Genomic DNA, 260,256 nt, shown 5'->3' with positions numbered 1-260,256 from the left:
CAAGTCGGAATATTAGGTGATCATTTTGGTAATGCTATTCTCCATTTAATTTTGATGTAATTATCATTATTAAATTTATGACATCTAGATATTCTTCATTATTTTTAAACGATTAAATCATAACAAATTTAAATTAATTATAAATGCTTAGATTAGTAAAATATTTTTTCAGTGATTTGTGAATGTTGACTTGTTGTTTGTTTTTGAAGCGAGAATTTCGTACAAGCAACATGATTTATTCTATAAGAGTTTATATTAACATGAGATTATGTGACATGATAATATTAATCATTTTTTGCCGTCTTTTTTTTATTAAGAACAACTGAATTATCTTTACTAAATTTTGATAATTTTTTATTGAATTTTTAAGTGTATTCCCTCCTAAATATGCATAATTATACGAATATCTTTGCAAAGTTGCTATTTGCATGTGTATCCTTATAAAGTTTTCTTTTTGCGCCTCTACTTGTAAGGATATTTCAGTCATTTCAAATTTAAATCGTTTATTTTTTAACGGCGTTAGATGGTATGAGTACATATATAAAATAGAAACAAAAAAGGATATATATGCAAAATAAGTATTTTATGAAGGTATACATGTAACTAGCAATTTTATGAGGGTATTCATACAAATTTGAATATTTTGGAAGGTATACATGTAAAAAAACCATTTGCCCTTTTCCTTTTGTCCGTTCTATTTCTAATTTTCTATTTCAAAATTTCATCGTTCGATCGAAATCGATCAAGAAACGTAAAAACAACCCGCAAGCATTCAAATCCAATATAAATATACTACTCCACTCGACTCCAATCTCCCCGGCGGAAGAGAGGAACCACTGCTCAATCGGACAAACCAGGGCTCGAGAGAATCCAAGAAGAGGGTGGGGGAGAGAGAGATTACCATTTAGGGCTCGTTTGGTTCGCGGGAAGCATTTTCCTTCCTAGGAATATCATTCCTGGGAAACAAATTCCTAGGAAGAGGATGCCTAGGAAAGTATTTTTGGCATGTTTGGTTGACCATGGGAAAGTGACAAATTTCCAAGGTGCTTATGTTTGGTTGGCCATCCACTTTCCTAGGAAAATTATATATAATTCCTATTATGTCCTTAATAAAAATTAGGTTTTTAATGCCTCTTTAATGCTTCTTTAATGCTGAAGGGACTTTTTGGGAAAAAGTAAAAATGGAGTGATTCCCGCCTCATGGGAAAGTAACTTTCCCATGTTTCTCATGGGAAAGACTTTCCCATGAAATGTGGGAATCACATTCCCATGGGAATACAACTTTCCCTTCTCTCTCCTTTGAAAACTCCAACCAAACAAGAGGCATCTCATTACTTTCCCGTTGACCACACTTTCCCCCCTTCTTTTCCCGCGAACCAAACGAGCCCTTAGAGGGAAAGATCCTTGGGAGAAAGGGGAAGCCAAGATTCTCCATGTACGAGGGAGTAAATAGAAATATTAATTGGAGTGCTAATTTTCAAGAGTATTAATTGATGGGGGTTGGCTGGGAAGTTGAGGTGAAGTGGCAACTGAGGAATGAGGATGTTATCGCTTACTTTAAATTTGGAAGCGCAAAAGTATGGGAAAAGAAAGAAGGCTTTAGCTCTGGGCACGGCCATGGTAATCCAACCTGCGCCGCTTGGCGAACCGGGCCATCCTTGGACCAACAAAGCTCCAGTGTAGCAAAGCCTGGCCCATGTATTAGTTATGAAAACTGAAAACCCAAATAGAAGAGTTCTATCGTGTCTTATGGACCAAAATATTTGGGCTCGAAACTTGACTCGAAATCCATCAAGCGTCAATTTTCAATCTCGAACTCAAATTTGATCAAAAAATAATTAACAATAATACTCGAGATCGGCTCGATAAATATCAATCGAGCCATACTCGAGCTTGAGTTCAAGCTCGAATTCAAGCCTTAGTCATAATTAAAAAATAGTTAAAATAAAATATAACATCATATTATACTTTAAATTATTAAATTAATAATATATTATAAATAAAATATAATATTATTAAAAATATATGTAGTCGACTAGGCTTGCAAGCCTTCGAGCCAAGTATTTGGCTATTCAAGCTCGGTAACAATTGAGTCGAATCGAGCTCAAGCAGCTCCTGAGCAACTTGGCTCATTTGTACCCCTATGGCCATTAAGATGTATATAGATGAGTTTTGACTGGGTATAAATGGTTTTATTGTCATTTTCGGATCATGGTAAGTTTGAATGGTGTTCATGTCTAATATCTTAGCTCCTGGTGCATGACTTCAACAAAAATATCTTAGGAAAAGGTGCTTGGAAACATTAGGTTTGGGATGCAAGTGTTTTTCCGGTTTGTATATTTAGTAGATATGTAGATGAGTTGTGCAAATAGCATTCATGTTTGTGAATTTCCAAGCATGACTGCCTGATTTGTATCTTTGTGTTTGTGTTCCAAGTTTCTTTTGTAGTTTTGTGATTTGTGATAATTATTATATGAACTTTTGGGAAGTAATCTTAGTTTGGTATTCTCCAAATTTCATTCCGAGCAGCAGAGTTTGGTTGCTTATAGGAAATAAAGATGGCAGATTTAGGTTGCAAGCTGGCATGCTATTCAATGTCCATGCATCGCCAAGAATCCTTGAAGCCATTGCCATGTTTGATTATTCATAATGATGTGTTGTGGTTGAATTTTGGCCCGAGGGCGACCGCCGGAAGGGAGCCGAGGGGACGCTGGCCGGGACGGAGACAGAGGGCTACCTCCGGTGGTTCGGGGTACTTCCGAGAAGACACCGGCCGGAAAGGAGAAAGATGGCCACCTCCTTACGCTCCAGGGTACCTGCAAAAGGGCTTGGCCGAGGATTTCGGCGAAGGCCCTCCGATGGTTAAGTTAGCCGGACCTTTTTATGGAGAGGAAAGCTTTCTGAGTGCCTTTCATGATCTCTTGTAGCTTAAAATAGCTTGTAGTAACTTGAAGAAGCTTAAAGCTATTTTGAGCTACAAGAGGCCATGAAAGGCACTCAAAAAGCTTCTTTTTTCATAAAAAGGCCCAGCTTACTTAACCATCGGAGGGCCTTCGCCGGAATCTCCGGCCAAGGCTTTGTGCAGGTACCCCGGAGCGCAGAGAGGTAGCCATCTTTCTCCTTTCCGGTCGTCGTCTTCTCGGGGGTACTCGGGACCACCGGAGGCAGCCCTCTTTCTTTATCCCGGCCGACGTCCCCTCGGCTCCCTTCCCGCATGGTAGCCCTCAGGCCAAATTTAACCACAACATTTGGCGCTAGAGGAAGGACCCGAGTCGTGATCATGACGTTGAGGAGTCGAGGAGCTTGTAGTCCATCGAGGCGCGGGGTACCAACTCCCGCCAACTTGCCTTAAAGCCCACCACCTGCTGCACCAGCAGACCAAGTTTCTTAGGTCCTGCTAAAGCAGTACAGTTTGCTCCTCCAGCAGGTCCAGACACTCACTGCGGCCGTTCAAGGCCCGCAGCAGGCGGGAGCTTGGCCTGTGCCCCTTCCTCGCGGGTGCGAGTCCATAAGACAGCGCTCGCGATGCAATTCTCCGGCCAAGGCTTTGTACAGGTATTTGGACGGACGTCTTCCTCACTCTGATATATTTTTGTGATATTTATTTTTTTGGTTTTATTTGACGTATTCATACTAGAGTTGTATAAGCCATCTATTTTCATAAAAAAATATCCGCTCAACATTCAAGTTATATTGGAATGATATTGACTTATATCCATGTTTGAATAGAGAAAATATTTGATATAACTAACATTCGTATTTATCTCCATTGAAAATTATATTTATATCTACTGGATATAGCCATGTCCAATCCATTTTAGCCTTAGATAATATAACATAAAGGTGCACTGTCCATGGGAAAGCTAAATTAAAAACTTTGAGACACCGATGCAATGGCTATGGAATCACTATGTTAAACAACTTATTACACTTTCAGGTGCTTTGCCGTGTAAAGTGCTGATGTTGCCGTGTAAATGTGAAGAATCATGCAGAAATTAGGGACTCAAATAACAAGATTATGCGTATATCAAAAAACAGTTATTCGAAAAAAGGGAAACTGCAATTCAGTATAGGCGCTTACGCATCCCCCGAACAAAGCAGGAGACAGTTGTAAACCGGGGCTTCTATCCCTTTCACCAAGCGAGACGGTGTTTCCTTCCTGGAATCCTGGGACTAAATTTCCCATTCCCCCGCTCTAGAAAGCCGGTTTACATGATATCCAACTACTTTTCTTGGGACGTACATCATCCTGTTCCAATCCCGGATCACAGCGTTCAAACGTCTTTCCGCCCAAATCCTTCAGATAAAAAATTCGGGCATTTTAGTAACTGGGAAAAGGAAACCTAGTTTCCCTCTAAACCCCCCACCTTCGAACGACTCCGAAACCCTAACCCCGGCTCCGGTACGTCGCGCATTCATTCGAGCCCCGGTCTCATTCTTGCCGGAATTCATGGATTCCAGAGAGGAGGGGAAGGAGCTCCGGAGCGCCGGCGAGCTCGACGACGAGACGATCGCGAAGAAGCGCTCTCGCCGGGTGAGCTTCGCCGAGATCACCGCCGTCCACGTCTTCGACCGCGACGAGGATTTCGAGACCCCGCCGGACTCCAAGCCGGCCTCCACCGACAGCCCCGTGCCTTCCCGAGAAGTGGTAGGGTTCCAAGGAGAGCAGTCAGATAGCGATGATTCCAAGGCTTTCGCCCGCGAGGAAGAGGAGGACGACGAGGACGAGGACGGAGAACAGGAGCGGTTCGTGAGGGACATGGATTCCTCGTCACCTGGAAGCGCCGTTGGATCCCTGACTTCAAATGATGGTATTCTTAGTAATATTGTTGTTTTTTTTTTTTAAATGCAATTTCACAGTATTTTCCCTAATTTCCCCCGGCTGGAAGTTGTTGCTTAATGTGTTCAATCGAGTGGATTTGTGAAATTTCTTTCTTGGTTCATCTTCTGATTAAAATTTTACAGTCACCTCTGCAGATTGCCGTCTTCTTTGTAAATTCCTATTAATTTCCATTCGACCATGGAAATAATTGATCTGACTAGTCTCCTCTCTCAAAAATTTCATTTTATCCATAAAATTCACTTTCTAATGAAGAAACTGATTGTTGAAGTCCTTCTCGATCCTTGCTGTGCCCTTTGACCAGATGATAACTTTTTTGGGCCCGTATCAACGAGTTTTATTAGATCGGGAAGACTCTCTGGAGCTGGAATATCAGACGATGAAAATCATGATGTTACTCTGGATTCCACAACATTTTCATTGCATTTCCGTAATCTTGCTCCCCCAGACGACCGCACTGCGAACTCGACAGGAAGCATCAGGACGCCAACAGGAGATACAGTACCTGCTGACACTGGGAACCACATGGTCCCTGCAAGATCCAAGAAGCTGTTTGCTCGCAGCAAGCTTTCTGATGGGAAGCTGAGTAGCAGTGAAGGTGGCTCAAGTAGTATGACTTTGATAGGAGATGACACAAGTAGATATGACTATGCAAAATTATCACCCACATCAGAAGCGCTACTGAATGAAGTAAACAAGTGCATGCAGTCCAATTCTCCAAATGGCGACAGTAGAATCATGACTTCTGATGAACATATAGGTGTAGTTGTGGTTGCAAAAGATGAAGGACATGTTAGTAATGCAGCTGCACCGGATGTTGTGGCTGATGATCAATGTGTTGGTCCACATCTTTCAAAAGATGTTTCGATGGGTGCTGTCACCGAACAGGTCGATAATGAACACCTCTCTCCTATTAGAAGAGCAGATCTACCTGTGGATAACTCAAACAATGAAAAAACAAAGGTGAGAAGCCTGTAGATTCTGTTCGATTCCACCTTGTGATTTTATTCCAGCATAAACTGAATGCATGTGTCCGTGCATGTGTATGTATTCATTAGAAAAGGTTGATATTTATTTACTGAAAAGGGCTACTTGCATCAACTTATTTTTCAAGTTGACATTTGTTTGCAACTGTTTAATACTTCCATTTCTTGGAATTTAGTCTTGTCATCTCTCATTTGAGTGCATGCTTTTACGCCCATATGATAGATCTATTTAGTCTGATCCTTTTGCACTTTTTTTCAGCAGGCGGAATATTTCTTTGTGAACTTTTCACATAGTTTGATCTTCATTAAAAAGGGACTGTTCTAACTCAAATCACAAAATAAAATCTTATAAACTAGAAGTATCACTTTAGATATGCTGGCCAGATAGTTAATTTGAAACATTCTGAATCACTTGCAGGAAAGAGTTTCTCCCATTGGTAAGGGCTTCTGCAAAGCTGTTCATGAGGCAATTCAGTCTGATACTGTGGAAGCCACTGCTCAAAATTCTGACATGCTCTCACCTCCATATAGAGGGTCCCGGAGCAATTTCATTTTACAATCTGCTCATGTACACCAAGCACTTTTTAAAGATCAACTAAGTGGAAACCAAAACTTCTTCAATTCTTCCCCTTTGTCTGCCAGAGAAGTTCCGGTTCCTGCATTGATGATCGCAGATGGTCAACAACAACAACAACTTGAATCTGATTGTGGAATGCAGACCCCCAAAAATGCTGTTCAACCCTTTGAGTCTCCTTCACAAGGGTCTGTATCCTCTTTACGTGCCAAGCGGCAACGGCTTTTTCTTGATCCTACTGTTCTTTCCATAGGAAAATCAATAGATGGTTCTGCTAGAGAACAGCCTCCTTCCACTTTGGAGCTGGAACTTGTAAAACATGGTGAGAGAATTTCAGCTATTAAAAATCGCATGTCGAAATTCACAATTCCTGAGACACCAAGACTTAGCAATTCCAGAGTAGCAACACCAAGAAAGGATCATTTGCCACTTGACCAGGAAGGTACATTGGACAGGATGAGTAATAACCCCAGTGCAAAACTTGTGGGTGTCCCTGTTATGAACATGGAAGAGATTTTTATGAGTTCTGTTCAAAAGAACAGAGTACATGGAGTGAGTGTTGAACTAAATCATTCAGGGAATGACATTAGGGAATCGACACACAGTGAGAAAAATGAAGCATCCAGTGAAACTCTGAAACTAAATGAAGCCGTATCTTCATCTAACCTAGAAACAAAAATCAACCAGAGTCCATTGATCTCTCAAAGCCTCACTGAAGTGGTCTCTATCCCTGGTGAACATGGTTCATCTCCAAGGCAGACTATGGTTAAGCTCAAGGAAAATAGTCTGGTTTCTGATAATGCTTACAAAGTTGACCATCAGGATTTCCATGCTGTTCAAGAATCAACTTCTGTTCAAGATTTTGATCTGTTTGGAAAGAAAAGAAGAAGCGAACAAAATCTTATCATGGATGAAGACCGTGCCAGTAAAACAAGCAGAACACAAGAGAGTCCACACATTTCACCTAAAGTTGCAGTTAGTGGATCTGGATTTTCTTTGGGAAGTCAGTGGGAATGCAACAATGAAGCGCATGATTTTGGAGGCCAATCACCAGCGATGCATTGGACTAGTGTATATGTGTAGCTTGTCTTTTAATACTTAATTCATTTCTATCATTTCTCCTTTGCTCTTTACAGGAGCATTAGGAATTACTTTCTAGATTAAACAAATCTAAGATTTCTGCATTGGATTATTGCCGTTTATTTGCATTTTGCAGATGTTCTCCAAAGTATCTGAGGCAACAAAACTAGTATTTTCACCATCCGTGCATAAACTTAGTTTGCAAGAGGTATGTTCCATACCATTTTGATACTTACACATTGGGTATGCGAGCTGGAAGCTTTTATAGAAAATAGCACTTTGCAAGGCATTAAGTGTGCGACAGACATGGAAATGCATGTGGCTAAAGAATTTGTTGAACTGCTCTTTGTATTTGTAAATAGATGCTAAAATTGAGGATAGAATTTCCCTAAGATGAATTAGCACTAAGATGAGATGTTGTTACAATAACTTTATGAAATGGTTGAGTTGTAGTTAGTGAAAGCTAGGATTAGCCCATGTAAGGTACAGGGTTTAGTTTTGGCTGAATGATTCAAGAGATGACCTGGAAAAAAGATGTGCAAAATTGGTTCAAAGGATCCGAGTTCATCAAGAAGAGATACATGACCTTGTACTGGAATGAATAGCAGAGCACAATAGCTACCAGCTTGTAGTTTATCACTTTTATCTTAATTGTTGATATACTTTTCAATCACAAAAGTCCTTTAGTTTACTAAATAGCATCCAATGAGTTAATTTCTTGATTTTTCAATTCATTCTTGAATTTCCTGATAATATGTTTTCAGCTTGTGCACTTTATCTCATTTTCCCACTGTTTTTTTTGTGAAGCTTGATACTTTGGAAGATATGTTGGCTGAGGTGCAAATGGCTAGAAAATATGAGAGGCTTTCAGCTTCCCTGGTATGGACATGAGTTTATTTTTTTCATTTAACAAAAAGTCTTTTGCAAAGTTTAGTCCTATTACTGTGGTAATATTGTGTACAAAATGAATATTGGCACTGTCACAATGCTTGTCCTAATCTACCAATCTTTGTTATGGCCAACCAAGAGCTTTTTGATTGTTATTGCAGAGAAACCATGATCGCTTGGGTGACTTGCACCATCAGAGGTACAGTTTCAATTTTTTAAAAGAGGGTACCCGTCTTGTATCCATCTCTCAAAGACAAAGGAATAGTATTGTTTTGAAAGTGTAAAAACTGATTAAATATTGCTATCCAGAGTAGCTGAAGTGAGATCATTGCAAGACAAGCTTTTATATGAGCAGGCAAAACTGCAGCTTAGACGTGTGAAGCTAGATCAATTGCATGTAGGATTTTACTTGTTTATTTAGCATTTTAATGCTCTGAAGCTGTGGTTAGCTGCTAATTCAGCTAACTTTGTTTTGGTTGCAGAATAAAGCCCAGCTAACTCAGTCAGGAATTCGAGAATGCTGTAATCTAAAATTAATGTTTTCACAGCTTTCTCTTCCAAGTACGAGAGCTTCTAAAACTAAGGAAGACCATCTTCACTCAGTTTCATCCATTTCTAGTAGTAAAAATCAGGTAACATGGAAAATTGAAAATTCCTGTAACCTATTTAGCCTGAGTAGTTACAGTTTTGCATGAATTACAAATGTCATTGTACTGGTGATGTGTTTTGATGAATTTCGCATCTATGTTGTAACATCTAAAAGTTTTTGTTTGTAATTGCTCTTGTAGTTTTTTTCATTTTGCCCGTTTTAACTCTGTTTCTGTGGAATGTTTGTATGGATGTTTTTATGTCCAATGTATGCATGTTCTAGTTATTTTATTTAAATCATTGCGATATGGTTATTTATGATAATTCTAACTGGGCTATCTTTTCTGGTTTCAAAATTCACTGAAGCCTCAGAATACATATCATTTGATGTTGAAAGAGTAAAATAAGAGTAACAGTGATCATATTGTGGTATCTCAACATTGTTATAATGTTGGAACTTTAATCAAAAACCAAAAGAAAAGAAATATAGTTCAAAAACTTGGAATATATAAACCATAAATGGTGTGTTTATGTCTCTTGGTTTTCTGCCTCAGCTCCTTTCTTATATCTCCTTTTTTATATTCTATTCCTTCCCCTCTTTCCTCTTTCCTCTTTCCTCCTTCCCCTTTTTCTGCTTTCATTATCTGTTGTAATTGTTGACCGTTGAAGTGGCAATTGCTACATGCATTAGCTTCCGGTGCTTCCTTTGGTGGCTGCAGCCACTGCTGCACCATTGCAAGTGAAATGAAAAGGGGAAAAGAACAAGGTCAGCAAGAGGAGGCAGAGAAGGAAGAAAAGGAGGAAGAGGAAGTTAAGAAGGGACATAATAGGAAACCCTGCCATTAGCTTTTGTCATAACCAGATCTAGTCATTGTATTCTATCCTTTTCTCTCTTTCCTTCTCTGCCTAAGGCTCTTTTAAATTGGGGCATGATAATGCAATGGAATTCTACTGCTGCTTTCAGTTGTTCCAGACCTGAATAAACATTCTTAAATGCCAGGTCGTCGTGCTGGAATACTGCTTCGGCTCCTGCATCAACCTAGATGGCTCCTTAATCTTGAATCACCTAGGCCTTAGTTGACTTTCATGGGAGCTGCCTCACTTGACTCATATAGATTGGCTGTTTGGCCCATTTTTTGAAGCAATACTTATGATGTGAACATTTATTGTTTCTTCTTTATCTACTGATATCCAACTCTATTCTAGCACAATCCTTCACTATTTGTACAGTCTTGAAACCATCACAAATCTCCTAGAGTTTTCCTGCTTTTCTTGCATGCATGCCATATGAACTCTTCTTTTCATCATTGTATCTACTCATCTATTGCTCCTATTGATGCCCCAACATTTTAAGCTGGAGATTTGAGCTTTTGTTTTGTTGGACAAGCTTCGTTGCTTTTCACCTCTCCAATTAATGTAAGTTCATCTTCTTGTCACTAAAATGATGTGCTATCTACAACTTGCCATCTGTTGCCCCTAGGCTACAGATGTCCAGTTATAGTGTGAGACAGGCAAGAAATGACCTAGGAACGTTCTACATTTCTCACTACAACCAGGCTAAGTTGCAGTGGTTGAATGTGGGCGTGTATTATCTTCATATGACTAGGTTAAGTTTTGGCATGCTTCTTATATGGAATACCCATTTGAATTTAATTTTATTTCATATATTCAGAACTTATTTATGATTCCCTGCTGACAAAAAAATGCAATCCTACACCATCTTCATTTGATCAAGGTACTTCAAGACACACACAAGCAGCAAAAGAGAAAAGGTTTTCCCCCTTGTTTCTGTTGGTGTTTTTTTTTTTTGAGGGTGGGGGGCTGCAAGCTGTAGCTGAATATGGAAAGCGCAAGCCATATCCAGATTTCTGAAACTACCCTGTTGCTATTTATGAGTGTTCTGAGCCTGTTTTACTTCAACTTGAATTTGATAAATAAACCATTTCACTGTTGCCCACCCATTTTCAACTCTTGCATATCATGGTCTTTCATGGACGATTAGTCTGATTTATTTTATTGACATCATGAGACTTTAAAAAAAGATTTATATATGAGGACTTCTTTGCCTATTAATCCACATAAACTGCTTTTTGCATGTATGGAGATTGTTAAACTTGTCTGTGGATGATGGTTTTCCAGGAGCAACATAGCAGAGTGATATCAATGAGACAGGAAGTCAAAATGCTGGAGCAAAAAGTAGAGCACTTGGTGAAATCTCTTGTTGCTTGTTGCAAGATAAAAGGGAACTTGAACTGTGATGAGATTATTAAAGCTGCCAAAGAACATTTAGAAAAGAGAAAAAGCTGTAGGATCATTAACCAAGATTTGCAGGTAAACCTTTCCATTTCCTCTGACATTATTTTCATTGTGCTGCTACAGCCGTTTATATTGTGTTGCTGATGGAGTTCTGGTTCATTCTAGCTATGGGGGTTGAGCGACATAGTGCAAAGTAATTATCAACATGACATTGTTCTCAACTATTGCAATTTACTCTTCCAGAGGTGGCTAATTTTTGCTTATTATTCCTTCCTAGTGTAAGATAAATAAAAATATTTGCCTACTGCTGTTCTATGTTTTACTCATGTTTGCTTAAGTATTTTTTAACAGGTTTACAGTAAATGGCTGCCCAACTTCAAGTATAGTTGCCAAAATCTCATTAAATGATTCAAACATTGAAAAGGTTCTAGAGTTACCATCTCATTATGTTGGATACCCTGTCTTATTGTTGACTGTCCGCTTCTGATATCATACTGTAGTCTAAATAAAACATTTAGGGGTTATCTGCTTATTTTAATGTGATGTTGTCCAGACTTTCCCAAACATGAATGCTTGTGCAGCCTTTGAGTTTGTTTTCAAAGCCAAGGGTGATCACAGACTTTCTGGTTCAAAATGTCTTCAGCAAAAGACACTGGTAAGCCACTTTGACCTTTATTCAATTTTTTTTAATTGTTAACGTTTTCATTTCAGTTTCCACATGTTGATAGAACCATGTAGGCCTCACTTGGAATTTTTTTCTTCTGCATATCCTTCTCTTGCAAACTTAACCTGTGAGTTTATTAGAATATGCTTCACACATGGACGGCCTCTGTCTTCTTTAAGCATAATATATTCTTACTGCCAAACTAGTTAGTTCTGGGTTTAACTTGATAATAGATAATTAATGAGATCTAATTATAAGGTGAATAAGAAACTAGTTAAGTTGCGCATCAGAATAGTAAATGCTAGCTATTTGGTTGCACATTTTTCTTCCTTTTAACCAATCTTTAGACTTCCTCACAGGTTACCTGAACTTTTCTCTTTATTTATTACTTTTTTTAATTTTGAAAAAAGCTTCACATGGATAAAAACACCCAAAGCTATTGGGTTGCTCAACCTGAAGATCCCTCCTCCCATTATCTCACTCAAGAGGTACCAATCATCATATTCTTTCCCTTCTCTCAGTTATGTCTGATCCTCAACCAGGCCACAACTCATTTGATCTTTCTAATTAAGATCGTGAGACCAATGCCATGTCCTCAAACTGTTACATACAGTCAGGTCAATGATATGGTTTTTTTTTTTTTTTAAATACGGGATATTTTTACATGGGTCAGATGGTTCGGCTCGGATCAGCAGGTTCGGGTTTGTCAATGCCATACCACTGATGGGTTTGTTCAAGTTTCATGCCAGGGCTTGTGCTTGCTGATATGGGTAATTGACTTGGCCCACTGCCAACCCTCATAATCATGGAATAAAACTCTTGCACAATTTATCCCTGTTGTGCTGAATAATTCTTGCATATCTGTTAATACTCAGGTGCATGGCTAGACTCAGATTCCAGATGGCTTGTGCTCTGGAGATATAAATAGTTCTAATGGGAAGCCGAGAAATATGAGTGCCACATCACGAGTGTATAGCAAGTGCTCCTCAAGGATGGCCTCTGGTTAGCTACTGTAGGGAAATCTGGATTCGTGCTGTCTATGACTCCACAAACATGAAGTGAGTTTTTAATAGGAAGAGACAAACAAAATAGTTTAATGGTCTATGATGCATAACATTGAATTCCAATGCAAGACTTGTATGAGAAAACAGAGAACAACTGGAGGGCATAAAGGAGGATGAAAACAAAGAGAGAGGCAAAATTGTGAGTCCAAAATATCCAGAAAGGCCAACTACTACTAGCCCAGTTGGTTGGCATCTCACCCATAACGGCTTGCCCTTCAAGAGGTCGAGGATTCAAATCCTGGGTATTGCTCAAAAAAAAAAAAAAAGTGAAGCGAAGTGTCAAATATCAGCAATCTAATTATAATAGTAGAAATGGAATCAAGAAGCAACAAATAAGTTTGATTAAGCCAATGAGTTCTTACCGGAACCCAGATCCAATCTAGTGGGTTGGTCTTCAAAGTGATTTTCTTGCCACTTCTCAATGCATACAGAGGGCACATGCTCAACTAACCACATGAGCATACAGTAATAGTCATGCCTCTTCCATGTATCTTCTTGTTAGAGTCTTGACAGAGGGCATTGCCTTTGCATAATATGCCAATTTTTGGTCCGCAGGTCATTCTCTTGTGCTGCATGGGATGGTAGATTTAGCTTTTATATATCATATACAGTATAATAGCGCAAAGGGTATGGTGGGTGTCCGAGTTGCTCATGAAACTGACCACATGATCTTTTTGACTTGAATAAGGGAAAAGTCAGCCGCTATGCACGTAAGAATTTCATAATATTGTTCTCTCTCTGTGTGTGTTTGTGCATGTGTGTTTGTGTGTGATTTTATCTTCATTTAATGTTCAGTCACTTGGGCACCGCACATGAACATACCCACAGTCACACATTTCAGTCATTGACAATCTTAAAACTTTATCCCATCTATATAGGTTTGTGAAATCATAATATTTGTTTTATGAGATTACGAGACTGCTTAGTTCTCAGGGCTTTTTTTGAACTCAAATTTTTATTGGAATTGGATCTTAGTATGCATCCGTCGCTGATGTGTCAAATTCTGTTGGTGCTACTTTTTTTACAATTCTTGCTTCGTTCCTATAACTTCATACCATTCTGTAGATGTTAGCGTACAAGTCTCCTGTTATGGCACTACATTTCATTTAACCTGTTCTTGAGCCTTCACTCTCACTCATGCTAGCCATTTGTACAGGAAACTAGCTTGCTTCTTGGTGCCTTAGTTGATGTGCTTGAAGAAGTTCAAGTTGCAAGAATGGAATTGCTAAATTTGACCCACTCGACCTTCCATTCTCAACCCTGTAAGTCATGTTCACTTTATATCGCTTTTATTTATTTATTTATGTTTAAAGTTCTGGATAAGTTGTATGCTATTCTCCTCTACATGCAAGAGGATTTGATTGCTTTTTCTTTTCAACTATTTATAATATCTAAATTGTGGCAAAAAAATCAGAGTACCAAGTTAGACGTTTGCAGGAACTTTGTATGATGAAACTTTGTCTTTTGGTCTGTGTTGCTACTTCTTTAATACTAGTAAGTTGCAATCCACTCACCTTTCATTAGAAGTTACATAACTGTTGCATATCAGAAATTTTCTAAGACTTCTTTAGAGACAGTGACCGATAGTTAATGCTTACACAAAAATGTCTGAAAGAAAAAAATAGGTAAAGCAATAATAGAGGAGTGAAATTGGGCACTCACTCTGAACTCTGCAGTTGTGAGCAAGCAAGACAACAAGTATCTTAATTTTTTTTTTATTTATCATTTTCAGTTAGAGTTGATACTTTAATTTTATTACTTTCTCCTTGAATATTTGCTTATTAATTTACAAACCATAAGATTTTCCCGCCTTCAGATGAGACTATCTGGCACTTTTAACTGGAATGATTGGCGAAAGAGGATTTATAAAGACGACCCCATGTTGTCTAAAGTGGGTTTTGTGGCTATGGCTAAGAAGTAGTACTAGCTATTGCTCTGATTCATATCTGACTTGGATAGCAGAATATTGGGAAAACTAAAAATAGTAAATTGATTGTTTCATTTGGTTCATTCAATTCGCATTGCTTCATAATTATGCGTTCTGCATTATAGACAGCCTCTTGCTCAAATAGACTTTTTATTACACCATGGCCTGCTTTGGTTCTCCAATTATTGTGCTGAAGACTTGGGCATATTATCAAGAATCAGACAGACATCTTTGTGTACTTAATACAATGATGAATGATCACTTGGCATTTGCATTGTTTTCAGCGGGCCAACTTGAGTTGCAGCTCTGTTTCATGAATTTCAGGAGGGGGTGGAAGGTTCCACTGATTCTTGACATGACCAATCTAAATTGGTGAGTTTAGTACTTCAGCAACAAACTTCGTATATGAATGGTCCTCAATGATCTTTTGTTTGGAAACAGTGCTGTCTATCCCTCTGTGCCATCTGAGCTGCAGTTCAAGATATCTGGGACACAGGAAACACTGCCAATGTCAGTGTCAAATGAAATAATGGCTGCCATTCAGAACCTTCAAGGTGGACATTCAATGATAGCAAGGTTCTGCCGGTTGATATCCCAGGCGGTTCGAGCTTTTTCAGGTTGATAGGAATTCTAAGAATGGCTGAATTATCCCCTATTATTTCAATATTTTTGGAGCTGATCGAGGAATTTGCTGGAGAATTCATTGGTTTGTGATTGCTGGTGATGATGTCCATGATTCAGATCCATACTGTAGGAAGTCTGCCTCATTGAGCATACCTCTATTATGCTAACTGCCTATGTTTTCTTCAAAATTGTTTGGATACTCGTTCATGGAGTAAATGGCTCTCTCAGTTCTGCACTCTTGACTTTTAGGAGGTTAAATGTGCATGTGTGAATTAAACTCACCAATGTTCTCTCGTAAGCATTTCCCTCTAATATGTAAGTTTCTGCATATATGAGAGAAACTCAGAGCAAGGTAAAATTTTGTTCTCTCTAAATGTTATTAAGTTGCACAAGAATATTTAATCACATAATACACATATCTTGGTATTATCTAAAAGTTATTATCAAAGTATTATATTGTTATTTCTGATCGTCTGTAATTGTTTGACCACATATTATACTATCTATATTTTGAATAATATATTTGTTAATACTTTTTTTGGATTAATTTTCCTGATATCAAAATATGTTCTGAACTTCGCTTATAAAGAACCCCATGAATTTGACTGGCAGAATGTCCTGATTTACCTGGTGTTCCGGGACTTCGGAAGCCTATCCTGTCACTCTTGCTTTCTGTGTTTTGGCATGCATCAAGTGGTGCACCCCTTACCTTTCAATCTATGGCCTCTCATTAGTGACCTCACAGTCTTGGGAAAACTCATTAAATGGGGAATATATGGTATATTTTTTGTAAATTTATGTACAATTTCCATTTTATCTAATGGCTACTGTATCAAAAACACCTCTTTACCAAATGAGAATCTTGGATGACAGAAACCATGCAGCGTTATGCACCAAGGTTTTTGGACTTGCATGTCATCTTGCTCCTGTGCAATATATTATTTGAGAAAAGGTCCTATATTAGCTCCCAAATTACAATTCCTATTTCATCCTCGGTGCCAGCTTGTCCTCTTTCTTTGTCAGTTTAATGGACGAAATTTTTCTGGCAGGTTAAAAATGAGAGCTAAAGCTCATCACTGGGTGGGGCATCTCCTTAACTCCGTTCGCCTCAGTTCACATATAGATGCAAATCATGAGGTATTGATGCGATCATAAGAGTCATTGGATCTTCACTGCACTAAATAAGAATATCTTTATCTCCTAGGCGTGCATACAGTCCTAGTTTCTGTGCAGGCAGAAACGCTCTTCCTTCCAAACTAATTCAAGCATGCCATTATCTTGTCTTGGACAAAGGTGATATCATTTCCGATGGAATCTTCCTCTAGGATTTGATGTCAGGACCAGACAAAAACGGTTTCACGGTGGAAAGGTGGGTACACAGTTGGCAAATGCGAAGCCAATATGTATGTTTTCAGACAACTGGCAAACAGGAAGCCAATATTTTTACAAGCACATCCCAACGGCATGTCACCGATCAGGTAGAATAATAGTGGATCTGAAGGTCCCGTTGAAATTTCTTTACTTCAATTAAATAGTCATCGAGTACAAGGAATGCTTCCACATGTTATTTGGGTTGATGAGGTATCATTGCCCACTTTGTTTTAATAAGATTATCCCCAACATTATCCCTGTGCGGTACTCAATTTATTTTTTATATTATCTCCCTCTAATGCAGCCGTACGAGGAATTAGAGGAAAGTGCTGGTGATGCCAAACTTCTGAAAAAGGTAAAAGCTCATCTGATTCGAAATAAAATAGAATAGCCGTCGCTTGTGATTCATCACCATCAATCAGATCTCAACCCACCCATTACCACCAGCCTGTATGACCAATCAGGACCATCTAGGTGGCATAGCCTCTTTTGTCATCTCCATGCCTGTCATCACTAACCCCCCCCCCCCCTTAAGTTGGGAGAAAAACTCGATTTCTTCTGATTTTTCGAGTCTCCCATTTATTCACCGGCAATCAAACGAATACATTCTTTTAATTCTTCAGATATTCTTAGATAACAGCAGTGTACATGCAGGTTCTACGAATAATCGTTAAATGCTACACTGGAATATGTACTTGCTAGCAATAGAATAATGTTGACTGTCACGTTAGAAATGCTTTAATTTCTCTAGTAATATCCGCGGAAATAAAATTATACTCTTACCGATGATGTCAAACCTTTTCCACTAGCTCCGAGATCATTTGGATGCGAAGCGATCCTGACCGTGTGATCGAATGGTGCTCGTCCTGGAGGGTGGAGACGCTCATCCAGCCTTTCACCGAGTGGGGAGAAGATAAGTCAGAACCAATTAGTGGGTGGGGCCCACGAAGGAGACGGTCTGTTGATTGGATGGAATAAGGGGCCCGCGTAGCGTATAAATATCCATCACGTGTAAGGCCAGTTCGCTTTTTGCCCCGTCAGGGCATTTCTTTAACTTTTTGCCGAAGTGAACGGACGCGCTTTAACCTGCAACGATACTCTTCCTCCGCCGGACCACCGAGGTGCAGACATGCAGCGCGCGAAAGAAAATATTGATAAATTAAATTATTTAAATATAGATACATCCATAGAAATTTTTAAAAAATAAAAAAAATATATATTTTTTTTTGGTAAAAGTGGCTACTCATTCATATAAGTCTAACCTGTGTATACCTATCTAGATCACGGGAAAGTAAAGACAACAAAGCAAAAGGAACATTTGATCCGGACGTCTACAAAAAATCTCCGGAGTGCCGGGTGACATAGGAGGCGATCCAGTCTGCAGCCCTGTTCGCCTCCCTAAACACATGAGCTGCCTGAAAGCCGCCCATCGACTGAGCCATCTGCGTGTCTCCTGGATAAGGGGATGACCATCACCATACTTGTCCACCCCCCGGATCCAGTCGATCACCACCGCTGAGTTCCCCTCAAGGTGCACCCGCTCCACACCAAGCACCTGCTTGGTATAGGATAACCCCTCCCAGGCAGCCCGCAACTCTGCCCCAACAACAGTGAGCCCAGGTGTCCGGCGCCCACCTACAGCAAACATCCTACCATAGTGGTCCTACAGTAACTCCTCCAGTCGCGCCATCCGCTGACCTGCTGCCGTCGAAATTTACTTTGAGATAGCCAACGGGTGGGGGTGCCCAAGAGAGACCACAACGGTAGCCGCAATAACCTCCCTCGCGTGACGCGCCGCTCTATCCACCACCATCCACGGAGGCGATCGCCTTCCCTCGAATATACCAGCATTCCTGTCCAACCATATATGGTAGGATAGGTACGCCCTAAGAATCCCATCCTCAACAGATCTAGGACTCCTCATGGAGTCTCTCAATAACTGCATCAGGTCCTGTGCTGAACCCACCGAGTCTGGTAGTGGGGCCGGTGATCTCCGCCATATCTCACAGTGTTGCCCAGATAGACAACCCAAGAGGGGGGGGGGGGGGGTGAATTGGGTTTTTAAATTAATTTAGATATTTAAAACTTTATGGATGATTAATTAAAAAACTATTGCAAGTTATTTAATTTAAGCTAAGTGCAGTGAGAGATATGAGGGGTAGAAGAAGAGACAATCCAACACAAACACCGAGATTTATAGTGGTTCGGAGCTAACCCTTGCTCCTACGTCCACTCCCCAAGTCTCACTTGGGAATTCACTATAACCCCCCTTGGATTACAGTCGGTTGTTTTCCAAGCTCACAACCAAACTTGTTGTTTTACGAGCTCACAACGAACTCGGTCGGTTTTCCCAGGCTCACCGACTAGAACCAACCCCGATTGTTTTCCCGGGCTCACAATCAAACCCTTACACACGTTGGTTTTTAACTTGGCTCACCAACAAACCTTAATCCCCTTGATTCAATCCCCCGATTGAACCAAGTAAATACAAGTTGTAGAGAGAAAACAGAAAATAAGCTTCTCAAAAAGCAAATGTAAACAATATGAACAATAAATGAAGTTAAGAAGCCTCAAACGCTTTTAGATCGGAGATGGGGAATGGCTTCTTAAACTTCTGGTCTCCTCTTGAAAGAGTGGTCGACTTGAATGCAGGAGGAGGAAGCTTTAATTGCTGGGAAGATGTTGTTGGTAGCAGTAATTGCAGATCTTCCTCTTTTTCGTTGATGAGCACCTTGCAGAGCTTGAATGCTTGATTAGTTGGAGTGGAATGGCTGTTCTCTGCCTTGCTACAGTCCTCTGTGGCTATTTAAGCCAACCCCCACGGAAACTAGCCGTTAGACTGCTTTTTCTGCCCGTTCTGCACACTCTGCGCAGCCTGACAATATGACCGTTGGTGGGTTGGAGTCGACTCGCGCGATCAGGAGTCGACTCGGCTGTAGCGGGAGTCGACTCAAGCTTTTCCGGAGTCGACTCGGCAACTGTTCCAAATTTGAATTAAAGTTGCCTTCACGACTGGGAGTCGACTCGTCTTGACCTGGAGTCGACTCGCCAACTTCTGGAGCTGACTTGGCAATTTCGGAGTCGGCTCATCCACTGAAGTCCGTGGATCCAATTTTGAATTTTGTCCACTCGAGTCGACTCGACTGTCCTGGGAGTCGACTCGAATCTCAGAGCCCGAACTCCCGATCCTCTGTCTTTTGGCTCGTCCAGTCTTGGAGTCGACTCGAACTTCCTTGGAGTCGACTCGGCTCTCAGTTTCCGAAAGTTGGTCTTCTGCCTTTTGACGTGAAGCTGTCTTGGAGTCGACTCGAGCTGTCTGGGAGTCGACTCGAATCTCAGAGGCAGTAACTTGGTTTTCTGTCTGTCTTGGGGTCGCGGTGTCTTGGAGTCGACTCGCGTATTGCGGGAGTCGACTCGAATCTCAGAGTCCATAAAGTGCTCTCTGACTTTTTCTTTGTGTACCGCTGAGAGTCGACTCTTGCTTTCTTTGGAGTCGACCTGTCAACCATCGGAGTCGACTCGCGTTCCACTGGAGTCGACTCGAATCTCAGACCCGAAAACTGCTCTCTGACTTTTTCTGTGTGTTCCTCTTGGAGTCGACTCTTACTACCCTGGAGTCGACTCGAGCTCGTGCCAGTGAACTTGATACGCTTGGAGTCGACTCGTGATACTCGGGAGTCGACTCGCGTCTCAGACTTTGGTTCAGGCTGACTTCTTAGCTTATCCAAAATACTATGAACCAAGTCTAGAGACACTTAGACAGGATTTTCACTGAAACACTCAATTGAATTCATTAGTAATTAAAAGATATACTCAAATGCTTTGAGCTCATCAAAATCAAATAGGGTTATGATCAATCACTCCACACACAGGCCCTGGGGCACTGCAGAAGAACAAGCTCGATGGTCTCCTCAATATCACCACATGCCTCATAAAATTGAGGGACCCGCATACCTCGCCGGACTAGCAAGTATGGTCGGTAGGCATCCCCAAGCCACCTTCCAGATGAAAAGTGTCACTCGGGGATGAATCCGTAACCTCCATATCCAGCCACCCGCAATCTGTCGGCCTGGCTCCCTGCCGAACAGGGCGTGAAGATCTCTGGCCCGCACTCGCGACCGTCCCGTCGCCATCCAAACTAACCTGTCAGACTCCCCCCCGTGGGGACTGGCAGAGACAAAACCAACTCCGCCAACTGCTCCCCAAATGCCTCCCGAATCAACCCCACCAGGCCACCCTCCAGCAGCCCCCCTCTGAGTCCAGTAGATCGCTGACCCTACACCCTGATAATCTCGCCGAGTCCACCAAGGTCGACATGCGACAGATCGGCCACTCGGTCACTCAACTATCCTCCATCACATTAATAGAACGACCATCCCCAATGGCCCATCTGATCTCGGGGAGCACCACCATAGCCCTAGCATACATCTTCCTCCAGACCGGAGAATGATGACGCCCAGCTCGCACCCCAAGTCCCAGCTCTTCATACTTGGCCCTCATCAAAGAGGACTACATACTCTTGGGCTTAAGCACAAATCTAGCTGCATGTCTCGCCGCTAGTGCCTCCCGCCTCGCCACCAAAGATTGCACCCCTAGACCTCCAGCGTTGATCGGCTGACAAACAACCTCCCACGTCAACAAATGGATACCGCCTCTACCACTGCTCCTCCCCCAGATAAACTTCCTGAAAAGCTGCTCAAGGGACCTCATAACTGCCACCGGGATCACAGCATGGGACAGTAGATAGATGGGGACTGAGGTAAGAACTGAGCGAACCAGGGTAATCCTACCCATCATGGAAAGTGAGTGTATCTGCCACCCCTCTAACCTGCGTCTGATGCTGAGCTCAAGAGAGGTACAATCCCTAGTCCTCAGCCGTCGACCACAGAGTGGGATCCCTAAGTATGTCATTGTACCCACCTGCTCCCCCACCCTCAGGACCTCCAATATGGAGTTCTTCACCGCCACTCTAGTCTTCGGGCTAAACATAACAGACGATTTGGTCAAGTTGACCCGCTGACCCGACACGGAACAGTAATCACGAAGGACTTGACCTATCACTCGGGCCCCCTGCCTTGACGACCTGGCTAAAAGCAAGCAGTCATCAGCGAAGAGCAGGTGAGAAATCGTAGGGGCCCCTGCCACCGGTCTATAAGCCTCCAACTCTTGACTGGCCACTACCTACCGAAGAGATCTAGACAGTGCATCCGCACAAATAATGAACAACAGTGGAGAAAGTGGGCATCCCTGGCGCAACCCCTCTGACGACTCAAAAAAAGGGACGACGTCCCATTCACCGGAATAGTAAAAGAAGGAGAACTAATGCAGCCCATGACCCACCTGTCCATATCTCATGAAACCCATATCCCCGCAAAGACTGCTGCACAAAGTCCCATCTCATCCTGTCATAGGCCCTCTCCATGTCAAGCTTGATCCCCATCAAGCTTCTCCTCATCAGAGCCCTCCCGAGGTCAAACATAAACTTCTAGGCAATGAGTACATTGTCAGATATACTCCGCTTCTCCAAGAAAGCCCCCTGCTATGGGCTGATGAGCCTAGGAAGAACATCCCTCAACCTGACAGCAAGAATCTTCGTCGTAACCTTGTACAGAGTCGTACAAAGGCTAATCGGACGAAAATGACTCGGCTCCATAGTGTCCAGCCGCTTCGGTATCAAGGTGATGAAAGTCTTCTGCTACTCAGCCGCCATCACTGCCGAGCTGAAAAACTGCTGTATGGCCTCCGTCACATCACGCCCAACTATCATCCAATATCTCTGAAAGAACACCGGTGGAAATCCATCCGGCTCTGGGGCGTTGTCCCCCCCGAGGGACCACACCGCCTTCCTAATCTTCCTCTCCGAAATCGGCCTGATCAATGCTGTAGTCTCCTCCTCCGTAACCCCGACCACTGGTGGCGGAATATCTGCTAGACTCACACCTGAAGACTGCTCTGTCCACCTAGCACTAAAAAAACTCACCAAAATCCTCTGGATCATATCCGGATCCTCTAACTGCTGCCCGTCCTCACCTCTGATAACTCTGTCCGGTTCTGATGCCTCCTAATCACTGTCGCCTGGTGGAAAAACTGGTGTTTCTATCCCCCTCAATGATCCACTGTACCCTTGCCTTCTGTCTCCAGAATATCTCCTACTGTCTGAGAAGGGCATCATGCAGTGCCAATAATGATCTGAGCTCCCCTACCTCCTCATCCAAAAGCCCCCCTCCTCGAACCTCCTGAGCCTGTAATCTAGCAATGGCCACCTCTGACTCCTCAATCCTACTGAAAATATCTCCCACTTCCTCTCGGTTCCACCTCCTCAACCTCCTCCTCGCCAACTCTAGTCTGCAGGAAACCCGATACATGGGATCATCCCTAACTGGGATGCTCCATGCCTGCCTCACCATCTCCCATGATCGCGGATAGCAAAGCCACAGCTTCTCGAATCTGAAGGGGGGTGCACTGGGGTATATGCATCTGTACACACCAGTAAAGGGTAGTGATCGGACGCAATCCTGGGCAAATGACTCACGCGGTGATCCGAAAAACTCTGGACCCACCCAACTGTCGCACAAGCTCTGTCTAGCCCGACCCTGCTGATTGTTGCACCATGTAAATCTAGGACCCGAGAATCCTAGATCTATCAGTCCATTAGCAGTCAGAAAATTCTGAAACTCCTTCACCTTCCTCTCATAAGAGAAGGGCTTACCCCCCATCTTCTCCTGAGGATCAACAATACAATTGAAGTCATCAGCCATCATCATAGGGAAGCCCTGACCAATCAACTGCGATGCCTCCTCCCATAGTCTCTGTCTCTCCCTAAAATTAGTGCTAGCATACACCGTTGCAAGGACCCAAGGGGCACAAGCACCATGATCACCTCTTGGTCACAAACATAAAAGATGCCCAATCTGCAAGATTCTTGCTTCCAAGTGACAATAATGCCACCCGACAGCCCACGAGACTCCACTGCATAGAATCCCCATGATCTGGAAATCGCTCTCCTAGCCTTCTGTAGGCTCCTCCCGGACAACCGGGTCTCAAACAACACACGGATGTCTAGACTATGCTGTTGCACAATCTTGCGAAAAGTCGAGGCAAAGGAAGGCTTCCCCGCACCACGACAGTTCCATAGGAGAACTTTCATTGATCACCCATCGAAGTATTACAACCCACTACCCCAGGTTTGCAATCATGAAACACCGCCTCATCCATAGCCCTGCCACTAGCCAAGTCTCCTAGGCTCACCCTCTTCGCAACTGCCTTCAATTGGCTCAGAATCTGGTGATGATCATCTCCACATTCAGGCTGTGCCACATGGCTAGAGGGCTTCACATTAGCACCTCCTACCACAACCCCCCTCTGCCCACTGCCTGCCTCCAAATCGATGCCCCATGCCTTCTCAGGACACATGGCTTGCTCCTCTGAGCTCTCCCCCAGAAAAGGTCTGTCACTATTCAACCGTGCCATATGGCACGGTTGTATCACAACTCTTACCTTGGGGTCGCCGAGAGGATCATCCCCCACTTTACTTGTTCCGAAACCAGCGGACGCCTCCTCCCCCGCGGGCCCTTCCTTTGCCCCCTCCTTGCCGATCAGTCTGGCCGTCGATGTCTCCCCCAAACCGGAGAGATTAGCCGCCGCGGAGAGATTAGCTGCTTCCCCGAGGCTGCCGCACCCCCGCACCGAAAGAGGCCACCGACGCCCCTGGTCTCCCGCATCGCTCGGGGGGGCCGATTACACGCCGCCGAGAGGGGTGGAAGGGAGCTCCTACTCCGATGAAAGCTTCCCCCCAGCCGACCCTTTTCGGTTGGAAATAACCCCCCCGCAGGAGAGAAAGAGCGCATCGCGGTCGATCCCTTGGGTCTGCAGGGGCTTCTGCTTCGTTTCCTAGGGCTCAGACCTAACCCACTGAGGCGTGCCGTGGGTTCAAGTTTGACCCCACCCCGCTCAAATCCGCTGCCTAGTTCGCCCACTTCCTCGACTGTGGCCCGAATCGGATCAGCGACGACCCCGTCCGATCCCAGCTTTTGGCCTGACTCAGCCCCCGCTTCAGCTCCCTGGGAGAGTTGACTCGGTCTGGCCTTGCTCACGCCCACATCGGCTGCCGAGACGTCCTTCTCCGGTGTCCTCCGTCGAGTGACCTTGGTAGGCTTTTGCCACCCCTCAAGGTCGATCTGGGAGGCCTCAGCTTCCGTTCTGTGCTTGGTTGATTTCTTGCCGGAGGGGGGAGAGATCGGCACCGAGTTCGGCCTTGCCCCGGACTCGATTTTCTCCTTCCCCCGAGTCTGCATCTTGGCCGCCCGTAGACTTCGAGAGTTACTTGTGACCATCCACGGTCCAAACGCCTGCATCTCCTCCGGAGCATCACCTTCCTTGTTCACTTGGTTCGAAACCTTCGGGAAGTCCGTCCTTGCCACTTCCTTACCTTTCCCCCGGACCTCCCCCAACTCCGCCGCCTCACGGGTCGTCGAATAATAGACACACTCCACAGCCGCATGCTCGATCCGACCACATCGGGAATAGGGGGTCGACAGATTTTCGTAAATGAAACTCTGCCAAAAGAGCTCCCATGCCCCCTTCGATCTTCTCCTCACAAGGGTGCCCGGCTTGAGTGGGGCGGAACAGTCCAGCTCGATCTTAACCCTGGCAAAGCCATACCACCACCCCTGCTCTGTAACTCCGTCCAAAGCCAAAGGAATCCCAACACTGGCTGCTATTCGAAGGATAGTGGGCTTCTTCCAATAGTCCAGTGGCAGCCGCTGTAGGCGGAGCCAAACTACCACCCTGCCTGCACCCTCATCCCCAGGAATGAAATTAGGGCGCCATCGGTCCATTGCAAGGAGCTGACCGGCAACCATCCACGAGCCATTCGCCATCGCGGCGTCTCGATCACCCTCGTTGGCAAACCCCACGGCGATGAATCCGTCCATTAGCGTGAAACACTCCACCTCATAGCTCAGACACCCCACCCGTTTAATCTCCCTCGCCACCCAATCCGCCGGGACGCTTCTCCCCAGGCTTCTCACTAGGACCGTTGTGCTCCGCCACTCCGACCGAGTCCCCTCCAGTTCCTCCTTGGGTACATCCACCACCTCAGTGAACTTCCTCTGCAACATCTTCAGCTCCCGAGGGGAAGTCCTATGACACGTCCAGGTTTGCCTCCTCGGCTCTCCCTTCGCCACCTCTGCCCATGTGCGACCCTTCGCCGCACCCCCAAGATCGGAGACTCTAGGTCCCTCAGCCTTCCTCGGTACCGGCATTGTCGAGCCACCTCCAGGGTCGGCCATGACCCACTCCCCCACTCTTGTTCGACGAAATTCCCTAGAGACCCCCTAGGGTGCGCGAACTTTTGCGCACCCGCTCTCTCTCTCTCTCTACCCCCGCTGGTCTTGTATCGTTGATGCAAACCTTGCCTTCGCTCAATGTCGCGGAGTCGCCCTTTAAAATATTTAATAATTGGAACGCGATATTTGTCAAAGAATTCCATCCAACCAATTGCACTATTAATTTTTTTGTAAATATACCTATTTTAATAGTGAACAATCTGTCGGAAGGCTGAGCACCTGCTTCTGTACGATATCCGATAGCTGTTGAGGGAGTGTTGTGCCTTACAAGTTGTGCACGTATTTCGTGAGGTGAACAGAGCTGTTGATTGGGTCGTCTTTTTTGCCATCTGCCATTCTGGAAAGATCTTCTAGACTAGGCATGCCTCTATTTTTTCGTTACTGTGCAGTCTATTTTCTAAGAATTTAGCTGGCTGTGCTTATGTGAGATTAATGTAAGCAGTCGATATCCTAAAAAAAAAAAAAAAAATAGCGAACAATTTGCCAACAATCAGGCTTCCCCAAATATTGATGTGCTGCACCATTCAACCCTTCCTCTTACCCCATCGTTTCTACTTTTACCTCATTTTTCTAGCCAAAATATCCGGGCTAGGCCGAGCGCTTTAATGGGCTTTTGTCTTTTTACTAGCTGAAATGGCTCTCATAAGTAATTGAAAAAATCAGTGACAGAACATATCATCATGAGGATGCCTATTGATTGGTGCGACAGCTGGGCTAGGTCTGTTCTCATACTATTTTTGTTGGGTGAAGGACATATCATCATGTCATAGATTTAACTGAGGAACACGTTTTTGGAAGGTGACAGCCAATTATTTTTCTTCTTCTTCTGTTCAGTTGCAATCGACATGAAACATAGGTGCAAGTCATCACGTGTCTAGATGTGGGTTGCAGCTAAGTCGGCTCCCTACGCTCCTATCTAAAATTTGTAGATATAAATATTTGGCTCTTTGACCACATTAAATTAATTTGAGATTAACTAACTAGCTCCTATTGTGCTTCCATTCCTGCTAAAGGCTTTGTAATATTTGATTGGAAAATGCCTTCATGACTTTTCTCATGTAATCAAAGGCAGAAAGATTCTTGCCAGATGCATTACTAATAATGCTTGCTTAAATGCGAGTTTAATGTGCCGACTATTAAATAAGACAATAATAACCGATCCTCTATCGGGGATCTCATTATTTACTTGAACTATTCTAATAACCACAAAGTTACGCTTCTACTTCTCAGTCAAGCGGGTCCTTTCCCTACTTGCTTAAATGCTCAACTAAATATCAAACTCTAAATTTATTTCATTCCCCTTGTTGCATGGTTCTTGAGGAGGGTCAAATCTCTCTCTCTCTCTCTCTCTCTCTTAGTTTTTTTTTTTGAATATTTTTGTATGGATACCTTCTAAATATTAAACTTTGCATGAATACTCTTCCAAAATTGATATTTACATGTATACCCTCATAAAATACTTGTTTTGCTATTCTTCTTTTTTTTATATATTTTTATTTTTACATATATACTCATGCTATCTAACGTCGTTAAAAAATTAACGGTTTCAAATTAAAATGACTAAAATACTCTTAATAGGTAGATGTGTAAAAAAAAATATTTATAAAAAGATCGCAATGAAGGACAAAGTAATTTCAAAATTTTATTTTATTTTAAATTAAAATAAATATTGTTTTTATTAACGGTGTTAGAAGAACGGTTATATTCGGAATATTTGTACAAAAATAGTATTTTATGAGGGCACAAAAATAACTAGAAATTTAAGTAAATATTCATGCAAATTTGAATTTTTTAAAAAAATTAGTATAAAAAATATTTTTTTATTTCAAAATTGATGTCTGCGGCATCTCATCATCGTCAAAACCCTATCATAGGTTGCACATATTGCATAACATATCCAGAATCAATTATGCTTTCGGTATAAATATCTCTGGACCTCTCCGACCGGTAGATGCCGTATGTCAAGACTTTTTCTAGACACTTAATTAGTTATCATAATAAGCCTAAACATCATTCTCATCAATTAAAGCTTTCGCTGTCAACTTCTTTCCGGCCCATGATAGAGGGGTAAATTGGTAAACTGACGTATCGCAAGGAAACGGTCCTCCCGCTTCAGACGGAGGGCGTTGGATGGGGGGTTCTATATACACCCCCCCTATTGCTAAGGACACCCCCCAAAAACCAAAAAAAAAATACCCAAACTAACCTTTAGTGTAATTACCATATTGCCCTTGAAATTTTCTAAGTACACCCCCCCTTCCTCCTCCTCCGTTTCGTTTTGAAAAGAAAAAAAAAAACACCCCTCAAACCCCCCTTAAACCCCTCGATCCATTTACATCGTTTAGGCGATCTTTGAAGGAGATTTAAGCCCCATTCGAAGCATGGACAAGCAACTAGTGATTTGGGACGAAGAATCGGCCGCAAAGGTACGTGTTCCACCTTGTTTCGAAATTTTTTTTTTTCACGGTTCGTGCTCCGTTCGGCACTGGATCGCCGAACAAAAGGCTTCTGTTCGGCTGAACAGTGCCGAACAGAAGCCTTCTGTTCGGCAACCCTCAACCGAACAGAAGCCTTCTGTTCGGCTGCACAGTGCCGAACAGAAGGCTTCTGTCCGGCACTGTGCAGCCGAACAGAAGGGTTCTGTCCGGCTCTGTGCAGCCGAACAGAAGCCTTCTGTTCGGCACTGTGCAGCCGAACAGAAGGCTTCTGGTGCCAAATCGCGTGCCGTGCTGAATTTTGTGCCGAACAGATCCTCTGATTCATTAATTCTTGGTGATAAATTATTTTATATGTAGGGCTATGCTACAACCGAATCGAGTATAATTGGATCAGAATTTGTACTGGATTACACAAGCGAATTTACAACTTACGAGGTATTATAATGTATTGTGCAATTTTGTATTAGTTTAGCGAGCTATTTTTACAACTGTGTACTTACATAAATTGTTTAATGTATAGATCTTCAAGAGTAGAGAGGACTTGTGTAATTGGTGTCGTGAAGCTGGGAGGCGAAATGGTTTTGTTGTTGTAATCAAATCATCCGATGCAGGTACCATTTCTAAGAAACCCAGAATTACGTTAGGTTGTGAGAGGGGTGGGACGTACCGAACCAAAAAAGAAAAGCGAATAAAGACTGCCTGTGGGACAAAGAAGTGTGGATGCCCTTTTGCATTAAGAGGAAAGAAATTGGATACTGCGGATGATTGGATATTACTGGTCGTATGTGGAGTGCACAATCATCCCGCTGCAGAGAATCTGGAGGGGCACTCATATGCAGGGAGATTATCTGAGCAGGAGACGGAATTGTTAGTGGATATGTCGAAGAGTTTGGTTCGTCCAAAGGACATATTATCCACATTGAAGGAAAGAGATGCCCTCAATGTTACGACTATTAAGACTATCTACAATGTACGTCAACGGTTTAAGGTTGTAGAGAAAGCCGGGAGGTCTGAAATGCAACATCTATTAGGTAAATTATCAGAGGCTAAATATATTGAGTGGCATAGGAATTGTACTAATACGGATGTTGTGCATGACTTATTTTGGGCACACCCTGGCAGCATTGATTTGTTCCGTGCATTTCCCCGTGTGTTGATAATGGATTGCACGTACAAGACGAATAGGTATCGTCTTCCGCTCTTAGAGATTGTGGGGGTGACATCTACTGACATGACATTTTCAATTGCTTTTGTATACTTAAATTCTGAGCGGGAAGAAAGCTATACTTGGGCATTAGAGAGATTGCGCAGTGTCATAGCTGATGATATTTTGCCTGAGTTGATTGTTACAGATAGAGACTTGGCTTTGATGAATGCAATTCATAGAGTATTTCCTACTGCTAGACATTTATTATGTAGATGGCATATTAGTAGGAATGTTTTGGCCAAGTGCAAAAAATTTTTCGAATTGAAGGAGAAATGGGATAAATTTATTATGAGTTGGAATGTACTAGTGCTGTCCTCCACGGAAGACGAGTATAATGATCGCTGGAGTGCACTGCAGAGAGAGTTCGGTACCTATCCAGATGCATCTCACCTAATGTTATAATTAGCGAGACAGTAGAGTTAGATTGATTGTTTATATATGTACAATTTTTGAAAGTTGTAAATTTTTTTGGGCTCTTAGAGTCATGTACTGTGGAACTCCATCATCAATATAAATCAAAAAATATCTGTCTTCGCATTGTTAGATTGACTGTTATGTGCACTGTTATATTTGTGTAAAATAGAACGGGCCAGGCTTTACAAAGATTACACGTAAATGTACGAAAAATATATATTTTTCATTAATATCAAAGGCTTTACAAAGATTACAAAGGCTCCATCATCAATCCCTATGACGCCGTCGTCGACGCGTGTACTGCTGTACGTCCGAATGAGAGGGTGCTGGATCCGAATGAGAGGGTGCTGTACTCGGGCCAGGCTCATCACCCAGAAGTAACTGATGCATCTGACAAATAGCATGAAATAGGTGCCCGGCACCTAGTGACGTAGCCTCTGAGGGACCCATCCGTACAATGTCGGTACTGATACCGAGTGCATCTGCAATACGCCGCCGGTGCATGTCAGCATCATCATGACCTCCCCTATCTCCAGAATGAGTACTCGAGCGCAGATGAGGAGGCTGAACTGCAACGTGCGTGATACGGAGATACCACTCCATGTATCCCGGTACGCTGTCTGATGGCCGGGTAACTAGGTGGCTCCTGCTCGCCTGGCTCAGCACGTGGTCCTCCCACCGCTCCCAAAGCTGATCCATATAGGAGTAATGTATCCGGTACGAGCCTGCTGTGGAACCTCTGTTGGCTCGCGTAGGGGCTAGTGGCGCTCGAGGGATGGTCTGAATACGACCAAACTGTCTAAGAACCCTTTCTGGATGATAGGGTTCTACGATATCAAGGCACTTGATGGAGCCACTAAAAAATGCGATATCAACATATGGGCGATCTCCCCGAAGCCGATGATGGGGATCCCAAATAACCTGCAAAACAAAAGGTCCATTTCAGTTTTATACTATATCGCATATTAAAAGTACTGACAAACACAAGCAAATGGTAATATGATACGTACCTCATCGATGCTCAAAAGGTCCAATGACTCACGTAGAACCACTAAATGGTCCATCGTGGTACGGGATGGAGTACCGGGCATCCAGCGGTGCACGCGGGGACTGGCATCAGTATACTCAAGCGACGGGTGAGGACTGAGTGCTGGAAAATGCTCATAAATCTATGCCTGCAGAAGCGTCATATAACCACTGATCTGTCTCACTGATGACCTCGACGCAATCCCCAACTGCCGATACAAATATGCTAAGGCAGCTGTACCCCAGGCATATGTGCTCACCCTATCCAGATCCCGCAGTAAACACAGATACGCTATAGGCACCCTGGTCCCACTCTTATCAGCAAAGAGTGTGCAGCCTAACAAAAATAACAAATAGGCTCGTGCTGCACACTCTATCCTCTGCTGGCTGTCTCTATCAGATACAGAGTGAAACTGAGTCCTCAGCCACTCCATCCTCACAGACTGACCGCGCGATGACAGTACCTCCTGACGCGCGTCTCCAGCTGACACCCCCAACAACTCCACAAGTAGCTCCTCAGCATCCCGATCACTCATCCTCTCAGGAGAAACTGCTACTGAGGCACCTGCGACAGGAATCCCTAAAATGGCGGATACATCATCCAACGTGATAGTGATCTCGCCAAATGGTATATGGAAGGTGTTCGTCTCGGGCTGCCATCTCTCTACGAAGCCCGAAATCAGAATCTTATCGGTGAACCGATAAGAGCACTGTACTAACTCTATGAGGCCCGACTGCCTCAATAGTGCTTTGAACCTGGTATTTGGTTGGTTTGAAGACCACCACTTCCATTCACCAACCTTGGCAGTATGGTTCATGCACTTTAGTGGAGCCCGTTCCTGTAATATAAATGTATAATTACTACTACTTTATAAAACATCAATAAACAAAATATAATGTTATAACAAATAAACAATACCTGTTGCCTCCAGATGGAAGCTGCTATATGCGTCCTGAAACTGATCAGGACGGACTCATCCTCTGGACCTCCTGGACATGGTCCAACGGACTCATCGTCTTCGCCCCTAGCGGGCATATCATCATGCTCTGACTCAGGAGAGGGCGATGGCATATGAGCAGGCTCGGGAGAAGCAATCCTAGCACGACGTCTCCTAGCTGACGCCGTAGGTCTAACTCTGAAGGGACCGGGATCCATGTCTGAAAATATAGAAATTCAATGTTAGGCTATATCAAAGAAAATAATTCAATTGCATACATAAATGAGAGGATCTGTTCGGCACAAAATTCAGCACGGCACGCGATTTGGCACCAGAAGCCTTCTGTTCGGCTGCACAGTGCCGAACAGAAGGCTTCTGTTCGGCTGCACAGAGCCGGACAGAACCCTTCTGTTCGGCTGCACAGTGCCGGACAGAAGCCTTCTGTTCGGCACTGTGCAGCCGAACAGAAGGCTTCTGTTCGGTTGAGGGTTGCCGAACAGAAGGCTTATGTTCGGCACTGTTCAGCCGAACAGAAGCCTTTTGTTCGGCGATCCAGTGCCGAACGGAGCACGAACCGTGAAAAAAAAATTTCGAAACAAGGTGGAACACGTACCTTTGCGGCCGATTCTTCGTCCCAAATCACTAGTTGCTTCTGTTCGGCGAGGTGCTCGTTGCTCGGGAGATGGCCGGGGAGGTGGTTCCGGGAGAAGCCGGCGAGGTGGTCGGAGATCGGGAGAATGCCGGTGACGAGAGGGAGAAGGGGGAACGGGGGGGTTTTGGGCGTTGGCGAGGTGCTTTGGGCGGAACAGTTCAAAGGGAGACGGAGGGGGTTTGGCCGCCGGCGAGGTGCTTGAGGCGAGGTTTTTTGGGCGGAAGGGAGAAGCCGGCGGGTGTTTTGGAGGGGAAGAGCGGGGTGGGGGGGGGGTTTGGGGGGTGTAGAGAGCAATTTAGGTGAGGGGGTGGGGAGGGTGGGGGGTAATTTAGAAATTTTTAATTTTTTAGGGGTGTCCTTAGCAAATGGGGGGGTGTAGAGAGTATTTAATTTTTTTTTAATTTTTGGGGGGTGTCCTGAGCAATAGGGGGGGTGTATATAGAACCACCCGCGTTGGATTGATGCCAGTAGAAAATTACCCCTAATTCGGATGTCAATTTACGGAAATGCCGCAAAAGCGCAAAAGGGCAGGGACCCCACCGAAGCCTTTCACGAGCACAGTGGGCCCCCCGCTCTCTCTCCTCTCCTGCACTTCTTTCTTCTTCTAATCCCCTTCTCCAGCTCCTCCACTTCTCTCTCTGTGTGAGCGAATCTGGGATCCGACGTCGCCATCTCGGGGCTAGGGTTTGTATCCGAAGACGGAAACGAAGAGGAAAAGCTCGTGCTTTTCTTGGAGATTCCGAGGATTTGGTAATGAAGTCATGACTTCTGCCTTGGATTTAAGTAGTTTTACGTTCGTTCTGGGTCGAAGTTATGATTTTTTTTGGGATTTTTTAAGTAGTTTTTTTATTTCTTCCTGTTTCTACGAACTGATCTGATAGTTTTTTCGCATATGAACGGAGATTTACAGAATTTGATGTATAATTTAAGAACTGGTTATTTTGCTGTCTTGATTCTGTTTCTTTTTCTTCTGGATTTTTTTGAGCGTTCTATTTGCTCGTTCTTCTCTGAATTTAGTGATTTCTTTCCATTTCAGGTTGCGTCTTTAATCTTTATATAGAATTGGAGCGCCCTCACCCCGCTGTTTTTTAACTAGAATTTCTCTGTGGGACCGGGAGATATGCATTGTATATAGTCTTTTCTTAAAGATGAAAATTTTTGAGTTTGATTTCTTGTGGTTAGTGAATACGACTGCTTCTTTTTTCTTTTTTTTTGCCCGTGTTTATTCTTTCTAATTTTGGATGCTTTCGAAATACTGTGATTTGATAACGAGAGACTATTAGCCTTTCGTAGTATTCCAACTTTTTGAATAATTAAAATTGTGCTTCATGTTGCATAGGTTATTCTTGCTGAGCCTATGAGAAGATCGGAGGGCACTTACTAATTTCTCAGTTTCAGAGATGGTCTCCTTAAGGCCTACAGGGAAATATGGACGAGAGATTTTTACTCCTCTGCATGAAGTGTTTGGAGATCAGATTGATTTTATGAAGCTTGCTTCAAATGGATTTTGTTTTGGCTGTCTGTGTTGCCGGTTCTAAGAGTCAGTTAAAAAAAAGATGGGATGAACAGACAAAAATGAAGTTTACTGAACTTCGGATCTTTTAAGATATATGTTGCTGTGAATTCATATTTGGCAGTGGCCAGTGGGTGTGCTGCTGGATTTGTGAAATGAAACTCTGTATCGAAAGTGGTTAACGGATGTGGATAAATCTTTGCTGATTCAGGTAAGTTGTTCATTTGGAAAAAGAGAAGCTGTATGGATGCCAAGAAAATTGATATCAGCATCTAGTGGTGGTTGATTGGGTAGGTATTTGGTCAAAAATTCAGGTGTTTGGCATGTTGATGAGATCCACAAGAGGAATTTTCTACAAATCCATCATTGTGTCAGCTCTGAGTTTTTGAAAGGTTGTTGAAGGTTTTATGGAACTCTAGGGGGTTCTGATTCCGAAGAAGCTTCTTAGACATAGTGTATCTGCGAAAAGGGTTAAGGTCCTTGAGGCTAAGTGAAAAGGGCTACTTCTTGTTTAGTTGGACATCAGATTTCCATTAAGGGGGGATGGGCCTTCTTTGTGACTTCTGCAGGGAGCAAAGGTCTATGGTCTACTGCAGACCTGATGCTGCTTGTTTATGTTTGTCATGTGACCGCAATGTTCACTCTGCAAATGCACTTTCTCGGCGTCACTTGCGTACTCTTGTATGTGGCAGATGCAATTCACAGCCTGCAGGAGTTAGGTGCATTGAGGAAAATGTCTCTCTTTGTCAAACTTGTGATTGGAATGGACACGGTGACTCGGCGTCAGCTTTGGGGCACAAAAGACAAGCAATTAACTGCTACTCAGGTTGTCCATCATCAGCAGAGCTTTCTAGGATTTGGTCCTTTGCTCTAGATTTTCCCCCAGTGGCAGATTCAAATGGTGAACAAGGGTTACGATTAAGCATCAACGAGAATAGCATCAGTAATTGTAGCGATTCTCCTGATAACGGCAGAACTGTTGATTTATGTAGTGCAGGTGGGGTGAATAATCTTGACATAATCGACAACTTGGATACTTGGATTGGCTCATCGTCAAACTCTGCTGTTGCTATGATGCCATGTAATGCTGATCAACTGGCTGGACCAGTAGATTTGGTGACACCTAAGGTGCAAATTCTGAATTTGTCAGTGGCTGATATTTGCTCATGTGTCATCACAATCATATTTACATAAATTACAAAAAATACTTATGTGATGTAATGTATTGTTATAAACTTGGTAGTATAAGGTTTTTTTTATCACTATGAGTTCCAAATCTGCTGAACTGCAAATCATTGATGTTAACTTGTTGTTGTTGCTTGATAAGTTATGTATTCTGGTTTATTTTACTCAACTTTTGTTAAACCCATTGTTATCAGAATGTTATATCTTCATCCTATTTTAACTTTTGAATAGTGTTATTTACGTATGCTTTACTTTCTCCGAATTGCCTATTAGTCTTATACATCTATTATCTACTATCTAATAAATCTAATATATATATATATATACACACACACACACACACTAAAATGGAGGCTCTACTTGTGCAAATCTTTTCATTCACCACACGGATGCCATATTAATAATGTTATTAATAGAACTATTTATTTTGGATAATAAGTTGGGCTCTTATTATAATACGGTTCTTTATTAAAACATAACAATTTAATATCATTAATAAGAAGCTTATTAGCTTATTAAACCATATTAAATAAAAAAGTTTTCATTAGTTCTACTAAATTTGTATAGAAATTAGGGACATTATTAATAACTATGTTTGCTTAATGTACGCTGATATAAATGAAAAACATTTTTCATTACAATTGTATCCTATCCATATCCCACATAGGTCATTAAATTACGCTAATATTTTATTAATTTCTATTGTATTTTTATGATGGTGATCTTACTTAAAGTTAAAAGTAAAACCATTAATGACCTAGTAATATTGCATCTAGATATCTTCTAGATGCAATACTTTTCAATTTCTTATCATACATAGGTTGGGTCATGATCTTATTATTTTATAATAATATATTACTCTACTATGATAGATAGATATATATACACTTAGAATTTTGTACAGTGATAGTACATCATAAAATTAATATCAAAAATTTATAATAAATAGCATGAAACAAGATCAAAGCTTAATGTGCAATGATATTAATAATAATAATAATAATAATAATGGAAAAATACTTACTAATATGAAATAAAATACTGTATTAAATTGCCATTGTCATGTCTATATTATGATATAAATTTTGTGGTATACTACATGAGCTTAATGTGAAATAGTATTTGCACACTATCTTATTAACTTGTCATAGTCATGCTTATATTATGATGTAGAATTTGTCGTATACTCCATGAGCTTAATGTGCGATCACTATTGGCATACCGATAACAATCAATATTAATACTCGATGAGGATCAGCTTATGAGTTATAAATAGGACTCTTATTTAACACGGTTCCTTATATCTTAAATTACATATTTTTAACAGCAGTTACAATATCGTAATGGCACCATGATGATTTTGATAGATCTTCATAATGTTTTAAATATAATTTGTGGCACTACCATATTGCATTTCAATAAAAATTTGAAAAAAAAAAATTGTAACCAGCACATTGCACGAGTTATATGCTAGAAATTAATAATACAGAAATTAATGACATTATTAATAATCATATTCACTTAATATATGCTGATATTAATGAAAATAACCTTTCATTAGTACTATACCATGCTCATGTCCCGTGCGGATCATTAGGTTAGACAAGGATCGTAATTGTATCCTTTGTGCAAAGGAAGGTTAAATAATATATTATTTTACTACATCGAAAGATAAACATATACTATTAGAATTTTGTATAGTTGGATAGTATATCATAATATTAATATCAATTATTTTTAGAAAATAATTAGGCTCTCATCTATTATATTCTATTCTATTTCTATTATCTATTCTATTATATCTATTCTATATTGCATTTCAAGAACAATTGGAAAAAAGAGAAAAAAATATACCCTGCATATCACATGGGTTATATGCTAGTATATAATAAAATGGAGGCTTAGCTTATGATGAGCTCTCCATTCGCCACATGGACATCTGTATTAATTATGCTATTAATACAATTATTTACTTTGGATAATAAGTAGGGTTTCTATTTAATATGGTTCTTTATTTTGGATAGTCTATTATATGTATAAAAAATGACTATAGTCATTCATCAAACTCTACTCTTGATGAGAACTAATCATATTTATCAAATCTTGATAAATGAATCTCTTATATCACAATTATCAGTATTATAATAGTTGGTTTTGATGTGAATAACAACGATTATTTCATTTGCATCATTTTTTAACTAAACATTTTTCAAAGTTTAATTTCTTGCATCAATTTTTCTGTAAAAGAAGTTGTATAGTTTGAGAAATAATACTTTTATCCACTGAAAGGTGATTAAAAAAGTACTATCATTAGTATTATAATAGTTGGTTTTGATGTCAATAGCAACCATTATGTCATTTGCATCATCCTTTAACTAAATATTTTTCAAAGTTTAATGTTTTGCATCAATATTTCTGTAAAAGAAGTTGTATAGTTTGAGAAATAATACTTTTATCCACTGAAAGGTGATTAAAAAAGTACTATCATTTTTTATTATTATCTATTACTATTATAATAGTTATCATAATAATTTTAAATATCAAATTAATAAATAATATATTTTGTAGTAAATAATAGTTGTTATTTGCTCTTATAGCTGATTGAAGAGAAAGCTAGGTCTATAATGATCACTTGTTAATAAATATATGTTACAAGTGAGTATTATATTAGCAGTTCCCTCAATGATAAGTACGTAAAAGTGACAGATAATAGAGTATTTTTCTATTATCAATATTAAGCAATGGTTATAAAAATACTAATTCTATTTGTATAATTTGAGAATAGTTGATAATTAAGAACGTAATTTAACTAAAATATATAAGTATTATATTTGTCTAAATTGATATTACTATATCAATTGAGATATTTGACCGAAGTTTCTACTTAGCCATCATTAGATTTCATTGCTTTACGTGCAACAACAATTTGACTATGGAAGCCTTCTATTTATTATAAATTGTTGCATTATTATATTGCATTTCAAGCATAATTGGAAAAAGGATACCCTGCGCGTTACACAAGGCCGAATTCTAACAGGTTCATAGGATGTGAATAGAATGTGAATTGAACAAATTTTGTGCTGTGTTATGTCTATTGGTTTGCAAGTCTTCTGATATTGGACACAAGTTAACTTAAACAGCTGATTTTCAGAGCATACACTCTGCTTGGAAAAGAGCGCTAGAAGCAAAACAATCCATATTCATACGAAGATCAACAATTTTTAGTGACTACTAAAAATATTCTGTGGATTTGGAGATATGTAAATTGGTAAATAAAGTGTCATAGTCATGTTATGTGAGGAAAACATCCTAAGAAAGAAAAGAGAAAATTTTGAATGCGATTTACTAATATCCAGTAATGTAAAATGAATATCAATTAAGTGGAGCTCTCTACTTGCCATATGGACGCTCATATTAATAATGCCATTAATATGATTCTTCATTTTGAATAATAAGTAGGGTTCTTATAACTGATACAAGAGAAAGATATCCTTTTAAGATCATTTATTAACAAATATCTGTTATAACTTATCTATTCTTTTAATGATAAGTGAGTATAAGTGATAGATAATGGAGCACCTTATTATTATCGATATTAAGTATCAATAATATTTGTATAATTGATATAAATATAATTTACACTTGAGAATTTATCCAGCTAAAATATATAAGTATTATACTTATTTAAATTGATATTACTATATCAATTTAGATATTTGATGTGTAACAGAAATTTGATTATTGGAGCCTTCTATTTATTATAATTGACCATATTGATATATATCATTTCAAGAACATTTGGAAAAAAGGAGAAAAATCCATACTCTATTAATGATGCCATATTTATGATGGAAGATTTTCCATGATGGCCCAACTTGTGCAAAGTTCTCCATTTACTATATAGATGCTGATATTAATAATGCCAACATTAATGACACGAGTTTCTGCTTAGCTATCATTAAAGTTATTTACTTAATGTGCAACAGAAGTTTGGTTATTGAAGCTTTCTATTCAATGTCCGCCGTACCGGTACCGGTCGGCGTACCGGTGGCGGCCCGGACCGGTCCGTACCGGTGGCGTACTGGTCCGTACCGGTTCCGTACCGGTCCGAACCGGTCCAAACCGGTCCCGTACCGGTTTTTCAACAGTAAACTTCCGGTACCGGATTCCACGCTGATCCGGTACCGGTCCCAGGCCGGACCGGTACGTACCGGCCCGTACCGGCCGGTACGGACCGGTACGGCAGACCATGTTTCTATTTATTATAATTTATTACATTTATATTTTGCATTTCAGGAACTGTTGAAAAAAGGGAAAAAAAACTGAATACCTCCCATCCTGTAGGTTACATGCTAGCAAATAGCTACTTCTTGAATTCATACATATATGCGTACATGCATGCATACATGTATAGGAATGTACATATGTATATATATGTATAAATGTATATATGTATATAAATACTTTAAAATTGAATGGTAGAGGCTGTCAACTTTATTAAAGTTGATCTCATGTCAACGAAAGTAATAGCTGAAGTTGCAAGATACAATGCTTATGTCTTCTGCATCTGTTTTCCTTACAAAAAACCCCTTTAGAATTGACGATTAGAGATTGTCAAATTTTTGGAATGTTCTGTATTTCTTAATTGCATTTTTATGTTTTCTATTAAATAATTGCATTCTTGATTTTTATATTTTCTTTCATTCAACATACAGCTATGCTGTACTGAGACAAGGAACCATGAAATCTGTAAAGATGATGGGTTAAATGAAGATTTCAATGTGGATGATGTTGACTTGACTTTTGAGAACTATGAAGAACTTTTTGGTGTCTCTCATAATCATTCAGGGCAATTTATTGGGGATGTTGGAATTGATGACCTGTTTGAAATGGACATGTCTGCTGCCAATTCCAACTGCCAAGGCACATTCACTGCAGAGGTATTCTTACGCAAACTTTACCTTCTGCTATCTTGCTTTTGGCACCAATCTTCTGATGCAATTAGCTCTTGTCATGATTGAGTCTAATGTTCTATTGGATGCCTATTTAAATACTGCCATTGCAAATTCCTGTTCCACCAGGAGCTACTACCAGTCTACCATGACATCAGTTTAAAGATTTCTAGATAAACTACCAAATGTGATGCATTAGTTACTTAATTGTTATCCTGCATGTATCCTTTGTTCTTCAATTTATGCATGAAAAGTGAAATATGGAGTGGATTGGTTTTCTTGAGACTGCTAAAAAGTAAGGAGTTAATATTACAGCTATCGCTTCACAGAAATTTATTGAAGTGGCAATAGTGAAAGCTATGATGCTGCTGAAATATCTGTAAATGATATGATTACAGCTTGTAAAAGATGATTATGTTGTTTTCTTATATTTCATAATTGGTAAGTGGCACATAAAGAATGGGATTAGGCTCTTGTTATTTGTGCTTATTTTCCAGCTGCATGAGACCTCATAGCCACTTGAGGGGGAAAACAGCAACCAAGCGAAGGATTTTATAAACATCACTTTTCTTCAAAATCACAACTTTGATTTCACATTTACCCTTCAGATAGAATGGTAGGTGCATCTTGGTAAATCTCTATTTGTTCATTGTATTTTCTTTGCATGCATTCATCAGCTTATTGCTATCCTAATCCTCTAAGTTTTTATTTTGTTAAATTATAATGATCATGAGTTAGTCAAACTAGCTAATATCTTGATATATTCTAAGTAGGGTTGGCAGAATCATTCCGAACCGGGCGGTTCCGGCCGTTTAGAGCCATACCAGTAAGCCGGTAGCGGCGGCTCATCGGTACGATTCCGATAACGAAAACGAAAATCGTTGCCAGAGCCGGAGAAGGAGAAAGAAAGAGAGAGCGAGCGGGAGAGGGAGGGACAGAGAGGGAGGCCGACGGAGGGCCAGCGGAGGTCGGCGAAGGTCGCAGGAGGCGAGGTTACGGTTGGTTCCCTTGTTTCGAATAGGGGTCTGGCCGCGGCTTCGCCTCTCGCGACCTCCGCCGGTCTCTACTAGTTTCCAGAGCCAGAGAAGGAGAAGGAAAAAGAGAGCAAGCGGGGGAGGGAGGGAGAGAGAGGGAGGCCGACGGAGGGCCGGCGGAGGCCGACAAAGGCCGCACAAGGCGAGGCTATGGTCGGTTCCCCTGTTTCGAACAGGGGTTTGGCCACGGCCTCGCCTCTCACGACTTCCGCCGGTCTCCGCCATTGTCCACCGGCCTCCTTCTCCCTCCCTCCCTCTCTCCCCCTTCTCTCTCTCTTTTCCCTCGCCTACAGTCTGCATGCCCTCTCCTCTGTCGATACAGGCTCGGCATGGTACGACGTGGACCCGTACCGACTCGTGCCGCTGAAGAATCAGTACGGTGCCTGGTACCGGTTCCGCTGACCTTGATTCTAAGCAAAACCATTTGTGTCATAAGCATAAATCATAATCATAATCATCTAGGCTTTTTCCAACTATTTGAGATCGGTTTTATGGATCCTCATTCATCATGTATTCCTATCTAGGGCTATCTCTGATATCACTCAAAGTTTTTCCATGTTCATCCCCACAACCTCCATCCTTCTAATTTATGTTTTTCTTTTATTTTTTTTTAATAATCTTCAACACAAAATAAAATACCTCTCCTCATTGGAGCCTTATCAAATTTTCGCTATACATATCCATGCCATCTCAATCGATTTATGTTCAGAGCATGAAAGAAACAAATTATTGCATGATGGGGGTAGTTTTTATTCAATTGTCAAATCTGATTCGTGGCTTTTGCATTTTTCCCCTTCCACTTCTCATTATATATGTGATTGAGAATTAGCCATGTTCTGCTAAGTACATGCTTGTCCATTTACTGTATTTCATAGATTAGATGCCAACAAATGCACCATATCAAGGAGTCATCTTCTTGCTTGTTCAAAAAAGATTTTCTTCCCTAGTATACTAGTATTGTGCATAAGAGGGTGAGCCTTGGCATATGGGTAAAAAGTCGCCCCATTGTGACCTGGGTATCATGATTTCAAAACATGGAAACAACCTCTTTGCATAGAGGGGTAGGCCTGCGTATATCTGACCCTCTCCTGATCCTGCAGTGGCTGGAGCATATCGTGCGCTGGGTTGTCTTTGTTTATTAGTATTATGTTTAAAATTCATTGTTGCCCTTGATAACAGTCTGGTAGATGCAAGTGGAACCAAAGTTAGCAGTTTTTTATTTCATTGCTTTGGACGAACAACTCGAGATACCATACTGAGATACTATCTGCACACATAAACATGTCAGACCATAAAACATAGATGTGTACAAGGACTATTTATATGAATAAGAATCTTCTAGACACAAAAAAACATAGGCGTGTGGCCATTTCTGTGCTATCATATGGTTTGAGTAGATAATTCAAGGTAACAGGGATATCCAAGTAACAAAGCATGTGATTTAGCAAACATGCACAGGTATGGAAATGGAATCTGTTATTTCCCACCAATATCTATCCAACCCCAGCTGCTTGCAATGCAACCTCTAGGCCACCACAGGAGCTATCAGCATGACTGCATATTATATAAGAAGAGTACATGCATCCATGTTTCTAATATGTGGTCCTAGGAATCCATGAACGCATCTCGAAAAATATGTTATGAACTCTTTGATCTCAGGATTATCTGCATCATCAGCCAGTCATCAAATAACATGCAGTCAGTCGTTTATGATCGTGAATGTTACTCATAAATTTACATCGCTGTATTGTCAGAGCTATTGTGCTTATCATCTGCTTTATGTGTTCAATAATCCATTCAGGCATTATCTTCTGGAAAGGTGGAATCAATGCAGGCAGCATGCAGCCATGCAGCATCTGCTGATTCCATGATGTCCAATCCAGGAATCAATGCCGATCCTAACCTGTGTTTCTCCACAAGGCAAGCTCCTTCCAGCCTCTCTCTTTCCTTCTCTGGTTTGACTGGCGAGAGCAGCGGTGGAGACTATCAAGATTGTGGGATGTCATCTACACTTGTCATGGGTGAACCTCTATGGTATCCTCCTGGTCCTGAGAGTTCTTCATTCCCGACTGCTAGCAGGGACAGTGCTGTCATTCGTTACAAGGAAAAAAAGAGAATGCGGAAGTAAGTGCAGTGTCTTACATTGCATAACTGTACATGCAAATAATAGTACATTTTCAATACCAACACTGGTGCACATGACCACTATTGGCACTTAATGCTTGCGTTCACTTCTTACCTCTACTTAAAGTGCTTGTATGGTATCAAACCCCTATATGGCACTTTATGTTTGTAAATACCCTTTTCCAGATGCGTGCAAATCTGTTGTGGTTAAAAGCTACCTTGCCTAAATTCTCTCATTAACTTGTATCGAGATTTATCCAGACATGGGGTTTGAGATCACCAATGAAATCAAGGTGTAAGTTGTGATATACACACATATATGTGGTGAATTTCACTCAGATGATTGAATATGCTTCTGTTGAAAGAATCTCTCTTGGGTGGATTATGGCTTGGATAATTCAGTAACTGATGATAATACAAGTGCTGCCACTGCTACTATATTTGGCCATCAATTACATAATTGAACTTCTGGAATCCCTTAATCTAGAATAGACTTTTTCTTTATTCTATCCAAGGGATGGGCCTTTTGATGGTTGTGAGTGCAAAACCTTATATATATGTATCTATGTGTATGTATGTATGTATGTATGGCTGGTAACTCCACTGCCTCAACTTTGTTCAGCCTGAACACCTATGATGCCTTGAATATGATTGATTCCATCTAATTACATTGCCTTCTGTTATACTACAATATCTATATTTAGCTGTTGCCAAGCCCATATCATCATTTTTATGAGTCTGAAAAAATCTATTTATATGATTCAGATGGCTTCCAGAGAGATTATGTGCCTTTGAAATCTGAAACATGTCTACATTTTCTATTCGAATCCGTATTCACCTTGCTGATAAAATTGATATGAAGATTTAATGAAATTTTGGCGTTAGGTGACTACTGCATTTACCTATTTCATGCTACAGCATTTAGAACTGCTTGTGGTTTTCACAAGGTCACAAGGATGGCCTATTAGTTTGAGATTTAATCAAAAGACAGCCTCCTATTAGTTTCCATGCACTGGATTTAGAGAGAAGCAAGGTTCTTATGGTTGAAAAGCGGTATTGCATGACTACCAAAAAGTGCAGTATTGCTTGGTCCATTTTCTCTAAGCCAAGGTATTGCTGTTAGTTTCTATCACAAATGGTTGCCATTGTTAACTGGTAGTGAAGTTTGTTTTTCTTAGTGAACTGCAGAAACAACAAATATATCTCTCTTTGAAACAGGTTTGAGAAGAAAATTAGGTATGCATCTCGCAAAGCCAGAACAGATGTCAGAAGGCGGGTGAAAGGGAGGTTTGTCAAGGCCGGCGATGCTTATGATTATGACCCACTCTGCCAGTCCAGGAGCGGTTGAGGAGGATGACACACTCTCTTCTAAGCATACAATTGACGGAAACGTGATCGCCTTCCCTAGCATTTGACAAGGCCATGAACATTCAGAGAACTCCGAAGTCTTTAAAAGCTAGACAGCTGAAATCTTGATATGGAATGCTTCTGGCCACATGAAAAAGTAATATCAAGTCCAGCTTGCAAGCCATTCTTCTCTGATGTGAATGGAGCAACTATTTTACATGTGCATGGGAAGTGGTCTCATATCTATCTAACATGTCAATTTTTACTGGTTGCCAGCATTTTGTATGCCTCTTTCTTGCCTCCTCTTTCTTCTTTTCTGACATTGGTGGAGTATGTAACTGCATTATCGCAGTCTGTGATGAAAGTGAGATGCTAGTTATGGTTTTTGTTTAAATATTTATATCTACATATATGTATATGCTTCCATGTGAGATTTGTAGAGCATACTGTCTATCGTATTTAGTTGAGAGGAAACACTTTGTATGTATTGTGCTCGTGAAAGAGAAACCATCCATGTAAACTTTGAAATGCTTTTTAGTTATTCTGTGAGCTTGTGATTGTGGTCGAACTCCGTAATTGAATCCCTAAAGCTTTGTACAGTTATCTCATGTCATCATCTTGTATTCTGCTAATGGCTAATATTTTGCAAATCACTCCAGACTGGAAAACAAATAATGTCGCATAAACTCTTTTTTTTTTTTTTGAATAATTGTCTGGTCTGTCATCTGCTATGTTCGATCCAACAAAGTTTGCTTTGTTCTCATAACTGGTTTACTCCTCTCCCTGGAGTTCTTGTAGTTATCCTTCTTAACATAATCCGCAGGCTACATTAAGGATCTGTTCGGATGATTGGGTTGAAAATCCTATAAAATTTGTAGGTTGATATATATATATATATTTGAATATGCTCTGATACCAATTTAAATTTATAATGTACATTAGTTACAATAGATACAAAGATTAAAACCTTGAAAATTAACACAACATGAGAATGCATAGATAAAAAATTATGAACGGAAATTTCAACATTCCGTTGTTAAACCATCTAGATTTACATTGGACCCGTTCATGCTGATAATGATAAGAACTGCAGGTTTAAACCAAACATGAAGGGCTAGCAATTAACAGAACAAAGGCTGTGGGAAGAAGCATGAGGGAGAAAGGAAGGGCCGGTATTCTCCTCCAAACCTCAGCGAGTCCTACAAATAAGCATTCGAAGGTCAGCCAACTCTTTTGAGATTTGTGCAGATAGAGGAGGAAATAAATTGAAGTGTTCTGAAATCTATACCAAGTAAAGATCATGAAAGAAGGTCAATCATTCTTTCCCCTAGAGGATGAATTGAGGCAATAGAAGAGCGGTGAAACTGAATCTTGAGAAACTACGTACGTAGCAAAAAATATAATAGTTGCAGTTTTCTTTTTATATATATATGTATATTTAAAAATTTGTATATATTTGGTAATTGATTGCTTCATTTATTATCCCTCCTCATCTCTCTCTGTCTTTTGACTGATTCAAGGTTTCTCTCTCCTCGTCCCTTCTATTGATTGCTCAGAAAATGATTTATGTGCTTTCCGCTGTCCCGTTGGTGTCGTTAATTTCTCTTCTAACTATTATTTTTGTCTTGCCGTTCTTCCGGCTTAAATCCAGGATAGTGGTAACAGCTCCAGGCAATTTTATCAACCAAATCATTTAACAACCATTTCTCATCTCTTTATTCCTCTATACTCACTGATATATAATTTGTTTTCTTCTTGAATCTGGATTTAAGTTTAAAATTTTATGTAATACAATATCAAAATTTATATTGACTTGTTCCATACATATAAATGAAGCAATTTGGATTTATGAAGATTTACAGGATAGATAATTTGTGTTTTTTCACGAGTTAGGAAAAGAAGTAACTTACAGTATTTTGAAATAATTGAATGAATCTTCATGTAAAATTTTTGTTTATCAACTCAAACTCCCATATTATTCTGAATCGGGCCGCGAACTTTAGCTTTATCTGTAGCAATTTGCAAGTTGCTCCTAACTTAGTCTACCATTTGTCTTCATCACTTTGACGGGGCATCTTTGAAAATGGGATGCGTCGTTCAAATTTTGGCCATACTTTATCTCAAAATTACCTCTCTTATCTTTCACTCAAAAATTTAACTACAGGTGGCAGAGTACTTGGGTCTGGTGCAGCGGATCCAGAGCAGGTTGGAGAGATGGAGGGCGTCATCTCTATCCATGATGGGAAGATTGACACTGGTCAGATCGGTGTTGGAATTCATGCCGGTATATCTCATGTTCAACACTGTGGTACCGAAAACGACTCTGTTGAGGATCAAGCAACTTCTTCAGAGCTTCTTGTGGGAGTCACATGGTGGAGGCCATGTGGTGCATCTGGTGGCCTGGCAGCAGGTTTGCCTTCCCACCAGTGAGGGTGGTATAGAGGTGCAGTCCCTTCTGGAGAGGCGCGAGGCTTTCATTGCTCGGTACATAGTTCGGTTTATGTTAGAGCCACTTGGGCTCTGGAGTTAGGGGATGGCAACCAGATATGGTCGAGGGGGCTCAGAGGTGGAACGGAGTGGTCATAGAGTCTCCTTCATGTGGTGCAAGATCAGGAGGTACTTGCTAACTGCATCGGTAAACACCAGGTGGCTGATAGGCGATGGACGGAGCATCTATGTGACTGGTGATCCATGGGTGGATACCCTTCCCCCGAGGTGCTGGCCGACCATGGTTGATATTGAGGCCGTGGAGGGGCTGCGGGTGTGCGACCTCGTAGCACCAGGAGAGGCAGAGTGGGACGAGGCCAGATAATGACAGTTGTTCGTGATACACCTTGTTAAGAGGATCTGGTCCCTTCCGGTACCAAGATGTGCAGGGCCAGATGTCAGGGTTTGAGGTATCTTGTGCAGGGCCAGTGTTAGATTGGAAGATCTCTTCCATGTTATCCAGCAAGAGCACGAGCCGGGGCTAGATTGTACTTAGATCTGGAGGTTCGGGCTTCACCTGAGGGCAGCACTCTTCTTATGGAAGGTGATGTGGGACCGCCTTCCGACGAGAGCAGTGCTGAGCAGGCATGGCTTGGGGATCCCCACAGAGTGCGGGATATGCGGTGCAGAGGAGTCGGTGGACCATGTGCTATTCCAGTGAATATGGGTGAGGTCGACATGGCAGTGGATAGGGATTCTGTAGAAGGCCTGGCGTGAGAGGCTACAGCTCCTACAGGTGATGCGACAGTGGTTGGTGCGGACATGTCAGGAGGCCATCAGAGCGACTTGCACAGCGCATCAGATCTGGCTGTCAAGGAACGCTAGTACTTTCGGCGAGCGCAAAACGTTACCGAGGTTTGTTGCGGACTCCGCTCGAGTGCAGGCGACAGAGATCAGACCTACCCACTCTTCAGATAGATCTTTGACAACTCGGAACATCTAGAGTTTTCTCTCTGTTTAGGCAGCTCCTCAGATGGTGTTTTTCATCTTGGAGCCTCCACCCCCGAACTTCTTCAAGGTCAACTTCGACGGGTCGATGCTGGATGGAGGTACGCGGGACGGTGCGGGCTTTATAATACAGAGCCCGCACTTTAAAGTGGTGGCAGCGGATGGTTACCAGTTGTTCGACACATCGGTTCCGAAGACGGAGTTGCCAGCTGCCTGGGCAGGTTTTCGACATGCGTGACAAGTGTTGCAGGCCAGTTCGATCATCCTGGAGGGTGATTCAGCCATGGTTATCAAGTGAATTCCGGAAGGGCCGAGGGGCAAGAGCACGGACCACCACTCAGAGTACACCCTGTGATCAGAAGAGAAGGAGCCACCACAGACACTCCTCAAGCTTGTGTTTTTTATTTTATTAGGTATATTCGTACACGGATTGTATGAAGAACCTATCAAAATAAAATAAAATAAAAAATTTAACTACAAAAGCATGGACAGCTTATTGTAGATTGTAGTAGAACCCCTTCTTGAGCAACGGCTCCTATCATGCTGCTCATTGACCTTCCAATTTCTCATTCTTTTGTTCTGCCGTGTAGGCTCTTGCACCTCCAGATCACTGAATTCTAGGATAAATAGTATCAGTATTTGAGGACTAAAGCAGCAACAACTCATCATGGCCATTTAGGCATCCAATATCACATCCAAATAAAATATCAAACAAATAATACATATATAATTTGGAGGGCAAGATTTGATGTTGCACCATGTACAATAACAAGACAGCCCATTGTTACCAAAAGAACGCAAATAAGACGGCCCATTAGAGAATAAATGCATGTAAGGATTTTCAGTTCAAGCTGGACCTTTGCCCCCAAACCAAAACATCACCATTTATATTGCAGCTCTATTCAATGGGTCTTTTTTTTTTACTGATAGCATATTCAGTGGGTCTTCAATGCACTTTTCTGCATTAACAGATCCTAAAAATGTAGGAAATAAAATAATTTGATCGCCCTCTCTTTTTCTTCTTTTCTATTGTCTTCTTTGGCAGAAGAAATGCGTACATGTTGCAACGGCAGATTATCTTGGTTGGATCAATCATCTCCTCCTACCCTCCCTGTAGGGTCCCTCGCTCTCTTGATCCTTCAGGAAGCCAAGGAATGCAAGCAGACCAAAAAAGAAGAAACCACCTGACCAAGGATGACCTCCACCGCCGCCACCGCCACCACCACCACCGCCATCATCACGAGGTGGGAGTCCAGTACCCCCATCATCAAGCTCTGGTGATTTCTCTTTTCCTGAAATCCACAAGTATACAGTTTTTCTTGTCTGATCCAAAAATTGGTGAAAGCAAAATAATATGCCAGCAAGTTGCCATTTTACAACTTTCAGTCTTAGGTGTAGGAAAAATACATATTCCCCCTTTTATCAGTAATTTTAGAAAATTGGTTTAATATTACCTTGGATGGGAGCAAGAGTGATTGTTGATGACTGGCGTGTGACAGTCTGTGTTTGCTCTGCTGCACATCTTGCATTCTGCAGCAATAGTAATAAGAAATTTACCAATAATAGGCTCATTAAGAACAAAAATAACTTGAATGAATGTCAAGTTTTGCACACAGACATACAAGCACCAACAAGAAGAATCTTGCATTCAAAAATAACCAGAGATTGAGCCGCCGTGGTACCAAAAAAAAGAAACAGAGATACAGTGGACAGGTACGCAGAAAAAAAATGGAATCAAGATCGGTAGGTCAGATACATGAGAAGATGAAATCAACCGTGAGCCAACGGAAATTGAAAGAAACTAAATTAGCTACAAAAGCTTCGCAGAAAAAACTGTGGAAGTCACATGATTCCCACTTTTTGTCCACCAAATTGCTGATTTCAAAGTTGCACCAAGTATTCCGAAAGATGCAAAACAAGAGAATGCCGGACAAAGTAGGGAACTGACTAAAATGGCAGCAGGAAAAGCATATGACAACATTATGCAAAATAAGAGCACTACCAGCAACCAACAGTAGAAACATAACAAAGTGATCCAGCTAGCAGAGAATATCATCCAAGTTTTGCTACATCAGCAAGTCCTCCTCAAGAACATTTATTCAGAAATATAATAGCAGCAGCAATCGTACCCATAGCCATGCAACAGTCCAAAAAAAATCGATGCTAACAAGACAGCCCATCAGCAACAAGAAAACCAACAGACCATCAGTCCAGTATCAGAATCTCTTCAAATATGTAGTCTTGGGAATCTAGATTAAATATGATCCTGGTTTATATTCCCTGAAAGATTTAATTGACCATGTCCTTTAAAAGTCCAGTTGCCACAGAATAGCATTGACAAATAATTTACCATAAGAACTGGAATGGTCCAACTTCAACTGAAGCAATGTCAAGCATGGAGACACTCAAGACACTCTAATGACATCATTAAACACTTCACATCTGTCAAAAGGATTCATAAAGCATAGAGAGATCCTCGAACTGTTTCTGTTCGTATGTAAGGATAGCCAGTTGTATTCTGAACGCCCAATATCTTCTACACTAGAAGAATAGTTTGGATGGCTGAAAAAGAATCACTTGACGTGGAGAGGACCAAAGAACCATAAACAGCAGTTGACTGCAAAGAGTCTGTCCCCAGACTAAATTTACACCATTATCCACCCTAATCCTGCATAAACCAAAAACTAGCAAGAACTCTAGAAGTTCCCCATTGCTTCCCACTCAACATCCTTGTTTCTTTGAACTTAATAGCCCTTCAGTACTCAAATCCACATGCTCAGACACCAAGAATGGGTACCATCCTATGAAGTGTAGGACATAACATTTGTAAAGGCTCTCTCCCGCAGAGCCAACCCCCTAAAACCTTACATGAGGCCCATATCCATGACCTAAAGCCAATTCGCGGGGTGAGCAAAAAGCCTTTCCCTGGATCCTGGTATGAACTCACAAAAAAGCACCATCCTCTACCTCTAGTGTCCGACCCAAACCCCTCTCAACTAACTAGATTTAGCATACTTGAACACCCTAAGACTCGCATGTTTGCCATAATAATGTTAAAATTTGAAGAATAATGTCATATTCCTTAATCCTGCCTTTAGGTAAGTTTTCAAAACCAGATTGTGCATTATTTTAAGATCAGACTATGAATCAGGCTATTAAAATTTGGATTCAATGGGTCAAATTCAAAATTCTTTAGGTCTGCATGCACTTTAAAACAACTATAAAGGGACCAACCTATATAATGTGTGAACTTCTACCATGGTCTGCAGACACCACATTAACTGCTAGGGTTAAGGAAACAATTCAATTCATGGTCGTTCAAAGCAAAGCTCTCTCTCTCTCTCTCTGCTTTCTTCCAAGTGTGAGTATGTGTATCACGTCTCTCTGCTTTCTTCCAAGCATGCAGGCATGGTGCTTGCGCTGTGCCTATGTGCACATCCATGTGTTTATATGCATGCATACAGGCACATGCATGTGTCAGGTCTCTCTCAGCTTTCTTAGAAGTGTGTGTATCTTTGTGTTTTCAGGTCTCTCTTCGCTTTCTTGAAAGAGAGTATGTGTGTGTTGAAAGAGAGTATGTGTGTGTGTGTTTAAAACCAAAACTTGGCAAAACGACATTTTCCCATCCATGCTTTCTTCCAAGCGCACATGCATGGTGTATGCACACGTGTGTGTGCATGCATGCATACATATCAGGTCTTCTCCGCTTTGTTGTACGTGTGTTAAAAATCAAAACTTCAGAAAACAACATTTCCCACCTCTTTTCTTTCACATAGAAATAAATGAGAAGCAGCCAGGCTCGCTTCCACCCCAAAGAATAAAATAAAATAAAATAAAATCTAAAATAACAAAGCCAAGAACCTACTCAAGAAAATGAAAATACAAACAGAACAAGAAATAAGGAGAACTGCATTCTTTGTTTTCTGCCATTCTTCCATTACGAGAAGTTGCAAAACCTGTATATTTCCTATTTTTTCTTTGATGCCGCATCTTTCCCCTTGATACCTTGGCCTTTGACAAACTATTAATTTCTTTTCTTTCCCTGAGGTGAATCAAGAAAAATGCCTCCTATGAATTAAAAGAATGATTCCACCTACGAACAGTACCTAGCTAAACCCAAACCTACTCATTATTCCAAAACCTAGCATTGCAAATAAGCACTTCTAGATCTAATTGTTACCATCCTCTAGCTTGTAATAAAGTTCTATTTCTTTTTCTTAACTGAAAGCCATATTTTTTCATAGTCTTGCTTATGATGTTTGGAAAAGCAAATGGAACAAAGCTTACCCCCCAAACAGACCTGGAGGAAGTCCTGAGGGTTGAAGGAACTTCTCCACATGCCCTGAGGGCATTTTCGATGTGCTTTCCATGCATGCATCTACATGCCCTATTCCATAGACAGATATATATATGTTTGGTCATTCTTATTTTGAAGCACAATTAACATATTAAAAATCAGATAAGCCATCTAAAAGTTTAAATTTTGAAAATACGCCTTTAATCTTTCCATAAAACCAGATGCTTGACAAGATAGATGCATCAACAATTAGACCTTAGACAGAATTAAGGAGATTTTTATAATCAATCAAGAGAATTTAATACCAGACTTTTGAGTCATTCTGCTAATTGGCAAAAGATAACATCCTTCATGTTTATGGATAAAAATCATGGACTTTATCATGCCCAATTTATCATTTCCTTTTGACTTGAAAAAGTTATAGAATCACATACCAAGGCAGCAGCACAGATCACTGCAGTAGAGCGCAGCCTTTGAACATGCAAAATGGGTTGTCTGTTTTGAAATGGCTGAAATTTGGTGTAGGTTACTGCAATACCAGACTTGGTAAGTTGGAGCCTCTGGGCCTGCAAGATCTTTGTTTTTTCTGCATCACATGGTCATATAGTTTAATGTTAATCAACAAAGGATTAAGGGGGAAATAAAGAATATGAATATAACAGCTATTCCACAAAGAAGCAGAAAACAAGACAAAAATTATGAAACTGAGATATGAAATAATCAGCTTCAAAGATACGTTATGCCTTCTTAGCAAATCAAGGTATATGATTGTATGTTCAGTTTCAAGATGGCGTTAAATACTAATTTATCCACCCAAGTGCATTACCCAACTTCCAGCTAGTTGCAAATGCTCAGAAGTTGAATGGAATAATAAATTGGTTTAGAAATACCATGTTCTAAGGGAACACCTAAAGCATATAGGTTTTCAACAAGCATCAAACTACTTATTTGAAATCCATAAGCTCAATGCTCTCAAATTTGAAGTTGGCAAAGTTCTAGCTAATGGTTTCTTGATCTCAATAAACACGTTGTGCAAAACCAATTTCTCAATTTGTAGAGGTCTCAACCAGATGCAAAAGGCGTCCCAAGACTACTCCACAATACACAGATTTAACTTCCTTTCCCTCCATCAAAGTGGATATATACCAGCCATTAAAATTATGGGAAAAGATGACTGCAACTTTCAGAAACTATTTATGATGCTGAATTACATTTAGATTCCCAAAGTTATCATTATGTTTTCTAATAGTTCTCATTGTACATTGGGAACTCCAAGATTTGGAAATGAACCAAATAGTTCCTCCATCAGATTATACAAGATGCACCTAAATGATCAATATTACAACTTTGTCAAAGACACAGATACATTCTTTATAACACAACAAAAAAAGTTCTGACACAAACACACACTTTCTTTTTAAAGTGCTCTTCCCCTGAAACAGTGCATGCTCGTGTTTAGAATGCATTGGGTGCTCCCATTGTAGCCCTCTAGTTTCTTTTTTCAGTTATTCTTGGACTCCAAATACTATAAAACCTTCTTGTCTTTCTTCCTCCTCGCTTAACGAGCACCAAAGATGGAAAAATAACTTAATAATTGCCCTCCTACTTGTCCTTTTATGACTTCTTTTGCAGCTTGTAGCATCACATCTATGACATCTGTTATGCATACAAGCTAAAGCATGCACCCATAAAGGCACAGAAGAGAAAAATGAAAAATAATATTGAGTAAAAAAAAATTTCGATCCTCACGACTCTCTTCAGACCATCACTTAGATCTTTAAATAATTTGTTCTTTGAAAACCAAACAGAATAATTGCATTTTGTATTTTTATAGGCAAAACTCAAGTTAAGGCAAGATTGAGCATAATCAAAATTGATAAATTTTAAGCATAACAAGGTTTTGCGGAAACACTACAAACATTAAAATAGAAAAATAACCAAAAAGAGTTCCACTTTATTAGTTGGGAAGAGAAATGCAAAACTTAAGAAGGGAAAAAAGACTTTCCATAAAAGATTTTATTAAGAAAAAATGGTTATGTCGGGGAGTTTATGATAAGAAAACTGTTGTTTTTCACATAATAGTGACAGGCACGAGGAATGCAAAGGAGACACACTGGCTGCGGAAAGCTTGGAGTTCCACGTCCGTTAATAGTTGATTTTGGTGTGCATTTAAGGCATTAGAAATATGAAGAATGAGAATACCTGTTGGGGGAAAAATATAAGTCGCCACGCTTGCATGAACATCCGAGCAGACCTCCTCCGACCTGGAGCCGGCCGAGCAGACCTTCCCCAACCTGGAGCTGACCGAGCAGACCTCCAGCCTGTAAGCGGTCGAGCAGACCTCCCCCGACCTGGAAGCATCCGAGCAGCTCTACCAACCCAAAGACGCCCGACTTGCGTGCTGTGGTCACATCCCCCCGCGGCGCGACCGAAAAAACCACGCCTTGCCTTCGTCAACAATCAATGCATATGACTCCTGCAGGCATCCGGTTTACTCAACAATCAAAGCGCATGGCCCCTGCAGGCACTCAGCCTACTCAACAATTAAGGCGTATGGCTTCTGCTATCTACGGACACCAAGCCCCTCACGGCAAACCTGCATGGCTACGAATGATGGCATGACTCCACGATGACTTGAGAACTTCGGCCTAATCTCCTATAGTAACAGCATTGATTCACACGATCGAGCATTAATTTTCACTACATGTCCAATCGTACGACAGACCGTTTGCCCCGTCACATCACAGGTAACCCAGTCTCCCTCTATAAAAGGGGAACTTCTCCATTTTAAAGGGGGCTAGGAGATTGAAACTCTAAAAATTGACTACTACTGTTCATACACGTGCCCCCTCTGACTTAAGCATCGGAGGGCCGGCGCCGGAAACCCCGGCCACCGATTTCTTGCAGGTCTCCCGGAAGACGTCGCACGCCGCCGGACCGCCGCTCGCCGATTTCCACCGGAGCTCCTCCTTCCTGGCCCAGTGGTCGCCCCCGGGTCCAAATTCCAGCAACAGTTGGTGCTAGAGGAAGGGCCCGAGTCGCGGCCATGAAGCTGAGAAGCAAGGAAACTTCTAATGCCTCCCGACGTCTTCCACCTAGCCCTGGACACTCTGTCCAGAACTCACTACCTCCGGCCGATTCGACTCCTCAAGTTCGGCCGGAACAGTTTGATGCCTTGGTGCAGCAGGTTCAGGCCTTGGCTGCTGCTGTCCAAGGCCTGCAACCTAGGGGCGTCCCGACAGCACCGTTTTCTCAAGCCCCGATTCAGGCGGTGCCCCCTTTAAGTGGACCGGCCCCCCAAGGCCAAGATCTCCACGCCCGAGCATCCTCCTGGAGAGAACCCCCAGTGAGAGGTCCAGGCGACTGGCCGCAACTGTCGGAGGTCGAGTCAGTCCCAGGGCAACTTGCGCCCGAGCAGACCACCGTGGCGATCCCCCAGAGCGACGAGCTCGACAAAAAAGTCGAGAAACTAGAGCGCCAAATCGAAGCGCTCCACGGCAGGAGGGCGGGACACGAGGGCGACTTCGAGTTTACCACGAGGTCCCCTTTTTCCAACAAATCGAGGATGAGCCGATCCCGTCGAGGTTCAAGATGCCCCAAGTGAAGCCTTACAACGGCATGACCGACCCTCTCGATCACCTGGAGAGTTACCAGGCCTTGATGGCACTGCAAGGATCCTCGGAGGCCATGCTCTGCAAGGCCTTCCCGGCAACGCTTCGAGGAGCAGCTCGGCTTTGGTTCGCCGGGCTGAAAACCAACACGGTCTCCTCTTTCGAGCAGCTAGGCAGGCAGTTTGCCACCAACTTTGCTGCCAGCCGATCCCAGCGGCGGACTTCAGACTCCCTCCTCGACATAAAGCAAAAGGAGGGAGAGTCGCTCAGAGAATATCTGGACCGTTTCACTGCCGCAACTTGGGAGGTCCGCGAGCTTGACCAGTCAATAGCCATGTCGGCACTCAAGACTGGAGCTCGGTCTTACAGGTGTCTCTTCTCCATCGAGAAGAATTCCCCAGTTGACTTCACCGAGATGCTAGTCCGGGCGCGGAAGTACGCGGAAGCCGAGAAAGCCGTTGCTTCTAGACGGGGTGGGGCCGAGCAGACCTCCAAAAAGCAAAAGAGGCGTCGTGAGGAGTGCGGCCGTCCCAGAAGCCCGTCTCCGCGCCGAGCCAAGAACCCGCCTCGTCTGAAGAGTCCACCCCGGCTACGGGGACCGCTTCGACCAAGGTCCCCGCCTCGTCCGAGATCTCCACCGCGGTCCCGCATACCCAACAGGAGGTACGAAAATTACACTCCCCTTACCGCTCCTCAGACTGAGATCCTCATGGAGATCGAGGGTCGGGATTATTTTCGGCCTTCGCCCCCGATGCAGGATCCCGGGGCCTGGCGCAATCCCAAGAAATACTGCCGCTTCCATCGGGACCACGGTCATGATACGGAGGACTGCTTCCAGCTCCGGAACGAAATCGAGGCACTCATCCGCCGAGGAGTGCTTAACCGATTCGTACGGAACCGGCGTGAAGAGAAAAGGCCAGTGGAGGACGCCGAGCAGCATGGAGAGCCAAATGCTAACAAACCCATAGCTGGCATTATCAACACTATAGACAGGGGAGCCCCAGCCGGAGAGCCAGCTGAGGAAAGGCTTCTTCCAAAGCGCCCCCGCACCTCTGAAGTCATTTCTTTCTCGAATGAGGACCTAGAGGGAGTTGAAACTCCCCACGATGACGCTGTGGTCATCTCTATGGTCGTAAACAAGTTTGATGTAAAACGTATCCTGGTTGATAATGGAAGCTCGGCGAATATTTTGTACTTTGACGCCTATTCTAGAATGGGGATGACGGAGAAGCAGTTACGGAGGATGAACGCCCCGCTGGTCGGATTTACTGGAGACTCAGCTCTAGTGGAGGGCGAGATCGATCTCCTGGTCACGTTTGGGCTCGCCCTCCGAGAAAGTACCGTGAGGATGGATTTCCTCGTGGTGCGTTTGCCCTCGGCCTATAACGCCATCCTCGGACGACCAGGGCTCAACGCTCTTCGAGCCGTGGTCTCAACCTGCCACCTACTTATGCGGTTCCCCACCAGCCAAGGAGTCGGCGAAGTCCGTGGGGACCAGACGGTAGCAAGGCGATGCTACATGGCGACCCACGAGGCGAAGCAATCGGCCAAAGTGTCAACTTCGGCACCAGATGACCAGCCCTCAGCTGAAACTTTAGAGACACGGGTCGGCCCTCAGAAGAAGCGAGTCGAGCCCGGTGAGCTACTTATCCAAATTCCCTTACGAGAAAATTTTCCCGAGCTAACCGTGCAGGTCGGCTCCGGCTTGATGCTCGCAAGAGAGATCGCCTTGTCAGCTTCCTACGGACCAACATGGACATCTTCGCCTGGTCGCCCGCTGATATGCCGGGGATAAATCCGAAGGTCGCGGTCCACCGGCTCCAAACGAAGCCGACCTGCAAGCTCGTGCGGCAAAAGAAGCGGAGCGCCGCCCCGGAACGACAAAGAGCGGCGGCCGAGGAAGTCGACAAACTCCTCAAGGCCGGCTTCATCCGGGAGATATCCTATCCGGAGTGGCTCACCAATGTGGTCCTTGTCAGAAAAGCTAGCAGAAAATGGCGCATGTGCGTGGACTACACCGATCTGAACAAAGCTTGCCCGAAGGACAGCTTCCACTCCCTAGCATCGACCAGCTTGTGGACTCCATCTCGGAACATAAGCTGTTGACATTTATGGACGCCTTCTCAGGGTACAACCAGATCCGGATGGCGCCAGAAGATGAAGAAAAGACAGCCTTCATTACTGACGGGGGCACCTATTGCTACAAAGTGATGCCCTTCGGCTTAAAGAATGCTGGAGCAACTTATCAAAGCTGGTCAGCTGAATCTTTAAAGACCAAATAGGCTGAAATATGGAGGTCTATGTCGACGACATGTTGGTGAAGAGTCGAATGGCGAAGGATCATGTGGCTGTGGCTGACCTCGACGAAGCATTCACCACGCTTCGGAGATACCAGATGAAGCTCAATCCTGCAAAATGTGCATTCGGAGTCACCTCAGGCAAGTTCCTTGGCTTCGTGATTACCCAACGGGAAATTGAAGCCAATCCCAAGAAGATCCGAGCGCTCCAAGAGATGGTGCCCCTGAGGACAGTTAAAGAGGTACAGCGGCTTATTGGACGGGTCGCAGCTCTCGAAAGATTTGTTTTCCGGTCGGCCGAGCGCTGTCTCCCGTTCTTCGCGGCTCTCAAGCGGCCGAAGAACTTCTTGTGGTCGGTGGAGTGCCAGCAAGCTTTTGAAGAGCTTAAGCGTCTTCTCGCCTCTCCTCCTTTGCTCACAAAGCCTCAGCAGGGTGAGCTCCTTTATCTGTACTTGGTTGTTTCTCCGGTTGCAGTGAGCTCGGTCCTGGTCCGAAAGGAGAGCAAGCTTCAGAGACCGGTATACTACACTAGCCGGGTCATGAGGGATGCCGAGATCCGATACTCCAAGCTGAAAAAGACGGCCTTTGCCCTGGTCGTCTCAGCTCGGAGACTCCGGCCCTATTTTCAAGCTCACACGGTGGCCGTGCTGACTGACCAGCCGATAAAGCAGATCCTGCAACGATCAGATCGTGCTGGTCGAATTACAAAGTGGGCGGTTGAGCTCAGAAAATTTGACCTTGAATATCGTCCGAGGCCAGCAATTAAAGCTCAGGCGCTCGCCGACTTTATCGTGAAGTGTACTGTGCCCGACGAGCCCGAGCCCATGCCTACGGCGGAGGAGCCCTCGGAACAGCCGTGGACCTTGCATGTGGACGGCTCCTCGACCTCGGGGGGTAGCAGAGCGGGCCTCATCCTCACCAGCCCGGATGGGGTGGTTGCAGAACAACCTCTGCGCTTCGAATTCCCTGCCTCGAATAATGCGACGGAGTACGAGGCACTTATTGCCGGACTCAAGTTGGCTAAGGAGCTGAAGGTCGAGAACCTGAAGGTTTTCATCGATTCCCAACTGGTTGTAAGCCAAGTTTTGGGAGACTTCGAAGCCAGGGAGCCATCAATGCAGAAGTATCTTCAGAAAGTGCGACACCTCATCTCGACTCTGAGCTCCTTCCACATCCAACACATTGCCAGGTCGGAGAATCTCAGGGCAGACCAATTGTCGAAGTTGGCGTCCTCCCATATGAGCGAGCTCCCCAAAGCAGCAGCGCTGGAGTATCTCCAAATGCCCAGCACGGAGGAACCCGAGCCGGCCCTTTGCATTGAAGTCGAGCCGAGCTGGATGGACGAGCTCATCAGCTATCTGCAAGATGAAGTCCTCCCCAGTGATGAACGCGAGGCTCGCCGAGTCAAGCGTTTAGCCGCTCGGTACATATTGTACGAAGGCAAGCTTTATCGGAGATCTTTTATCTCTCCCCTCCTCAGATGCCTCCGCCCGACAGAGGCGGATTATGCAATGCGCGAAGTCCATGAAGGAATTTGTGAAAATCATCTGGGAGACCGAGCACTGGCACAAGATTTTGCGCCAAGGATACTGGCCGACACTCCAGAAGGATATGCTAGACTTCGTCCAGAGATGCGACCGATGCCAGAGGAACGCCAATATCCAATGCCGACCCTCGGCCCTGTTGACCTCGATAAGTTTTCCCTGGCCATTTGCCCAGTGGGGAATTGATATCCTGGGACTATTTTCCCTGGCAACCGGGCAAAGAAAATTTTTGGTCGTCTCCATCGACTATTTTACTAAATGGGTGGAAGCCGAGCCAGTCGCCCGGATCACCGAGCAGAAGATGCGGGATTTCGTCTGGAAGTCAATAATCTGCAAATTCAAACTCCCCCGCATCCTCATATCAGACAATGGCTGCCAGTTTGACAACGCTCGCTTCAGAAAGTTCTGCTCCGAGCTCGGCATCGACCACCGCTTAACCTCGGTCGCGCATCCTCAGACAAATGGAGAAACCGATGTAACGAATCGTACTATTTTGCAGGGGCTCAAAGCCAGGCTCGACCAGTCCAAGGGACAGTGGATCGAAGACCTATACAACGTCCTGTGGGCTTATCGGACTATACTCCGTGTACCCACCGGCGAAACTTCCTTCAATTTGACATATGGAACGGAAGCCATCATCCCATTGGAGATCGGGCTCCCTTCCCCAAGGGTAGAGCATTATGACGCCGACTCCAGCTCTTCGCAGCTCAGAAACAACCTGAACCTAATCGAGGAGACAAGGAAAGCCGCCCGAGTTCGCATGGCGAGGTACCAGCAAAAGACGGCGCAATACTACAACGCCAGAGTCAAAGTCAAATCCTTCAAAGTGGGGGACCTCGTCCTCAGAAGGGCTGAAGCCTCTCAGCCGACCGAGCAAGAAAAGTTGGCTCCGAATTGGGAAGGACCCTACCGGGTCGCGCGCGTCCAGCGACCCGGGGCGTACAAGCTGGAGTCTCTCGAGGGGACCCCCATTCCATGAAGCTGGAGCTCTGAAAACCTTCAGATGTATTACCAGTAGGACCCCAAGGGGTTCTCTCTGATCGGAGCATGAGTTTCACCTTTTTACAGTAATTTATCTGCAATCATCTAACCATGCTGCATTTCCCCTGATGACTAAATGTTTCGTGATTCTCAGACAACCCGGCCCGGCTCGTGCATACGACCTTGCTTGGATACTACAATTAACCAGGCAACACCGGGCGCCTTGGCCGGAAGTCCGAAGTGCCAATATCGAGCTCAGTCTCGATCTCCATTAAATACCTCGACAAAGGCTGGGATGCCCCGAGGTCGACAGTGTGTCCCCAGACCCCTCGACCTCGGAAAGCGTCGCAGGTCGATAGAGCGTGCCCAAACCCCTCGATCTCGCGTACGATCCCCCGACAATTCGGGATGCCCCGAGTGTCGACAGTGCGTACCCAGACCCCTCGACACTTCGGAAAGACGGGGTAGTACCTTCGCGGCCCTCCGTGGCGCTCAACACCAACAACGGGGTAGTACCTTCGCGGCCCCCCGTAGCGCCTCCTCGACTAAGGTCGAGATGCCCCGACAAGTCGACAGTGAGCCCGAGCTTCCTCGACCTCGGAAAGACGGGGTAGTACCTTCGCGGCCCTCCGTGGCGCTCAACACCGACAACGGGGTAGAACCTTCGCGGCCCCCCGTAGCGCCTCCTCGACTAAGGTCGAGATGCCCCGACAAGTCGACAGTGAGCCCGAGCTCCCTCGACCTCGGGATGACGGGGCAGTACCTTCGCGGCCCCCCGAAACGTTCGTGATCGACAAAGTGCTCCCGAAACGTTCGTGATTGATAAAGTGCCCCCAAAATGTTCGTGGATGACAACAAGGCAACGCCCACATGGATCTCCAACGGCAACTATTTCTCCTAGTGTGTCGGCATCCCCAGAAAGCGGACCCCGAGTAGAAGAGCATCCCCAAAAGTTCGCCGAGGAACAAAGCTGCCGACCTCGGCGTAAGACGCTCGACACCAACGGTACAAAAGGTACATTTTAATCAGTACTCGATTCATTTTTGCATCGACTGAATGCTTAAATAAAGTCCCGACCGGCGTCGGGGTGCTTCGCCGGGTCAATCACGGGTTGTCCTCATTGACCCCGCGCGCACCGCTCGTCAGTAAACCCTAGTTCGATTTATACCAACAGCTCGGCGAAATTTGATCCCGAGCTCGGGGACCTGCATCGGACCTGCACCTAGGCTTGTTTAGCTCGGAGGGGTCCGACAATCCGCTTCGGCAACTAGAGCTCCGAGCTCACGGAGGATGAAATTTGAGTCAGGTTAGCGACCAGGTTCTAGGGCTCGGCAGGATTCAGTGCCGAGCTTGAAGGCTTGACGAGCCCAAGGACCTAAGTACAGCGATATCGCTGGTCGAAGGTCCGAGCAGCGGGAACTTAGGACCCGAATTCAGGGACTTGGCAAACATGCCAAACCTAAGTCTAACTACGTAACGAACGTGGTTGAAACCGCAGAGCCCGAGTCCATGAACTCAAGTGAACCCGAAGAAACCTAGATCTACTGAGAAGCGAGACTCAAATCAATTACACAAACTTGGAAAAGGAAATTCATTTAGAAGAAAAGCCCGAGGGCTGAGTACAAAATTGAGGCTCGGCCGTATAACAGACATAAAGGCCATCCTCCTTTACAAAGATAACAAAACAAAAAAGAGAACCCTAGGGGCGAGCGCGGCGCCAGCAGCCAGGACCCCTTCAGCTCCACTGTCCTCGGTAGCTTCGGGGGCAGCTTCAAGAACTCCTGCCGGACCTTCGGCAGCGGCTGGTTCCTCCGTGGCGGTCTCGGCCCGGCCGTCCTCAGCAACCTCGGGAGCAGCCTCGGGTGCTCCCGCCGGACCTTCCTCGGCAGCGGCCTCGACCTCTTGAGCAGCTTCTTCAACCGCCCGAGCCCTCGCCTCACCGGAGTCATCTGCCTCCGACTCCTCGACCCCTGCTCCCGGTTGAAGCAGGTCGAGGTCGAAGTCGGGGCAGAGCCGTCTCAGTTGGTTGTGGAAGTCGTTGAAGCCCTGGATGAGCCCGTTCACGGCTTCCTCTTCGAGCAGGTCGCGGAACTCTTCCGATTCACAGAAGAGTTGGACGGCGTTCTGGGCCTGCTCCCGGGCCTCCTTCTCCCGAGCTTCGAGTTGCTCGGTCCTCTGCTCTGCATTCTTTATTTCCCACTCGCGGACGGCGAGCAGGGACTTTGCCTCGGACAAACGAGCCTCGGCGGCCCGCACCTCTGATCTAGTCAGAGCGTGAGCGGCCCTTTCTTCCTCGAGCTCTGCGGTCAGAATGTGGACCTCGTCCTCGGTGGCCCCCACTCTAAGCAGAAGCTCCTTCTTTTGGAGCCCGGCCTCTGCCAGCTTATTCTCGACCTCCGCCGGCTTATTCTCGGCCTCTTCTTGCGCCCGTAAACACCGACGAGCTCGTTCTTTGTAGTCCGCACCGATCGAGATCAGAGTCTCGATCTCGTGGAGGTGCTGTGAACAAGACAGAAATTCGGCCGAGAATAGAATTAGGGCATAAAAGCTAAAAGCGTAAGGAATAAATAACAGTAAACAATGAAGACTTACCCGAACAGCAAAGAGGCGAGTTGACTCCAAAAAATTGTTCAGGCTCATAGCCTAAATCTTCGCCCTATCGGCTGGAAGGAGCGCGACGCGGAAGATCTGCCACGCCGTCTCAACATTCTCGAGGGCTGAGTCGCCCTCGAACACCGTCCATTCCGGAATGTAGGGCCGCCTTTCTTGTTGGCCCTCGTCCTCCGGTGGGTCAGGGAGGCCGGGCCTTATCGCCTTCGGCGAGGGCGGCCTCACGACCCCTCGACTGCTGCCCGGCTCGGATGCCGGGTGCTCGGGTCGGACAAGCGGCCGACCAGGGACCTGCGAGATTGGCGCCGGGCATGCGAGCGCCATAGTTTCTCCTACCGAGCTCCTGGGCTCGGAGCTCGAGCCCCCCCTCCGAGCAGCTTCGGAGGGCTCAACTCGGGGAGCGCTCTTCTCGGCGGCCCCATCAGCCGAGACCTTTGCCTTCTTCTTTGGCTCGGGCAGGCCCCCTTCGAGCTTGGCCGCCCTCTTTCAGAACCGAGCGTACAAAGCTCCGCTCTTGGTCACCATCCTCGCGATGTCTGCAAGGACGAGCAAGATAAATCAGTAAAATATTATGAACAAAAAGAAAAAGAAAGGAAACCTTTTTACTACTACCCTTACCCTGAGGACGCGCCGAGCTCAGACCGACATTGACTAGAGCGTCCTCGCTCACGAGGCCGCTCAGAAGAATACCATCCCCGAGGCCACGAACGGCGTTAAGGATCCCCTGCTCGCGCGTGGAAAGCCTGGGGAGTTTGTTGGCGGTCTTGAATCGGCTCTGCCTCCACCTAAGGTCGAACCCCCACGTCCGCTCGGAACCCAAAAAGAAAAACTTTTTCTTCCAATCGTGAATGGACGTCGGAGCACCCTGGAAGAGCGGCCGGCCCGCCCGAAGGGCGATATAGAGCCACTCCCCATCTCCCGGACTGGACTTCAACATGAAGAGCCGCCGGAAGACATTCACGGAAGTCGGGATCCCGTATGCCATGCACAAGGACAGAAACCCGATAATCGTCCTCCATGCGTTCGGAGCAAGTTGCGCCGGGACGAGTTGGTACTCCCCGAGCAACTCGTTCACGAATCCATGGAAGGGAAACCGTAGGCCGGCCCAGAGTGCCTCCAAATACACTCCGATCCGACCTACCGGGGGGTTCGTTACCCGATCCCCCAACCCAGCGGGTTCCAAACGGAACCCTCGCCGAGGAAAAAACCATTCCTCGGCCATCTCAACCTCTACCTCACTCATTGTGGACCTGATTTCATCCGGACCAAGACCCATTAGGAAAAGAAAAGAGAGAGAGAAGGGGAGAAAGAAGGGGTTCCGAGCAAACGAAGAGGACACCTTTGGGAGTTCGCCGGAGGTAATGGAGGATCCGCCGCTTCGGACTGGGAAGGAGATAGGAAGAAGATGGGAAGGAGACGGAGGATGACAATGGGAAAGAAATCAGAGACAACCAAGTAGGGATTTATATATAAATCCCTCTGATGGCCCAGATCTGCGAAGCGGAGCACTGCTTCCCGTCCGGATCATGACACGTGTCAACCCTGAAAATTAAAGTGCCGCATTCAATTTGAGCTGACGCTTCGAATATGGAAGCGCCTCGTCGGATCGTGTGGCCCCATCATGAGCCCACGATGCCGACTGACTGATAAAGAACTGACACAAGGGGGAAAAGAGGAGTGAAACCATTCGACGGAGTTGGAAAGGACTTCGCTAATCATAATAAGGTTGGTCTCACCTTCGTTGGGGGACTCGAACAATGAGATCGCTGATGCCGACCACCTTCTCTGTAGCCAGGAGCCGTTGACGTTTTCCCATAATTATTCGTAGACCTCTTTGGGATAAAAAATCTCTTTTGTGCAATTCCAAATGTGAAGTAAGTCTACGTATCTTACTGGTGAAACTTAATACTTGAAATTCAACAGAACCCTTGTTTTCTTCTTTTTCTTCTTGTGAAATAACTGAGATGAATGAATTTTTGATCATAAAAGAATTTTTCTATCTTTTTTCCCATGGATTTATTTTACTTTACCGAATCGATCAGGAAAAATAAAAATAATAATCTTTATGCCAGTTATTTTAATCTAGTACACACAAAAATTTGGATTTTTTCCTATTATTTTACTTGAAATAAAAATAATGATTTTTTTCCTATTTCGCTTCGAAAAACGAAAAGGTACCCCTCTGATGGAACGTTTCCGAAAAAGGAGACGCTGCCCATTAAAAGCGCCTTGAAGCGCGCGATAATTCAAAATTCCCCTAATCCATATTAACACAGCCAAAACTACTTCCCGCGCTCGAGTCTGCGAGCAGCTCGAGCTCGAAAGTCGGGGGTAGTGTTGGGGGAAAAATATAAGTCGCCACGTTTGCATGAACATCCGACCTGGAGCCGGCCGAGCAGACCTCCTCCGACCTGGAGCCGGCCGAGCAGACCTCCTCCGACCTGGAGCCGGCCGAGCAGACCTCCCCCGACCTGGAGCTGACTGAGCAGACCTCCGGCCTGTAAGCGGTCGAGCAGACCTCCCCCGACCTAGAAGCATCCGAGCAGCTCTACCAACCCAAAGACGCCCGACTTGCGCGCTGTGGTCACATCCCCCCGCGGCGCGACCGAAAAAACCACGCCTTACCTTCGTCAACAATCACTGCATATGACTCCTGCAAGCATCCGGTTTACTCAACAATCAAAGCGCATGGCCCCTGCAGGCACTCAGCCTACTCAACAATTAAGGCGTATGGCTTCTGTTGTCTACGGACACCAAGCCCCTCACGGCAAACCTGCGTGGCTACGAATGATGGCATGACTCCACGATGACTTGAGAACTTCGGCCTAATCTCCTACAGTAACAGCATTGATTCACACGATCGAGCATTAATTTCCACTACATGTCCAATCGTACGACAGACCGTTTGCCCCGTCACATCACAGGTAATCCAGCCTCTCTCTATAAAAGGGGAACTTCTCCATTTTAAGGGGGGCTGGAAGATTGAAACTCTAAAAATTGACTACTACTGTTCATACACGTGCCCCCTCTGACTTAAGCATCGGAGGGCCGACGCCGGAAACCCCAGCCACCGGTTTCTTGCAGGTCTTCCGGAGGACGTCGCACGCCGCCGGACCGCCGCTTGCCGATTTCCACCAGAGCTCCTCCTTCCTGGCCCAGTGGTCGCCCCCGGGTCGAAATTCCAGCAACAATACCCATTAAGAAGTCCAACACCACCGAGCAGAGTTATTCCATGGTACAGCAACAGCTAGGTTTTGTAAAATAAGCATTCATCAAGTAACGAGAAACCAAGTGCTAAACTGTTTGAAATTAGGAGGTAAACCAAGTGCTGACTAAGAATACCTATTGAAAGCGCACAAATGCTGAGAAAAAAACAAGTTTCCCAATATGTCGCTCTACTAGAGGAGGCGTAAGTTCCTCTTCAATGGTCAGAGGGTACCATAACATTCTTACCAAGTTTTCTTACAAAACTCACCTATCAATGATCTGATAAGAAAACTTCGGTGTGTGCGGTCAAAGTATTTATGCGCTTTAATCGGTAAGACTAATGACCAAACTGGAGTGAATTATGCCTTTAATACAGTACACGCACCATGTAGCACAGAGCTGATAACTGGAATGCATTGGCATGAAAAGAAGCACCAGTCTATAAAAAGATTCAAGACTGGGAAGCTATGATATATGATTTTTTTAAAAAAATAAAATGCAAACAAAAATAAGTTTTTGCTTATTTTTAGGAAAATAAGATCATAAATTATTCAAAAGTAATTTATCACACTAAATAATGTTTAACATGTGTTCCACAGTGCCAAGTAATTTATCACACTAAATCAAGATACGCCATCTTGGTACCAGGCCTCGTACCGGTGTCACCCCGCCACTATATCGGTAAGTCTGGTATGGAGGCTGGTTCAATGTACCGAGTATCGGTTTACCTCATGTACCATGTACCTGTACTAAATCGGTATGGTACAGTATGCTCTTTACCATCTAGTTCGGTACGGTATGGTACCATACGCTAAATCATGTTGCATGATTGTGTTGGCAGATTAACAAACACATTGTAGCATTTCGTGCATTAGAAGTATCATGGGAAGATCACGTACACAAAGTATTGTTGGAAACTTATAAATTATAAGTTGTCTCAATTTCGAACCATTGGTCTAATGTAGACTAACAAGTTTGTTATTGCCATGTTGGGTTGATAGTTTAGAACCTCGATTGGTTTTTGAAAATAAGTTCAATGGGAAGAGTTCAAAACTATTTTGAACAAGAACAAAGCTGTTAGCACAGATTTTAAAACTGAAATGCATACAATCTTGTACTGCAAATGTGCTATAAATTGGTATGACATAAGACATCATAGATGGCAAATAGGTACTTTCTCCATATCATATCAAAAACCCATCGTATGATACATCTTGCATACACGAAGTAATACATCAGAGCACTTTAATCATCAGTCAAGACAACTTTAATAAATGAATACAATTTCACAAAAGCTTCCTTGCTTTATCATTAGATGCCTACTCAATAATGTAAGAAAAACTTGTCCTTCTCTCCTTTAATTTTTTTTTCTTTTTATTCCAAATCGACAGCAAAGAATAGTGTTTCCTGGCATTTAATTGTAAAAAAACTTCTAACATCTACAGATAAATTCTTGTTTTGCTAATATTTATACAAGCCACTAAGAAATCATTTTGTTGTAGAATAAGCCTGTGAGATTCCAGCCATATTCATCCATTTGGGCTTCAAAATATAAGAAGTATAGGACTATTCTATGAATCAAGTTAGGCAGTAACTGCATGGAGTGCCATATAAATTGACAATCCATGTAATTGATCATCTTAAAGAAAAAAAAATAACAATTACAATCAAATCTCTTCCCAAATATTCATTTTTAGCTTTACGAGTCATCATCTTCCAGTTGTTCCTACGAGGCCACCTCCAATGTTTATGAGCTATAATCCTTCTCACAACTGTCATCCATGCAAGACAAGGTCGTCTCGTCTTCTTTGTAGATATCCTTGGACAAGTATTCAAGCACTTTTCTTACTAGACTCCTAAGACCATGGTTGCACATGCATACTATTTGCTCAATCAGTTCTCCATTATTTATACATTTCTTTTCGGTGCAACTCCTACATTTCCTCTTATGCACACATTGCTTATTCTATCCTTGTTTCATCATATATCCATCTCAATGAAAACACTTTTATCATAATTATCTTGCTTACTCAAACCCTCTTTGCTGCAGATGCTTATGAACCATAAAACATTTGAAGACTTGAGTTTTGGTTTTAAGACTTTTTGTCATGTCACTAAGAAGTGTGTCAACTAGATATTGCCCCAGGAAGCCTCTCAGAACTTCATCCAACCAACTCTAGTTTTATTTGATTTCTCCATCTCTCCATTCTTTAGAATAAATAAATTAAAGATAATGAAACTGACCATACTGGGGTATCTCTTGGGCAATAATTTTGTCTGAAGCCTCAGCTTCATTTATGTTCCCATCAAAAATTACATTCCCCATATTTTGTTTTTTCTGTACTAACTTTTAGGTCTTTACGTTAAAAAGTTATCTAGCATAACTCTAGCAAGTATCAATTAATATTGTTCTCTTCTGATCAGTAAACCCTGTCGTAGTCTGCAAATATCATTCACCACAGCTAATCTTCCTAAACATTAGCAGTATGTTCCCTTGTAACTGGTATCTAGAGACGTAGGTTCAGCACTGAAGCTTACTGTAAACCCAACATTCTTGAAACTACACATGCCTCACAACAACTACTACTGATATTTCTTATCGTCTCAGCATACATGTCAGCAATTATAGCATGCTGATTATGCATATATCCTTTTCTCTATTGCAGATCAAATTACTTCTCTCAGTACCATATTCATATTCTTCTCTCAGAAGTCAGAACTGACCTCTAGAAGATGGAACAAGGCTCAATGATTGTAGCAATGGTTATGGTTATTTAAATTGCTTTAACAATTAAAACCTCCAATATACCAATAAATTCAAAGCCATACACTGTAAAGGTTGGCTTGAATTATTAAATGAAGATTCTTCTATCCAAAAAAGTTTCCTCCTATTTTAATAGTGCAATTCAATAGACCTGTCTGTCCGCTTCAACCATCATGGTAGCATTGCTCATCAAGACCTTATTTAAGAACCTAGTGTGATGCTTTGTTTTATTTCCAAAGAGCAGCCATATCCACCTATCTTCTGCTTTTGCTTTTCTTTTTATTTAACTTCAAAAAGAACATTTGTTCCTTCTCTAATTTAATTATCATGTATTAGATTAGCTTTTCTTTGGTGGGTTTGAAAACTAGATTTCAAGGACTCACTCCATCACCTAGAGAAATGCTTAATTCCTGGCCAAAGAGAGTTGTAACATCACCAATTATATTTTTACTTATTCCTTGCTTAATTATCTTTCACTGAAAGTGGAGCCTCATTTGGTTAGTTCAAACACTTGATTTCAACCAAGCATTAGTTTCAGTTTCAGTAGCTTCACACAATGGTTTTGACAATTTTGTCCCAAAGGTAATTGGGGTAAAAGGCCCAAAAGAGAAAAGGGAATCTCTCACGCACATGACAAGCCAAAAAAATGAATAAGATCATTTTGGAAGTGCGGTACTATTAAGGGCCTCTTAATTTATCATTTAAAGGCTTCACACTGAAACATCCAATAAGTCACAATTTTTAAAAATAAATAGTCAAAGATCATGTTTCATGTCATCATAGAGTATACATTTATTGTATTTTAGTTAATGACAATTTCAATGTTCATGACAAACTAATACCATAAACTAACAAGGAACAGAAGTTGTATGTATCCATCGGAGAATAATCACCACAAACTAACCAAGGAATTCTTAGGCACATCACATCCAAAAAAATGCTTACAATGTTCAAACACCTAATTGACGTTCACATCATCCTAGAGATCTTTTTTCACCTCACAAAGTGGTATGAATCGCTTGTTTAAGTATGTGAATCACCTTTGCATCTTGCATGCATAAGATCTTCATTTAAATATGTTACAGATCTCCTAAGGGGCACAAATAACAAATTGAACAAGGAAACCTACATATATCCATGTTGAGTTCAGAATTATTCTATGTCCAATCAATAATTAGTCATCTTAGACATTGTAAAATTAAGTACCTGGCAATCTGTTAAATGAAATTGTGAGTGTAGGTACTGTTCCAGCTGTTAGAGACATCATGCCAAGAAATGAAAGGGAAAACCTACATATTAGAATTTTCCATTAGGACTTCCATTACACATATGAAGAGAAAGAATGAAAAAATTTCCAAGACAAAATTTAATATAGGCACTAAATAGTTAAGCGAACATATGAGAAAGTTACTTATTCTGTTGGTTCAAGCCAAATTTATCATCCATTCACTTCTGATCAAAACCCATGGGAACAAATTGTGCACATTTTTTAAAACGCATGACTTACAGATACTTGTAATTTGTGAGGATATCACAAAAGAGGGAATTATCTGTTTCACAAATAAAAACAATCTGTAGAAAAACTGGACCAAATTAAACCTAAAGTAAAAGCAACAATATTACAAGGAGAACCAATTTATCATTTTCAAGATTAGAAAAACCTTGAGGAAAAATGTCAGGAAAAAAAGAACAACAACAATATAATGAAAAAAGAACATTGCACGTGTCAGTCAAATAAAAATACATCGTGTTACAACAGCAATGAGCAGTTATGAAAGAAAGCATATAATGACCATGGGTGTGTCCTCGAAATAGATAAAAACTGCAAATCTTGGAAATTTAGCAAAGCATGTCCTCAGAAATAAAAAAAACTTTTAAAAAAAAGAAGAAAAATCACTGCCCCCAAAACCCAGCCCATAAATCACCAATCCTAGATAATTAATTCCAAGAAACTCGAAAAAGATCCGATCTTTTTACACCCACGTCATGAAAAGGAAAAAAAAACCTAAAAAAAGAACCTGTCTGGAAATTAAAATTTCAAGAACCGATCAGGAAACGAACGTTAACCATCAACCGGACGATTTCTGGAAATTCTTTCACATTCGACACTACGTCCCCATAACAGCAATCCAATGAAAACACTCTTTGATCTCAACGAAAAAGACGAGAGACGGAAAAGGATAACATTTTCTTTCTAATTGAGGACAAGATAAGCGGAGATGAAAAGATCTATCAGAGAAACGTGAAGGAATAATCCAAGCAAGAATCGGAGAGAGAGAGAGAGAGGTGGAGAAAACTCGATAACCTTCCTTGCGGTCCGATGCCTCCAAAGTGGGCGAAGGATCCAGATAGCCCGGCGCGAGGGGAAGAGCATGTTTTCGAGAGAGAAACTGGATTAAAATAGCTTTAGAAGTAGGCCGGGCCGCAAGGTCTATTAGTAAACCGACTTTGTTAACCGGGCTGGCGCCTGGCGATCAAGACAGAAACCGGTTCACGTAGTGGGTCACGCTGCCCAGGCCCAGTATATATATATTGGGCTAGCCCGGATGACCTTGAAAGTCTTCATCAATTTTAATAGGATTGAGCTCTTGGCTTGAAGGCTTTCAATATTTTACTATTGTTGATGTTTGCATTCCATGAATGTGGGATGAGGTTGCTGTTTCCAATTATAACATGTAATGCAACGATAGTTGAAGCAATTGACCTCGAAAATAAATGGTAAATGCATGTGATGGGTCACATTTACCACTGTGTGGTGCTTTTTGTCCTTTTTAATTAACTGATATTTATCTCGTAGGTATAACTGTTTCCCAGATTTTTGGATTGAAATCAGGATACCAAGCAAATGGTGGCATGAGGAAATTTGCGCAGCATACCACCGGCCTGTGGCCGGAATTTGAAGAAGATAGGATCGGATTCAACTATTTTGAATTCAACTTTTGAGGCAACGAAATGCTACTTAAATTTATTGTAGATTTACCTTAAAAACTAGAGTAAAATAAAGAAAAAAATAATATAAAAATGATTTCATTATTTTGAGAAGGATCTCTTGCTCTCATTACAATTTTTTTTAATACCTTTTTCGTCTTTTCATGTGGTTACAAGCAGTGGTCAATTATTTTCCACCCACTCATTTTATTGTTTCTAACCGATTATATTTTAAAATTTGTCTTGAATCTATCCAATCTATTTATTGGATGGACTCATCATATGATTAGTCTAATCTAATTGGCTGATTAGCCTATATAAGCTTGCAAATATATGGTGCAAATAGTAACTTGTAATTGATTTCAGATAATTGTGATGTACCTTGCAACCGCCCTTCCAAAATTTGACCAAAAATTATATACCATGTGTGGAACTTACATCCTTGTCTTGAGATCCATAAAGATGCAGGCTGCATATTTATTTTATCAAACAAACTCTCCTTTTTGTTTGATTGATGCTTTAATGACCTCCTATCATGAGCTACAATTCATACATCAAAGTTTTGATTTGGCATTGCACCATACAATGTTATTCTCATGACACTTTCTGATTAAGATTTTTTTGATTTGTTAAATCACACTAGGATATAAGGAAACTAAACATATAGTACCATTATAGGCCGCCAAATACAAAAAAATGCCCTAGAACACCTATATTAACATCCTTAAGCTAGTCATATTTAACTCAATCAATATTTAATTTTTCATAGTATTTCAGAAAACATAGTCACCTATCTATCGTTCTTTTCCAAGTTCAATGAAACTTATGATCAATCTTCTATATTTTGATCCACTTATTAAGATTACTCATTAATTGCGATATTTTCATGCCATATCTTAATTTGTAGCTAAGACAATCAATATCACAGAAAAACATATCCAAAGTGTTTTACATGTGGTGGTCTGATTCGAAGATTTCAACCTAGCTCTTCTTATATGCACTAGATTAGTTGGACTCGGTCACTCGGATTGTATTTTTCATGCAAAAGTATAATTAATCTTAATTTATGAGTTGATTATTGGATTGCATCACATATCTCAAAAAACTTCAAATGCTTTCGTTTCTTTTGTGAACGGATGTTACCGGGTGGATTGAAGGTGAACTTCAATTGCGCGAAAGATACTATATATATATAAAAGATCGGCCGCCGAGCTGTCATGGCGCTTAAACCCTTTCCAAACCCTAAACCTAACTCATCTCAGATTCTCTGGAACCCTAATCTTAAATCCCAACGCCTGCAACGGATAGAACGCCTGAAACACAGCAAGATGAGGAACGGGTGGAAGGCACTGTGTCTCCGGAGCTTTTCTCGGATCTCTGCTCAAAGCTCGAGAATTGGATTCCTAAATCTCCAGGTGAGAGCTCCGGAACCCCAAAATGCTACCTTTCTTGCTCCGTTTCTCGGCCGGCATACTCTTGGAAACCCTAGAGACCGCTATTTCTCGTCGAAGCCGGCTATCGATCGCAAGGACCATAATCACGCCCTCGTGACGGAGATCTTTTCGAAGCCTATCGGTTCTGATGAGATCAAGGCTGAATTAGAGTCCCTCAATCTCTCGCTGGACCAAGAGACTGTGAACCTGGTGCTCTGGGATCTCGAAGGGAGCCCTGAGATCGCTCGGAGGTTCTTTGATTGGGTTTCGGAGAGAGGTACTGTCAGGTTGAACTCGAGGTCATATAATTTAATGCTTGAGATCGTGGGCACGAAGGGCCGGTCAGAGGAATTTTGGGCTTTTGTTGAAATCATGAAGAAAAAAGGGTTCGGTTTATCAAAAGACGCCTACTTGAAAGTCTCAGAGAGTTTCAAAGAGAAGGAAATGGAGAAGGATTTCAATTTGTTGAAGGAAATATGTTTCTTGAATTCCCACGAGAATGTAGTTGGGAGAATGTGTTCTCAAATTTGCAAGATTTTGAGACAAGAGGATGAATCAAGTGAAATCATTCAAAAGAAACTAGAAGACTTGGGTGTAAGTTTGTCATCTGATTTGGTCGTTGCAGTCTTGGAAAGGATTAGCTCATATCCTAAGAAGGCTTTAAGGTTTTTCCGATGGGTTGAGGAAGATGGATCTTTTAAAATCGATGGTAGAGTTTACAATGCGATGGCCAGGGTTCTGGGTCGAGAAGATTGTGTCGAGGAGTTTTGTGATGTTCTTCATAAGATCAGAAATGGCAGATATCAATTGGAGCCAGAAACATATATCAAGGTGTTGGAAAGGTTTCTAGAGAGGAAAATGAGTGCAGAGGCCGTGAACCTTTATGCGTTTGTGCTGGACAGTTCAGAGAAGCCTTCACCTCGGGATTTCATATTATTGTTGAGAAAAATAGTGGTAAGTAAAGACCCAGAATTGAATTTGATTACTAGGGTTGTTCGTACTTTTATAAATGCCGGAAATTCTATGGAAGGATCGGTTCTTGGTACAGTACTTAAATCACTGAGTAGCGTTGGTAAACTAGGAGAGTGTGATAAGATCTTGAAGGCCATGGAAGAAGGAGGCTTTGTAGCAGACAGTTCCGTGCATGATCGGGTTGTGGTTGGACTTGTCAATAGTGGGAGATTCGATGATGCGCTCGAGTATTTAGATAATGGGGAAAAATCCGGGTATAGTTTGGATCCAAAGACATGGGCATCTTTAGTTCAAAAACATTCTCTGGCTGGCGAGTTAGATAAGGCATTGCAGTGTTTCTATAAGATGATAGAAAGAAAGGATGGTGAGAATGTTGGTTGTGCCATTGAAGTTTTGGTGAATGGGTTTTACCAGAAAGACAGAGCAAAAGATGCATACAAGATACTTAAGGATTTGGTCACTAAAAAGAATGTAGAGCCTTGGCACACCACATACAACTTTCTGATTGAAAGTCTGATAAGTCAAGGATATATCAAAGAAGCTTGCAGTCTTCTGGGGTTGATGAAAACCCATGGGTATCCTCCTTTTATTGACCCATTCATTGGCTATATATCCAAGTCCGGAACTGTGGATGATGCCTTGAGCTTTTTGAAGGCAATGACTGTGAAGGAATTCCCTTCAAAAACAGTGTACCTGCATATGTTTGAAGAATTGCTCAAGGCAGGGAGGCATCAGGTGGCACATGGTATACTTTCTAAATCTCCGGGATGTGTTCGTAACCATGCTGATGTCTTGGATCTCTTCTACTTAATGAAGCCAGATGAAGCTACTGCAGCAGCTTCATAGTTGACATGCAGCAGAGGTGTAATGTTGTTTTTTTTCTACAAAAGAACAATTCATCAGTTGGAATACCATTTGGTACTGAATCACATGCAAATCATACAACCGAGTCCTTCCATAACCTCTGTAAGTTCATTATTCCTCAAAAAACTTTGAAAGTTCATTGGTCTCCAGATCCATGTTAAAATGACTGGCTAATTCAATGAGATTTACTCCACTGAATTCCAGTAATAGAATTTTTTTGATTCTGGATTTCTATATTCTTTTTATTAAAAAGAAAGACTTATCTTTTTGTCTATGATTTCCTTGATTTTGAAGCCTAAGCATATTCTTATGCACATTTTAGACAGATTTGATGACAGATTTTTTTCTTATACTATTAGGTTGCACTGTATTATCACTTCAGAGATCTTGTGCCACATCGCTTGGAAATTGATGACCAGAAAGCTGCTGATTAAAAATGACATAATAGAATAATTCCCTTTCATGGGTAATTTTGTGTTTTCATATCTGTATTTGGCTTCATAGGCTTCGTAACTATTTTAGCTATATGGCTAAATGCTTGAGCCTCTGCAGTTTTTTTTTTTTTTTTTTTTTTTGGGGGGGGGGGGGGGGGGGGGGGAATTTATGTACTGCTATAGGATTTGACAGAATCAGGCTAATTTAAAATTTTCCTTGTACCTTTACTAGGCCCAAATCTGTTCATTCATTTGCAGTCTAGGGTTCTTGGGTGTTTAGCAGACCATCACAGCCAAGATTGTTGTAGCCAAGAATGCAATATAATTAGGCACAGTATCAGGGATAACATACTATTTTCGAACACTTATTTCACTATATGATTCAACTCCCAGGGGTTGTGGGGTTTTACTTAACCACGTGAATTCCTAAATTTTATTCTACATGCATTACCTTTTACTGATCATCTGGGTTAAACACTACCCATAGGTAGCCCTTCGGTTATATATATGTGGTTACACAGTTGTTCTTCAAACCAACTCGGTGGATGGTTTTCACATTATGGTCCATTTTCTAATTTTACACCAAATCAAAGCATCGTGTAAAGTTTATACCCATTTTTTTTAGCTCTAGTAATAGAACTTGCTTTTTTCTTATGCGCTTTGCTGTCGCACTCTCTACTTTTGCTATCTAGCAAGACAAACTTATTTGCTTGGTTCATGGAGTAAATAGAAGAGACGTATGTGAGAAACCAGTGCAAACTTGGTTCTTGATGGTTTTGTCATTTCCCTTGCAGCTTCTACATGGTTATGTTTTTGTTACCATGTTTCCTGATTGTTGTGACTCAAGGTTTCCATCTTCCCATTATGTAACCTTTACGGGCCGTCATTTCCTTCTCTTTGTATACTCTAACTTTTTAGATTTTTTCTTAAAATAACACCCCCGCCAACTTAATTACGTATTTTCTCTTATACTTTTAACTAGATGAATTTGATATTTTCGACCTCTACAAGATCAGCAATGCCATGAACTTGGGCTTCTATTGCTGACATAAAAATTAATTGTTGTTGCTGGTAAGAATAAATGTTCATCGGGAACAAAATTAGGAGACCAGGTGGCATGGAATCCTTATCTGTATTTTAAAAGCGTAGTGCCATGCGACTTCCCTAAAGTGCACCAGAACAATCCTCTTATTAGATAATAGAAGGAGAATAAAAATAGAAGAGCAATAGCATGAAGAAACATAAAATAAAATTAAGTGCTGAATCGAACTCCACAAAAACTTAAATCTGAGCTTGCATCTGACTATTAATCTGGATTGATTTGTGTTTGGAGCTTACTCATTTTTGGTGATCTCAAATTTGAATCAAAACTCAATTTGTCTTGTTGACTTTGGATAAAGATATACCATGGATCCCACCTTAGTCCAACCTATTTACAGCTGCGCTGCCTGCAAGCAACTTGATCTGTTGCACTTGGATTCTTTCTGTTTTATATCTTCTATGGTAGCTTTTCTTGGAGTCTTGGAGATCCTCTATGATAATCCTGGAGGAGTACTTTGGACAAAGTAGAAGTTCAAATATCCCTCCTGACTTGTGCAAGACATTTCAAGGTTAAATGATCGATCATCCCTTGCTCACTCAAATAATTACAAAATTTACCTCCCAAACAAATTCTTCATGGTCTCTAGATCCAAAAGAATTGGAAAATAAAAAAAAAAAAATCATGAATATCTTTGCGAGTATTAACAGACTAGGTATTACAAACTCGATCCCCCCTCCCCCTGTCTCTCCTTTTCACCCCTTTTTATTGCTGGGGTGGAGAGGGGATGCGATGCTAATATCATCATCATATTTTTTATCCCTTCTTTAGCTTTATTGGTTGAGTCTGATCTTGCTCCCGGATCCTTCCCCTTTCTCCACTGCTCTCTCCTTGTCCTTCCTGGTCATTCTAGACTCTGATGTCGATCTCCCCATCCTCAGCATCTCTACACTCTTGATCCTTCCACCACCTTGTACTGGCTCTCCTCTGTGTTGAAGCCCTTCTTCTGATCCCTGTCTCAGCCTTCTACTGTCATCTTGAGCGACCCTTGCGGCCGAGACCTCATTCGATGATCGAACGGGAGGAGCCCCTTGGTTCCTGCCGGCGCTGCCCACCCTCTCCTGTTCTACAAACAGGAGGTGCACGATCGTGCGCAAGGGCAGGCGGTCGTTTTCTATTGCATGCGAGCGTGCAGCAGGGGACAGCTTTTGGCAGTTGATCATCCGGCAGAGCCGCTTCCTCTCTGCCTTGCTCAAGTCTGGGTGCTCCTAAGGAGATCAATTTAGAGTTAAGGCATACTAGAAACTACATCCAAGTTCCAAACACTCAGAATGTAAGTAAACGAAGCAATTCAAGTTGCCAAGTTTTCATATTCAACTCCTACTTTCAGAAATTGACTGGTTGGAACAACCACCAGTGTCTTTTTTTTTTTGTTGATGTGGAAATTAAAAACCCACCAGTGTCATCTCTAGAAAGTTGGGGGCAGTAGTGTCGTTGTGTTTTTGTCTACTTATATTGGCTTCTTAATGTTCTGCTTTCCTCATGCCAAATACCTTGATTTTAGATTCGCCTTCTGGAATTCATAAGAAAATCTCTTTTCATATGTGATCAAATTAACTAGTGTTGAAAGTATTATTACCTCAAGGTAAGTATCAATGGCTCGATAGAGCCCGTCGTGCTCTTGTCGTGCCATTTCTGGCAGGGACCCTGCAAGATCACAGAATTTTGACACTGGGAAGTCAGTGTCTTGCGCAATGACTTGCAAGTAGGAGTCGAAGATGTTTGCGACCCTCGCCATTGACCCGAGCATCCTCCTACTCTCTTCTGGAGGCATGGGTCGGCGAAGTTGAACCAGGAAATTCTCTAATACCGCTTCCACTGCACCAACATCATACTCCTGTGGGTTTGAAGGCAGTGGAATGAGCAGGTCGCTCGCTGTTGCTTCATCCAACTGCCGGCCTGATCGCCTAACTAGCTCGGCTTTGGTCGACGGCGAAGCCCCAACATAGTTGGCAACTTTCAGCAACCTTAACAAGAACCCGACAGAGACCGAACCTGGTTCACTGGGAATCATGCTGACGATGGACTCCAGCACGCGCTTGCCCTTGGCTAGGGTTTCTCCGGTTCGAACAGTGGAGCTTTGAGCTACGCCTTGGCCCTCCATTGGGTCTGGGAGGTGCTTGCATGCATAGACATGGAGAGCTTCTCCGATGAGTGCCGGAGGGAGCTTCTTTGTTACCCTGACGGTGGAGATTATCGATCGGAAGAGGTCGAGCTCGAGCTCGGAAACATCCTCAGTCCACCAGTCCTTGGGGACAGAACGGCGATCCTTCTTGGTGTAGCCTGGCCTGGTGTATGTGAAGGACCACGTAACCTGGACAAGAAAATATATGACCAACTAGTTACATGCAGTGGTGCATTAATTGGGATCTTTAGAAGGTATCAACTAGGCTGCTGGTTAAGTCCTGTGGCGTCACATAGAAGACTGCTAGCTCTAGATAGCATGTAATGCCCCTGCAAAGCTAAGTTCCTAATAGCGAACCATATATTGATGAAGAAGAAGGAAAGAACCTGGACTGTGAAAGTAACCAAACCTTTGATGGGTCTGCAAGGATTTTTTCAATGATGACATCCATGCATGGCTGCACAATCCTAGGATTATCCAACCAACCTGACAGCTTCCCTACAGACTGGAGCGTTGCAATTGGGTCCTTCCAGCCCCGGAGGACGCACGATTGGAAGAACGACTCGAGCTTCGCAATGACATTTCCCTTGGCCACTGACTCGGTCATCCGTAGGAACCTGGCTGCAGAGACTGCCTGCGCGAAGTTGTGGGCGCTGAGATTGATGGTGATTCCGTAACAGAACTTCGCGCAGAGCTCAAATGCTTCTTCCCCCCCAGGCACATCGTGAAGAGCTATGGGAATTGGTTGGTCGGAATCGTCCTCAGCGTCGGAGCAAAGGCGTTGTAGGAGGCCACACTTCAGGAGAAGCGGAAACTACAGTTCAAAAGACCCTGAAATCAAAAGCTTTGAAGTAATTGAAACATAACAACATTGCTGATCTTGTTATAATGCGCGCATCGATGGGGTCTTGTACTCGAGTTGTATGCTAGATTAGGCAGAATAAAAAAAAAACAAACGTTAGTTTTATGTTAAACGTTAACCTCTGCAGTCCTAGAGATTCATTATCCACTCATAAGGGCTTAAAGTAGATACTTAGATGTTGATGATGATCGTACGATCATGCTCGTTATTAAGCTTGAAATGTGGAGACACCTGACAACCAATTGGAACGATCTTTTACAAAATATATTAATAATGCCACTATTCTTTTTTTTTTTCTCTATAGTTTTCTTGCCTCGAAGTTCAAATGTCTCCAAATATTGAAGTTCAAATACCCTTGTCAATATGGTCTTGATCCTGAAACAATGATACTGCGAATGTGTGTTTGTGTCTGAGAGAGAGAGAGAGAGAGGTACCTTATGCAATAGGTATTTCGTGCTGTTAATGTGTATGATAATGTCAGTTGGTACATCCGACAGCACTGATCTGCAATACAAGTATAGATTTTTTTTAAGCAATTGTATATAAATGTAATTCTCTGTACAGTAAATGAATATTCCTAATCAGCTTGTAATTAAAGATTTTTAAATAGAAGTTATATTCTTTTAACCAATTTCTTTGATTTATTACTCGTTGAATAAAATAAAAAAACCAATCCATTCCTGCGGTTACAAATTAATCTCATTTGGTAATGAAGCATCGTATACCTTACGGCTTCTTCTGTGTAGAAAGTGTCTGGCTTTGTTCCAAGTTTCATGTACTTCATCTTTACAGCTTATCTTTCCTCCTAAGAATGACATAAGCTTTCTTACTGTCAATAACTGACCTTATCTTCCTTTGTTGTCGTTAAACCTGGCATCAAGGCATGATTGGTTAACATGTTAGTTCTCCATCATCTGTTGTTGCAGTATAGATGCAGAGATATGGGGGAAAAAAGGTACTGGTTGTCATACTATTTCTGAAAAAAATATGCACTTGACTGCAAACACAATCTCCTGTACTGGCATAAAAAGGTGCATTGGACCCTTTGTTCGCCCATTCAGTTTGTCAAAACTTAGATGTTTGACGAGTTCGCTCTCGGGGCAATGGAGAGGGGAATAGGAAGAGGTTGGAGAGGTCTGTAGGGACCGACAAATATGGGATGTATGGAAATATGAAGTATAACTATTCTGACAGTAGCTAATGCTGTTACCATCGGCAACAAAGGAAGTGCAGGAGCTCGAGTTGCTGCCTTGTAGCTGGCTCTAACCACTCTTGACTCTTAACACCTTCTAGCCACCTTTGTTCTGCGCCGGTGTCAGGAGCACCCCAGATCAAGATTTGCTGTTTCGGTACCGAATTCATACCAATGCCACAGTAATAACTATATCGATACGGTACAGTATGGAGTTTTTTCGGTATTGCCGATATTCGGTACGCCATCTATACTGGATACCGATACCGAACCGATATAGTACGGTCCGTCCGTCCGTCTAGTTCAAGCTGGTACAGTGAAGTATGCCCCCAAACCTCTCTTTTCCATTTTCTTCCTCTACCAAGCCAACACCCATCCTGCCTTCATTCACCCTAACAGAATCTCCAAACCTGGATATCAAAGGCGACCTGTAAACCGTAGTAGCGCATTTACCCATTGTTCCTACCCCTCGTCTACCCTTTGGCCGGGCTTCTCTCGTCCTGTTACTTGGTGGCAAAGACACTCCTTTAAAAACAGGGGAAGTAGGTCATCATCAGAACACTCGTAGGAAAGGGCTTGTTTGTTTCTATTGTAGAGGGGCAGGACACTACTTGAGCTTCATCCCAGCCTGTACATAAATAAACAATGGTGGTTAGGGGGAGACCTACTAGAGCTTATGCTTATCTTCCAATGAACATTGAAGCCAGAGCCTTCTTTAATTTTTCCTATGTCACTGCTTTGTTGGAAGGAAAGAGGCCTCCGGGATGCTCCCAAAAGGAGAGCGGTAAGTGATACGATAATTTCCTTCGGTGTTGTGCAGCTGGGCTCCAGGAATCCAAGCTTGATTGGCACCAGATATTATTCGTTCACTGTCCGGTGGCCAAATTGATGCCTGGATTGCTGTTGATGCCTCTAGAGGGATACTTCCTCCAGGAATCCAAGCTTGATTGGCACCAGATATTATTCGTTCACTGTCAGGTGGCCAAATTGATACCTGGATTGCTCTTGATGCCTCTAGAGGGATACCTCCAAACTGACTTCCAGAGATAATCTAAACACAAATCGAGGGAAGTACCTATTGTCAAATGCCTATTTGCCATGAGATATGGAATATGCTCTGTCAGCAAACTGGGAGTTCAACAACCTACTGACAAGGCTTTGGACCACCCTGTTCTACTTGGAGAATGGAATACATCACAAAGGATTTGCAATCAGCTATCTTCATACCAGTCGCAGTGATCTCATGGGTATACTAGAAGAAGCACAACTCCAAGATTTTCATTAACAAGAAGTCCACTGCTGCAAGTACTGCATACAAGGGTAGTCTTTTTAATGATTAGTCATTGCTCTACCATCAAAAAGAGTTGCTAGGGTTTCTCAAGAGTTTGGATGATGATAAAGGCAGCTTCATCTCTTCAATAGTTTCTGGGTGATTTTTTTTACCTCCCTTAAATCAGAAGAATTAAATATTTTCTCCAAAAAGAAAAAGGGAGAGGGATGACACTTTTTTTTTTTTTTTTTTTGCTAAGGGAGAGGGATGACTTTGTCCTCATAGCATTTGCTCTTTCTTTATTTCGGCATAAAATCCCAATTCTAAAAAACTTTTTATCTAAAAGCTACCAAATTCTATTTTTTTATTAGCAGCGGACTGGTAAAACTGGATTAATGATATTAAAAAAAGAGAAGCGTTTACACCATCCCTGAAAAATTATTCTCCCTTGCTGCTCTCTATGTTTAATGGGTATCAGTCCATAACCTATGTAGACTAGAGGACACTGCAGTACGAATTCATTGGGGCTGACCATAGACCGATCATGGTGCTTGTGATGTTTGTGATTAGATTAGAATTTATTTTAACATTTATCCTGATGAGAACGTCAGGGCTTAAATGAAAAAAAATATGTGAAGTGAGGATTTGTACGGGCGTGTGTTTAGTTCTACATTAGTTATTAACTGGATAGATCTTGGAAATTAAGGGACCTCAAAAAAAATATCTTCTGACTAGCTATTTTGGATGAGGTACTGGATTGTTACAACTAGAAATCTAATCAACTCATGCGTTCCTATTTTTGTTAACAAGAAAATCTGTTTCAACATAAAAGCCACAAAGTTATACTCCAACAATTACCGGTTCCTTACGACAAAATTCGAGATATCAGGGATTTGGAATTGGATCCACCACCCAACCTTCGGTGATATCATGTCACCTCTTCAAAGATAGTTGGACCCTTTATCAAAACAAAAAAAAAAAAAAGGGGATAATTAGACCCACCACCCAACCTTTAGTGAGGTGTGACTGGAATTGTGGCCCAGACAACCTAACCATCACCCGTATAAGAATTAACATCATGTTGGCTACATCAGTGACAGAGGCTGCCTTGTTTTAACCTTATTATGTGAGATACTTTTTTGCAGACAAAATCTAAAGATAAGGATTTTGAGGAGTTTTGGGGTCCCCTATATATAGGTATGTCGTGGTTAGCTCTCTACATGTCATTTTACTGCTAGGAGGAAAAGGCCAAAGGCAATATAAAAAACCAGATGGGACCTTGAAGCATTGCTGTCTTGAGAAAGCCCATCATTTACCCAACCCCAACTAAAAAAGATGAACATATGAAAAGAAAAGGAGCCCATCATCATATGAGCTCGTGTTAAATGATTCAGCCAGAGATAAAAGAATGAGGACGGAAAAGTTTTCTTCAAAGCTAGATTTAGATGCCAGTGGTGGGGTTTAGAGAGAGCAGACCCCATGCCACTTGGTATTGTGTTACTTTGGGATGGAATAGTACATAACCCAGCTCTCATCCCACGAGGATCCCATCATCACCTTCTCACCTCTTGGGTCCCCATTCCCCTCATGCAAAATAGTGCCCCTCCCAGTATCAAATGGCCTTTCCGCAGATGAGACCATGCTGACATGAGCTGGAACCAACTTGGTTCACCGAAGAGGCATTTTGAGCTGCTCGACTTGCCAGTTGCTTTTGAGTTTTCCAACAGTGCTTCAAAAGACTGCTCATGTATACCGAGAGACGAACAGAACGGCAGATTAGGTTGCTTCTTTTGTTGCTTATCATTTAGAAGATGTTCTATGGATATGGCCTAACACTGCCTTCATCTCTATGTCACCTTATGGGCTCGTTTGGTTTGTGGAAAGCATTTTTCCTCTTAGGAATATGATTTTTGGAAAATAAATTTGCGGGAAGAGGATGCCTAGGAAAGTACTTTTGACATGTTTGATTGACAATAGAAAAGTGATAAATTTACAAAGTGCTTATGTTTGGTTCGCCATCCACTTTCATGGGAAAGTTACGTATAATTCCTATTATGCCCTTAATAAAAATTAGGTCTTTAATGCCTCTTTAATGCTTCTTTAATGCTGAAGGGTCTTTTGGGAAAAAGTAAAAATAAAGTTATTTCCGCCTAATGGGAAAGTAACTTTCTCATGTTTCTCATGGGAAAGATTTTTCCATGAAATGTGGCAATCATATTCTCATGGGAATATAACTTTCTCGTCTCTCTCCTTTGAAAACTCCAACCAAATAAGAGGCATCTTATTACTTTTTCGTTGACCACACTTTTTTCTCTTCTTTTCCTACGATCCAAACTAGCCCTATATATATATATATATATATATATATATATATATATATATATATATTTTGCCTCTGCCGGTAGCACTCATGCTAGAAATAAATAAATAAATAATAAGAAAAAGGTGGAGGAGGCTTTTTAATCCTTTTTCATTTAACGTGGACGGCATATGATTCTGGCCGATCATATGCACGGCTAGTGCTGTAACTATTTTGAACTTCAAGGGCTTTTTGGAATTGAAAAATGGTAGATGGTGCGCTAAATTCTTTGAACGTCAGGGGCATTTTGGAAGCCCTTCGACCCCTAGCCCTGATACCCTACCCTGGTCCCAGAGGTGTAGACGGTGGTGGGAGGCGACAGCGGCACCGGAGCGGGAGGGAGGAGGGAGTGGAGGAGGCAAGCAAGGAGGAGGGTCTTCTCAGGGAGGGAGAGGGAGCGGAGGTGCGATGGAAAGAGACCTAGGAGCTTTCTGGAGTCATGCCATCCTGGCTGCCGCTGGAGCTCTTCTCCTGCACCACCACCACCACCACCACCTCATATCCTAGTCACCGTGGTGGCCACGACGGCCGCGCTCAACTTCCTCCCCATCACTGCTGCCTCGCCCACGGTGGCGCCAGCTCCATCGCCCCTGAGCCGATTTGAAGTCCCCTCCGCCGGTTCTCCTATTCCCAGCTTCGTCATGCCTATCTTCCGCGGCATCCTCCCCTCCGGTCAAGGGATCGCCTCTCCCCCTCGACGGTGGTGAGCATGGCGCCGTCTCCAACGCTATCCTTGCCCTCACCTCCCCCCAGCTCCACCAAATCGGTGTTTCCAGCTGTAAGGCTAGCTACCTCCATCATCTCGCCTGCCTTCTCCTCCACCACCTCCACTCCCTCCTCTCCTCCCTCTTGGCTGCCGCCGCCGCTGCCACCGCGCACAGCCTCCGAGGAAGAATCGGCTTTCAGAACAAAAATATTAAAATATTTCTTTTGAAAAGATAATAACAAAAGCGAGGATGGGCCAACTTTCCTCTGACTTGGTTCGGTCAAGTCAGAATAGAAAATAAATAAAATACTTTTTTTCAAAAGATGGTGAAAAAGTGGAGAGGTTGGTGACATATAGCTACCATGCTGCTAATCTGTTAAGAATAAAATATTCTAAATATCATAATCTATTGAATAGTTTAGATATCTTCTAACGTAAAAAATTATAAAAAGGGTACCCTAGCAAAACCTATTGCCTTTTCTTTTTTTAAAAAAGGAAAAAAGATCTGTGAGTTACTTTCAAGTTCAAAGATTTGGGATTAAAATCTATTGTGCTCCAGAGCATGCTTGCTCATGGAAGTTGGTATTGCTAATCAAATATAGGCATTACAATTTTAAGTTTAAAAATGGGGGGAGAAAAAGAACGAAAAAATCTTCATGATCTGTTCAAAAATACGCTTAATAAACACCAAATTTAGAGTATTCTCAACCTTGTCCTGTCTATATGTTCATGATGAATGAATATAATTTAAAATTAAGACTGGATAATTGGAAATCAAAAATTGAAAACTCCAGAAATTGAAAGCAGATTCTACTTTCCTCTATCTAGATCACCCACCTAATGAATCCTTATCTAGAAGAGATGTGCAGATTGTTATCATACCGACCATCTCAGATCTTCATCTACACTGAGGAACATATATACCTGGGATGCACTGGTCCATTAATTTAAGCTCAGAGGAAACCAGTTGAGACAACCTGATCAACTGGTCCACTGAAAGATGGTATGTCCGCTGATGGACACAAAATCTATATAAGTAGCTATTTACACCATGCTATTTGCTTGCAGAGACTTCATATCTGATGTCTCTCTCAGAGACATGGACATAAGAAAAAACTTGTTAGGGTTTTCAACAGGCAGATGATCAGCAAAACAAAGTTGGTTCATCTGAGTTTGGAAACACCAATATGTGAGTAGGCTGAGAATATTGCCTAAAAAGCGAAGGAAAGAAAGATTAAGTGGTTGTTATGGTATGACAACCACATCGATCGCATGGATGGCAGGGCTGCTGTTTGACAGCCAGAAAATTTGTCATATGGTAAATAACAGCCTATAATTTCATAGCCTTCCAATACCACCACCAGCAGCAGCGATGACAACAAAATTAAACAAAAACATGAGGCATAATATAACTTAAATATACACAGATAAAAAGAGAAAAGTACTGTTGAGAACTGGCAAAGTAACTGAAACATGAAGTAGCTGTGAGAGTTTTGAAGGAAAAGAAAAAGTTGCTGTGTGTGGGAGCGAGCGAGCCAGCGTGCATGATAGAGAGAGATCTTTTAGACTTGAACGTACAGAAGCTTACCTGAAGTGCAGAAGATAAGATGGTTGTCAAGGAGAGACGCTCATCGAGATCCCCAGTCCCAACCTTTCCTCATATCAGTTCCTTCAATTGAGATAAGCTGTAAATATATCATAAGATATTTGCGTGGAGGGGGGGGGGGGGGGGGAGGAGAGAGAGGGAGGGAGGGAGGGAGAGGAAAGGTAGGGAACTTGTCCAGTCCTACATGCATAGCCCACCTGAAGTATAGGTAGAAAGTAGGTCAAGGATTGCTGCCAAAGGAGAGATTTCCTTCAATCGATCCCAAGATAGTCTCATACAGATTCCCTTCATTTGAGAGATGAGAGAGAGAGAGAGAGAGAGAGAGTTGTGCTCTACCAGTTAAATGGGTGGCCTATTAAGATGATTACAAAACCTATACGTAGGACTCTTGTTGCCATTGTCAAAGGAACACCATAAGTTGATTAAAAGAAAGAAGAAAAGAAAAAGAAATGGGGAAAAAAGGAGTGGCAAGAAACGATGGCTACGAGACTACTTGGGCAGATTTTTGTTGTGCTCATATAACACACCAACATTATACCATTCTATTGTTCATCTGGGTATCATGAGCTCATTGAAAGGCCAAAGGGGCCTTCCGTTGGTGCTCTATGATTGAAGCCTCAAAGTGGGAGCTACTCCATAAAGCGTGGGAAGGAGGAGAAAGGTCCACTGTGGACACCCATCATCGTCCCCTCCCACCCCACTAACTAGGTATATTCTGTGTCCCATCCCCCTCAGGATCCGGATATCGCTGTCGGGCGTGTGACTCCTTCTGCACCTCTCGCTCGTCGCGCATTGGCATCACGGTGGCAGGCCAAACGGATCTCAAGTCCACTCGACAGGGATGATAGCGTCGATTCTTTTGGTCGAGGTTGTCTGGAAGCCCGTACGAGCCGATCTCACCGTGTCTCCGAGTAGGACGACCCGCTGGCGCCTACCTTGCTGTCTTCCTCTTACTTCCCGTCGCATTTACGTCCACTTGCGGGCATTAGTCCAAATATGTGGCTTGCGCTGCCTATGCGAACTACCTCCTTCATGGTAGAATTGCTAGGTGTGTATGGCAATCTCATGGTTTTTTTTATCATCGCAGGCTTTGTGATTCTTCGAAGTTGCAGGTTCATGAGCTTTTCTAGCTAGTATACAATGAAAAGCCAATGTAACAGATTAAGTAATGATTCATTGGTTGTGAATGTAAGTTGAATAGAACATCCTATTGCCATTCATGTTAACCAATAAGATGGATCTAAATACATAAGAGATCTCATAAACATAAATCCCAAGACCTTCAACTATTATGATTTTCACAAATATAAACATAAGGCTCAAGTAATTTAGAAGACATACCGCAATCCATAAGAGTAAGTCTACTTGTTGTTGTTGAAATTTTTAGAGTAGACACTTTTTAGAAAAATGATTTCTCTCACTTAGCCCTCAATTCAGATACACCAAAATGATGGAGATAGTGTTCATTTATAGGGTAGAGAGAGGACCATATTTCCAACCTTTTAATACCATAAAACTCTCCACCGTCCATCAAAGTGAGAATTTCAAGAGAAAACTAACTTCTCACAAATTTGACCCTTAACACATTTTATGGCCATTAATATACTTTATGAGCATTAACACACTTTATGAGGATCGAATTGAAAGAGCCAAATAACATAAGAGTCAAATAAACTAAAAGTCATTTAACATTTTTGGTCATGCATGTGGGACATAAAAAATCTTACAACTCAAAGAGCTAAGAATCGTTTGATTGATTTGAGAGGGTTTTTTTTTTTTTCATTTCTTCCTCTTTAAATGAGAAACAACTGATATTGAGGTAGCAAGCAGTGTTTACTATAATTTGTAATGGATTGTTAATACCTCAATTCCGATTTTCTCCCCTTTTTTTCTCCTTTGTGTGATGTTGATATTACGACTGAAATCCTAAGAATGAGATGCTGCTATCTCTCCAATTATATATGTATATAAGGTGGTGTCAAGCCTATTTGGTGATAAATTTGATAGCATTTTAATTTGATAGTAAATTCAAACCAGTTGGTGAGAATTACGATATTTTCACGGGGATATTTATGCTTCCTCAATCCCATCATAGGGTCTAAAAGCATGACAACCATATCTGAGTATAGATTGATCATTTAGATTTAGTATTCAAATGCTATCATATAATCAACGACTTTGCCATCCTCTTTGTCTAATCCCGAAAAGGTCTAAATGGAGCTCATCTCTCTTGAGAAGATTCCTGGCTTTCACGTGCCTACTTTAATAAAAGGTCAACCTTTAGTCTTCTTCACATCGAATCCAACACTTATCGTTGTATTGTTTCTGATGTGGACATACAGCGAACAAGTAGGCCAAGTAATTTTATTGGGAGATATAATTCAGCAAAATCTACTAACGAAGAATTCTATCAAAACTTCAAGTGTGGATGCCCTCCGAACTAATTTGTAATGTTTTTTTGCTTATGTTACTTCACAAGCAGAAGTAAGAGAATGCAGGGAAAGCAATGGAACTGAAACTTAGCATACGTTAGCTATAAAAGTTCGGAGGGGGTGATCTTAGCTCTCCTCATGTAATTTTTATTATTATTATTTTAACTGCAACCATCTCAGCATATAGGATATATAGTTGAACAGGATCCATGCATGCATGCTTTGATGTGAACAGGATATGATCTTGTCCATACATTCACAGAAGATACCTGTGTAGCTCTTTGACTGGCCATATATGCTTGCCTCAGTGACAATTAATTTTCTGCGTATGGAATTTTGACTCATAACACGAGATAACGCTTTTAGCTGTAATTTTCATTATATGAATGCAATTGCCTTCAGGCTTTTGTCCCCAAAATGAAACAAGGTACGTAGAAGGAACACCTAATTTAACCATGTCCATCATATCTTTTACAATGCCACATCCAGAGACGTATATCCATGTCAAAAAAGAACGAAGTGTTGTTAGGTGATCAAGAACCCATTATTTGGTCCTTAACTAAGGTAAATTGGTCGAGCACATATAGATGTTAATCCATGAGTATTTATTAGGATCCTAGATGGTTTCACATTCCCACAGGCCAAACAGTAGTTTATTGCTTGGTTGCCAGAATCTAAAGTGGGCGCATGAGCATATATAGATCCAAGTACATGTGCGAGAAAGCAGATACTTTAGAAATACTTTAATTGAGTGTCTATAGATGTCATTACCAACTCAAGCGTGACCTGAAGCCTAAGCACACGAACAACCTGAAATTCTGGCCCTAAATGGATTTGCTGAAAGAATGATGGCATGTTGCATGAGAAAAGTGGTGCAGAGCATTCTGTCAAGCCGGCACGGTCGTCATGGGATCACACCATGACAATTGTAAGGTGGTGAAGTTGTTGGTTGCATGGATGGTGGAGGTGCTGTCGTATTGAAGACAAGGTAATGCTAGGAATAATATTCAAAATTTAGATTAAAAAAAATAAATGAATCAACTAATGCACCTAAGTTCGATGACAATGATGACAAAAAATAGGAGCATGAAGTTGGCTGGCTAGTGAAGGATGATAGAAACAAGATAGAATTCATGCATGCTTCATTAAATAAACCATACAATACATACCTAATGTTGTCTTTATATACATGTATGGATAATAAGAAACTCAAACTTTCCCCACGGATATGAACAAAATAAATAGATTAGCAAGAGCTATGTCCTCTCGTTTGATTTCATGGGGTGGATGTTGGGAAGCAATGAAGAACTAAGATCATCCTGCCTCCACGGAACTCCCATTGGGTGGCGATTTGTTGGCCAACTCTGAGAGCCCCGAGCCGACGGAACGGCTGTTGTTGTGGTGGAGAGAACTTCTATGGAGCCTGCAACGAAAAGATCCGGCGTGGGTGGTCGGAGAGCACAAGCAGCTCGCCCTCTGACTCGACTGCTTGGATAGAAGTCGTCGACCGGTTGCTGCTCGCGGTGAGCCGATCATCATCAATGGAGTGTTCTTATCATCCTCTAAAGAATTCTCCGGCACAACAATGTTGGCGGGCTTCAACTCTTCCGTCGTCATTTACGCCTCTATCAAATACAGTAAACTATTATTGCATGAAGCAATGCATCCACAGCATTTGTTATAGTAAAAATAAAAAAATGTTGGGTCTTCAATTAGAATAGTACCTTTAATTGTTTTTCTAATGGTAAGTTGCATTTTCTTTTGCTAAATTTGAATAATAGCTAGAATTAGATCATTTTTCTATCTGCAATGGTTAATAAATTTTTAACAGCACCAAGGCCAATTCTAGCCCAACAATTGAAATGTGGAGTTGGATAAAAAGCTTTGCAATTGCTAATTCATTGCGAGTCCATGGGAAATGAAACAATGGATCAGAAACTCATTTATTTCTTAGGCAAGAAAAAGAGTTCCATGAGACCAGTTTCTAATTCAGTGTTTCTAAATGCTAGACAATTATGACAATGAGGAATGCTCTAAGGTGATTAGTGAAGTCATATAATGGGTACTTTTGGATTTGGATTTCGAAAAATGAGTTTGTCGATGTGGGAATAGAATGATTGAATAAGAAAAACAAACACTGAAATGAAAGGAAAAAATGGAATGAAATAAACTGAGCACTAGAAAGAATTACTTACCAGGGATTCTCAGAGAAAGAGCTGGTAAATAGCCAAGCTCTTTGGGTCCAATTCAAATGCAAAGCCAAATCCAAGTAAGGAAAAAGAAAAGACTTTCGGTGGCCCGTTATATTGCAAGGACCAGTTCGCGTGTTCTTCTAAAATCATTAGCTTAACACATTCCCCCAATAAAGACAGTGCTTCATTTGGCAAAGATATTTCTAGATTTGATCCTCTGCTGGCCTTATTGATCGGTTTCGTTTAAGTTGAAATATTCCATGGGAACACATGGAATTAACAATAGATCTGGCCTCAACGGTCGTTGGCCCGCGGCCTTTTCTCATTGCCATAGAACCGCCCGGGCGCCAACTTCGTTCTCCGTTAACCGCGGCTCTAGAATAGAATAATACGATCAAAACGATCTGAACCGTCCACCTGGGGACAAGATTCCATGATGCCTTTAGTTCTCCCTGGTCCCCTTTTGACCCATTCCATAGGGGAGGCGAGTTGAGTGGCGCTCGTGCGAGCGTTTGATGGTCTGATGCGGCGTTGATCCTCAAATCTCATATTCCGATTTATGAGAAACCGAGTGCGATCACATGCTCAGCTGCATTATATGTGATCACGTTTTCATCGATCTCACAACAAGATCAAAACTAGGCATTGCATTGGACCATCAAATGATCCAATGAGCACCCAACTCTATTCATTGGGGCCTACGGGGCTACCCCCTATCCATGGTTGAGCTTGCCCGGCGTGATTTTAATTAAAAAAATGATTTATATAAAAATTTAAATTAATATATGCATACATATACATATATACATATATATACATACATACACACACAGGTTGGTTTGTAAGGATTGAAATTCGAGCATTGGTCATGAAATTTATAGACCATGGCCTTGAAGCATAGTTCTAAGTTTCGCTTTTGAAACATAGGCAAAAGTTAAAGAAAAGACAGTTTCATCCACTTAAACTAAAACTAGAATTAATATATACACACACACTAATATATATACTATATATAAATATATATGTATGCAAAACACCGAAACAACTTCGAAAAGTTAGGATTATGAACGATTGGATTATGGCTTCATTAAATTCATCCGTCTTGAATAAATGATACATGTCACACGTCTAAAACTACGACAAACTCTTGGTGTTATTGACCGTCATAATGAGAATAAAGACCCATGGTCTTGGGCCCAATGCTTGACTTCCTCGTAAGCCTAGCACTCTAGACCCATGATCTTTGGGCAGCTATGAGAAGGCTGCATTAGCTAGCTTCAGCTCAGATGAGGAAATTATGAAAGGCTGCATTAGTTGCCTACCTCCACCTCCGCCAAGCTAGCCTGCTTCCTCCCACGACTTGAAGCCTAGCTCCAATCCAGAATTGGGCTCCCTGATAGACAAGACTCGTTGTCGGGGTGGCCTTTCGCCAGAGATTTTCGTCGCGCCATCTTGGATGCCTTCTGGTACCCATTTGAATCCAGTGGAGACTCCGATGAACTCGGTCGATTCTAGGAGGAACTCGACCCAGACTAAGATGAACCCAGCCCCAATGTTGACTTTGGGGTCAACTCAGCTTCCTCTCTTAGCCTCACCCCTCCCTTAGAAACTCTAGGTGGCCGAATTTTTTTTGTGGCCAACCAGGGTCCAAATACCAGGCGCTTTCCCACAACAGCATGCTCCTCCTCCACCATTAGAGCGCTCTTTGCCGGTCTCCACAACCATCGGGGTCGGATAAGCTCCATTCGGATCACCACCTCCTACCGCCGACTAGGGAAAGGAAAAGTAGCACACCTCGTCCTTGTGGCTGATCCTTCTACAACAATAGCAGAACACCGGAATGTTCTCGTATAATTTTAGGGCATCGATCTCGATCTTTATCCTAGCACACTTCAGTTTCTTCAACTAGTCGGCAAAGCTATCAAACGCTAGTGGGCAGCCGGTTATAGCTACGATGTCCCAGATCGTCTCCTTCCCCCAATATTCGAAGGGTAAGCATGACAATCGCATCCACACAACGGTCATCTTGACGACATTTTTACTCAGGACAAAATCGGGCACCCAGGGTTCCATGGCCATCAGTTGGCCTGCCACTAACTATGGGCTGCCGGCCACAGCAACGTTCTGATCCACCTTCATCTTGAAATGGAACATGCTGACCTCCTCTGGCATGGGGTAGGACTCCACATCATAGTCGAGCTTCCCCCTCACCTTGAAATCCCGAGCAGCGCAATCGGATGGCACCCTCCGACCAAGACTCCGAGCAATCAATACCACAGACTCCCAGGCCTCGAAGTCTCCACCCTCTTCGCCGGTAGCTCCAAAACCTTAGTGAATTAGCATTGGAGGTTCTCCAACTCATCGTCGAAGATCCTGTGATTAGTCTATATTGCTTGCCAGTGGTGGCCTTGGACCACTCCCGAGCACGACGGAATCTCCTTAATCCACCTTGGGGATGTCCGATCCTCACTAGTGGTGGTAACCTTCGTCGTCTTCCTACTCCGATCGCCCATTGTTTGCCACCCTCAACCTGTTCGACAATAGTCCTTACGGTCGCAGAATGTCAAATGTGCATAAAATTAGATATGAGTTTTGCAAAGTCTTTTTTTTATAACAAAGACGGTTTTGAAATCTTATGGTTGGATATTAGCACCAACAATGCCTAGCCCAGTTAGTTAGCGTCCCTCGTGGAGGAGAGGTCCGGCGGTTCATGGTCCTAGACAGTGGCATCCCACCAAATCTCTTAAAAAACAAAAATCCAATACAAAAACTATCATTATCTAGATACCCTGTGATGGTGCTTAGGCATTAAAAACATTTAAAAATCTCTCTCTCTCTCTCTCTCTCTCTCTCTCTCTCTCTCTCTCTCTCTCTCTCTCTCTCTAACATACGCAAAGAATCTAGTAAAGGAATATGTTTGGGTAACTCAGCTATGTCGCTCAACAAAACAAAAGGCAATTTAATGACAATCTCATAGAACTTCTATTTTTTCCAAGTTGAAAAGTTTCATTTATATTATGCTAAGCCTTCTTCTTAAAAACCGAGAAGTAATCAGCCATTAAAGCAAAATCCTTGCTTTCTTAGTCAAGGAACACTTGGACTTACATCATACAAGGATTTAAACTCTCATCCCGAAAACCTCACTCATATCTCATGCCAATCCCTAGCTACCTACAATTGGACCGTAGGAGGCCCCACCTGAATTCAGATGTTATAAAGGTAAGCTGTTCCTTGTTTCGGGAGGCACATCAAATACCATGGATATAACTTCTAGATGTGGCCGGCAAGGGTAGTTTAACACAAGCGCTCATAACGGATTTATCATCACGATTTATAAATCCACATCCACCTTGTAATCTGCAGACTTGATGCCGACTTTTTTGTCGGGCGATAGGCCGTCGACAACAAGCGCACAGGTGACATTCACCGTGACCTGCCGCCAGTCTATGTTAAAGACCCGCAGACCGACGGGCACCCTCACGAACACGTCAAGTGGGATCCGCCCCGTCCGCCGGTTCTCCTCGAGCACCCCATGGACCTCGGCTCCAAGCTTGCTCTGCCCCTCCAACACCACCCGCATCACTGTTGTGTTGTGGTGCCCCTGGTAGAAGCTCGGCAGGCAGCCGGAGCACAACAATGTGTTGCGGTACGAGATCGCGACATAGGAGCCATTCTTGTACCAGATCCCAATCATGTCGTTGGGGTTCTTAGCACGCACTGTCACGATGAACTTGGTGCGGATGGTGAGATCGGTGGGATTGAGATTTAGGTCTCCGATGGAGAAGTCGTCAACGGAGTACGTTGGCACCCTAGGCTTGATGATCAAAGAGATGTAGGCAGTGATGGCAATGACGATGACGAGAACGAGCAGGAGGAAGCAGCAGCACCAGCACCAACAGCATCTGCAGCTACAGGAACTGCTGGAGCGGTGGGAGTGGTACCGAGGAAGGTTGCGGCGGTGGGGCGGAGGTCGGAGGGGCGAGTCACCCCCTTGCTCCGCGAGCACCATGTACGGTGGCGGAGGGAGATGGGACCTTTGGTGATAATCCATGAGAGAGAGAGAGAGAGATGGGCAATTGGAGGAAAGGGTTGAGAAGGAGGGGATGGGGGGTTAAGAGTCCTATAGCGAAGGGGAGCTGCACACCTGTTTGGAAGGTGGAAGATGTTGGAAGTGGAGGGAGAGAAATTTAGCCGTTGGGGCATTTCCATAGCCAGCCCACCCGCGTGGACTCACGGATCCCACGCGCTGCGTTGCGGTTTCGGTCCGCTATGAATTAAGCGGCCACCGAGATTCTAGGGACACTTTCAGATTTGTGCTATAAAAAAAAAAAGGTTCTTATTTTGTTTCGATATTCTTTTGTCAAAACGATCTCTTCTTCTTCTTCTTCTTCTTCTTTTTTTTTTTTTTTTTTTTGATCAAAACGGTATTTCATTCATATACCTCTAACGTGAGTACAACCAGACATATCAAAGAAAAGCAAACAAAATAAGGCGTGTGGAACGCCATCTAAACTAGACCAAAAGACCTCCCCAGTGTGCCGGGCAACATAAGAGGCGACCCAATCTGCTGCACTGTTCGCCTCTCGGTAAGCATGGGCAACCTGACAGGAGATCAGCTCCTGCACCAAACTCCTAGTGTCCCGTATAAGAGGGTGATCATCACCATATATATCCACACCACGCAGCCGGTCAATCACCGTAGAGCAGTCACCCTCGAGAACAAGTCTCTCGGCCCCCAGGACTCGTCTCGCAAACCAAACACCCTCCCAAGCAGCCTGCAGCTCTGCTCCCACCGCCGAAACTCCGAAGGTACTCCGTCCCCCAGCAGCAATAAAAGTGCCCCGGTGGTCCCTGATAACGAAGCCCACGCCCCCAGAGGCACCATCCTCCGCCATACCACCGTCAAAGTTCACCTTAAGATAACCAGGGGGTGGGGGTACCCAAGAAAAGAAACTGAACCTGGACGCTGAAACAGCAGTGCAGGTACCCCAGGTTTCCCTAGTCCTCCCAGGTGGTGCCAACGCCGTCATCATAGATATCTCTGCTGCCTGTCTCAAAGCTCTCTCCATCACAACCCGTGGGGTCGGCCGCCCACCCTCGAATAGACGGTCATTCCTGGCTAGCCATATGTGGTAGGCCAGATACGCCACAAGGGAGCCAGTCTCAGCATCACTCGGCCTCCGAATAGACTCACTCAGGAACCGGAGCATGTCCTCCACCGTCTCCCATATAGGCGGCAGTAGCGCCGAGGCCTCTCTCCAACACTGCACAGCTGTAGGGCATCGAAGAAGGACATGGCCAACCGTCTCCTCGGCATCCAGACATACCTCGCAAAGTGAGCCCATCCTCATCCCCCGCCGGGCCAACACGCTCCTGGTCGGAAGGCATCCCCAGGCTACCTTCCAAAGAAAAAGCGCCACCCGGGGGTGCACCCTCATCCTCCAAATCCATCCACCCTCAATCCGTCTTTCCGGCTCCCTCCTAGTCCACGCATGAATATCCCTGGCACGTACACGTGATCGGCCTGTCGGTAACCAAATCAGTCTGTCCGGCTCCGCCCGGGACGGAATCGGTAATGCCAGAATCCGCTCCACCAGCTGCTCCCCAAAGGTCTCCCGAATGAAAACCTCATCCCAGCTCCCCTCCCCCGGTACTAGTAGGTCACCAACACGACGTCCCCAACAACCTGCTCGTATCCACCAGTGCCGGTAGCCTGCTGATCGGTAGCTCAGTCACCCAGCTATCCTCAAGAACATCCACCGACATACCATCCCCGATGGCCCACCGGATGGCCGGGAGCACTGAAAAAGCCCTGGCACTGATCTCCCTCCAAATAGGGGACTGGAGCCGCCCCGCCCTAATACCAACCGTCAAAGCCCCGTACTTAGCCCTCATCAGTGAGGACCATAAACTATCAGGCTCCAGCATGAGACTAGCTGCCAACCGCATCACCGAGGCCTCCCGGCGCGAAACCAGTGACGGCACCCCCAAGCCACCACAACTGACCGGCTGACAGACCACCTCCCAAGCAACTAGATGTACTCTGCCTCTATCACCACGCCTCCCCCATATAAAGTCCCTGATAAGCCGCTCAACTGATCTCAGCGAAGCTACGGGAGGGACAGTGTGGGAAACAAGATATACCGGGATGGCACTAAGAACTGACCGTGCCAATGTGACTCTGCCCATCATGGATAGTGAATGCATCTGCCACCCCTCCAGTCTATGTCTGATACTATGCTCAAGAGTGATGGTATCCCCACTACGCATACACCGCCCAAGAATCGGCACCCCCAGATATGTCAAGGTGCCCACCTGTTCACCCACTCCCAGGGTCTCCATGATTCCGGCCTTTATCTGAGCCTTGGTCTTCGGACTGAAAAGAATAGAAGATTTGTCCAAGTTGATCCGTTGACCAGAAGCCGAGCAGTAGGCTAAGAGGATCCTCCGAATCACATGAGCATTCTGCCTGGTCGCCCTAGCCAACAGCAAGCAATCATCAGCAAAGAGTAGGTGGGAAATCGGCGTAGCCCCCTGCACTGGCCTGTAAACCTCCAGAGTCTGTGTACCCACTGCAGCTCGAAGAGCTCTGGAAAGTGCATCAGCACAGATAATGAAGAGCAAGGGAGACAACGGACACCCCTGGCGGAGTCCAACAGATGTCTGAAAGAAAGGAGAGGGTGTGCCATTAACCAGAATGGAGAAAGAGGTCCCCATCACACAGCCCATGACCCACCTGATCCACACCTCATGGAAGCCAAAACTCTGTAAAGAATGTCGCAGAAACTCCCAGCACATCCTATCATATGCCCTCTCCATATCAAGCTTGACCCCCATAAGACAGCGCCGCATCGGAGCCTTCACCAGATCAAACATGAACTCTTGGGCAATTAGAACATTATCTGAGATGTTCCTCCCCCCTATGAAAGCACCCTGCTCAGGACAGATAATACTGGGTAAAATCCCTCTCAGTCTCATTGCCAAGATCTTTGCCGTAATCTTATATAAGGTAGAACATAGACTGATAGGCCGAAAGTGTCCAGGCTCAGTAGCATTCTGGTGCTTGGGAATCAATGCAATAAAGGTCCTCTGCCACTCCGGACTCATCACCGCCGTACTGAAAAACTGCTGAATGGCCTCAATAACGTCAAGTCCTACAATCGACCAATACCTCCGAAAGAACACAGGTGGAAAGCCATCCGGCCCGGGTGCCTTGTCTCCCTCTAGGGACCACAACGCCTCCTGAATCTCCTGCCCCGATACCGACCTTATCAGTGCTAAAGAGTCCACATCAGAAACCCTCTCAGAAGATAAGGGGAGCTCAGTATGCATGCCACTCCCTGTCCGCTCTGTCCACCTAGTTCTGAAGAACTGCTCAAGCACCCTGCATATCATATTCGGGTCCTCTGTGGATTGTCCATCCTCGTCCCTGATAGATCTGATCCTGTTCCGCTGTCTCCTGATCAATGTAGACTGATGAAAAAATTTGGTGTTCCTATCCCCATCTTGGATCCACTGTACTCTTGACCTCTACCTCCAGAAGATCTCCTGTTGACTAAGGAGAGCATTATGCATAGATAGGAAGGATCTCAATTCCGACAACTCCGCCTGTGATAGTCCTCCCCCCGAGGCCTCTCGAAGTTGTAGATTTGCAATGGCCTCCTCTAACTCCTCAATTCTTCGGAATATGTTCCCTACCTCCACCCTGTTCCACCGCCGAAGGTGTCTCCTAGCCAACTCAAGTCTGCGAGAAACCCGATACATAGCATCCCCCCGAACCGGCATGTTCCAAACCTCACTCACAACACCCCAAGACCTAGGGTAACACAACCATAACCTCTCAAACCTGAAAGGGCAATGATAAGGGATGGGTCTGTCAGTACATACCAGTATTGGACTGTGATCTGAAGCTATCCTCGGTAGGTGTTTGACATGATAGTCTGGAAACTCCTGGATCCATCCAGCTGTAGCAAAAGCCCTATCAAGCCTCTCCCAAACTCTAGCCGGACCCTGTTGGTTGTTGTACCATGTGAATCTGGGCCCTGTGAAGCCCAGATCAATCAACCCATTTGTAGAAATAAACTCCTGAAACTCCCTCACCTTCCTCTGATAGGAGAATGGCCTCCCTCCCATCTTCTCCTGTGGGTCATCTATACAGTTAAAGTCACCTGCAATCAACATTGGCTGCCCCTGATCAACCAGCTTGGAAGCCTCCTCCCACAGTGACCTCCGAGCCCTGAAATCGGTGCTAGCATACACAGCTGCAAAAATCCATGGCCTCCCCACCCCCTCAGATATCACCATGATCACTTCTTGGCTACTAACATTAAAGATATCCAGCTTCCCACCATCCAATTTCCATGTCACAAAGATGCCGCCCGACAACCCCTGAGCATCCACAGCATAGAAACCCCAGGATCGTGGCAGTGCCCTCCTGGCTTTAACAATACTCCTCCCGGCCAACCGGGTCTCAAATAAGACACAGATGTCTGGATTGTGCACATGCACCAACCTCCGAAACGCCGGGGCGAACGAAGGTTTCCCGGCCCCCCGACAATTCCAAAGGATTAGCTTCATTGACAACTAAGTTCAGTGGCTCGACTCTCCCTCCCAGAGCCGACCCCATTGTCCACATTCACCACACCATCCCCCTCCAATCCCATGCTGGAAGCAGGCTCAGAACTCCCCTTCTGCACAGCTGCCAAAGTCTGGGACAGTAGCTCGCTATGGCTCGGGGTACTATTCCCCCGTGCCAAATGGCACAAGGTCTTCACAGTGCCATCTCCCTCCCTGCCGAAATCTCCTCTAGATGTTGCAGCAACCTCAGCTCGGGCAGACTCAGCTTGACCATCCGGCGGCTGCACCGCGCCCATCGACACCTCCGCCGCCTTCAAGACCGACGGGAGGTCCCCCACCGAGGTGGCTCGGGAGAACCTCCAACTTGAGGGTCGACCGCCGTTTGCTTCCCGCCCGCCTCCGGCCTTAGGCGGCTTCGACCTCGACGATGCCGCCGGCGGAGGGGAACTTTGGCTTCTCCGATGCCCCACCGCCACCAACCTGCGGAAGCCCCCTGCCGGACGAGCACCACCAGCTGGGCCCGGGACGTCGACGAAGCCGCCCTTCTTTGATGGACTGCGGGCGCGTTTGAGCGGACTCAAACCCGGTCCGCGACCCGCGTCCAATACCGGTAGGTCCCGGCCAACCGTTATTGGACCCAGCCCAACGCCAGGCCCTGTAGCACCCGACCCGGTCTTAGGACTAAGCGGGCCAGATCCCGCCCGCCTATCCACAATAGCAATGGGCCGCGTCCCGTTGCCGGCCCAGCCTCCCGAAGGCCGGTCCCTCTCAGCCAACACCGAGTCACTGGTCGACTCGGACAAAGCTCCGAAAGCGCCCCCCAGATGACTCACATCGCCTCCCGAGTTGCCCCCGGAGCTTTCACCCTTCTCCTTCACCGGCGATTTCCGCCGGGCCACCTTGGATGGCTTCTACCAGCCATCCAGGTCCACAGGGGATACAGAGGGGACCGACTCTCCATCCACCGGAGATATCTTCGTCCGAGAAGGCGTGCCCATCGATTGTGGACCAGTCTCCGACGCCATCGTCTTCCTCGGCTTCACGTTCCCTTCCCCGGCCCTCATCTGCCGAACCCTGTGTGTGACCAACCACGGCCCATACCCTGGGTTCACCGGAGGTTCGATACCACCGACCCCTCCCTGTGAAGGGATCTCCGATGTACCCTTCGGCACCTCCGTAGCTGCCTCACTGCACCCATCCACCGGGGACACGAACGGACCCGCCACACAGAAGGCTTCTCCGTGCCCAACCCTGCCGCATCTGCAACACGGATTCGGAAGGTTCTCAAAAATGAACCCTTGCCAAACTCTCTCCTCCCTCCCCTGTGCCTTCCCCTTCAAAACGATCTCTTCGCAAAGTCGCAAAGACGCAAACCATACATCCATCAAACTCCATCTGCTTAGGGGGAGAGAAATGTAGTCTTTGCGTCTTCTACACTAAAATCTAGTCTCCTAGTATGGGTATGGGGTAGAGGATTTTTTTTTTTTTTGTACAAAGGGAAGTATGCTGAATTACAAGAAAACAACAGACAAAACGTAGCATCAGCTATTAAAATGCTCTGAAATGGTGGTGAAAAGAGCCCAGATTCGATGAGTATGATATCATTGTGCGATGCTTGTTGGGAGGCAATCCAATTTATCTCCTTTTCCTGTAAATATGAGATACCGTCTCTGGAGAGCATTTGCTATAAAAAAAAGGCGGATGACAGCCATTAGGATCTGGAGAAGGATGGACAAGAGGTTATTCTCTCATGAGTATTATCGCTATTTGGAAAACGGAAATGAGGTGGTGGATGGAACGCATCATTCCACGTACTCAAATTAACAAGGGGAGAAAAAAAAGAGTGAATGAACTTTTTTTTCGCTATAATAAAATAAAAGGGATTTCTTTGGTGGGTCTAAAAAAAAGGAGTTCCATAATAAAATCCAAAGACAAAATTCAATCTTCAACGAACGAAGTTGACATATACCATTCCCCTCATAATGCATTAAGCTACGAATACATAATCACTGAAAAAAGATTGGAAGCAGCATAAAGAAGATAAACGAGTAATTGAGGCAAAAAAAATTGTCTCGCATCCTTTTTTTTCTGTGTGTTAACGTGGAAAAACAGAAGCAACTTGGAACTTAAATGGCTATTTCAATCATTTCTGAATGGAAAAGGAGGATTCTTATGTTATGAATCAAGTTTTCATTAAAAAAAAAAAAACTTAAATTCCACAAGGTAATAATATCATACATTCTCCTTCCCCTCTGTATGAACCATGTACAATGCTTATGAGTCCGACTAGAATCGTCCAGCCCCATCTTTAGCCGTCTAGCCTCATTTTAGCTTAGCAGAGTTCATAAAAAAGCCTGACTAGAATCAGATGCAAAAGTTATTGGACTCAAAAGGGATCATTGCAGTTGGCCACACAGCAGAAACATAAGCAGGTGCTCTTCAATGTAGTCCCTTTGGTGCCGAGACTGATATTTTCATTTTTATGTTAGATGATTTGTGCCCTACCGGTTTCTGTCTTAAATAAAGAGCGAAAGAGAGACAGAAACTGAGGTGGGGTGCATCTAGTAGCGCATCATACTTGCGATAATATCCACATTGGATAGAAAATCTAGTCAGACACATCGCAGTAGTTTTCCTTCATATAACACTAGAGATTTCAAATGTTCGCACAATAATCTTTTAATCCGCTTGGGGTTGACTTCTTGTAAATACATGCCCCATGGAAAGTTCTGCAGGAGCCGCGTGCTAAGTTTGATTGCCACAAAAAAGAAGAAAGTTTGAGGACCCCTTAAATCATTTCTTACTCGTAGGATTTTGTAAACCCACTCAAATTTTGCGAAGATTTATCCTACATTTAATTAATATTTTACAGCTAAGGTTCAGGAGACAATCTACATCATGTTGAAAGATGAGTTCTAAGTATTTTTGTCTCGACCGCTGAGGGTCTTAGCTTTGAGATCATGAGGCTTTATACTCAACTGCTGACTAATTATATTAGCTGGTGCTTTATGATGAGAAAAGAAAACACCATGACCTAACGATGCAACTTAACAAACATAATAAATGAACAAACCAATGAACAACGTAGTGTAGCCTTGAAGAAACCCCCTACTGGGAAGGGGGAGAAATATCAGTGCAACAAGGTTAGGCCTGGAAACCCCATTGGGGGCTTTTGTTCATGCCAATTGAGACCAAATAATAGGCGCTCCAGGTCAAACCCAAAGTCTAAAAGTCAGAGGGAAAGAAACCTGTGTGATTTCACAAGTTGGTTAATGGCCAAAACAATGCAAAATATTTATATTTTTTTATTTTTTGAGTGGTTCGAATAGGAGGGGAGGGGGAGGGACCAGCCCACCAGCGTAGCAACCCCCATTGGACCTCGCTTCCACCAGAAAATGTTCGATACAGGTCGCAGGTTTTCGCGTGCCTTTCCCGACCCGTAGGCTCACCCCACTAGGCTCACCGCCTCACGTGTGGGTACGTCACCCCAGCGTCACCTTAGTACAGATGGAAGGAAAGCATAACCGCCAGCAAGCCATCTGGGCGTGGGGCATCCGGTCCCCTAATTTAATCAACGCCTGCGCATTTCGAACTCGAGCAACTCGAGTGGAATTATCGCCCCCTTACCACCAGGCTACCACCTTGGTGGCAAGGAATTTTATATTGGGTGCTATATTATTCCAAAATAAATGATACTAGAGCGGAATTTAATGATCAAGGGATCCAGCATAGGCAAATACAGATTTTGGACTGATCACTGTTCGAAGAATGTACAGATAGAAGAAGACATGTTCATTAGGAATTGAAGGCAGAAGGGCGGTAGTGGAATGCCACTAAACTTAGTTTCTTTCTTTCTTTCTTTCTTTTGATAGGTCGGATGGATGATATACTTCTGGAATAAATACATTCGATAGAGTCAGAAAACAAGAGATTGTTTAGGGGTGGAGGAATGGTCTCATAGTTGTTTCAAAGAAAGCCGCCAGAGTGATGAGCAACAAAGGATGCATTCCAATCAGCTGCTCTGTTTGCCTCCCTATGAGCTGCTTGGAATACTGTGCAATCCCTCATCTAAAAGTTTATTGAAAAAGATCTTATACAACATCCCACATGATGTTAAGGATCACAATATCTGATCAGGAAGAGAGTTTACCCTAAGAATCTGAAGTACAACAAAACCTACGACCTAAATATCAGGCTTTCATCTGCTTCTAAATAAACTTCTGTCCAAAACTCTAGCAGGTGCTATAAATGATGCTTTTTGTTAAAAGTCATGCTCATTGGACTTCAAATCATATAGATTAAAACCACATAAGATAAGAGCATTCCAGGTCATATGAAAACGAAATAACCAAAGTTACCGGATATCAAGCGAGCAAATAAAATAGATGGATCATCAAATTTCATAATAAAATGCACCTTTTGTTAAGGCAGTGACAAAAATAGTAACTGAAACAGAATCAAGGAATGCTCTTGATCAAAATTGATCATCAAGTATACTGGTAAAATCATTTTCTCTAGTTTGCATCTATTTTTTTTATTAAAGTTGGAGACAAAGCAAGACAGATAAAGCAGAGTAGCATGGATGTTCATATGATTTCTCTGAAAATTAACAAACAATACTGCAGAACAACCTACCATTGTGCCTAACCTAGGCAGTCAAAACAACAAAGAACATTTCCCTGCAGGTACCTCCTTCATTGCCCTCCACTTAAATCCATCTACCAACCTAGCCTCAGAGATAAGAATGTGAAAACATTTCAACCAAGGAGGCCAAAAAAAAGGTTTCCCACTAACATACCAATAAACATGTAATTTCCATGAAACCACATCCACCATATTTTGTCCCGAACATTTAGGATTGGATTCTGACTGCTCTCTGCCAACCATTTGTATTCAGGATCAGATTTGGTGTTATTGCAAGCTTCTCCAAATCATTTCCCACAACTTCTATGCATGCCAGCCTAGGCCTCCCTCTCCTTGTTTTAGACCCTTTGAGACTAGCTTGAGCACTCGTTGGATCCTGAGATTTTGGTTGTACATGCCCATAGCTTCTTGATTGATTCTTCACCAATTGATCTTCAATTGATTTAGCTCCTATGCCTCTTGTAATATATCCTTACATCACCATGGTAGTTTTTCCACAGATCCATCTCAACGTTCTAGTTTTTATCATGTTCATCCTGATTGCTCACAATTTTTATATTACAAATCATGCAAAATCTCATTTCCACCTATTCCAACTAATATACGGCCTCATTACATATAACCATGACATTAGAGTGATTCAATTAGCTGCTTTAGTTGTAATTTAGAATAGTTGAGAGATAGTGCTTTGGTTCCAATGTTCTTAAAATCAAACTCGACATATAGCATATAGTAGACAGAATCAACTAATAATAAGTTTGTGATACAATATGAGCTGAAGCTTGGCATAAAACTCAAAAAAAGATTAAGCATGCCTTGTTCCGAACTTCTCCAGCTCAATCAATATGGAAAACACAAACAGTGTTGTACTAACTGCTTTATGCAAGTGCTATTCTAAAATGCCAAACCCGAGGGCATAATAACGCTCAGAGGCATATCAAAATCTGAAACTACCTATCAGGTAATGCTAAATATCAGAGGCACAAGCCATAACCAGTTCATGAGAGAAAATGTAACTTAAAGAAGTAAAAGGTTCATCACTAGAGAACAGCCCAAACATATCACTGTAGAATAATATTTGGCTAGCCAAGCGTACCTTTCTGGTGTATGTCATGCCATAAAAAACAATCATGAGGAACTACAGCAAAATTTCTCAGTTACATAACATTCATATACCACCATGGCTTCCAAAAATGTGTATTTGAGGCATACCTCAATAGAGACTCCTTCAATGAACAGATAAGAGAACAACAAGCTGTTATATGCCATCATTAGTCACCAAAAAGATCATCGCTGTCATCCTCTGAACTACCATTGATTTTCTCAGTCGCAGAACTAAGGGGATTTTCTTCAACGCTTTTGGTGTTACCTGCCTGCCCATCTGGCTTGTATGCCCAGGATGAGCCCACCTTTCCAAAAAAGGAATCCCCATATAGATCATCATAAATCCCACTTTTTTGAGTGCTTTTAACTTTGTTCAAGACCTGTTGTAGCTTATCAGTAACACCCTTGGGAGAAGTACTGTCTTCCCTTGGAGACACCTGCTCCTTTCCTTTTGGGATGACAGTAATCTGTACAAGAGATTCATATTTCCCAACAAGACTTCCTTCTTTTACACCAATGGGACCTGGTTCAGTCTCAACATCTGCACCATCCGAAATTCCAACTATTTCAACAAGACTCCCCCCAACCTGATCTTTAAATGCTACTCTTGCTTTCCTGATTCTTTTGGCAGACCTTCCTGACAGATGGTTATCATCAGTTTCACTTGACAAATTGCCTGAAGATTGCTTAGACTTGGATGAAAGATCCAATTGACTAATACCACTATAGCGGTTGAGTATCGTATTATATGCCACCACAGCATCTTCATCAGAAGGATCTGGAGGGGAAGGTAGATTAATTTCTGCAGGAAGTGTTGGGGTGGGAAAAAGAGCAGCTGTATTCTTTCTTAAGATGTAGCTTCTGGTTGAAGCAGCAAACCGTAGCGATTGCCCAACTTCAAGCTCAACTGGATTATCTTTAGTCAGTCTCTCATTTGCAACAAATGTACCATGAACCGACCCCAAATCAATCACATAAATGCTGCAGAAACATTAAGTACAGGCATCTGAGGAGACATTCTAGCTCCAAAAAATAACACTAAATCAACATAATAAATTTCTTCCAATTTAAAAAAGCAATCCTCATAAACTGTTTTCACAAACAATCATAATTTAAAAAAGAATAATGAAGGAATATGCAAGGTTGTACGAAAAAAGCCTTCAATTTATATACTTCACAAGCTGTACACAGAAACTGGAACCGGAGAAAATTAGAATCAATTCAGATATCTAACCTTCCATTCTTGTGGGGAACCACTGCTGCGTGTTGGCGTGACACAGACTGGTGATCTAGCACAAAATCACATGTCGGGGACTGCCTCCCAAATATATGCCGCCGCTTATCTAGATTGATCTGATCGATGACCTCTCCATCCTTCAACACCTCAAGATAGTAAACCCCCGGACGGGGTTCAGTAGCCCAATCCGGAGGCTGCCAGGTGGATTGCCCTCCACCAACCTGAGTGGTCTGCAAAGCTGGAACCACCGCTTCAGGTCCTGTAGGATTCGAGGCGACATGCTGTTGATGCTGATTATGGGTTAGGCGAGAATTTTGCGGCTGCAGTGACTGGACTGGAGGGTGGGCTGGTTTAGGAGCTGAAGTAGTTTTGGAAGATGAATTGAGGCTAACTGAGAATGGCTCCAAAGATTGGGCTTTCTTAAATCTATCGAGACCCCCTCTATACATTTTCCTTTCTTCCTTTCTAAAAAATCATCCCAAGATGCAGTCTTTTTTCTTCAGAAAGAAAAGCTTAAGTACAGACCATCTAGAGAACATCAAACCTCTGTTAGATCCAGCCAAATCGACAGGTATGGAGCTTACCCATTGAAACAGAAACCCGGTAAAAGCTCCCAAACCCTAATTTGATACCAGGGTTCTCAAAACTGCTCCACCGCCTGAAAGAAAAGAATCAGTTCCATTCACCCAAAAAACCAATGAAACCCCATGTGAACTCACAAAAAGAAATTATTTCCGGCAGACGAGAAGCTGAAGGAAAACCCAAATTTGGAACTTACATAAAAAAAAAAGCACCCAAATCAATAGAAAGGAATAAAATGCCACCTTTAAGCAAATAAAAACCCTAGAGCTTTAGGAAATCGGATCCCTAATTACACATCGTATGATTTGAAAGGATTACAGAAACAAGAACAAATTACGATGAAGAACAGAAATCGAATCAAATCAGAAGCAAGCATTCATATAAAAAAGCACATCGAATCATCGGATAGGAACCAAATTTTTAAACGAAGAGATGAGGATTAGGATAGCAAAGCGGTGATTGGTGGAGTAAGAGAATCCGAGATTTGGCCAGGAAAGGTTACCTCGCGAGGTGGAAGAGAGATTTCCGATTAGGGTTTTTTATGGCATTGCGCCGAAGAAGACAAATGGATAGGGAAGAGAATGGGGAAAGTACTCGGAGCCGAGGGATGGTCTTAAGCTTTGCAATGGGTTAGGAGACCTATGCAACTGACTCCATTTTAGGACTTCTCTTTCAGTACCGGGTCCTACAATATGGACTCATTCCACTGTGGGACTCTTCATCAATAGTTTACTGCAATTGGAGGTAAAATAATTATATTGGAGACAGATACAAATTCCACCTTTGTCAAGAGTAGGGATGTTTGGCAGAGGATTCATATGTTATGGAACTGATTAATTATGCCCTCCTCTATGAAAAGAATTTTTTTTTTTTGAAGAATTATCAAATTAGTTAATAGAAATAATTTTTACTTGTGATCTCTAATGAGATGTAAATATTCCATATGCGCACACCATCGAACTGTCTTGGCAACTCTACAATCAACCGACCCGCTACATTTGGCAATAAATTTGTTAGTTTCATCGGCCCCTTTTGTCGCATGGTAAGAGACCCTACATAAACCATCTCTATTTTGTCACATTTTACTTTCTAATGTTGCTTTTTTTTCTTCAATTTTTTGGTTAAGAATATGAAAATAAACTGTGTAGTATCACCACTTCAGCACCCATAGTTGATTCTCGTCTATGCAGTCAAGATCCTAATTGCAATTCCATGACCATGGCTTAGACTTTAAATAGGTCAAGGGCTCTAGTGAACTTAGTGCATGGCCAACAATATTTGAGAGGAATTTAAGATATTTTGAAGAGTATAATATTTATTAGATTTTTTTGAAGAATATAATATTTTTGCCACTGCTCAAATGTGAACTTGAGGCATCACTTGGAGAGATGAGTGCCAACCAGTTGAGCTACTAGATGTTGGCATTAAAGACTACCAATTGTTATGATGGTGATGCTTGCAAAATGATGTGAGACCGGATTTGCATAAAGAACATAAAAATGTTGAAAAAATTTGCATGATTTTGATGGCATATGCTGAATTGGATAAGGGATCCTATTGGAGAAGAATAACATAGAAAGATTCTGATTATAACCTATTAAATTATAACACCATGAATAATTAAAAAAGTGAAAGTAATCCTTGATATTGGTTAAATTTTCCTCCCAAGTTAAAAACTCAATTGGAGTATATCTTTCATATAAAAATAATATATAAATGTATACGTATACATATTCAAGCTAAGTAAAAGAATGTTGATTGCAATTATAACATCATATAATTATCCTAATCCCTGTGATATAGATGAAAAAGAATGCTGTAACACATTGAGTCTAATAGTTTATAATTGTTCCCAAACAAAAGGAAGAATTTGAAGGCTTAAATGATTTGTGTGCTTCTTTTTTTTTTTTTTGCTATAACCTATCTCACTCAGAAGAGCAATTAAATGGAGAATAGAGTTCATGATCCAAGACAGCTATTAAAGCACTCCTTTTGACCACACGGACAAATGCAGCACCATTAGGATATGATCCAAGACAGCTATTAAGGCTGTACACCTTTACGGGGAAAAACAATACACCATAATCCATAATTCTACATTCCTCTATTCATTTTCATCATGTGAGCAGAGTTCAGCTACAAATCAGTCAAGGCAAACAGAACCCTGCTTTCTCTTTATTTTCATCAGGCAGAAGTTAGTTTACAGAGGGATTATTTTGTTACAACATTGGGCATGTGCTGCAACTAATCGTAATCACTCATACACTGAGCTCACATGCATCAGGGATCTGAACACAAATCTACGCCATGATGTATCAACAGGATATGGAAAGTGGTTTGCAGTCCTCCATTGCATACTCTTAATGTGGATATCTTCAATTCTCCGGTACAAGTCCACTTCCAGATTACAATATAGGCGATTGTAACAAAAAAGAACATGAGAGCAGAGAATGCAATCCATAGAGAATGAATAGGATCTACAGCTGATTCTTGCACTGGGATGGAGACAGGCGATATTTCCAGCTTGGAGAATCTGTGCTCATCAATTAATATCAATTACCTCAGTGCATGCTGGAGGTAAGATGTAATCTGCATTATCTTCATTGACAATCTCTGCTTGGCTTAGAACTCTCAAAAGCCTTCATTTTGCTTCTCAGACAAAGCCTGAAAAAAACCTGGAGCTCAAAACCAATGCCCTCGAGATGCACATACCCTCCGAATTTCTTGTACCGAACAAAAATGGCAATAAATCTCCATGCTTGCGTTTCACCCTCGAGTGGAAGGGTTCAGTTCAAAGTTAGAATCTTTATGGTTTCCATGCAAGAGCTACTCTTCAACTTGAGAAAATATCTCCTTGAGGCGAATGGAAGAACTGGAAATTATGTTCTTTATGATTCTCTTTTGATACTTGGTGCTTTTTAGCCAAGCAATCCCACGGATACTGGAACATTGCATTCCTTGGATTTAAATGGAAGATTTTCCACATGATACTTCAACTGAAGCTGCAAGGAAGACAAAAATATCACACATTTAACATAAGATTTCAGAGAAATCATTTGTTAAAATGTAGAATTTTCCCCCAATTAACTATACCATAGATCATTTGATAAGCACCTACTATGTAAATAAGGGGAAAAAGAAAAAAAAAAGAAAGAAAGAAAAGAAAATGCTGCTACACTAGGAAAATGACAATTTCCTAGGAATATACAGGCCTGTCTGTATATTCTTTTTCTCGTTGCATTCAGAAAAATACATGTATCTGGATCAGGTATGGGGCAAAGAAAATCCAAGAAATGTTTAGGACATGCAGCCAAGGAAGCTATGCTTTTTCCCTAGGGATCTCTCCTTCTTTTTTATTTTTTCCATAAAACACCATTCTGGGTTTTGGACCTGAAAACGTGGTTCCTATATACGTATATTCATGGAAATAACTATTATAAATAAATTTCCTGAAACAGGGTAGATTGTCAAATACTCATCACTGCAAATGGTTCATGATGTGGTGAGTTATCAAAAATGAAGTCTTCCGTGTTTGCTCAGGGTACTCTTTGTCTTCTTTAAATATAATATGATAGAGAATATCCCAAGAACTATAACATAAGAACATTAACTTGCAGAATTACTGGAAGAAAGATTTATATACATTAAAATAGTCACCAAGTAGGACCCCTTGGAGGGTCATAACCTCTTGGATAACCCATCCATTTCTATCTGGTAATTGTGATTTTTGCTGCGAGCTGCTTACTTCCCCTCCATGAGGTGATAATTCTTTTCCATATTTGTAACTGATTTGTCTCTAGTATACGTCGGGCTTGACTGACTCCCATGGTGTCATTAAGTAATCAACACAGCCAACTCTCTGCATCACTTTACCCTCCTCCAAATATTTTCATCAATGAACTGGCCTGGCAATGCATTAAAAATAGCAAAAGGTAACTCAAAGTTTGACATTGATGATGCCCCCAAAATGTTTCAACTTGAAAATATTTGTGTGAAGTATTAGGGTAAGAGACTCACAGCAAGAGGAACTGTAGAGGAAAAACCTCTAACATTTTGACATCCTCCATGCCCAAGAAAGATCCACTATCTTCAGAATGGAGAGGTTTTACTTCAGATTCTTCTTCAACTATCCGCACCTTTTGTTCAGGACTCAAGGATCTTGTCTTCCACAGCGCCATGATTTCCCTGTGGGACATAAAAGTATGTTCTCATCATTCTCTTTTAGGCAAATACTAACATAATCTAGATGTGCAACTTGGGAAACCCAAGGCTTTGAGAGTTTTCAAACCGCTGCAGACACCAGGAAATAAAGTGGAAGAGAGTGAAACTTCAATATTACCATACATGGTTTGCTTGAGAGGGTTGGCCCATGCTCATGAAAGATGAAAAGAAATCGTCCCATTTGAACTTTGAGCAAGTAAATGAAGCTTTACGAGAATGAATAAAGACCTGTGGGCTGCTTTGAATGAAACAAATGACTGGAAATGAAACTTTAATCTTCCAATTTGGTCTTGTGCCTTTGCTCCATGCTTTGCATCCATATCTCTGCCCTCGCACAGAATGACCAGCAGAGAGGGACTACCAACAGATGCCAGGGATGGTGGAATGACTTGAATGTCATCGTTGTCTTCCCAGAGAAAGAAAAACTTGGCTTTGTTACCAAATATATTTGCATAAAACCCAATTATTCTAGGGGAAAGAAAGAGGCGACCCTGCAAAAAGCTGATGTTCTCAGTTGAACAAGAAAGTTGATCCTTCAAATGTAACAAGAAAAAGACTTGATCATATAAAATTCTAAGTCCGTCCATAGGAAATTGAAAATAAAGTTCAATAAACCATATAAATTTAAGTCAGCCAATATTTCAGGAAAAATGCCATGGCACCCCACTGAGTTTTCCATCTACATGACACTGGCATGGCAGAGGCAAAATAGGAATCTTCCCCCAAAAGAGCCACCAACTCCGAGAATTGGACAAACACCTCCTGCGATGTAGGACAGGAAACAAAGTGGGGAAGATGAGTGGAGGCACCAAAGCATTCCTCTTACTTTAAATACATCACTACGAGTCACAATATCACAGTATTTAACAACTAACTCATGACCTGCGCCATTGAGCATGATCCACCTTGCAAAAGTCAACCACTAATTAATAAGCATTTGCCTCAACCACTGCATTGATTCTGCAGACCATCCAAAAGCAAATACTGAGACAACCATCAGACCAGGATATTATTGAACTGCATGTGACTGGTTTAAGGAGTATATGATGGATTAGGTTTTCTGCAATGATATTCTTTTATTCCTGTGGTTAACATGTGTGCTCCCACTTGTGGTTGATGCATTTCCTTGTTTCTCTCTCCAGAACATGGAAATGGAATCAAATGAGGTGTTTTAACTAGAGATGAGAGTATATTCATGGAGACATGGAATTGTGGAAGATATCATGGCATGATGTCAACAGCCATAATTCAGGTCCCCTTTATGGTTGATTGAAACAACATGCAGGCTGCAAGTATGTACTCTCCAAGATGCCTTATCATATCCAGCTGAACTAAGGTAAATGCAATTTACTAATAAATATTCAGTAGGAAAATATGAAAGCTAACTGATTGCCAGGTAAATTACCACATAAATTGAACAATAGTACCTGCAAAGGCATTTTGCGCTTCAAGTGACAGGTAAAATCATTGATGAGAAATTCTTCAGGTGGGAGAACAAAGAGCTTCTGGAATGTTGAATTTGTCTGAGGCGACCGCAAATTTATCTGCACATTTAAGTATCTCATAAACTTGGGCAAGAGAGCTATAAAATATACTAGAGCTGAAAACAGCAAACATAGGGAATTCCAAATATAATTCCCACCTTCTTACCAATCTCCTCCATCTTTATTAGATACTCTGTAACAACCGCAGTTCCCTGTGTATTGCTCAAGAAAATCCTCAAGTGCAGTTAAGACTGGCATGCCTGAGAAAGTTTTCCTTTAAGCGGAATCCATACGTCAGATAGTTCTGATAAATTAGACTTCACAAAGTTGACTTCAGCATGACCAAGCAATATGGCTTCATTAAAAGATCCGTCAAAATCATAAACAGAGACATCCATTCTGGATGGAGGATCACCCATGGCATCAAATTCAAATATTTCTGCAAGTTAAAAAAAAGTGAAGTATAAGGAATGCACTATAAACTGGCCAAATTCAATCGGACAAAACTCTCATAGCGAAATCAGAAAATAAGTACTTGTTCATAATTAGGAACAAAAGCAAGAAAATAGAACAAAATGGAAGAAGAGATACTTTACTCAGTTACCATTCCACTCAGGATTTGTTGTTTGCAACTTGATTGAGCTGGTCTTTGTTCTACTGTTGCAGGTAAAAACAACATATGGATCAGAGAATCCAGAAGAACCCTGGTTTTTGTTCTCCATGTCCCCACCTCTCTCACCCCTCAATCTCTCTTTGATCTGTGGCTGCCTTGGAGATCGAAAGATCTAAAAGAGAAACTATATAGAAAAAACGCAATCATAAGAAGAAAATAATATTAAGGGCAAAATCTAACTAATGATTTGTGCGATAGAAGAGGCAAAGGTCGTGCCTCAGCTCATGATCCTGTGACAATGGATGTTCATTTAATTCTCTAACATAATGCTAATGGACATGATTGCTTGCTTCTTATGAAGTAAAAAAATATCCATAAATGTTTGACAGGAGAGAAGACTTGTTGGCTGAGACAACATAAGACAACAATGAGGTTGACTAGGCTTTGATTCGAGACCTCCATAACTTATCATTTTTTTTTGAGAATATATAACCGCTGTAGCTTCTATGTTTAGAATACATAATTCCGTGGAGGCTGAATTTTGTTGATGATTATAAAATGCAAAAGACTAAAGTTAGAGCATGCCAAACCATAGTAATGATCAATAATGCCATTGCAAAAAAGAGCAGATGATCACTAATAGTATAGACAACAAGATATTTCACATTAGCACACATAGAATAGAGAAGCTAGGTTTATTCATGTAGACCTAGCTCTTGTTAGGAAATCACCAATTTGTCATATGCAGAATTATTGAATACCAATAAGGAAGATATAGAGCCGTTGGAAACTAATAAGGAAGATGCAGAGTTGTTGGAAACAAATCATCAATCATGTAATTCCCTCCAAAATGCTATTGAAGATGTAGAGATTTGAAAATCAATAAGGAAGATATAGAGCCGTTGGAAACTAATAAGGAAGATGCAGAGTTGTTGGAAACAAAGAAGAAATCTTTCCAACATTCTAATTGAGTTGTTAAAATCTTTGCAATTACTTTTCTTCTCATTCTATTGTTGTAAGTTTTCCTATTTATAATCAAATACAATCACCTCTCAATTCAAGGAGAGTTTCACCCAAAAAAACCATTAGCTAAATCTTTCTTCATGGTATCAGAGCCTGCCTTTTACATGCTCTAAGTAAAAATGAAACCTGGAGTTTAGTCCCTAGAGAGCCTCACATGCATGTCATTGGCAATAAATGGGTTTACAAACCTAAACTCAATTCTGATGGTACCTTAGAATGCCTAAAGGCTCGTTTAGTTGCAAAAGGGTATCATCAAGTTGATGGCATCGATTACCATGAGACTTTCTCTCCGGTAATCAAACAAGGTACCATAAGACTTGTGCTCTCTATTGCTCTTTCAAAAAATTGGGACATTCGACAACTTGATGTTAAAAATGCTTTCTTACATGGTTCTCTCCAAGAAACTATTTGTATGGAACAACCTCCCGGTTTCATTGATTCTCACTTTCCACATCATGTTTGCAAATTACACAAAGCATTATATGGTCTCAAACAAGCACCACGTGCATGGTTTGCTCGTTTTAGCTCTTTCTTGATAAAATTTGGCTTCTTCTGTAGCATTGCTGATCCTTCACTCTTTATTTACAAAAAACAGAGTGACACTTTAATACTCCTTCTCTATGTTGATGATATTCTTTTGGCAGGGTCCAATCCTACCCTTTTACAAAATTTCATTTTTGATCTTCATAAAGAATTCAATATGAAGGATCTTGGATTTCTTCATTACTTTCCTGGTGTTCAAATCACACATACTCCTAATGGTTTTGTCACGCCCCGAACCCAACTCCCGGGTCCGGCACGCGACCGGCCGCATGAGCCCTAGAGCAAGGCCCTAAAGATCATGCAAGGCCTAAGATAAACAACAATTCCAATAATTCCATAAATGCCAAAATCAAAGATTGATGTAATTCAATCAAATCCAGCTACAATGTACTGATTTATTACATAATTTCAAATATCCATAAATAAAAGATAAATTGACTTCTGACTATCTAGCAGTCTGACTCCAGATCGAGCTCACTTCTTGTCCCATCCGACAGATTCTACGAATCCAGTGCCTCTGAAAAAAAATGGAAGTGTAGTATGAGCTTTTCCAGCCCAGTAAGAATCCCAACAGCCACACACAACAAAATCATAAAATAATCAAGTATCAAAATATATATATCATTTCATCATTTCAAAAGCTCAACAAACAACAAATATATGTAATCAGTACATATACACAAATCCTTTTTCACATTATGTGATCCATTTCCGTATTACTCAAATTCCAAAGTTTTCAAACTTCTCATTTCTGGCGTTGGACTAACCAAGATCATGTCCCAGTCCAAGACTGCACAAATCCCACGCATAAGCTCGTGGCAGCTATCCCACGCGTAAGCCCGTGGAGGCTATCCTACGCATAAGCTCGTGGCAGCTATCCCACGCGTAATCCCGTGGAGGCTATCCTACGCATAAGCTCGTAGAGGCTATCCCACGCATAAGCCCGTGGAGGCTATCCCACGCATCAGCTCGTGGCCGCTATCCTACGCATAAGCTCGTAGAGGCTATCTCATGACAAGGTTAGTCCAACCCATATTACATGTCTAGTTTTACATGTTCAATCACATTCCCATCACATCACATATTTTCATAAATTTTCAAAAAATATGTTATTTCTTCCCAAATGAATTTATCTCAATATTTTCATTATAAACAACATGCACGCCTCATAGGTGCCGCATCAACTCATAAACAATAACAACATAATAATGAAAATATGTTGATAAAAATTCGTCTCATATGTATCATATCAACTCACAAGCAATAACATCAAAACCGTAAATAAATCCAACGATAAATCAATATATGCATAGAAGTGCTCAGATGTAAGGATTCTTACTGAGATTGTAGACTGTCACAATTACAGATCCGGATCACAACTACGAGCTGGGGTGCTGAGTCCCCTGATCAAAATCTCCTGTCTTTGCCGACTCTTCCTCTACAACATCAATTACAAATCACAAACTAAATCATTTAATATTTAAATATTCCAAACCATAATTGATATTTACTATGGGGTCCATAACCAGATCCCCAAACATCTCAATCTCTCCAAGTCTAGGGCAGTCGGGGTGGCCCGACTCCCACCCTTGTACCACCGGCCCATGTCGTCGCTAGCCGTGGCCGCTGCCACGCCGGCGACGATGGCCGGTCCCGATGAAAAGACCAAAAGAAGGGTGGATGCTAGAGAATGGTTCTTCCTCCACCTCTTTGGTCCAAGGGCAACAGCCGGGGTGGCTGTGCCCTCACCTTCCCCACCCTCGGCCACCATTGGCCGAACCATCGCCGGCCGCCCCTGCTGCAGTCACCGGCGATGGTGGCTGGCCAAGAGAAAGAGAGAAGAAGAAGTCTCTTCCTCTTCTTCTTCTTTTCCTTCTCCTCTTATTATTATTATTATTATATTCTTATTTTCCCTCCTTCTTTTTCTTCTTCTTCCTCTTCTCCTTCTTCTTCTTTCCAACCGACACAGACCCCTCCCCCTTCCTCCATTTCTTCCACGGAAAGGCCACCGTGATGGTGGCTCGGCCCCCAACCGACGACACCCAGCCGCCGTCGCCGCCGCCGGTGGCCAACCGACGAGGGGAAGAGGAGGAGAGGATGGGATCCCGAGGAAGAAGACCTCGGATCCACCCTCCCTCATCACATACATAGCCTAGAAAACCCTCTCCGACCCTCACATAGACCCGACCGACCCCCAATACCATGGATCTCGGCCATTCCCGGCGGCCGCCGGCGGCGAGATCCGAAAGAAGGGGGCCGAAACAGGAGTACCCTGTTTCGGATCCCTCTCCGACGGCTTCACCGGCCAAAACTTCACCAACACCACCCAAAAAAAACAAAGTAATGAAGCACAAGGCTTACCTCGGTCCGGCGGGATGCTCCGGCGGCCCTTCCGGCGAGGGTTTGGTGGAGAAATCCGTGAGTAAACCCACGGATCCAAGGCCTCTTCGTGCGTTGATCGGGATCCTCCTTCTTGACCGGCCGGCTCACGAGATCTGCCGCCTTCCCGACGCTCAACTCCTCCGGCGAGTCGGCTCCCTCCAGCGATCGACCTAGCGCCGCCGCCGCCTCCCCTTCGCACTCTCCCTCTTCTTCCACGATCGTGCCTAGGGCACGATCTTAAAAGGGAGATGGGCCCGGTCTTTTCGGGCCGGCCCGTCTCTCTTTCTTTTTTTTTTCTTTTTTTTTTTCATGGGTATTACATACTCTCCCCCTTAAAAAAATTTCGTCCTCGAAATTAACTTACTTGAAGCCTCAAACTTTAAAAATATGCATCCATCATATCATCCCTGAGATCTTAAATAGTCTCCCTCTTGGAGTACCATTCTTAAGATTTTGACATACAAAAATCACAGCATCTCAAAACTTGATCCTTTTTATTTACCACACATAGTAAGTTCTTTTGATCTCCTTCAAAAGAATTCTAAACTTCCAACCTTAGATTAAAATGCCATAATTATATCCCAAGAAATTAATATTCTCTTGATTCTACACAGAGATCATAATTGGCTTAACATAAATAGGAGAAATCTTTAGTATCAAATGCTCTTAATATTCTATAATCATTTTTCTTTTCTTAACTTTGCCTGTGATTAAATGATCAACCTTTATCCTAGGATTCCAGGCCCAAGCTTAATCACAGAGCTATCAATCCGTTAACGCTAAATTTGAGATGCCCCAAAATTCTTCTTAGAATTATCAAAAATAGGAGAGCCCACAACTACTTCCAGTAGGCAAAGAATCAACGACATTCCCCTCTACTAAAAAACTAACTCAAGTCTTCCATAATAATACCTTTCAGATCAAGGTATTATTATTAAATATTTTTCTTTTTCTAATCGATTTCAAATTAACTCAAACCACTACACTTTCGCTGCGCACTCTGATCTAACTCATCAAAATCTCTAAAGTCACAAAATGATTTCTAACCAAAGCATCACTTTGCACCGAGACTAAGAAAAATCCAAATTTTAGAACTTTAATTGAGCAGAACCTCCTGATCTCTCTGTCCTCAATTTATGCAGAGTATACTAACCATAACTAACCCCCAATCCTTTAGTCAAGTTTAAGGTCACTACGTGATCTCCACAACCTTCTTAGAATCCAAAATATCTAGGCTTAATTTAAAGGGAGTAATTCTTGTATTCCCTTTGCAATTTAATTAGAAAATCTACATTGATTTTCCTTCCAATAGAATTTACTTCAAACTCAATGGGTTAGAACTGTTGAGCTAATATCACTATGAGTAGGAATTAACTCTATCCACCTCCAAATCCTTCTTCACCAAAATCCTTGATGTCTATGATCAATGCTACACATAATAACTCACATAAGTATCTCAAAATCGAAATCTCTACTCAATATTGTATTTTACAATGACAAAAATTTATGGTTAGATCAGGATCCTAGACTTGAGTTCAAGTTAACACATCCAATAATCTCCAACAATTATAAGAAAAATTCAGGAGCCCAATCCAAATATACAAATTCAAATAATTAGAATACTCCACCAATTTGCATACTATATGGCCTTAAGAATTTAATCCACTAATAGAAATATGCCGATTTACAATATTCAAACATGTCAATTCCAAATATAATCCACATACATTTTCAACTTCGAAGAACGTTCCTTTCAATATTATGAAATCTCCTTAGCTTACTCCAATACTAAATCAACGTACAAATCCCACTCTAATAATTAGCAGCAACATCCAAAAGTACAGTCACATCAAAACCCATATCAAGTTTGAATTTTCAGGTCATTTAAATAATATCTAAACATCGTATAACTGATATGCCATTGTTGACCTTCCTACACTTATCTTAGGTCAAACCTCTCTTATCATGATCACAGACAATTTATACTTTTCTTCTACACTCATCGAAAACCAAATCCGATGCATACATTTTATCACAATGCCCAGTGATCTTACAGCTTAAGCACTGAATTTAATTGTCATGTCCAAAGTGATCATAACCTTAAGCTATGATATATTTCTGTCACGATCCCTAGTGATCTTAAACATATGCTCAGATTCCAACTGGTCACATTTTTCAATAATCTTAAACCTCAAACTTTAATGCCACTAAGGCCACAGTCCCTAGTGGTCTTAAACCTTAGATTATAATATCATTTTTGTTATAATCTCAAGTGATTATAAACCAAATCTCTGATAGTTTTTCTATCATAATTCTCCACTGATACTCACCTGAACATAAACCCTAGGATACCTTAACCTTAAGCTCTGATACCACTCTGTCACGCCCCGAACCCAACTCCCGGGTCCGGCACGCGACCGGCCGCATGAGCCCTAGAGCAAGGCCCTAAAGATCATGCAAGGCCTAAGATAAACAACAATTCCAATAATTCCATAAATGCCAAAATCAAAGATTGATGTAATTCAATCAAATCCAGCTACAATGTACTGATTTATTACATAATTTCAAATATCTATAAATAAAAGATAAATTGACTTCTGACTATCTAGCAGTCTGACTCCAGATCGAGCTCACTTCTTGTCCCATCCGACAGATTCTACGAATCCAGTGCCTCTGAAAAAAATGAAAGTGTAGTATGAGCTTTTCCAGCCCAGTAAGAATCCCAACAGCCACACACAACAAAATCATAAAATAATCAAGTATCAAAATATATATATCATTTCATCATTTCAAAAGCTCAACAAACAACAAATATATGTAATCAGTACATATACACAAATCCTTTTTCACATTATGTGATCCATTTCCGTATTACTCAAATTCCAAAGTTTTCAAACTTCTCATTTCTGGCGTTGGACTAACCAAGATCATGTCCCAGTCCAAGACTGCACAAATCCCACGCATAAGCTCGTGGCAGCTATCCCACGCGTAAGCCCGTGGAGGCTATCCTACGCATAAGCTCGTAGAGGCTATCCCACGCGTAAGCCCGTGGAGGCTATCCTACGCATAAGCTCGTAGAGGCTATCCCACGCATAAGCCCGTGGAGGCTATCCCACGCATCAGCTCGTGGCCGCTATCCTACGCATAAGCTCGTAGAGGCTATCTCATGACAAGGTTAGTCCAACCCATATTACATGTCTAGTTTTACATGTTCAATCACATTCCCATCACATCACATATTTTCATAAATTTTCAAAAAATATGTTATTTCTTCCCAAATGAATTTATCTCAATATTTTCATTATAAACAACATGCACGCCTCATAGGTGCCGCATCAACTCATAAACAATAACAACATAATAATGAAAATATGTTGATAAAAATTCGTCTCATATGTATCATATCAACTCACAAGCAATAACATCAAAACCGTAAATAAATCCAACGATAAATCAATATATGCATAGAAGTGCTCAGATGTAAGGATTCTTACTGAGATTGTAGACTGTCACAATTACAGATCCGGATCACAACTACGAGCTGGGGTGCTGAGTCCCCTGATCAAAATCTCCTGTCTCTGCCGACTCTTCCTCTACAACATCAATTACAAATCACAAACTAAATCATTTAATATTTAAATATTCCAAACCATAATTGATATTTACTATGGGGTCCATAACCAGATCCCCAAACATCTCAATCTCTCCAAGTCTAGGGCAGTCGGGGTGGCCCGACTCCCACCCTTGTACCACCGGCCCATGTCGTCGCTAGCCGTGGCCGCTGCCACGCCGGCGACGATGGCCGGTCCCGATGAAAAGACCAAAAGAAGGGTGGATGATAGAGAAGGGTTCTTCCTCCACCTCTTTGGTCCAAGGGCAACAGCCGGGGTGGCTGTGCCCTCACCTTCCCCACCCTCGGCCACCATTGGCCGAACCATCGCCGGCCGCCCCTGCTGCAGTCACCGGCGATGGTGGCTGGCCAAGAGAAAGAGAGAAGAAGAAGTCTCTTCCTCTTCTTCTTCTTTTCCTTCTCCTCTTATTATTATTATTATTATATTCTTATTTTCCCTCCTTCTTTTTCTTCTTCTTCCTCTTCTCCTTCTTCTTCTTTCCAACCGACACAGACCCCTCCCCCTTCCTCCATTTCTTCCACGGAAAGGCCACCGTGATGGTGGCTCGGCCCCCAACCGACGACACCCAGCCGCCGTCGCCGCCGCCGGTGGCCAACCGACGAGGGGAAGAGGAGGAGAGGATGGGATCCCGAGGAAGAAGACCTCGGATCCACCCTCCCTCATCACATACATAGCCTAGAAAACCCTCTCCGACCCTCACATAGACCCGACCGACCCCCAATACCATGGATCTCGGCCATTCCCGGCGGCCGCCGGCGGCGAGATCCGAAAGAAGGGGGCCGAAACAGGGGTACCCTGTTTCGGATCCCTCTCCGACGGCTTCACCGGCCAAAACTTCACCAACACCACCCAAAAAAAACAAAGTAATGAAGCACAAGGCTTACCTCGGTCCGGCGGGATGCTCCGGCGGCCCTTCCGGCGAGGGTTTGGTGGAGAAATCCGTGAGTAAACCCACGGATCCAAGGCCTCTTCGTGCGTTGATCGGGATCCTCCTTCTTGACCGGCCGGCTCACGAGATCTGCCGCCTTCCCGACGCTCAACTCCTCCGGCGAGTCGGCTCCCTCCAGCGATCGACCTAGCGCCGCCGCCGCCTCCCCTTCGCACTCTCCCTCTTCTTCCACGATCGTGCCTAGGGCACGATCTTAAAAGGGAGATGGGCCCGGTCTTTTCGGGCCGGCCCGTCTCTCTTTCTTTTTTTTTTCTTTTTTTTTTCATGGGTATTACAGGTTTGCTCTTGTCACAGTCCAAGTATGCTTTAGACATTCTTCAACGAGCTCAAATGGAGGGGTGTAAGCCTGTGAACACCCCCATGTCTTCCAAGGACAAGGCCTCCATGGACACCACGCCATTTTCTGATCCTACTCACTATCGGAGTATAGTTGGCGCTTTACAATATCTTACATTTACCAGACCTGACCTCTCTTTTAGTGTGAATTTTGTCTCGCAGTTTATGCATTCTCCAACGCAAGGACATTATCAACTTGTCAAAAGGATCCTCAGGTATGTGCATGGCACCATCACTCTTGGACTTCACCTTCGCCGCCACTCGGCTCTTAACCTTTATGGTTTTTCTGACTCCGATTGGGCCGGTTGTAAGGAGACTCGACAATCTACCTCAGGATATTGCACCTTCCTTGGTAGCAATAACATCTCTTGGTCAGCCAAAAAACAGTCTTCTGTCTCCCGTTCCAGCTCCGAAGCAGAATACAAATCATTGTCCAATGCTGCAGCTGAATTACTTTGGTTATCCTACATTCTACATGATATTGGCATTCTTCTACAACGCCCTCCTCTCCACCTAACTGACAATCAAAGTGCTATTTGCATGGCAGCCAATCCTGTTTTTCATGCCCGTAGCTAGCATATCGAAATTGATTTTCATTTCGTTCGAGAAAAAGTCCAACAAGGTCTACTCCGCACGAAGCATGTTCCATCCAAACTCCAAACAGCTGATATTTTTACCAAACCATTGGATCGACCAGCATATGAGTTCAATCGCCGCAAATTAAGCCTCATCTCGCAGCTTCATTTGAGGGGGGATGTTAGGAAATCACCAAATTTGTCATATGCAGAATTATTGAATACCAATAAGGAAGATATAGAGCCGTTGGAAACTAATAAGGAAGATGCAGAGTTGTTGGAAACAAATCATCAATCATGCAATTCCCTCCAAAATGCTATTGAAGATGTAGAGATTTGAAAATCAATAAGGAAGATATAGAGCCGTTGGAAACTAATAAGGAAGATGCAGAGTTGTTGGAACTAAATCAGGTCATCTGTTGTCTGTAGAAAACCCTGATTACAGATCATGCAAAAGCAAATTAAAAAAAAAAACACTAATTACGGTTCAAGAAAACCCTCAAGAAACCCAGTTTGGAATAAACTAAAAATCCTGATAACGGATCATGCAAAAGCAAATTTTAAAAAAAATACGAATTATGGTTCAAGAAAACCCTCAAGAAACCCAGTTTGGAATAAACTAAAAACCTTGATAACGGATCATGGAAAAGCAAATTTAAAAAAAAAATACGAATTATGGTTCAAGAAAACCCTCAAGAAACCCAATTTGGAATAAACTAAAAACCCTGATTACGGATCATGCAAAAGCAAATTACAAAAAAAAAAACACTAATTACGGTTCAAGAAACCCCATTTGGAATAATGGTGTAGGACTAATCCCGGAAGTGGTGACTGTCACGCTGCTACTTCAATGTTGACTGTTGTAATGGTAGAAGGTGACAACAGAGGAAGAGGAGGAAGAGTAGGAAGAGAAGAAGGGAGGGAAAACGGCAGAGAGGAGAGAGAGAAGAGGAGAGGAAGAAAAACGAGAAGGAAGAAGAGAGAAGAAGGAAACGTGGGGAAAGAAATTCTTAATTCTTCATTGAAAACCTTACCATGAAAATAGTTCCCTATATATAGGGCCCAAATACACAATTTGCATAAACCCCCTTACACAGAAATAAATCCTAATAAGCCCACAAATAATACAAATAAACCACAAATAAGCCCTAAAATGCAAATAAGCCCAGAAATAAAATAAACCACAAATAAGCCCTAAAATGCAAATAAACCCAGAAATAAAATAATAAAATAAACATGCAAATAAAATGGTGGCCTAGCTGATGTCCCCATCAACTCTTCTCGGTGGAAAAAAACTCGACCCCGTCGAGTGCAGATCTGGTCGGTTATCGTACTGCTCCAGAAGATCAAGGTCAAGGCGCTGCAACTCGGCTCTCGAAATCCACGTCACATCTGATTCGGGTTGACCTTTCCACCGAATAAGGTAACATTGGTAGCTTCCTCTCCTGGTAGAAATAACATGCTCATCTAATATATGTTCTATGTGTTCTCTGCGTGCATGAAACTTTGGAGGTGGAGGCTCAATAGCAGGTGCTGGGTCAGGGTGATCAACAACAACGGGTGTATCAACAAAAGGATCAGAAGGAATGAATGTGGACTTCTTGTATGGGACTAAATCTTCAATATTAAATGTCGCACTAATCCCATAGTCTTCAGGAATATCTACAACATAAGCATTCGAACTGATTTTCTTTAGAACTTTGAACGGTCCCGCACTACGAGATTGCAACTTTTTAAACGTTCCCGAAGGAAGTCGTTCAGGTCTAATTCTTACCATGACATAATCGCCTCCATTCAATTCTTTATAACGTCTGTGCAAATCAGTAAGGGATTTATATTTTAAGTTATTAGAGTGAATATGTTTGCTGATCTCCTGATGCAATGAATGCAGGTGTGAAGCAAATGATTGTGCAGACTCAGAGACTCTATGTTGATGAGACATGAGAATCAAGTCTATGGGTTGCCTAGGTTTATATCTATTCACCACTTCGAAAGGACTCATGCCTAAGGTCCTATTGACCGAACTATTATATGCAAACTCGGCGGTTGGTAACACGAGATCCCAAGTCCTAGCATGCTCACCTACCAGACATTTTAAAAGATTCCCTAGACTTTGGTTGACAACTTCTGTCTGGCCATCAGTTTGGGGATGATAGGCAGAGGAAAATTTTAATTTGGTACCCATCATGTGCCAATGAGTTTTCCAAAAATAGCTCATAAATTTAACATCCCTATCGGACACAACAGATTTTGGGAGGCCATGGAGTCGAACGACTTCGTCAAAATAGAGTTTCGCAATTTTAGAAGCATCGGAAGTCTTAGAACATGGAAGAAAATGAGTCATTTTAGAGAATCGGTCCACCACTACAAAAATGGATCGTGTTTGGTCGAGGTACGTGGAAGCCCTAACACAAAATCCATGCTAACATCTTACCACGGACAATCAGGAACAGGTAGTGGAGTGTAAAGACCAGTGTTCTGTTTACGTTGTTTGGCAGTTGACATGTGCGACACCGACTGACAATTTTGGCCACGTCTCTCTTGAGACTCGGCCAGAAGAAACGTCTTTCCAACATTTCAATGGTTTTGTCTCTTCCGAAATGCCCAGACAGTCCTCCAGCGTGTATTTCCCATACTAGGAAATCTTTCAATGAGGTTCGAGGAATACACAAACGGTCGGAGCGAAAGAGATAATCATCTTGTAAAAAGAAGTCATCTTGTTCTCTCTCTACTCCATCTCGTAGGGTCAGGTATACATCACTAAAATCGGGACAGATGGTATATTGTTTCCTGATCCTTTCAAAACCAATTACTTCAGTGCTCATCATGGATAGGAGGAAGATCCGTCGACTGAGCGCATCAGCAGCCTTGTTCTCAACTCCAGCTTTATGTTTCAGTACAAAAGTATAGGCTTGCAGAAACTCAATCCATTGGCCGTGTCGAAGGTTCAGTTTCTTTTAAAAATTGAGATACTTTAAAGCCTCATGGTCTCAATACAGGACAAATTCTTGCGGTAGCAAATAGTGTCGCAAAGTTTGCACTACCGCATAGAATTCTTTATCATAGGTGGAATAACGTAACCTGCCGTCACTTAACTTTTCGTTAAAAAACGCGACAGGGTGACTTTCTTGGCTTAACACGCCACCTATGCCAACGTCAGAGGCATCACATGCGACCTCGAATACCTTAGTGAAATCGGGGAGGCGCAAGATAGGTGCTTCGGTCATCTTTTGCTTAGTTTCTTTAAATGCTTGGGATGCCGACTTAGTCCAGATAAAGTCTCCTTTCTTCACGCAATCTGTAATGGGAGACATTATCGAACTAAAATTTCTAATGAAGCGACAATAGAAAGTAGCTAGACCATGAAAACTACGTACTTCTGCTAGGGTCTCGGGCTCAGGCCAATCAACTATCGCACTTACTTTTTTCGGATCAGCGGAGACACCCTTGGAAGACACTATGAACCCTAAGAAAGTGACGTGATCAGTCAGGAAGACACACTTCTTAGGGTTTGCAAAGAAGCTTTCTCTCCGCAGGACATCACAAACCTGCCTTAAGTGTGAGAGATGGAGCTCTTGAGTTTGACTATAGATGAGGATGTCATCAAAATATACGACAAATTTATTCAAAAAAAGTCGAAAGATCTGTGTCATCACCCTCATAAAAGTACTAGGAGCATTTGTTAATCCGAAAGGCATTACTAGCCATTCGTAGAGTCCATCTTTGGTTTTAAAGGCAATGTTCCATTCATCCCCAGGACGAATCCAAATCTGGTGGTACCCACTCTTTAGGTCGATCTTGGAAAAAACTGTAGCACCAAACATATAGTCCAAAAGGTCGTCCAGCCTGAAAATTAGAAAACGATAACCATGATTTTATTGATAGCACGGCTATCGACGCACATCCTCCAAGAGCCATCTTTCTTGGGAGTGAGGAGTGCAGGTACAGCACAGGAACTCAAACTCTCACGAATATATCCTCGAGTGAGGAGTTCGTCAACTTGACGTTTCAGTTCAGTGTGCTCGTTTGGATTTAGCCTGTGATGGGAAAGATTTGGCAAAGATGCTCCAAGAATGAGATCAATTACGTGCTGGATATCACGCATCGGAGGGAGTGTATCTAGAAGATCCTTAGAAAAAACAGAGTGAAACTCCTCCAACAGGGAAACTACTGCGGCCGGATGCTCGGGATTTGACTCCACATTGATAACTCTAGCCACAAGGGCGAACACAGGTGATTGGCTTTCAATATCTTTCATTGCCTCTTTCGAAGTAATGATGTGAAGTGACTCATCTTTCCGTGGTGTAGCATCCTTCTTTTCAGGGGCGGGATCTCTAGGAGGCAATGAATTCAGTATAAGTTTCCGACCCTGGAACATAAAGCTACATGAATTCGACCGACCATGAAGGGTGACGTCCCTATCATATAACCAAGGTCTTCCTAGAATGACTTGACCTACGTCCATTGGAAGGCAGTCGCACCAGATCTCGTCTTTATAAGATAGGAATTGAATCGGGACAAGGCATCTTTCCGACATCGAGATGGACGTCTTATCTACCCAGGCTACCTTATATGGGTTGGAATGAGGGGTAGATTTCAGATCGAGACGGAAAACAACTCCAGACGCAATGGCGTTGATGCAACTCCCGCTATCAAATAGGATTTTGCATGTTTTACCATTGATCTTAATAAACGTGTAAAATAGAGAGGTTCTACGCCAATCTTGTTCGGTCTTGGTTTGGGCTAGAGTACACCTAACCACATGGAGCTTAGAGTTTTGGTCATTCCGATCAGTGGGCTCATTTTGGGATTCAATCTGAACAAACTCTAACCCGGTATGTTCGTCGCCAAAGTCTTCTACGAAATCCTCGATGTTTGGTTCATAGACTTCTTTGACACATTCAGTCTCCTAGGTTCCTGCTTCCAGTTCAGTCATTAGATAGGTCTTGGCATTACATCGGGACGTGATATGGCCAAACTTTTGGCACCTGAAACTCTGGGTTTGACGTCTTGATGACGGGTTGGAACCTAGTATCCCTTTTCCTTTATCAGTTGACAGACTTTGAGCAGGCTCGGGAACAGCCTAGTCGGTGCTTGGCTAGAGCCGGGCTGATTAGGATGGTTGGAAAATGGTCTGGATTGCGGGAAATAGCTTTGATTAGGTCGGGCTCCTGGGGGTATGGACCGAGAGTCGGTACGCCTCACTACAGGGATTCGTAAGAAACTATCCACATCTTGAGCCAACTGATATGCTTGGCCAAGAGTGGTAATCTCTCGGAGGATTAATTCTTTCTGGATCTCCTCGCGGAGTCCTGCCTGAAACCTAGAAAGGGTAACAGTTTCTTCTTCAATTACACCGCACCTCATGTGAAACTCCTCAAATCGTGCAATGTAATCGGCAACGGTTGAAGTTTCTTGAGTTAGTTTCTGTCACCTATCCATAAAGCATCGGTAAGAGAATGGCAGATACTTCTCATTCAGTTTTTTTTCATATCCTCCCAGGTGGTGATACGAGGAAGCCTTTGGGTCTCACGCATATGTTCAACGTTATGCCAGTACCAGTGAGCTTGCCCAATAAGCTTCATTTTAGCGAACCGTACTTTTCTTCATCAATTATTTTGTACCACTCAAAATAGTTATCCATGGCTGCTCTCCAATCAAGGTACACACTCGGCTCTAATTGACCAGCAAATGTGGGAGCATCTACTCGTACGGTACGAAGTAGTCGCTCGTTAAGATCGCGCTGGTGATCAGGAGAAAGTTGGTTCCTAGGGGGATGAGGAAAAGCTACAGGTGGTGTGGTCAAACCAAGCTCGAGATAACCTGCGATTGGGGTTGACGGTTTAGAAGTCCTAGGGTGTTGTACTAGAGCACGGATCACTCGTTTGGATTCATCTTGATCAGCTCGTAATGCAGCTAATTGGTCCAAAATATCTTGTAGAACTCTGGGATCCATGGTGGGTAAAGGGGTCTGAGAGTCAGTGAGAAGGTACTCTCTACCACTACGGGTTGGCATGCAGGGACTACTCTAGTTGGTGATATGATATGCAATGCTACTAATGAACCCTAACTTGCCAAATGCAATGCAGGACAACCTCCTAATGCAATCTACTATGAATTCGGAAATCAGCAAATTTTCTCAAAATAACTTAAAATTAAATATTACTAATTTGTAATTTGGTTATTTCAGAATTAAGGTAGAAAATTAGTCACTATAAAAAATTAGGTTGCAAACATGTATTACGGTCGTCCAAAGTCCGAAGTTAATTTGATCTTTGGATGTTGAAAACTATTCTGTCGCTAGGGTGTGCTAATTTAATATCTAAATTTAGAGGGTGAATAGGACGGGTGTGGTAATCTATGTTCTACGTTTGCAAAATATGACAGAAAAGTAAGTTTTCAAATATGGCTTTCATGCAAGAGAACTAGAACACAATTAGATAAACAAGCCCAAGAAAAGTAGAAACCTGCCACCTGTCGGGAAGCAGACGACCAGAATGGTGCGCTCGAGGGCTGGGTCGACGATCAGGAGCAATGGGTCCAAGCTGATGGGCTTGAAAAGGGAGGAGGGAGGGGTGGTGTGGCCTCCGAAAAAGAAAAGGCCCATTGAAAGGGGCTCTGGCGCGGCCTGCTGACTTGGGCTTTAGAGAGAGAGTCGGGGCAGGCTCCTGCTGTGTGGGCCTGGGATCGGCCCGTGTTGGCTTTAGAAGATGATGGGAGGCGCATGGGATCGGCCCGATAGGAAGGAGTTTGAGGGGAAAAAAGGGGCAGCGGAAGGCGACAGCGGTTCGGGATGGGAACGGCCGGCGGCGGATTAGAGGAAGTGGGTGGTGGCGGTCTGGTGCAGCGGCAAACGGAGGAGGGCGGAGCTGCGGTGGCGTGTGACGGCGTTGGAGTGGCGGCGCGGCTCGGTGGGAAGGGAGAAGACGACGCTCAGAGGAAGCGGGCGGCGCTCGGGTGGTCTGCCGGCTGCCCAGCGTCTTCGCAGCTGGTTCGGACGGCGCTGTGGTTGGCCGCGAGAAGGAGGCGCCTCGATTGGTGGCGTTGCGGTTCGGCAACGGCATGCGGATGCGGTCGGCGCAGGAGGTGCGGCTCGGCGACAATGGGGGATGGCGTGGCGGAGCGGCGCGGGCTCGGACGACGGAGGCGACGGCGGCAGAAAGCGGCACGGCGGAGGCGGCGACGGCGGCGTCAGCGGCGGAAACCCTTAGGGTTTCCCTTCGGCAGAAACAGAGGTAAGCTTTTTTTTGGGAACACGTGCAGGTCACGTGATCCGACGGATTTTTTTTTTTTACAGGTTCAGGTTATCGGGTTCAGGTTTCGGTTGAAACCCGCTCCGATAACTGTGAAGCCCAGCACGTGCAGATCACGTGCAAATTTTTTTTTTTTTATAACTTGTTGGACCCGGGTTACCGGGTTGTAGGTAACGGGTGGTCCTGATTTACCCGTTACCTAATTTCTTCTTCAACCTCCCGACCGATTTGGGAGGGTGATCCGGTCGATTCGGCGGCAGCGGCGGAACGGCGACGAAATTCGCGGCCGTGGCTCCGTGGTCGGCGGCGACAGGCGGCGGCTGGACGTGGCGGCAAGCGGACGGCCTCTATGCGCGGTGGTCGGCGGTCGCTTCAACAGATCCGAGGGATAGGGCCGAAAGTAGGGCGGCAACGCTTTTCTTCTTTCCGACAACGGGAACCGTTCATGGCCCGTCGACACGCTTCGGTGTCCATGGTCGGGGTACCCCGTAGAGCTCATGCGCCAACCGGAATCCGAGGATCCGGCGCTGCTCCGCCATACACCGGCGGGGTTTTCTGTGGAAGGTGAAGCGGCCGCCGGCGTTGAAGCAGGGAAGGTGGAACACAGCGAGGGTACCGCGGTTGATGGTGGTGCCGGGCGTAATGACAGGCGGACGGGGAAGACCAGCCGCAGAGATCTCTTCGTTCTTCTTTTTTTTTCGGGAAGGAAGAGAAAACAGATCACTCGGAAGGACTCTGTTTGGAGGCTCCTGCGTGGAAGAACAGGGACAAACCCAGCACAACCCGGATCGGGGCTTTGGCAACAGAGGCAAAGCCCGCCAACGCTCTGATACCAAGTTGGTGTAGGACTAATCCCGGAAGTGGTGACTGTCACGCTGCTACTTCAATGTTGACTGCTGTAATGGTAGAAGGTGAAAACAGAGGAAGGGGAGGAAGAGTAGGAAGAGAAGAAGGGAGGGAAAACGGCAAAGAGGAGAGGGAGAAGAGAAGAAAAATGAGAAGAAAGAAGAGAGAAGAGAGAAACGTGGGGAAAGAAATTCTTAATTCTTCATTGAAAACCTCATCATGAAAATAGTTCCCTATATAGAGAGCCCAAATACACAATTTGCATAAACCCCCTTACACAGAAATAAATCCTAATAAACCCACAAATAAGCCCTAAAATGCAAATAAGCCCAGAAATAAAATAAACCACAAATAAGCCCTAAAATGCAAATAAACCTAGAAATAAAATAATAAAATAAACATGCAAATAAAATGGTGGCCTAGCTGATGTCCCCATCAAATAAACTAAGCTAACGATATTTAATGCCAAATATTCTCTTAAAAAACACTTAGAGCTCTCAAGAGAGATCATGGATCACCTACGAATCCACTATCACCACAGCTTCGATACCATTCCACGTCATGGAGACTCCTAATTTGATGATCAGACTTGGAAAATCAGAAGTACAATTCACAGTATATCCAGCATCGAAACCTTATTTTCTCCATTAAAACTCTAGTCCAGAGAAATAAAAGAAATTAAAATCGTGGATGAACACCCATTGAAATCCTAAGTCGAAAACCTAAAATTTCTTAGAAGAGATCTCTAAGCACGATCTCGAGAAACATAAACAACGAGCGAAGCTGAAGAAAAAATTTCTTGCGAGAGATGTACCAAGAACGACCGAAAAAGAGAGAGAGAGGGCCAAGAACTCATAGCAGCACCAAGAATTCATACCTCAAGAAGAATCACCAAGAACGATCGAAAAAAAGAAGAGAGAAGGCCAAGAACTCATACCTCGAGAAGAAGCACCAAGAACGATCAGAAAAAAAAAAAAGAGAAGGCCAAGAACTCGTACCTTTGACCCAGAGTAAAGAAGAGGAGCTTCGTATGCGTATCTTCTTCTCCAGCGATGGGCGGATGGAGAAGACCGATCCGATGGGGACGTTGATAGTGAATAAAGAAGAGCTTGGAGCTTCGGCGGATGGTTCTGTAGGGGAAAAAGAAAGAAACCCACCCCGCTTCCACTCTCGAAAGCGGGAGGGAAAGGAGATGAGTCGCTGGCAATGAGAGGGAAGCTGGCGGGACCGGGGGGTGGCACGGGAGCGGCATTTATAGGCCTAGGAGAGGATACCATGTGAGTCGGATACAAAGATGTTACTGTGTATAGATTCATTACGCGCCTCACATGAATCGAACATGTTACTTAAGAAAATATCCTAATTACGGTTTAAAAAAACTCTAAAAATCCCAATTGGGAATAAACTAAGATAAAAATATTTAATGCCAAAAAATTATCTCAAAAAATACTTAGAGCTTTCAAAAGAGATGATGGGTCACCTACGAATCCACTATTGCCAGTCTTGGAAGAATTAGAAGTAGAATTCATAACATGCCGAGTATCGAAACCTTATTTCCTCCATTAAAACTCTATTCCAGAGAAACAAAAAGCTTCGAGGAACACCTATTGAATTTATAAGTTGAAAACTTAAAATTTCTTCGGAGAGATCTCTAAGCATGATCTCGAGAAACATAAAACAACGATCAGAGCCAAAGAGAAAATATTCTTGCTAGAGATCTCAAGAAGAAGCACCAAGAACGATCGAGAGAAAAAAAAGAAGAGGGCCAAAGAATCATACCTCAAGAAAAAACACTAAGAATGATCAAGAAAAAAAAAAAGAGGGCCAAGAAATCATACCTCAAGAAGAAACACCAAGAATAGAAATGCACGAGTCTTTGAGGGTCGCAGTTCGCCCCCATAGGCGGTGGTGGCCAAGGCATTACTGCATGCAGAGGAGTTCTTTAGTTCTGCAGTGAGTTCACCTACCAGGTTGGCTAGGGACATCTGGGGTACCCCTTCTGCTCTTGCAGTGTCCAGATATGTTTTCGTATCCTGGATGCCCCCACCCCCTAGCTTCCTGAAGGTAAACTTCGACGACAGTATGGTTGCTGATGAGAGAGGCGAAAGTGTTGGCTTCGTCATTCGAGATCATGATTCCAGACTAGTGGCGACGGGAGGCCAGCGGATCTTCGATTCGTCGGTGGTGTGTGCTGAGCTCCGAGCCGCCTACGAGGGCATATCCTTTGCGAGACGGACACTTGGTGCTGACCAGATCATCCTTGAGGGCGACTCGGCTACTATGATTGACTGGATCAGGGGTCAGGATCGTGCAGGTGAGGGCAGGCCACTGCTTCTGGACATTCACAGACTCCTGCAGGCATGTGGCACCCATCAGGCTACACACATCTACAGGAAAGCGAACTGTGCAGCTGATTGGGTCGCTTCCTATGCAGCTCACCATTTTGGAGGCTTTGTTTGGAGGGAGGGCGACATAGTGTCGGAGTCTTTTTCTTTTTTGTTGTTTTCGGATTCTGTTGGATGTATTCACATCTGTAGGGTGTGAGCCGCCGTTGTACCAAAAAAAAAAGAAAGAAAGAAGAAGAAGAAGAAACACCAAGAACGATTAAAAAAAAAAAACAGAGAAAGAGAGAGAAGGCCTAGAACTCATACCTCAAGAAGCACAAAGAATGATAAAAAAAAATAAGAAAGAAGGTCAAGAACTGAGAAGAAGCACCACAATCCACAAACCATCACAAAAAAAGAAGAAGAAAAAAAGTAAGAACTCATACGTTTGACCTAGAGCAAGGAAGAGAAGTCTCCAACAAAGGGCAAATGGAGGAGACCGATCCGATCGGAGCATTGGGAGATTCGGGGGGACAGTCGGAAGGAAAAAAGAAAAAAAGAAACCCACACCGTTTCAACTTTTGAGAGCGAGGAGGAGAGAGATGACTCAGTCGACACGAGAGTGAAGAGGGTGGGACTGCAGGGGCGGAAGTGGGAGGTGGAGGTGGTCTTTATAGGCCTACGATGGATACCATATGAGTCAGGTAGAAAGACATTACTATGCATAGATTCCTTATGTGCATTGCGTGAATCGAACACACTATACGGTTTGAGTCGTATAGATTCCTTATGTTAGAATCTCAGCCAATATGATAAATTTGAGATAAAGAACTAAATTTAAGCATTGACTTTGAGATGTATAAATTAAAAATTTATATCAAAAATTTAAAAATAAATGAAAAAAAAATCAGCATAGTGCATTGGGATATCTCAAATTTTATCGAGTCTGAGATAATAGCACAAAGATTTTTATATATCGATATCGAGGTGATTGCGGATATAGAGAACACTAATTGATCTTGTTTTAGTCACATTATTTGTGTGTTAAGTTGATGAATAGCGGTTGATGATCTTGTTATCGTGGTAGTTGTCATGATATTATCTAGGGTCTTTATTGTCAAATGTCATGTAATAATGATTGTTTTTTTCTTTTGTTGAGGTGGCTAAAATTAAATGCAGCCAGCAAAATCAATATACAAAAGATTGTGAAATGGGTGAACTGGAATCCTTAACAATGAGGCCTACATCGTTACGCCATCTTATCAGCTATATTGTTAGTTGCAAGGGATGAGCCAATCCTCCATGTCCAAGAGAAGGGGATGACCTGCTCTAACTAGGTCTTGAGATTTCTAAAGTCTCTTACCAATATGATATTGGTGGCCCTGAACGTAGTGGTAGTATACACGAGGCTATCCCAAAGAGCTCAGCCAATAGCATGGTAATATAGGTAACCATCGTATGCAGCAACAAAGGATGAGCTGGGGCTTTTAATAGCAAAACAAGCCTTGATCCACAGCACGAGCAGGAAGTTACCGAGAGAGGCTCCGAATCTGGGTAGAAGGTTCAGGTTCTATCTTTCGTGCAAGAAAATGATGGATGTTTTTTCGCAATGTTGCCCATCGGATCGCCCTCTACACAGATCTTAAAGTATTCTGAACCTTTTTCATTCATCCTGTGTGCGAATCTCTCGAAGCAACCATTGTGTGATCAAACGGTGAATTCATGCGAAGGAAGGCGAATCCTTTCTTTTGCATGTTTGTAGCAAATATGTCTTCTTTGCTACTCGAAATGGGGAAATGCAAAAGAAAATATTCCAAAAAATTTATCTGCCGAATAAATTCAGTATTGCGTTGTTGATGTTCAAGATTTTTTTTTCGCGTGTTCTTGAGATGGTAAGTAGAAAAACAATCTTGAACTATTTTCTTTCATCATAAATTTATTACTGTGCAAGTCGCGAGCATGGCTTCTTTTTGTGTATTTGATCTGGCGCATTGCAAGAAAATATCCTGCAGCAATTTTTTTCTGAATTTATTCATTTCTTTGTTACAAAAGCTTCCTTCTTTTTTTTGCATGATTGAAATGGTTAATAGAAGAAAATTCGTGAACCTCTGAATTTATTGTTCTCTCCATAGCCATTGTTTTCTTTTTTTTTCAATGGCTAGTCAAAATTGAAGACAATTCTGAGGCATCTTTGCTGAGTTTATTGCTTTCTTCATGGAAGACTTTCTCTCTCTCCATGGGGGACATTCTTCCTCCTTTGTATGTACTCATCATGTTAGAGCTATATAAAATGCCATTTTTACTAAAAAAAAAAACAACCTCCAACTACTTTCTTGCAGCTCTGGCTGTACACGTATTATCCTCATATGATTTTGTTTGATGAATTTGCCCTATTGGATGATATAGTGAGCACAAACGGTAGTCTATCTAAAAAAGCTATGTTTTTTTTTCTTCCTTTTACTTTTATTTATATCTTCTTGTACATTTATTTCCCTTTGATAAATTAGGTAGTTTCGCCTCCCCTTCCTTCAAAAAAAAAAAAAACTACTGATGCATATTGGACCTAATTAATCCATAGCAAAAGTTGAGATGAATTTTTTTTTTTTGAAAAAAAAGGAATACAAATTGGCTCAAATATTTGGCGACAACGCCAACTACGGTTCGCTTCACATAACAAAAACAAATAACTCCCATGCTTTTTTTTCCATATCTAAGCATTTTTTTTCTGCATGATGAGAGTATTCCAATAGTACATGATCGGAAGTTTGTTTATCATGTTCTTAAACATCAAAAAGGAGCGATGCTAATTCTTTTTCGGAGGCAGAAATAGGCGAGCATTCGGTAAATGAGAGCCATGAGTAATAGAATCCATACTTCGTGTAATCTGCCATTCAAGTCTATCGTATCAAAGGAAGGTGAGCTCTGCAAGCTTCGGCATCCACCTTTGCTTTGGCATTCATACACCAAATTTCCAGAGTACTGCACCTTCAACAAGAGTCTAAATCCATAATGCATGAAAGAGATATACTTCAACCATTGCATGAACTTGGGTATATGCTGTGAAACAAGCAACTTATTTCATCAATATAGTTAGAGAAGCAACTTATTCCCATTGTTACTTTCTTGGACATATGATTGGTATCTCAATATTTTTAAAAAAAAACGGATAAAATACTAGCAACTAGTTTACTAAAAGGTTAGGCACCTGAACATAATATCCTCCTGTGAGGAGAAATAACATGAGCACCAAAGATGCCACCAATCCAGACCTTTTTACGCTTAGAATTGCTGCTCCAAACAGCTCCCCAGCTCCCTGAAATGGGGGAAGTTATTAGAAGACTTTGATGATATCATCTCCCAAATCTTAGCATCAGAGAACTGTAATGAGCTTTGGTTTTGCGTATTGCAAGGTTACTAGCATGCCTTCAACAAATTCAAAGCAAGATTCTTTTTGTTCGGGTGAGAAGCAAAAACCAAAGCCCAAACATGTCTTTGGGAGCCAAATACTCGAACATAATCAAGCTTATATATTCCAATGTAGAGGTTCCTATTTCATTTCACATGATGACCAATAAGACTTCTAACCCTCCCTTCATGCATTTCCCAACTCAAGAAGTTTCTACAATAAGAATCCTAATTCTGTTTTCCATGCAATTTATTAAAGCTTGCATTAAGTCATTTGCTTTCATTTTAATAAAACTTGATGATGCAAACTCCGAAGATAATTTGAAAATCGGATGAAGTGGCTTGAGACTCAACAATACCTGGCTAGTGATGACAATCAATAGAACTGCAAATAATGTCAAGAAAAAGCAAGGAGCCGTCCTTCTAAAATCCGCCATGAAGTATAGTATGACCATAAAAATGATGGGATAGAATACGTGAGCTGCCATGTCACATAGATTGCTGCATACGTAGTACACACTTAGTCTATACATATCTGCTTTCCTTTCTTTTACCAAGTACACCTTCTCCAATGGGAAGACATACACCGATCCAAATATTGATGATGATGTCCAAAATATACAGATGTAGAAAATTAGGCCGACCTACATTCAAAGGAAGCAAGTTCAGATGAAAATATTAAGGTAAACAAGCATCCTTTAAAATTCTCTCAGTATGAGCATCATTTACTAGGAGGTCAATGTGCACTTAAGCTTGCTGAACAGCGTGGCTGTGAATTAGTGATTAAATGACAATATAATTGTAATTCTAGATAGAGATTTTATCGAAGGAAAAGAAGAATTGATTGTATGTCGTAGAGTGACCTGATCTCTTAGCTGAGCTTCAGTTCCTATCTTGGATTTCCACCAGAGAAGGCCTAAGAGTACTGCTACTCCAATGGCTTGTGCTAACCTTAGCTTGTCTAGGTAGTCGCAGCATCTCTCCCGAAAAGTTCTCCTTGACAGTATAATTAACTGCTCAATCCAGCTCATAGTCCAATCCTTCTTTAATTGAATTGCTATTTGAAGGTGCTTTGGTGCTTTTGTCGCTCGATGGTGATCTTCTTTCTCTTTAGGTTCCACTTCTGTCTTATATTTCCGTTGCAGAAACTATGACAATTGATTGAGAAACCAGGTTAGTTTTAATTTTCATCGAAGAAATGTACAAGAGAAATGCTTGCTTCCAACACTTTCGAGTTTCCTAAAATTTTGACATACTATCATTTCTCAAAAATGGACTAGAGATGCAGAATTGTCCACACACAGGATATATTGCCTTTAGAAGATGCAGATAATTAAAGATGGTAAGAAAACTGATGACATGAGTAATTGTTGGAGATATTTATCCACCTCTGTCACTTGCTTCTCAAATTCTTGCGGGTTTGGAGAGCCTCGTAGATCTTCAGGGATGCTGATGTCGTTCGCATGTCCAGTCACTAAGTCTAGCAGAAACTCAGCTGGGTTCATGGCAATTTCAGGAACAAACCCCAGGGATGCAAAGTACTGCATGGACTCCCTAGCCTTCCCATGGTATATGGGATAGCCTTCTGAAATCAGCAGAAGCTTGTCAAACATATGGAACATCCTGCTAGATGGCTGGTGGATCGTCGTGATGATCGTCCTTCCTGTCTGCGACCGAACATGGAGGCAGTTTAAAATGCTTAATTATACTCAAATCTGGCATTGAGCAATACCTAGTGGTAGCAACAGAAAGTCTATCACCTTTGCAAGGTTCTGAAGAACCATCAAGAGCTTGCTTGCAGAGGTGGAGTCTAGGCCTGACGTGGGTTCATCGAGCAACAACAATGAGGGATCGACAAGGATCTCATAGCCTATACTAGTCCTTTTTCTTTCTCCCCCTGAGATGCCTTTAACGAATACTCCTCCCACTTTGGTGCGACGGCATCTGAAACAGGAAATATTCATGATATAGTGTGAGTTCATTCTGAAAATCGGTAAAATTAAATCAGGCTCTAACCAGGCTCTGAAAAAGAAATCACTAGATTGGACTCGCGCATCCAAGAACAAGAGACTGTTGGGAAATGGGAACCACTGAGCATGCAGTGAAGCTAAGAATTCGCCACGTATCTTTTTTGTGAGAAGGAAGGTCACTATGTTTCATGCTGACGGATGGAAAAAGAGCAGGAGACCAAAAACAAGGAAACAGTCGGAACAAGTTTCAAAAACTAGCCAATTGATCCCAAAAGATTAAAGGCTAATATTGGAGACTAGGCCAGATGCACTTGGAAAGCCAGACTTGGAGCTAGATGAGTTAAATAGGTAACTGATATGAAGGTTATAGGATCTAGATTACTCCTATGACTGACTTTTAAAGTGCAAGCCATTGGCACATATCAAGATGCTTGGTGATTACTGACCTTTCTAAGCCCAGTTCCTTTATGATGGCATCTGCCCTGGCGTATTTCTGCTGGCTAGTCATGTTGGTAGGAAGCCTTAAGAAGGCAGCGAAGACAAGGGTCTCTTCCACTGTAAGCTGAGGGAAGAGCACATCATCCTGGGTCACAAATCCAATCCTGTGAAGAAGTCCAGGGCTTTAGCATCAGACAGAGCTCATGAAACCTCTTGTTATTTGATTGATCAAGGAAAAGTTCCACTCTCTCATCAATGTGGTTTTGTGTGCATGTGACGTCCTGAATTCAAGTGTGGTGAGAGAGAGAGAGAGAGGGAGGGAGAAATCTTTTAGTGTTTAACATCTGCTTTACCTTCTCTTGATAGAGGGACTATAAGGAGTATCATTGTAAGTAATTTTCCCTTGGATATCCCCATCCAACCTACCACCAAGTATCTTTAGCAAGGTGGTCTTGCCACTGCCGGAAGGCCCCATCAGAGCTAGGATTTCACCAGGACCCACACTTCCAGATATGCCCTTGAGAATGTGCTTGCAACTCCCTTGCTCCACCCTCAACTTTGAGGCTGCACTGGTAATCGCAGCTTTCATAGGGTTCCTCGAAGCACCACTCACCTTATATTCCACATCCTCGAACTGCATCAACGAATTTAGCAAAAGCCATGAACAATATAGATTGGTTACTTTGTTCATATGTCAGCTTTATTTTTACCAATCGACGAGCGACGCCTTTTTATCACCATTTTAGCTCATTCTCGATATGTTGCCCTGATTAGCAGATAATAATGGAACTACTTTGATGACCAAGGATCAATTCGACTCTCGTTTTATGTGCTCGTATCAGATACTTGCAAGTAGTCGACTCGAATAGTTGGAAAAAGACTAAATAACTGTGCTTAGGATGATTATCAGATACATGTAGGTAAATTGCAAACAACCATGAAAGCAAGATTAGAATTTCTATATCATGTTATCCAACACTGATTTACTTGCTTGGATCGAATGATGCGACAAAATTTTTTAATTTCGCTTCAAAAGTTGACAGCCGGACATGGACCGAGGGGCATGGCTTTTGAGAATTTTGAATTTTCCTTCCTTGTGACTCCTCCTTGGAGGCTATCATCTAGATACCAGCTTGTCATACCATACCAAGTCCCAAATTAATAATTAGATTTATTTATATATCGAAATGTAGACAAAGCTATGTTACGTACGTTTGTCTATCTAGCATCTGCTTTCTTAGCTTTTGTCTGCCACTTCCTTTGACAGGAACGGCGGGGCCCAAATTCTAAGAGAATGAAGTGCAATAAAAAAGAGAGAGAGTAAGAAAAAGATACTAGAAGAAAGAGAGAAAATAAGAGAAAAAAAGTGTGGAAGAGAGAGGTACACCTTAAGAAAAATGGGAAGCGGACTATCGTTGGATGTGCCTGAGAAGCCACTCTCCACGCCTACGCCAATCTCTACAATCCTGTCCTCCATGTTTGCCGGGATGGCTAACGACCGCTCCCTCTCTTCCCAATCTCTACAACCCTGTCCTCCACGGATTTCCATGGGAATTCAAGTAAACCTCCTAGGGCCTCGTGTGCTCTATAAGGTGGAAGGGACGACCAACTACCGGCAACCAAAACCATGCCTAAAGGATCCCCTTCAATGTCCAATAACTAAAGTTTGGTGACCCACAAGCTTTCTACATGGAGGACCACACCACCCAGGCTAAAAGATGGTGAGTCCAACACATTCTCCTAGTAATACAACAACATAGGCATGCTTCTCGATCTTCCCAACACGAATAAAGCATGAAAACAAGTAGATTTAAACTTCACATTTGCATGGTACAGGTACAGTTCAGACATGTAACAAAATAGATTATAAACATGCAGCCAAATTTTTAGGATTTATGAATTTATAAGAAACAATCTTCAGCACATCACTGCACTGCATTGATTGATCAAGAAATTGCTCCATGTCACGATAGTCACAATTGTGCTAGTTTATATTGCCTCATTGAGACATACCACGGATGGTACATACGGAACCCCATATTATTCCATGGACAAAAGATCACATCACAGTATTAAATGAGACAACATAATGGATTCAACAACGGGCATTAGGGCAACAAGCTGTTCAGGCAAGACCACCATCCACCAAACAAATAGTTCTAAGAAACTGAGCCAACCTCCTAATTCTTGCACCACATGCATATGCTTGGCACAAGGTGCAATATCCTTGCAAGGTTGCTATGTGGGAGATAATTCCATAAGTAAAAGAAAATAAAACTGTAGACAGGAGCCATTTGTGCCCCAACAGAACCCAATGATTGGTGAGAAAAAAAGTTCCATATTGCTCTCGAGCACAGAAAAATAAAGGGTGGTGGATTCTGCAGAGATATTCAAGCATAGTTATTTAATTGCAACAGAAAGGAAACAGAAAGGGATGTGCTGCTGCTTCTATTACGCCAGATACAACAGTTGCAATACATCCTCATATACTATCAAAATTCACTTTACAGTCAAGGCAGTGAAAAGAATGAAAAACCCACTAACTTAAAATCTTACCTTTCCCATTACTATAACCTCATCTGAAGGGATTGATACAAGAAAAGAAAATCACGCCTTTCACCACTGAATAATTTAAAAAGATCAAGGGAGAGAAGGGCAAATGATAAAGAACGAGCAGCAAACAAGCAAAGAAAAGGAACCTGCGCAGACCTCTCTACTAGCTTAAAAATGGTCAGTATCAGTCACAGGTGAACCTCCACAATTAATCTCAAACTCTCAAAGCAAACTGGAATCCTGAAGCCTTCCCTGCAGCTTGCCCATCCTGTAGATATATCTATATATTTACACTCTTTGATCAGGCTGCACTATGACACAATTGTGAAAATGTTCTGCCTGAAACCAACAGTAGCCTCCAAACTTCACAGCATCAGAATATCTACTTTGCTTTTTAAGAGGCTACCGTTAACAAGGATTTGATTTCCCCTCTTCAATAAGTATTAGTCCAATTGATCTGTGCTCGTTGTGGCTGTTGATAAACACCAGAAGGTGGGCCCACCATCTCAACAGCACCAGCCACAGTCTGGGACTGCTGGAGTAGTGGATGAACAGCAGCTGCAGCGACAGTTGGGGTGGGGTGGTAAAGTCCACTAAAGGCACCATGGCCAGCTTGTGTGGGTGTGAATGTCATGTGTGGTCCCTGTGAAGGAAAGCTGTAGAATGAACTGGCTTGAAGACTGGAAATGTCTCGCCCAGCAGCTGCAGGAATCCAGACAGCTGAACCTTCGGTCTGCTGGACAGCAAATAATCAAATATAACTAATAGAAATAGATCATAAATCTAGGATGACCAAACATTGGAAAAATAGCAATCACAGCATCGTAACCAGACATGCTTCTCATATGTAAAGTGAGGAACATATTGACAACATAACAAGTTCAATATCAAAAAAAAAAAAAAAATTAAATAATGAGTCATATTGGTGGTATTCATATCAATTCTGTAAACAATAAAAGGAAACCAATTCTTATCCCAGTTTGGTCCTGGTCGGTACAATAGCGGATGGGCTGGGACAAACCAAGACAATCATTAATAGCATGAATGAAAGGGGGGAAAGATTTTTTTTAAAAAAAATGTTGTATTGTCCCAGGTGTCAGGCTGCAACCACCCCTGTCCATCGTGACTGGCACCAACCAGCACAGTTGAAACATCCTGGTACACGAGTGAACTGTGGTGGCATCCCAGGTACCATTTTTATCTGAGCACTATGGCTCCAGTGGACATGCCAGGATGCACCAGAAAGTGAATCAGATTTTTAAGGTTTTTGATCATCTAAAATAACAGCTATACAATGGTGTTTTTGCATCAAAAGAGTGAAGAAAGTGCCAAACATGAAGTTCGAGTAAAAGGAAAGAAAGGTACCTGCTGCCCAGGCATATACACATTATTTTCCTTGAACTGAGATCCCGTGAGATCCTCATTGCCAGTTGAGTTGCCACTGCCCACAGCAGGATTAGGAGTGTAGCCAGCTGGACTCGAGCTATATGTTCCATAGCCAGTCGGCATCCCAACAAGGGCTGAATTACCGGCGTTGGTACCAGGCTTGTATTGAGAAAGAGAGTACTTGACAGGGGTGGCAGCTGCTGCAGCACCAGGAGGAGGATATACACTGCCTGTTGGAGGTTGCTGAGGGAAAGCAGCATTGCTTAGAAAATGGTGAACGGCAGGGGGTGGTACATAGTACGGGGAGAAATATTGACTATACGGAATATAGTTGGGGGGATAATGTGATATATGTACACCAGCAGGCTGCCGGAAAATGGGAACTGGTTGCTGGGGAACGGCAACAGAACTCGGCATAACCCCAGCAGTTTGAGTAGCAAGAGAAGTAGACCCAGCTGTTGATAAGACCATAGAGTTCCCACTCTGGAGTCGCAATATATAATAATGTAAGTATTTTATTTAGAACACAAGTATATGAAGCACATAAAATAAGAAATTTCATCCAGAAGGTAAACAGAAAATGGTGAAAATGTTGCTAGTATGTAATTAAAAAATAATCACAGAGCACAAAAGAAAGGCAGCATCTCAAAATAAAACAAAATACTATCAATTTCTTCAAATTCAAAACTCTATAAGTTGGCCCCTTTTTTCAGGTTTAATTTCAAAGCAAGATTGAAGGCCTTAATTGAGTGCCTTTGGTAGAAAACAAAATTTCACTTAAAAACTTAAAAATCAATCTAATAGTTAATCTTATGATACAATAAGCTAAAAAATTTAGCAGGATCCAAGCAAACATATATTTCAAATTGAAAAGAAAGGAAGGAGGTAAAGCAGTCCTAAAATCAGTCCCAAATAGATGGGTAAAATATTCTAGTTATGATTAAACAAGATCATGACAGCATGTGAAAGAAGAATGTTTTGATTATTCCATTAAACAAGCAGCTCAACAAAGCAGAGTTTGATGTGAACCTCTTGAGGAGCCTGGCCAGTCTGAGCAGGTAGGACTGCAATATTGCCATTATACTTAGCGGCACCAGGTGCAAGAAAAGGAGAGAAGCGGCCCTCAGCATCAGCAGTAGGTCGATAAAATTGGGTATAGTAGCTCGAGGATGGATCGAAAGGTTGCTGGACCTAAACAAAAGAATATTAGTTTTTCATATTCCTAGAATGAACTCCAAATACAATACAATACAATTGGAATACCCATCCCAGTTCCTATCCGGGCTGATTTATAATAAAATTAATTGGTCCAGAAACAGAGCTAACAATAATGAATGGAACAGCTTGAAGAGAAAATAGTAGACAAGATGCTATAGATGCCCCCATTTCTGGAATTTTTGTTTGCAGACACATCCTATGGCCACTACCCAATATTACTTTACAGCAGCAACTATGCTATGGAGCAATGACCATCAAAGTAACAGATTACACGTTGTACAAATTACATGTTGTTATAACATAAAATACAGCAGTCACTTGAGCTACAATCCAATGAATAATTTTAAACTTAAAATAAGCATAATAGTCCTGAAAGTAGAAAACATACCACAAAGCTTGGGAGGTGAGTGGTATCACGTGCCTGAGACTCAGAGCTTTCAAATGGTACTAGTTGGCTGCCAAGCATTTGTGGTACCAACCCAAATGCTGAATAACTTGGTGCAGTATGAACAACTGAGTACTGAGGACCTTCTGGAGCCAAAGCAGCAGTTTCTTTGGATTGATCATATTCTGGTGCTGCAGGGACACTGGAAGGAATGTCAGCTTCCCTACATGAAAAATTTTCTGGCATCTGAATTGGTGACTGGGGATGATCTGGATAGTCGACTTCTTGAGAAGTTGGGGATGCATCACAACTGCTGCGCTCACAAGAGGGAAAAGAAACAAATAAGAAAACCTAACAAGAAAAGAAAAATGAACTTATCCATCATTTTCTTAAAAAAAAATAAGTACATTATATGAATGTACAGTATCTTGATGATAAAACAGTGCACATCAACAAAAGTTCAGAATTCATAGTTTTTTATGAGAATATCAACTCACCCATCAGAGAGAGAGAGAGAGAGAGAGAGAGAGAAAGTAGCTTTATGGGACAGAATTTATAAACTGACCAATATAGATCAGATTTGACTGTATAGAAGCATCTTACAATAATTTGAATGCGATCATGCAAAGTATCTTAGCTAACAGACAGAACACTGCAGAGATAGAAAAGGTCAAGGCTGACAGACCGTACATCACAGTGACTTTTGTCTCTGCCACAACATGGAAATATATATATAGCACCAGTATGCAGTATTAAACAACAATTAAAATGAGGCAAACAGATATTTAAAACATTTTTTGGAAGCATCGGCTTTGAAAAATTTGATAAGTAGGCAAGTATATATGGGTATGAATAGAACTGCATTAATGTAATGAACTTAATGAAAAAAATTTCAACTGATGTATCTAACCTTGAAGAAGGATCCTCAATGTTTTCCTTAATCTCTTGAGATGACTCGAGTGGTGGTGCAGTGCTCTTATCACTTGCAGGACCGTTAGCAGAACCCATGCTGAGGTTAAAACTGGATTCAAAGCTTCCAAAACTCAACCCATGCCTCTCAGACTCTGGAACTTGAAGATGGTTTGGAATGATGACATGTTGTCTGTCCAATAACTGCAGTTCATCTAGCTTCTTTTCCAGCTTTAAAGCAGTATCTTCTGATAACACCGGCAGTGACTCAGAAACAGCTTCCACCACAGTAGATACATCAGAAGTACCAGGTGTTCCGGATGCTTGAGCAGAATTTCTATGTGTTGATTTTGGTTTCCACTCTTTATTAGCAACAACTGCTGAATGAAAAATGTGCATTATCAAGCAATCTTTGATAACCACCACACTTGACAAATTATAACATAGAGCTTAAACATTTAAATTGCATATACTAAATGCATGCAGAAATGATCTATCGACAAAGCGATGACATATCACTATGCACTAACAAATGATGGAAGCATATGCCAGAATCAACTAGATAGTTGCATTTGATGAATCTTTCTCGGAATTGTTGTTTAAAAGTATAAAAAATTGCTCAATCCACTGACAGAGCTCTTAACTTGAAGTTTGCTCTTTAGCTGACCCGATTTGCATAAGGAAAAGGCTTCAAAATGATTATTACAGTCAGATGAAATCCACAGGTCTAACTAAAAGACAGTGATACATAAAATAAAATACGTAGACAAACTATTTGAGGTGTTGTAAAGCATCAGGTTGTCCATACTGACCAAGTTGATGGGCGTGAACAATTTGCAAAGGATCAAAACCTTTAAAAATTCCTGAGGTGGTCAAGGTTTGTGTTATTTGAATTAATGATTCATTTTAATTTCCAACTAACATCCTTTGTAAATTCTTTTAATGGTTATGAAACGGTGTTGCAAGTTCAATTGATTTATATGACTCCAATTACTAAATGATAGTAGTCCAATAAAGCCTTGCTACAATGTTTTGCTCTTCATGGCGAAAAGAGGTGACACACCTTTGGCACCCCTTATTATTAGAGAAGCAGGTATTGCCTAGACCGGCTAATAAATTCCAAACCAACCCACTAATAACCAAGTAAGCTAAGGCATTTCAGTTGGAATATCGACTTCAAGTATAAGTGCCTTTAAGGTATCAAGTATTATGCTCCTGGCACATCACTATGCCAATACCAAGTACAAAAAGGCACAGAAAAGCTAAACTACATAATAGAAAGGTATGCAACTGGTACGCTGAGATGCACCTTAAATTTATTTCCCAACAGGCCAGTTTTTAATTCCCAAAAAATCAAGCATATGATATTACTGAATGACATGGCACCACACACACCAATAGAATCAATATCATAAGCATCAAATGTCACAAATACAAGCTCTGACTCGTGTCATCTCATTTCTGAGGTCATAATATCAATTCTATTTAAAGAGACTATGCCTTGAAAAATAAAATATCCCATTATCATAGAATGATGGTGCTAGGCACCCAAAAGATGGATGCACAAGGAGAACAGACTTGAAACATCATTAACCACACATACAAGTGAAATCATCATATGAAGAAGCATAAATTAGTGTACAATGGAACAGTTCTTAGGGTTCTGTAAATTGGATGTTTTTAGATTATCATTATTTGATGTACATGTTTTCTTGAAGACTGTGACATCACAATTCTGCCCATTCTGTTTATTTCCTAAGAAATTGCTCTGCATTTCCCTTTTACTAAACCATCAAAGGTGCATCCATTAACCTTTTTTATCTTAAATACAAACAAAGCAGGAAAGCATATTTCTAATCACTCCCTAAAACTCCAATGAAAATTTTTCCTGATCGAACACTGTCCATTTTCCTATGTCTATCAAGAAGATGCAGCGACCATGCAGGAACACCAATCTCAAAGGCCTACAACCTAACTAGCATCTCACCAGATCTATCCATTGCACTCCTTCTTTACAAAACCAATCATCCCCTTCGCCCTGTCAACTTGAGCATCGCTTGACTCGCAAAAACTGATGCACCATCTGCAACTTCGTCTCGAGTCAAGTTGCTTGGACAAGGGCCATCTGCCTAAACCCAACAATGAGAGTAGGTCAAGAAACTCAGACATCATGGCAGGGCGAAGTACATATCAAGTCCTTTGTTGGAATTGACAATTGATCCAACCTAACCCAAACAATTGCCACCCCTCAAAACCATCTCTAATTCCATAATTGTAGAAAAAACACATTTATGCGCATGTACCTGCACATGCACACCTATGAAGTTCCCTTTGTTTGCTCATATTTTTATATCAGAAAATGGAATCCTCAGGTTTTCCAAAGATGACTTGATATCAAATAAGTGAATGACGAGGTTCCAAGATTATTTTTTTCAGGTCGTCAAGACTAACAAAGCACTTTTACTAAAAGTCGTGTGGTTCAATATTGCTTGGAGACATCAATTGCAGAGCACCATGACAGACTAAAAATTTTTAGAAGCATGGACAACAAGAATGTCAAAGTCATTAAGTGTCGAATTTTATCCAAGAAGAAAACAAGAAAGGATGACACATGTCTATTGTTAACTGCACCCAAAGATATCGTTCATATGAAATCTTGAAGCAGATGAAAGTGCCAGATCATGTCAGGAGTCTTCAGGTATGGGATCATATATGAGGTTTCTTATTTCCAAGAGTTTTCCAAGGCTTAAGTCTTAATCACTATACATTTATATCAATTTGAATCTTAGTGAAGAGAAAATTGGAACCCATTAGTATAATTCAACCAAAGTTCGCCATACTGGAACCGGTAGACGTACCGGTCGCCTACCGAACCGGTACGGAACCGATTCAGACCGGTTTGAACTAGTACCAAACCGGCGAACAAAAGGGCGCGGAGGGGGGGGGGGGGGGGGGGGGGGGGTAAACGTTCGTGGGCGCGCACGCCCGCGTTAGATGCCACAGAGTGGCTTAAATGCCACCTTGTGGCGTTAAAGGCCCGTGTGGAGACCCCACACGGGCGCGCGGGATGTGATTCCCGGCTCGTGCCCCCGCGGGCGCATTGCCCCGCGCGCTATGCGAACCGATCCGGTTCGCTCGATACCGGGCTTGTACTAGTGCAAACCTATCCGGTTTGCATCGGTTCAGCTGATTTATCGCTCGGTTCCGGGCCGGAACCGTTTTCCACAGGCAAACCGAACCGGTCCGATATGCTCTGAATCGGCCGGTACGGGCCGGTTCAGCAGACCATGATTTCAACGTCATCAAATATACATAAATTAAGGCAACTCAATCAGATATGACACTGGAGATGTTATTCATTCTAGATTATAGGGTAAAATAAAAAGAAACTCTAATTCTTCTATAATATTTATTATTCGAAGAGGCTTTTTGAATATCCTGCATCATAGACAACTAAATGAAAAATACAATATCACAAACTCACAGTCTTTGTCATTTTATGCAAATCCCTCTTCTACCCAAAATTAACTTGCCCATGAAATGAGGATCAATTAATAAATCAAAAATGGATGTTGGGTTGCAAGCCAATTGTAAAATTTTCCAAATTTATGGCTGGCTGAATATTCATACACAAGACCGACTCTCTATAGATGGGATAGTAATTGTTGGTTTCATTTGAAACATACAAGCTTGCCTAGTTCCTCTTAAATAAGTTTTTATTGGTGTTCCATCCATATGGGCAATATAGTAGCGACGTAAAAACAGATGATATTTTTAAATGAGTTTTTTGCATTTTGTATCCAATATTCAATATCAAGCGTAAAGCCTCCCCGTATCATTGTTTACAAATCAACCTAGATAACTTTTAACTATTTTGAAGTGAACACCTCGGGGTTAAGTTTACTCTTAAGGGATTAGATTAGGGCATTTGTTTAAGCATTTTGGTGGGACCATTTTAATTTATGGGACAAAATTGACCTGCTGAATGAGTTCTTTGCATTTTTGCACCCAATATTTTGTCAATATTACATGTAAAGCCTCCCCTTATCCCTATATACAAATTGACCCAGATAACTTTTATCAATTTTGTAGTGAACGCCTTGTATTAAGTTTACTCTTATAGGTTAGATTACGAGGTGGCATAAGCATTCGGGTGGGACCATTTTAATTTATGGGACAAAATTACCCCTATCCCTTTTTTCTTCTCCCGGCATTTTCTCCTACACCCTTCTTATTTCTCAAAACCATGGCATCTCCTGTTCCAGTCCAAGCCCTTCAAGAACCGCTTCTTAATCAATTCGACACCATTGCCCCCAACCAAGGTTCACTGTCGCGGTACCAGACCCCATACCGGTGCCACACTAGCACAATATCGATACGGTACGGTACAGAATTTTTTTGGCATATCGAGCGTCAGTAGATACACCATCCATAAAGGATATCGATACAATACACCCTGTACCGCCCGATTCGGGATGGTACAGTGTACTATGCCTTCAACCAAAGTCCGCTGAACTGGTACCGAGATCCGTACCGATCGGCGAATGGGTCGGTACGGTACCAGTTCAGTATCATACAGACACACGGTTCGCTTGGGCGTGCTAGTTCTATATTGGCAACCCGTACACCCAACATTTTTTTGGAGTTTTTCAAGTTGATTTAATTAGTAATCAATCTTTTGAACTTTTTTTAATAATTTTAAGTCTAATTTAATATTTTTTAATATTTTTTGATGTTTCTACGATCTCGGTTTAACCTAAATGATGCATCTTATTGTTTTAAAATGATACAAAATATAAAATGATTAGTGAGATGTTACATGCTATAAGAAGCAACATGAAATACCATCAAATCAAGTAGTGAGTTAAAAATATAAAATAATACAATCGATTACAGATATTTAAAGTACAACATACATACCGATATCTAAAATCGCGCCGAGTGACGATCCCTCTCATAGATATCCGGATCATTAGCATAGTCAGGAAGCACATCAGCCCACCGCTCTAATCAAGCAGCATTGTAGTCTTGCATATTCATCCCATAAGGAACACGCTCCGGATTATAAATACTCTCGAATCTCTTGCTGAATCTCTAACTTAAAAGAAATGTCCTCTGGCTATTAAATTGAAACGGCTGTGAAGTGGCCCATCTGAATAAGCCGGCAGCAAAATTCGATCCGTAAGATGCTCCAGGATGCATAGGATAGTAGCCACCAGAAGATGCCTCAAACGCACCATATCCATATCCGTATCCGTATGAGTCGTAGGCTGCCTATGGCTATGGGTAATAGAATCCAGTATACGACTCGGAGCCTGATACGTCTATAGATTTTGCTCCACATGCGAAGTCATTTGCCGCCGCATCATATCCTCCTGAATGACCTCAAAGAGCCCGTCTCCTATATGCAATCGGATCCTCGCGGGCTCCACCAGATCGTGCACCGTGGTCCCTATCCTATGTAGAATGCATAAACTGGGACTCACCGATGAATTGAAGACCACCCTGCGGCTGTCTTATAAACGGTAATCTCATGTCCTCCACTCCCTCCATGGCCAGCAGATTCATGACCATCAGAATTATTGCTCCTGGTCTCCAAATCTGAGTGAACTGGCTCCTCCACTCTCCATTGGGGCTACAAGTGCCTTTTATTTTTTTGGTGTGCTAGGCGGCTGCCTTCTTACCCTTCGTGCCACTCGCTACCTGCTTATCCTTCATGCCACTCATTGTCCGCTTACCCTTTGTGCCACTCATTGTCTAGCTATGTTGGAAGGATGTATGTCGCTCCTTTGACCGAATCGGCCGAGTAGCATAATAGCCTCGTCTTAGCATCTCTCGATCATATCTCTGAGAGAATGTCTCGAACAAGAAGTCGTATGGTGATCGGCTCTCCTGTGGCTGTGGTTGTAGTTGATCAGCTGAAAGAATGCGTGAAATATTGCTCTCTGTCCATTGCCCTGCATCGATCCTAACCTCGTCGGCTATGAAACTAGCCGGTCGTGGAGGCAATCTTCGCTCATTAAGCTCCAGCTCCTGCTGCTGGCCCACAAGCCATCTGATCATAGGATCATTCTCATCAACGAAAGCACTATAGATCTGATCTATGTACTTTTAACTCCACTTTCCTCTGCATGCATTTCAGTCTCAACCTCAGATTGTAGTGAACATATACAAGGTTGTTGAGGCGCATCTATATCAAATGGTTCCTCTACTTGCTGTTGATGAGGGCGAAGGTAGACTAGTTGCGCTCTCAGCCACTTGAGAAGACCGTCTAGAAAAGGATCCGAATAGCTAGCCGCTTAAAATTTTTTGCGGACAAACCAAAATGAATCCACTATTAAGCTGCAAAAATATTAACAAAAATTACGTATAAGATAGTATCATATTAGTAATCATCTAACGCTAAATAAATGTTCTCCTAATATACAATATACCTATATTCATACTTTTTTATGACAGCTGCCGAGACTCCAAAGCTATTAGTACCCTCTCTAAATATTTTGGTCTGTAAAAAATAACCATATTGTAATATATTAATAATAGAAGATACCAGTTACCTTATACATGTCTCTTAAGTTAACTTATCTCTTCTAGATATAAGATCACGATTTCTGGATCAGGTTCCATCTTGTAAATCACATTATGCAGAACGGCCAGAAGTTCGTCATCCATATCAATTCTAGCAATGGTATATTGAAACCGAGGGTTCAGATAGTATGGTGCAGATAAGTTCATTATTATCTTAGTACAATTGTACAAGTACAGAAACAGTCTAATTTTTAATGTTCTTGCTTATCTGCTAGATGCAAGTCACTATTCATCTGGTAGTCCCAGCGTTGCTCAATGATGTCGATGTACTCCTGGACATACGTCGAATCTACCTCCTTAATCTAAATCTTTGCCCTCTCCATCATGTGATACAAATAGCCCATCTGAGGGCACCTCTCGCTATCCACGACTCGAAACACTTCATACAATGGTCTAATAGCCTTCAGTATCGTCGTAGCCCGCTACCAGAATATCTGCCTCGTCATCAAGTCCTCAACAATGCTTTCTTCAGTGATGACCCTCGCATATCTACTTTTCTGCCACTCGAAACTGGCAAACATCTGACGTAGGGTTGCTTTCTTCTCAAGAATGCTATCAAGTGCAATATAGTTGATAGCAAACCATGTAACTCCTGATCTCAAGATATCTTCCTTACATACCTCCTCATCCGTGAAAAGACCCATGCATGGTTATAAATATATCTAGTGATGATTTGGGATGTCTCCACTATCTACTGCACCCTATAAATTTTTGCAATGTCCATCAACATGAGATTGATACAATGTGCAGCACAGGATCTAAAAAATATATGGTCGCTGCTCCATCAAGATCTCTTAAGTGGCCTTATATTGTAGCCCATTATCAGTGATGACCTGCACGGCATTCTCCTCTTCTACTTGATCAATCACCTCCTCCAATTTGAGAATATACATAGTGTCATGTACCTGATTAAAAACATTAACCGACTTATAAAAGAAAGTCTTCGTATCATAATATGTCAAGTTGATAATGGTCCGCCTGATAAAACTGGTCCAACCATCATACATCATCAGTCCATGTGGGCCACTTGCTCTTGTATGAGGCAATCCATTTTTCTAGCTCATTATTGTCAAGAAGCTCACCGTAGATGCCCTTCAGGCCTAGAAGAGGCAACCTATATGCAGAAATGGTAGACCTATAGAACGTATTGTCTACCACATTCGTCGGAACATGGCTGAAGTATAACCAGGATCTAATAACTTGTGTCAACCCTCTGCTGCTTCGAATCTCTACTGAAAAAAACATATGGATCTAAATTAGGGATTGCTGCTCCTGGTGAAATCTCTTTAGATGATTGCTCCCCAAAGCCCCCAATATAGATGCAATATAGCCACCGCCATTGCTGACGAGCTCCTTGACTTAGGAGGTCCTCCTAAACTCTGCTCGCAAAATCGGAGCTCGATTCATAGTATGAGGGCCCAAATCAAACCTTATACCTGGCCACCTCATCCGACAGTCACTGATCATTCATGCTCGTCTATATGGCAGCCTGAATTTGTGCCTCCTCGTCATCTAGAGCAGATATCTCCTCTGACTCTCCGGAGTGATAGAAAGATGGCTCTGCCGCTCGGTGATCCACCTCTATCTTCTTGAAAATTTTTACTTTCGGTACTCTAAAATCAGCAAAGTGCTTCTTCATCAGATGCTAAACCTTCTGTGGATATTTTCAACACATAGATACGTCGAGATAACTATCAGCTAAGTGCTGCTTTAACCTAGTTATCCTTCCTCTCTTGAACTGTATTGCACCAGTTGCACTTCTAATGGTGCCAACCCAAGAGCATTTGCCGATGATTCTAACCAATATCATGCTCTAACTTCTTTTCTTGGCGGTTCCATTTCTGTAGGTTTATCAAGTACGTAGGTTTATCAATTATTTAAAAATAGCAAAATTTTATTATGATTATGATATTTTTTACCTCAAAAAATACATCTGATTTATCTAATACATAATACGAATACTTCATATTTTTTATTTATGTATATATTTTTAATAATTTTTAAATTTAAAAATATGTTTAAATATCATAAATTCAGAAAAATGTGATTTCTACTTCAGAAATGACTTCTGAATTATGTAATATGTACTACTATTTCTAATATTTTTGATATTAATTATATATTTTTAATAATTTTTAAATATAAATATTTTAAAATTTTGATTTCAGCTCAGATCCATGTAGAACCCAACAATGAATGCTACATATATTTTTCTAAGCCCGTGGGTATGCATCAATGGCTACTTATTTTTTAATTTTTTTCAAATTTAGGCTTAAACTACTGTGCGCATGATCGCATCAAACCTTGAATGAGAACACCAACTTTTATTGACGAGTAGCTTGCATGCCTTTAAATATAATTATGATTTTACATTTTTTGAATTTTAATTTTTATTTTTTTCTTTTTTAATCCGAAAATATATTTTTAATTTTTAAAAAATATACATAATCAAAAAATTAAAAAATTTTATGTCATCATGTAGATCATCAAAAGATCTACAACATATAATAAAATCAAATCCAAATAAAAAATTTTGGCATAATCTCTTCTTATTTTGCAAATTTTGAGCTATTTTTTAAAAAATAAAAAAAATGAGATAGGAGAGAGGAAGCACATCTTATTTAGGCTTGAATCTTTTTTCAATTGCATTGAATCGGTGTGATTTTGCAAATTGGGAGGAAGAAGGAGTCATTTAACCGTCTTACGACTAAACGAACTTTATAAAAAAAATATTAGAAAGGCCTCCACAACAATTCTTTTTTTTAAAAAAAAAGAGGGGGCCTTCCCAACACTTCTTTTTAACAAAAAAGGCAAAGGGGGAGAGAGCCCGGTTCCGAACCGGGTCGACTCGGTGCAAACCGAATGGTTGGCACCGAGTTCAAACGGAACCAGCCGATTCCGAACGGTTCCGACCAGTTCAGTCCGGTTCGGGCCTTTTCCGACTAGTTCCAGTCAGTTCTGAAACCGTTCTGGCCGATTCAAGGCCGAAACCAATTCTAATAGGCGAACCGACCCGGTTTCCCACCGGATCGGCTCGATACAGGCTGAACCGGGCAGTTCGGTCCACTTCAGCCTACCTTGCACCCAACTCCCTCCCTCACCCTTGACCGTATCTTCTTCCCCTCTCCATCTCCTCCGCCATCACCGCCTCCATCACACTCACCATTGCCACACACACCTCGAGCTCCTCCACCATCAGCTTTGCATTGCTTCCCCAGCAATGACCACTCCACCATCGACACCCATGCTGCATGCTCTATAGTGTCGAGTTCCGCCCATGGTGACTCATAAATGCCTCCATCAATGCCACCAAGATTTTGATTTCTAAGACCTAACCCTCACCACTGCTCGCAACCCGTATCCGACAACTATCTCTGACACCTAGTCCATTGTCGACATCGACCAAAGCAACAATTAACCTTGCCCCTCCAAAACCACCGCAAACACCACCCTGGTCCAATGGGCTTTGTGACCCAAACAACCATAGCTAATCATGAGTCGGGCTTGGGCACTAAAAATATCAAATTTTACATAGGCCCAGCCCAAAGTCTGATTAAAAATGAATAGAATTTAGGCCCGAGGCCCAGCCCATGATCAGCTCTACAAACAACACATGCACCATTGACATCGGCAGATGATGGTCTAGCCAAGCCCAGCACCCAAGCACGAGGCTACAAGGCGACAACAAAAAGAAAGCCCACCATAAAGACAGAGGCTAGTGGATTTGACCCATGCACGGAGGGCTTCTTGAGGTGCAATGTTCAAGAGGGTGGCATTGAAGTGGTGATAGTGTACAGCTTGCTCATGATAAACATGGAGTTAGGTTAGTCAAGAGAGGTGGCAATGAGCATGTTATGGGAGAGCTAGGGGCAGCAGATGGCGACACCGAGAGGTCCGGTAAGGGGAAATTATCTGCATCGATTGTAGCCTGCAGTAGATGGCTCCAAATATATAATTGGATATGGCAAATGAGATGGTGGTGTGGAAGGAGATATGGAAGACACTGAGGGAGCAGGCAATAGACTGTCCAATCAAGGAACATGTCAGCTATGAGGTTGAGGAGGGGTGGTTCGTTCAGGGATGGCAAAGAGGTTCAGGAGCACGTTGAGTGGAGAGAGAAGAGATGGAAGCAATTACTGGTTAATAATTCTACATCATAACATAGGTCAATCTCCCACTCTCTTTCCTGCCCTCATCATGGTTCTTATTTCCCTTTTATTGTCATATGATCAAAAGCCCAGTTCTCATGTATGTGGGTCAGAATTATAGGTGCCCACAAAAAACAGAAATGGATGAGAAGTAATGAGTTAGATTAATTAAAAATACATAAATAAGTATTACTGAATCCAATAACTATGCCCTAATGTGCAATTGTTGTATCAGAATTATAGCATGCATGGATGTACCCTGCCCACCTGTACTTGTAAAAATTAATTCGAAGTTATTAAGAATAAAAATCAAAGAATGTCAATTTTCAACAACTGCTTCTAAACTGACTCCTCGAATAATTATATAATGTTTGATATTAATAGTTTATATGACCTGGAAATCTAGAATTATAAAACAATTCAAGAATCCAGCTCCACAATATGCTTGGCAAGTTCATAAATAACATGTTGCTAGATATAACCCACAGCCAAGAAGATGTCAGCCCCCATCATATTAGACAATATGACAACAAACAGCGCTCAGTAGAAACACTACAAAAAAATTGAGCTCATCACTTACATGTTAGGATAACAAACAAACACATAGTTTATGCATGAAATGAAGGCTCATGGTTGCAAGATAGTATGATAAAAATTCACATAATTAACCAAACTTCGGTACTATCTAATGTGGAAAAATGTGAAAATTGATATAAACAAATGCAGAGATATGGCCGGACAAACAAGTTAGAGCCATGGATATAATACCTTTTTGGGAACCAGTTAGCTGCTGTGATCGGCTGCTGTAAGTAGATGATGGTCTGCTGCCTGCATGGCCAGATAGAGATGAAGATGCAGCATGTGATGTATCTGAGAGCTGGTTCACTTCAGATCCTTGTGATCTATTTTGCACCTTACCATGTACTGAATAATGACTAATTTCAGAAGAGCCTTTTCCATTTAGAGACAACAACTCAAGTCCAGATATATCACAAGGCACAGCCTTGTTCATCGTTTCAACAACAGTCCTTTGACTTCCAACCACACGTTTGATAGTGCCCGCTTCACCTGAGTTACATGTATCAAGTGATGGCACTAGCACAGGGTCAGATGATGAGGCATATACCCCAGACACAGATACTGCCTTGGATGGTACAGACAGGCTTGAACCTGGTACAGAATGTCCAGATGCAGAACCACTTTTTACATCATCGGAGATCAATGAAGTCTTCCCCGACTTATTGTTTTCAGTAGCAGAACTTTCTTCCTTTGAAGCAATCTGACTGACACCAGATACTTGCGACAAACATCCCTGAGATGAAATAGGGTGATCCACATTGCTGGGACCATTGGCCAGGCCAGGTATAGAGCTGAAAAGTGTCAAGCACGAAAAAAATATACGGTGATGCCTACATACAGAATACACAAAAAAAAACAAGCATCTTTTTCATCTTTAATTGAGCACTCAACAGAAAACGCAAGAAATCAAATGATCACAAGAATTAAAAAAAGGTAAAAAGTAAAGAACCCGATCTAAAAAAGATGATATCATGGTAATTAAGGCAGTGAAGCACTAAAATTATCACCATCGAAAAAGAACCTATACATACAATCCAAATTGCATATGTACAGTATTATCATTATGAATTATAACCAATTAAGAATACTTCTACAATCCATTTGGCATATACTAAAATCATGGTACTTAAGGCAGTGATGCACAAAACTCGTAAAGGGTTTTATGTCCCTTTTTCCCTATACGTCAACTAATGACTGATTTGGTTAATTGTCATTTATTTAGCTTTCATTATAGTCTCTATTTTTTTATTATTAAAGAAAAGAAGAGACATAAATTAATCATTCATCTAAATAATTTGAGATATAATAACAGTAAAACTAAAGTATGGTCATTGTTGAACAAATGGCAATTGATCAAATCAATAATTGGTTGAATAACAGCGACAATCTTGTCTTAATAATCTACAAGCAGCTGCCGTATGTATTTTTAGAAAAAAAAAGAGGATCATTTTGGGATTGGGTTTGAAAAATAGGAACATCCCAATCCCTATTATAAACAGTGGAAAACAAAATTATACTATAGTGCATTTTGCATATGTGCAGTCCGATGAAATAATCATGAGTGAAACTTGTCCTTATATCCGTAGCACAAAGTTGGACTCACACCCTAACCATTTTCCAATAAGTGATAACATGTTGGCCAACCAATCCAGATTGATGCTGGAACCAAACACAAGCTAGTAATCTGCAGATGGCACATGCCTATCAAGAATTAGGAGAGAGAGTAAAGAGGAGTTTCAGGACTTTCCAGATCTCTCTCACACACACATAGTGTCCGCTCTCTATCACTCATTAAATGTGTGTGGGTCCTGCAGGTTATCAAATCCCATCACCGGTGTTAGTACTTTCAAGGTCTCTCTTCAATGCTTTCCTTTCTAAGTGGGAAACCAAAAATGTAATTATAGTGGCTTCACTGGTTTCGAGTCCGGCTTTAGCATGCCCATCCCGTCTCCTCTTATTATAATTATAATATATAATAAATAATATATAGAAATCTACGGAAATTATACTCGATGAAAGATAAATCCAAAATATACGAAAGAAGCCTGATTTACATTATTGAGAAATAATTAACTGATAGCAGTCACATGAAAAAACTGTTCATTGTCCAAAAAAAAAAGGCCTTAAACTTTGTATCCAACAATCTTATCAAGATAAGATATAATAAGGCCTTAACTTTGTGTCAGAAAAATTTCTGCACTTATCATATATAAGCACCCCAAAGCAAGGTAGGATTCAAAAGTAACTCACAGATAGTTGACTACTTAACACAAAGCTTGTTAGATGGTTCTGACTCTGTTCTGATGATTAAGAAACTACAGAAGGTAAATAGCAAGTTAAGAATTGCGACAACATTTACATCAACTTATGGAGGCTTCAATTTGCAATGCATGATACCAATCTACTTGTAGCTTAACCATAGTAATGGTAATTTACTTCTCTTAAAAACAAAATCAAAAGAGAGTAAGGAAGCCAATGCCTGCTGCTTCTAAAACCAGGAGACATGACAAATTCATATTGCCAAACCACCTACTTAAACATCAAAGAAGTTTGCAAAGACATGAGAATACTATACACTTCCCACTTAGTGACAGTATCATGATTAATCAAGAACGACACAAACGGCTAAAAGCAACACGTATCTGCAACGGCAGCAAGTGATGGTATAGCATAGCATATATGTTAACTTATCATGCATAAGTAAAGTGTATCCATAGGCTGATATTAATTTTGTCAACATAAACAAAATCAACCAATCACATTCTAATATTAGAATCAAGATTCGCCGTACCAATACCGGTAGGCGTACCAGTCGCCTACCGTACCGATATGGTTCTGGTTCGTACCGAAACCGGCTGGTACGAACCGGCCAGCTCTTACCCGGCTCCAGAAGAAGAGAACGAGAAAGAGCGCGGAGAAGAGGGAAGACCTGTGGCCGCCATCAGAGAGCCACGGAGGGGCGGAGGAGGCCAAGAGAGGGCGGTGGAGCCCGCGGGGGCGTGGCGGAGAACACGGCCTCGGCCTCCACCGCCCCCCCCCCCCCGGCCCGAGCATCCGGCGCCCCTCCGCGGCTCTCCGATGGCGGCCACAGGTCTCCTCCCTCTCTTCCCCGCGCTCTCTCTCTCCTTTTCGTCTTCTTCGTCTCGGGTACAAAACCGGCCCGTACCGGTTTCCACAGCTCTGCCGTACCGTTAGCTGGCCGAACCGGCCGGTATAGGCCTGTTCGGCGAACCATGATTAGAATTATAGATTGTTATAGTGATAAAGTATGTGGCCAACTAACAACAGTGCAAATCAGATACCTTGAAATGGAGATTGAAGATTTGTTCTCAGTATCTGGATTAGCAGATGAAGAAGATTTATTGCCACTGTCTGTGCCTTGATTTACTCCATTCTCCTTTCTAGAAGTAACATTCCTTCCCCCAACAATATCTGCAAGGAGGTAAGCAATATGTATGATTTATATCTAATAGAGAAAATGATAAAGAAGTAGTCTTGCACATAAAATTAGTTAACATATGCTACTTATAATGCCTAATGTACCTAAGCAAACACAATAATGCATGTGCTATAAAATGACACATCGCAGGGATGGTAATAACGTTTGCAAATTACAATACAAGATAGAAAATTTAAGACAAATAAAATACACAACATGACATAGTTAACGCAATTAGAATAAAATTACAAGAGAGAGAGAGAGCATGATGTATAGTGCGAAAATTGAGCTCTCATTGACGATGAACAGAGACTTTCAGACCTAGTAAGCAAGTTCGTGTTACTGGCAGTCTCAGATCATTCAGCTGAACAAGAATCAGAAGCATCCACATACATCCTAAATAGTAAAAGTTAAAACTTTGAAGTAACAACCATTTAGTGGACCCTACTCAGTACATCATAAAAAGCAAAACAAACAAACTGAAAAAATATCAATTAGTAAATTCAACAAAGCACAACCTACAAGAGCATGGAGTGTCACCAAGAGCCATCTGCATGGCCTGGTGAACTCAAGCTTCATATTATAGGTGTAGGCACATACCATCAGATGCATAGCGTGAAGAATAGTTTCCTCGACCACTCCTACCTCCTCGCCCCTGCACTCCCTGCCTCCACCTAGAATCAGCAGGGTCTCTGATGTTCTGCAAAGAATCACAAAGTAAAATGATTAAAATACAATTTCAAGCAAAGAATAAATCCAAATAGTTTGTAATTGGATATCTCACAACACCTTAGCCATGAGTATTAAAAATTACGACCAAATCAGCCATCAAATATAATCAAAGGGTCAAACAAGTTTATTTGAAAGAGTTGTAAAATGAAACAATAAATATACACTTAACAGATGAAGTCTGAAAATTAGAATTGCCCTATCTGTCCTCCAGAAAGTTGTACAACACAAGAAGTATGTATGTTTTTGCATACTAAAAATATAATTTTAGGATCAGTCAACAAAAGCTGACTACTATCATTTATTAAAAAGCTGATGTTTCTGCATACTCAACACTACATCATCAGGATCATTTTATTACAAATACTTTACAAAAATGCCAATTTTATCTGTTTATAATCCTAAGAGCAAGATATTATACAACTTCCTCTTGATGAGAGATCTCAACTTCAAAATCCTAGAATTTTAAGCCCATATTTGTATCACATCAAAATTTGGCATTGGAGTAGTTCATCATTAAAGATCAGTGCCATTGAGAAGAAGAATAGTGCTCAAAGCAAGACAATGGAAGAAAGCAGGAATAGCACAAAACAGACATAAGAGGCACGGTCAGGTTTAAAGAATCAAACACTTAGTAATGGACCTGAGGATTTTTTTTCGTTTTGGAAAGAGAAACAAATTAAAATCGGATATCAGTTTGCAGTTTGTTTTTCATTTCATGATCCGGATTGATTTTGCTTAGGACACTATTCACACATGCACACATTTGAAAGAGAAATTCACATCTAGTCGCCTACAGAATTATTGCCATGGTATGAATAGTATAGAAAAATGGCATGCATATTCATAGAAATACAATGTTATATACAATGGCATTGACCTTGATAATCTTATTCTCTGAATTTAGAAAGGATTTTAATTCCTTGAGTACAACCAAAAAAAAGGTGATACAAACAGAAATTGAAAACTTGTTCCATGAAAAATACTTACTCAGCAGTCCTAATGAGAATGAAAAGAAATTACAGAATTAAAATTAAATAAATGCAAGCAAAATAACAATGAAATACCTCTTTTCTCTTATCGCGCTTCCTCTTGACCTCGTGAAAGGTATCTGAAAAGGCATTGCACCCGTTACCACCTAATTATACCAGATTTTGAGCAGCATGCAGGCACAGACATACAAATGCACATGCATACGCACATGAATGCATGTACACATAAAGGCAGATGCACAAATATTTATGCAAAAAATGCATACATATAACTATATATGTGTAAGGTGACAGCAAGAAAGCAAGAGAGAGAGAAAGGGGGGTGGGGGGGAGGGAAGGAGGGAATATAACACATGATTACCCACACGTGTACGCACAATAGTAAAAAGTCCCTTACAGTCAAGAACATTGACTGACCGTATTCAAAGAATAAAAGGCAAAAGGGTAGATTATGTGAATAAAATTAAGAACAGAATAAGAGGTGCATAGATCAAGATATGCCTATCCATCACCACTTAGGTAACTTCACCTATTCCAATATGACACTTTCATGACCTGAGTTGAATAGCAAATCTTAAAGAGATGAATCCCTAGACAATCTAAAATCTAATATATTTGATATAGCAATACTTTGTTCATCAACCAGTCGTGGGTAGCAGCAAGACTCCCTGAGAAAAGTACAAGCACTATCAAATCCACAATTTACCTAACTAGTCCAGCAACTTCAACCAGTTCAAATTCATGAAGAAAAACAGTATATAAAACAGCCAGCAGTATTCGATCACAGCCATCAAACCAATGGCATATGCATAACAAAGCTGCACTGTTCGTTCCATGGCACGAGAGTTAACAGATCTGCCATTGAAATCAGCTTACGCTAAGCATCTCTAAACAGCCATTGATGTTAACAGGATTGGCTCTTGCCTATATAAAAAGGTATAATAAACTAAACAAAGATGAAGATGGATAGCTGACGAACACTGCTCGATGACCCAAACTCCAAAAAGGTCTCGCTTTTCCTCCCAGACCACTAAGATCAGCCGCGATCCTATCAAGATCAGGACTTTCAGTATAAGCAGATAAAACCCTCGATAGACCAACAAAATATACGCACCAAAACCTCCAAATCTCGTTCTGGAAACCGAAAATAAACGATAAAAAACGTGTTAAAAAAAGTGAAAAGGCATCAATCTCCTACAACCCCAGAAACCCAACAGGGAATGCCTCGATTCACGTAATGACTGCCATCTCCTATCAAAACAACAGAAGCCTGCATCGAAATCGAACAGACCGACGATTCGAGCGAAGAAACAAAGAGCAGAGACCAAATAAACCTAGATAAAGGGGTTTGGGATTGGGGAAGTGGGAGGAGAGGGGGGGACCTTGGAGGAGGAGCCTCTGAGCAGTCTCGTTGGGATCCATAGAGCAGTCTTTCAGCATTGCGTACACCTCCTCGTCGCTGTGGTTGCCGGCGATCTCCTTGATGTTCTGGATCGTCTTCCGGACGTTGGAGGGGATCGAAACCCTAAGACCGCCGCTCATCTTAGGAGGCGGAGAGAGGCAGAGGGGACGGCGGCGATGGGGAGAAGAGGAGGTCTAGAGGAAACGGGAGGAGAAAATGAGACTTTTGGGGGTTTGCTGAGAGAGAGGGAGCGCAAAGGGGGAGACTTGATAAAAATATGCAGTCCTGGCTTCTTTCAATTTTTTATTCCATAAGAACAAAAAGAGGGTGTTTTTGTGGCATCATTGGGGCAGAGAGGTGGGCGAGGGCTTCTTTAGGCTTTCTTGAGACAATCCATTGGTCCATCAAAATAATACAATAAAAATACGACATGTATAAAAAAATAATAAAAATATGTAATTTTATAACAAAATTTATGGTAACAAAATAACAACATGCATACATGTATTTTGCATCTACTTGTTTAAGCCGAATTCGACTAAAATTAATTGATGGTGTTACAGCATAAAAATTTGAGTTTGTGTTCAATCTCTAAATTATATACTTTTAGAACAGTGGAGAAAGGCAATATTTCTAAATGTTCATTCTTTTTATATTAAACTTATTGATCATAGAAGCTAAAATTATTTTTTTCTCAAAAATATATACTAAAATTTATTCTATAGAAAAATTTATTTTACATCAAAGTATAATTATATGTGCAAGATGTGTTTAAAAAAATATTACATGTTTTCTTTTTTAAAAAAAATATTACGCGACTCTTCCTGAAAAAATTCTACAATTTGTGTGATCTAGTAAAATATATTATTGCAACTTTTAATTTTGTCAAATTTCTATTTAACTTGCATATCCCTTTTGAATAGTTTTACACACATTTCTTGCTATATGTTTATCCAATTTTACTCAATGATTTTTTATTGGATGGGTGTTATATAACCTTATAGAAAAAACAAACATAGTTTTCTCTTTGTAACTTCAGTATAACATCCAGCATCAAATACTATTTGTTAATGAAGCCCCTTCGTTTCTTTTTCTCACTGCAGGCAAGTGAAAATCCGTACAGAATGGCATTGTTACCTTGCCAACAAAGTCTGCTGATCCCCAAAGCAACATCCATGGGGCCACTTCAAAATGAACTTTTTCTAAAGTGCTATAGGTCCCCTTTTTTTCATATCCAATAAAAATGCCCCACTTATTAGATACGCAGATATCTAAATTTATTTTTTTTTTTGGGCAACTGCATGCTCAATTCCATTGTCTAATGTTCATGCATTGCCGCCTTATGGTGGACTTGGAAAGTGAGGCACTTTCTGGTATCATCATCTTGATTCAGTTTGTTATTACTTAAACTTTTTATAGTAGAGCCTTAATTTGATTGTATAGCATGTCTTGAATGATAAAGATTGCACTGTTTTCATGGAAAAAAACGGCAGCGATACTATACTTCTCTCAGGCTGCTGAGGTAGTGATCATTGTGGAGTAGATGGCATGATGAGTGTTTCTGGTTTTAATAATTGAGATATCAGTCTAAGTGGATAAGGGGGCTATTCCCATTAATAATGGGTCAAAAGCCATACAAGTTAATTCATTGATGTGGGACCTATACTATTTTGCTCAGTAACACGTGTCCTTATTTTGTTGATTGGCTGTGGAACACTGTGCTTAGGTTTACTGTACTATCACAGGATCTTCGATCCTGCCATGTAAGCAAAATAAGATAATAATTAGAGTGTATTTGGTTCGTGCTCGGAATTGAAATCAGAATGATCATATTTTCCGATGCATTTTACTCGTGAATGGATTCGAAATCAAAATTGAAATGGGATTTGAATGCTAAGTAAAAGTTCGAATTGAATTTTGAGAGATTGGAGCATATTTCCATTTTCTTTATAATTGAACTGGGAGATGGATTTCCTTGAACTAAATTACTGAAATGAGAGTTACTTATTTCCAGCCCTATTCCAACATCCTACTCTCCTCAACCAAACATGCTTTTAAATTGTTGCTTGCTTTGTGCATTAGATAACATAAAGAGTGCATTGAACCATGACATGTGGTGTGATAGGAGAATTGCAAAGTTGCAATGACTTCATCATACCCATAGAAAGATAATGGTATAGAGATGTTATCGGCCATTATATTGCACACACACATCATCTCTTTAATTAGCATCAAAAATCGCAACAATTTGCATTTTTTTTATTGTAACTTAGAATAAACTATCTTAGCATACCAACAAGAAACAATTCCACGATTTGATCAACTGTTCTTAATTTATACACAAAATTGACCATATGAAGTATTTGCACGAAGACCAAATATCATGAATAATTTGGTCGGTGTCGTTGTTGCTCAAAATCCAATTTGATGGATAGACGAGATGACAGGTGAGCTGCTTTGCTTGGTTGGATTGGAGGAGCATCGTATGGCTCTGGAGCTTACAACCACAAAAAAATATTTAGGAGAACGTCCCAACATGTCTGGTTGGAAATCCTCCGATGTTTATATCATACAAAGTTTTGAAAGGAACGAGAGATGAAAGTATGAAAGCATGATGTTATTGCTCAAGACTTGACCCAATGGATGGACGAGCTGACAGGCGAGCTATTTTGCTTGGTTGGATTAGAAGAGCATTGCATGACGCTGAAGCTAATATGTAATTACAAAAAATGATCAAAGGGTTGCCAAAACATATCCAATTAGAGACCCTTCGATGCTTAAGTCAGACAGAGTTTTAAGAGAAAATATGAGAGATGAAAGAAATATAGAAGTATGAGAGTATGATATTCTAATTTCTTGACATTTCTCGAGGACCACCATGCTTGGTATTTATAAAAAGAGAGTGTGAATCTACTTGGTTAGGATCGTGCGATTCACGAACGAATGGTTGAGCTCTTTCCATATCCACTGATCGGGTGATTAAAATATTTCTTTTCAAATGCGCCATGATCGGATGCTTTTCTTGATTGCTGATTTAGTCGGTTACGACACTCCTTTTTGGGTATGTCAAGATCATGCCGAGTTGTATTCAGTCATACTGATTGTTCGGAGATTTGATTGGCTATTGAGTTCGCTGGATATGTGTCATTGTTTGGTTGGCATGATGAGCTGTCAAGTAAGATTTTAGGAATAGCGAATTTGATCTATATCAGATGTCAATGCAATGAGCAACCAAGATGATGATTAAAAAAAAATAAGAGTGGACGAGCAATATCCACTGTAGAGTAATATTGGGTGATGTTGGGCGGCACCTAGATGAGTGTCTATGCAAGTGGTCCTTTGAGGGTTCATGAAGGTACAACTGTACAAGCATTCTAGACCTATTGCAAAATTACTCTATTGATCATTTGTATGTTAGGTTTAAATGCCTTTTTGATTTCACATGAATCTAAGGGCCTAATGGGGAACCCATTCTAGAAGAAATGTCGTGCATTTACAAAATTTTAGGACCACATTTAAACTTCGGAGAGCAGCCATTTGCATGGAACACAAAACAACTCTCCTTAAAGATCAAAAAAAACTTATTTTCCTAATTAGAGAATATATCTTGGCCATGACAAAGAAAAAAAATCTTTTATTCCATTCATTTATTAAAAAAAAAACAAGTTGTTACCCATTAAAATACCTCCACAAAGCGATTTTGTAAATCACCATTCTCATTACCTTTGAAGTGAAAGTCATCAATGAGAAGTGTAAAAGCATATCCTGCATTTCTCAATTCTCTTTTGCACACAATATTGTTTTGTTACCTTACTTGAATACATGATTATCAAAAAATGCAATCCTCTCACCAGCTATCATCCTTCTGCATCATGCAAACCACAACCACTTCCCAATTCCCAGAGTTATACAAATTTAAATCAAAGAGCTCTAATAGGATCTTGTGGATAAGTAACATTAGTAACTTTAAGATCCGAGTCTCGTACGAAAATTGTTGTAACCTCGAAGCAATCGATCAAGTTGGCCTCCCTAGCCAAGCCTAATCAAGCTAGAAGGCAAGTAAAACTTGAAGATTTTTTTTTCCAAGGAAAATATATTAGGGAAGAGAGTTTGAAGAACCATCTTCCTCCGAGGCCAATATGTTAGGAAATAGTATAATATTATGATATCGATCATTTCTTGTAGGAGGGATTGAGAGAAATGAGAGAAGAAATTTCGGTATTGGCCGTAATTAGAGAGACGAAAATATATAAATAATTGGAATCCAGATGGAGGGGCGTGGGATTAATTGGGTCGCAGGAGGGAGGGGAAAGAGAGATAGGATAATGATATTTTTGACAAGCCTTTGTAAGATCGCAAAGTCCGACACGTAATTCAAACCGAACCAATCGCACCGTCATAGCACTTCGGGGACCCCGTAAACGAGCGCCATCACGTCCGTCCAATTTACACAATCAACGGTCCAAAGAAATCGCAGCGGACGAAATCTCGTCAGGCCTCCTGGAAAGTAACGCCGTCTAAAAAATTAAAAGGTCACTGCAATGCTATATATACCGTTTTCCGGCCTCGGAAATCTAACCCCAATCTCGTTTCGCTTCTTTCGTCCTTTTCTCCCCCTTTTCCTCACACCTTAACCCTAGGCGCGGTGATCCGCGGAAGGTGAGCTACCGCCATGGCCGCGAGGTCCAAGGAGCACGACGGAGCGAGCCCAGCGTGAGATATCCATACGTCTCATCGCCTTCTATTCGTTCTTTCTCTCGTTTGATTGTCTTCTAATGTGTTCCTTCCTCCTTGTCTCTCGTTCCCAGGAAGATCTTTGTTGGAGGGCTTCCCAAGGATACGAGCCTCAGTAAGTTTCCTACAAGGGATTTTTTCTTTGATCTGTTACAATTCCTAGTCTATCTCTTTTTTGAGCTTTCTTTATGCATTGATTCAGGTAGCGTGCCCCTATAGGGTTTCTTTATATTCTAGATCTGCAGTCGGTTAACATATACCGCAATTTCTCAGGTTCTTGTTATTATTTTTAGGGTAAATAATGTTTATGAGGACTTCTTGCGCTTTTCTCGCTACTATTTGTTGTCAAATTTCGGGCTGCTTTGATGCTTATTTGAAAATTGCTAGTGGTCTTTGTGTTTTTTCTTAAACATAGAACGTAAACTGGAGGTAAACTGAAATTGACAGCAATTATAGGGTTTTGCTAATTTTTCTCTCTTGATTGATGGGTGCATGATATGATTCCTAGTGGTAGGTTGTTTTGTTGTCTATTTAGGTGATGTGCTTCTTGTTTTTTTCCTTTTTCTGTTTTTTAAGGATTAGGTGATATGCTCCGTAGAAACTGTGGAAAATATTGTTAATTAGAGTGCAGCTCTACATATTGATCCATCTTAGGTTTCACCTATTTCAACTTTCAGTTTATATATATATATATATATATATATATATATATATATATATATATATATATATATATATATATATATATCTTATACCTTGTTTGTTGGTGTGTTATTTTGTATATTTTTTCATTCTTTCTGGATATCTTGCCTTTTTTCCTTATACTGCGGCCAAGTTTTAATTTGCCTCATCCCATTTAACTTCTTGTTGTTCTGTTGGATATAGCTGTGGGTTTTGTGCCTATTTCACCACATTTAACTTATTTCCAGTGTCCAAGCACTTTTTCAGGTTGCATAATGCTTCATCTGTAGATTGATTTGATTATAATGGTATTTCTTGGACTCTGGACTGGTTGCATTTGCGGCTTTGATAAGAGAAAAGTCCTCTTTTATAGATCTCCCATGATATCTGTCCAGACTTTCTGGCACTATGTTTTCCCCCCAGTTTTTTCCTACTTTGAATGCACATTAATTCTCTTATTCAGTCTTTTTTTTTGGGAAAAAAATAGTCGGCATATTAATGCTTATTATCTTGGTCCATGTTTCTAGCCTTAGATATGACATATAATTTTTTTCATGTAAGAGTGAATGACACATGACAATCACATGAAACTTGAATACTTCTTATATTCAGTGCTTGACTATACTGTTGGTATATGTTATTTTAGGATTTCTTTTGAATTTTTAACTCTCAATACTCTTCCAACTAATGTCATCAAAGTGGCAGTCTGTACTCTCTCTCTCTCTCACACACACACACACACACGCACACACACGCACACCAGAGGCACAATTATTTGTCTGATTTTGAGAAGTGTTGCTGCTTGACTTTTTTTTTAAAACATCTTTTACTAGTCTAATTATGGTCTCCTGTTAGGCTGTACCTCTAGTTTCATGCTTCAAGAGGCACATGTTTTTATTACTTACAATTTTCTAATTTATTTTTCTTTTCATTTCTATGGTGATTCAGCAACATTCAAGGAGCATTTTGGCCAGTATGGCGACATAGATGATATTGTGATAATGAAAGACAGGAACACACACAAGCCAAGAGGTTTTGGATTTGTTACCTTTCGTGATCCTTCTGTTGTTGACAAAGTCATCGGGGAAACTCAGATTATCAATGGAAAACAAGTAAGTTTTATTAGAATGTTGGGAATGTTGTTTAGTCTCTTTAGAATTGTGTGAGCTTTGAAAAAGGCTCGTGGGTTACCTCTTCTTCACATACTGGTGGTTGCTAGCTACTTGACTACTCCACCATGCGTTAGGAAATGTTCGCTGGTGTTTTAAATCTCACTGCTTGCTCATTATTCATTTATTACCTGTTATTTCCTCCTGTCTTCGATGACTTATAGTGATCTTCTTGTTCTCATTATTGATATACACTAGATGCTTCTCTGTGTGGATAAGTAATGAAGATGATCCTCTTTTCATGTATAGCTATCTTCTGTAATGAGATCATCTTGTTCTCATTATTGATATACACTAGATGCTTCTCTTTTTGGACAAGTAATGAAGATGATCCACTTCTCATGTATAGCTATCTTCTGTAATGATGATATCATATCTTCTGATGTTATTTAAAGGTTTGCTTTTATCTAGAATATCTACTGGTAATTTCTTTCCTCTGCTATGCTTTAATGCAGTTCCAAATTTGTTTCGTTAATTATTTTGGATCAAAGAGCATGTTTTGGCATTTGTTGCTTTCCCCACTTGTTTTGTTCATTGCATTCTAAATGCATTCAACTATGTTTAAGTTAATCTGTCCTCATTATCATGTGCTGCGAGTACAAGGGCCAACATGAGGACAACTGGCGTAGAAGTTTTAAAGTTAGATGTGTGTTCTAAAGGGGTCATACATTATTTAGAACTACATGGTTGTAAGGTCTATTCTGTTTTTTTTTTTTAAAAATAAATTCAGACGAGTCTCAGAAAATTCAGCACAAAATATGGGCCACCTTGAGAAAGCTAGAGCAAAAGAAAAGCACTTATTTTTGTATGTTCATTTTAGCTTATATTCTAGGTGGTAAAATCCATTCTTTTCAGACTAGCAATAGGCAATAAAAGAAATATCAGTGTGATTGGACTGTGGATTCGTGTAATTCTGATCGCTTATCCACTAAGTTTTTGATTATAAATTATTACAAGCTAATACTTAATGGCATTATCTTTAACAGATTTAAAAAATATGGAACCTAATGAATGTTGGGTTCAATATGTTTGTGCTTGTGCACAAAAAACTGTTCATCTAGGCAAGTCTTAGACAGGTGTAGCTGGGTTCCTACCTATATAGTACCTTCAAACATTTATTTTAGGTAAATTTCATAGTTAAGTTTTAGTGTCTTTCATAGTTAATATTCCATTCTTTAAAAGCTGTTGAGATAGATGAGGATAGCAGACATCTCTTATTGGATATGGCTTGGTGGACAGTTATATGTTCATTTACTTATTTTACTAGTATTTATTTTGAGGGCCTTTTGGGCTTAAGCATTTTTTTGTCAATAATTATAACACAATCAATGATTTATTCTCAGTGTTGAATATTGAGGGGAGGGCCCATAGAGGAGAATGGGTAGCATAGTTAAACATGTGACAGAAGCAGGGGACATATATTTTAAGAAAAGCAGAGCGGCACATATTTTGAAGAAAAGCAAGGGCATGGTTCAAAAAATGATTTAAGGCTAGGAGTGACATGAATAGAGAATATTTGAGGAATTATTGCCTAAATTGTTTGGACATGTGATACATCAGCGAAATAGGAGTCTTTTATACACTTTCCCTTGACTGGAAGGCTTTGTGCGGTGAAGAATTGCTGAAGCTTCATTTTTTTTATTTAATTCGGGGGACTTGACTTTTGGTAGGTTCTAACAGTGAACTGCAGTATTTCATTTCACTGAAAACTTATGATGCCATGCTTGGCTTTGATGATCCTATACATGTGTAGTGGTTACATTTTCTTGACTAGAAGGCTTTGTGCAGTGAAGAACTGGTGAAGCTTTTTTTTTTTTTTTTTTTTAATACGGAGGACTTGGCTTTTTGAGAGGGTCTAATAGGTAGTATTATGTTTAACCCAAAAAAATTGCTGCCATGCTTTGTTTCAAGGATGCTATACATGTTTATTGGACATATTTTTCAATCTGTTAAATTGTGTCATATTTTATTGCTTCTGGAATATGGGTTTGTCTGTTTTTCATCTTTTTGTAATAAAAATACATGTATCAGCTCCAATATTTGTAAATGGTACAAAGGATGGGAATAGTGTTTCTTGTACAGCTATTCTTGTTTCTCAAGTCCATTCTCTCTTGGTTATGGACATGTGTTCATTGCCTGAAACTATTGGTTACCTGAATACTGCAGGTTGAAATTAAAAGGACTATCCCAAAAGGTGCTGCTCCATTAAAAGATTTTAAAACAAAGAAGATATTTGCTGGTGGGATACCGACAACTTTGACAGAAGGTATCATGGATTTCTTTTTGATATATTTTATAACTAATTGGCGTGCCATTTGGATACCAGTTTCTGTAACCAGTTGTTTCTTGTTATATTAAATGGAGCAGATGAATTCAAGGACTTCTTTTCCAAGTTTGGGAAGGTGATAGATCATGAGATTATACGTGACCACACAACCAATAGATCTCGAGGCTTTGGTTTTATAGTCTTTGACAACGAAAAAACTGTAGATGAACTGTTAGCCAAAAAGGGCAATATGATTGATCTAGCTGGTAGTCAGGTGAGTCTGGTACTGTGTTTGATCAAAGCTCTAAACCTCATACACTACCCACTGTCTCTCTCTCAGTGCTGTATAATAGGCTTTTATAGGTGCTTTGGTTTGTCAGATTTTCTTTGCAATGGCTTATTCGCCATCTCTCTCCCTCTCTCTCTCTCCTCTCATCGTCGTTAGAATCATTGTTTAGTATATTTGCAGGTTAATGTTACTGTAGGTTTATGGATGCTCTCATGTGGTTCTCTAGGCATTTTGTATAACAGGACCTAGGCTGATTTTCTTGCTTTGTTGTAGGTGGAGATCAAGAAGGCTGAACCGAAGAAGCCCTCTAACCCACCACCTTCTGCTTATGGTAGTGAATCTAGGGATCGTCCTTTTGGTGATGATCTTGGATTTGGCAGCTCGTATAGTGGTTTTGGCACTGGTATGTTTGGTCCTTCCTCCTATAGGACACCTGGAGGTCTTGGCCCTAGGCCTGGGGGATTTGGTGGCTATGGAGGTGTTGCTAGTGAATTTGGTGGTGGATATAGTGGTTATGGTGGTGGCTTAGGGGATTACCGGGCAGAATCTTCTCTTGGTTATTCTAGTCGCCTGGGTTCATATGGAGGATATGGCGGGGGATACGGTGGAAGTGGGTTAGGTGGCTATGGACGTGAAGCTGGGGGATATGGTGGATCTGGCTATGGAGGCGGTTATGGTTCCCCAGGTTCTGCTTATGGCTCAGGACTTTATGGCAGTAGGGGAGGCTATGGTGGTGCTGGTCGTTATCACCCATATGCAAGATAGGAAAGAAGCACTTCACTGCAGGTCTGCTCTAGATCTTTTGTCACTTCAGGTTGCACTAGTTTTGCTGGACTTAAGATGGTTCTTATTGTCACAGGCACTGTAGGCATTCTTCTAGCACCGTTTAGAGAGCCTTTACTGAAGTTTGAGCCCAGGCTGATTGATTTGTTATGTAGAACTCTATCAGGCACCTGCGATGTCTAGCAGAATGAAGTAGCAACTTCATTATGATTCTATGTCCTTTTCGTTTTCATTAGAGTTAAGACTACTTTCTGAATTAGCTTTGTTTGTAGAAATTTAATAGCACCTGTTTTGGAGACCATTTAATGACCCTTTGTTTTAGTAGATAGTATGTAGTGCCTTCAGATCGTAGTAAGTTTGCTGAGATTATGTTGTCTCCGTTCCTGCATGTCTGGCAGTTTGTGCTGGCGGCGATTGTAGTGATGCGTCTTCTGGTATCTTGCGCTGAGGCTTAGCTTTATGCTTTCTAGATTGGTAGGTTGTCTAGAGCAATTTTTTAAGCGCAAAATTTCTTTTTCGTTTTGCTTTTTCCTTCCGTGGTAAATCTCTGTTTTTTCTTTTTTGCCTGTAAAAATATCAGAACATCTTATCAGGTTTGCTCAGCCTGGATATTTGTCGTCAAGCACAACGGACTTGTTACTTCAGCCGCTAAGACAATTAAGTGGTAAACAAAGTAAATGGCTCTTAGCGTCGAACATTTTATAAGGGGTTTTGTTGATATCTGGTCGCAACTTAGCTGGTTTTATGAATGCCGCTTCTGTTTTATAGCGATTACAGCTTCCATACATCGTAGGTCTTGGTTTTCCCATATATGAAGTCTAAGGGGTGACAGTCCGTGTTACGTCTTTGTTCCTGATATTGGGGATTGTTCCGAAACAGTTCACAACATTGCCTACATTGATTTACATAGAAAAAAGAAATTTCCAACATGAATTTCTCACGATATCCAGTGCTCTGCTATACAATTCATTTTCCGTCCGTCTTGCGTTTTCCCTTCAACTTTCCTGCAAATTAAAGCGGGGTTGAACCGATTTGTGATATGATTGAAGTCTACGTTGCTGTTGGGGGGGATGTATCTTGAGCGCAACGGATGGTCCACTTGTATCTAAGTGGACATTCACGGATCAACGTTGAATGATAAAACCCATTTGCTCCTGAAAGTTGGTTGTATAATCTTTAGAGCTTTTAGAAGGAAAGGTTTATTGTTTTTACAAGAGTGTTAAAGTAGATGTAAGAAATTGCAAAACTTCTTGTAAATACTATCTGCAACATTAATTTTTTTTCCGTATTTCACTATTTGTATATAAATCAAGCGCAAAAGTAACAATAATACCAAACATGTTCACTGAAGTCCAACTAGAAAAATTATTCAGCTAGCTGTATATTCCCATTGCTCTCTTCGTGTATAGCGATTTTTCAACATAATGAAACGGCTAGGATTGCGGGAGATATTGAGCAACTTTTCCGGATAATTGTTACCATAGCATTGCTCTCGGTGATCTTCTAGCGTCTGATCATTGCATGGTGTAAGTCGTAATCAACCTTAATAATTTATATGTTTTAAGTTATTGACGTATAAAATAGCCCCTCTTTCTGCATAAAACTTTCAAAGAAAGTTTTTGTCTGATGATAGCCTAATTTAGATTGGGTTTCTTGATGGTTTCTCGAACCTGCCTGCAGCTATTTTTGGGGTTTCTTCTGGTATATTTTTTATTCTTTTCCTTGATCCCCAATTAGGATTGTCTGTGGCTAGCGGATGACCAAATTTAACTTTCTTGGTGTGAGATTTAGTTTCAGAAGAAATGTCCTATTTTTTTTAATATTTTTTTGATACCTCACATCACGTGCCCCTTGGTTTGAAATTTTGCTGTATTTCTATGATAGTTGATCTACTGTAATTGCCGATGTTAGTATATGTTATCAAAGATTTTGTTTCCAGAGGTTACATTTATCGAGGATTTTGTTTTCTATATATGCCAATGTGAATGACAGTTTGAATATTAGTTTTGGTGGTCTTAGACCATCTGGTCTTTTATTTTGCAATTTCATTTATTTTTTGTCTTTATTTTGTCAAGGCATTTTTGTACACTCTTTCGTTATGGTGTTACTGTGGATTTCAATTTATTTGCTCCAAGAATTAGGTTTCCAGGAATAAATCTAGCTTCTCTTCTTTGTTTGCATTAATGTTGTGAAATATTTCATTATGTATGCTACTGGCGATCATCTGATCCTTCTGCAATTACATTCTTGGTCATTGTTGTTATGTACCTCTAACCTTAGTCTTTTGCTTTTCTAACTTACATCTGATTTGGTCTATCTATGTATATACAAAGCTCAGATTGAGGATTTCTACCTGGTATTTAGGCAGGAGAGCCCGATTGAGATAATGAGGAATATTTTAAAATTTAAATGGTTAAGACATTAGACGACACTAGTGGTGCGCAAACACATGTTTTCGCTGCATATATTTTAAAAAAAACATTCCACAGCCTGTTCTAGGAGTTGAATATGATGTGTGTTGTTTTCTTTTTTTGAAGTATGAGGAAAGCTAGAAGCCACCCACGTTTGTTAAGGAAAAAAAATATTTATAGGAGCATAATTACAAAAGACTTGAGAGAGGGTGATAGGAGGTCGAACAAAGTTGAGTGATACAGAGACTCTCCTGCGTATGAAAATTGGAACAGATTCCTGTGTCCGAAGTGAATTAGATACTCTTGGGACAGAAAAGAGGAGCATCAACAGAAGAGAGAGCTTTCAAAACTGAGCTCACAGCGTCCAACTGGGTAGAAAACATTTACCTATGAAGTGGAACAATCAGAACCTTCAGACTTTTAAGAAAAGGAAATAGAAGGAGCTCACGATCAAGCACCCATGTTGCGTAAGTTTTTACACCGGGGTATCTGCCACTCGAGGGTTTGACCTTAGCTAATTTTTTCATTAAATGACCACCTTGAGCCAATTGGGATTGCATCAAAGGATCTCTACCATTCCACTCAGCTTTCTCCAATTCCATAGAGAAGCCACCAAGACATTACGCTTAAACACTCTTGAGTACGACTCTCCAAAGAGTTGATCCAAACAGTTGAGCAAAAGCAATCGGGCCTAATTAAGAATCTTCCCAAAGTCTAATATTTTTACCATCCTTCAGAGAGAATGTGCAATTCCAGAAGGTGGATAGGCTCTTGCTGATGCCACGCCAGAAATGAGGCAATGATAGCACATTATTCCTTACTCTGATGCCGAACTTTCTTTTGGAGTAATAAGAACTCTTAATGAGCTTGCACCATGTTAGCTCCCAGAAACAAGCTTCCAAACCCATTAAGCCAACAAGACACAATTCATATCCCTAATGTTTTTGATTCCAAGACCTCATTCTTTCTTGGATCTGCAAGCCGGATGCCAGCTAACAAGACAACGGAACCATTGAGACTACCTTTCCAATAAAAGGCTCTTCACTATGGTTCAGTCTATTACCACCATCTTGCACTACAAAAAAACAGCCTTTTCCGATGCTTTTTAGAGCATGTGTCGATATTTATTAGTATTGGTAATTTTGGCGCGATGCTTTCAAAAGCATCGGCTAGGGGGGGAGTGAATTTTTTTTTTTTTGCAGAAAAGCGTCAGTAAATAATAAAATCTTTGCCGATCCTTTAAAGCATTGGCAATACTTATTCTAACAATGCTTTAAAGCCTCGTTAGATTTATTTTTTTTAAAAAATTAATTAAAAAGCCTAATTAATTTTTTTGGAGAAAAAAAGTTTTGATCAATGGTTCTTTTATAAATGTCTGATGTTTCTTTTATAAATTACAATTACAATTAGAGAGACTGGTTATTTCAAATCTGGTTTCCATCTCCTTCGCATTCGCCTTTTCGTTTCTTTTCTTCTTCTATTCCATCCATCGTGGTTAGGCCTGTTAACGAGCCGAGCTGTTCGGGCTCGGCCCGGTAAAAGCTTGGCTCGAGCTTGGCTCGTTAACGAGCTTGAGCCCGAGCAGCTCACGAGCCCGTTTGGGCTCGCGACTTAACCCTTTTTGAGTCTCCCCCTCTCTCCTCTGAATATTGCTTTCTCTTGCTCCGGAGTCCAGCTCCCCGACCTAGATCTCAGCCGGCCTCGCTGGGATCGACCTTCTCCCCGCCTCCCTCGACGACCTCCTCCAGATCCCCCAGGCCCAGGACCTTCTCCACCACCCCGCCTCTGCCCCCTAGACCAACCGCCTCCTTGACGACTTCCTCCGCTTCGCTGACTCCTACGGCTCCTTCCGATCCGCCCTCAAGTCGCTTAGACAAATCCAGTTCGAGCTCCACACCGCAATCCGTTGCCGTGACGAGGTCCGCCTCGCGTCCGCCCTCCGGTCCTAGAAAAGAATCGAGAGAGATCTCGCCAAATCTGGGCACCATCCCTTCCTCCACCCATCTCTTACCTGCTTGCCTCGCCTCCCTCGACCTCTCCCACTTCTACTGTTGGACCAAGGACATCCCCCCCGACCCTTCAGACCCACCCTACCGCCGCCTCCCTCGCCCGCCTCAACCTCCTCCGCCGAGGGCTTCCGCGCCTCCGAGCTCGCCGCCATCACCGCTGCATGCCCCAACCTCCGCCACCTCCTCGCCCCCTTCGTCTTCAACCTCCGCTACTTCGAGTTTGTCGACGATGCCTTCCTCCTCGCCCTTGCCGCCGCTTGCCCCCGTCTCTCCCTCCTCCACCTCGTCAACCCCTCCACCCTCTCCGCCGCCCGCCCCATCCTCATTCCCATCCCCACCCCCCAGCTCCAGCTCGGGCTCGGGCTCCGGCTCGAGCTTGTAATTGAAACTAGCTTTGCGAGCTCAAGCCCGAGTTGAGCCCAATACAGAGCTTGGTACTGAGCCCGAGCCCGAGATTTTATGAAACGAGTCGAGCTCGAGTCTTCCAGGTTCGGGCTCGGGCTTGGCTCGTTAACAGGCCTAATCGTGGTCACAACCACACTAAAAAAGATAAAAGAAATTTAATTACAAATGCATCAGCTGAATACCATCTTATAAGCAAATTTAATGATGGTTTTTGGTACAAAAGAAAGAAAAGAAGAAAAAAAATGAGGGCCTAGAGAAGCAAACCCCGTCAGATTTATGCTACAGCTAAATGGATTCAACCATAGAAGAAATTAAACGAGGAAAAAATAACAAAAAGGTAGAGGCGGAGGCAGAGGTGAGTCAGGGTGGAGGGCGAAGGTGGAGCAATGGCCCCGAGATCATCATCCATGACGGAGGTTGGAGTCGCAGTGGAGGGCATCAAGGCGCGGAAATCCGAAGCTTCCGATGTCGGAGAGACCGCGACCGCATCCGAGGATGTCTCGGACTGATAATCGGACAGCGAGGCGTCGTCGAGAGTCTTGAGGATGTAGACGCAAAGGTTCAAGCCGAGAGCGAGCTTGGCTTTCCTCCATCTACTTCCCATTTTCGCCGAGACGAGATCGAGAGGCCTCGTGTTAGGGTTCAAAGATCTCTTAGGCGGACTGGCTTTGCTTCATTTCGGAATCCCCAACAAGATTTCAACGAATCAGAGCAAAGGTTTTAAGACATGAGGTAAGAAAAGGCGGAGATTTCGAGGGGGAGAGGGAAGGGGAATCGATCAAGGGCGGATTCAAAATAAAAAAGAAGTTGGGGGAAGAAGAGATGGAAGTGATTTTTTGAGAGGCGGAGTAGCGCTGGGGCTGCTGGAGGCCACTATGGCTAGGGTTTCATCATTTGGCATTTTATAGGGTGGATTTGGAGTGGAAGTGCGGTGGAGTGGGGTGTTTAAGCGTTGTCTGACGTCCGACGACGCTTTCAAGCGTCGTCTGGCCCAAGTGGTGTCTGACGACGCTTAAAAGGGTCATCTTAAGTTAGTGTTTAAGGTCTTTAAGAAAAAAATTAGTATTAAGTGGAGGGTTTAGTAAATAGGATTTCGACGACGTTTTTTTAAGTGTCGTCTGCTCATTTTTCTCTTTAGCCTCCGACGACGCTTAGAAGCATTGTGTTATAAATTTAGTTTCAACGATATTAAAAAGCGTCGTTAAATCTTGGCGCGCTCATAAAATTGCCGACGCTTCTTTCTTGCGTCGTCGGCGCATAAGAGTTGGGATATCTTATTTTTGTTGTAGTGTTGGAAGCTCAAAGATTGACATTAGATAGGGAGTGCTGAGAGAACTGAACTACTTAGTGGGACTCTACCTCCCCAGGAGAGATTTATCTTTTCATGCGGCCAGATTGGAGTTGTCTTCCAAAGCATCAGCATCCAAACAATGATTAGGCAGCTTTCTATCATATAGGGGAAGGGCGAGATAAGTGAAGGGTAGAGATCCTTTTTTACAATTCACGGTTGTAGCAAACTCTGTCCCTTCGTTATCCTCCATATTAAGACAGAGAATCATACTTTTTTGAAAGTTGATTTCCAAAATGCTTTCCCTCTGCCTTGTGTAGAAGCATGTCGTCTGCGAAGTGCAAGCTTTTGACGCCACTGAAGCAAGGATTATGACTGATTCCTTCAATAAGACCAATGGATCCTGCTTGTTTTAGAATTCTAGGTAAAACATTAGTGACTACTATAAACAAAGCATGGGAGAGCGGATTACTTTGCCTCAAGCCTTGCCGACTTCTGATCCAGTTTCCTGCTGATCCATTAACTAGAACAGTAATAGAGGCAGAGGATAAAAGAGAGTGTATCTAATCAATCCATTTCTAAGGAAAGACTCCGGCCTTCAATATGGTAAAAAGAAAATTCCAATTCAAAGTCTTCTCAAAGTCAAGCTTACGAAGAACTCCCTTATGGTCGAATCTTCTGCAATACACCAATATCTTATGTGCTAAGATAAAATTTTCAATGATAGAGCATCTTTTGACAAAAGGATTCATCAATAAGGAGGGGGAGAAAATTAGCGAGCCTTCTCGCTAGTTTTTTTTTTTTTTTTTTTTTTTTTTTTGCTTAAACGGGTGCTACATACAGTACGTGTATGGATACACCCAATAAAATCAAAATACAACAGCTCGCGGAGCGTTAATGACAGCTCTCCCTCTCCGGACCAAAGGATGTACCCTAAGTGGTAGGCCGCGTAGGCAGCCATCCAGTCGGCCGCCCCATTGGCTTCTCTGAATACATGCTTAGCTTGGAAGGCACCTTCATCTCTCATCATCATCCCTATGTCCCGGATCAATGGGTGGTCTGTGCTCTTACCCCTCGACCCTTCCGAATCCACCGGATGACCGTGGCCGAATCGCCATCCAGAATGATCGAATTGGCCTGCAACACCACCCGCGCATGTCGAAGACCCGCCCAGGCAGCTCGCAACTCTGCTCCTGGAATCGATGTGTTAAACAGCTGGCAGCTACCTGCTGCTACTATCCTGGAGTGCGGGCCCTGTATAACAAAGCCTGCACCGCCCCGCGTACCACCATCCAGCATCGACCCATCGAAGCTAACCTTGAGAAAGCTCGAGGGTGGGGGCTCCTAGGTGAAAAACACCGTTTGAGGAGCTGCCGAAGTAGAGAGGGAACCCTAGGTGTCCCGAGCTATCAGAGGTCTATTTGAAGAGGTGGGCTTGATCTCCGTGGCCTATGCCCGAGCAAACTCCGCAACAAATCTCGGTGACACCCTACGTTCGTCGAAGATACGAGCGTTCCTTGCCAGCTAGATCTAATGTGCCGTGCAAGTCGCTCTGATAGCCTCCTGACAAGTTCGCAAACTGGCTAGCCACTGTCTCATCACCTGTAGAAACTATAGCCTCTCACGCCGAGCCTCCTGCGGGATCCCTGACCACTGCCATATCGACCTCGTCCATGTACACTGGAAAAGCACATGGCCCATTGACTCCTTAGTTCCATATGTCCCGCACCCTGCGGGGATCTTCCAGCCACGCCTGCTCAGCACTGTTCTCGTCGGAAGGCGATCCCACATCATCTTCCATAAGAAGAGGGCTGCCCTCGGATGGAACCCGGACCTCCAGATCCAAGTACAATCCGGCCCCGGCTCATGCTCCAGCTAGATAACATGGGAGAGGTCTCCCAGTCTAACACTGGCTCGACACGAGGTACCCCACACCCTGACATTTGACCCTGCACATCCTAGTACCGGAAGAGAACGGATCTTCTTAGCTAGGTGTGCCCCGAACAACTGTCGAAATTTGGCCTCGTCCCACTCAATCCCTCCTAGTGCTAGTAGGTCACACACCCGCAGCCTCTCCGCTGCCTCTGTATCAACCATGGTCGGCCAACACCTCGGAGGAAGGGCGTCCACCTATGAATTTCTGGTCACATCAATACTCTGTCCATCGCCTATCAACCACCTAGTATTTGCCGACGCAGTCGGTAGGTACCTCTTGATCTTGCGCCATATGAAAGAGACTCGACGACCCCTCCGTGCCACTTCCGAACCTCCTCAACCATATCTGGCTGCCATCACCTGACTCCAGAAGCCGTGTGACTCTAACATGAACCGAATCGCGTGCCGAGCAATGAACGCCTCACGCCTCTCCAAGAGGGACTGCACTTCTAGACCACCCTCACTAGTGGGAAGGCAGACCTGCTCCCAGGCTACCAGATGCACCCCGTGGCCTCCATTGTGTGACTCCCACAAGAAGCTCCGAAGAAGACGCTCGATCCTTAACAAAATCGTCTTTGGTACCACAGTGTTGGCCATGAGATATACCACCATGGACCCCAACACCGATCTGATTAGTGTCAATCTTCCCATCATGGATAGGAAGGATGCCCTCTAGCCTACTCTGGACCCACTGCACTAGGCTCGAGCATTCTGCCACTCGTAGCCTCCGGCCAGTGATGGGGACTCCCAGGTAGGTCAGCGTCCCCTCCTGCTCCGGTATCTGTAATATCTTCCGGATCTTCTGTCTGACTCTGGTCTCCGTGCTGGGGCTAAAAAAAATGGCTGACTTTAGGAAGTTCACTCTCTGGCCGGACGCTGCGCAGTAGCCCGCCAATACCCTACGAAGGACCCGTGCCTCAGAAATCCGCGCCCTGATTAGGAAAAGATAATCATCAGCAAAGAGTAAGTGGAAAATAGGTCCAGCCTCCAGTGCTGGAACATAAGCCTCCAGCTCCTGGCTGGCGCACACTCTCTGTAAGGCACGAGACAAAATGTCAGCACAGATAATAAACAAGTATGGGGATAAGGAACATCCCTGATGCAATCCTATGGTGGACTCGAAGAAAGATGATGGTGTGCCGTTGACTAAGATAGAAAACTTTGGCCCCCGGACACACCCCATAACCCATCCAATCCACCGCCTGTGGAAGCCGTACGCCTCCAGTGCCCGCTGAAGAAAACTCTACCTGATCCTGTCGTAAGCCCTCTCCATATCCAGCTCGACTGCCATCAAGCTTTGCTGCTTCGGTGCTTGCTGAAGATCCCACATCATCTCTTGGGCCAACATGACATTGTGGAAAATGTTTCTACCGGCTACAAAAGGCCCCTATTCACGGCTGATCTAGGCAATAGGGGCTTCATCCTGCCCACCATTATTTTCGCCACAACCTTGTATAAGATTGTGCACAAACTAATGGACCTGAAGTGACAAGACTCAGCCGCATCCTGACGTTTCGGTATAAGCGTGATGAAGGTGGCCTTCCAATCATCAGACATCGCTGTCTGGATAAAGAAACATTGAATAGCCTCCACCATAGCTCCCCGAATGATACCCAATATTGTCGAAAGAAGAAAGGGGAGAAACCATCAGGTCCCGGAGCCTTGTCTGCTGCCAAAGTCCAGACTGCCTCCTGCACCTCCTGTGTCGACACCGGCCGGATCAGGGATGCATTCTCATCGTCATCAATACCCGCATCCACCCTCAGAAGGTGGTCTCCATCACTAGCATCCTCATCCTCCGTTCATTTGGCACGGAAAAAGTCAAGTAAGACATGTCGGACGGCAGGCTCACTTTCCATCCGATGGCCAGACCCATCTCGCAAAGAGTGGATCATGCTCCGCTATCTCTGAATAACCGTCGTCCGATGAAAGAACCTGGTATTGTGATCACCCTCACTTATCCACTACACACGAGATTTCTGTCGCCAGAAGATCTCATGCTACCGTAGCAGCGAGTGGTGAGTCGCTGGCAGCCCTCGAAGGTCGACCATATCGTCCACTGGGAGCACGCCTCCTAGGTTTTCCTTCCTTTGCAACTCAGCAATCGCAGACTCTACCCCCTCCAATCTTCGGAAAATTTTGCCCACTACCTTGCGGTTCCAACGGAGAAGACGCCTCTTGGTGAATTCTAGTTTGTGCGAGACCCATTGCACTGCATCTTTACATACCGGGATGCGCCACGCGTCGCGGATAATATTCTAAGACTGAGGGTACGATAGCCAGACCTTCTCAAAGTGGAAGGGGCTGTGATGACTAGGTCCAGATGAAGTGGAAAGCAGCAGAGGATAGTGGTCCGAAACAATCCAAGGTAAATGACTGACCCGACAGGTAGGAAATCGAAGGATCAGTCTCGCTAGGGTTTTTGCAATGATCTTATGCAGGCTATTCAAAAGACTACTAGGGCGCAAATCTCGTGTAAATAAGAGACCCTCCTTTTTAGCGATGAAAGTAATGAAAACATAGTTAAGCCTCTAAATATCTAAAAATTCCTTGTGAAAATCCTGAAACAAAACCATCAAATCATCTTCAATAAGATTCCAATATTTTTGGAAAAAGGCCATCAAGAAATCATCAGGGCCTACGACTTTAGAACCACCCAGAGAAAAGCCGCTCTTTTAACACCCTTCATACTAAAGTCATCTATTAGAGTGGAAAGGCCATGTTGATCACTATCAAAGATAACATCCCGGTTGATGGATGATGAGGGGGTGAAATCATATACCCAAATAGCTCTTTGAAGAAAGAATGAAGGGCCTATCCATCATGAACTTGTTACTTTTTGACTTTTTTGAGTGTATTCATACCCATATGATACGTCCGCTCTAGACAAAAAAAAAAAAGAAAAAGAAAAAAAGAGAAAAAAGAATGAAGGCAATGGGAGATCTCCTTTTGATTCGTGAGTTTCGTGCCACCCTCCAAATAGAGAAGTTAACTGTCCCCCCCCCCCCTCGGACACCACCTTGTGGACAAAAGCAATATTTCGGTCACCTTCTTTAAGCCAAGCAATTTTGGATCATCTAAGTCAGCTTTGAGAATTTTCCTTGCCTGTAAGTCCGGGGGAGAAAGGTCCAAATCATGTGAAATTTATTTCCTTCAACTCTATTGGTTTTTGGAGTCGGGTCAATCCGCCCATGATGGGTCGACCCAATCTATTTTATTTGAGGGGAAACAATCCTGCAAAACATCTGTTGGATATCTGATAACTGCCAAAGGCAGTTGATTTCTACCTCTATATATACAGGTAGTTGCAAAAAAAAAAATATTGGCGATCTTTCTCCATATTTTTTTGGTAAAAAGGGTTCTTGAGTTGTGATGAATAAGCGTCTTTCAATTCTATAATTACGCTTACGACTTATGATTCGATCGAAAGCTGGTGATACAACTCAATCTACAACAAGTTTGTTTCAATCCGTTTTGATTTTGATATATTTTTCTACATTGATATTAGAGTATTTAGGGTTGTGTTCTAGCATATTTGTGAATTAAAATAATGATTTGGTCGCTGTTTTGAGAATAATTCACATAAACTAGAGTTTTAGACCAAAATTGGTAACTTTCTGTATACATGTTATTTTGATCTGAAAATTTACAGGGATGTAGATAACACATAGCAGAAGCTACTGTAAACGTTTCAGGACCCGGCTCTCACTGTGATGAGAGAAAACTCAGACCCAAGTTACGGGTTCTGAAACTTTGAAGATTTATAACTTTATGGATGCATACTTTTATATGCTTTTGGTGTCATTAGATTGATTTTTTCACAAGCTTTCTATGCATATAGAATTCATAATTTTTGGACAAGAATTGAGAAAGTTATGAAGCTCGAAAGTTTTTAGCGTTTCTAAAATTTTGTTGACTTAAGGAGGAAGAAGATGAATAGTAATTTAAACTATTTTACTTGTGGTCCAGGAGAGTGTGATTCACTCTCCATCATAGAGACATCAAAATCAAATTTTGACCACACCAATGGATTCATCTCAATTTAGTGTCATTTATTTTATTTTTTAAATATAAAATAAATTATTATTATTTTTTGTTTCGGAATGAGAAGTAAATGGCAGAAAAATTATTTTTGAAAATTAAAATAATTTTTCTATCATTTGCAACGGTGTTATTCTCTGTCCCCATTGAGTGTATGTTATTTTTTTTTTTAACAAACAGCTTACAGACTTTAGTTTAGGCATATTCCAATGCCTAACTTGAATTCCACTTCTAAATGCTCTTTATCACAACAAACAACCAATAACTCATATCTGGCTTTTGAACAGGCTAAATGGATGGTGGTGTCATCCATCTCGGTTAATTACAAAAATATCAATTTTGACCTCATTTTGACTTCTTATCAAGTCGACATCAATTTTAAGCCTGATCTCTCATGAATAGACTTTTTGTACTTAAATGTCTCATCTTTACACGTCACTAGACGTTAAAGGCAATTGCTCATATGAGAGAGTCAATCTAAACCTATCTGACATACTTAATCTTTTCATATGTCTAGTACATAATATGTGTGTATATTACTTCAAATATACAAAATTACATTCTTAGGAACAAATTTGAATAAATCAAATATTATTCATAGATAAGTCTTGTATTGGAAGTGACAAATTTATAACACTTTGCAATAATTCGTACATTACAATCTACGCAATCCTATAGATTTGACGTGTCTTAGAAAAACATCTCTAGAAATAGGTTTCGTAAGCAGATCGGCTACCATTTGATGCGTAGATATATATTGCAAAGATACTTCCTTTTTTCACTATAATGTCTCTTATAAAATTATACTTGGTATCAATGTGTTGGTTCTACTATGATATTTGGGATCGTTAGTATAAGTAATAGCCGCTTGACTATCACAATGAATTATTAGCGATCCCAAACTATCATCAGTATTCTCAGATATTGAAAAAATCTGCTCGACCAAACACCTTTTTGTATTGCAGCCGTACATGCTACAAATTGATCAGTATCCATAGTAGATAAAGTCATACAAGTTTGCTTTTTGAAATTATTTTTGAAAATTAAAATTTTTTTTGGTGGCTTTTGGGCTTCATATTCTTGGGGGGTTGAAGTCTAGTGGGAGAAAATACTTATGTTTAGGGCTTTATACTCTCCGAAAACATACAAAAGGGCATTATTTTTCAATTTTTTTAATTAAAAAATCATAATAAATTATATATTAATCAAAAAATTGTGATTCCAGTTCTGGAAATTTTTAAATTTAATGCTCTTTCATATCAAATTTCATATTTTAAATTTATAAAAAAGAGCTTCAACTCCATGCGCTTACATTGTTACTTTTCTGAAACTAGATCTAGCTTTTACCTTAGAGTTTTTTCATTACCTTCTTAGTCTGTAGCTATTAACCTTCCCTACTGGTTCTGTTATACATTTAATTGCAATCTACAGATTTATGGATACTCCAAGAGGTGTATAAATCTGGATGGAAATCCATGTTAAAGGGTGCAAAAATCTGGTGATTTGTCTTCATCTGCTTAGCATCATTGGTGCATACAAATCTATCTTCATCATTGGCGCACTAGATAAAATCATATAGAGCAGGCTTTTTTTTGCCACATCGCCTATAGTGTCCATCTTAATGTAGAAGCTCAAGAGCCATATTGTGATGGGACATTTCTTACCGATCGAGTTCGTCCATCTTATAACCTAAAAAAAGGGAAATAAAAAGGAATTGTGATATGCGCGGTTAACTGCCCGCCCATATCTTCTCTTCTTCCTACTCAAGTCTCTCTCCATCGGTCTATGAAGCTTTTCTCCTCCCCCTTAAGGTGTGTATTGGATTGATAGATAACTGATTTACTATATATGCATTACTTAGCTTTAGACTGTATACTAGTTAAAACTATATTCTAAAAACTGTATATCGATTTGTCCGGAGGTGTGTATTGGATTGTTGCTGGGTATGTATCAAATAAGCTTGCAGTATATATTAGAAAGTTGATGAGTATGTATCATATAGTCATGTACTGTATATTAGTGAATACAATATTCTGAAATTTATGTATTGATTTTTCTGGATGTGTATATTGGGTTGTTGGATGACTAATATGGGAGATGTGTATTGTCATCTGGACATGTGTTGTGTACTAGTGAATATAATGTTTTAAAAATTGTATATCAATTTATCTGAAGATGTATATTCAATCGCTATTGGGTTGTATTAAAAAAGCTTAAAGTATGTATCAAGAAACCATCAAGTGCATATTAGCCTCAAACTTCACATCACATAACTCCAAGTTGTGTATTTGAAAAGAAATGCAAAACTTTTGCAATCTTATAAATAACCCTACCATTTAATTTGAATGAAAAGCCTCATGGATAGAGGAGGATAGTCTTACGGACAGAGGGAGGCTTGACATGGAAGAAGAAAGGATATGGATAGGTGAACGATCTTGTCACGCCTCGGATCCGGATCCGTGACACGGCCGTGCTATTGCCGACTACCGCCCACAATAGCACGCAGCCTTATACATGGGTAACAAGGTAGTAAAAAGCAGTCAAACTTGCATATATCAAAATATGTGCATTACAACAGAGGGTATATATAAGGTACAGAGCTTCTACATAGTTTATATACACAAAAGTATATTCATATCACCCCCAAAATAAAGAAGCCCTGTTACAAAAGAAAAATGCTTCTAGCAGCTGTCACTGGTGGTGATCTGAAAAAAAATGTAAATGAACAGGCATGAGCTATACGGCTCAGTAAGTAATCCTGCATAATCTTGTCGAATCAACTAAAAAAATGCTAAACATGCTTATCAGGGTTTGAGAAGCTGACATGTATACTATCTAATAAATCATCGTGATAAAATATCCATGCTGAGTAAATAAATCAGTCTCCTATATCAACAGGAAATCTCATAACATGAAATGCACATATAGAACCGTGCCTCCGGCATGCCGTTGTCATACTCTCAGATGCTACTGCGAAGTCATTATCGGCCACTGGCGGGGCCAGCTCAGTTATTAGGTAGCCACTGGCGGGGCTGGCTCAGTCATTCTCGGCCACTGGCAAGGCCGGCTCAGTTGCATTCGATCAGTAGCTCTTAAGAGTCTGTAAACAATACTTCTTGTAGGTAGTACCTTATGGATGCTACGGCGAAATCATTATCGGTCACTGGCAGGGCCTGCTCAGTCATTATCGGCCACTGGCGGGGCTGGCTCAGTCATTATCGGCCACTGGCAAGGCCAGCCCAGTTGCATTCGGCCCGTAGCAATATAAACCCATAAGTACCCCTTGCAAGCAGTGCACATAACTAGATGCAATTCATTATCATCTGGATATCATAATTATATAGCAACGTAACCCAATTTATCTTGCATGCATAATAAAATCTGCATAAGCTTAATACATGCATAATCATGCATTATATGGCTAAAACATACCACTCATATACATGATGCATAATTCATAACTCAAGATACATAATTCACAATAAAATTGTGACAGGTTAATTACATGCGTGATTCATAGAAGACTAGAACAGGTTACTTACATACATGATCCACAACAAGATTAAGACAAGTTACTTACCGTGATTCGCTTTTTCCCAGGTTTCTCACGTCCTGGTGATAGATCCTGAGTCACCTAAAATAATATCATAACAAGCATGTTATTTCCTTTTTATTTGTTTGGATCCTATCCTAAATTTAGCCCAAGTCTAATGCGTCCATATTGGAGCCTTGATTGGGTTCATATGGGTTAATTGGCCTTCTAATTGGTCAATAAGCTTAATCCCAAGTTTAATTTGCTCAATGTGGCCCATTTGGGCCTGAACCAGGATCAGCCCGAGGTCAATTGGCCTCAATTAGTTGAATTGGGCTTGAATTGGGCCTGATTTATATTCAATTGGGTCTGCTCAGGTCCACAACCTTAATTGGATTTGGAGCAGGCTTAAATTGGTTTCAATTGGGTTCAGTTTTCACCCAATTCGTTGTTTGGGTTCGCCCAAACAGATTGGGCTCGGTTTAATTGGGCTTACTTAACCCAATTGGGCTTTCAGGCCTAACGGTTGCGGGTTTGAATCCGGATTCGACCCGCAACCCGCTATCAATATTTTTTTTTCTTTTTTTTTTCTTTTGGGCTTAACGGGTTGCGGGTTCGGATTCGGATCCGACCCGTGAACCCGTTATCAGGGTTTTTCTCCCCCTTCCAGAGGCTTCCGCCTCTTCGTCTCCTTTGCCTCCCTCTCTCCTCCGGCTCTCGTTCTCCCTCTTCTCTCCTTTGTTCTCACCGGAAGTCCTGGGGGTTCCGGCCGATTTCTCGGCCTCCTCCTTTTCCTCCGGCCGAATCCACGGCCTATTCCTCCTTCCGACCTTTCCCTCTCCTTCTCTCTCTGTCTTTCTTTCTTTCTTCTTTGTTTTCGCCGAACCCTAGCTTCCGGCCCTTCGTCCCCCCACCGGCACCCACTGTCTCCTCCCCTTCTTCTTCCGCAGGCGACCGGGGAGTCGAGGCTCCCCCTGATCCACCGACCGAGGCGGGGTTTCCCTCCGGTGCACCGGCGGAAAGGAAGGCCGGTCCTTCCTCTCTCCGAAGTGATGCCGGAGAGGGGAAGGGCTCGGAGATGGGTCGGGATCCGGGCTATACCCGAGAGCCTCCACCCACTCCGTCCACGGTGAAGCATGGTCGGAGGGGATGAAGCCTCAAGGTCCGGTGAGTTCATTCATATATATTTTATTTTATTTTCTTTCTTCTTCCCTTCTTCCTTTTCTTTTCTTTGGTCCTTCCCTCCGGCACCACCACCTCTTGCCGGAGAGGAGGCAGTGGTCCGGCCGAGGCTGGTGGCCTTGTGGCCACGCCGGTTGCCAGCTTGGCCTGACCGGCGGCCCGGGGCTGCCCCCCGAGCCCTAAGGTAGCCGCGGCCGAAGCTGCGGTGCCCTGCTCATCTGCAACCGGGCTCGGCCCGGGTGACCGTCGGGCCCGGGCCTGGGCCGCGGCCGTTCTCAGGCCCACGGCCTGTGGGTCCGGCCCGGCCCGCGGCCTGTGGCCTTTCTCCCTCCTCGGTGCCGGTTTCCTCCCCTCGGTTTCATTGTTGAAACAGAGGGAAGAACACCCCACAGAGGGGTTTCTCCACTCTTTAAAATTTTATTAACAGGGGTTCATACCTGGTTTTGGTCGGTTGCAGTCGGGCAGTACCTCCCCCTTGGTAGTCCCTCCTTTTCTCTCAGAGTTTCAGGGCTTCATCGCCTTCGGCTCCAGGGCTTCGGCTCTCTAGTTTAGTGTTCTAAGGGGTCTGTGATTTTGGGTTACCGGCAGAGGCTTAAATAGTTTTTGTTTGAGGGATGAGACCTCTTCTGAGAGGTTCCATCCTCTCCTTCCCCCTTGCTCCGGGGCTTCCAGCTGCCCCCCTTGTCTCAGGCCCGCCGGAATCGGCTGCCAGTAAGGGGCGTGAGGTGGCGGCCCCCGGTTTTGCATGGCTGAGGGTCCCTCAGTGAGGTCCCATCCTCCCCTGTTCTCTGGTCCGGGAGCTCCCAGCTGTCCCTCCTTGTCTCAGGGGTGCGCGGTGGCCCTCCCTCCGCCGGCCAGCTATGGCCCTGTCACTTCCCTTCTCAGCAGGAGGTGGCAACCTTTTCACGGTTGCCCGCTCTCAGTACTGCCCCTACAGTGAAATCGGGCCCCACTCCCCCTGTAACTGGGCCTTAAAATATTAGGCCCAGTTGGTAGTGGGCCTGGACATTACATCCTCCCTCCCTTAAAATAAATTTCGCCCTCGAAATTAAACATACCTCAATTTTCGAAGAGTTGGGGGTGACTTTGACGCATCTCCTCTTCAAGTTCCCAAGTAGCTTCTCGTTCAGTGTGGTTGGTCCACTGGATTTTGACGTAATGTATGGTGCGCCTCCGAAGAATCTGCTCCTTCTTATCGACGATGCGCAGAGGGACTTCCTCATAGGTCAGGTCTTCATTTATCTGCAGGGGTTCATATTGTATTACATGGCTGGGATCTGGGATGTACCTGCGTAGGAGAGAGACGTGAAAGACGTCATGTACGCCTGATAGCTCCGGAGGTAAGGCCAGCTTGTAGGCGACCCTGCCTACTTTGGCAAGAACCTCGAATGGGCCGATGTAGCGGGGATTCAGCTTGCCGTGCCGCCCAAATCGGGTAACACCCCTTGAAGGAGAGATTTTTAGGAAGACAAAGTTTCCCTCTAAAAATTCCAGTTCCCTCCTTCCTTTGTCAGCCCATCGTTTCTGTCTGTCCTGAGCGGCCTGTAGTCTTCGCATTATCAGGAGTACTTTATCTCTAGTATTCTGAACCAATTCAGGGCCCATAAATTTTCGCTCTCCAACATCATCCCAATGCAGAGGAGATCGACATTTTCGTCCATATAGAGCTTCATACGGTGCCATTTGGATGCTGGAATGGTAACTGTTGTTGTAGGCAAACTCTACCAGAGGTATGTGGTCGTCCCAGCCTCCACCTAGGTCCATGGTACAAGCTCTCAACATGTCTTCTAGAGTTTGGATTGTTCGTTCTGACTGACCGTCGGTCTGGGGGTGATATGCTGTACTAAGCCTCAATTCGGTACCCATAGCCCTCTGAAAGCTTCCCCAGAATCTAGATACGAATCAGGGGTCGCGATCAGATACAATGCTCACTGGCACTCCATGTAGGCGCACAATTTCATCAATATATATTTGGGCCAGCCTGTCCAATGAGGTTCCAACCCTAAAAGGTAGGAAGTGAGCTGATTTTGTGAGGCGGTCAACAATCACCCACACTGCATCATTTCTTTTTACTGTTCTTGGGAGCCCTGTAACAAAGTCCATAGTTATATGCTCCCATTTCCATTCTGGAATTTCTAGTGGCTTTAGTAATCCTGCTGGCCTCTGGTGTTCTGCTATTATCAGCTGACAGGTCATACATCGGGCAACATATTCAGCTATTTCTCTTTTCATACCTTTCCACCAGTAATGCTCTCGGAGGTCTCTGTACATCTTGGTACTGCCGGGGTGGATGGAGAAACGAGATTGGTGGGCTTCTCTTAGGATCTCCTTTTTCAATTCAGCATCAGCCGGAACATATAATCGATGACCGAACCTCAGGGTACCATCTGGGTGAATCTAGAGTTCGGGTCGTAACCCTTTCTCTACTTCATCCCTGAGTTGACCTGTGCGTACATCAGACTGCTGGGCGATCTTTATTCTGTCGATCAGTGTCGGTTGTATCCTCAGAGTGGCCAACAGACTCCTTGTAGTTTGTGCAACTACTTCAACTTGTAGCCTATCAAGATCCTTTTGAATCTGCGGCTGAGCGGTGAGTAGTGCAGCTAAAGTCACCGCTAACTTTCTACTCAGAGCATCGGCCACCACGTTAGCTTTGCCTGGGTGGTATTTAATACTCAAATCATAGTCCTTCAGAAGTTCCAACCATCTTCTTTGCCGCATATTCAATTCTTTCTAGGTAAATATATATTTTAGGCTCTTATGATCAGTGTATACCTCACAATGTTCCCCATATAGGTAGTGTCTCCATATCTTCAGGGCAAAAACTACTGCAGCCAACTCCAGATCGTGGGTCGGATAATTCTACTTATAGGGTTTCAGCTGTCTGGAGGCATAGGCTATTACCTTGCCATTTTGCATTAATACACAGCCTAGCCCAGTTTTGCAAGCATCACTATAAATAGTAAATTCTCCATTTGTGGATGGCAGAGTTAAAATTGGAGCAGATACTAACCTCTGTTTTAACTCCTGAAAGTTTTTTTTCACAACTGCCATCCCAAATAAACTTGGCCCGTTTTTTGGTCAATCGGGTCAAGGGAGTGGCTATCTTAGAGAATCCTTCCACAAACCGTCGGTAATACCCGGCTAGTCCCAAAAAGCTTCTAATTTTCTTGACGTTGGTGGGACGAGGCCAATCTACCACTGCTTCAATCTTCTTGGGATCCACCGACACTCCATTCTCGGAGATCACGTGCCCCAGGAATGCCACGCTGCTCAACCAGAACTCGCATTTGCTCAGCTTGGCATATAACGTTTTCTTCTGAAGGGTCTGCAGTCCCATTCTCAAATGAATTTCATGCTCTTCCCTGCTCCTTGAATAAATCAGTATATCATCAATGAAGACTATCATGAACTGATCTAAATTCTGCTTGAAGACTCTGTTCACTAAGTCCATAAAAGCAGTTGGAGCATTGGTTAGTCCAAATGGTATAACCGGAAATTCATAATGCTCATACCTGGTTCGAAAGTCTTTGGCACGTCATCAGGCTTGATTTTTAACTGATGGTAACCGGACCGCAAATCTATCTTGGAGAAGACTTGGGCACCTTGCAGCTGGTCAAACAGGTCGTCGATCCGGGGCAGAGGATATTTGTTCTTTATAGTTATCTTGTTCAGTTCCCGATAATCGATGCACAATCGCATGCTCCCATCCTTCTTTTTTACAAATAGTACTGGGGCTCCCCATGGAGACACACTGGGTTGAATAAACTTTTTATCCAAAAGTTCTTGTAATTGTGTCTTTAATTCTCTGAGCTCAGCAGGGGCCATTCGATAAGGAGCCTTGGAAATAGGTCCTGCTCCTGGTGTGAGGTCAATAGTGAATTCGACCTCGCGATCAGGAGGTAGTCCCGGTAATTTCTCAGGAAAAACATCCGGATATTCCCTGACTACCGGAATATCTTCTAGTTTGATCTCCTTTTGGGTATCCACCACACATGCTAGATAAGCCGTACATCCTTTTTTTAGTGCTTTGGCGGCTTGCAAGGCAGAAATGAAATGCAGTGTTGAATTACATTGAGGAGGTGTATCGTCATTCAGAAAGAAGAACTCCGATTCCCCTGGCATCTGGAATACCACTTTCTTATGGTAACAGTCAATATGGGCGTGGTATTGGGACATCCAGTCTATTCCCAAAATAATGTCGAAATCATGCATGTCAAGCTGTAGAAGATTTGCCTCTAACTCCTTTCCTCCCAACTGAATTATGCAGTTCTTGTATTTAGTGTCGACTATTACTGTTTCTTGGAGGGGTGTGGCAACATGCAATGGTTCTATTTTCTCAGATGTGCAATGCAACTGTTTGGAAAAACTAACCGACACAAAGGAATGTGTAGAACCAGAATCAAACAGAATAGAGGCATCAATCAAATTAACTGGCAGTGTACCTGTCACCACTTGGTCGCTCGCACTGGCGTCCTGGCGAGTCAGCACGAATGCTCGAAGGTTGTTCCTTAGCCTCTGGCCCTCGGGTGTAGGAAGTCTGGGGGCTCTTCTTGGGCAGTCACGTGCTATATGTCCAAGCTGCCCGCATGTAAAACAGGCCCCAATTTTCTTCAGACAGGGCCCACTGTGATGCTTGCCGCAGCTGGGGCAACCTCGGTTCTGTCTTTTCTTAATCATAAACCCCTTGATGCCCCTGGGCCTACTGCTCTGTCCTCCTGCTGGCCTGGCCTTCATCAGATTATTTCTTTCTATGCCAGGCCTCATCAAGTCGGCCTCAACCTTCAAGGCCCGGTCCAGTATGTCTCTGTAGCAGGTGAATAGGTGAGAAGATATCCGGGATCTGATCCTGTACCTCAGCCCCCGCTCAAACCGGCTTGCCTTACTCCTTTCATTGTCCATGAACTGGGGGCAAAACCGGCCCAGTTTGTTGAATTTGTTGGCATACTCTAGGACGGACATCTGCTCGGACTGCATCAATGTCAAGAATTCATCTTGTTTCATCTGGCTAACCGAGTCCGGGAAATACTCTGTATAGAACAACCTCGTGAAGTCCCTCCAAGTTATCCTGCTGGCAGGGTATGCTGGTTCCATGGTTGTCCACCAAAATTCAGCACTTCCTATCAGCAGGGGAATGGCTAATCGGACCTTTGTTTCTTCAGGAAACTGGAGTGCTTGGAACATCTTCTCCATTTCCCGAATCCATATCTCAGCTGCTATCGGGTCCGGTCCGCCGTTAAACACTGGTGGGTTCAACCGTCGGAACCTCTCATAATAGGAGTTAGCTGGTTGTATTGCAGCCAGCTGCATCTGCTGCTGCTGCTGGAGTAACTGCGCCATCAACTGGTATACCCCAGCTAGATCTGCGTTGCCTACCGCAATGCGTGGCGTATCCGGAGAGTCTGAGAGGTAGCCAGGATGTGGGGATGCTGACGGTACCCTCCTATCGTCATCCATATCTTACAGTGGTTACTGCAGCCAAAGTTTAAAGTAAGATCAACATATCTTGATAAGCCATAATATTCTTAACTACCCATTAACCCAGATGTTTACAGTTATGATCTTGTTAAACCTAGGGCTCTGATACCACGAGATGTCACGCCCCGGATCCGGATCCGTGACACGGCCGTGCTATTGCCGACTACCGCCCACAATAACACGCAGCCTCATACAAGGGTAACAGGGTAGTAAAAAGCAGTCAAACTTGCATATATCAAAATATGTGCATTACAACAGAGGGTATATATAAGGTACAGAGCTTCTACATAGTTTATATATACAAAAGTATATTCATATCACCCCAAAAATAAAGAAGTCCCGTTGCAAAAGAAAAATGCTTCTAGCAGCTGTCACTGGTGGTGATCTGAAAAAAAATGTAAATGAACAGACATGAGCTGCACGGCTCAGTAAGTAATCCTGCATAATATTGTTGAATCAACTAAAAAAATGCTAAACATGCTTATCAGGGTTTGAGAAGCTGACATGTATACTATCTAATAAATCATCGTGATAAAATATCCATGCTGAGTAAATAAATCAGTCTCCTATATCAACAGGAAATCTCATAACATGAAATGCACATATAGAACCGTGCCTCCGGCATGCCGTTGTCATACTCTCAGATGCTACTGCGAAGTCATTATCGGCCACTGGCGGGGCCAGCTCAGTTATTAGGCGGCCACTGGCGGGGCTGGCTCAGTCATTCTCGGCCACTGGCAAGGCCGGCTCAGTTGCATTCGATCAGTAGCTCTTAAGAGTCTGTAAACAATACTTCTTGTAGGTAGTACCTTATGGATGCTACGGCGAAATCATTATCGGTCACTGGCAGGGCCTGCTCAGTCATTATCGGCCACTGGCGGGGCTGGCTCAGTCATTATCGGCCACTGGCAAGGCCAGCCCAGTTGCATTCGGCCCGTAGCAATATAAACCCATAAGTACCCCTTGCAAGCAGTGCACATAACTAGATGCAATTCATTATCTTATTTCATCTGGATATCACAATTATATAGCAACGTAACCCAATTTATCTTGCATGCATAATAAAATCTGCATAAGCTTAATACATGCATAATCATGCATTATATGGCTAAAACATACCACTCATATACATGACGCATAATTCATAACTCAAGATACATAATTCACAATAAAATTTTGATAGGTTAATTACATGCATGATTCATAGAAGACTAGGACAGGTTACTTACATACATGATCCACAACAAGATTAAGACAAGTTACTTACCGTGATTCGCTTTTTCCCAGGTTTCTCACATCCTGGTGATAGATCCTGAGTCACCTAAAATCATATCATAACAAGCATGTTATTTTCTTTTTATTTGTTTGGATCCTATCCTAAATTTAGCCCAAGTCTAATGCGTCCATATTGAAGCCTTGAATGGGTTCATATGGGTTAATTGGCCTTCTAATTGGTCAATAAGCTTAATTCCAAGTTTAATTTGCTCAATGTGGCCCATTTGGGCCTGAACCAGGATCAGCCCGAGGTCAATTGACCTCAATTAGTTGAATTGGGCTTGAATTGGGCCTGATTTATATTCAATGGGGTCTGCTCAGGTCCACAACCTTAATTGGGTTCGGAGCAGGCTTAAATTGGTTTCAATTGGGTTCAGTTTTCACCCAATTCGTTGTTTGGGTTCGCCCAAATAGATTGGGCTCGGTTTAATTGGGCTTACTTAACCCAATTGGGCTTTCAGGCCTAACGGTTGCGGGTTTGAATCCGGATTCGACCCGCAACCCGCTATCAATATTTTTTTTTTCTTTCTTTTTTTTCTTTTGGGCTTAACGGGTTGCGGGTTCGGATTTGGATCCGACCCGTGAACCCGTTATCAGGGTTTTTCTCCCCCTTCCAGAGGCTTCCGCCTCTTCGTCTCCCTTGCCTCCCTCTCTCCTCCGGCTCTCTTTCTCCCTCTTCTCTCCTTCGTTCTCACCGGAAGTCCTAGGGGTTCCGGCCGATTTCTCGGTCGCCTCCTTTTCCTCCGGCCGAATCCACGGCCTATTCCTCCTTCCGACCTTTCCCTCTCCTTCTCTCTCTGTCTTTCTTTCTTTCTTCTTTGTTTTTGCCGAACCCTAGCTTCCGGCCCTTCGTCGCCCCCACCGGCACCCACTGTCTCCTCCCCTTCTTCTTCCGCAGGCGACCGGGGAGTCGAGGCTCCCCCCGATCCACCGACCGAGGCGGGGTTTCCCCCCGGTGCACCGGCGGAAAGGAAGGCCGGTCCTTCCTCTCTCCGAAGTGATGCCAGAGAGGGGAAGGGCTCGGAGATGTGTCGGGATCCGGGCTATACCCGAGAGCCTCCACCCACTCCGTCCACGGTGAAGCATGGCCGGAGGGGATGAAGCCTCAAGGTCCGGTGAGTTCATTCATATATATTTTATTTTATTTTCTTTCTTCTTCCCTTCTTCCTTTTCTTTTCTTTGGTCCTTCCCTCCGGCACCACCACCTCTTGCCGGAGAGGAGGCAGTGGTCCGGCCGGGGCTGGTGGCCTTGTGGCCACGCCGGTTGCCGGCTTGGCTTGACCGGCGGCCCGGGGCTGCCCCCCGAGCCCTAAGGTAGCCGCAGCCGAAGCTGCGGTGCCCTGCTCATCTGCAACCGGGCTCGGCCTGGGTGACCGTCGGGCCCGGGCCTGGGCCGCGGCCATTCTCAGGCCGGCCTGGCCCGCGGCCTGTGGGTCCGGCCCGGCCCGCGGCCTGCGGCCTTTCTCCCTCCTCGGTGCCGATTTCCTCCCCTCGGTTTCACTGTTGAAACAGAGGGGGGAACACCCCACAGAGGGGTTTCTCCACTCTTTAAAATTTTATTAACAGGGGTTCATACCTGGTTTTGGTCGGTTGCAGTCGGGCAGTACCTCCCCCTTGGTAGTCCCTCCTTTTCTCTCAGAGTTTCAGGGCTTCATCGCCTTCGGCTCCAGGGCGTTGGCTCTCTAGTTTAGTGTTCTAGGGGGTCCGTGATTTTGGGTTACCGGCAGAGGCTTAAATAGTTTTTGTTTGAGGGATGAGACCTCTTTTGAGAGGTCCCATCCTCTCCTTCCCCCTTGCTCCGGGTCTTCCAGCTGCCCCCCCTTGTCTCAGGCCCGCCGGAATCGGCTGCCAGTAAGGGGCGTGAGGTGGCGTTCCCCGGTTTTGCATGGCTGAGGGTCCCTCAGTGAGGTCCATCCTCCCCTGTTCTCTAGTCCGGGAGCTCCCGGCTGTCCCCCCTTGTCTCAGGGGTGCGCGGTGGCCCTCCCTCCGCCGGCCAGCTATGGCCCTGTCACTTTCCTTCTCAGCAGGAGGTGGCAACCTTTTCACGGTTGCCCCCTCTCAGTACTGCCCCTACAGTGAAATCGGGCCCCACTCCCCCGTAACTGGGCCTTAAAATATTAGGCCCAGTTGGTAGTGGGCCCGGACATTACAGATCTTAACTTTTAATGCATGTATCACGATTTCCTTTTTTTTATTTTTTATTTAAGTTACGAGACGTAAGTAAGAGAGATGCTTCCCAATATGACCTACGTTTCTGCATTAAGATGCATATTGTAGGGGACGTGGCAAAAAAGGAAATCTGTTCCATACGATTTTCTCTAGTGCACAGAGAATTTTTGTTCTTTAACAGGTGTCAACATTAAAATTGTGTCAATGATGACATGGTTGACTAATGCACTTAAGATTGAAGGTGGTTATATATCATCTTGCATGATGTGTGGAGGCATTTTTTTTGCTTAAGGTTTAAAACCTTGCACCATCTATCTTGCTACATGCTTTTGTATAAATATAATGTTTTTATTGCATTAGTTGAGACTAATTTTGACCGTTCACCACCTACTCCTTTCCCCTTGGACTCGCTGCCCCTCCATTCCTCCTCCGCCATCTCCTCCCTCATCTTTACCGTGCTCTGTTTACTCATTATAGTGAACTAGTAAGTGCTCGATGAAATGTTGCTGAGGTCGCACGAATATTGATGCACATACCAATCGGTCAAACTAGGCAAGGCCAAGGGGAAATGAGTAGGTGGTGAATGGCCAACTCCGAGGAAGGTAGAGAAGCTTCTAACGTTGTCGATGGTGGCTCGAGCACCGCCTCGGTAGCCACTATGGACCAACCATCGGAGGAGGAGCTTGAGACCCTCTAGAAGCACTTTACGGAGGTGCTTGAGCTGCCGTCGAAGAGGGTGGAGAAGGCTCGTAAGGCATGCGCGACCACAACAATCATCATCCATAGTCTAGGAAGGTGGGTACCAATGGAATGGGATGCTAGGGAACTAAGGCTAAGGGGGAAACTTGATTATGATGTCGAGGTGTTCCCAATGGTAGAGAAGCACCTGACCGTCCGATTTAAGTGCGAGGGGGACAGGGATGAGGCGCTGGCCAATGGATCGTGGCTGGTGGCCGACCACCTCTTGGCCATGGAGCGATGGATGTCGAACTGTGCCCCTGGTGTCAAGACGATGAACTGGGTAGTTGTGTGGATCTGGCTCCCCTCCCTCCCGTTGGAGTATTGGGAGAAGGTGTTGATCTAGAATTTTGCAACGGTGGCCGGCTGGCCACTAGCCCTAGATGGGTTCACAGATCAGCTACAGAAACTAGGGTTTTCTCGGGTCAAGATGGAAGTGGATGCCCTAATGTTGCCCAAGGTGACAACCCAAGAGGGGGGGTGAATTGGGTCTTTTAAAAACTTTTAAACTACTTCTAATCTTTTAGAGTTAATTAAGCTAAGTTGTATGGATGCTTAGTGAAATTTAAACTTAGCAAGAGTATGATTCTAATCTAATCAACTATTAAGCAGCGGATTCAATAAAAGATTAGTCTAAGTTTGCCCAAGTATGCAATTCAATTGAATGAGACTTGATTAAGTAAATTGAATATGCTTGCAACTAAAGGATGCACGAAGAAGAGTTAAGCAAGCTTAGTATCTAAGTAAGTAAGTGAGTGAGGAAGTCAGACAACAAAGAGCATCACAAACACAACAAAAATATAGTGGTTCGGTGCATCCCAGCACCTACATCCACATCCCAAGACCTCTTGGGAATTTCACTATAATCCCTCAGATTACAGCCGGTTGTTTTACAAGCTCACAACCCAACTTGTTGTTTTGCGAGATCACAACGAACTCGGTCGGTTTTCACAGGCTCACCGACTAGAACCTACCGATTGTTTTCACGGGCTCACAATCCAACCCAGTTGGTTTTCCCAAAGGCTCACCAACCACAACCTTACAACGATTGTTTTCCGGGTTCACAATCAACCCAGTTGGTTTTCCCCAAAGGCTCACCAACCACAACCTTACAACGTTGGTTTTCCCTTTGGCTCACCAACAAACCTTAACACCGTTGGTTTTTCTTTGGCTCACCAACAAACCTTAACCTCTTGATTCAATCCCTTGATTGAATCAAGTTACAAGATATTAGACTAAGAATTTAAAGCAAGTGCAAGCTTCTTAACTAAGCAAATATATCAAATATAAACAAATGGAGTAAAGAGAAGCTCTCAAACGAATTTTGAAGATGAAGGAACTCGGCTTCTTCTTTACTTGACCCTCTTCTGATTTGGCACGAGGTAGAGGATGATTGAGGCAGCACACGGATGGAGAGGAAGCTTTGGGATTCACTAGGATGCTCTTCTTCTCTCTATTTCGCTTTGGATGGCCCTTTTGTGCTTATGGGAGATTTTCCTTGTAATCTCTTTGAAATCTCTTTCCTAAATGTTTTCTCCCACTTCCATAACTTCTTCCCTAGCTCTCCTCTTGATTTTATAGCTTTGGATGACTTGGGAACAAAAATCTAGCCGTTAGAGACAAGAATAGAGCCGTTGGAGCCAAGAAAAAACTAGCCGTTACGCCTCCCAGCGTGCTGGAGTCGACTCGGCTGAAGTAGGAGTCGACTCTGCTGAAAATCAACTTTCTGTTTTGTCTGTTTGCAGTCCTGGAGTCGACCTGGGAGCTGACTCGCAGTCTCGGAGTCGACCTGGGAGTCGACTCGAGCATTGTAGCACTGAAAATCAACTCTCTGTTTTTTGTTTGTTCTCAGTCGGAGTCGACTCGTAAAGTTCCGGAGTCGACTCGAGCACTGTTCTTTGAAGCTCTAGAGTGCCAGAGTCGACTCGGAACTTCCAGGAGTCGACTCGAGGACTATTCTTTTGAATCTTTCTTTGAGTTTGCTCCTCCAACTTGAATCCTTTGAACTTGAAACTTGGGCCAATTAAGTATATCTTTCTTCCAACTTTTTGAGAGCTTTTGAGGCCTTCTTCTATTCTTCCAACTTGTTATATTTCTAGCAAAATAAATATCTTTCTTCTTGCAACATAAACATTAGTAATTATACTTCAAGGTTTTGTGATCATCAAAATCAATCTTTAACTCAATCTTTGGGTCATCAGTCTCCCCCTTTTTGATGATGACAAAACTTGGAGTATATGCAATATAAAATAGATTATGTTCTAGAACTAATGCATAACTAAGTTGCATGAAGTAGAAAATATGTATGTATCTTTAAAATATACTTCATGATAATGCTTTAGATTTAATCAACTTAACATAATCAACACATAAAGCATTATGAGCATATACTTAGATATTTCTCCCCCTTTTTGACAACATCAAAAAGATAGTGAAACATTAAGCACAAAGATAAGAATATTCAAATATTTTTTTTCCTTATAGTACTCTGATTTTCAATTAATGCATGTCAAATTATTGCAAGAATATGAATCATATAACTCAAGGCAATAATGTCAGAATCAGATTAATTAGAATAGGCAAATGAGGATGAGAGCACATCGAATGTGATTCCAAAGATAGTTTTCAACTCAAGTGTAGGTGGAATCTTTCTTAAGTTAATTCAAGAAGTACCACAAATGATATTCAAGGAAAGCACGAATGAAAATCTAATCATTTTTTTAATAATAAGTATGAAAGCTTGTTCATTTAAGATCTTTTACCCAATATATTAAGTATTTTAGCAGCATGAGAGCAATTGAACTAATTTTCTTTTTTGGAGTATAATAGCAATTTTTTAAGTATAATTTCAAAGTTCTTTTATTCCTTTAAAAATAAGTACATTTTGATACATATAATAATGAATTGGCACAAAATTGAAGTTCTAAAGAACAAGCCAATTAGGACTCATAACTGAATTCCCAAAATAGATTTTCTGAGAGATACTCAAGAAAATTCAACACATTATTCTCCCCCTTTTTCATTAAGTTAGAGGCTCTTAAGATCATCTGTTTGAATTGCAATTTGGTTCATGATTTATGCATAAGATATATTAACCAAATAACAAGCTTCAAGGTGTATCATAAAGATTTTCAGATTTAAATTTCAGATGACACATATTGGAGAGTATTAGGATCACTTTTCATTTAGTATTCATTTTCTTTCCTTTAGTTATAGATTTATGCGATTAAGTTCCATCAGATCTCTCCTTCTGAAATTTTCTTTCTCCTCCTCAATTGATCATTCCATTTAAGAGTTTAGAATTTGAAGATAATGTTCAATAAAATTGTCAATCTCAAAAATATATTTTCTATAAGTTTCAGCTTATTTTCATAAGACTCAAGATTTGAGATAAGACAACCTTTATAGAACTCATCTCAAGGTATAAACTTATTATATAATTAAAGCAAGTCTTGCAATATAAGGAGGCTCATCAAAATCAATCCATAAAATTCAAGGTATGCATTAAAGTAACTATAGGATAAGATACTGAATATCTAAAGTTCCCCCTCAAAAGATGCATTCTTCTTTAATCATTCTTTTCTTTTGTTGAATTTCAGATTTTAATGATAAACGTGAATAAAACTGAAACTTTATGATATCAAGAATGTAGAGTGATCTAGAATTATTCAAAATTTATAGCAATCACTCTTTTTAATCTTTCAAGAACAAGTTATGCTTCCTCTTAATCTTTGAGAAAATGTACTGAAATATTAATCAGAAAATGATTCATTTGAAGCTCAAATTCTTTTAAAAGCATTTACATTTTCTTTCTTTTAAGAATCATTTGAGTGAGCTGAAATGTTTCTAGACTTAAGCTCATTCACTCTCTTAATAATATATATATATATATATATATATATTGATGGAAGTCTTTAATAATGTAGGAGAGAAAAATATATAGATGATCATTGAAGTATATATATTTATAGAACTCAATTTCTTAATTATAGTTTTTCAGCAATGTATACATGAAGCACAATAAATCTTTTTAATATCAAAATAAAATCATATATTTAAAAATATTTATTTGCAATTAAGATCATTGAAAGACACATCATTTAGACCAATATTAGTATACTTTAAGGATAAGAAAAGATATGTTTCAGATGCGTATCGAGACAATCAACCAAGGCGTCAAAATTAATTCTGTTTTTCTTATATTAAAATTTTCATTTAGACATTATATTCAGTTATTCTCCTGAATGACGTGATCATTGAAGCATATAACTAAGGTTACAAAGATGTAACGATATAAGCATTTTTAAGTTAAGTTTAAGCTTTTATACAGAATTAGATTCTGAATTTTCATAAGAATTTCCAAGAAGGCTTTCACAATTATAATTTTAGATATGTATCTTCTACATTGTAGCTCATCTTAAATCACTAAGATTGAAAACACATATTTCAATAACATTCGAGCACTTTCAGAATCTTTGTATTTAATATTGAGTTTCGATACAAAATAAAGGATATTTTAACAAGTATTAGGACATTATGTATCAAAGTTAGGCAAGTAGAAAGATAGATCAAGATCAATTCATTTTGCCTAAATAGAAATATCCTTCTCTTCTTCTTTTTGTAAATCTATTTAACTTTCAAAGTTAATCGTGAATGATAAAACTGAAATTTTTTTTTAATATTACTTAAAAAAACTTTATGTAGTATCTTAAACATTCAAGCATTGGAACACAAGTTAGTTTGAGGCAAGGGTGAAGCAAAGACTTGTGAGCAAAGTTAAGACATATTCCAAGTTAAGACCTATTTCAATCAACTTATCCAAGCATGGGGCATTACAAAATATTGAGAACTCATAATTCAAAACATCATGCCACATGCAAAATATATTATGTGTTAAGTCATGCATAAAAATACTAAGAACAAGCATGTTAAGGATCAAAATCAATTCTTTTTAAATAAACTCTTCCTATTTAAATATAATCTTGCATTGATTTCATTCTTAAAGTGTGTTTTCAAAAAAAAATTGACTTGATTCTTCTTATATACTTTCATTTATTTTGTCTTTCATTTTTTTTACTTTCTTATGCTCTATACTCTATTTGCTCCCTATCCGGTGGAGTTGGAAGGGGCACGAGGTACTACCACTAGCCTTCCTCTTGTGCCGTCCTTAATATACCCTACACCGAATAGTTGGGTCAAATAGTGCCGGGTACTACCACTAGCCTCCCCATTGGCACCATCCCTATGATGAGCAATATAGAAAATTTATAAAGTTCACTTCAAACTCTCCCTGTTTAAGTGTAATTAATTACGAATTTTATTCCTTCCAAATGTGCCGAATATATTATGCTTGTTTTGCTTTTCCTTAAGATTGGAGTATTTGCCTTTGCTTAGATTTTACATCTCTTGAATAATATCCATTTTCTTTTCTTTATCTCTCTCTTTTTGTTATTCTCAAGTAATTTACATGAAAGAGTAGAATAAAGAAATAATCTTATATAGATGTATATCATGCAAACAACATTTTCATTGTACTCAAGGATTCATAATTTCTCACAAGTTATTTTAAATCAAAATTTTAAGCATAAACTTGTGTATTTCATGGTTATGACATAGGCAAAGATATATTTTAGTTTGGGCAAACCATGAAACAATTTCTAAAAGTATAAGTCAATCAATATATATATATATAGACATGATATCAAAAATTTATAATTAAAGACCTTAATCATGCCATAATAAGATTTAAGTTATTGACTTTGCTCAATTAATTTATGAGAGAAGTATCTAGAATTACCAATTCATTCTGCATTCTTCAGTCAAATACCTACTAGATTTCTTATGTATGCACTTTTGGCTGAAGATGGTCCTCTCTCTTGTTTGCATGTGAATGTTTATTGTATCTTACATGGAGATATCCTTCAAGTTGAGATCTCTCATTTTCTTGCTCAAGGATCCTGCATTATTAACAAACTCCTTTTCTTTCTTGAAAGAAAGTCATTAGTTTCTTCAAGATACAAAACATTCATCCAACATATTTTTTAACTAGATGACTCAATATAAGATATGACAATAGTTGCATGTTGAGTCACTTTACTCAAGAGATTGCCTAAATATAAGCAAGCACATATCACTTGAACTAAAGAAATAGTTTCATTAACCAAGATGGTTCAAGGACAAGCATGTGAGGCAATAGAAAGATTTATCAAGGTCAAATCAATTTTTTATTTTCAGAATCAATTTAGCTTAGATTCTATTTGCTTAAGATAATTATCAATAAGACATGTTAGCTAAGTTTTAATCAACTTATCTTAAACGGTTGTTTCTATCAAAATTCAGATTATGATTTATTTGTTATCAATAAAATATGATTCATTAAAGTTAGATTGAAGTCTTGCACAAGGGCACATAATGAGCATACAATCTGGTCTACTAGCTGTATGATAAAATAGTTATTCTATCATGCTTCAATACAGCTTGAAAACAATAGATCTACTTTGCTCATCTACAAGATGGGGTCACAGACATACCTTCTTCATGCCAATCTTCTATTAAGAGTTTTCTTGTGGACTAACTTTGGTCAATGAAGATCCCCTTTCTTGTTTGGCTTAATTTGGAGTTCGAGAGAAAATGTTAATTCATTCATCATACATATTTCAAACTCACCTTGCATGAGCTTAGTAAAATCTTCATATAAATCTCCATTAGTAGAACCAAGAATGATGTCATCAATGTATACTTTGAGCAAGTAAGATATCACAAATTCTTCTTTTTGATGCAAAGATTTATCACTATTACTTTCTATCAAAAAGGTTGCTTAAGCTTTTATATCATGCTTTTGATGCTTGTTTCAAATCATATATTGCTTTATCATATTTGTAATGAGTGTTTTCAAATATGGTGGTTATTTAACATATATCTTCTTTAATAAAGTAAGCACATAGGAGTCCATTCTACACACTCATTTGATAGAATATAAAGCTCATAAAGCAAGCAAATGATAATGGTGATCTTTACTTCTAATCATACAAAAATCTCATCAAGATCTATTTCATCTTTTCTTAATTTAGTCTTTTAGTAGTCATCAATTTTTCTTCATTAAGTGCATTTCTGAAAAACTCAATTTGGTTCTAATTATTAACATATTTTCAGATTGTTATATGTAAAAGATTAACCATATACATATATAATTTGATTTTAGTATCTTGATAATAAATCATTAGTCTCATAAAGAATAAAATGAATTGATATTTCTGCAACTAAAATCTTTTCATTGAATATTCTATATGCATTGCTTGATGAATGATATCCAAGGATGGACATATCTCTATCAGATTTGGCATTACTTTCAAGAAACCATATCAAGTATAACATATACTACTGATAAATATGAAAGATATGCAATAGTTCATCTTCTATTTTTCAGAAGATCAAAAGGAGTTTTCATCAAAAATAGATCTAATAGAAATCATATGTATGACAAGCAGTGATGATAGCTTTTAAAAAAATATTTAATTAGATGACTATCATACACAATTGTCTTTTTCATTTCTTCAAGAATTCTATTAACCCTATTTTACTTATGGTGTCCTTGGTGCTGAAATAATTAATTTCTGTATGAACTTTATCAGGATTTTGGTTTTCAACACTGTGCCATGATACTCTTTATCTTCATAGTTTGGAAACGTTTATCATTTGAAACACTTTTACAAGATTTAGCAAATACAGAAAATATTTCAATTTTATTTGCCAAGAACAAATCCAATGTAAGCTTTTGAAAACTTAGTGATGGAAACAACATCTTTAGATTTAGAAATTGATTTTTGTTTGTTTCCTTAGTTAGCATGCATAGCAAACTTTGACCTTTCAGAAGATAATCTAAGTAAGCCAATAGCAAGGTCTTTTGAAATTAAGTACATACTAGCATGAGTTGATTTTATATGCCAAAGATGGTTTCTTTAATCTTGGTATTCATAGTGCATATATTCAAAAGCACACCAAGTACACATTATCATATCTATGATCAATAAACAATAATGCCATGGATAAAAACTCTCAATCAAGCATATAGAGAATTCATAGAGTTATTCTTAATAAATTGATTAATCATTTAGCAACTTATCCAATAGTGAGTAAAGTATACTATAAAATGAAGTGATTTGATTATATTTCCAAAAGTATTTTCTATATCACAAAATTGATTAATACATGCAATTCATATTTTAATCAAATACTAAAGCCAAAATAATGATGAGATGCAAGGATTACTGATTTCATTATTATTATTATTATTATTTTTATTTAAAATTACTTTTCATAAGTATGTTTTAAGTTTCATTTTTTTTGACGTGTGTCTAGAACACCCATTTGTATGAATCTATTTGTTCCATGGGTATCTTGGCACATCTATGTCTACATCCTCATATTTTCATTTTGGGTACCCAAGCTTGCTTGGGTCCTTGAGAGTTAGGACATATGGTTCCTTTTGGAACCCAGATTTGTTTAATTGTAATAACTTTACCACTTGATTTAATTATGTTAGAACGATAGGTAAAGTTGTTATGCCCATTCTTTTTATGCTTGAAATAAGTTATCTTATTTAATAGTTTGCTTGGTGAATTGATAACCTTTTTCTCTAGAGATTTATTATTAAGTAAAGGAGTCAAGCTAAATTTTGATTTATCATAAGCAACATATTGACTTTCAAACATTATTTTTAATCTTTCTGAACTTACAGTGAATTTGTTAATAAAAGATTTTAATTGGTTAATTTCTTCATTTAAGTTTTGATTTTCTTTAATTAAATTCTAATTTTTCTGAATCAATTGTTCTGAATTTAACCTTAAGCTTTCATTTTCAGAATTTAGTTTGTCATATATTTCAGCAATAGAATTTTTTTCTTTTGAGATTTCGAGATTTAGCTTTTTAAGATTTTTATTTTTGATAGCTAATTTTCTACATTCACTATACAAATCATGAAAAGCATTTAATAGTTCATCATAAGAATATTCTTCATGAAATTCATTAAATTCAGATTCTACTTTATCTTCTAGTGCCATAAAACATAAGTTAGTTACCTTTTGTAGTTCATTGTTGCTTCTGGCTTTTAATTTCTTGCTTGACTCTTCCTTGGTCAAAACTTTCTTCCTTTTTATCTCTTTCTTTCTTTCTTCTTGCTTCCTCTTCTTCTTTATCTTTAGGAAGCTTTTGAATTTTTTTGTTGTTCTTTCTTCCTCGAGTCGACTCGGGTTTACTTGGAGTCGACTCGACTGACTTGAGAGTCGACTCGAGATCTTCGGGAGACGTCTCGTTCTCAGAGGCCTAAAAGATGATTCTCTATCTTTTGAACTGTTCTGCCTCGGAGTCGACTCGGGCCTTGTCGGAGTCGACTCGGCTAACTTGGGAGTCGACTCGGAACTACTTGGAGTCGACTCGTTCACAGGGTCTTCAAGACTGTGTCTCTGCCTTTCAGACTGTTCTTCTCTAGGAGTCGACTCGGACAAACTAGGAGTCGACTCGGCTACTGTGGAGGATTCTGCAATCTCATTGTTAGTACGCAATTGAAGCACATGTGAGCTAATCTGAGATTTATCATAAATATTTTCTAAAGTATCCCAGATCTCCTTAGCAGATAAGCATGCAGAAATTTCATTAAACTTCGTTTCATGAATAGCACAATATAATATGTTCATAGCATTAGCATTCAATTGTGCTAAGTCCTTTTCATTAATAGTTTGAGAGAGTGTGTGAAGGTCATTTATTATGATTTTTCATAAATAATAGTTTTGTGATTGAATAAAAATGCGCATGCGTGCTTTCCAATATGTGTAGTTTATGCCATTAAACAGTGGAGGGCTATCAATTAACTGTCCCTCTCCTAGAAAATTATCTATTTGAGTTGTCATGATCTTTGGCTCTTGATCGTGAGTTCAATAATTAATCTTGAGCACTTGCTCTGATACCACTTGTTGCCCAAGGTGACAACCCAAGAGGGGGGTGAATTGGGTCTTTTAAAAACTTTTAAACTACTTCTAATCTTTTAGAGTTAATTAAGCTAAGTTGTATGGATGCTTAGTGAAATTTAAACTTAGCAAGAGTATGATTCTAATCTAATCAACTATTAAGCAGCGGATTTAATAAAAGATTAGTCTAAGTTTGCCCAAGTATGCAATTCAATTGAATGAGACTTGATTAAGTAAATTGAATATGCTTGCAACTAAAGGATGCACGAAGAAGAGTTAAGCAAGCTTAGTATCTAAGTAAGTAAGTGAGTGAGGAAGTCAGACAACAAAGAGCATCACAAACACAACAAAAATATAGTGGTTCGGTGCATCCCAGCACCTACATCCACTCCCCAAGACCTCTTGGGAATTTCACTATAATCTCTCAGATTACAGCCGGTTGTTTTACAAGCTCACAACCCAACTTGTTGTTTTGCGAGATCACAACGAACTCGGTCGGTTTTCACAGGCTCACCGACTAGAACCTACCGATTGTTTTCACGGGCTCACAATCCAACCCAGTTGGTTTTCCCAAAGGCTCACCAACCACAACCTTACAACGATTGTTTTCCGGGTTCACAATCAACCTAGTTGGTTTTCCCCAAAGGCTCACCAACCACAACCTTACAACGTTGGTTTTCCCTTTGGCTCACCAACAAACCTTAACACCGTTGGTTTTCCTTTGGCTCACCAACAAACCTTAACCTCTTGATTCAATCCCTTGATTGAATCAAGTTACAAGATATTAGACTAAGAATTTAAAGCAAGTACAAGCTTCTTAACTAAGCAAATATATCAAATATAAACAAATGGAGTAAAGAGAAGCTCTCAAACGAATTTTGAAGATGAAGGAACTCGGCTTCTTCTTTACTTGACCCTCTTCTGATTTGGCACGAGGTAGAGGATGATTGAGGCAGCACACGGATGGAGAGGAAGCTTTGGGATTCACTAGGATGCTCTTCTTCTCTCTATTTCGCTTTGGATGGCCCTTTTGTGCTTATGGGAGATTTTCCTTGTAATCTCTTTGAAATCTCTTTCCTAAATGTTTTCTCCCACTTCCATAACTTCTTCCCTAGCTCTCCTCTTGATTTTATAGCTTTGGATGACTTGGGAACAAAAATCTAGCCGTTAGAGACAAGAATAGAGCCGTTGGAGCCAAGAAAAAACTAGCCGTTACACCTCTCAGCGTGCTGGAGTCGACTCGGCTGAAGTAGGAGTCGACTCGGCTGAAAATCAACTTTCTGTTTTGTCTGTTTGCAGTCCTGGAGTCGATCTGGGAGCTGACTCGCAGTCTGGGAGTCGACCTGGGAGTCGACTCGAGCACTGTAGCACTGAAAATCAACTCTCTGTTTTTTGTTTGTTCTCAGTCGGAGTCGACTCGTAAAGTTCCGGAGTCGACTCGAGCACTGTTCTTTGAAGCTCTAGAGTGCCAGAGTCGACTCGGAACTTCCAGGAGTCGACTCGAGGACTATTCTTTTGAATCTTTCTTTGAGTTTGCTCCTCCAACTTGAATCCTTTGAACTTGAAACTTGGGCCAATTAAGTATATCTTTCTTCCAACTTTTTGAGAGCTTTTGAGGCCTTCTTCTATTCTTCCAACTTGTTATATTTCTAGCAAAATAAATATCTTTCTTCTTGCAACATAAACATTAGTAATTATACTTCAAGGTTTTGTGATCATCAAAATCAATCTTTAACTCAATCTTTGGGTCATCACCTAAAACCCTTTAAGCCAGAGATCTTCATCAGGGGGAGGAGATGAATCACGGCAGACCTTCATTTATGAAAACCTGCCGACGTTTTGCTACAAGTGTGCCTAAATTGGGCACGTGGGGGAGGAATGTCGCTCCCCCCGCCCCGCGTTGTCGGTGTCAACGGAGGAGGAGGAGATCAGGGCCATCCCTATACTAATGATCGTGGAGGCCCCTTCGGAGTCGGGAGGGGAGGGGTCCAGTCTGAGCCGTCGATTGGTTTTCAGGCCGTGGCTGGCCATTAACTGGATCCGACAACCAAGGGCGACTAACATCGGGATGCGGCTGAGGAGGGCAACCGCAACCACCCCGAGTCGGCATCGGGTCCGTTGTCCAACCATTTCAGCCCGAGCTCCCCGAGGGTTCGACCGAGTTCCCTCGAGTCGCCGCCAGACTTGGATGGATGGCAAAAACCCTCTAAGGTGGCACGAAGGAGATCATCGGTGAAGGGTAGCTCGGCCGGCGAACTCGGGAGACGAGGTGAGGATGGGGGCTACCGGCTCTGAGTCGGGGGTGAATGGGGGCTGCGGTCTGGGCTAGGTGCAGGTTTCGGGCCTGTCGGAGCGAGCCGATGCGACCTAGGGCGACGTGGCTATGGTGGCGGTTGGCACTGGGTTGGGCCTGTTGAAACGGGCTTGGAGCCCGCCCAAAGTGCATGCCAAGGACAGACCAATGAAGGATGGGTTGGGCCAGGACTACCAGCCCGCTGGCCGCGTGGAGGGCGGAGGTCCGCAGTGGGTTGGGCTATCAGGGCCCAAGTGGAGCCTATGGGCACAGCGGGCCGCTGGAGGTTGGAACAGGCCCCTAAGGGCCGGTGATTCGGGGCCTCTCTTCGAAGGAGGGAGGTCGGACGTCGGGGGGAAGACACAACTAGTTGTGAGCCAAAAGCCCCGCGCCCTCTCCCAAGGTGGCGGATGCAAAATTGGAGGGAGGTAAGGAGGGGAAGGATGGTACCTGGGAGGGAATTGAGGGCCGATCGAGAGCCAAGGTGGAGCACTGGCTACCGGAGGTGGAGCAGGGCGATCTAGGGCTCGTCTGCCCCAACATCGACATGAAGGAGGTGAGCCGAGGTGGTGATGGCGGACAACGGTGGAGTAGGAGCCCTCCCTCTTCTCGGCCATGTGGGGTCGCGGTCGGGGGAGGCAGCGGGGCCAAGCTAGTCACACTTGGTGGGTCGCCCACACGGCACGAGAAGGGCAGCTATGAGGCGGCGTAGTGAGGAGATGACATGAAGAAGGGGGCGAAGGTGAGGATCAGGGAAAACTACTCATGGGGAGGGGGATGGATGGGCTGTAAGCAGGGCCGGCCCAAGCCTTAGGCGACCTAGGCGGTCGCCTAAGGCCCTGGCCCAAAGGAAGGCCCCCACCTAGAGTCCTAGGTCGCCTAAGGCCCTGGCCCAAAGGAAGGCCCCCACCTAGAGTCTGTATCTACAGTAAATTGCAGTCACTGAGCCAGAGCAGCAGCTACGTCGACAAGACGTGGGAAGATGAGGGTGTCTAGAGTCGCCGTCCGCCCGTCCCAATCCCATCACCCACGGCGAAAAGCTATAAACCTACGCTACGCCTCTGGCAGCCTGGCTCCTCTAGGCTCTAGCACTATGCCTCTACCTCAGTTATTCTCTGGATATAAACATACTCTTCAGCTCTTCTGCATCTTCTTCCTCTGCTCTTTATCGTCATCCTCTTCTGCAGTTCTGCTTCACCGTCTTCGCCTTCGTCGTGACCAACAAGGGCGAGTGGGCGAGGTCGTCTCTGGCCGGCCACCGGGGTTACAACTTACAAGGAGTACCACTGACCGCGGGCCCCTCCCCCCTCCACTTGCAGTCAAGAAAGGCTTCTTCCGTGTGAGCAAAACCCATTCCAAACTCTCCCCACTGAAGCCAAAGAGCAGAGCAAAAGGAGAAAGAAAGAAAGAAACACTGTGCTTCTTGAAAGCAAAAGGGAGGTTGCATGATGCCGTTGGACCCCATACGAAATTTGTGAGGTGCCCAAAGGGCTGAAGTGGAGCTGCAGAAGAGGAAGGAGGTCATGCACTACGTCACCCTTCATGAGATCTATGCCATCAACAGCAGGTTTGGACCGTTTGGTGAGCTCGCTTTCTCTCAAAAAATTTTTTTTGTTCCTTTTTCTTTTTAATAAATGCACTGTGTTGAGATGGTGTACATTTTTTAGTTTTGGGGTTTGAGTATTCTAATTTTTAGTTGTCTGGACTTGTATTGTACATGATATGTTTGCTTTTATTCCAAAGAGAAGTCTTTGGTTTTTGGCGCTTCAGTGCCACTCATATATAGAATTCTCGGGCTGTTGAATTAAATTAAGTCGGTTGCAAGTCAGCCTTTAAGGTTAAAGGTTCAGCTGTTGTGTTCTTAAACTAATATATAAGGAGGTAGGCTGACTGAAAGACGTGAGTGTAAATTGAGGAAAAAAATATACTATAATGGTAGGAAACGCAAAAACAAATACACCATTTTAGCTAGCTCTATGACAATGATTAGATGTTATGGAGTAATTGAAATACTTCCTTAAAATTTTGCACTTATTAATTATTTTTATTATTTAAAAAAAAGGCCTCTTTTGGTTAGTTCGCCGTAGGCCCCTAAATGCATTGGGCCACCCCTGGCTGTAAGCACCTGCGGGTGGGAGCGTTTAGTCGAAAGGTGGCATGGTCGGCAGGGGAAGTGTGCTGGGGAGAGAAAAGCAGAGGCTTGGGTTGGGATGAGTTCGAGTCAGACAGGCCACAGGCAAGTAGTGGCAGAGCTGAAAATGGCCCTTTAGGGGCTAGTAGAGAGCAAGGACGTAGAAGAGACGGTTGCGAGGGAGGTCGGGGAGGTGAGGCTCGCGGGTGAATTATTGTGACTTAGTGGCAAGAAAGTTGTAACATTGATATTTTCCATAAATGTAATCAATAGACCATTATGGTAATAGAAATGGGCACCCGTGGGTTTTCTTTGTAATTTATGCCAGCACAGACTATAGAGAACGAAGGGTGACTTCAATTGTATTGATGGTCCTCAGAAGAAGAGAGGGGGCAAGGCATTCACCAATAAGATAGAAGTTGAGGAGTTTCAAGAGTTCATCGCAGCGAATGGACTAGTTGATATGGGGTTCACCGGGATGAGATTCACCTGGTGCAACAACAGGCTACGCCGAGCGATAGTATAGTAGTGGATTGACCGAGTGTTTGCCATGGCGGGATGGATTCAGCATTGCTCGAACTGAGTGACTCATCTACGTCGTATAGCATCGGATACTGCCCTGTTTTGGTGAGTAGCTCAATCGTGTGCCCTTTTCCTAGTCCCTTTCATTTTGAGAAGATTTGGCTTTCCTACGCCGGGCCGTTAGAGGTGATAAGGGAGGCCTAGTAGATGTCGGTGCAAAAAAATATGATGTACAGGGTGACACAAAAATTGGAGCTGACTAAACGCCGACTAAGAAAGTAGAACAGATTAGAGGTGGGGAACGTCTTCAGAAGGGTTGAGGAGATCGAGGCTTCAATTGCTAATGTCTAGAAGTGGGAGGAGAGGAAGGGGGGCTGACGGATGAGGAGCAGGGAGAACTGAGAGCCTATCTAGCTATGCACAACTCACTTCTTTGGCAGCAAAAATTTTATGGAGACAGAAGTCGAGAATTCAGTGGATGATGGAGGGTGAAAGAAACACCAGGTTCTTCCACCAATTGACGGTCATACGCCAATAGAGGAACATAATTAGCAGCGTTGGGGAGGTAGTGGGCGTTAGGAGTGTGCTAGAGCCATTCTTCAAATTCAGGTGGACAGACATGTCGGGTGGCAGGGGATTATCCACGATGCCTACACCGGTGGCGAGGGTGACGGAGTAGGAGAACGCAAAGCTGATTAGGCTGGTATCAGGCCTAGAGATCTAGGTGGCTATCTAGTCACTAACTAAGGATATGACACCGAGTCCGGATGGCTTTCCCCCAGTCTTCTTCAAGAGATACTGGCACATTGTCAAGAAAGACGTAACTGAGGCAGTTCAGTAGTTTATCTCGGCTAGCATGCCACATGAGTGGAAGTAGATCTTCATCACCTCAATTCCAAAAAGATAGAATGCCATAGAGCCGAGCCATTAACATCCGATCAGCTCGTGCACTATCTTATATAAGGTTGTAGCGAAGATCATGGTAAGACAAGTAGGGAGACTCTTGCTTAGGCTTATCAGCCCCGAGCAGGGGGCTTTTGTTGGGATAACAATCTGCTGATAGCCTAGGAGTTCATGTTCGACCTCCAGGGAGTGTCTGAAAGGAGGAGATTGATGGGCATTAAGCTTGACATAAAGAGAGCCAACGATAGGATGAATTGGAACTTCCTGGCGCAATCCTTGGAGAGCTTTGATTTTCATCAGCAGTGGATCAGGTGAATCTTAGGGTGCATCCGGACTCCCTCTTTTGCCATCCTATTAAACGACACACCCTCACCGTTCTTTGAGTCTGCAGTAGGATTGCGGCAGGGATGTCCACTATCGCCTCTCTTATTTATCATTTATGAAGATGCTCTGTCTAGATGGCTATGACGAGCTACTAAGGATCAGGCGTTGAAGGCTTATAGACCGGTGGAGGGGTTAGTCCAAATCTCTCACTTGGTATTTGCTAATGATTGCTTATTGTTGGCCTGAGCTACGGGCATTCGACACAGGTGCTACGAGGGATCATGGTGGCGTATTGTGAGACTTCCAGGCAAAGGGTGAATCTAGCTAAGTCAGCAATTTGCTTCAGCCCGAAGACGAAGCCACAACTTAGGAGGGCCATCATGGAGATCTTGAGCATGGGTGAGCAGGGAGCATCTTGAGATATCTTGGAGTTTCGATCATCGGTCGATGCTTGCAACGAGGGGACTGCTCAACCATCAAGCAGAGCATCAGGCACAAGCTGAAGAGGTGGCAGGCGAGCGTTTTATCGATGATGGGGAGGATCACCCTTGTTAGAATCGATCCCAATTTATTTATTGTCTAACACTATTTTACCGGTGGCACTGTTGAGGTCTTTAGAGTAGATGTTTAGGAGCTTCATTTGGGGGAAGCGAGGAGGAGGGCATAGTACTCACCTCCTTGCTTGAGATGTGATCTGTCAGTTGACCAGATGGGGAGGTTTGAGAGTTCATTCCCTGATAGCCAGGTGGGAGATTATGGTGACCAGACATGTAAAGGTTTGAGAGTTCATTCCCTGATAGCCAGGTGGGAGATTATGGTGACCAGACATGTAACTAGGTACCTCCTGGAACTCGAGAGCCTATGGTGCATACTAATGAGGACAAAGTACGAAGAGCGGGTGGTCTGGTCGGTCTTTTGCACTGGACAGTGCTACTCTTTTATTTGGAGAGAGATCTATGCCCTGCTCCGATGGCAATCCCTTGGATCAGATGAGCCATTGAATCAAATGTCGTGTTGGAGGATTGTTGGGTGTTAGAGCTGCCTCTCAGTTGATGGCCCACCATGTTTGACCTAGAGTGCCTAGCAGGAAGAAGAGTATGTGACTTGCTTGCACTTGGGGAGAGAAGATGGGATGTGGATCGAGTCCGTAGTGCTTTTGGGGAGCAGCTAGTGGAGAGGGTCTCGGCCTCGCCGATTCCTACTGGGGAGACCATGGACAGGAGGGTGTGGAGTGCGACTAAAGGGACGAGGGTGGGTGCCCAAGACCTACAGGCCTGGTCAGCGAGGGGTCAGCCTGACGGATAGATGGAGGGTGGATTTGGAGGCTACGCATTCATCCCTGTATCGCCCTTTTTCTTTAGAAAGTGGCATGGGGTTGTTACCAACGAGAGGTGTGCTGGCAAGACGGGCGTGCGGGTCACTTTAGCATGTGAGGGATGCCCTAGCGTGAAGGAGACTATCAGTCATGTACTATTTGGATGCCCCCGTACAGCTCAAGTGTGGGGTTGGATCATGGAGTCGTCGCAGGGTGTGGCGTCGGTGGAGGAATTCCTAGACTAGTTGAAGAAAGCTCGGCGGCGATTGAGCACTCTGGAGTGGGGTATTAGATGTACTAATGTGGCCTATCACATATGGTTGGACAGAAACATATTTTTGAGGGAAGAAGAGTGCACCCGAGGACAATGGCAGACACGGCTTCACTTCATGCAGCAGAGATCACCATTACTATTGCTGCATCGTTGCTTAGGTCGGCCAAGGATATCTGGATCTCCCACTTAGCTTGAGTAGCGCCCAAGACCATTTTGGTCTCCTAGAAGCCTCCACTCCCTGATTTTCTCAAAGTTAACTTTGACGACAGTAATATTGACGATGGAGATAGAGGTAGAGTGGGCTTTGTTATTAGGGATCATGAGTCTAGGCTTATTATAACCGAGGGATGGCACGTCTTCAATGAGTCAGTCAGTGGTGTGGAGTTGAGAGCTGCATGGGAGGGCATTATCTGTGCCAGATTGGCTCCAGGGGCGAACCGTATCCATCTTAAAGGTGATGTGACTCTGGTGACCGATTGGATTCAGAAAAATGTCAACAGACAGGTATCTGGACAGACACCCGCTCCTGCTGGATATATGTCAGCTTGTGGGAGGGCTTGCAGCATTCCAGGCTACCCATGTTTATTGGAAGACGAATAGTACGGTTGATTGGGTTGCATCCTATGCGGCGCACCACTCAGAAGAATTTTGGTGGGAGAGTCCGGAGTTTGCTCTCCTACCCATTCGTCGACTTCTTCTTTTTGACTCTCATGGGTGTACTCATGTGCGCACGATGTAAGTTACCACTGTATAAAAAAAAAGAAACTAATTTTGATAAATTAGACCTATGCCTGACTTAACCTGACCCAACATATACTCCGCCATAATTCATTGTTTTCTTCGCAGTCCCGACACCATGGATATTACTGTATTTATTCAGCTTGACTCATTTTAGGTACCGCTGTAAATGATATATGGTGAAATATCACCACCGAGTTGTGCGAGTGCCATGGCAATTCACTAGCTTGTTGACCAAGAGGAATAAAGTGCAAGCCTAACCTCCCCGGATTGTGCATATTATTTTGCGTGCATGGTAATATTTATGGAGGATTGATGGATTGATCATTATCCGGCCTCCTATCGGCGAATGTCAGTTTGACTGCTTTTATACTAAATACATAGTAATATTTTTTTAGGTTTTTTCATGAATACCCTCCTAAATATCGAATTTTGCATGAATACTCTTTCAAAATTGATATTTGCATATATATCCTCGTAAACTACTTGTTTTGCTATTCTACTTTTTTTTTATTCTTATTTTTGTATATGTACTCATGCCATCTAACATCATTAAAAAATTAACAGTTTCAAATTAAAATGATTAAAATATTCATAATGGGTAGATGTGCAACAAAAACATTTATAAAATGATTGCGATGGAGGACAAAAAAGTAATTTTAAATTTTTATTTTATTTTTGATTAAAATAAATATGATTTTTATTAGCGGTATTAGAAGAACCGTTATATTAGGAGCATTTATGAAAAACAGTATTTTATAAGGTACAAAAATAAATATAAATTTTAAGAGGATATTCACGTAAATTTGAATTTTTTTAGAAGGGTAATCATCAAAAAAAATCTTATTTTTTTTATATGGTGGTATCCAAATGGTAATTGTAGTCCATGTTTCCTTGCTTAACCGTCTTTATAAGAGCAACAATTATACATAATTACATGTATTTTATACGACTCGCACCGTTCAGCGCCTTCTATTCACGAGAAGGCCGTAAATAATCCATATACGACTCACATCGTATCCCGTCGTAGCCTATAAATATCACCTCCATCTCCCACTCCCACCCCAACGGTCTCACCGTCCCGCCCCCTTGTCTCTCGTGTCGAGTGATTCGTCTCCCTCCTCCCCGCTTTCCGTCGAAACCGGGTGGGTTTCCTTCTTTTGTCCTTCCGACCATACCCCCGGAGCTCCCACGCTCCTCCTTCACGGCCAACTCCCCGATCGGATCGGTCTCCTCCATCCGCCCATCGCCGGAGAAGAAGATACGCATACGAAGCTCATTTTCTTTGCTCTGGGTCCAAGAAGATACCGTACAAATCATTAGTTAGATTTTTGGCATTTATTTTATTTTCGTCCGATAATTGTGTTTTTTCTATAAAGTTTCTCTTTCAGATCCTTTGATCTCTAAGGCAGCCACGGATCAAAGAGAGATTGAGGCGTGAGAGAGGTGTGGAGATGGAGATGTACTTGGAGAACATGAAGAGCTTGCGTTCTCAGATGCATGGTGATTCCTTCTACACTCTTCCTTTCTTGTGTTCGGCTGATTTATCTTTGGTTCTCAATGTCACTTTTGGGTTTTGGGTAGATCGGGTGAATATTCTTCCCTTCTTTTTCTCTATATATGTCTCACTCTCTTTTGGTTTGGGGATTCAGTGATTGAGGAGGAGGCAGCGATGAGATCCATTGAGGAGCAGAAGCAGAAGACCTTTGTCGGGACCTTGGAAAAAGAGCTCCAGCTAGGTCTTCTTCTCCTTCCCAATAATCCCTTTTTTCGCCTCTTGTATTTGTCTTTTTAATTTCTCTTGTTGCTCAATTGCCAAATCTCTCTCTCTCAATCTCTCTCTTAAGCACCTTCTGCAGTGCTTGTTAGCAAGAGGACAACGCATTTTACTGGAGAGTCGAGACTTTTAGTTATGCCTTTGTCCTGTTATAATGGCCGTTCGTGTTGCAATTTGTGGCCATTATATGGGAAATAACAGCCCATTATAACCATGTCTGGTCTTATTTGTCCAGATAACAGCTGTTAGCTGTTACAATAGGGGAAAAAAGACTCTCTAAAGAGCCGGGCCAAAGAAAAACAATTATACAGCGAAATAACAGTGTTAAAGGCGCAATGTTAACATAATTGGTGCTCTTTGGCATCTTTTCGAGGAAATGTTGGGCATCAGTTTCTCATTGCCTTTTCGTTCTGGAAAGATCAGGTGTGACTCTCCCACTACCAAGAAAGGTAGTGGGCCTTTCAGTACTTGACATGTGTCCAATGTGGATACTTTTAGCCTTTTGACAGTAGCATCCATTTTTAGTAGTCGAATTGCAGTTCACCCTGCAGGTGCATTGCTTTACATTTCACTCAGACAGGATTCCATAGATACCAGATTCAGATTTCTCATTCTTTCGTATGTTTATTGTAATTACTAACAACATCTCGGGATATTGAGGGTAGTGAGATCAGAGACAGAGCAGTTGAATGAGGAGGTTGAAGAGATGGTGAAGACAAGAAGCCATATCAACTCTGAGATAGCAGAGAAGCAGAGGAAGCTCTCATCCATGCAGAAAGAATCCTCCGTCCTTTCCCAGGTTATCATATTCTAAGGCATCCACAAATGCTAACCATGTATATATATGATATCCGTATTAATCCAAGAATCTTTATACAACCGACTGTACACTTAATTTGCATATATTTGCTTATCTGCTGCCCTAGTTCTTTCTGACCATGCATGGGTATTATTCATTTGAATATAATTTAAGTTGTCAATTGTGGAGTATGTATATAAAGTATGCTTGCATATGAGACCTGTATTCCTATATTGATGCCCGCATAAAAATTTTACAACACCCTTCTACAAAATAGATTCGCCCAACTGCATGTGTAGATTCTTGCGAGTTTAATTGGAGAAGTATGATACATGGTTGGCAATGATTAACCTGGGAAGAACTGGATGGCAGGGCTGAGTGTTGTGCTGGTATTTGGTTAACTTCTCTCTCTCCCCCTCCTCCTTCTCTCGTGCAGTAACTCCAAATTGTCAACTACTCTTGCCAATTGATCTTCTATTATTGGAGCCAGATATCACCTAAAAGCCAGTTTCTCCATTTTTGGGCTCATGAAGAAAGCTTTTAATTGAGCTGGCTAGAGCAGGCCCAGTTTTTGATCTAGAACAGCAATTAAATTATTTTGTATATATTTGAATTTTTGTTTATTTAAGTTATAACCTTATTGGGATTCTCTTGCATCAACGTAATATATTAGTATTGCATCATAGATGTAATACGGATAAATATGGAACCTTTTTTGAATTATTATTATATATATATATATATATATATATATATCAATATTTTGCAAATTGGGCTAATTGCAGGTTGGAAAATTGATACATAAATCCAAACAGACCATGAAACTTAATTGAAGCATAGCTTCTTGACTCCAAAAATAAAGGCAATAACCAGCTTATCTGGTTAGTTTTGTATAGGATTTCTGGAAACTATTCACCTTCTGAAATCTGCCATTGTTCCACAGATCCGCCACTTGCTTCTCCTCATAACTGTTTGTTTACGCGATGCATATCGAACTTTAAATTTTCCACTACCTGCCCAGACTACTTCTATGATCTGGTAATGGTTCTAACTTCTAAGTGTTGATTAGGTTGAGGGAGAACAAATTGAATTAAATTTGGTCTTAGCTTTTAAAATTTTATGCCCCCATGAAGATCTCCTTTGCTAATGCTTTGAATGACTGAATTTTCTTTTATGTTCATCCTATGACTCTCTTGATGTGAGCATGAGTGGTGCTTGTGGGCTGCTAGGATTTTATGTTCTAACCCAGCAATGAGAACAGAACAAAAGGATAGCGAAATTTATAACTGGTTTATGAATTTGTCGACGCACAACAATGTGTACAGAACACAAGGATAGTGAAAATTGTAACTGGTTTCTTAATTTGTCAGTACATATTGATACATCCTGTTTCTCACTTTTATTTTGTCTCTGCTTGATTGCAGACACTGGAGCTTCTTCAACAAGGAAGGGTCATCCTATCAGTAAAAATAAAAGAAAAGAGGTGTGCATCAGAGTGAGAGTTCAATGTCATTTTCATCATATAGATTAGTGAATTTTGTGTACTTTGTCTTCAATAGATCATACTACTCAAAGATCACAGAAGAGTTGAACATTAAACTAAAGGAACAGCAGGTAGGCTCGAATGAATTCTTTCAAAGTTCTTTTGACCTGTCATGTCTCCCCTTTACATGTCTTGTGCTTCTAATTTGCAGGTATTTATAACAAAATTTTTAATGTTTTTTCCTCCTTTGCCTTGTGTGGATAGGATTGGTTTAACTCACATAAACAGAAAATGATAGAAGATGCTCGGCCGGTAAGCTTTCACTGGCATTCACCATGACCTTCTCCACACTATTATACAATAATAAGTTATGTGCTCTCCTTGTTTGATGACTGGTTCGGCTTTATGGTCTCAACATGAAAATAGGTGTAGTACCAATTTGCTTTCTATGTTAAGGTCTACTTTCAGGAAGATCATGATAGTTGAAATCCTCATCTGCAGTTCTTGTTGCACCAAGTTGGACTAACGTCAGCTACTCTTTTCTATAAGTTCATTTTTCTTCACTGAAAAGCATTGATTGTACAATAAAGTTTAACCTCTTCTATCATAGTACAGCTGTTATTATCTATCAATTAGATAAAAATATTACCAGTTCTACCCACTAATTTGATGATGTTACTGATGTAGGTTGAGGAATATCCCAGCAAGCCAATGGGCAATCATATTCATGGTATGATGCTTCTGATACATATATAATTTTCTTGGTGGTTTACACATAATTTTCTGTTAGAGAAGATGGTGGAATTGTGCGGTGGGATATTCTTATTTCTCCTCTGAGGAAGAATAAAACTATATATGATTTTATTATCTTATTATATAAGAATTTATATGCTTGATAGTTAATACAGAAAGCACAGCTGCATAATGAAAATGTTTGCAATCTTCTTCTGGAAGTCCTCTCTTGATTTGGTTGAGCAATCTGCTGCTATTTTTGTTTTTAACTGTTTATATTCCAGGAAGCACAAGCATTATGCTTTCCAAAAAAACAAGCTTGGAGAATATGGTATGACATGCTGTTATTATGTTTCTATCTATATCACCATGTGTTTATTATTTTCTTTAAAACCAGGGACATGAGATGAGTGGGAGATACAAGGACCTGATGACTCAGTTGGAGTCTGCAAAAAATAAGCTTGAAGAAGTAGAAGTGAAAAAATCTGAAATTAATATAGCAAGCAGCAAGGTATGTCTTTTATCACAATTGATGGAATCAATTTACAGAGATGGAGTCTAATATTCTGAGTCAAACATCCTACAATAAGAAAATGCAAATGATTTTCTTTCTTAACAGTTAAAGCAGTTTGTCGAGCAACTAAAGCACCAAATCGAGAGTGTTTCAGTGAGTCCATCAAACCAAATTCATAGATGATTGACTGCCATTCCTTCCAAATTCAGTCCTCACAAATCTTTTCTGCTTCACGTATGTTCATATGATGCACTGGTTCATGCAGTCTCCTTTGAAGGAAATGGATGATAATGCCCTGGAAGAGGAATACAAAGCTCTGATGGCTGATAAAGCCAGAGAAATGGAATACCTGCAGTCTCTAAAGGATCAGATAAATCAACTGGAGGTAGTAGATTTTTTGTTTCTACATATGTGAATATCAAATGCATGTGGTTAAAATTTGAAAATATGGTCCTCGTTTACTGCAATCTTTGGGTATTGCCTGTCGAGTGCTAATGGAAGGTCCAAAACAGCTGAGACGGATAATTAAATGCTTAAGCAATGTTATAGGTTATTATACACAGGTCACTATTTTTATGAGTGTTGAAATGAATTTAGTGGGTTTGTTGTTACTGCCCAACAAGCCAGATGCCCTTAGTGTACCAGGGATCTGGTAGCTGTGCAGATGTAGCAGATTCAATTAACTTTGCCTGATGCTTCTGCTTTGCCACATGGATTTAGCACCTTCTGATAGGAGAAGTGGAAATAATCTGTATATGTTAGCAGCTACTAGTTTCTTGTATCCTTGTAGCAAAATCATATCGATGGTTACTACAGTGCCTGTGATTTGAGAAACTCTTATTGTGATGCTCAAGATTTGTAGTAACCTCTTCTATGTTTTTCCCACAGGGCATTTCACAAGTTGTTACATGTCAATGTGGAGAGGAGTACAGGGTGGAGCTAGCTGATGGGCAAAAGCTAGGGGTTGCATAAAGCAGCTCTAGACCTTAACACTATTCAAAACCATGGGATAGTGTGAGAAAAACTCACAGTACAGAGGTCAGCTGGGCACTAAATACTGGTCTTTGTATAACTGTAAAGGCAATATAACTGAAAAAAGAAGAAAGAAAGCAAACTGGTAGTTTTTTTGGTAGATTTGGATTGTAACCAGATCTAGTAATTTTTGCCACTTGTTTTCTTGATTGATGGTCGACTAATCACGAAAGGATGAGCCAATTATTGACGTGCAGAACTTTTGGTCCGTAATGTAACTGAAAGCTGGCAAACAGCGGAAAAACGTGTGAGATCTGATTTATTAGAATGAGGAAGGAGTAGCTCATTGTGATTGCCATTGCCCTCCCAAATGGCTAAACCTCTGTTTGCTGTTCTCGTTGGAACATCATCTACAAAATCGGTGGAGAATGACAATAAGTCGAAGAAATGCAAGTATGTTTACCACTTTAAGTTCTGATCAATTAAATCAAATGATTAGTATAGCCTGTGGCTCGAAACTATCTGCAGGAAGTTTCTTTGACAAAATGTCAATCTCAATGAAAGTGGGTGAGTTGGTCATGCGTTTGACAGGTGCTTGCCCTCCACAGATTTGTATCCATGATGGATTTAAGACTTGTCAGGGCTGTCTCAAAGTTAGACCAGACCTCTAATTGAGAACATACTTCAGGTTTTGCGAAAATATACTTGCTTGATTTAAATGTAAATCAATGTGATTTGGCTTGACACAAAAATAACAAAATCAGGAGTTCTCCACTTAAATCTTGACCCTAGTCTTGAAGTAGATTTGGATTGGACCTGCTTTGAGCTGGATTGGGATTTTGGTGCTCGCTTGGGGCCCTACTCTCTCAAATCAGCGAGACGTTTGCAGGCTAGCCCATGTACGGTTCGAAGTTAACTCACGCTTGACCTGGTTGACCAGCGTACACCCCGTGCTGTCATAGCCAGGTTCAGTCTAACCCATGGTTATATATACCATTTTCATTTATTTTTGTGGACAATAACATTCATTTATTTTGTTATATATATATATATATATATATACTATTTTTGATATATTATTTATTTATTTCATACAAAGTTATGATTATTTTTGAGAATGGGGAGGCTTGAGCCATCCCACTATTAATATAGTCTGAGTGCTATTGCTCGTGGGACCAGAAGTTTTAGCTTTGGATATATGGAGTGAATTGCGAAGAAACTATCCACTTTTATCTGAATTTACTTCAATACAATCAATCATGAATCTCTCTTCCGATCGGCTGGTCAGTACCTTTGTCAAGTCTCTCTTTTGTTACACATGTTGGGCAATTTGTAATGTACGGAATGAGTATATATATTTCAGAGTAAATAAATCATCTCTGTGCCGCCAAGGCGGTAGCTCAGTTGGAACGGAGCTCGGCTTCTAACCAAGTGGTTCCAGGTTCGAAACGCGCGGGCGTCGATTAAATGTGGGGACCGGATGCCCCTAGCCTGGACACGGGGTCTAGAAGTGCTACTGGTCGGCTGGTAGCCTTGGTGGTGCCAGGTGTGACGTACTCACACGTGGTTCTCGAGCCGGAGCCCAGAGGGGTAACCGAGCCGGGGTCACGGGTGGGGAGGGTATGAGTAATATATGGCTGGGGTCTGGTGCGCTGGCCTATACCAAACGGCCATTCTGCCCGAATCGAACATAGTCCTGGCGGGGGCGGGGCCCGGTTGGGGTTGCTACGCGGGGTGGGCTTGTCCCTCCCCCCTACCTCCTTTTTTTCAGCAAAAACAAAAAAAAAAAAATAAAAAAAATAAATCATCTCTGTCAGGATGTATCAACATAGCCGAGGAATTTTTCATCACCTCAACGGAAACAACAATCAGCCCGCATTTCTAGGAAGTTGATAGCTTAGTGAGCTCATTTTCTCATTATACATTATTGGTTTCTTGGCTATTTCCTCCATGTGGATTGATGAAAGTTAATTTTGATGCATCTTGGAATGATGATTCTGCTGGCTTGGGCTTCATAATCAGGGCAGGGGCGGCCCAATACATTTGGGGGCCTTAGGCGAACTCATTAGAAGGGGCTTTTTTTATTATTATTTAAATAATAATTTTTTTAATAAGTATAAAAATATTTTAAAATTTTTATTTAAAAATAATTCGCCTAGCTTTTTGAGAAGCAAAATTACTAATTAAACTTTTATACTCAAGATCCATTAAAATACTATTTTCAATCGATAATATAGCTAATCCATTTAATCTTTCCTAATTGGACCTCTTTCCACTATTAGATCTCTAAATTTTGTATCAATTATTTTCCATTGACCAGGATCATATAAATTTGTAGGAATAGAACTAGTTTTACAATCTTTTTCCTTGTTTATCCTATCTCCATCTGATTCTCCATTGTGTTCTTCACTAGATATTGTTTCACTGGCAATCTCATTTTTTAACTCTATTTCGGGTGCTTGTTCTATTGCTAATTCTTGAGTTGAATTTGATGTAGTGTTATGTTTGTTTGTAACAACAAATCTATCTAGAGCTCCTTTTTGAGATTGAATGAGTTTATCGATTTTTCTTTTTTTTTTGAGTTTTTCATACCCACAGTCATATTTTCTATTAGACATTTTAATCTATAAATAATATTATCAAACTAAGCAATTAAAAAACCACCACAAACAAATCAAAATATAAAAAGTTAAAAATGATAAAACTTAATTGTGTCAAGAAAAACAAACTCGGGTCCCGACAAGTAGTGCCGAACTTAATTGTGTCGAGAAGAGGTGGAATAGTTCCGAACTCGACAGCGAGAAGAGGCCGAATAGTGCCGAACCGCTGAAGTAGTGAAGTCACAACCAATCTACAAATTGAACCAAAAAATAACAAATTTTAAATTAATTACTTAACTAAATATAATTTAATTAAACCAAAAAATAATTAATAAACTAAGTAACTACATACTACAGTTACTTACTCACCTCAGTGGGATTGGGGAATCGGGATCAGTGGACTGTAGACAGTGGCACAGTGCCACAGTGGGAACTGGGATTTGGGAACAGCCGAACCTCGGGAGGTGGCCCGGTGGGACCGTGGGACTGGGAGCCTGGGAGTGGGAGGAGGTCGGGTGTCGGGTCCGTCGGCCGTCGGGACTTGGGATTTGGGAACCGGGAACCCCGAGGACGAGGAGGCCGCCGGCCGGAGCGGCGGAGGAGCTGAGGTCTGAGGAGAGGACGGGGCCACCGCCGGCGCCGGTCACAGCCTCACGGGAGGCCGAGGACGGCGAGTCGGCGACGTCGGCGAGAAGAGGATGGGACTGAGGCCTCACCGCCTCGGCCCTCGGTCGCCGTGGAGTCGGATGTCGGAGGAGCCGAGGACGGCGACTCGGAGTCGGCGAGGACGCTGGACGCCGAGGAGAGGACGGAAGTCACGGGACTCTGCACGGACGCACAGTGGACCGGACGTCGGCGAGGAGAGTAGAGAGCTAGAGAGGGTTTTGCAAGCCGAATAGCCGATCTGCCCTGCCGAGTGCCGAGACCGAGTGCCGAGAACCGGAGAAGGTTCCGGCATTAAAAAGGCAGAGAAGGGGAGAGTCGGACTGTCGGAGAGAAGGGGGGAGCCGGGGAGGAAAAAGCCGTTGCCCACTTGCCCGTTGCTTGTCGAGTGTCGACGACTCGACCGCTCGACCATCGACCACGCCATCGCCCGTCGCCCGTCGCCAGTCGCCGCAGTCGGCCTCAGCCTTTCACCGTTTTACGTCGCGTCGCCGCCGCCCAAACCCGCTGCCCACTCCGCCACTCCGCCACTCCCTCCATAGCTGATAGCCCATAGCCATAGGCATAGCCAGTCCCCTCCGCGATAGCCCTGAGCTGGAATAAAAAAAAAAAACAAGTGGGTGGTAGCCCGTGGGGGCCTTCCCTGGGCCGGGGGCCTTAGGCGACCGCCTCGGTCGCCTAAGGCTCGAGCCGGCACTGAATCAGGGATCACGAAAGCAATTTGGATCACGTTGCATCTAGGAGAGCTCAATCTATTTCGATGCCCCTGGTTGAACTCCAAGCCGCTTGGAAAGGTCTCATTATAGCAATTTTGTATTATAAATTCAAATCAGTTTGGTCAGAAGGTGACTCAGTGGCTGTTATCAAGTGGATTTCGGATCTTCATAGAAACCCATCAGTGTACTCTGACTCGGGGCATCTTCATCTTTTGCTTGCTGATATCAAGTAGTCTTTATCATTACTAAATTTCTCCATGGCTATCCATGCTTTCAGAGTGGCAAATTAGCCTGCTGGTGCTTTAGCAGGTCTTGGTATTTCTTCTGAATTCACATCGCCTGCTGTATTGCGTCAAAGAATAAAAGCTTTGGTCCGGGCTGATAAAGCTAGAGTTCAATATTTTCGTCACTAGTTTTTCTATTTTTGTTTGTATTTTGTTTCGGGCCTTTGCCCCTTCTGTGTCAAAAAAAAAAAAAAATCTCGCTTAAGAGACTAGAGAGTGTACCGCTGAAATACTCATGCAGGTACATAAAAACTATAATTAAATGTATAATCACTCCCGTATTAAACCATCAGAACTGCTGGAACAAGAGTTTCAACGAATAAAGTTTTTTTCAAATAAATAGTAGCTATTTTCTTTCAAAGAACCATGGCTCTTCGGAAAAAAAGCGTATGATACAAGGTATTTTAAAGAATTCAAACAACTAAAGTTTAGAAAATTAAAAAATTATTTTTTTTTGTTTTAATTAAAACTCCAACACAAACCAGTCCCGGCAGCGCGCGGCATGCAGACGTCCAACCCAATGTAGGGTCGGACTCGGCCGGTATCCATGTATCTTTAACGTACACTCTATTGGATTTGCTGTTATGATTTGAGCCGGATCCGACTAAAACTCCTCCGGTCACCCTATCGGATTCGGAGCATGCGAGGACTATGCAGATGGGTTCGGGTCGTACGGATCTTTGTCACGGAACAATAATCGATCTTGTTTCCGACGTCGACCGTTGGATCGACTACGCACGGATCAGCAAGCACTCCGAACCTCCCCCATCCATCCGCTGCATAGATCTCGAAGGCACCATCGCGCGATCCAACGGTGTGGATTCATCCTTTCTTCCGCGCGACAGATACAAACTCTGTCCCGCTGCGGATTCGGATGCGAGCCGTCGTCACCCTCTTTATATTTTTTAGGTTCCACGAGGGGAAGGTTCGTAAAACCCTAGCCCCTATTTCTCTCACAACTCTTCTCCCTCGCCCCTGTTTCTTTCGTCTCTCTGGTTTGCTTCAGCGTTGGCGGTGGGAGACCATAATAATTGAAGGATGCCGAGAGTCTCGGCGCTGGATATGCCGGACGTGCCCATGGGTCAGCTTCCGGAGCACCTCCAGCTCCAGCGGACCCGCGTCGTCTGCAAGGCCGACGCTCCCATCCATGTATGTTGCAAGCCTTTTGATCAACCCCCATCCACCTGAATAATTAAAGGGAGCTTTTTAGTCTGGTTTTCTTGGATTTCGTTTTAGGGGCTTTCTCGAAGGGAAGAATGAAAGTGACGATAACTGAGAAACAATCAAAAACTAGTTATCATTGATTGAAATCGTCCCCTTACCAATTAGAATTATGATAATAAGAAGATAAGAAGCTTCCCAGTGTTATGCAAAGATCGCAGTAGACGACGCATTGCTGTTTGTAATATCAAGGGAATGCTTATTTATTTGAAAAATTTTGCCCCGGGTCGTGGGATTTCTGGGAGAAGAAAACTCCGGGGCATCTTTCTTGTTTGTTGTTACTTTTCCATGCACCTTTACGCGAGGAATTTTAAATTTTCTAGAGCTCGCAGTGTATCTTGTCTTATAACTTGGAAACCCTATTATGTTCTTCGTTTACCTCAGGCATGAGTTGCACTTATTCAGGTAAAAAATAATTTAGACAATCCCTTGGTTCTGCCAAACATGAGAGAAAGTAGAGACTTTCAAGGACAAGTTCTGGTCTATTAGGCCCTGTAGTTTCGGAGAAAGTAACAGAAACAAATAACCGCAATTGGTTTAGACCCCTACAAACATTAATGCAATAATAAAAGAATGCCTCTCATCAAAGTTTACAAAATTGTGGTTTTCCTTTTTTTTTCATGCTTGGTAGCATTGACGTATTTGTAGAAAAATTTCAGAGGAAGTGGATTATGACATGGAGGAGTTAGCTCGATCCTTACCTTGTTGTCCCTTCTCTGAAAATCACCACCTAAAAGGAAAAAAAAAGCTTCAGGGCTCTTGAGAGATATTTTTTTGGTTTCTATATGTTCTCCCGGTTGCCTCTTTTTGAATTTGCTTTTGTATCCTGGTGATGATTGCCCATTTATGTGATCATTGCTTGCCATGTAGTGTACTTTTTGCTCTTTGGACTTGACTGTGATGGAAGTATCGTTAATTTGAGTTAATTCTGTAAGAATTTTGGATTAGGAAAAAGAGGTATGTTACTTTTCAACAACATTTGTTACAGATAGAAAGAGATAAAAGGATGATGAAGTTTGATATTATTTTTGCGGCTTTAGTTTCGGGCTACTGGATCTTCTTCATTTGTTTTGTTTCCTCCTTTTCTAATATCTTGCATAATAATTATTTTCGTTCATATGATTCATGGATGATAAATTTGCATTTATATCTGAAGACAGAGGCTATTCAATACTCTGGGGCTTATGCATCAATGGGGGTTGACAATAGTTTGCGGCTGGAAAGTTTCTGCAAAAATTTTAAAATTGAAGTTATCCGGCTTACCGAGGATGAGATGGAATTTGATATGATCGGTATTGATGCTTCATTGGCCAATGCATTCAGAAGAATTCTTATAGCTGAGGTATGGAATTATATAAAAATCTCCTTTGTGTTAAAACTATGTAGAAAAAAGCAGTTCTCAACCACTTGCCTTTTGGTTTATTAGTTATATCTTACCTTACTATGTTGTTGTTTGAATCATCATCTTATGTGCATGTTTCAATTTAAAAAATTACTCAGTATTTTATGCCCTGAATATGATATTTAACTCATCTTCCATGATTTACTCTAATTGGCCCTATAGCTGTCTGATTGTAGTTAATAATCTTTCCAGGTTCCTACAATGGCTATTGAGAAGGTTCTAATGGTTAACAATACATCAGTTATAGCAGATGAGGTGCTAGCTCATAGGCTGGGCCTTATTCCTCTCAATGCTGACCCAAGGCTATTTGAGTATCTCTTAGGTTTGTCCAAGTATTGCTGATGGAATGCCCTCTGTACATTGAATGTGTCATGGTGCATACTTGTAATTTTTTTCTTTCTCTTTTTTTTGTGTGTAGAAAATGACTCTCCCAATGAGCGCAATACAATAGTCTATAAGCTGGATGTGTCATGTAGAAAAGGTGGTCCACGTATGACAGGTATCATCCTTGCAGACTTAATCAACATGTGGAGCTGCAATTTTTTTCACCCCATGGTGGGATTTAACTCATGGCTCTCACTTCCAACATGATGAATAATCCTTCTTGTATGAATGGAGGACTGGTTTTCCAGTTTTTCTTCTCTATTCATTCTTATAAAGGATTGCATCTCATTCAGTGCCAGCTTCTTCTGTTGGCTTTCTAGGGTTTTTATCCTTTGCTGATCTTTACGTACAACCCATTCCTCTCTGCTTCCATGCCTTACTTTTATTTTGTTTTACATTATCCAACAATCTCAGTTTTCCAGTACTTTACCCCTCCAGATGTTTTCTTTGCTGCTGTTAAGGTGCTAAATCTAGCTGTGATTTGTAGTCTAATAATAATTTTGCTGATTATGTGCAGTGAAGTCAGATCAATTGAAATGGTTACCAAATGGAAGTGAGCTTGAAATGGAACCCCCTAACCAATCTGCAAAACCAAAAAGTTATACTTCATTCAGTTGTAGTCAAGATTCCATGCCAGAATTTTCCAAGAAACCACTGGGCATGAAGCATGAAGATATTATTATTGCTAAACTTGGGCCAGGACAGGTAATTTTTGGGATCCATGACGTTAAGAAATGGATGATTAGTTGTTGTTTGTGGTGCAGGATCATTGTTGCATTTTTTTGTTTGAAGAGGACCAATAGCAGTTCAAGCATTTTGTTTTCAATGTTAAGAGTAACTTGAGGATTCATTCTTTAGGCTATCATTTTTGTAGGCTTTCTAGTCCTGTCAGTGTTGTTAAAGATGCTCTCCTGGGCACTTTAGTTGGCTGGGTGCCTAGGCCCATGCCGCTTAAATTTCTCCACCTTCTCCATATTCCTCTGTCAGCTAGTCTCTCTTGTCTCCCTCTTGTTTTCCTACTCCGGTCACCAAACTGGGCAGCGGACTACCATTGAACCAGGCTGTTGTGGAGAGGGATCACCAGCCACCAGTGGTGCCACCGGCAACAGCAAGTGATTCTTCTTCTTCTTCACCGGCAGATTGCTGGTGTCATATATGATGAGAAAGGGATCCATGTAGTCTTTTCCTCCATAGCCAGCTGCTCAATAGCCTAGGCTTCAGCCTAGGTCCTGCAAGGGTTCCATTGAATGGCTCCACCTATGCTTTTCCGTAACCTTGAGTCCTATTCTACATATGATTCATTTCTGTGAGTCCTACTTGAGGTGTATGTTGGGTGGGGAATCTTTTCAAATGACTAAAATTGTGTCTAAAGAAAGTTCGATATCTTTCATTTGCAGTTCAATGGGAATCTGAATTTTGCACTTGTTGAAAAGTTTTGATTCCTTTAGGAAGGTCTTAATTCAAGAAAAAGTTAGGGATTGAGGAAGTCTATGAAAGTGAAGGTTTACTACATTATGTGATTGGATTTTTGAAGAAATTAATGTAGTCAATAGTCATTGGTGCTTTGTTTTTCTCTCATGGTGTAATTTTGCGATGGAGGAGCAAATCCTTCATATGCTTGATTTGATGCCTAGGTTTTGTAGTGGCGTGAGGCCATAAGGCATTACCTTCTCCTTTATCCTTTTCTAGTTCTGCTTTGCTTTTCCTTTCTAGGTAAAATCCTAAGATATCTTTCTTCTAGTCATTCTTGATAAAAAATATTGTTGTTCCTAGTTCACATACATCCATAGGTTTTTTGTGTCTTATATATATATATCACATGCTATACATATACATATGCATATACATATATATATGAGACAAACTTATATCACATGCTATAGAAAAACAGTATTTAATATGTTCAAGTACAACGGTAAGGACACAGATGCAGTTCATGCAGAAATAAGGCATAGCTTCAAACGCTAAAGCCTACACATCCCCCATTACATTTACTAATGACTAAAAGTAATTGTAAGCGATATCATACGAAAACAAAGGGAAAGAAAATACCAGAAAATAAAACCCTGAAAATGGGCATCAAATGAAACTGTAAGGAAATCAAATTTTTACATGAAATTAAATTAATATTGGACCCATAAACACACAGAAATTAGATGGCTTACAAGTAATGGATACTCAGGCTCTGTATTGAAGCTTCTATGTACATCAAATATATAAACATGTCTTGTATTTTTTTTTAAAAAAAATTACAAAGGTTTGTTAAGGTTCTAATTGTTTGAAAAAGAAAAATAATAATAAATTCAAAAAGGAAATAAACAAGCAAATAGCAAGAAGATATTCTAGATAAAGATGGTTTTACTAATCCTTTTTCTTCTTTTCAGGTCTGTAGTTATTTTTCCAGGTGACTAATGGTAAGACCGTAAGACTTTATAGGTTACATCTAAAGGGAGACATAACTTTTTGAAAGTAAAAAAGGTAATAGAGATGCTTGAAAAATTTGTTCCAAATGATTATTTTTCACAAAGATTACTGCTCTTCCAAAAGATAAATTTTAGGGCAGCTATTGAAACCTAAGGCCGTTCAATTATTGTACTCCATAAACTGGATCCAGAAGCTGATCATCCTAAATTGACACATTATATGCCCAATGAAATCATGTACTAATACTTGATAAATTTGTTACTCCCTTGGTCAACATGTCAACTGGAACAGAGAAGAAATGAATATATCCTGCTCCTAGAGCAGTCTCCTATAACAATTGAAGCACATCAAGCATGCACCTCACTTCCATTTTTTCCCCTCATACTGTAATTAGCTGACAGAAACTTTTTCAACCACCAAAAGAATGCGTCATGCATCACAAACAAACTGATGTTGGACTACATAGGTGAAAGGAAAAATCAAGGTTGATTGTATTTCGGGATGCTAAGACTTTTCCGCTGGTTGGCTGAAATTATAGTTTAGATCTGAATTTTCAATAAAATTGAAAAGTTCATGTTCTTGAAGGAAATATGTAATGGATGACTATTATCTAACTCATGACTTAGGTTCTAGGGCATCAATTGAGTTTTTAAGGGTTTATGTGATTGAATAATCAAAATCAAGCACTTGTTAAGATTTTCTGGGAAAAAATTGATACAAATATATATCTGTGTGTGTGTGTAAAATATGCTTCTGAGAGCTTTTGACTCTAAATGTTTCTTAGTGGAAATAAATTAAAGTGCCTATCAGCTGATCACGGTTTATGATATATAAAACAAAAATCAAGAATTTTTGAGGTCTTTAACTCATGTATTACATGAAAGCAAAGTTGACAATTTCAACAGTGTAGTATCATGTTTTATTTTGATCTACAGCTTAGAGACATCCGAATTAGCTGTAATTTAATCTGCATATGTTTTAAAATATTTAGATCAAGGTCAATGGTTTTGTACTGAAAATTAAATAGCCTATAATGTGTTCTTGTTCACTACTTATAGTAAATTATTGATGCATAGGCAAAAGAGCTCCAAAATAAATATTTTTTAGTTTCTAAATATGTTATACATCTTAGACATTATCAACGGTACTGATTTTCTTTTTGAGATGTCTTTCATTTCTTGTCAGTAGGAAGTATTTGGAGCTAGATGCTCTCAGAAGCATTCCGGCCTAACTAACTAGCTAACTATTATATATATATATATACATTCACAGATATATGTACATACATACATACATCTATGTATGTATGTACGTATACATATGTAATACATACATACATAGAAGCGTTCTCGTTGAATCATTCAATATTGGCAAATAATAAGTTTGCTTATCCTTTTTTTAGTTTTGGTGTTACGCTAAATGCGTCTAAGCTTCGACACCTACTATTCTTGGACATGTTTTTATCTTTTTTCCTCAATTTTTTTTTGGAATCTTTTAGCGGGATTACCTTCTTTAACTGATATGCATGTGTACCTTGTGCCAAATCTTATTTTTGCAAATGTGATTGAATTTTGCAGGCAATTGAGCTTGAAGCACATGCTGTGAAAGGCATTGGCAAAGTTCATGCAAAGTGGTCTCCTGTTTCTACAGCATGGTACAGGATGCTTCCAGAGGTAAATAGAAAGCATACTTTGTTCTGACTTCATTGCCTATAAAGAGATGCTTATATATTAAAGATTGCAATAGTTTCTAATCCTAAATGTAATTTTTTAATAGGTTGTACTATTAAAAGATATAAAGGGTGATGATGCAGAAAAGCTTGTAAAGAAGTGTCCAGTTAACGTCTTTGATATTGAGGACCTTGGAAATGGTTAGAACTCTTTTGCTTTTGGCAGCTTGAATGCTTATCATGTCTTATATATGCTACCATCTACAAAGGGAGGAAGCATTTATGAAAATGTCACATCTGGCTTTTGTGCATTGGAACCTCGAAGGCACTTAAAATATGCTATGCAAACCTATTCTTCTGGCACATAGATTATATTAATTGCTATTTTGCTAGAGTCATACATTTTTGTGCACCACAAAAAGAAATTTTTTTTTTCTCTTTAAGAGTAATTAGAAACTCATATTGTTGCTGACAAAGACAAGCAAATTGAATTGATAATGATATTCAAAGATATGAAACCCACAGAATTGAACAAATTAGGTTTTCATTAAAATCAAATACGGATAACAGTTTACTTTTTAAAGTATTTATTTAACTCTTATGGTTACATCAACAATGATTTTAAGATGTTTGGATAGTCTGTATAGTCCCATGGTATACCAACTTGTTCCGGCATGTGTTGTATTAAATCAGAACATAATTAAGACAAGGATGGCTACTTGTTGATAGAGATTACTACATGATACAACCCCATTATCATGTTAGACTTGCCGCTCGTTATATGGTACAGTCCAGTACAACATATATCATCTTCCTGACTTTGTTTCTTAACCATCTCGCTGGTGCTGGCAAAATCAATAAATATAGAGTTATCAGAACTGATCATGGAGCTCAAATTTCAATTCTTCCTTTTAATATTTCTTCTCTTCTTTAAAATCAGAGTTGTGGAGATTCATTTGTCTTGTTAGTTGGGCTGAAAACGTGTTGGATATTATCCGACTGTATCCATTTCCTCATCCGAATCGGATTTGCATAGGAATATTTGAATCCGATTGGATCTGGATCCGGATTCAGATATGCATTCATTAATTTTGTCGGATGGATATCCGGTAAAGAAATATTTAAAATACTGCTCTTATCAAGTATCGAACCAATGTCATTTGAGTTAGTCCCCAACCGCCCAATCACCAAAATAGCATTTGTTCCTGCTCTATTGGCATTTTATTATACTTTTTTGAAACTTGTTCATATCATAAAAAAGATATTTCATATGTTATTTATTAATTCTTTTTATAAAACATCAATCCTTTTTATAAAATGAAATATTTAGTTTTCCCCTTATTTCAAAACTTTGTTGTTTAAAATATTTGAAAATATAAATACATATAACATATTCTAACATCTATACATAATTTTCTTACAAGTTGTCTGTAAAATAGATAATTCTTGATAATTTTTTGTTTTTTTTAAAAAATAATTTTTTAATATATTTTTAATATAAATCCAATTGCTCCAATGATCTAGTCCCTTGGCCAGGCCGGTCTCCATGTGAGTTTAATAATTATAATTAGATCCTTACCTAGTTAGCTATGTGTGATGTGCGATCTTTATATTGGATTCCATCATACCCATCTTTTATGATTAGGTCATTTATGTTGGCCTTCATTATTGAAATCCGTTTAAAATCCGATCTATATCGTAGTAATATATGATTTACATTGAATATAACTAATATCCAACTTGTATTCATAATCTATTTAGAATAAATATGGATGCTGATCTTGGTATCCGTTTAATCCTTATCCATATTCGTATTCACTAAAAAATATGGATATGGACATTACCAATATCTGGTCCGTATCCAAACCGTTTTCAGCCCAACTTATTAGGTATGTTGTACATTCTCCTTGATCTGTTGTTATATTACCTTTTCAAACAATTTAGTATCTCCTATAGGGGATTCCCATTTCTTTCAAAAATATAAGCCATTTTAATGATTTTGATTGTTTCTTGTGTCATCTAGACTAGAAGGTTAGAGTTCTGAATTTGTTGTAATCTGGGTTTCCATTCTAACCTCTAGTTTAATACTGTACCTGTCTTTCTGGATTTCTACTATACTAAGCTGTTAAATAGGAGTGCCTGTGAAGCCTCTTTATTTGTTTAGTGCATAACATGTTCTTGCATCAAGTACATCTGTTTCGAATCTTTTAAACTGCAAGATGCCGTTAGGCACGAGAGGTTCTTTGTTACATCTTTAATTAAAACAGAAATCTTCATGAATTATTTGAGACCATTCTTACAAGATCTTGCTGCCACAATCATCCCTAAAATTGTTGGGGGCAAGTTTGTTCTCTGTCATAATAATTATGGACTATCACTAGTATGTCAACTTTAATCACTCATAGCATTTCTATTCCATCTATTTGGATCAGCTTTATATGTGGCGGTAATCTTTAAATCTCTCACATTTTGATATTTCTTGGTATCCTTTCTTCGATAATCCCTCAGCCTGAGCATAATATTCTCTGACCACTAATTATGATTTGATATTTTGATGTAAACAATGCTTATGGCTTCTTACCACCAATTGGATGATTATAGTACTTTATGTTGTCTTTAGTGTTTATTTTGTTGATGCTTTTGGCCCCTGAGCAGGCGAGAAGAAAGCAACGGTATCCAAGCCCCGAGCCTGCACACTTTGTAGGGAATGCATTCGTGGGGTGAATGAGGAACTTGTGGAACTAAGGCGTGTTAAAGATCACTTCATCTGTAAGTACAGAATTAATAAATTCACACAGACCCATAAGATATCCTGATCTAGTGATTTAATATGTTATCTACATCATAGATTTTAATTTTCTTCTCCAGGACTTTGGAAGATAAAAAAAGTTAAATAATCATGAGATAAACTTAATGAAGCATTAGTGTGTCTTTTGATAGGTTTATTTGGTGTTCCCTAATTATTATTGAAAATGAATCTTAGAGCTGCCTTCCAATCTTTTTCGTTGATTGTTGCTGGGTTTTTCTCTGAGATCATTTTTTTTAAAAAAAAAATTGTGGCTGCTTGAATTTACATATTTAACATATGTTACTTGAATTTGTGCAGTTACTATTGAATCAGCTGGTGCTTTACCTCCAGAAGTTTTGTTTACTGAAGCTGTGAAAATCTTGGAAGATAAGTGCGACCGAGTGATATCTGAGCTTTCTTGACACTCGTTACCGGTCCATGTTAAGTAACTTATGTAACAGTGGTCCTAGTCTTCATTTCCCTGGGAACTTGCAGCTTTAACTCGCATGGACGAAGTACTATGAATATAGTAGCAATATAATTGTCTAGGAATAAGAACATTATCAATTTTTCTTGTAATCAGAGAAACACGAGTCTTCTGCCCCGGTGCAGTACTGGTTTAAATATACCAACTAGGTTTCTGATGGTGTGGAGGGATCCAGGCGCAACAGGCATCAGATCCTCCTTGAATGGTTGTGATTGAGATTCAATACCACCGTGTAACTAAAAGATCCTAAGTGGACGTGCCAAGTTTGTCTATGTTCCCTTTGGGAGCATGCTTTATTTTTTAGAGTAGGCGGTTTATACAATTTTGGTGCAGATACGTCTAAAAAAATCATAAAATAAAATATAATGTAGCACGGTTAGGACAACTGACATGGTGGTCTACAAAAATTCTTCAGAATGCTCCACTATATAAGGGGCAATTTAGTCCACTGCTCTATTCGCTTTAGAGGAGATGTGTCCGGCTATGAAGGATGTGCGCTCCTTCGAGCTCCTCTTAATGTCATGCAAGAGAGGGTGAGAGATTGCCATCAGAGCTTGGCCTTGGATCCAACTGACCACAATAGTTGAGTCATCCTCAACTGAGATGCAATTTGCCCTCAGAACCTATCTAGCATAGGCAACACCTACTTAGGCCACTCTCAATTCTGCTTCAGGAATTGATACATCAAAGATCGCAGGTCTGTCAGTTGCCAGCAATCTCAAATTCGGATCTTAGATCACAAATCCAGTTTCTCTACTATCACTATTAGAAATGCTACCATTAAAATTGATCTTGAGAAAACTTAGAAGTGGGGGTTTTTAGGTAAATGTAACTAGTTGGGTCATTGCAGAAACAAAGTAGGAGTTCTAGGTGTCTCGAGCTGTCATAGTTACTCTAATAAAAGTAGGATGAATTACCTTAAGAATCATAGCCCTCTCCAATACAACCTCGTCGATAAAAATATAGGTTTTTCTAGTCAGCCAGATGTGGTGGATAGTATAAGCGGCCCTAATGCAATGCTCTAGAATTAGGATCGTTTGCTGCTAATACTGCTCTGTAAAGTCTCAAGAAAAGTCAGGATTGGAATTGCTGACCGGAGGAAATCTGTGGGCTGGTTAGTGAGCCTCCACATATGTAGAGCCTTCTGGTAACGAAGTAGAATATGATATACAGTTTTCACCTCCATATCACAGAAAAGGGCAGGTCAGAGGAATATTCACCCCTCGATCTCTAAGCATCCCCATAGTGCGGAGGCGACTCCATGCTAATTTTTAGATGAAAAGGCCAATCCTTGAAACTGAAGCAGATGACTAACTTGGCCAGGTTAATCTGTTGTTCAAAAGCTGTACAATTCTCTCTCAAGATCCCCTAAGTCACTTGTGCAATCCGCCTCATAGCCTGGGCCAGAAGCGTACAATCAAGCAATCCAAAAATCTGCGTTTTAGAAAAAAAAGAAAAACATCATCTGCTAGGGGCCCCACATATCTTTACGTGATAATTCTTTCTTTGAAACCAAAGCTTTAAGCAGTGAGTTTTTCAGGTTTGGTGTCAACTGCATTTCTAAAATGAACATCTTTTGAGAAATATGAGAGATGAGGAGGGATGGGTTTGTCATTTTGAGAAATGACAAATGAACATCTAATGGTGAAATTGGGAAAACTGACGGTAACGAGGGAGGCCATGGGAAGCTGTGCCAAGTTGTCGTGTAAATTTGAAAGGCATTGGGACAAGCGAGAGCGGCTGGTGTTGGAGGGAGGGGAGGGGCTCTCTCTCCAAAGGTTAAAGCAAAATGAATATAATTTACCGAGGAATCGCTGAAAAGGTTTAACCTTGGCTCTAATCCCTCACTCTCCCGTTGAATGCGTCCTAATGGCACCACCCGCATTCCGCGTACGACCACTCCTCTATTATTACCTTTTCTCAAGCTGCCTCTCCGTCTCTCCGTCTCTCTTGGATACGAAGAGAAGGTATTGCAATGGCTGAACAGTCTCTCATCTACTAAGGAGGAATCCTAAAGTTGCGATCTTTGGGGAACAAGGTATTGTTCGGTCTCCCCCTTCCTCACTTCTCCTAGGGTTTTTGGCATCTACCGTTCCCTTTCAGTGTGTTATATGTGTGTGTGTGTGTGTATCTGAGGGGATTGCATCTGCGTTAGAAAGGATTTCGGGGGCTAAGTAGGGTTCGCATTCCTTCTGGACTCTTGTGACCCGTCTGATCTTCCCCTTCTCTATTCTTTTTTCCTTGATTATTATTATTATTATTTTCAGCAGCCCTTTACTAATTGGATTTTGGACTTTATTGCTTTTCGTTGCATTAAGAGTGCGATCCCCAGCCCTTGTTTTTGGCTGTCTGTTATCTTCTTTTTTCTTTTTTCTATGCTACAATTTTTTTATTTTGGGTTTCGGGGAACAGAAATTTGATGAAGGAATAGATGACCGCTAACCCGCTGCATTTTGTTTATAACTGATGAGAATCATGCCTCTCTTGGTGGGAGTTGGTCCAAATTTCTGTCTTCTGGAGAAAAATTTTACCTTTATACGGATTGGTTTTTCAGTGGATTCTCTCTGGTAATATGATCAATATGCTAAATTTGCACTGGAGCTTGATGTTTTTCTCTTTTTAAATGGTCTTGCTTGATTACTGAGCTTTTCTTTATTGAAGCTTTATACTAGAGAAAGATTGCTTTCATTGCTGTATCAGGATGTGTGTGGTGGGGGAAGAGGCATTCTATGCTGTCGTTGAGGTGCCTCGATGTAGCATTCATTCTTAGCAATACAACAGGTTTTGGGTTGTATTGGACTTATATATTCGATAATCGGTGGTCTGATAAATGGCTTCAAAGACTACTTCTATGGCCTGCTCTGAAGAGCAACACAAAACACCTGTTTGTCATGCAGTGGAACCTGCTTCCCGCAAGCCTTGCCCTTTGCAAATTTCTAAGACAAACAAGTCAGAGCCTACCACCCAAAGATTGCAAAAATCTGTGCCGACGAACACATCAAAAAATACAGCTACAGCAGTTCTAACAGACCGAAAATTGAATCACCACCATAAGGGGTCTGCTGACTCAACAACTGAAAAGGTTCCTGCAAAGGTTACCAAGTCTTCTGAGCCTAACAATTTGGGTCTGAAGCAACCTACCCAACAAGGTGATCCTGTGGAGCTGCTTCAGTTAAATAGAACTACAGGCTTGGAAGGCAGAGGAGGACAAGAAAAGAACAATTGCAAGCAGGGTGGTGCAAAGGATAGCTTGGCTTCTGCTAAAGTTAGTGATGGCACCAGCTGTCTGACAAAGACTAGTGGAAGTGCTAAGATAAGTGACCGTGCTGATTTTATTGAGAGTAGCAAGAGTAGCATGTGCAGGGCAAGTACAAGCAGTGATGTGAGTGACGAAAGCACTTGTAGTAGCTTAAGCAACAGTGTAAACAAACCTCACAAAGCAAATGATTCAAGATGGGAAGCGATTCAGGCCATCCGGGCTAGAGATGGTGTTCCTGGTTTGAGCCATTTCAGGCTACTTAAGAGATTAGGCTGTGGTGATATTGGCAATGTGTATTTGTCGGAATTGAGTGGGACTAAATGCTATTTTGCAATGAAGGTTATGGACAAGGAATCTTTAGCAAGCCGTAAAAAGCTGCTTAGAGCCCAGACCGAAAGAGAGATATTGCAATGCTTGGATCATCCATTTCTACCAACATTATATACGCACTTTGAGACTGATAAATTCTCATGTTTGGTCATGGAGTTTTGCCCAGGAGGAGATCTGCATATGCTTCGGCAGAGGCAACCTGGAAAATATTTTCCAGAACAAGCTGTCAAGTAGGAACCCATATCTTATGATCTCTATTTAGTTATAAAATATGTGTATTTTCTTTGTTGATAGAATTTAGTTGCATGGGTTGATGAGCCTTCTTGTTTGCTTGTTTTAAACATGTGTATACGTAAACCATATTGCCTTGTAGTTTTGTTCTAATGTTTGTCTACGGTAAATGAATCATATCATAGAACTACTGTTTTCCTTGTCTTACGGACAGAAGGTAGTATATCTTTTTTAAAATTACTATGGGGCGACTGACCTGTAAAAAGATTTTAAAACCTGTTCGACATGTCACTACCAGGTGCTAGGCTACACAAATGGATTACTATTGTAAGTCCCTATTATGTGACTTTCTCTTTCCATTAGTTTATAAAGATATCCTCCCTACGTTTTATCCTCTCATGATATTCTCTATCCAGTCTCTTTTTTTAATCCATAAGCCAGGCTCTACATATGCTATCCTATATAAGTTTTGCAATTGAATTGATCTAAATGCATCTGAGCTGCTTCATCTTTTTGAACATTAATAAATAGAACATTAATTGGAATTTGAAACCAAAATATCAACCTAGGGATGCAGTGGAAGTTCAACAAAGTCCTCAAATTGTTTGGAGCAAGTGCTGCAGCCCTATTCTTTAAATTTAGTCTATGATCCATTAGGCAAGACGGCAACTAGTGTTTGTTCAAAATGTTAGAATTACTTGACATGTGGAAACAGATACAGTAATAGCTCAGCAAAAATAGGGTTATGTCCATTAATACTGGCCAATATGACCATGTCATCTGAAACTTGTGAACATAGAATCAAATGATTGATATCAATAAACAACAAATGTGAACCTACAGGCAACGTTTTACTTGTTAACAAATTGATGTCCTTAGGATCAATGAATAACTTGTTGACTTAGGCTTTAATTATGTTGTTCTTTTATTCTCATTGGAGTTGCGAGTGGGCTAGCTTAAGGTTGACTTAGCTCACCTTCATCTACATCATGTTGAATCTATGTTCAACTTGTCTGTACTGTTATAACCTTGCCTTTACTCCTCTTATTCAATCTAATGGGACTCGAGAATCTTTTCAACTTACTGTTTACAGGAATAAAGGCACTGCAAAGATAAAACTAACTTTTTGGTGAGGAATGAGGGACAGAATCCCTGTGACAGAAAGGGAGAGTAGTTAGCTATTAGATTTTCTTCATTGGTATTATTCATTTAGGAGTGGTAACTTTGAGGGATAGTTGGTTTTCAGTCAAGTGGATCCACCTAGGTCCAATCCAATAAGATTGTAGCTATTTGAACCTGATTCAAATCGGCCCTGTAAGTGCAATTTTTGACCCCCCCCCCCCCCCCCCCCCCCCCCCGTGCCATTTGTATTTCTAATCCTACCAAATGTAGTAGACTTCAGATATATAGATTGCTTTGGTTATTAAATTTAAAAGGCAGTTTGTGTTATCTAATATTATATTTAGGAGCAGAATATATTACCAATGCTTAAATTTTGTAATTTATCCAGCCTTACTATTTGACCAAATGCCATCAATATTAATTTGCATGGCGGGGGTTCAATACATAAATAGCAAGAGTAAATGTTTCTCACCATGCTCTCTGCTTGGCTTAGGTTTATTAGTCTCTTTCAGGTAAATGTAGTGCTGCAAAATTATATTACCATGGCAGTTTTTTTTTTTTTTGTTATTACTGGAAATAGGTTTAGTCTCTTTCTGTTTAGCATCTCTTTATAAGTTGATGAAACCCGCATTGGTTTGAACTTTAAAGCCTAATATATAACACGTACATGTATATTGGCTGTCCTCTTATATGCTAGTCTTGAGTATAAATGTAGATTGTGTATTCCACAATCTGTTTAAGGGTTTTACTCATGCACGTGATAGTATGGTTGACTACTTTTTGGGTGTGATTACTAAATGTACATCTTTGTGTTTGATGGATCACTGTATAAGTTTATGTATACATAATTATACTTATTTGTACATTCATATATGTACACATAAGTATGTATGTATTTTCACCTGTGCAGAGGTTGCTTCCTTTGTTGCTTGCTATATATGCTTATTGTCTTTGGATTTCAGCTGGTTAGTTAATGTTGCACTATTTAAATTTTAATTCACGAGGGTGTATTTACAAATTATTGGGGCTATTTATATATTACTTGAGTAAGTTCTGGTATTCTTTTCCATTGAGAGGGGATTTTTTTAAGCATGTGTTTGAGTTCTGTACTCTAGATACAGTGTCTCATTGTAAGGATTTTTAAATTCTTTTTAATAAAATAATAATCTATAAAACTTTGAAACTAGAATCCTCAGCAATTTTACTTTGGTAATTTATGATGTGTCACAATAGTTTGTTTATGCTTAGCCTTTAAAATTGAAAGTAAGATTGTAATCGGACACTTAAGTGTTTGGTGTTGTACATTTATAGTTGTAAAATTAGTTGTTTTAGTAAATGGTGAGCACTTTTGCAACTTGAGTTGGGGAAGAAAATTTTGAGGTGCTCTTCCTTTTGGAAGGCAGGTTTGAGCTGGAAAGGCTGGGGAGCACATTTGAAAATGATTGTTTTAATCGTCCCATGTTCTGAAATGGACTACATTTCCCTGTCACTTTCGTTTAGCATTAAGCATCCGGACCTGACACTTAGACGTGGGTACTAGTCTGATGGTTGGATGTGGGTCTTTAAGAAGATAAATCTTAGGCATTGAGGTGATTTTTGGTTTCAAACTAAGTGAGGAGGAGGGATCCCCTTGCATTGTCAAAGAAGCAGGCCTATTCTGCAGAATGGGCGTGTTTTGGTGTTTGGTTGAGTAATAAGTGCAGTAAATAGGTGAAGGAACTAAGCTGCATTTAATGTGGATTGGACTTCTTGATAATTTGGTTTTTATCGCAAAGATCAAATTGCCGCCCTCTCACTTTTCTGAGTGTTTATAGCGGAAAAATTGTAATTGAAGGGAATAAGGACAAGCCTATCCCACGGTACAAGTCCCGGGGACCGGGGAGGGGGGGGGGGGGGGTTGGAACCTGCACAAACAAAGTCCTTTTTTTTAACATAGATATATATCAGATAACTATTATGGTGGCATTTTTATTTCAGAAGGCATTTTCCATCTACATGGCAACCATCTGATGGATGACATTGTTCATCAATTATTTAGGCATTTTATCGAAATAAGTTCTACCCTTCTTGTTAAATAATAGTTTATTGTTTCTAATGCTGAAATCATTATGTTTTAATGCAAAAGTACTACAAGATACTTGAAAGGGCTTAAAATTTTGAAAGTGGTAGGCATGGCTTTTGGAGGAGGATTGATGATGGAGTCTCTTGTTACAGAAATGTTACTCAAGGGTTTGAGACATCTGAGACAAGTCTTTCCAGAGTGTAAGCAATACAAAAGGTGGCTGATACCGGGTGCTTGACTGTGAGTGTGGGTGACTTTTAGCCTGGTATAATGAAAACGTGGATGACATTGTTCATCAATTATTTAGGCATTTTATCGAAATAAGTTCTACCCTTCTTGTTAAATAATAGTTGATTGTTTCTAATGCTGAAATCATTATGTTTTAATGCAAAAGTACTACAAGATACTTGAAAGGGCTTAAAATTTTGAAAGTGGTAGGCATGGCTTTTGGAGGAGGATTGATGATGGAGTCTCTTGTTACAAAAATGTTACTCAAGGGTTTGAGACATCTGAGACAAGTCTTTCCAGAGTGTAAGCAATACAAAAGGTGGCTGATACCGCGTGCTTGACTGTGAGTGTTGGTGACTTTTAGCCTGGTATAATGAAAACGTGGATTCAGGATCCGATTTGACTCTTTTGATATATGATAAAAAAAAAGGCTTGTGCTGCCATGAGAAAAAAAAGGGGGGGGGGGGGGGGACTTTTCATGAGAGTATTTATGTTGCGGCTTTTGTTGCTGGCTGTTGAGTTTTTTTTTTGTCAAAATTGGCAATAAAGCTTGCATATCAATTGGTATGATGATCCTTCCTATGCAATTTGCAGATGACATATTTGGTGCTACTAAGCTTGTGCATGTTCTTGGAGTTTCACTAGGCTTTTTAGTTATCTGGGAATGGTGCGCAAAAGATGAGGATGGAAAAATTGTTACTTCTAAATTAGTAAAGAAGTACCAATAAACAAAGTAGGAGAGAAGAAGAAGAAAAAGGAATTTAGATGGGAATTCTAAACAGAAGGTTTGTCTTTGCATAGTAATAACTGTTGAATCTTGGTGTCTGGATTTTAAAAGAACCGCTTCTAGAAAAGCAGCATATGGCCAAAAATTTAGGTGAAGATTCGGGGAGTGGAAAATATTTGAAAAAAAATAGTAGCTTTTTTTATTCATTCTGATCTTATGTGCTTAAGTTAGGTAGGAAAAATCAATGCCGAGAATTGCTTCTGGTGAAGATAAATGGAGGTAGAATTCACAAAATTATTGACATCCGAACCAGGCCAAACTGGCCCTAAGCCACTCAGCTCGGTCCCGAGCAGTTTAATGCCTCTTACCCATTGTCTCTTTTCCTTTTCCTTCTCCTTTCTTTCCTTTAAGTGCAAACTGCCAGCACACTCTTGAATTATCTGCATCCTGGTGGGTTGCTTCATGTCTTCTTAGTCATGGATATGATCACTGCTTGTAGTGATCTGTTTCCTACTGTAATAAATGCTGGAATTAGCACGCTTTATTTCTTGGTTGGGTACAATGAATTTTGTTTTGCTATTTACATCAATAAAGAGCAGGATACTTAGAATCCTTTCACATACCTGTGACACATAGTAGAGGCATTAGAAGATAAAGGAATGAACAAATTTTGGAGGAATTATGCATATGACATTTCTATAAATGTTCATGTTGAGGATGATTTTGCTATATGTCTTGGTTGAAAGGCAATGTAGAATGTCAAGGAAAAGTATTATTCAGCATGGCTGAGATATAATATCTTTGCTAATGGACTGTGTCAAGTCTTTGTTTTCTGTGCATAGGCTAGCCTAGACAGAGTGAGGAAAGAAAAAGGAGAGCTAAGGGGAAAAAAAACCAAACAGAGAAGGCATCCTTTTGAAGAACATGGAATTGGGAAATCTTTATGACCTTGTGGGGACCTTATGACTGTTAGTCTTCATACTTGAGATACAGGTTTAAAACTGCGATGAAACCGAGTCAAAAATAAACAGCCTCCTGCAATGCAGCTCCATTCTTTATGGTTACCCCCCAAATCAACATTTGGTTGCTTATGAGACATTGTTCTCCACTTTCTGATCTAAATATAAGAATACCAAGTAACTAGAAAGATTTTGTTCTATCCGTACGTTATACTGGGATGTTTGGGCATGCTCATTCACATGAAAACTGCAAAAACATCTTCTGCAAGACAGGATTAAGAATTAGACAGTCCATGTATTAATTATTTTACAACATGCAATTCTCACTTTACTTTTTGAGTAATTCTGAAACCATCAGTCTGCTTTATTTCCATTTTTCTTCATGAGGTCACGTGGCATTGAGTAATTGAAAAACAAATATCAATAAAGTTCTCTGTTTGGAGATCCAGGGAACATTCACCGATGCTTTTTTACAAATGCAGGTTCTATGTAGCTGAGGTCCTCCTTGCTTTGGAATACCTACACATGCTTGGCATCATCTATCGTGACCTCAAGCCAGAAAACGTCCTTGTCCGAGAGGATGGCCACATCATGCTCTCTGACTTTGACCTTTCACTTCGTTGTGCCGTTAGCCCCACACTCATCAAGTCCTCCAACCTTGACTCTGAAGTTTTCCGTAGGCACGACCCTGTCTACTGTGTCCAACCTGCTTGCATCAAGCCATCCTGCATCCAGCCTTCCTGTGTGGCTCCCACCACATGCTTCTCCCCTCGCCTCTTCTCCTCAAAGTCCAAGGGGCGGAAGCTGAAGCTTGAGACTGGCAACCAGGTCAGCCCATTGCCTGAGCTCATTGCAGAGCCCACAGATGCTCGGTCCATGTCATTTGTTGGTACACATGAATACTTGGCCCCTGAGATCATCAAGGGCGAGGGTCATGGGAGTGCTGTGGATTGGTGGACCTTTGGGATATTCTTATATGAGCTTTTGTTTGGGAAAACCCCTTTCAAGGGATCAGGCAACCGAGCTACTCTGTTTAATGTAGTCGGCCAGCCCCTGCAATTCCCCGAGTCACCAGTTGTGAGCTTCTCTGCAAGGGATCTCATCAGAGGATTGCTTGTGAAGGAGCCGCAGCACCGGCTTGCCTACAAGCGCGGTGCCGGAGAGATAAAGCAGCACCCATTCTTTGAGGGCATGAACTGGGCCTTGATACGGTGTGCAAGCCCTCCAGAGATCCCAAAGCCTGTCGAGATTGAGAGGCCTCCAGGTCCTGCAGCATCAACAAGCCAGAAGGTCAAATCTGCTATTGAGAAAGGTTCCGACAACTATCTGGAATTTGATTTCTTTTAATGAATTCTTCTGAACTGGTTCCAATTTATTGTTTTGAGGGTAGATGTAGAGTTTCTAAATGTTTTCAGAATGTCAGCGGTTTCTCCCATACAGATTTTGATTGGTGTCTGTAATGCTGCTGCTGCTGTCAGGTTGGACTATTTTGATTACAAATCTGTATTCAACAAATGCCAAAGATGCTCTCATCTTTATGATCATCATTGAAAGGCCTGCCATCTTTTATTTGGTCCCGATTGGTTTGTGAAAAGGATGTTTGTGCAATGGAAGAATGCCCCATGACCATGTTAAAATTGTTCCCTTCATGTTATAGTGAAGAACAACTTCCATGCATCGACCAGAGTGGCAGCTGAGGCTAGCAATGGGCATTGTTTATCTTCCTGCTTTATGTTAGGGCTATAAGGCTATTCAGGTGGCTTCCTGTGCTAATACAGAAGATTAGAATCCAATTCTTCTCTTTGCACAGGACTTGAAACAAATCTTATATGTTGTTCTTTGAGGATGGGATGTTATTTTGCCCTTCTGTAGAGCTACGGTGCAGCCAAACGGTATATTTAATTGGATTGAGGTTCTACTTGGTCACTGATTTTTTATGGAAACACCAAAGCAAGAGAAGGCTTTGAGTCCCAATTAACCAATGAATGAGCTGGTGGTCTACCACCGTTTGGCCTAAAAAAGAAAGAGAGAGAGAGAGAGAGAGAGAGCAGTGACAGTTGCTCTCATAGAACTAGGGATGGAAACTGGCTGGGTGCTCATTTTGTGTTACTTTTAGAGTACATTTGGTTTGTTGGATAACACCCTAGAGATTAGAAAATTTATACAAATCGATTTTTCTAGCCATTTAGATGACAAGAAAACTGAGTTGCGAAAATAGATAGATTTGGTTAATATTTTCTAATTCTTGGAATTGTTTTGTTTTCCTTTTTTTCTTGTTTTTTTTTGGATAATCAAATACATTTAGATATTATTGGTATGACACGGGAGCATTTAAAAATGACTTGGACTAAATTATCCAACCAACCCGACTAATCCTGACTTGGCATGACACAAGCAAAACAACCTGATTTTGAATCAGAGTTCAAATAATTAAAGTTGGGTTGGGTTGGGTTGAGTTGATTGGGTTAGGTTGAGAAGCTCAGGTTAAAGGTTGGGTTGCGATCTGACGGAAGGTCTTAACATCTCGGTTTAGAACTAGGCTAACCGATCCGACCCGACCCAACCCATCCGATTTCGATTTCTACTTGTTGCCCTCTATACCTGTTGGACATTTGTTTTGTCTGGAGATGCCATTTATATGGTGTTTAAGTAATTTTACATAAATAAACTTTCATCTAATTAGGATGCCTAGCAAGCCATAATTCTGTAGAAATGCAGGTCAGAGTTGAGAATCTAGTTAATATGGATCTAACCTAAGTTAGAATTGATGCTTATATAATATTTTCACATTTAAATCTTATTATGTAATGTCATAATATTATATTATATAATATCATCATATAATATTCATGTTATAATTTCCTATAAAAATATTTACAACATAATAGGGATTTGGAGGGTAAAATTGTCTAGTATCACAAAAACAAGCATCTTTTTCATCTGCTTATCCATATCCAAATAGCTTTCTTACCAATGTAAAATATCCCAACATGCAGAAAGAATAATTGCCATCATTACTTGGTATAACATAATATTTTTCCAAACAAAAGTTATGATATACCTATTTATACTAATATAAATTAATATTTTGGTATAACTTTTTCTTATCCCAAACAACTCATGGTCTATTTAACTAGGTTAGATATAAGTGAGGCTGGGGGAGTCAAGAAGTCAAACATATCAAATTAAGTCAGGGAAGCTAACACATGGATGGGGATGGGCTTGGAAAAAAAGTATGAATTTCAGGTAAGCCTCGTATATTATTGTACTAATTTGATTTGACCTGAACCGAACCATTTTGATTTTTAACCGATTAGTATTCCTAGATAAATGACCAACGACCTTGGCAAATTTCTCCATTTTTTCCATCTAATAAGAAGGAGAAACAAGGAACTTAGTGAAGATTTAGGCATTGAGTCATCTAATCCTACAAATTTGAAGTGACCTCCAAGTCAATTAATAGAATAAAGTAAAAGTTGAAAAACAACTCGCTCCTTGCCTCCTACTCATTCACTATTCCTGTATGGATTAAAGTGAAAAGTTCCAAACATCCGAAAAACCGGCGATGGTATCGTATCGTTTCACTTCGGTGAGGTCGGGAAGCGAAACTGCTGCTGACGTCCCATTGCGTAACTTGATCATTCAATAAAATTACGCAACAGAAAAGGAAAATACTGTAAGAATTGTCGTTACTTTTATATCCACGAGTGCTTGCTAACTGAATACATATAATTTCATATAGCTGCTTTGGGATTATTTAATTAAAGTAAAAAGTTTTAACTTTTGTCATCTAAGGCCATGATGGTACCCGTGCTTAGAATATAATCTTGCTTTAAGTAATTTAAGTATTACGAATCTCCGCGATTTGATGCATGTTTAGTTGGGCCAAAACTTTTTCCTTTTTTTTTTCTCTTTATATACCTCCAAGGTCAAGTCGTTGGGTTGGGTAGTGTCATAGGGACAGAGATTGTGTCTTTCACCTGGAAGGAAAAATTATTTTTCTTTATGTGAATCCACCATTGGAGATGGTTGAATGAAGTAGTTCGGAGTGCCTAAAGATCTATGCAAAGCGCGATCTAATGATCGACATCACGAAAGAAGATCGATCATTCTTTTACAACCCGAACCCTGGCATGGTGCCCTATGACCTGCCACATAGTAGCTTGATATTCAATCTCTAAATTGGTAATCAGGTTATGTTGCAGGGAATTAAAGTTATGCCACCATCCAATGAAACCCACACCATGATTGATATTAGAAAACAAAAGAGTTCCTTTTGAGTAAACACCTCTCTTCTTTTTTCCAAGGGTCGTCCTATTTTTCTGCAGCTTTTAGGATCAGACATGGGTAGTTCATACGATTAGTAAGTCTCCTACTCATTAATTCCAAACTTTAATCCATAGATTACTCTCCAAGTTTAGTGAAAGTGCTGATGAGGTGTCATCTCATCTCCTAACCTTGGTCACTTCATTTTTAAATAAGGAAAAACAAAGAAAGAACATTCTGTTTCAGAAATAATCAACCTTTTGATCGTACTGTACTTAACAACATTATGGTATCAATTTAGTAGGATGACTAGGTTATTCCGACTTCCATTAACTCAAGTGATCATGCCCACTAGTTGGCATATATATATATATCCTTGCTTTGCTAGATATAAGGAAATGGATGTCGACCATGAAAAAAAGCCTTTGAGATATTGGTATTGTAATCTTTTTCAGATGAGTGGAGGGGGCCACCTTTTGTTTTGGAATATTTGGCCTATGATGAGGGGTGGTGTGGCCTTTCAAACCAAGCATGTCTTCAGAGATGCAAACGGTGTCGCGAACTGGATAACTTTTTATATGTGGCCAGTCACTCTGGAAGCACCCTGTAGGTTGGGAGGAGAGTTGCCTAGAACGCTCTAGAACTTGTTGTTTTCTAACCTTATTTGATTGATCCGTATTAAAACTGTATGAATCATCCGTTTCGGTAATTAAAAAAAAAAAAAACTACTTTCCTCTAAAGGGAGTTTAGAAAAAGTTCATTCCATCTCTCATCTAACCAAGCATGTACTTCCATATGTCTATCAACTAATCTAAAGAATATATATTTCTATGAGATGATATCTTCAGGCCTAATTAGTTTGCTGTGAAAATTCCTCAAAAAAAAAAGGATCATGGTTTGCTAATTCGGGGAGATTTCATTGTGCTTGTCAGTAGATTTTTCACGTCAGCTCATAGTTGTTTAAATGGAGACAGCTAAACTACTCCCCTCTAGAACAGTTCAAAAAAAATCCATTTCATTTCTCCCATCCAAACCAAGCATGTACTTCTATATAATCCCTGAATTTTTCCACACCTCAAATAAAAGGACTTAAGGAGTGATTAAAAGAAGGGAAATAAAATATGCACTAAAAGCATGAATAAGATAAAATCAAAGGGATCGAATCAATCTTTATTTAATCTAATTTCATACAATTGTTGATACATCTAATATATATAGTTGAGAAAGAAAAGATAAAATAAGGTGGGCGCCAAAGAGAGAATAAGATTAAAAGAGGGAGAATATTAGACCATCATTCAATTTGATTTCAAGCATCTTTGATATACAAAAACTGAGATGCATTGCAGAGTAGATCGAACCTCTACTCTAGAGAGGAATCTTATTTCTAAAATAGAAGGCTTGAGTAACCCATTTGTTATAGATACCATGGCATATTTGTTGTAGTCTTGCATAAGAATGTAAGAGAAAGACTCCATAAGGTCTTTTTGCTGCCTTTTTATCATGAAAGAAAAAGTTATTTCCAACAATAACTTCTCTTGGGCGGTTACTAGTCATTTCTTGCATGATTAGCTTCTCCTTATCCAAATAACTTTTCTTAAAAAGTTGATTCCAACAACAAGTTACCTACATTTTTGACGACTAGTCAAATATAGTCTTTCTAAATATCATGATAAAATATAGCCAATGATTGATTAATTTTTGGGTGTAGGCAACTATTAAAATCACAACTTGTCCCAAAAGCTACTGATAAGATGAGGGAGATTTATTTATATATTTTATATTTTTTTACACTCTTTCTCACATGTGGGCCAGATTTTTTTTAATAGGTGATCCCAACAAGTAAAATTTTTTGATAATGAGGTTAAAGAGTGCGAAAATAGGATTCAAACTTTGGACCAATGCTCTGACACCATGTTAAAATTATCACTTATCCCAAAAACTTAAGTTGATAGAATGAGGTAGATTTATTTATATATTTTATATTTTCTTACAGCAATAAAAAAATAAAAATAATGTATAATAGAAAATGCTTTGAGGCTAGCCAAATGAACTGTAGCATGGTCTTGTCTAGATTAATTTTTTAAGATCCATCATATTATATGAGAGAGCAAAAAATTGTGGCCTCTCCTGCCTCATCCTCCCCTCACTGGGTTGAGCAATTAGAAGAAAACATGTGCACTAGATGTACATAATTAACAACAGACTCTAATTTATTATCTAATGTGAACTTTAGTATTAATATTGCATCTGGTGTTGATGTTATTATAGTCTTCATGTACTCAAGAACAGTGATGTTCCTTATTTTTCTCCAGTTATATAGCATTTATATTAATTAGAATCCTTTTGCAATATGAACATCTAGAATCTTTTTCTTATATAAACTACTCTTTTATTAACGTGTACATGCATTCCCCACTATATTCTATTATTCACATTCTTTGTGCAATGTGCATGGCACATGCCATACTCTAGCTATAGATATTAGAAAGCATTATTTAAATTTAGCAATCTAACTCAAGGATCATCCACTTTGAGTCAAATCAATAGAATTTCTGGATGGATTGCTCATCAGATTGTATCTGTGTAAACTCGACCGGGTTTTTGAGTGGCTTGGTGACCCAACTTAATCAACTTTTAGAATTATCTTTATAAAACTATATTCAATTTATAATGCATTCACATTAATCATATAAATAATATTTAATACTCTATATTTATTTTTTGATTATTTCATATTAATTTGATATTATATTATATATTTAATTTTTATATAATTTGCATATTTATATTTAAATATATTTAATACGGTATTATATGTCCATATCACTAAGATATTTTACTATATATTATATTAATTATTTTTGTATTGGCTCACAAGTTAGTACGTAGGAGTCGCCAATCCACTAGTATAATTGAAAATCCAACAAAATCCCTATGTTCTTAGAAACCATTAGAAAATGAAACTAGCAAATACTCATATCCAACTTACCTAAAATTAATCTTTTAAAAAGTAATTTGTACTTTTTACTAGTTCTAGGCGTTTCATTGGAATGACACCATGCATCTTGAAAATGCTAGATGCTAGATGCTAGATGAGCGCTTGCCTTGCATTCTCTTGTTCATGCGTAACTTCACATTGTGTTTCTTGGCAAACCCTAGCTATCATGTCCAACTTGATGCCCTTGCAGCATATGTTTCAAATTTCAATCTTTAGCAAATGCAGCACTTGCAAGCCGCATCAAGTGGCTCATGTGCTGCCAACGTGTCTTTACCATGGCATGGCCCAAGGGCCCTACCTCATCGGCCAATCATGGCTCAACACATTTGGGCCCTACCTCATCGGCCAATCATGGCTTAACACATTACCCCGAAATGTTATTTCTTGTTGGTCACCTGATTAATCGAACCATTGAGAGGATTCCATAGTGTCACAATTTAAAATCTCACTCAGAAATTAGCCAAAATATATTATTTGGGATCATTGGTTCAGTATAAATACTCCAATGCATAGCCGATGTTGACCTAAAAGCATGCCCACACAGATACTCATATACTCTCCCATTTAAGCCATGGTATACTTGATTCAAATCCATTCAAATCTAATCACAAGCACTATGATCGACCTGTGATCCACTTCAATGGATCATGCTGCAATATCTTCTAATCCATATAAGCTACCGGCCGAATATGCTTCGACATAACTTTACGTAAAAAGATTAGTTGAAAGGTGTTATTTGAGTTCTTTGACTCTGTATAAGTATCCATGATCTATTCGGTGCATAGCCAATGTGGAGTAAATATACATCCACATATTCTCCCACACCTTTAGTAAGTTTTTCTTTATGTCTGAAATAAATCATGTTCTCTCACGTCACGTTCAACGGATGTTGATTTGAGCCACAAAATTGGCCATTGAAAGATTCCGCTGGATTACATGTGATGGGTCCTTTTAAAATAACTCTTGCTTGGCTTTGTGCAGAGTTCGGGACGTTTTAAAATAATTCTTGCTTGGCTGGTATTTGAAAGGATGATTTACTACTGTTAGGATGCAATTATGGCTAAAGATGCTTCGAAGGAAGAAACCAAAATTTGGTCGGCAACTAATTGTTTAACAAAGTATGTATATATTGTATTGTATTGTACTATGCTGTATTGTATAAAAAAGACTAGATCTTGTTTTTTCTTTTAAACTTTCACAGTTTTTGGTTGGTATGGGCATATATCCAAATAGATTGCTCTATCCATGAATACAGCAAAAAATTCAGCCTAATTCGGTTGGATTACAAAATAAGCTCTAATACACCATCTTTATAGCTTTTGTAAGTATTGCCGGAAAAATATGTCAAAATTCTAGTAATCAAATTAACAAACCATACATAAATAATTTTGCTTAGCTTGATAAACATTCACCGATCTTAACCCCCACCCCTCCAATAAAAGAAGAAAAACACTCGCTAATATAAATTAAAATATGTCCAAATATCAATAAGCACGATCTCAATACACTGTCAATGAATATTTAATTTAATTTGCAAAATTTAAAACAATAATTAAACTTGTATATTAATTGATGTTTCAATATTATTTTTTTAATAAAAAATCCATCCTTAACTGTGCTAATTGTGCTTTTTTTCGGTTTTCTTAATCTCTTTTTACTCTCTTTATAATCATTTTTTTAGCTGAATCTGCCTCGACCGGTTAGACCTACCCGAGATCTGACCACCAAATTACATCCATGGCAAGGACACTTGTCCTCCATAGATCTGATATCAGCTTCCGGAATAGTTTGGAACAAAATTAAAAGTATGATTTACTCTTGGTTTTTATTGTATACAAGTTGTGATATGGCCAAAGAGAGAATGCTGAATTGAGTAATAGCAAGAAACGCGCACGCTTTGTGTGGTCTGCTGTGTATCTCATTTATAGAAGATAATTATAATATACTTTTGAAAATAATTACAAGAAAGGGTAGAGCATAAATTACGGGTAAATGACAATTCGTTCTTTATCTATTTATAATTCCTCCTTTCTCTATAGGAAGATCTCGAATCTCACTAATAGAGAAAAGCATAAATTATGGGTCAGACAATTCGTTTCTTCTCTATTTACAACTCTTTTCTTCTCTAGAGAAGAATCTTAAATTTCAGTAATAAAGCTGATCATAAGCCAGACTTAAATTAATAAATAAATAAATTTTAAATAAACCCAGCTTGAGGTCCGATTAGAAATGAATAGAATTTAGATTGTCTGTAACCAGCTTTTTTTTTTTTTTTTTGCCAAGGCAGGTGGATCATACCTGACGAGTATGGATACACCCAACAAAATCAAAAAACAAAATACTACGAAGTGCTAGGGGTAACTCTCCATCTTCAGCCCATAGGGTACTACCAAAGTGACTGGCTACATAAGCAGCCACCTAGTCCGTAGTCCCATTAGCTTCACGGAAAACATGCTTGGCCTGAAAGGCCCCTCCAGCCCCCACCATTGCCCCAGATATCTCAGAGCAAAGGGTAGACGCACCATTACCCCTTGGCCCCCCACAGACCCAATTGATGATCATAGCCGAATCCCCCTCCAAGACAGTGGAACTGGCCCATAAAACACACCGGGGCGTGACGAAGGCCCGCCCAAGCGGCCCTCAGCTCCGCTCCCAGAATCGATATGTCGAAGAGTTGACTGTCCCCCGCAGCCACGACTCTAGCCGACGGATTCCGAATAACAAAACCTGTGCCGCCCCTCGTACCTCCATCCAAGACAGACCCATCGAAGTTGACCTTGAGAAAACTCGGGGGTAGGGGCTCCCAAGTGAAAAACACCATACGGGATGCTGCCGAAGCAGAATGAAAACTCCAGGTGTCCGAGCTGTCAAGGTCTTTTTCGACAGATAAGATGTGACTGAGCTCCGTCGCTTGCACACGGGCACTCTCCCCACAAGTCTCGGCGACATACTGCATTCGCCAAAGGTTCGAGTGTTCTTAGCCAGCCAGATCTAGTAGGATGTGCCAATCACCCGAGCCACTTTCTAGCGAAGTAGAGGGGGCTCCGAGCATCAGCGCATGGCCTGTAGAAACTGGTCCCTCCAGTTTCGAACCCTCTTGCGGGATACCTACAGTCGCCAAGTCGCCCCTAGCCCATGTGCCATTGAAACAAGGTGTGGTCCACTGTCTTGTCTATACCACAATTCCTCAACATACCAAGGGAATCCTCAATCTTCGTTTACTAAGAACTGCTCTCGTCGGAAGCCGCGTTGCAGACCACCTTTCATAGGAACAGTGTTACCCTCGGGTGGAGTCCCAAGTGCCAAATCCAGGCGCAGTCCTACGCCTTAGGCGACTGAGGCGGTCGCCTAAGGCCCCGGGCCAACGGAAGGCCCCCGGAAGGTGGAGAGAGAGAGAGAGAGAGAGAGGGAGGGAGGGAGGGAGGGAGGGAGGGAGGGACCGTGACCAAAAGGAAGCAAAGGCCCCATATAAAACGGGATGAGCTGGCTACGAGTCTTCCCCCTTGATGGAAGGGAGGTGGAGAGTTTCTTGGCCTGCAGAGGGGAAATTTAGGAAGTTGGGGACGGTAGTTTTGTTTTGGATGGAG

General features: G+C 41.5%; 16 protein-coding genes, 3 long non-coding RNA genes and 1 pseudogene across 44 annotated transcripts; 8 read left to right on the top strand and 12 right to left on the bottom strand.

The window, feature by feature from the left end:
- The first annotated feature begins 4,150 nt into the window (after window positions 1-4,150).
- LOC103723554 lies at window positions 4,151-15,819 on the top strand. 4 transcript variants are annotated; one of them, XR_606666.4, is made up of 15 exons: window positions 4,151-4,811; window positions 5,145-5,803; window positions 6,245-7,471; window positions 7,617-7,688; window positions 8,288-8,359; window positions 8,530-8,567; window positions 8,678-8,765; window positions 8,851-9,000; window positions 11,096-11,287; window positions 11,378-11,457; window positions 11,564-11,636; window positions 11,766-11,867; window positions 13,496-13,650; window positions 14,097-14,202; window positions 15,152-15,239. XR_606666.4 is itself a non-coding variant. In XM_008814507.4 (15 exons), the coding sequence occupies exons 1-15, from the start codon at window positions 4,451-4,453 to the stop codon at window positions 15,487-15,489; spliced, it is 3,489 nt and encodes a 1,162-aa protein (XP_008812729.1). In that variant the 5' UTR covers window positions 4,158-4,450; the 3' UTR covers window positions 15,490-15,819. The 4 variants fall into 4 exon arrangements, 1 of the variants encoding a protein (XP_008812729.1); XR_003382972.2 differs by lacking the exons at window positions 13,496-13,650; window positions 15,152-15,239 and adding exons at window positions 12,550-12,646; window positions 12,752-12,934; XR_003382971.2 differs by lacking the exons at window positions 13,496-13,650; window positions 14,097-14,202; window positions 15,152-15,239 and adding exons at window positions 12,550-12,646; window positions 12,752-12,934; window positions 13,028-13,206.
- On the top strand, window positions 15,581-18,031 carry LOC120110906. 6 transcript variants are annotated; one of them, XR_005512029.1, is made up of 6 exons: window positions 15,581-15,843; window positions 16,104-16,269; window positions 16,365-16,443; window positions 16,541-16,628; window positions 16,817-17,072; window positions 17,167-18,031. XR_005512029.1 is itself a non-coding variant. In XM_039126890.1 (6 exons), the coding sequence occupies exons 1-6, from the start codon at window positions 15,823-15,825 to the stop codon at window positions 17,251-17,253; spliced, it is 594 nt and encodes a 197-aa protein (XP_038982818.1). In that variant the 5' UTR covers window positions 15,581-15,822; the 3' UTR covers window positions 17,254-18,031. The 6 variants fall into 6 exon arrangements, 2 of the variants coding, with proteins under 2 accessions (XP_038982818.1, XP_038982824.1); XR_005512030.1 differs by having other exon boundaries at window positions 16,785-17,072; window positions 17,167-18,030; XR_005512031.1 differs by having other exon boundaries at window positions 16,725-17,072; window positions 17,167-18,026.
- A 15,455-nt stretch (window positions 18,032-33,486) lies between these two features.
- Window positions 33,487-45,633, top strand: LOC103715879 (zinc finger protein CONSTANS-LIKE 9-like). 2 transcript variants are annotated; one of them, XM_008803658.3, is made up of 5 exons: window positions 33,487-33,634; window positions 34,224-35,525; window positions 40,298-40,522; window positions 43,388-43,692; window positions 44,911-45,633. In XM_008803658.3, exons 2-5 carry the CDS (start codon window positions 34,941-34,943, stop codon window positions 45,038-45,040), a joined length of 1,245 nt encoding a protein of 414 aa, XP_008801880.1. In that variant the 5' UTR covers window positions 33,487-33,634; window positions 34,224-34,940; the 3' UTR covers window positions 45,041-45,633. The 2 variants fall into 2 exon arrangements, with proteins under 2 accessions (XP_008801880.1, XP_008801879.1); XM_008803657.3 differs by having other exon boundaries at window positions 43,370-43,692.
- A 3,515-nt stretch (window positions 45,634-49,148) lies between these two features.
- Window positions 49,149-72,190, bottom strand: LOC120110900 (protein YELLOW LEAF 1, choloroplastic-like). The gene is made up of 5 exons (XM_039126863.1): window positions 72,091-72,190; window positions 70,992-71,074; window positions 53,206-53,357; window positions 49,929-50,004; window positions 49,149-49,766 (listed from the first exon to the last, which is right to left on the bottom strand). Exons 2-5 carry the CDS (start codon window positions 71,050-71,052, stop codon window positions 49,567-49,569), a joined length of 489 nt encoding a protein of 162 aa, XP_038982791.1. The 5' UTR covers window positions 71,053-71,074; window positions 72,091-72,190; the 3' UTR covers window positions 49,149-49,566.
- LOC120110902 lies at window positions 53,371-70,985 on the bottom strand. The gene is made up of 2 exons (XR_005512019.1): window positions 67,009-70,985; window positions 53,371-54,973 (listed from the first exon to the last, which is right to left on the bottom strand). It is a non-coding gene; the product is annotated as an uncharacterized LOC120110902 (long non-coding RNA).
- A 1,709-nt stretch (window positions 72,191-73,899) lies between the features above and the next one.
- LOC120110899 (pentatricopeptide repeat-containing protein At3g02490, mitochondrial-like) lies at window positions 73,900-76,570 on the top strand. Its single transcript, XM_039126861.1, has 2 exons — window positions 73,900-76,084; window positions 76,342-76,570. The coding sequence occupies exon 1, from the start codon at window positions 73,931-73,933 to the stop codon at window positions 75,962-75,964; it is 2,034 nt and encodes a 677-aa protein (XP_038982789.1). The 5' UTR covers window positions 73,900-73,930; the 3' UTR covers window positions 75,965-76,084; window positions 76,342-76,570.
- Window position 76,571: 1 nt separating this feature from the next.
- LOC103712841 (BTB/POZ domain-containing protein At5g47800-like) lies at window positions 76,572-88,150 on the bottom strand. 3 transcript variants are annotated; one of them, XM_039126843.1, is made up of 7 exons: window positions 87,833-88,150; window positions 87,618-87,714; window positions 81,228-81,372; window positions 80,937-81,006; window positions 80,050-80,454; window positions 79,095-79,829; window positions 76,572-78,723 (listed from the first exon to the last, which is right to left on the bottom strand). In XM_039126843.1, the coding sequence occupies exons 3-7, from the start codon at window positions 81,284-81,286 to the stop codon at window positions 78,289-78,291; spliced, it is 1,704 nt and encodes a 567-aa protein (XP_038982771.1). In that variant the 5' UTR covers window positions 81,287-81,372; window positions 87,618-87,714; window positions 87,833-88,150; the 3' UTR covers window positions 76,572-78,288. The 3 variants fall into 3 exon arrangements, with proteins under 3 accessions (XP_038982771.1, XP_017699711.1, XP_038982782.1); XM_017844222.3 differs by having other exon boundaries at window positions 87,618-87,698; XM_039126854.1 differs by having other exon boundaries at window positions 78,574-78,713.
- A 3,028-nt stretch (window positions 88,151-91,178) lies between these two features.
- LOC113463079 lies at window positions 91,179-92,344 on the bottom strand. Its single transcript, XR_003386749.2, has 2 exons — window positions 92,263-92,344; window positions 91,179-91,692 (listed from the first exon to the last, which is right to left on the bottom strand). It is a non-coding gene; the product is annotated as an uncharacterized LOC113463079 (long non-coding RNA).
- Window positions 92,345-95,244: 2,900 nt separating this feature from the next.
- On the bottom strand, window positions 95,245-96,281 carry LOC103712867 (NDR1/HIN1-like protein 6). Its single transcript, XM_008799558.4, has one exon. The coding sequence runs from the start codon at window positions 96,266-96,268 to the stop codon at window positions 95,591-95,593; it is 678 nt and encodes a 225-aa protein (XP_008797780.1). The 5' UTR covers window positions 96,269-96,281; the 3' UTR covers window positions 95,245-95,590.
- Window positions 96,282-99,789: 3,508 nt separating this feature from the next.
- LOC103699741 lies at window positions 99,790-100,836 on the bottom strand. Its single transcript, XM_039121363.1, has one exon. It carries the CDS (start codon window positions 100,834-100,836, stop codon window positions 99,790-99,792), a length of 1,047 nt encoding a protein of 348 aa, XP_038977291.1.
- A 5,645-nt stretch (window positions 100,837-106,481) lies between these two features.
- Window positions 106,482-109,036, bottom strand: LOC103712843 (protein phosphatase 1 regulatory inhibitor subunit PPP1R8 homolog). 2 transcript variants are annotated; one of them, XM_008799516.4, is made up of 3 exons: window positions 108,906-109,036; window positions 107,819-108,479; window positions 106,482-107,565 (listed from the first exon to the last, which is right to left on the bottom strand). In XM_008799516.4, exons 2-3 carry the CDS (start codon window positions 108,268-108,270, stop codon window positions 106,752-106,754), a joined length of 1,266 nt encoding a protein of 421 aa, XP_008797738.1. In that variant the 5' UTR covers window positions 108,271-108,479; window positions 108,906-109,036; the 3' UTR covers window positions 106,482-106,751. The 2 variants fall into 2 exon arrangements, with proteins under 2 accessions (XP_008797738.1, XP_017699719.1); XM_017844230.3 differs by having other exon boundaries at window positions 107,819-108,987.
- A 1,514-nt stretch (window positions 109,037-110,550) lies between these two features.
- Window positions 110,551-133,476, bottom strand: LOC103712868 (annotated as a pseudogene).
- Window positions 133,477-137,371: 3,895 nt separating this feature from the next.
- Window positions 137,372-142,757, bottom strand: LOC103712869 (ABC transporter G family member 26). Its single transcript, XM_039120750.1, has 9 exons — window positions 141,785-142,757; window positions 140,751-141,031; window positions 140,406-140,561; window positions 139,750-139,933; window positions 139,378-139,656; window positions 138,853-139,137; window positions 138,349-138,633; window positions 137,790-137,897; window positions 137,372-137,641 (listed from the first exon to the last, which is right to left on the bottom strand). The coding sequence occupies exons 1-9, from the start codon at window positions 141,944-141,946 to the stop codon at window positions 137,372-137,374; spliced, it is 2,010 nt and encodes a 669-aa protein (XP_038976678.1). The 5' UTR covers window positions 141,947-142,757.
- Window positions 142,758-142,820: 63 nt separating this feature from the next.
- Window positions 142,821-165,034, bottom strand: LOC103712844 (GBF-interacting protein 1-like). 8 transcript variants are annotated; one of them, XM_026806844.2, is made up of 10 exons: window positions 164,706-165,034; window positions 163,399-163,442; window positions 162,203-162,302; window positions 161,466-161,595; window positions 158,353-158,954; window positions 146,850-147,228; window positions 145,943-146,252; window positions 145,366-145,521; window positions 144,316-144,819; window positions 142,821-143,686 (listed from the first exon to the last, which is right to left on the bottom strand). In XM_026806844.2, exons 1-10 carry the CDS (start codon window positions 164,863-164,865, stop codon window positions 143,384-143,386), a joined length of 2,688 nt encoding a protein of 895 aa, XP_026662645.2. In that variant the 5' UTR covers window positions 164,866-165,034; the 3' UTR covers window positions 142,821-143,383. The 8 variants fall into 8 exon arrangements, with proteins under 8 accessions (XP_026662645.2, XP_038982739.1, XP_008797741.2 ...); XM_039126811.1 differs by having other exon boundaries at window positions 145,366-145,527; window positions 145,976-146,252; XM_008799519.4 differs by having other exon boundaries at window positions 145,366-145,527; window positions 145,943-146,249.
- A 4,264-nt stretch (window positions 165,035-169,298) lies between these two features.
- On the top strand, window positions 169,299-175,352 carry LOC103712846 (heterogeneous nuclear ribonucleoprotein 1). Of its 3 annotated transcripts, none has more exons than XR_005511987.1 (7): window positions 169,299-169,438; window positions 169,534-169,574; window positions 171,089-171,252; window positions 173,476-173,575; window positions 173,677-173,849; window positions 174,138-175,121; window positions 175,228-175,352. XR_005511987.1 is itself a non-coding variant. In XM_008799524.4 (7 exons), the coding sequence occupies exons 1-6, from the start codon at window positions 169,398-169,400 to the stop codon at window positions 174,627-174,629; spliced, it is 1,011 nt and encodes a 336-aa protein (XP_008797746.1). In that variant the 5' UTR covers window positions 169,299-169,397; the 3' UTR covers window positions 174,630-174,650; window positions 174,724-175,349. The 3 variants fall into 3 exon arrangements, 2 of the variants coding, with proteins under 2 accessions (XP_008797746.1, XP_008797745.1); XM_008799524.4 differs by having other exon boundaries at window positions 174,138-174,650; window positions 174,724-175,349; XM_008799523.4 differs by having other exon boundaries at window positions 174,138-175,349.
- An 18,000-nt stretch (window positions 175,353-193,352) lies between these two features.
- On the bottom strand, window positions 193,353-196,907 carry LOC120106585. The gene is made up of 5 exons (XM_039119731.1): window positions 194,966-196,907; window positions 194,650-194,894; window positions 194,355-194,477; window positions 193,905-194,183; window positions 193,353-193,778 (listed from the first exon to the last, which is right to left on the bottom strand). Exons 1-5 carry the CDS (start codon window positions 196,905-196,907, stop codon window positions 193,353-193,355), a joined length of 3,015 nt encoding a protein of 1,004 aa, XP_038975659.1.
- Window positions 196,908-200,396: 3,489 nt separating this feature from the next.
- On the bottom strand, window positions 200,397-214,221 carry LOC120110872. The gene is made up of 2 exons (XR_005511991.1): window positions 212,828-214,221; window positions 200,397-201,555 (listed from the first exon to the last, which is right to left on the bottom strand). It is a non-coding gene; the product is annotated as an uncharacterized LOC120110872 (long non-coding RNA).
- A 6,183-nt stretch (window positions 214,222-220,404) lies between these two features.
- On the top strand, window positions 220,405-226,207 carry LOC103712848 (uveal autoantigen with coiled-coil domains and ankyrin repeats). Of its 4 annotated transcripts, none has more exons than XM_026806848.2 (13): window positions 220,405-220,717; window positions 220,964-221,075; window positions 221,225-221,311; window positions 222,015-222,148; window positions 223,573-223,631; window positions 223,708-223,762; window positions 223,896-223,943; window positions 224,319-224,361; window positions 224,648-224,694; window positions 224,761-224,874; window positions 224,983-225,030; window positions 225,143-225,262; window positions 225,766-226,207. In XM_026806848.2, exons 2-13 carry the CDS (start codon window positions 221,027-221,029, stop codon window positions 225,847-225,849), a joined length of 888 nt encoding a protein of 295 aa, XP_026662649.2. In that variant the 5' UTR covers window positions 220,405-220,717; window positions 220,964-221,026; the 3' UTR covers window positions 225,850-226,207. The 4 variants fall into 4 exon arrangements, with proteins under 4 accessions (XP_026662649.2, XP_008797748.2, XP_026662648.2 ...); XM_008799526.4 differs by having other exon boundaries at window positions 220,952-221,075; XM_026806847.2 differs by having other exon boundaries at window positions 220,405-220,881.
- A 4,826-nt stretch (window positions 226,208-231,033) lies between these two features.
- Window positions 231,034-240,626, top strand: LOC103712849 (DNA-directed RNA polymerases I and III subunit rpac1). Its single transcript, XM_008799528.4, has 9 exons — window positions 231,034-231,261; window positions 232,490-232,675; window positions 232,928-233,057; window positions 233,154-233,234; window positions 233,637-233,824; window positions 237,121-237,216; window positions 237,320-237,413; window positions 239,868-239,981; window positions 240,319-240,626. Exons 1-9 carry the CDS (start codon window positions 231,151-231,153, stop codon window positions 240,420-240,422), a joined length of 1,104 nt encoding a protein of 367 aa, XP_008797750.2. The 5' UTR covers window positions 231,034-231,150; the 3' UTR covers window positions 240,423-240,626.
- A 1,594-nt stretch (window positions 240,627-242,220) lies between these two features.
- LOC103712850 (serine/threonine-protein kinase D6PKL1-like) lies at window positions 242,221-250,982 on the top strand. Of its 2 annotated transcripts, none has more exons than XM_008799530.4 (3): window positions 242,221-242,525; window positions 243,188-244,306; window positions 249,888-250,982. In XM_008799530.4, the coding sequence occupies exons 2-3, from the start codon at window positions 243,318-243,320 to the stop codon at window positions 250,750-250,752; spliced, it is 1,854 nt and encodes a 617-aa protein (XP_008797752.2). In that variant the 5' UTR covers window positions 242,221-242,525; window positions 243,188-243,317; the 3' UTR covers window positions 250,753-250,982. The 2 variants fall into 2 exon arrangements, with proteins under 2 accessions (XP_008797752.2, XP_008797754.2); XM_008799532.4 differs by having other exon boundaries at window positions 242,228-242,525; window positions 243,149-244,306.
- Window positions 250,983-260,256: the final 9,274 nt, after the last annotated feature.

Source organism: Phoenix dactylifera, chromosome 1 (assembly GCF_009389715.1).
Source record: "Phoenix dactylifera cultivar Barhee BC4 chromosome 1, palm_55x_up_171113_PBpolish2nd_filt_p, whole genome shotgun sequence".
NCBI lineage: Eukaryota > Viridiplantae > Streptophyta > Magnoliopsida > Arecales > Arecaceae > Phoenix > Phoenix dactylifera.
The sequence above is the reverse complement of the archived record's forward strand: the minus strand, read 5'-3'. Positions and strand labels throughout refer to the sequence as shown.

Excerpts from the sequence above, each read along its gene's own strand:
- LOC103723554 (XM_008814507.4), top strand. The coding sequence starts at position 4,451 with ATGGATTCCAGAGAGGAGGGGAAGGAGCTCCGGAGCGCCGGCGAGCTC. Across the intron at positions 8,568-8,677 it reads GGTGACTTGCACCATCAGAG|AGTAGCTGAAGTGAGATCAT; the intron begins GTACAGTTTCAA and ends ATTGCTATCCAG. Across the intron at positions 8,766-8,850 it reads TGAAGCTAGATCAATTGCAT|AATAAAGCCCAGCTAACTCA; the intron begins GTAGGATTTTAC and ends TTTTGGTTGCAG.
- LOC120110906 (XM_039126890.1), top strand. The coding sequence starts at position 15,823 with ATGAGAGAAACTCAGAGCAAG. Across the intron at positions 16,270-16,364 it reads CATTAAATGGGGAATATATG|AAACCATGCAGCGTTATGCA; the intron begins GTATATTTTTTG and ends CTTGGATGACAG. Across the intron at positions 16,970-17,166 it reads AACGGCATGTCACCGATCAG|CCGTACGAGGAATTAGAGGA; the intron begins GTAGAATAATAG and ends CCTCTAATGCAG.
- LOC103715879 (XM_008803657.3), top strand. The coding sequence starts at position 34,941 with ATGGGCCTTCTTTGTGACTTCTGCAGGGAGCAAAGGTCTATGGTCTAC. Across the intron at positions 35,526-40,297 it reads TAGATTTGGTGACACCTAAG|CTATGCTGTACTGAGACAAG; the intron begins GTGCAAATTCTG and ends TTCAACATACAG. Across the intron at positions 40,523-43,369 it reads AAGGCACATTCACTGCAGAG|GCATTATCTTCTGGAAAGGT; the intron begins GTATTCTTACGC and ends TAATCCATTCAG.
- LOC120110900 (XM_039126863.1), bottom strand. The coding sequence starts at position 71,052 with ATGATGTCTCTAACAGCTGGAACAGTACCTACACTCACAATTTCATTT. Across the intron at positions 50,005-53,205 it reads TGATCTGTGCTGCTGCCTTG|AATGCAAGATGTGCAGCAGA; the intron begins GTATGTGATTCT and ends CTATTGCTGCAG. Across the intron at positions 49,767-49,928 it reads CACTCTTGCTCCCATCCAAG|GAAAAGAGAAATCACCAGAG; the intron begins GTAATATTAAAC and ends TGTGGATTTCAG.
- LOC120110899 (XM_039126861.1), top strand. The coding sequence starts at position 73,931 with ATGGCGCTTAAACCCTTTCCAAACCCTAAACCTAACTCATCTCAGATT.
- LOC103712841 (XM_039126843.1), bottom strand. The coding sequence starts at position 81,286 with ATGAAGTACATGAAACTTGGAACAAAGCCAGACACTTTCTACACAGAA. Across the intron at positions 79,830-80,049 it reads TCCTTGCAGACCCATCAAAG|GTTACGTGGTCCTTCACATA; the intron begins GTTTGGTTACTT and ends TTTCTTGTCCAG. Across the intron at positions 78,724-79,094 it reads CCATTGATACTTACCTTGAG|GAGCACCCAGACTTGAGCAA; the intron begins GTAATAATACTT and ends TGATCTCCTTAG.
- LOC103712867 (XM_008799558.4), bottom strand. The coding sequence starts at position 96,268 with ATGGTGCTCGCGGAGCAAGGGGGTGACTCGCCCCTCCGACCTCCGCCC.
- LOC103699741 (XM_039121363.1), bottom strand. The coding sequence starts at position 100,836 with ATGAAGCTAATCCTTTGGAATTGTCGGGGGGCCGGGAAACCTTCGTTC.
- LOC103712843 (XM_008799516.4), bottom strand. The coding sequence starts at position 108,270 with ATGTATAGAGGGGGTCTCGATAGATTTAAGAAAGCCCAATCTTTGGAG. Across the intron at positions 107,566-107,818 it reads GTTCCCCACAAGAATGGAAG|CATTTATGTGATTGATTTGG; the intron begins GTTAGATATCTG and ends ATGTTTCTGCAG.
- LOC103712869 (XM_039120750.1), bottom strand. The coding sequence starts at position 141,946 with ATGGAAATCCGTGGAGGACAGGGTTGTAGAGATTGGGAAGAGAGGGAG. Across the intron at positions 140,562-140,750 it reads AGTCCCTCTATCAAGAGAAG|GATTGGATTTGTGACCCAGG; the intron begins GTAAAGCAGATG and ends ACTTCTTCACAG. Across the intron at positions 138,634-138,852 it reads AAGCTCAGCTAAGAGATCAG|GTCGGCCTAATTTTCTACAT; the intron begins GTCACTCTACGA and ends CTTTGAATGTAG.
- LOC103712844 (XM_008799517.4), bottom strand. The coding sequence starts at position 164,865 with ATGAGCGGCGGTCTTAGGGTTTCGATCCCCTCCAACGTCCGGAAGACG. Across the intron at positions 158,955-161,465 it reads TCTTCAATCTCCATTTCAAG|CTCTATACCTGGCCTGGCCA; the intron begins GTATCTGATTTG and ends GACACTTTTCAG. Across the intron at positions 147,229-158,352 it reads GCTAACTGGTTCCCAAAAAG|CAGTTGTTGCTAATAAAGAG; the intron begins GTATTATATCCA and ends TTTTTCATTCAG.
- LOC103712846 (XM_008799524.4), top strand. The coding sequence starts at position 169,398 with ATGGCCGCGAGGTCCAAGGAGCACGACGGAGCGAGCCCAGC. Across the intron at positions 171,253-173,475 it reads AGATTATCAATGGAAAACAA|GTTGAAATTAAAAGGACTAT; the intron begins GTAAGTTTTATT and ends TGAATACTGCAG. Across the intron at positions 173,850-174,137 it reads TTGATCTAGCTGGTAGTCAG|GTGGAGATCAAGAAGGCTGA; the intron begins GTGAGTCTGGTA and ends GCTTTGTTGTAG.
- LOC120106585 (XM_039119731.1), bottom strand. The coding sequence starts at position 196,907 with ATGGATGACGATAGGAGGGTACCGTCAGCATCCCCACATCCTGGCTAC. Across the intron at positions 194,478-194,649 it reads CCAAGAAGATTGAAGCAGTG|GAGTTAAAACAGAGGTTAGT; the intron begins GTAGATTGGCCT and ends AAAAACTTTCAG. Across the intron at positions 193,779-193,904 it reads AGATCGCCCAGCAGTCTGAT|GAGATCCTAAGAGAAGCCCA; the intron begins GTACGCACAGGT and ends GAATTGAAAAAG.
- LOC103712848 (XM_026806848.2), top strand. The coding sequence starts at position 221,027 with ATGGAGATGTACTTGGAGAACATGAAGAGCTTGCGTTCTCAGATGCAT. Across the intron at positions 221,076-221,224 it reads CTTGCGTTCTCAGATGCATG|TGATTGAGGAGGAGGCAGCG; the intron begins GTGATTCCTTCT and ends TTGGGGATTCAG. Across the intron at positions 223,632-223,707 it reads GTAAAAATAAAAGAAAAGAG|ATCATACTACTCAAAGATCA; the intron begins GTGTGCATCAGA and ends TGTCTTCAATAG.
- LOC103712849 (XM_008799528.4), top strand. The coding sequence starts at position 231,151 with ATGCCGAGAGTCTCGGCGCTGGATATGCCGGACGTGCCCATGGGTCAG. Across the intron at positions 231,262-232,489 it reads AGGCCGACGCTCCCATCCAT|ACAGAGGCTATTCAATACTC; the intron begins GTATGTTGCAAG and ends TTATATCTGAAG. Across the intron at positions 233,235-233,636 it reads AGGTGGTCCACGTATGACAG|TGAAGTCAGATCAATTGAAA; the intron begins GTATCATCCTTG and ends GATTATGTGCAG.
- LOC103712850 (XM_008799530.4), top strand. The coding sequence starts at position 243,318 with ATGGCTTCAAAGACTACTTCTATGGCCTGCTCTGAAGAGCAACACAAA. Across the intron at positions 244,307-249,887 it reads TTTCCAGAACAAGCTGTCAA|GTTCTATGTAGCTGAGGTCC; the intron begins GTAGGAACCCAT and ends TTACAAATGCAG.